Here is a 249,041-nt window from a genome sequence, read left to right as displayed (position 1 = left end):
TTCAAGTTGATTTATATTGTATTGTCAGAGGTGGCTGCTGTGACTTGGAAGGTCCAAACACCCTTAACCAAACAGGACTCCAGGAACCCTATAGAGCCGTCCCTGATGCTTGGAAAACAAGACAAACCGAGCGGAATCTATCACCACAGAAAATGTCAGTAACAGTTCAGTTCAAAGCATGGCTCGAGTTAGTGCCGGTTTCGTTGCCAATTGATCAGAGACAGCGAGCACTAAGGAGTTTAGAAGAGAAAAAACACCGAGGACTGAAGCGGGGTGGGCCTCCTGGAAGAAGCAAGCTTTCTGGAGAGCAGGATTTGGATAAATGGACCAAATCGTGAAGGGGTGATAAACTGATACGAACTAGAATGAAATCTTCCAAAGGGGGACTGGAACTGTCTCATGTTGTGGACATTCATGCAGCCTGGACTCTGTCCTTGAAATTTTCGTCCCTGGGGTGCCCATTTCCTCCAGCCCCCGTCCTTCCTTGCTGCCCCACTCTGTCCCTAGTGGAAGCATTTCTCCTGTTTTAATAGGCTCAGGAGGAATACAAAGCCCTTCTTTGCTTCCAGGAACCTTACTGAGACAAGGCTGGAGTATTTTTATTTATTATTATTTGCAAATACTCATAAAAGCTGGGAAGAAAAACAAGGAAGCAATCACAGAGTGCCACGAATCGACACACTCTGGCTCGCAAAGTGTAAACTCCTCTTCCTCTTCCCCAGGACCCCAAGGAGATGGGTCCTTGACTTGGGCTCTCCCAGCCCACCAGACGGTTAGCCCCCAACAGGCAGGTGTCTTCTTCGTGCAGCCCCGTGACTGGCCACGTGGCTGGCGCCATCTTGCTCACACGCACCGGGGGGGCGGGGCTCTGGGTGGGCCACGGGGCTTCTCCCCGCCCACCCTCCCGCCCGGTTGTCTGCCCAGAAGGCCCGCCCCCTCTGCAATGATTGACAGGTAGAGTCTGTCCTGCTGCCCACGTGGTGAGCGTAAAGAGATCTCCCCAGGGAACATGTGTAATTAACTCTCAGAGCAGCAGCCGCCGCAGGCACCGGGATGTTGGGGGGGTGGGGGTAGAGGGTGAGATTGCCGTCCTTACTCCTGGAGAATTCTATACTCTTTGAAGTAGGGGTGCCACGTAAAACACGTAAATATTGCGTGGGACATGCTTATAGTAAAAAAGATTATTCCTTGTTTATCCGAAATTCAGATTTAACTGAATGTTCGGTATTTTTCACTTGGTAAACATGGCGACCCCAATTTTATGGGCCTTGCAAACACCACTTCCCCAGGTCCTCTTAGAAGCAGAAGGAAAACCCTTTTGACCAGAGGCCCTCCAGCTGCAGCCCCGCAGGCCCGATTCCACTGACCCTATGTTTTGTATGGCCTGTGAGCTAAGAATGGGTTTTATGTTTTTAAATGGTTGAAAGAAAATCAAAAGTAGAATTTTTGTGACGTATGAAATTCAAGTTTTGGTGTCCATAAATAAAGTTTTGTTGGAGCCCAGCTACACCCACTCCCTTATGTCCTGTTTGTAGCTGCTTTGGGCAGAGTTGAGGAGTTGCAACAGAGGCCATAGGGCCCACACAGCCTAAAATATTTACTCTCTGGTCCTTTACCTAAAAAGTGGTGTGGACCCCTGCTGTAGACTTCCATTTTTTGAGGCTCCCAGTATGATTTTTGTAAAAACAAAGATACGTCAGAACAGTCCACAGTCTTTTGTGAATCGCAGGCTCAGTCTAAAATGGTGGTCCCATCTTTGCCCCTCAGACTCCTTCCCTCCTCCTGGCCCCTGCTGTCTGGAGGGTTAAAGGATGGACATGACATAGGCCCTCTCTTGGCCGAGCTCGTGATTACCTGGGGACACAGCCAGGTGTATAAAGGGTTCTGCATGAAGTGACTTAAGCCTGGGGAGGGGAGAAGAGCGCAGCCTGACCAGGCAGGCGGGGAAAGCAGGACCACCTGTTTCAGCCCAGCAGAAGGACAGAGGTTCAGATGCAGGCGAGTGTATGGATATGTTCCTGAAATGAAGGAAAGTTACGTTTGGCTCAACCTGAGGGGCGGGGGATGGCAGGTGGGGAGAGAATGACTAGCAACAATAGCTACTCCTCCCAAAATTCATATAGAGCTTTCTACGTGCCCAACACTGGTGTGCTTTCTGTATTAATTCGTTTAATTATCACAACGGCCCTTGACACAGATCCTGTCATTATCCCCACTTTATAGATGAGGAATCTGAGGTACACAGAGGTCAAGTGACTTGCCCAATATAAGAAAAAAGAACAGCAGGAAGTGGACCCAGGCTCACTTTCTTAACCATGGTAAGAAAGTTGCACATCTCTTGTCCTCAGATAGTGGCAGTGGGAACAAGTGGGAAATGGGAATGGAGCGGCGTGATCTTTCTGGGGTCCCAGTACTATCCTGGACAATTGTGTGAATGGTGATAGCAACTTGATTAGAGTGATCTATTTTGAGCGTTCTTGAAGCAACAGCAAACAAAACAAAGGGGCAGGTAATTCATTGCTAAGTGTGATGCAGACTATAAGGCTGTAGAGAATCAGACAGGAAAGGGGACACAGATTCCTACTCATAAAGCAGTTATGACTGGCATCAGCAGAACCAGACTTTGAGCTGGTCTGTGAGACACTCAGAAACAAGAGGAGGCTGAAGTCTACGAGAGTCTTTTCTCTCTTGTTTGGTCTTGTTCACAGATGTGTCTCCGGCATCTAGACCAGGACCTGTTATGCCCTAGCACCTCGTTAACGTTTGTTGAATGAATGAGTGGATTTTAAAGCATATGTGTATTTTTGAATAGGTAATAGTCACATGGTTCAAAAATTAAAAGATTCACAAAGCTAACGAATGAAGTTTCTTCCCCACCCTGTCCCCAGTCACCCAGTTCCCCTCCACACAGGCAAACAGATTTTAAACTTTTTGGGATTTCTTGTAGTTATTGTCTGCATACAAAAGCAAATACATGTGTGTGCGTGTTTATTCTCCACTATCCCTGCACACACTTTTTCACACAAATGGTAGCATAGCATCCACACTGTTCTGCACACGGTTTTTGTTCGCTGTGTACATCTTGAGATTATTTCCTGGCAGTCTGTTTTACTGCACCACTGCGTCCATGTGCCACGTGGCGTCCAGTCCGCTACACTGGACATAGATGTCTTTTTCTTCCTTCTCTTTTAGCAGCATCCCTGTAGTGAGGGCTGTGTGGGTGCTGAATAAGGAAACTCTGGGCTAGGGAAGTGAAATGACGTAATTGCCCAGTGATCAATCTTTTTTAGATTAGCCAGAAGACACCCACCACCGTGAATGTGAGCTGCCCGCCCTCAGAATGTGACAGCTCCAGAGCGGACCTGGTCGAGTGATAACCAACGGGCTTTTGGGCAAACAGACTTGAATTCCTGTCTTCTTTCTGCTCCTTATGACCTGCGTTCCCTTGAAAAGCTACTGAATTCCTCTTCAGTTTTCACCTCTCAACTGGGGATCGTGATGCTCCCAGGCTAGGAAGATGAAATGAAATCAGGTAATGAATAAAAATAGCCTGCCTCGGTGTGTAGTACATAGGAGGGAGTCAATTCATGCCTTCATTTCATTGTGCTGCTGTGCGGTGGCCCTCAGAATTCTCTTTCTCATTCTTCCCTCTGCCCCTTTATCCCACCTACTGTGACAAGAACAACGCAATGATCTGGAGGGCCATAACATGGATGAACCTTGAAAACATGATGCTGAGGGAAAGAAGCCACTCACAAAGGACCACGTAGTGTATGATTCCATTCATATGAAATCTGCAGAAAAGGCGAGTCAACAGGTTGATGGTTTCCTAGGCTGGAGGATTCTGGGGGAATGGGGAGTGACTGCTGGAGGGTAGATGCGTTTGCACAACTCTCATTATACCAAAAACTGTTGAATTGTACCCTTTAAATGGGCAAATTTTATGACAGATGAATTATCCGTCAATAAAGCTGTTACTGAAAAATGCCCTGGCAGGAAGGCAAGGTAGAGGAGGAAGAAAGGAAAGGACTCAGGAGCAGCAGAGATAAAGGGCTGCATTCGAGCTGCAGGTCTAGTATGGCAATGGGCACCAAAGAGCCTAAACTTTAGTCCTGGCTCGGCCTCCAATTGGCTGTGTGACCTTGGAAAAGCCCCTTCACCTCTCTGTTCTTTGTTTGCCTCACTAAAAAATGAAATAAAAATAAGGAGGTGGAAGTTGATGACCTAGGGTCTCTTTGCCATCTAATTGTCTACAGTTTGCCTCCTGCCTCGGGCTGGGGGAGGAGAGGTGAGGGGAAGCCAAAGATAGGAAGAAAGCAGAGTTACTAGCTGGGCCTCTCCCCTCCTCTCCCTGCCCTGCTCTGCACCCTGCCCTCCCCTTGAACCCTAGGTCTTTGTTCAGCTTCCCCCAACCCTGGAAGTTCATGCACACAGGGGAGAGTGTGAGGGTGGGTCGGGTCCAGGTCATGAGGAGGCCTGGAGAGGAGTCACACTCGCAGATATTGTTCCATTTTCTAGTAGAGATTGTAGACCTTGGAAAGGAAGCAACTTGGGACAATGAACATAGAGCCAAGGAAAATTCTCCAAACGGAGAGGTGGTCTTCATCCACTTGTAAGGATTGCTTTGCCATCATTAAGGTTAATTAGCGTTCTTTACTACGTGATAGTGGGCTGTACTCAATTAAGCATGTGCATTATTCATTGTCGTAAAACATACATAAAATGTACCATTTCAAGCATTTTTAAGTGTACAGTTCAGTGGCCTTAAGTACATTTGCATTGTTGTGCAACCGTCACCACCATCCATCTCTGTTCTAAAATGTTTATACTGAAGTTTAACAGACATGAAGTGCAACAGTCCTGTGTTCCCCTCCGTGAATTTTCACATTTGTGCACACTCAGATCAAGATACAGACCATTTGCAGCACTCCAGAAGGCTCCCTCTTGCCCCCTCCCCTCAATTATATTTTAAGTTTGTTTTTGCTAAATTTAACTCCTTGCTTGGGAAAAAAACAAAACAAAACATGTCCTTCTGCAAACAGCTTAGGTTTCACAAACTGCATAGTCAGTATCTCAATGTTTCATTCCTAAGGGTTCGAGTCCCGGTGTGCTTGGGCAGGAAGACGCTGTGCTGGCACAGTGGACATGCTGCTCCGCAGAAGTTCTGCTCCCCTCCAGCCCACTGGCCCCCGCTTGTCGCGCAGCCCAGAGACAGTTCACGGATTCGAAAGTTCTCCTTGGAACGTGTTTTAAATTCTCACTGCACATGCGACAAAGGTGACAACCTTTCTGCTAAACAGAACACAGAGATACTTCTTCTTGCTGCCAGGTAACAGGTTGGGTGAGGCATCAAATCTATGCCCCATCAATGACGTCACAATGTCTGCGGGTTCTGTAGCTGGATTAAAAATGGAATAGGCTTGCCCACTTTATCTTCCTGTAGCAGAAGCTGAAAGCTCAACAAGCTTAGCATTAGCCTATGACTTTTTTTTCAGATTTTAAAATTTCTTTTAATTTAATTTAATTTTTATTGAGATATAATTGACACATGATATTAGTTCCAAGTGTATGACATAATGATTCAGGATGTATATATATATATGTTGCAAAATGAGCACCACAGTCTAGTTAATACCCATCATCACACGTAATTACACATTTTTTTCTTGTGATAGGACTTTTAAGATCTACTCTCTTAGTAACTTTCAAATATACAATACGATATTATTGACTATAGTCACCCTGCTGTCCATTACATCCCTGTGACTTATTTATTTTATAACTGGAAGTTTGTACCTTTTGACTCCCTTCACACATTTTTTTTTTCAGTGTTTAAACCTGGGTGGGTTGTGGATAAAGGAAGGAGCAGAGGAGTTAGAGAGTAATTCATCAGACTAAGAAAGAGGCCAGCAGGAAACCAGGGAAACTAGAAAATGAAGGATCACATCAGTCACAGAGAGAGGGAGAGATCACACAGTGCTATTCTAGAAATCCAGAAAGAGACAAAACAAACAAAAATCGCTGCTGATCCTCGACTCTGACTTTTCTATGTGCAAATTGGCTCTCAGAGTTTTTTTTATCTTCGCTCAAAGGCCCGAGAAAGCCACATGCTTTATTCACCAGGTCTCTCCAGGGCTCAACACAGGTGCCTGGCATGTGGTAAACAGTAAGCACCCGGAAGGAAAGGACAGACGAACCAGCTGGAAAGACCCATTCCCAGCTGGAGAAGATGGCCAAGGCAGGGGGGTGGCGGGGTGCAAGGAGGAAGGTCATCAGGGAAATGGTCACCTATGCAGAGTGAAATGTCCCAGTGCTGGCACTTCCCAGCCCAGGTACCTGAGAAAAGAAGGAAATAACCCTTAGGGGAATATATATTTTTTTAAGGCAAGGAAACGCAGGAAAAAATTTGTAAGTATATGTAGTGATGGATGTTAACTAGACTTATCGTGGTCATCATTTTGCATCATATACAAATATCGAATCATTATGTTGTACACCTGAAACTAACATAATGATATATGTCAACTGTATCTCAAAAAACACTCCCAAAAAAACAAAAAAATAAGGGAAGTAAACACTTAGAAGGAATGGGGCAGAATTACCAGGAAATAGGAGGAAAAATCCTTTTCTTTAACTCAACAGGAATGAAACAGAATAGAATCTAAGAAAAATAAAGAAAGGGAAAGCAAAGAGTATATTGGGATTTCAAATTAATTCTTAGCTTTCTTGGCGGAAGTCGGGGTAAATGTAACCATACACACAAGTGCTGAAGTTCTTTGGCAAAACCATGGAGTCTCAAGAAAGGGGTTTTTCAAAGTGAATTCTGTGGATTGTCTGGCTAAAGCAAAATGCATGTAATTTTATTTTCCTAAAAATAAATTATAAATTTTTAGAATTTATTGAGCTTTTCTGTATGACTTAATGCGTGATCAATTTGGGGGCGTGTTCTACAGCTATTTAAAAAGACGTTCCTGGTAGGTGCAAAGATTTATTTATGCACGCATACATATAATCAAACTTATTTTGTTTTTGAATATTCCACATCCTTACTTCATGCCTACTTGATCTGTTGATTTCTGAGATAAGTGTGGTAAAGCGTCCCCCTAAGCATGAACACAGGTCTGTTAATTTCATCTTTTTGTATTAATTGGGTTTCCCCCTATGTAATTTGAAGCCATGTTATTGGGGGCATAAAGACTCATAATTATTACATTTCTCTCAGTGGGTTATACCTTTTATGTAGAGTGAAATCTCTCTCCTTGTCACTTTTAATAATTTTTTTCTTGAATTTTGTTTTGTCTAGATCAATATTTTCCACACCTGATTTTGTTTTCCTGGTATGACTTTTTCCACATGCAGTTTCTTTCATTTCTCTTTTACAATGCAAACTGAACCGACATCAAAAAATACATTCAGATCTTTAAAATTTCCATGAATTGTTAAAAACTTGGGGAAAACTCACTAACAGGACAGATTCCAATTTTTTTAAACAACTTTACTGAGGTATAATTTATAAACCATAAAATTCACCTGCTTCAAGCATACAATGGAGTGATTTTTAGTAAATGTACAAGTTGTGCAACCATCACTATAGTTCAGTTTTAGAACATTTTCATCAAACCAAGGAAATCCCTCATGCCCGTTTGCAGTCGCTCACCAGTCCCACCTTCAGCCCAAGGAGCCACTTATCTACTTTCTGTCTCTATAGATTTGCCCTTCCTGGACACTTCATAGAAATGGAATCACGGAGTATGTGGTCTTTGGAATCTGCCTTCTTCTACTTAATATTATGGTTTTGTGATTCGTCCATGCTAAACAGTATTCCACTGTATGGAAGAGCACGTTTTGTTTATTAACCAGCTGGTGGACATTTGGATTGTTTCTCCTTTTTGAATATTATGAATGACGCTGCTACAGACATTCATATACAAGTCTTTGTAAGGGCATATGTTTTCGTTTCTCTTGGATAGATCCTAGGAATTGAATAGCTAGATTATATAATAATTTTATGTTTAACATGTTAAGAAAGTTCCCCATTGTTTCCCAAAGTGGCTACACTCTTTTTCTTTCCCACCAGCAATGGATGAGATGTCCAGTTTCTCTACATCCTCACTGACACTTATTATTGTCTGTATTTCTTGTTATGGCGATCCTAGTGGGTATCAAGCATACCTTACTGTGGTTTTAATTTGCATTTCCCTAATGGTTAATGATATTGAGCATCTTTTTATGTACTTACTAATTATTCCTATACCATCTTTGGTAAGATATCTATTCAAATAATTTGCTCATTTATTAATAGGGTTGTTTGTCTTCTTATTGTTGAGTTTTAAGAGTTCTTCTTCTGGATACAAGTCCTTTATCAAACACCTGTTTTGCAAATATTTTCTCCCAGTCTGTGACTGTCTTTTCATTTTCTTAACGGTGTCTTTGGAAACATAAAAGTTCTGAATTTTGAACAAGGCAAATTTATCAGTTTTTTTCTGTTATGGATTGTGCTTTGCGGTGTCATAGCTAAGAACTTTTTGTCTGCCAAGGGAAGACCTGGTTTTGCCAGATGTTCACGTAGTTGGAGGAGGGAGGGTAAGTATCTGACTTTAGGAAGGAACATTTCTATGTATTGATGTGATTTTAGAACTAGCTTTTTGAGGTCATTATTTGAGTGAATATATGCTGAGAAATCTTTTAGATTTGGTAATCAGTTTATAATGAGAATAAAAACAGCTAACATTTATCAAACACTCAGTGCCAGGCACTTGGCTGGATTCTTTAAATGCATGAATTTCGCTTAATCCTTACACCACACCTGTGAAGTAAGTGCTGTTACCATCATTGTTTTAAAGCTGGGGAAACTGAGGCACAGAGAGGATAAGAAATGATGAAATAAGGATTGTAACCCAGGCAGTCTGAATCAAGACTCAATGAATCAAGTCTCAATCACTCCATTGTGGGCAGCACTTAAACATCTGGCTCCAGAATTCCAGTGAGCCGTGTCTGATTGCGCAAATACAAGCTTCTTGCTTCTCAGCTGTATGCCGGGAGCTAGCTGTGGGGTCGACAAGTCTTAAGTGACTTTTAGGGGCATAGAAAAGGTCTTGCCTGTAGAAAGGTTTCCTTCACCAGCTCTCTATGGCACTTGAAATGTCTGCCTTTGGGAGTCATATGTTTTGGGATGAAGCATTAGTTCTGCAAAGGCCTTGCTGAAATTGATCTCAGCATACGTTTCATTGAATGTGTGTCTTTCTAAATGATTGTAAACTCCAAGATGGCTGAAGTCCTGTTTTATCTTTGCACATGTTTTGAAATTTTGACTCTTGCCTCACGGTCTGTGGGGCTTCATCTGTGGGACAGGCAGCCTGGGCTGAGGGTGTGTCCTTCCAGAAATGTTTGGTCTTTGCTTCTGCCAGACACCCCCCAGAGTGCTAACAGCCCAGAACCACTTTTTGATATTAATATCTCTGTATGGGGTTTCCCAGCCCTCACAGGTAGTGCAAATTCCAGCCTGAAAACTCTGTGAGGACAGGTGTGTGGTTACAAATCTTCATGGAAGGTATCTTCGCCACACCCTAGCCCTGTACCCTAAACCAAGGCCCAGGCAGACGGCGTCCTTGTGATCTGTCCTGAACATGAGGTGGGATCTAGTCCACGCTCTCATTCAGGGGGCATCCCTTTGAAAGCCCCAGCTTCATGTTGGGGTATCAGTTCCAACTCAGTTTTTAGGGGCAGCCAAAGGCCTTGTCTCCTGGCCTGTGAGGCCCTTAAAACCCAAACCCCTTGGTCACAAAAACGGGTGCAGCCCACCTCAGAGTACCACAAGAGTCCATTCTCTTACCCTCAGTTTTTTACCGTCTTCTTTGTCTTTGACCTCTGGAGATTTCCCTTATTTTCTTGTCAGCTATGAATTTATAGGATATTTATAATATTCTGTCCAGAATTTATAAGTCTTTTGTTGTGGGAAGTTGTTCAAAGTATCCATCCTGCCAATCTCAGGGGGAAATGGAAGTCAGCCAAGAACCATGTGTTTATCAGCCTTTGCATTTTCCTCAGTACCCCACACAGCACTGTCTGGAGGCTGGACCCCAAGCGTAAATAACGGTCAAATGAATGTCCATGCTATTCCCAAGGGAAAACGGATGACCGCGAGAACATGGATTTGTGTATATTTTAATTTTGAGCTGATGCCAACTTCCCTCTCTAAGGGAGGCAACACATGATAGGAGAGTTTTCAGGGGGACTAGGGAAGAAATGGAGGACCGGCAAATCCAAGAGCAAGGGAGAACGCTTTTTGGTTTGATGTAATCCCATTTGTTTATTTTTGCTTTTGTTGACTTTGTCTGAGGAGAGTGGTCCAAAAAACTATTGCTAAGACCAATGTCAGAGAGTGACTGCCTATGTTTTCTTCTAGGAGTTTTATGGTTTCAGGTCTTACCTTCAAGTCTCTCATCGATTTTGAATTTATTTTTGTGGATGGTGTAAGATAGTGGTCCAGTTCCACTCTTTTGCATGGTGCTGTCCAGTTTTCCCAACACTGTTTATTGAAAAGGCTATCTTTCCCTCATTGTATACTCTTGCTCCTCTGTCATAGATTAATTGACCATCTAAGCGTAGGTTTATTTCTGGACTCTATTCTGTTCCATTGATCTATGTGTCTGCTTTCATGCCGGCACCAAAGGGTTCTTTGGGAAAAGATAGGAAGAGAAAATAAACCTCAGCTTTTCCCTCCAGACTTTGGAAAAGAGAGTCTTAGAAGGGACAGCCATGTCGATTCACTGTTGATAAACATTTGTTGAACGCCTACTGGGTGCTGGGCCCGGTGCTGGATGCTAGGGCCACAGCTGTGAACATGAGGAACTTGCTCTCTGGAGCTTCCATTTCAGGAGTGGAGAGAGACATTTTACAAATAATCATAGAAACCAATGTATACGTACAGACTGTGAGGAGAGTTAGGAATGAAAGTCCATTGACGGGGCTGGTGACAGATTATAATAAGCAGCGGCTGATAGGGCTGGGAGACTAAGGCAGCTTCCCCTGAGGAGGTAACTCTGAAGACACCTGAAGGAGGAGCCCTTGCCATCACGCCAAGAGTGTGCGGAAGAGCAAACAGCTGGAGGGAACTGTGTGCAGCTTCTCCTTAGTCATAAACCTATTTGCAGAAAACACTAGAGCTTTTGTTTCTTTATCATAAGAGCTGACATTTGGTGGCACTTGGTGGTTTCCTGTATGCTTTCCTGGAATGGGGCAGGCCGCCATCATTATTCCCATTTTCAAGATGGAGGAACGAAGGCTCTGGGTTGTCAAGTTGCCTTCTTGGGTCACACATTTTAAAGAGGGATGAAGCTGGAGGCTGTGCTCTGCTTGTTTAAGTAGCTCATGTTTAAAAGGAAACTTTGAAAGGTCCCCAGAAACAAGCGGTTTTATTTCAGGCAGAGTCTGGCAGCTCATCTGACGCTCCACAGAAATAACTAGCAGTTTCTCGAAATAAATGGCATTTTGAATAGGACAGAGGCTCCGAAGGAAGAGGTCCTGGCTATGGATTTCACTGTAAGTCATCATCATAAATATAACTTGTTTCATCAGGCCTGTAATAAGGTGGAATGAAGCAGGGGCCCGCCGCGCAGTGTGCAGGGTTTGCTGTCAGAAATTGAGTAATGCGGGGTTGGTGCCGCACTATTGACAACAGAACAAATTTCTATGGAAATTACCTTTAATATTGAGTTACTCCAACTTAATGGCCACATTTTTTTAAAGACTGGCTAAATCAAAGAACACAAACTCCACTCATAATTCATAAAATTAAAGATGGAACAGCAAAAAGGGTCAACGCCAACCTAGTCAATGGAAAATTGTGTTGTGCCTTACCTTTGTGGCTAGAGATGGTTAAATATGTTCCCCCAAAGGGCCTAAAGTAGTGTGCCTGAGCTTTCTTGTTCATTATCACCCCCTAAGGAGAATATTTTAATTTAATACATTTAAACCAATTAAACTTAAGTAAATTAAATTATATAATGGAAAATGTATAATATATAGCATTTAATTTAATTTCTCCTTAATGAGAGACATCAAATACTAAGGAATAAGATTTTATCAGATAGGGTTTGACTTTAGAGGGTCACAGACCATTGTAATATCTAGGATTTTTTTATCCCCTAGAACCACCTCTCCTTCTGTTGAGAATTCATGGCCTAAGGGAAAAACAAAGAAAGCAAATACACACACACACACAATTGTAAAGCACATTATCTTATGGTCTTTAAAGGATTATACTAAATGGAACTGAAATGGTTACTGTGCTGGTTAATTTTATACGTCAACTTGGCTAGGCTATGGTGCCCAGCTGTTTAGTCAAACACTAGTCTAGATGTTGCTGTGAAAATATTTTGTAGTTGTAACTAATATTTACAATCATTTTACTTTAAGTAAATTACCCTCCATAATCTAGGTGGGCCTCATCCAATCAGTTGAAGGCTATAAAAGCAAACGCAGGTTTCCTTAAGAAAGAATTTTGCCTAAGCATCTTGCTCAGAAATCCTGCTGAAATGGCTCACTTGCTGGCCTGCTCTACAGATTTTGGAGTTGCCAACCCCATAATGTGTTAGCCATTTCCTTAAAATAAAAGTCTCTAGATAGATAGATAGATCATGGTCCAAAACCATCTTGATTTAAATGGAAGAAAATGAAATTGAGAATCTCTTATGTGATAGTCATTCTGCTGTCAATTGACCGTCATACTAATGCTGTGAGGTGGGTATAATCACCTCCATTCCATGGATGAGGAAATTGAGACACAGAAAGTTTGTGTAAGACTTGCCCCAAGGTCATGTAACTGTGAATTGACAGAAGCAGGATTTGAATCCAGGACTCCCTGACGCCAGAGCTCCCTGCTTTCCAGACAGCACTCACTCTCCCTCAGTGGACCTCCTGGAGCTCACTCATCGCAGAGTAAATGATCTCAGCTAAGTCTCACCAACCACGGGGTACACAGATGCTGCCCTCATGGAGTCCATAACTGCCACTGTTTCTGGAACTCTCGGCCGCATCACCTTAAGTGTTTGCCTGCGTTATTTGTCTGATCCTCAGAACCACCTTATGAAGCATATACTATTACTGTTCCCCTTTTATAAACTAACAGGCTCGGAGAGGTTAAGTGCTCCCAGCTTTTAAGAAGCGGAGCTGTGCCTTCTACGCGTCTCTGTCCCCCCAGCGCCCAGCTGTGACCACGGCAGCAGAGAGACTTTTCTGACGTCCTCCTTAGGATCCAGGCAGTTTGTCCTTGGGACCATGTCATCTCCCTCTCCCCTCCCTCCGCCTCCTGGCCCGCTCTTCCCAGCTCGCTTGTTGCTCTTCCTCACTGCAGAACTCATTTGTCCCGGGCCAGGATAGGGAAGCAATCCGATAAGCAGTTGTCATCCTTGGTTAAGGATTCTTAGCATTTGCCTTTCAACCAAGGATACCTGGAGACACAAAACCTGACCCCACGAGGCCGAATGGGGGACTCAGAGGGGGGAGGAATGCCAGCAGGTGGGGGAGGTGTTGGGGGCTGAGTCAGGGCACTGACTGGAAGTGGATGGCACCCTCGGGTGGGGAATGGAGGAGACCTGAATAAAGGGACAACTCACAGAGGTGTGAGGAGGGTTAAGAGAAACCAAGATGGGATGGTGTAGCACCCCGGGGCTGGCGTCATCAGGGAGCCATTACCTCCGTAGCCCTGAAGGAGCAAGTGGAGGGTGATGGTGGGAACCCAAGGGAGTTGCCGCAGCTTTGGAGAGGGCCTCCTGGCAGGGGCTGTGGCTTCGGCAGAGGCCAAAGAGGCCTCTGACCACTCAACAGGGAGAAAGCAAGGAAGGACACACTCCTTCTTGCCCTCCTCCCGCCCTCCCATGTTGTGTGAGTGCTTCCCACTGACCACACCGAAGCTGAAGGCAGAGGGAAAGGGGGCCCGTTGACGGAGTCCAGAGAGGCCAGAATCCCGGGATGCGAAGCGGCGTGGGGGAGAGAGGACAAGGGCCGAGAGGGCGGTGCTAAACCCAGGACAGTCGCCGCCTGGGGCAGATGAACCCAGGGCCAGCTTCATAAATGAAGCACACAGGACACCTGCCTGTTCACTGAGGGGCTGATAGAGTAGCGACAAGGGGCACAATCCATGGAGCCAGACTGCCTGCCACTTCCTACCTTGGTAGCCTTGGACAAGTCACTTCACCTCTTGGTGCCTTAGTTTCCCCATCTGTGAAATAGGGATAATAATATCTACTCACAGAGTTGCTGTGGGGATTAAGTGAGTTACAGAACTTGAACAAAGTCCGCCTCACTTAGCACCATCCTTATCACACTCCAGGTTCTGTCAGGTGGGAGGAAGCATTGTGTCCCCGGGATCCTCACACAGCCAAGGCTACAGGGAGACAGACACACCAGCCCTCACTACACCAGGTAAGGTGAGCTGTCAGCCAGGAGTGACTCAGCGGGAGGGATAACTCTGCCCCTGGGGCGGGTCAAATAGGGCTTCCCAGAGGAGGTGCCTTGGGCAAGCTCTGCAGAAGAGCTGATTTTTAGAAGGTTCTTTTTACCAACAGAGCCAGAAATCATGTCCAGTGACCATCAGTCGACAGTCTCAGGCCTTTAAAGAAGGAAGGAAGGAAGGAAGGAAGTCCAACTGGGGACTAAAAAGATGAGAGGATTTGTAGATGGTCAGAGGACACGAATCAACCCACCTTGAAATCAGGGCCTGACTGAGCAGTGCAGCGAGAATCCAGTAGGTGGCACAGACAGGCCATTCATTGGGAGGGACTTCCATTTGTCATTGTTTTTGAAATTTGGGGAATTTTTTTCTTTCCTTTTCAATCCCATTATTTAATACAGAACCAGGAAAATCCTTCTCAAAAGACCCACTGAACAATTCAAATACAGTATTTTTTTTCTTATCCCCTTTCCCCCAGAGTTTTCTGATAAAAATTCATGGTTTCCAGGCCTTTCTATGTGCACCTACCATCCATTTTACCAAATATATGCTGCCCATTTCACCAATATAGTGTTTAGAAATTTTATATGATCTTTATTTAATGAGGTTATGTTTTTTAAAAAAAAATCAAGGCAAGCTACTTACAATTGATATAATATCTAAGCGCTTTCCAGAAAGCTGAATGCAAGTATGAGCCCATGGTATTTACAGAAAGGTAGATTCATGTTCAGGTGAACCTTCCAAACTCAATTTTCATTATATAGTTTTCCAGAAGAAAGATAAAAAATAGAATACCCTTGAATGGTTTAATGTGATCAGTTCCTCTTTGAATTAGATTTAAAGTTTCCACAAGCAAACGCAAGTGTCCTTACCTTCTTTGGGACGTGTGGAGTTGGCTTACTAGACCCTCCGGCTTCTCTGAAGGAAGTTCACGTGCAGACAGTAAGTAGTTGGAGCATTTGGCTTGTGTACATTTTAATGAAGAGAAGTAAAGTTAGACAATTCTGTCATTTCAAGACCAAGCAGAGTGATGAGGGAGCAAAGCAAGAACTTCATAGTGATCTAGTCTTTCAGTTTCTCCCCGTCTGAGATTATATTTCTTCATAAAAGGCTGAGATCGGGAGCTGTTGTCACAGAGGCAGGAAGGATCGCATTCTGAAGCTGGTGGGCTTTGCTCTGTGCTTCTGTCCTCGGCATCGAAAACCGAGGGAATCTAGCAGTGCTTTGCTTTAAAGTGGAAGGAAAGAGTAAAGAGTGGTTTCTCTCGTCTGCCCATGTTCTGCGAGGTGATTAAAAATAATGCTGCTACAGATGCTGCTGTTTTCACAGTCCTGTGAACATGGTTGTTCTAGAGAGCAATTGTATTGGGGAACTTACTTTGTGACCTGTAAGAAAGAACGTGATTTTTAGCCCTTGAATGCCTAAGTATTTGCCCCCTGTGAGAGAGCTGGCCCCTGTCTTCAGAGGTGACCTGTGCATTTATTATCAGCTTTTTTGGTGTGTGTGTGTGTGGAAGATTAGCCCTGAGCTAACATCTGTGCCCATCTTCCTCTACTTTGTATGTGGGACGCCTGCCACGGCATGGTGTGCCAAGCGGTGCCATGTCTGCACCCAGGATCCAAATTGGCGAACCCCGGGCCGCTGAGAAGCCGAACGTGCGAACTTAACTGCTGCGATACCAGGCCAGCCCCGATTTATTATCAGCTTTGATTTAGTCCTAATTTCTGACCACGGTCACCCTGGGGCTGCTTAGCTGACATGGTCAGCTATGCCAAAGAGCCCAGGGGAGCAAGAGTGCCTGTCATGGGAGCCAGAATTCTGTGGGTACTTAGGAGCACTCATCGATAATTGTACGCACGTGACACCTGCAGACGCAAGTCTGCTTGTCTTAGTAGCTACAAAACACCTATTTTAAGTTTCTTCAATATGCTTTTATTATCTGACCATAAGCCCATTGTAAAACTATATTTTGCCTTTTATTAATTTTATATAATTTTTATAAATTGTAAATTCTCCTCTGTGCTGTTTGGGCTTAGATTTCTAATACTGGGAAAGTCTTTAGAGTTTATCCCAAACTCTTCATTTTTATAGATGAGGAAACAGAATCCAGAGAGATTATAGGATTCACCCAAGTTCACTCAGCTAGTTAGTATTTAGAGCTTGTTTGTTTGGTTTTTGTTTGTTTGTTTTTTGAGGAAGATTAACCCTGAGCTAACATCTGCTGCAATCTTTCTTTTTTTGCTGAGGAAGACTGGCCCTGAGCTAACATCCATGCCCATCTTCCTCTACTTTATACATGGGATGCCTACCACAGCATGGCGTGCCAAGCGGTACCATGTCTGCACCTGGGATCCAAACAGGCGGATCCTGGGGTGCCAAAGCAAAATGTGCAAACTTTACTGCTGCGCCACTGGGCCAGCCCCTGTTTTGTTTTGTTTCTTTTAAACAAATCCAACATTATTTTTCTTTATTTAGAAATCAGCTTTGTGTTGAGCAAAGGCCAGTTTTGTACTGGCAGATTTCAATGAGCCACCCAACCATTTTTCCCTAAAATAAAGCAAAGATAGTTGTTGGGAGTTGAATCGTGTCCCTCAAGAATTTGTGTGTTGAATTCCTGACCCCCAGTGCCTCTAAGTGTGGCCGTCTTTGGATGTGGGCTCATTGCAGGTGTAAGTAGTTAAGATGAGGTCCCCCTGGGGTGGGGCGGGCTCAATCCAGTATGACTGGTGTCCTTATGAAAAGGGGATATTCGGACACAGATGCACACAGGGAGAACGCCATGTGAGGATGAAGGCAGAGGTCAGAGTGGTGCTTCTATGGGCCAAGGAGCAGCGAAGATTGCCAGCAAACCAGCAGAAGATAAGCAAGAGGCATGGGACAGATGCTTCCCTCCAGCCCTCAGAGGGAACCAGCCCTGCCTCGTGTGTCCTCTCTTGATCTCAGACTGCCAGCCGCTAGAACCATGAGACAATACATTTCTGTTGTTTGAGCCACCCACTGTCTGGTGCTTTGCACGTAGCCTCGCAAACGAATACAGGACCCATGCCTGCTGGTTATCTAATGAACAAGGGAGTCCAAAAATAATGCGATTGTGCCTTTGGGAAATGTATAAGAACCCTCATTAAGCCCACAAATGCATGATATTAATATCAAACCAATTCGTGCCTGTGGACCTGACTGTTACAAATTGCCAAACTTACAAAGGTTTCCCAAAATCCTACTGTTAAAGCCTGTGGGGTTTCTGGAGACCCCGAATTGTCTGGCCTGTCCCGACCATGGTGTGTTAGAGACAAATTGTGTAACGCCCATACAATGCTGTCAGAAGAAGCTAGGGACTGAATTAAAGTATCCTGGTTAATTCTTTGTGTTTTTATAGTTTTTTGGGGGGAAGATTAGCCCTGAGCTAACATCTGCCACCAATCCTCCTCTTTTTTGCTGAGGAAGACTGGCCCTGAGCTAACATCCGTGCTCGTTTTCCGCTACTTTTATGTGGGACACCTGCCACAGCATGGCTTGACAGGCAGTGCATAGGTCTGCACCCGGGATCCAAACCGGTGCACCCCAGGCTGCCAAAGCAGAACGTGCGAACTTAACTGCTGCACCACCGGGCCGACCCTCTAGGTTTCTCCTGTTCTCACTTGACTTCCAGGTAGTACAGTACATGGTAATGATTTAAAATTTTCTTCCTTTTCTTTCTAGAGAGCTTTTCCCTTGTATTACAGAAAAAATCCTACTCCTGTTCAATTTTAATCCTTCTCCTAAGTTGTCATTTCCTTTAGCTGTCCCCAGCCCGTCACTGCATAACCACGTGCAGTGACATTGCGTTACAGAGGGAGATGAGAGGTGGGCGGCAAGGGCAACATTTATCTCCCTTCTGGTCCACTCCCACCTGGATGGAGGAAAGCAGAGCTCGCAGGAGCCCTCTCTTCCCCAAAGGACTGCAAGGAGGTGACCCTTCTGGGAGACCGACGCTTGGCTTATGTGACAAAATGTCTCTCCTGAGGACTCAACATGAAAGTACAAAGTCTCAGCACAAAATCAAGTACAGTATAACCTTTCAAAGCCTTTGTCCTATTAAACACTATTTACCCAGCTTGGCAGGTAAAGTTATGGCCCGGAGAGGAAAACATGGAGGGCAGCAAATGAAAGAATTAGTGCACTGTTAAAATGAGAGCTGTCCATCAAGCGAGGAAACCTTTGCTTGGGGGGGGGGGGAGCTGTAGAGGGCACCTTCAGGGGTCTCGGGCCAAGGACACTGACAGGGCTGGAAAGGGGGGAATTTTACCCCCTTTCTGTGAGGGTGCCCACCCCCGCCTTCGGCCTGGCAGCAGGTCAGGAAGGCGGGCATCCGTGGGGAGCGCTGCCTCTGAAGTCCTACTTCCTCACCTCTGTTTTCTGTTTGTTTTTCTTGTTTGGCTCTGATAAGGATTCTGGTTATCAGACCGCCTCAGGTTTTGGCCCCCGGAATGCCTTTGCTTTTCCGAAAGCAAGGAAATTACCAAGAATTACAAAAGGCAAGTCAGAACCATGGCCTTTAGAAACCAGCCGTATTCCTCTGCCTCGCGTGGCCTTTGGAAGGGGGGAAATAATTGAATCAGTGACTTTGAATATGGGGCCGCTTTGCATGACTCATTAAACCGCCATTTCCACCTCTTTTGCCTGGTGCTGTAAGAATGATAGAATCCTACAACAATCTATACACTGAAATTCTTTTATAGGTGAAAAGCATCCTGGTGCGAGGGCCTTCAGATGTGAGCGCAAACATCCATTGAAATACAAGACAGTCATAATAGAGCTAAATTTGATAAGCCACTCAGGCATGACCCAGGCGGCCCGGCCTCTTAAATCAGGACGCACAATTAATCGCCACTCTCTTATTTATTATCTTTAACCCCTCATCGGATACAGTTGACTTGCTACTTTCTGGGATGAGGCCGCGGCATAGGCGGGAATGAATAATTTTTAAATTATGAAGCAATTTCTTTGTTACAAACCTGGGCTCAGACAATGTTAATGGGAATCGTTTCCTTTTCCCAGCACGGTGCCCTCTGAACTCGGGAAGGGCATTCATTCCGCCTTCCTTGTACCGCTGCTGGGCAGCAAGTCAGGCACGTCTGGTTCTTGGAGGTCACTGTGTTTTTCTTGCCCTCGCTAAGGGATTGGCAGAATCCCAACCCGTTCCTGAACCCTAAAGACTCATTAGAGACCTATATTATATTAAAAACGGGGAAAGTCTCTCCTGGGGGAACTCGCCCTTCCTACAGTCCTCTTACGTGCCGCCTCCCACTGGATTTATTCATTCCTATTCATTCGATCAAGATCTGTACCCCTCCAGAGATAAGGATCTTTCGCTTTGAACTGTCTGTGGTTTTGAGCTGAGCCAGCCTAATGAATCAACAGGATTTGATTTCAGGGGCATCAGGAAACCATTTTCCTTCCTGCTTATTCAATAGCTTCCTCCATTGTCTTGATGGTGTCTAAAATTCCACCATTAGAAATTTCATCCTTTGTTTTTATTCCCTGATAAAACACATATTCTTGTGGGAAGCATAACTCTTGAAGCATCAACGCTCTTTTACAGTTGAGCCTGAATAAGTTCGTAGAATCCTGCATATATATATCCCAAGATGCTTTTTTATTAAAAAAAGTTTATTCCTGCTTATAAAAGTCATTGATGCTTATTGTAGAAAACCTTGTAAAATATGTGAAAATATTAAAATGCTCATAGTCTTACAGTTCAGACATATCTAATATTTTGCTGCAATTTTAAGAAATCGATATCATACTGTATGTAAAATTGTTTTTATGCTTTCCCAATTAACGTGTTGTGAGCCTTTTCCCATGGTGATTTTTCATGGTTACTTAATATTCCCTTATTTATTTAACCAGTTCCCCGTCAATCTTTGCTGTTACAAATGATCATCGCCAACATTTGCAAAGCGTTCTAGGTCCTTTTCTAAATGGCTTATGTCAGTTCATTCACTGCATCCTCACAGGAGCCCAGTGAGGAGGTACCGTATTCTTCGTGTGTTAGAGATGAGGGACAGGCACTGAGGGGTATCTTGTCCAAAGTCACATGCGAGTAGAGTGGATCCAGCATTCAAACCCTGGTGATATGCCTCCAGGGCCCGGGCTCTTAATATTTCTGCGCAAATGTGATTATTTTCTTAGGCTTGGTTGCCTAGAGCAGCATCTCTAGGTCGAAGGTTCAAGAGATTTTTAAGACTCTTGAAACATTACTAAATTGCTTTCTGTAAAATTCACTCTTTTGGCAACGAATTTCTATTTCCTTTCCTTCCTTGATGTTTAAAAACCAAACCCCAAACACCTGTGTTGCTGTCGCTGAATGGCTCTATTTACATTCTGCCTCCCATCCCTGTGGTGGCAGGAGGAGGGACCGAGAAACAAAGGTCAGTCTGCGCAAGAGACCCAAAGTCCTTGAATTAGGGCCGCTTTAGGGATTTCTGAAAGCACATTGAGCTCGGCCGTGTGCTGGGCCTGGCCTCCCTGTTCTTGGCGTTGCCTTGGATATGGGGCGAATTATCAGTGTCCCTCCTGTGGGTCGCTTTCTTTCCACGGGTCAGGGAATCAGCGACAGGCCTCCTCCCCAGCCTCTATCTTCAGAGCACAGAGTGTGCGCTGGGACGCTGGCATCGGGGAAGCGGCTCTCGGAGGGGCAGCCGGGCCTGAACTGTAGCCCGAGCAAGGAAGCCCAGACAGTCACTCCTTAGTTGTTTGTTTGTTTGTTTTTGATTGAAAAGGCTTTTAAATTTCAGTAGGAGATTGATAAACTGAATTATGGATCCATTCAACGGAATGGTGTGAATGAGCTAGATCAGTATGTACTGATGTGGAAAGATACCCAAAGCATTCTGTGAAGCAGAAAAGAAGAAAAGATCAAGTTACAGAGCTGCACTCATCATACAAGCCCATTTCAGAATATGTACAGAGAAAAGATTTCCTCTAGAAACTGGGATGGGCAGGGTTTAGGGTCTTCCATTTTCTATCCTGTGCATGTTTATATTCCTGGAAATTTTCAGTGAACATGTGTTACTTTAAAAATTAATATAGAGGGGCCAGCCTGGTGGTGTAGTGGTTGGGTTCACGCTCTTTGCTTTGGTGGCCTGGGGTTCACGAGTTCGGATCCTGGGCGCAGACCTATACACCATTCATCAAACCATGCTGTGGCAGCATCCCACATACAAAAGACAGAGGAAGACTGGCACAGATGTTAGCTCAGAGCCAATCTTCCTCACCAAAAAAAAAGGGAAAAAAATTAATATAAAGCCAACAGAGACTTTATAGTAAGGTAGACTACTTGGAGTATAGAATTTAAAAATATCCAAACATATAAATTCATTTACAAATGGGGAAAATCTAGAGAGAGGAAAACAGGATCTAAGGGAATCTAGTACAATCAGTACAGAGTACTAATTGAACTGCTGTTTGGGGAATGGGAATATGTGATTTCCCTTGTGCGTTCTAAATGTTTGCTAATGCAGTTATGTAACTGCTGTGCACTACTGATGAACTTCAGATGTAGATGCGATGAAAGAAAGCATGAAATGGTATTAGAAGTAAGCAGGGGCCGGTCCCATGGCCGAGTGGTTAAGTTCACACGTTCTGCTTCAGCGGCCCAGGGTTTTGCTGGTTCGGATCCTGGGCGTGGACATGGCACTGCTCATCAAGCCATGCTGAGGTGGCGTCCCACATAGCAGAGCTAGAAGGACCTACAGCTAGAATATACAACTATGGACTGGAGGGCTTTGGGGCGAAGAAGAAAAAAAGAAGATTGGCAACAGATGTTAGCTCAGGTGCCAACCTTTAAAAAAATAAAAAAGGTAAAGCAAAAAGGCAACTCTGAAAGGAAAGCAGAGAAGGTGGAGGAGCAATAGGAGTGAAACAGAGGATCCAGATACATACGTGGGTTCTTCCCCAGGCTTACTGTGTGATCTTGGGCAAGTTGCCTGGCCTCTCTGGGCTTCAGAGTCTTTATCCAGCCTGGAGGTTCTCAGCCCTGACGGCACATCAGTATCACCTGGGGAGCTTTTAGAACACCCTGTCCCAGCCTCTCTAGGCGTGGGGCGCCCCAGGTGCTTCTAATGAGCAGCCAGGGGTGGGAACACTGAGCTACCTGAGCTCATGGAGGGTCAGTTCAATCTTCCTGGGAGGTCTCTCCACCCAGGCCCAGAAGCAAATAGCGGTCATTTAAATGAGTAAATAAGCAGATGTTTATGTAGCTCTCAGAGAAGAAAAGTTTGAAAGACACCATTTGGCTGGATCACCTCTTGGGTTTGAAAAGTGGTTGCTCTTTGCTCATAATAACCACTTGCCATTGGGATTTTCCCTAGGCATTTGGGTGTAAAGAGTATGCATTTTTAAAGCTGTCCAAAGGCCTATTTATGCAGCAGACCATAACTCCTCTCTGGATGGGCTGCTATGCTTTATCAAATAAATGATACACATTTAAAAAGCTGTCTGAAGGGGCATTTACCTCAGGGACTGTTATTGTGTGTGGGTTGTTTTTTTTCCTGAGCTCTTATGGTTCATTGGGTAAATAATATCTTTTAACCAATTTTTAAATAAACATGTCCAGCAAGATGCCATTTTATCAATCTTATCCACTCTCATACCCTTCCAAGAGGGCTCTTTTCGGTTGTTTTTATTTTAAATTTCACATTAAGATACTTTCCCCAAAAAAAGGTTCAAATCTTCAAAAACTGAGTATGAAGCAGGTATCTGGCATCTGACATTCTGTTTTCCTTTGGTAGATAAAAAGACTTTCTTATAACTTCACTTTTTCTTCTGTGGGCCTACTTGAGTTTCAGCACTAAATTCAAGACATTTTTGCCTTTGAGGCAATAGACCCTAATCCCGTCCTTCTGTGAACATTTCTGGCTTATTTCTGGAGAAGTGGGGGAGACGGGGCATGCTGCAGAACAAGGGAGAGTCGTGTAGATATGACTGTGGCATGGAAGAACGTCTGGGAGGACAGGGTTTGCGGCAGCATGAGTCACGTGGCTTCAGTAAGCGATAGAGCGGGAGGAGAGCATTGACGTGGAGATCCCACTGAGAGAAGGGGAGGAGTCTGCAGGGAATTAACGAGAATGCTGAGAGCATCAGTAGATAAGACCGATGACCTTATGTGGATCAGGTTCTTAACTGCAGGTATCAGAATCCACTTATGCTAATTTAAGCAGGAAGGGGTTTACTAAAGGGTGTTAATTGATTTACAGAATCTCTAGGAAGGCCACCAGGCTTGGAAGTTGTACATAAGAACAAGGCAGCCACAGGTAGTGCAGCCAGGAGAAATGAGGAGAAATCAGACCTTAAAAGAGTGGTCTCAAGGTGTGTTCCCAGACCAGCAACATTAGCGTCACCTGAGCATTTAGTAGAAACGCCAACTCTGACACCTCACCCCAGACCCACTGAATGAGCAACTCTGGGGATGAGGTCCAGCAGTCTGTGCTTTAACAAGCTTTCCAGGTGATTCTTTTTTTTTTTTTTAAAGATTTAAAAAAATTCTTCCTTTTTCTCCCCAAAGCCCCCCGGTACATAGTTGTGTATTTTTAGTTGTGGGTCCTTCTAGTTATGGCATGTTTTCCAGGTGATTCTGATGTGTGATGAAGTTTGAAAACCACTGGCTTAGTGTGAGTCTAGCAGAAGCACCACGGCTATCGCTTCCCACTCTTTAGCACTGTGCAATTAGGGTCTGGACGCCCGAAACTGCCACAGCAGCCCCAGAAGAACCAGGTGCGTCTGCCAGTGTGTTTGCTAGAAGATCACATTCCCTGGCACATGGCTGCTGCCTCCCATCGCTGACTGCCAGCTCAGGGACTCCCGTAAGTCATCCTCTAGGCAGAAGCAGAACCACATCACATGCTAGCGCCCTGGCTGCAAAGGACGCTGGGAAATGTAGTTTAGCTTTCCAGACAGGCGTGAGCTAGCAGCGATTGCAATGGACGTTGGGAGAGTCAATCTTTGTATCTGCCATTAACCTGATGTCCCCTTGTGGCTGCCCAATGACTTTATACATTAGCCAGCCTTTTGCAGCAGAGGAGGGTAACAAATGAAAGCCGTTGAGGCTGGTTACTCAGTCCTATCCTGACATAGGACGGACAACACTCCACAGGAACCCCAGCTCTGGGAACTCCACCCCCGCCACTGCCTGGAATCCAAACTTTTCCCAGGGTCCAGGGAGCCTTAACTCGGATATAGTCTGGGCTCACTGTAGCTATTACAGAAGAATAGCGGAAATGGCCTTTGGTTTAAAGAAAATCATTTCCTTCCTAGCTCCCGTTATTTAATTGTAAATTGAAGTAGAAGCTGTTCCTAAAGGGAATGTCCCTCCACTGCCTTGATGAGGGCATTGCGTCCCAATACTGGACGGTTAACAAAATTGCATCCAACTATTTGCACGCATTTATTTACAATCAGAGCAAGATCTTTGTAAGTAAACCTTATATTTAATGTACGCTTGTCCTGTTAATTGACATGGCTACAACATCACTGATTGCAAGGGATATCGGGACACTGCATACAAACAACAGAAGTCTGTTTACTCGGTGGGACCTGCCCGACGCCAGGGTCTAGGCTGGCCAGGAGGATCGGCGAACTCGATTCCATATTTCTTCAGGCCTGCTTTAGCCTGACAAAGCCTTACCTTCTCGTGATTCAGCTCTCGGTTCAAACATTGTCTCTTTGAAGAGGCTGTCGCTGAGTACCCCAAACTCACGTTGCACGCCCAGAAGTCACTGCCCAGCACGTTGCCCTGTGTCATCGTCTTCTCAGTGCTTCTCACTCCCTGAAAGAGCTCATTTGTTTAATGTCTGTCTCTCCACCGGAATGTAAGCTCCATGAGGAAAGTGACTTGTCCATCTTGTCGCCATGGTATCTCCAGGCCTTCCCTACCCACTGCCTAGTGGGCCCTCAGTAGACACTGTGGAGCGAATGGCTCAGTGGGTTTGGGTGGCCCCAGGGCCGCAGTGCCGACATCACTGGGGTGTGGTGGGAAGCGGTGGGTTACCCTGCAGGTGAGGGAGGTTGTGTTAGGGCACGTGGTTCCTCTACAATGTCTGGTGGTTCTGTCTCTCCAGAGATAGCCTGAGCAGACTCAGGGCCCAAGCCGCGGGGCGGCACCCGTGGAAGGGGCATCTCAGATGCTCAGTTAGGAAGGATTCCATTCGGGACAGAAGGAGTGTCGCTTCCTCGAGACTGTTCCTGCAAGTGGAGACTGGCTCTTCTCACAAGGAGAAGGTCGATCTGGCGCCTTCTTTACAAGGTGCTCGTTGCTTCCAGGAAAAACCCAGCTCATAGCCCTGAGGTAGCTAACCCTGGAACTTGGTTTAAGTTAGCTATACGTGACCGACTCAAAGAGATTTGTGCTGCTTTTCATAGGTAGGCTTTTGTTTTCTCATTGCTAGATGGTGGTTTGGATTATCTTGGTTAATTCACTTTTCAGATATGTTTATTATTTTAAAAATTTGGACACTGATATGATATTTCCCCAAGCATCATAGTTTTACATTCCTTAGAAATACAAACAGCAAAGTAAACAGGCAAAAGCAAACTTTGCCCAGACCAAAATGCTCTGATATTTGTTCCACCCAGAATGTAGCAGAGTGTCCATGTTAAAGGCCGCTCCATGGGGGTCCGTCTACAATTCCCTTGACTTCTCAGCCCCTTCAGTGTCCTCTTTTGCCAAACAAAGGTGATGAAAGGATGGTCTCTTGGGATTTTTGTGGCAATGTCATGAGCTACCGCGTGTGAAACTTTATAAGGCCTGGCCCGGAGTAAGCCCTCAACTCTTTTATCACTGCCCAGCGGCAGACCAGAGGCCAAGATGAGGGGGAAATAACCAGCCACTCTGGGGTGTGTCCCCAACTCCCACACAGCAAGACTTCCATTCCTGTGTTTAGTCACTGTCCTGGCTTGACGAGTATCCCCCCAAATTCATGGTCACTCAGAATCACAGAATGTGACCTTATTTGGAAATAGGGTCTTTGTAGATGCAATTAGTCATGTTAAAGTGAGGTCATCCTGGATTAGGGAGGGCCCCCATCCAATGACTGGTGTCTTATAAGAACAGGGAAAGGTGGACACAGACTCACAGAGAGGAGAATACCTTGTGAAGACACAGACACAGAGGCAAGACGGCCATTTGAAGGCAGAGGCAGAGACTGAGTGATGTACCTACAAGCGAGGAATGCCAAGGATTGCCAGCAACCCCCGGGAGCTGGAGAGACAAGGAAGGACCCTTCCCTGGAGCCTTCAGAGAGAGCATGACGCTGTCAACACCTCGATTTAAGACTTCCAGCCTCCGGAATGGTGAGAGAATAGATTTCTGTTGTTTGAAGCCATCCAGTTGGTGGTAATTTGTTACAGCGGCCCTAGGAAACTAACACAGTCGCTCTGCGGAGACACTGTATTCAGTGGACGTTATTTCCTGCCTTCAGCTAAATCTTCCTGGTTCTTGGAAATTTTAGCATGAATGAGATTAAGAGAAAAGACTTTAGAGTTCTGAAAAATGTGCTGCAGCTGATACCTTGTCAGGGTATTAGGCAAGAAAGCAGATTACGGAGGACAATAGAAAATGCATCCATCGCTCTCGGACTCAGAAATTTCTTTCAGCAGCAGTGGCCGCAGCAAGAGCTGCTTTTCCTGCTACTCACAGGTGTCAGAATAACACTGTAGGGAGGCTCTTTCACACTCAGAGTGCTCATCAGTACAAACCCAGTGGAAAGCCAGCACCACCCAGTGCGTTACAGTGTGCCCAGGGGCCAGCCACGTCTGCCCCTCCCACTTTAGGCCCCGTGCCCTGGACTGCAGGGCATATGCATGGACATGGTGCTGATGCCCTCCACCATGGCAGCCTAGCTGATCACCAGCACCTTGCGGTCTCTCTGATTCACTTATTTGCTTGCCACACAGCCATGGAGTACTACAGAGTGGTGACAAGACATTTGGAATAAGATCTGCTTCTGAAAGGGAGGTGGAGTGGCCAAATGAAAGGCAGGTGTTCTGGGGATAGAGAAATCCAGAGATGGGGAAGGAGACGGACTCGATTATAGTGTATGATCAGATCAAGTCAGGGATGAACAGCCAAGCACTTCTTATTTTTCAAGAATCTCATCAAGCTTATGGTCTGGGCTGATAAATTTTACCAGAATGGAAGAAGCATGCCCATCCAGAAAGCCAGCTGTCTCTTTCTGGGCTCTGCTAAGGTCTTTGGGTTCCAGATTACAAAGACCTTTTCTCTTTGAATTCCATGGCAGAAGCCAGGGCGAGGGCCCGAGGGAGGAGCCAGGGTGGCCTTGCACGGAGTGCTGCTGCCTTTCTGGGTCAAGGTGGTGGCCTGACTCATCCATCTACTTTGCCTAATTCCTTTGGGATCCTTGGTAACTGTCTTAAGTCATCATAATACTCTCCTCCCTCCACCTTGCCCACCCCACCAGAATAGTTTTAAAATCACAAATTCCTATACAATTCTATAAAAATATTTCTCTCCCAGGTTTGGATCAACATAATCTGTTATATCTGAGCACTGGCCAATGGATCCTTCTAATGGACCTTTTCCTCCAGGAAAGGCTGTCAGGTCTAGTATTCCCTGCTAGATTGGACTTAGCAAATTAGAGCACCAAACACACGTTATGGAAAACACAAGACTTAGCCTTAATGTCATGCCCAAGAACACACTTAGGTGTTGATGTGATTGCTCACTAATCTCCGTGCAAGTCGCTGGAGAGTCAGTGATGGGCTGCAAACAGCAACACTGAGCAGATAAATGAACCAAAGCACCTCAGTCCACTGGTCCTCAGCCTGTTGCCAGTCAAGGAGGCTGAAGTGGCTCTTTTCCTATTTGGTGCCATCCCTGGCCCCTATTTTCTTAATACCCTCTCCCATCTGCCCCAGGCCTTTATTACACCATGAATCCCTTTTGATCTACCTTTTCTTTTTTTTTGTTTAATTTTAACCTATATTTGTAGTTTCTAAAATGTTGATTCGCAGACTACTTTCTTGGTACACATGTGTAACTGACGAAAAGAAAGACAACTGAATTAGTCGTTCAGTCTCTTCCAACCACAAGGGGGACAAAAAGTGCAGCCTTACTGTGCCCCCAGCATAGGAGAAAACCAGAATACTTGGTGAACGTTGGTAAAGGTTACAACAATCTACCCATCTGGTGATCCAGTTTTCAGTTCACCCTCCTTCTGTTTACAAAATGTACTCAGTCCTCTCTCATTCCCTTTAGAGCCCAAAAGTCCCATCTGGTTTCAGTATCAAGCTCAAAGCTGAGGATCTCATGACAGCCTCTATGTTAGAGAATGAGGCGCAGTCTCATCGGTCTGGAGTATGGCTGCTCTTGATCTGGAAACTAGTGGACTAGAAAGGTGAGTTACTTGCATCTCCTCCACCCCGTAAACAATGGCTGAACAGGGATAGGATAACTGCATTAAGCGCCCCACTGGGGAAGGGAGAAATGGGAGATACACAGTGGTCGCTGCTCCATAGCAGTTCCGAAATGGAGTAAGGGTGGGCGGACACTCTATGTCTCCACTCTTCCGCTCCCGCGGAATTTATTGAATTGGCCCTGCTTCAGCTCCCTGGAGGTGGTTCCCTCATCTGTGTTCTCCATGGCTCTTGGCTCTGCTTTGATTTTTCATCACTCTTCTTGGCATTATCAGAATAAGGCATTAGTAAATGACCTCCTTGGGGGATGTACAGCTTTCTCAGCCTGCTTGCTGCCCACATGAGGGGACCATGGGTCATTTAAAATCTCAAGCAGTCACAGACACTTTTAGGCCAGGCTGATGGTTCTTTTAAAAACACGGTCAACTTATCTATTTGAGTCTAGTCAGTTTCTTGTGCCAGTAGCTATACCTATGGTTTTTTCTAGATACATTTCTTAGATTTGCATTGGTTCTTGGCTGTCTTGCCCCCATGTCTCTGATCTTGTGTAAGCAGGGTATCTTGAGCTTATTAGGTGGGAGAGACTCACCCTCAGTCTCTTTCCTCAGCCGTGGAAACCAGCAGGGTTTCAGAAGGTAGTTCCTCCACCAGCTGGGTCCAGAGCGGGGACAATATTAACCTGGAGCAGAACTCCTAGCCGACCCTTGATGAAAATGCAGTCGGAGTGAGAAATAAACTATGTGGTTTAAGCCACAATTTTCTTTTAATTAAAAAAAATTTTTTTAATTGTAGTAAAATGTATATGACATGAAATTTACCATCTTAACCATTTTTAAGTTCAGCAGTCTTAAGTCGATTCACATTGTTGTGGAGCCAATCTCCAAAACTCTCTTCATCTCGCAAAACTGAAACTCCTGTACACATTGAACAACAGCCCCCCAGCACGCGCTCCCCACAGCCCCTGACAACCACCATTTTGCTTATGACTCTGAATTTGTCTACTATAGGTCCCTTGCATATGTGGAGTCACACATATTTGTCTTTGTGACTGGCTTATTTCACTTGGCATAATGTCCTTGAGGCTTATCCATGTTGCAGCATGTGACAGGATATTCTTCCTTTTTTTATTTTTGGTGAGGCAGATTGGCCGTGAGCTAACATCCATGCCCATCTTCCTCTATTTTGTATGTGGGATACCCCCACAGCATGGCTGGGCAAGCGGTGTGTTTCTCTGCACCCAGGATCCGAACCCACGAACTCCAGGCCACTGAAGTGGGGTGCACAAAACTAACCACTATGCCACTGGGCCAGCCCTGGGATTTTCTTCCTTTTTAAGGCTGAATAATATTCCATTGTATGTGTACACCACATCTTGTTTATCCATTCATCCACTGATGGACACATGGTTTGCTTCTTCCTTTGGCAATGGTGAATAATGCTGCTATGAACGTGACTGTACACATATCTCTTTGAGACTCTGCTTTCAATTCTTTTGAGTATATACTCAGAAGAAGCCACTGAGGTTTTTCTGTTGTTTGTTTGTATGGCACAACTGATTCTATCCTGATAGATACTGCTATTTACTAGCTTAGTGTGCAGGATCTGGCAAAACTCACTTTACTTTGATGCCCATGGATAGTTGAAGATAGACTTCACTTGTACTACCATTTAAAAAAAAATAGGATGGGTTAAAATTTTCTTGAGTTACTCAGACTAGGTCTCACCTTTGGGGCACCTGACTTAGTCCCCAGAGAGGATGTTCGGGTCCCTGCAAACATGTTCCCTTCAGTTAATCAGACATGCCTGTCTCAGAAAAAGTTTTCTTCCTTCCTCCTCTCTATTTCATCCTTCATGCTCTCCTTCCAGCCAAATGGTTATTAACATTTATGTTTATATCTCTAGTGTCTGGCAATGCGGTTGAAATATAACCACAATTTTCCCCCTAGTATCAAGGATTTTCTTGGGCACTAGGGATGTAAATCTTAAATGAGGGTTGTTCTGGGCCTGAGGCACATAAATATTAAATAGGACACACACTGTGCTGCTTATCCCCCATCTGCCCAGCCAGAGCCACTCTTAGCCTCTCTCTTCTGCTCTCTGCCCAGGAGGGAGGTTCTGTGGACCACATCCACGGGCTCCTTGCCCTCTGGCATTGGCTTGGCCAACAGGGAGCCCTGGCAGAGATGAGGGGGGGGGAGGAGAGTGAGGTTGGGTTATTGATTCCCTTGGCTCTACCCTCTGATTGTCTCAGGCTCCCATGTCCCTCAAATGAAGGAGGCCCTTTCCCCATGACTCTCTCCTTCCAGCTTTACTAGCTCTGGGTGCCGTGGCTTTCCCTGTGGTTTCCCAACACCCAGCCTTTGTCTTGGTAAATTGTCCCGTATTAATTCTTTCTGGAGTTTTCCAGTTTGGCTGTGGCATCTGTTTCCTGGTGAGGTAGTAACAAGTAGTTAGGCAGACTTGGGTTATATTCAAAGATGGAGACAATGGAATTTACTGGTAACTTGGGTGTGGGGGGTAAGGAAAGAGAAAAACAAAGGTGATTCCTAGTTTTTTGGCTTGAGCAACTGGTATGGAATAATATAAAATAATCCAGTCTTAATTTTTTTTAAAAAACTGCACATATATTTCTATTTAAAAATATTTAAAGTGTACTTTTAAATGTGTATCTTCTATATATGTATACTTCCTATGTTCAACTTTATTATATAGAAATATACAATATATAACGCTATGAATATTGAGAGAGAATGAGATGGGCACACAAAAAGTTAACAGTGGTTTTCCCAGAGAAATGGGAGACGACAACCAGGTAAAGAAGGAGAGGACGGACTTCCCTTTTTTGACCTATTTGCTTCTTTTTAATTAGGATTTTTTAATGACAGTGTATTAATTTTACCCAGGAGGATATACACAAAGCTGTTAACACTGGTAATCTCTGGGTAGTGAGAATCTGAATTCTCGTCTTTAGGAACTTGAAAGTGGGACTCCACAAGCAACTGACAGAAAGACAGCCTCACCCTCATCAACCACCATTCTTGCTCCTCATCTCACTGGTTCTTCAGAAGAGGGGACTCGAGCATTGGGAAGGGAGTTGGACTGCTGGCCCCACGCTTCTTCCCAAGTCTGTTTAATCAACTATTCTACTTATTCTTTCATTTGTTCAGGAAGCATCCATTGGTCTGTGATTTGTAAGCACTTCATGATATTTCATGAAATCTCTACATTCCATCCATTTGGCTTGCTGGAAGTTCAGTGACCCTGAGTCTGGAGGCAGGGGGTTATTATCACCTACATTTTACAGATGTGGAAACTCAGGCTCAAAAAGGTGGCGTAACTTGCCCACAGTCTCAGCTGTAAAGTGGGAAACCGGGAATCTAGTTAAGTCTGTCTGAATCCAGAGCTCCTGCATTTTCCTCCTGGAGCAGGGTATCGCTCCTTCTCCCATCCACAGGCTTGGGGTTGGTTTGGGGTCGGTTGTATGGTGGTGGTGGTGGTGGCCATATGGCACAGGGAGGAAGAACACCATGCTTCTCAGGTAATACGGAGGATAGTGCAATATGCAGACGTAGACACAAGGGGGCAGAGAGCCACAGGGCACACAGCTCCCCTGGCCGGGGCTGGGTATGGTTCTTGTTTCTTGCTTCCTATACTTTTTTTTTTAAATTAAGAAAAGGATGTGTACAACTATTAAATATATACCTGAACTATAAATGTTTCATAATATGCTGCAAGAAATAGTGGAGGAATTGAAGAACGTAAAACAAATGTGGAGAGGAAAGAATGAGAGCAGTGACGTCTCAACACGGTACAAGGCAAAGAGTCACTTAAAATTTCTTTTTTCTTTTTTTATGAGTATGGTGATTTAGATGAAACATTGCAACAATTTCTTACTCAATGGTATTTTAATTCCTACCTTTTCTTTTTTTTTGGAAAAAAATTAGACCTCTTTAAATTATTTTTACTGGAGGGAAAAATATCTTTAATTATGGAACAGGAAGGGAATATAATCTCATTTTATAGGAAAGAAGTCTGCATGGATGGTGTTTTATTTTAGTCTTTCAGTATTTTAGAATGTTAGTACTCAGACTTGAAGTCATGTTGTGTTTCTACAACTGTAGGCAGAAATAGGCTCATCTCTTGATATTGCCCGCAGAGTGAATGGAGTTAAGGCAAGAGCCGGATCTGGTGTAGCTGGTCCAGGGAGCCCCCTTGGGGCCCTCACTTTACATGATGTGAAGTTCAGTATGTCCACGGCCTACAGGAGAAAATAATTTTGGCTTTTTTTGAAGGAGTCTGGAACATGCTTTCAAAAACGAAGACTCTCCCACTTAAACCACATGGAAATCTGAAGCATTCTATTTTGTGTGCTGTGATTATTGGTCACTGAAGCTTCATTAGTGAAAAGAAACACCCAGCAGAGCAGGAGCCAAGCGTTTGGTCTAGTGAGAAATGAGGGCCTGAAGCTGTCAGCTGCAGAATGGAAGGGGGGCCCGTGGCAGGGCAGTACCTTCCTGCCCTGTAACTCAGAACCAGCAAAGGGGGTCAATGTTTTGCTTGTTTAGTCCCTTATTAAACTGGACTTCATCTCCATATTGATCGCCTTCCGTGCAGGTGAATGGATATGTTAGGAGTGTATTGTTCTGATCAGTCCTGGTTGTCTAGCGATATATCCACTGATACGGATAAGGCCATCCCTCATAACCCTTGTTGGAGCCATGCTCCTCTGCATCATGCAGACACATTTCCTTGGCAAAGAAGACCAGTGTTTGATGTTCAGAAATGAGAGAACCCAAGGAGCCTCAGCTCTTTGTGGAACACACTGGGGAGAAGTTATGAGTAATAAAGTGGGTGACATGAGGGCTGAAGTTTAAGAACTCCTGTGGCAGTTTGGTTGGGCTCAGTTGGAGGGTGTGGGAGGAATGTGATGGGGCTGAACCCAAATTATGGAGGAAACTTCATCATGCCAGACCAAGGAGGAAGTGAGGGATCCATTGGGTGGCTTTAAGCAGGGAATAATATGACCACACTGGAGGTGGAAAGTCTGGCGGTGGGGAGATCAATTCAGACCCTCTTGCAACAGTCCAGGAGCGGTGGTACCCTGGATCAAGGGACTAGAGGAGAGAAGGGGATGGACAAGAGTGCTCAGGGAGGTGGACTTGATGACCACTAGCTAATGGGATTTGATGAGGTGATGCATGTGAAGTGTTTAGCACAGTATCAGGCCCACAGGAAGTTACTGATAAACAGCAGCTGCCATTGTATGGGCGGACAGGAGAGGGAGCCGTTACAGAGGAGGGGAGCCTTGAACATTCTACAGTGCAACCCGACCCAGGAGTGATGGAATCAGTTACTCCGAGACTAAGAGGATCACAGGAGTGAATGAAGCCCACCACTGCCTCACAGCAGATCCTAATTCCTGAGAGGACCTCCTTTCCCCTCACACCCCGCAAAGACAGCTGCAGATTCCTCAGAAAAATCTTCCCACTGTCCATGGGCTTCTATCCTTTTTCCTTTCTCCCCATCAGAGCAGCTTGCCGGGCGGGGTTCAGTCCTGCAGTGGACAATCCAATCTGAACATGGACGTCTACAGCTTAACGGGTTACCCACCGGCCCAGCTGTTGGCCATGCTCACAGGGTAACTAGGAAGACAGTTGTTGTGTGAGTGCCTGTGTGCTCTGGGGAGGGATGCCAGAGTGAAACGTGGCATGAGACTCATCCTGACCTCAAGACACAGTGCCCTTACCCTTGGCAAAATGGCTAACAATCCTAGAGTGCCCATGCAAGTTTACAAACCCTTCACAGGCACGACCTCATGTGATTTCTTCATCACTTGCTTTTCCAAGTATGTAACAGGTTTGTAGAAAGCAGCTGTGGATTCTCTTTGCCTTTTATTCTAGAAGTTTCTCTCTTCCTGGTCAACGAGTCACATGACCTGACTGTAACTGGGGCAGGGTTTTTGGGTGCTTGTGTGACTCTTTTGGTGTCTGCATGTTACTGGAAGGGTGCTGGAGCCTGCAGCTTTTGCTGGTTTTCTACCTTCATGGAGTCTTTCTTGTCCCAGCTCCGGACAGGGTCTGAGGCTTCGTTAGAACTCAATGGTGCCCATTGTGGGGACTTCTGGGCCAGTGGGGGATCACAGGAAGGACTTACAGAGACTGGGGTGGAAGGTGTTTTATTGACCACCAGAAATGAGTCAGGAATGTCGTTTCCAATCTGTGGCAGGAAAAACGGTTCCCCCTCCTTGACTGTATCCCCTTGATTTCCGTGGTCCCTCATTTCTGATGTGGGAGACCTTGGTTACTACTGCTAAGTAAGGTTGAAGAAAAAAATTCAAAATGGCTAGACATGTAAAGTAGCAGCGCATTTGTGCCCTTTCTTGCTATTGTAGCAGTCTGCAGCTTCCCCAAGGCAAGTGGCAAAAGCCAGCCAACTGGTGGCTTTGGAAGGGCACCTTGAGGGAGTCTTATCAAAGCTACAGCCCGATGTGCTGTGGCAGGTAAATAAGTTCTGTTCTTGTTGACCGACCAACTGAAGTCCTTAGAGTTAGTGCCTGAAACCACACCCTTGAGAACCCAGACAGCCACACTGCAAGGACACAGAGTCCTTTGGGGCTCAGACTTTCTAATAATACATTTTCTCAGCGGTACCTGGAAATTAAGCATCCTTGTTTGTTTCACTGGAGACAGCGGGCCTCCTTTCTATTTTCCCTCTCCTTAGGGTGGGAGTGATTTCCTCTTCACTTGCTTTTCCAAGTCTAACAGGCTTCGAGAAAGCAGCTGTGGATTCTCTTTGGCTTTTGTTCTAGAAGGTTCTGTCTTCCTAGTCAACAAGACACAGGCCCAAATTTAACTGGGGCAGTGTTGTTGGGTCTTCTGGGGTCTGCATATTACTAGCCTAACCCTAACTATAGTGGCCACGGTAGGCTGGCATGTGAGACTCAGAGGCACATGGAAAACTGAGTAATCGCCCTGTCAGTAGCAGGGACATCCCTAGCATCAGACTTCTGTGTCTGTAATTGAGCAGAGTCCAGAATGTTTCAGGGAACCCATTCTGGGCACGAAGGATTTTCATTTGCCTCCTAGTTCCTGGATCATCTTGGTCAGAGGAGGAAACTGTCCCATGAGACTCATGCAGAGTCTGGGGCCATGGACCTTTGTGTAAAGGCAGGCATAACTCACCTTGCAGTCTTTTCCCTGGAATAAACTTGTCTTCCTGAGTTAATCTCAGATAAAGGGCACCTCGATTGATTTCCTCTCTGGAATTCCAGTCGCTAACACTAGAAATATTATCCCACCAGGACATGCTTTTCCCTCTACAAGAGAGGCAGTGTGGGGGAGCAGTTAAGTGCATGGCCTCTGGAGCTGGGTTCTTGGCCCAGCTTTGTCACTTAATAGCTGTGTGACTTTGGGTAAGTTACTTAACCTCTCCATGTTCTTGTTTCCTCATCTGTAAGAAGGGGAAAGTAATGGTGTACAACTACGTTAGGTTTGTAATGAGGAGAAAATTAGTTAACACGCATCAAGCACGCAGAACGGTGCCTGGGATGTAGTGAAGTGCTACATAAGGGCTTGTTGTTATTTTTCACTGTTTGAAACCAGAGCAGAACGTGAAATAAAAGGTTGTCATACTGAGCGGCCTAGGTGGTGACAGTCTTGGTCTAGGAGGCAGGAGCGGTGGTCTCTCTGATCAGGGTTCCCACTAAGTGATGGGGTAACTGAATCAGTGAGAGCTACAGTTCCTTCCTTTTAGAATAAGGTGGTGATAACAACCCATGTCCGTCAGCTGATGACTGCATAAACAGAATGTGGCCTATAAACACAATAGAACAGTAGCCATAAAGATGAATGAAGTTCCGATACATGCTCCATCACGATGAACCTTGAAGACGTTATGCTAAGTGAAAGAAACCAGACACAAAAGGACTTGATTTCACTTATATGCAATATCTAGAATAGGCCAATTCATAGAGACAGAAAGTAGAACTGAGGCTACAGGGGCAAGGGGGAGTGGGGCATGGGGACTTCTTGTTCCATGATTACAGTTTCTGTTTCAGGTGACAAAGAAGTTTTGGAAATGGATAGTGGTGATGATTACTCAACATTGTGAATATACTTAAGGCCACTGAATTGTACACTACAAAACAGGTAATATGGGGCTGGCCCGGTGGCGCAGCAGTTAAGTTCATACATTCTACTTCGGTGGCCCAGGATTCGCCAGTTCGGATCCCGGCTGCAGACCTATGCACGGCTTGGCAGCCATGCTGAAGCAAGTGTCCCACAGACAAAGTAGAGGAAGATGAGAACGGATGTTAGCTCAGGGCCAATCTTCCTCAAAAAAAAAAGTTAATATGGCATACTTCATGTTATGTATATTTTACCACAATACAAAAATCAAACATAAGAAGAAGTCAATATAAGAGAGGGAGAAATAAACTGACCTTGAAAGAGAAAGCACTTGCTATAAACTTTGAAACTTTTATAGTCCACGAAGCTATAAATACGGGTTACCAGAAAAAAAAATGAGGTGGTGACATTAGCCGTAAAGTCCTTTCCAGCTCCAGCCTGCTGTGAGGTAAACATCCCTCTGCCTTTAGCCCTTCATGCCCTTGGTCATTCATGACACAGCTGGGGACAAATCTCCCCGGCCCTGATTCTCTGTTCCCACCCTACTCCTACCCACCCTTGGCTCTACCTGCCTGGTCCTGCCTCAGGTGCCTGCTGCACCATAACTTGCTTTTCTTTACTTGTGTGTGGCTGTTTGTCAACTATGTCGTTAGCCCCTCAATGGGCAGGGACTGTATCTTCTCCTGCTTTTGTGCTGTCCCCTGACTCAGAACGCTGAGCCAAAATGGGTGAAGATGATTCCTCCCAGCCTTCCTTGCCATGAGGAACTACGGAGGACCCGGTTGCATCATGTTCTGGTCCTAGATTTTGCAAACTTTTAAAATTTCTACTCTACCCACTGTACCAAATACATCTTACCTCGTGACCAAGAACACACATACACACACATACACAAATATATGTGTAAAGGTTCACGACATGATACTTACCATTACTGGATGTGGTACAATCTTGGATTTCTGATCTATTCAATTTTTTTTTAAATGCTTGTAGTTACATTGGTTTTGTACCCTGTGACTTCCTGTTTGAAAAACACCATTATTAGGAGACTGGCTCATGCTTGGGTGTGTCCACCACCGGCCACTAGGGGGAGCTGACGGGTCAGGCTGCACAGAGGAACAAAGTGAACTGTCGGGGTTAGAGGAACTGGAGGAAGGAGTCCCAGGGCTGGTGGGGACTCGGGATGCCCACGCAAGCTCTCACACCCCTTAACAAGGCCCCCTACCAAAGGACCAGTGGTGACCATTCAGAGTTTATGTAGTTGAACAAACATCTGTTTAGTTGATTTGGTTGAGTGAACTTTTCCTGGTTCACTCTCTCCTGGGGGGCCATTTAAATGTGGTGGTGTGTGCTGGCTGGTGGACTTTTGGCTCAGTACTCGAACCCTCTTCCTCCCGGAGCAGCGCAGAACTCAGCTCTTCCCTGTCTGTACAACTGCCCTTCAGATGTGGGACCGCCCACCTTGAGACTCGCCGAGAACACCTTGTAGAATCCGCCTCGCTGGGCAGGTTCTAAACCCTGCTCTGTGCCCGGAACCCTCCTTTCAATCTCAGCGAGTGAGGCTGGTCTGCTTGCCATTTTGGTTGTGGGGAAAGTGGGATCCCTAGAAGGGAATTGATGAAGCAGCAGAGGCCGAGCCTGGTCATCTTGGAACCCACACGTAGAGAAAAGTCTCCATGGCATGAAAAGCCAGCTGCAGCGAGGACTCCTGGGCCCCCTCCCTGAAGCAGATGTGAGTACTCATCTGTCTTAGCTCCAGCATGGCTTCCTGTCTGTCTGCAGTGAGAAGCCATAGGCCATCAGGCATCTGAACCTTCCTCTGTGAGCACAGGAGATTCAGGCCAGAGCCTGACTGACCAAATCATCTTTAGTATTTCAGAAAGTGTTTGACAGTTAATATAGTTCTCATCCTTGTTCTTCCTATTAGCGCCACCTGTTCTCCTATAAGGCTGCCTCCCATGCTTGACCAAAGCGATGATGTGGTCTGCCCCACCTTTCTAGGGCGCCACGGACCACATGCCTCAGTATTTGGAGTAGATTCAGTAAACAGCTTATATCCCGATCAAGCCAAAAGAATTAAAATGTCCTTAAGCAATGAGGAATTCCTTTCACTTCATTAGCAAATGGTAAAGCTCTCCTCTCTGCCAGCTCCCCCACCCCCAAGCTCAACATTCATACAGCCCAGCAGGGCACAGTGAGCGCCCAAGCTCCGTGTGGTACGTCAGCCCAGGATCAGCTCTCAGCAGGTAGGGGTGATGCCTCCTAGTAACTGCCCAGAGACGGGGACGGACTCCTTGGTGAGACTGCCTCAGAGCAATTTCATGGACAGGAAGTCGGGAATGATTGGGGAGCCTTCCCCTGTGGGCCACGGGAAGTAGCCATGGCCTGAAGTGAAAGGAATGCTTGCCAGCTAAGACCTGAGGAAGACGCTAGCAGGACTCCTGCCAGTCCCCTCTTTGATTCTCTCAGTAGAAAACCAAAGGCTGTGGAGATCCAACTGCCCTCCTGCTTTCTGGTGTCGGCTCCTAAGTGAGGACAGGCCGGAGAAATCGACTTTCTTCCTCGGTTGTGCCTCACCCTGATTCTCCTAAAAAATATCCTTGAGGGGCTGGCCCCGTGGTCGAGTGGTTAAGTTCGCGCGCTCCGCTGCAGGCGGCCCAGTGTTTCGTTGGTTCGAATCCTGGGCGCGGACATGGCACTGCTCATCAAACCACGCTGAGGCAGCGTCCCACATACCACAACTAGAAGAACCCACAACGAAGAATATACAACTATGTACCTGGGGGCTTTGGGGAGAAAAAGGAAAAAATAAAAAACTTTAAAAAAAAAAAATATCCTTGAAACTGGCTCCCAGGAATCTTTTATGACAACGCTCTTCTCCTACAGCTGCCTTTTGGCTACCACCCCCTAATTTCCGACAAGCTACCATTTTCTGTCCACTGTTTCAGTTCACGGTCACTGGATGCTTTGTGGCAGATAGTTCTAGTCAGGGGCTCTCCCGTGGCAACAATCAAGGTTGTGGTAATGGTGTGGCTGAGAATTTACAGAAAGCCTCCACCTTAGACAGGGCTCTGCAAACATCAGTTAGCCTCAAGGGAGGACCGGATTTACTGTCTCCACCCTTTCCCACAGGTATTTAAGGAGGTTAATAGAAGTATGTCTCTTGAGCAACCTCCAAACGCTGGTCAGAACAATTGCTGGACGAGGATCTCGCTGTGATACATTTGTTACATTTTATGGCTCCAAATTCTTTACTTTTGTCTATAGCCAAACACTCTGATGTGGCTTTGCTCTTCTTACAAGAGGCAGGATCTGTTTCCCAATCTCCTTGAATATGGGCTGGCCCTGTGACTTGCTTGGGCCGAGAGGATGCCGTGGAAATGAAGAGGTGCCAGTTCAGAGCCTAAACTTCGAGAATAATTTGTCCACTTGTCCTCGTGTGTCTCCATTATGACACGAGGGCCTGCTTGAGCCGCCCAGCTGGAAGATCAGAGTCATGTGGAACAGACCGAGTTGCCTCAGCTGCCTGACCAAAGTCAGCTTCGATCAGCTGACAGCACTGAGACCGGCCAAGGTCAGCAAGGCCACCTCACTGACCACCCCCGACATGTGAGCAATTAACGCTTATTGTTGTATGCCACTGAGGCTTTGAGGGCTGTGTTACATAGCCTTATTGTGGCCATAGATGACTGACATGTCCACTTAGAAATTAGAGACGACACATCCTTTGAAGAATTATCGGAAGCAACTTGCACCTGCAAATAAAAAAATGGGTCCCTGAAGATTGCCCTTCACTTGTGTTGCCCCGAGCTAAGTATCTTTCACTGGTCTTTAAGATGTGTTTCATACCTTGGTAAAACCAGAGAATGAGCACAGCAAGAAGCGAAAAGTGTTCTTTATTGGGCATCGAATAGAGGTGGGAGAAGCAAAGCCAAGAAAAATGACACCTACCTATATTTCCCCACCCACATGAGGTGGGTTGGGTGTAGCAGTTAACATTCCTCATGTTGGCACCTGGATAAAACTCCTCTACATGTAAAGGTCAGTGTACGTACAGATCACTGAAGGGTAACCTTTCTAAGACTTATTGATGGCTAATGGCAGTGTTTGGCTTCCCTAATTTCAATGTGGATGAGAAGCACAAAGAATCTGGCAAAACAAATTCCTGAATTCAAGTCTCTTGTGCTCTAGCAATTGTAGGATTATTGGCCTCCTGAGCTGGAGTTCCTGAACTCTGACACTTAAGGATAAATAAAAGTACTCTGTTCTACCTTTTAAAATATTTTATAGACCAGACCATACAGCAGAGTTTACAAGATCAACACCAAGCTTCTGGCTATTTGGTTATATATATTGGTCATATATCCTGACAATGATTGAATGAAGCCTATGGAGGAACTTCATTAGTGTGCTTTGGTCATTCAAGGCCTGCCATCAATCCATGTCAGCAAGTGTACTTTCTGAAAGTGAGTCTTGTCTCTCGGAGATTAATTTATAGATGGGGGAGGATATAAACAAGTTGCCTCCAGTTTCCCAGTGAAACACTGATTTCTCTTCCCTCTTCTTACTCATCTCAATTCAGTCTCCGAGGGCTAGGGACACACACTACGTGCCTTTAGGCAGGGAGATCCCTCCAGCTGGTTCCTGGTCCCATGGTCCCCTGTGGCTTCCCTCACAGATGCCTCTGTCTCTTGGACCTTGGCGTGAGCCTCGAGAATGACCACTGTCTTGGCTCTGTCAAGGGAAACCATTGTGTGCCTCTGTCTGATGGCAGAATGAGAACACAGAGATGGAATTCAGAGGCAGCAGCTGAGAGGATGGCAACAGAGCACACCCTCTCCTCTGTGCCTCAGTGGGATTTTGGGAGGAGACCACGATTTTTAAATGATCATTCATGAGGGAGTGAGCCAACACAAAGACAGACTCAGTGGGATTGGCATAAAGATTTCTTTCTTTCTAAGTGTAATGTATGGGTCATTTTTCTTACAAGACTGCTGTGATTCAAATTAAGTCCTCTAGCCAAATTCTAAAACCCAATTCTGGATGAATACAGAATTTATAAACACTTGATTTGTTATACAAGCTGTAGAAGGAAAGATTTGCCATTAGGCAATCACATCTTTGCAAAATTCAGTTTTTACATTGGAGAGCAAGAGTTCCACAGGGAATTGGCTAACTGGAAGGCTTAGTTACTGGAAACCGCAAACACACAAAAAATTGAAGAATACAGACCCTTAGGATTCCTAGTCAGCAGGTCCTTGTGATTGAAATAAGAGCAAGTCCTCTTATAATACTCCCTCCCCAGGAGAGGGGTTCTCAGAGTGTGGTCTCTGCACTAGCAGCATCACCTGGGAACTTCTTGGAAATGCCAATTCTTGGCCTCTTCCCAGACCTACTGAATCAGGAACTCTGGGGTGGGGCCCAGCCATCTGTGTTGTCACAAGCCCTCTTGTGGATTCTGATGAACAGGCTCAAGTATGAGAACGACAAATTCATAAGCTACAATCTGCCTCACAAGGCTCAGAGGAAATGGTCCCCTTCCCATGGAGGTTTCGTCCTGGTGCCCTAAGGCATCTATGTGATGCATTACCTCCTCCCCTGTGCATCTAGGATGCTACTGGTACTGGGAAAATTAAGAAAAGCATCAAATACTTTTCTGTGTTCTGTGATTGAGTCCCCAGTAAGTGTCCTTGCTGTGCACAAATCACCTACTACGTCATTTGGTTACAGCAGCACTCACTAACTGGAACCAACTTCTATATCAATGAAGAAAACCTGAGGTATACCGCGGTAACGAATCACGACCGAACTTCCCTAACTTAACATAATAAAGGTTTATTTTTTACTCACAGTACACCTGTAACAGAGTCAGCAAGGGAGCCCTACTCCACACAGTCACTCAGGCAGCCAGGCCGACGGCAAGTCCATCTCAAACACCTGCTTCCATGATCACCATGACGGGGGAAGAGGACACGGTGACTGCACAGTGGCTTTTAAAGCTCCCATCTGGAATTGACACATTGTCACTTCCACTAAGGTTTCATTGCAAAGCAAGTCACATGGTCAAGCCTAACTTTGAAAATAGGCGGATAGTACACAGAAAAAGAACTGGAGTATCTGAGAACACCTCGAATTATGAATAGGCCACAACATCCATCGTGTGCAAAGCCATGTGTTAACATTAAAGAAATGCAGGGCCAAGAGTTCCCAGTTTTGAGTTCATGGTCTCTTTGTTCCCATTGACCTTCAAATCTACAAAATCTACATCCTCCTCCAAGAAGATCTTTTTCGTTCAAACTTTTTCATTTTTTTAAATAAAAAAATTGAAGTTAAGGGGCCGGCCCTGTGGCCGAGTGGTTAAGTTTGCACGCTCTGCTTCGGCCACCCAGGGTTTTGCCGGTTCGAGTCCTGGATGCAGACATGGCGCTGCTCGTCGGGCCATGCTGGGGCGGCGTCCCGCATGCCACAGCCGGAAGGACCCACAACTAAAAATACACAACTATGTACCAGGGAACTTTAGGGAGAAAAAGGCAGAATAAAATCTTAAAAAGAAAAAATTGAAGTTAATGTATCCACAGAAAACACACAAATTGTGAGCATACTGCTTGATAAATGATCACAAAGTGAACAGAACAGTGTAGCTACCTCAAGGCTAAGCAGCAGATGCTTCCCACGGGCTCACCCGCCCTCCTCAGGCTTCCTCCAGGGATCTCCTCCCCCTCCCCTAATGGTAGCACACTCTTGACTTCCAACACCATACTTCAGTTGTTTACACTCATTCATTCCACTAGCAGCTATCAGCCAGGCCCCAGAAGTGCTCAGTCCTGGCAGGCGATGTTACAAACCCAAGCATGAAAGGCGATCTAGCGATCCTCCTGTCAGCGGACTGGCTTCTCTGCGGGGGGGCGGGGGTGTGTGTGACATATTTTAAACAGGGTTGAGGGGGTCAACTCTCAGGGGACTTGACCTAATTAATGCGCATTGTCTTTATACCTGTTTATTTAAGCACATTCAGTGGTTTCATAACAGAGCAGATGGGGTCATAGCCAGAATCTTTGCTGCTTGACACATGAGAAATAAGTGGCCTGCCCAGCTGGCACTTGGTCTCCCACACAACATTTACCTGGCGTTGAGCTGCCTGACACCACTGGTGGCAAAGCTGCACCTGCCCACCTGCGGCTTGGGTATTTTCTCTTCCTCTCCATCATACAACCTCACCCTTTCAGGTGGTTCTAGGGCTGGGCAAACTGGATCTTTCCGGTTGGGGAATGGGGAACAAGTGCAAAACTTATTTTGGCTCAAATACAAGATTGTCATTTGGTCTTAGGAATGTTTCTCATGCAGGTTCCATTATCTGAAAATTAGGGATATAGTTCCCATCTCCTTGCCTGAAAAAGCATCAAAGGTGTCAGTGGAGAGGCAGTGGGCAGCTGCTTTCCTAAAATGCCAGCTCCTCCCCGGATGTCCTCAAAATCAGGCATATCTGTACAAGCGTGCGTCCATAGAAATGGTATTCTGCTTTCCAGCTTCTCTACAAAATCCTTGCCAGAATCCAGGCCAGGCATCTCAGGGACACCGTGCTGACTCCATCTTTCACACGGCTGACTGTGACTTTCGCAATTCTTCCCGGTAGGAAAAGGCCAGTGACTCGGGCAGGGAGAGAGTGCGAGTGTGTGCAGCTCTGGAACACTGGGACCGATGGAGCAGTCACATCCTTTCGCGGTAATCATCTTCAGCAAAATGGACTTGAAATATCTTTTTATAATCAGCTGGCCTCTAAATTATAGCCATGCTGAGTAAGACCAGAGTAAACATGTGATTAGTGATTTCCTTATGGCAGAAAGCAGAATTAAATACTCTGGCTAAGGCCCAGGGCTTGAAAAGAATTCTGCTTTCAGTAAAAAAGAAAACAGAAAACTGTCTTTGTTCCAAAGCCAAAGCAACGGGTCATGGCCTTCTCCCTGTGTGGTAACAGTCCTGCTTCACGAGGAAGTGGGAAAGGAAGAGATTAACTTAGGAAAATGCTCCAAGAGCTGTCAGCCTGCTCAGCTGCTGTCACTCATGTCCTGACTCACCCCTCCTCCTGTCCCCTAAGCACAGAAGAATGGACCCGTGGCAGCCATGGTTCCTGGCTGACTCCTCCAGGAGGTGCAGAAATGCCACTGAACGTGGATCAACACCACACAAACTCTATGTTGCCTCTTTATACATCAAAGATCAAAGATCAAATGTCATTTTCTTGTTTTGTTATCGCTTTCCCCACCCCACCTAGCTCGTTTAGAAAAGAATGTATGGGTAGTGTCTCACAATTCGGGAGTAATAAAATTCTCAGTGTGTACCAAAGGCCACACTGAGAAACACCCAGAATGCTTGTTAAAGAGGCACCTTCCCAGACCCAAAGAATCAGAAAGCTCAGGGTGGGGCCCGGAATTTGCATTTCGCCAGCCACCAGCTCCCTCACTCAGTTCTTACACAGGTTGGGAAGGGGAAAGCGCACACAAAAGCATCATAAAAATAAAAATAACTCTGCTCACAGCAGGCCCCTTCCCAAAAAGGATTCATTAGGATTTAAAGAAAGGTTATGGTTAGTCTGCTCATGATTTCCTTCGAGGGAAAAATTGCAGTTTCTTACCTGATTCTACCTGCAAGTGTTATCACACATCTGCAGTTACTTTAGTCTCACAAAAGTCAGGGATACAATTGTTTTCATTGGAGCATCAACACCACACAGGTAAGGGCTCAACACTTCATTTATTTGGGACTAGTGCTAGACGGCATGCTCTTGGTCAGTTTTTCCAGAAGCAAGGCCCACCCACCCCTTAGTATGGTTTAGTCCAGTTAGTCACAATGGTGGCAGGACAAGTTGTCTGTGTTACTTCCTTACCATTAAAGTCTCAAAGTTCCCAGTGCTCTATTCCTTATGTCTTGGGGTGGATTCTGGCCTTCAGCTTCTAAATTTCCAGGGCAAAGTTTTCTGGGAAATTGGTGCTCTGTCATTTAAAGGTTTAGCGTTCTCTTCACTTAAGCTGGAAAATAAGATCAGGCGTCTCCAGCCTGTGCTGGCCTCACTTGGGACCCTTGCCCAAGCGTCCTGCCACAAATCCCTTTATGGTCTTGTGCCTCAATAAATCACAGCTGGACCAACAGGGAGAATCAGGCTGGTTTATGCAGTGTGCCAAGATCCAAAGATCAAAAGCATTCTGAGTGCCCAGTGTTAGCAGAGCGAGCAAGGCCCAAGCCCGCACACGGTACCCAGAAGTGAGACACTGAAGTGAGATCCTGAAGCAGACGTCCCTCCACAAGAACACAGGCCCTTGCTTTCTTTTTCAAAAGTTAGCACAAGAATCTGCAGGCAGCTTGCAGATGTAGGAATTCATTTTCTCACGTATCGACAATATTGATGCCTTCCTTTCTCAAATGGAACCACCAACATTACCAGGACCACAAACCTCCTGAGACGCAGCCCTCCTTGCTCAACAGGCATGGCATGCCATTAAGGGGCAGAAAGCTCACGGCCCCACTTCTCTTCAAACACAAACACTCCTCTGCTTTAATTTATTGCACTATTTGAGGTCTGAAGGAACTTGGGCTTGAATAACTATCTGAACTGAAATTTAGCCCAAATCCCAGAGCTGGCAGATCTGTCCTGGGAGGGAAAGAGACGCACACGACTCCAGGTAGCTGTGACCTCACTTTCACAGTTCATGGAAGAGGACGGCCTTTCTGCCCCAGACGCCCCTGGCGTAGTCCTGGGAGAGCGTCTGTGACTGCCCCAAGTTGGCCTGCGTTGCCAACCCTGCTTTTTCACAGCTCCTCCAAGTTCTTCTCTAAAAGATGCAAACCTCTGAGCCTGTGAAACAGGTTTCCCAGGGCAAGCATTGTGATGACGCACCTGTTGGAAAAATCTCTTCTCTGACCTCTTTCTCAAGCTCTGTAATGAGTGAATAAATGAAAGGAAGGAAGGAGAGGAAGAAAGGTTTAAGAAAGGCTCCATGATATTTCTCAATGCACCCGGCTCTCATAAACGGCCTTGGGTTAAAATTCACCACTAGCAACAGTGCCAAAACACCTAGTTTGCATTTTGGCTGCCATGCTTCTTCATTTTAATGGGATGGACTCAATCCTTTTTACTTTTTATTTTTTTTGAGGAAGATTAGCCCTGAGCTAACATCTGCCACCAATCCTCTTCTTTTTGCTGAGGAAGACTGGCCCTGAGCTAACATCCGTGCCCATCTTCCTCTACTTTACATGGGAGCGCCTGCCACAGCTTGGCTTGCCAAGCGCCGCATAGGTCCATGACCTGGATCCGAACCAGCAGACCCAGGCCACCAAAGTGGAGTGTGTGACCTTAACCGCTGTGCCACCCGGCTGGCACCCCCTTTTACTTTTTAAAAAGGACTTGAAAACAGGTGGTGCCGGGCCAGCACGCTGCAGTAAAAAGTCTGTCCGACTTCATCTCTCCTTTCTCATCACTACAGGTTACAACCTGTCACCCAGCAGTTACACCCAAACTTAGGATCAAGGACTTATATTTCTGCGCCCAAGAACAGTGAGCTCATCGGCTCCCCCAGGAGATTACCTGTCTGAGGAACTGTCTCCCTAATAAGGTCTTAAATTTCAGACTCATGACGGGCAGCCTGAGTAATGAGCAGAGCTGTGGAAACGGAGAAGCGCTCTCAGGAGATGTTCCTCTTGTCGGAGTGCAAGACCAGGAACCTGGGCACTCGCCCGCCCAGTGCAATCCATCCATGTCACCTCCTGCTGCCACTGCTGTAAGTTAGCAGGATGGGGGCAGACAGCTGTCAGAGATGAGGCGGGGACACGCAAAAGAGCTTAATGAAATTTTATTTTGAAAATATGGCAAGAGTCTAAGGCACTTCAAACATTTAAATACATATAAGACCAAAGTAAATGTGACATGGTATAAAGGAATCCATAAATATGTGGAGGACTAACTACACTATGCTTCTCTAGAGGCAAATACAGAGCCAATTCCTCTAACAATTCAACTTTGATCAATAGATACAGAGTTGTGCAATTATTAATAAAAATATGGTAATGTTACATATAGTTCTTCATGTCTTTAATTACTATGGAATATAAAAGTTGAAAATACTGTGTCAATTTTTTATAGACACCTTTTATATAAAAAGTCATATAATACATCCACCTAGATAAAAGCAACTGAAAAGATTTCCTTTTGTAAATTCTATACTTTCTGAGAGTTCCATCTTTTCTTTTTAAGACAGAAACCTACCAATCCGGGCCCAAGTTACCAAGGATCAAAGTCATCTCAACTTCCTTACTTTAAAATAATAAAGACAAAAGAGAAATCAACAAAACCATCCTGGAAATGGAATTTTTGAAGAGCTTTCCAATGGTTCCACCTTTAGGAAATATAAATACTTGTGGAAAATTTTAAAAACACCGCTGGAATGAGAACCTGACACTTCTCAGCAGTGGGGCGTGGGGGGTGGGGGGTGGGGGTGGTTGAGAAGACGTCCACTCAGGTCAGGTTACAATTTCCTACAACTGTACATAACGGAGCAGAGACTCAACAGCAACAGAGACGGGGGTAAAGTGTGCCCCACCCAGAGGGCAGATGGCCAGAAGGGAGGCGGTGTGTGCCCAGCCGGGCCAGCAAATTCCTGCTGGCTCAACTTCTACTGTGACAGCTCCAGCCTTCAACCCTTGGTTTTCTGCCTTCTGTTTGCTGGTGAGTTCAGGCACAAAATGTATACATTCAGTATTTGTCACCCCCAACAAGAACAATTAGCAGCTTAATGTGGCATGTAAATGGACGGCTATTTGCATACAATCAGTCAAATGAACCTCGGTGGGTGGGGCCAGGAGATGTCTTCCTTCCAAGCCTGGGGGTGCCCTAGAGACCAGGAAAGGAAAAAACTGGGGGTTAGCAAGTGACCTCAGGCAGATGTGTCCTCTGTGACACATCTGTCCACCACAGCTGACAACCACCTGTGAGCTAGAGTGAGGAGAGCTGGAACCCAGGACACACGTCCACTAGCAGGAGCAGCTCTGGAGCCAGCTTGGCTCAGCAGTGCCACGTGCAGCTGTCCTTGGAAGTGGACTTGGGGACCACAGGTTGCTAGTCACTGTCTGCTTTAGGAAAATGCCAGGAACATGGTGCTGTGTATTCACGGGCTCAGGATGTGCGTTGGGATAATTCTGCCCAGAATAAATCCTTCATGGGAAGATGTGAGAGAGCAAGTCTCCTGAGCAAGCGGGAATTCAGTCTCTGCTGTGCTAACCACTAGCCCTCCTGGCCTTCTGCGAGGGGCAAAAACGCTAACTCTCAAGTTCCAGACTAGAACCTCCATTTTCGGAATCATCATCAAACCTGCATCTCCTGCCAACTCCCTGAGGAAGGGGGCCACCAGGCTGGAGGACGTCAGCCTGTTTACAGACGCCAAACGCACAGCACTGACCGGAGACTGGGCTTTTGCGAAGTTGACGTGGGCATAGAGAAGAACGGCGATGTCCTTGTGTCCTGCTTCCAGGGCTATGGAGAGCGCTGTGCTGCCATCCTGAAGATGAGACAAAAGGAACAAGCCACGTTGGGTTTCTGGAACTTCCAGACAGCCAAAAGGTAACAAAACAATACCCTCCAGCAATTGATAAGGTGCCCAAAATGCAGCCGTGTGTGCAGTCCTTAGGAAACTCTGCTGGACCTCTACATGCTAAGGATACAGGATGAATGAGGCATAACCCCCCCCTCACCAGGCTAAGGAAGTCACATCAAGAGGAGAATCATCATTGCCTTTGGCTCTGCCTCACATGGTTAGTGTGCAGGTCTGTATCCCACGGATCCTCAACAAACTCAGGCAGCCCAGGAAGAACACCTATTCACCCATCCTGCCGCCAGCAGGGGGCGGTAGGAGCAGAGGTGGGCAGAAACATCACTTGGTTTCTTTGTTTCTTATAAATACAAATGAGCAGGCAAGGACCATGGTGCATGCTTTGTAGCCCTGCAACTTGCCAAAGATCTCCTAACTTTCTTCTTGGGGAGGGAGCTGATCCTGCAGTCCGAGCCACCCCTGTAGAATGCTATGAGGAACATCTATGTCTGAGCACAGAATTCTGCTGGTTTGCAGAAATGTATCTTATGGAAATGCGAGAGGAGACACTAAATATGGGAAAGAAAAATTTTCAGTTGAATGTTTGGTTTCCATTAAATTGCAGGGACTTAGATAGATACAAAGGAGCATCAAGGCAAAAAACAGCACAACTTATTTCCTGTCTAGCTTCGGAATTAAGATGCCCTTCCGGTCCCTAGCAGCAGGAAACAATTGGTATGTGGTTGGAATCTTAGGGTTTTTCCCTCCCACTCTGTGAATTTGGGAGCTGCTTTCTTCCGGAGGCCGGCTGGATACCCTCCTGTTCCTTTCAGGATAAGGCAGCAGATAGTTAGCTGAGGTGACCAGGATTTCTGGACGTCAGTGTGGCTCTACAGCCTCTTATTACTATATCTACAAGCTGTTCCTTGCTGAAAGTAGAAGTCAAAGCAAATAATCAAAAATCCTGAGACACAAACTGTTTTTGAGGAACCATAAGCTGGAAACTCTGCCTCCGCTCCGGCTCCAGCGGAATGTGAGGGCATCTGGTAAACTGCAGCTCACGTGCCCCGTGGCCGCGGCTGCTGCTGCAGACACGAGGCAGGGCCCCATCCAGTTGACACCTGCATGGTTGGCTGTATCGGCTGGTTTGGTCCCACAGGGAGAAGTTTAGCGTAAAAGAGGATGTTTTCCCTTTAACTTTTTTGTGTTTTGAGCTGAAGGAAGCTCTGGTCCAAACCTGTGCTCCAAACAGATAAACGTGCAAAAACAGAACCAACCCAGGTGGACCTCTGTGACCTCTGGACCTTTGAACCATGTCATCATCCCAATGCTAAGTTCCTGTGCCTTGCCTGTCAGCACTGCTCCCCTTTGGCCTGGAGACATCCGGAAGCAGCAGCTTTCCTTAGAATGTTTCCCGGTCAAGGGGTTATCCGGGAATGGGGACAGCTTGGGAACTGGGAGAGGAGATTAGAGTGAGGATGCTGGGAATGGCCTGAGGAAGAGTGGGAAGATGGGCTTAAAGAAGCCAAGAGAGTCTGGATCCCCCAGTGGATGAAACGTCACAAGTTATTCACTGAGGGGCCCCAGGGAAGGGGACACCTGCCTTCATCTCACTGGGGGAGGAAGGTGATTCCCTGCAATATTAACTAATTTTAGTCACCCAACAACGCCAGCTTGTAATGACTAGTAATCCAGATTTCCAAAGGGACCGGGCACCTGGTCCTCTCTTCTTAGTGGACTGGGAAGTCGCCTACACTGAATCTGGTTCTGTACTATAAATGTGTTTATTCCCCTTAGTATGCTGGTTCTCGTACATGCCTATCACCTTCTTCCTGTAATGAATTTTGGGAGGACGCCTATTTATCTTTCTGCCTTTGGTTTTAGTTAATGGGAACATTACTTTGCACACAGGAAAGGCTGCCAAGCTGGCTCCTGAGGCGAGGTGGCCTGGATGACAACACAAACCCCCGAGGAGAATCAAAGAGGATTTGCTCTCTCTCCTTTGCCCTCACAGAGCTCCCTCCCTGTGTCCCTCCAGCCCTCTGCATGGAGGCCCAAAAGCAACAGCTTACGTTGTCCTCCAGGTGGCCGTTGCAGCCCGGCTGGGCCAGCAGCAGCTTGACGATCTCCACGTGCCCGTGCTCGCTGGCACACATGAGGGCAGTGGAACCCTCGTCGTCCTGGATGTTGACATCAGCCCCACAGGCCAGCAGGCCCTTCACCATGTCTATCCGCCCATGACTGACCGCCAGCATGAGGGCTGTCTGCCCCGCCTGCAGAAGAAATGAAGGGGACTTCAGAGGAACGTACTGGGCTGGCAGGGTGTGGTCTGTACTGGGGCTGAGCTGGCAGGAAGGGGAAGAGGGAGTGTGATGACAGAGGGGAAAAAGTGGATGATGGCAGGCAAGGAGAAACTAGTGTCTCATGAGCTATGAGCGAAGTAAGATCAAGTAATGAGTCAACTTTTCCCTTTAGCTTAGAGGATTGGTCTCATTATAGCAAGGAGCTGGGAAGTTCAAAAGATAGTCCAACTGTGCACATATCTGGACTAGCGGCCTCGGAGCCTGGCATGAAGACACCACAATCCGGAGATGGTCAGGAAGCAGTGGTCACCGGGTAGACCGTGGGGAGTCCAGTCTCTTATTTGCATGCTGCCCCACAGTTTACGTGCACGCTGCTCCAAACAGAGGCAATGCAAGGTAAAGGAGAGAGAAGTTTCCAGTGTGAAGTTTAAGCTAGTATTTCATGGGTGTGTTTGGTCCACAAGGAGCACCAGGCAGCCACGTGGACTCGGGGCTGGGCCATGAGTGAGTGCCGAGCGGTGGGAAGTGTGGCGTGGGCACCTGTGCGGGTCACAGCAGTGTGAGCATGAGCCCAGGAAGCAAGCGCAGTCACCTGGCTGGCTTTGGCGTTGACGTCCCCACAGCCAAAGAGTTCTTCTACAACCCGCATGTCTTTCTCTGCTTCCACGGCAGCCAGGGCTGCCAGCATGATGGGGGTGTAGCCCGCCTTGTTCTGGTGATCTACGTTACACACGTCTGCAAAGACAGGAGTCTCTTTAGGGAGAAGCCATCTCAAGGCAGCGGCTGTCCCTGTGAACTGAAAGGATGGTGTTTGGAAGAGCCCAGTAAAATGGCCTCAGACGCTCAAAGTCCCAGGTGACTCAGAAGGAGATGTGAGAGAGGTTTCCATACTGAACAAAGGAAAAAAATTTTTTTTCTATTTCGTGAGGCCAGAAGCAACAGCTGTGACAGTAAGCTTTCACGGCACCTCTTGTTTGCAACTGGTGGCTGACTGCAAGAGCCTAGAGGTCTGTAGGTGGTTCTAAGTAATGGTTACTTTGAAGAATAAACAGTAACGTGGGATCTAGGCATTAATCTGTGTTTAGGAAATCACTGTTTTGGAGTGAAGAAGGCAGTGAGAGCTACAAAGGAAAGAAGGATTTGTAAAGGCTTGTGTATGGAACACTGACTACGCCGTTACCCCCTGAGAACCCACTACTGAATCTGAGACCCGGAGCTCTCCTCTGACTTGTTTGGGGCCCTTAGAAGCAGAATCCCAATCACAAAAAACCCAGTTCTAGGAATTGTAGCTAGCCTGAGAGCAGACACAGTAAGTCCTCTAAGAAACTGCCAGGGACTAACAGACCCAATAAACCAGGCCTCTTCCATTCCTATAATTCTTAAGGAGTCTTTGGGGGCTAAATTATCCTCCAGGCATTTTTAAATTCCTTCAGCACTTTCTAATAAACTGAAAGGAACAAGAGTGCAGGAAAGAAGCTTTATGTGTGACCAAAAATAGTTAAAATGTTTAGGATGTTTCCGTCACAAGGAATGAGAAAAGAAAGTATCATGGAAACTTCCCTTGGGTTCTAAAGCAATGGCATCCTAGGGACATAATGGCAGGCGTGGTCTTTGAGGCTCCTCAGCATCTGTGATGTTCGGTTCTTCACAGATGCTGCCGTTTTCTAGATTCACAAACACACTTTATGGAGCCACAATCTCAGCCTATAATGGTGAGCAGGAAAAAGTTAAGAAACTCCAGGAAAGTGATTAACCGAAACCATCCAACAATGGATTTCAAATCATTTAATTTATCAAAATATCTTATCCACACAAATTTCCCAAGGAAAGATTAAATTGTTACTTTCAGGAGTAATCCTGAAGTGTTGTTGTCAGCTTTCCTGGGTATTATCTACTGCTCTGTTTAAACAATAACTTGGGCTGACAGTAGCACCAGCTCTGTTTATACTCTGGAAAGTCTGAAGGGAGGGAGGCTTGGAATTCCTTCCTCTAAGATGGAAGCAGTTTTATCCTAATATGGCCCCTAAATTGGGAACAAACAAACTTAGAAGAGAAAAAAGGATAACTCTGCTTGGTTTCTTCTCTGCATCAACCCAATATCCCCAAAACAGAGTAGAAAATCTTGGGCAGTTGGGTCAAGAAGCAGTATGGGAAAACCGGACAATTTTATTGCATATTCTAAATCAGATGTTCACATTGTGTTCTCATTAGATTGAGGCCCTGCGAATTCTGCATCAGCCGCACGCTAGAAGTAAAATACGTGCTTCAAAAATAAACAGGAGTGATCTGGAGACTGTACGTACCACTGGGCTGGCTCCATTTGAACAAACAGTGGAAAGCTCACTGTTTCTCAAGGGGCCCTTCTTTGTACCTCCCCCATCCCTTCACGTCTAATACATCCATTGGCTATATTCTGAGATGGCAAGTTCCAGTTATAAACAAGAATTTTCACTGTTCTCATTACTACGATTCAGATGTAAGAATAACACTTTTCTTGCTCTATGCTGATTCCGCAGTAACAGAGTATATTTTTGGCAGGAATGGTGATGATTCTGCTGTAATCTGTTACAGGGACTTTACTCGGTCCACATCTTGACTAGCCGCACACCTCTGCAAGACAACTGGATGGGGGTCATGGAGCAAGGACAAATCAGGCAGCCCACATCACAACGCTGTGACTGTGGCCCTGTGAGTAGCATTCTGCCCCCTGAGTGGGAACGCACCAAGCCTGTGTGATTCAGCTCAGGAGGGAATCTGAGTCATCCTGATTACCAGGGATATATGTACCCTGCTTGAATGCAGCTGAACTACAGCAAGAAGATTCTCAAAGCCTCTTTGCAAAACAGATTTGGAATCTGTGTCACCCAGGTTTGTTGAAACATCCAGCGTCCCATGAATGACTCAGGAACAATATTCTTGCCACATTGCTTTCCATCATGTGGAAAAGCAATGGAAAGGATTTGAGGATGCTCACAGAATTGCAGAGTGGATCAACTGGCTTCTTCGAGATGAGTCACAACCCAAGTGCTGTCAGAGAAGAGACCGGGACAGCCAACGTACCAGCGTCCAAGAGCAGCTTCACGATCTCAAAGTTGGAGTGGGACACGCTGTAATGGAGGGCCGTGTTGCCATTGCCATCGGCCATGTTGATGATGTGACGGAGGACGTCTGGGGAGATGGCCTCAAAAGCGGCTATGTAGTCCCCCACCATGGCTGGAATGGCTGACTTCTGACTGGACACGCGGAACCACTCGTGCTGGAGGGTGTTCAGACAGAATCTCTGCCAAAACACAGAGCGAGCGGCATCAGTCCTTCTATTAATAGACCTTTCTGAGTCCCAAGTGAAAGCGCGAGAAATCAGGCCTTTTATAGTCAAAGTGTAGGCAGTTAGAATTTGCTCTCAAAAACAATTAACGCAAACCCAGAACCCCCAGAGAAGCCTCGAACTCCAAACTGAAGCGTCCCTCCTGATTTTAAACCACATACATATTCTAACTTCTCTAAAAGAGGCCATACAGCACCGTGCAAGAGCTACACCACTGTGGCGGAAATTCTGGCTCTGCTATTTAAGAGCTGTATGTTCCTGGGGAAGATACTAATTCTGTGCCTCAGTTTCCTCATCTGCAAAATAGGTACATAAAAATACCTTTCTTTCACAGTGTTTGTGATGAGGACAAATGTGACACATGTAAAACAGGCTGGTTCCATTTATTATCAAACTATTAATATGTAGTTAGCTGGCCTTGCAAATGATTTTCATAGTAATCAGGATAGAAGAAATGACTTAACACACATTTAATTATGCTGCTTCCTTCCTATCCAGACCAATCGCAACTCTTTCCACATCTCCACAGCACGAGGCTGGGAGACCATAAGTGGCTAGCCAATTCAATTCCTACTCCAATCCCAAACACAAATGTCTGACCACGGAAAGGGAATAAAAGCAGGTCTGAAACGAATTATGCTTCTCGTTAGGATCATCTGCATCTGGTCAACAGCCCCACTCGCCTTCCCTTAGGCTGTGGACCACGAGCATGGCATTTGTTTCATGGGTGAGCAAGTCAAACTTGGACCACAGGAAGTTCAGTGTAGACTGGGCATAGCTGGCGCTGGCGATGGGGATAACTATAATACTTTTTTCTTGAGCCCTCTGTTATATGAATTTACCATTCGTTTGTGCTCTGCTTACTCTTGAAAAGTTCAAAAATAAGTCAAAGAAAGATGGAAAGCCTATGTCAAAAGCAACAGAACCCAAGAAATCCTCTTTCTATGGAAAAGGTGGGGTTGGAATTATAGTTTCCATCTCTATCTTCCTGCTACAGATTATTCAAGTTTTAGCCCATTCAATCATAATTTGGGTCACCTGATGAAATCTTGGCCGGGGAAACAATTCATCTAATTTTTTCAGATTTCTATTTCTCTGGAGTGTTCACAGACAAGAAAGGGAGATTATGTCGTCTGGGTGTCCTAACTCTGTTACTGCCAAACATGCAGTATCCTGATACAGTTATATGTCACTGGCACTGTGATCATTCACATGTCCACTACTTTTCACAGCACAATACTTGAAACACTTTTTCACTCAACGAATATTCAATTAACAAAAAATGTACTCATCATGTGGCATGGGACTGACAACACGCTTGGCAGTCCAGGGCCACAGAAATGTCAAATTCTCCCCGAGGACCACATAACCTAGTATTTTGAGCACAGTAGGAGAAAAAGTATATTATGGATACAAAACCTGGGGTCTGAAAGCACCAGTTTTAAGCTCAGGTTTAACCTAGTTGGAAATATTATCACTGCAGTGACGTTTCATGGTTTTACTATTTGTGACCAAGGTACAAGACAGGCATTTAGTTTATACTGACGGAGTTCAACATGGCGTTCTACGCTCCCCCTTGGCCAGGAATTTTATTTAGTATTTCCTTCTGTAAACATCACTGCCATGCTCCTTTTTCAGCACACTAATTGAATGTCAAGACTCAGCTGGCTCTGATAAATTTAGGTTTCCATAGCAATACAAACAAAGATGAGAAGATGCCACATAATAAGGTAATATGATTTCATTGGGATAAACAAAACACAGACCAGTACTCAAGATAGGTATAATCTAGTCCCAGCAATAACTAGTAGCTACCACTCTAGACAAGACTTGTACTCTTTAGGGGCTTAGTTAAACCAAGATGGACCAGAACAGATGGCCTCATGGGCATGTGCGCCCACTCACTTCTCATGCCGGTAACAGTCATCAACAATTCTTGTTCAGATTGTGTTTGTTGTCTAAGAGGAAAACTTTGCCATTCTGGTGTTAGATAACTCCTTAAGTTCCTTCTAGTCCTAACATTTTTGTTTCATAATTCTATAATTTGTGAGACTTAAAAAATCAACTTTCTCGGGGCTGGCCCTGTGGCCGAGTGGTTAAGTTCGCGCGCTCCGCTGCAGGCAGCCCAGTGTTTCGTTGGTTCGAATCCTGGGCGCGGTCATGGCACTGCTCACCAAGCCACGCTGAGGCAGCGTCCCACATGCCACAACTAGAAGGACCCACAACGAAGAATATACAACTATGTACCAGGGGGCTTTGGGGAGAAAAAGGAAAAAAATAAAATCTTTAAAAAAAAAAAAAAAAATCAAGTTTCTCACTAGCTGTTGACTTACGTTATTCAGCATAAAACTTCACATTAAGTCGACTGCTAATCTGCAAAAGATTCAAATGCACACTTCTGTCTAAAGTAACATGAGATGCTACATTTTCTCAACGCAATGAATAGGGCTGTCAACCAGAGGGTTGCTCTGACCTAGGAAAGAAGCTGCATGTCAAAACTTCACCAACGTGTGAGAGAGCCACATACTTGGCAGTGGCATCAGATTCACCATCACCATAGAAATATTTGTCCTATGTTGTGCCATTCACGCTCACTAAAGCAACCATCAGCCTCTTTGGTGTCTGCTCCCGAATCTCTCAAACTGAGAAGATGACAAGTGCAGTTATTTCTAGGTTTAAAAATAGTGGCCGCCTGCATTCCACATCAGAACATAATATGCAGTTTCATAATTGAAAGGAATGCTGACCTTGGCCCAGATAGGTTTCTTTTAAAAACATGTGCTAACTTAAAAAAAAAAAAATTCTGGGATTCTGTTCCCTGGATCACAAAGTTCTGAAGGCAGAAGCAGAACTTGTAGAAAGGTGACAACTGACTGCAATTAGCCCTCCCTTCCATGTGCAAGTATATGCCTTGCAGACGCTCCACCCCCAAGGAAAGTAGAGGCTGGGGAGAGGGTATGGGAAGCAGGGCCTGAAGGAAACGTTCCCAGAGTGATCCAGTGAGCAGGGCAGCACGATGCCCACTCTGCCCACACATGCTAGAAATGGTTTAGGGGGAGAGGCATGCAGGTAACAGCTCAGGGGGCAGGCGAGGGATGCTTTGTCACCACTTGGGCACTTTGTACAGACCGGGGACAGTGTCTGTAGGTCAGACTCACCATATCCTTGCTGGTCAAAGCTTTGGGGTCATTTATATTATTTTTCAGTAAGTTGCATGCAGACAACATCTTTTCACTTAATTCATACCTAAAAGGGAAAAATAAAATAAAAGAAAGAGGGCTCATGATTGGCCACAAAAGGAAAGGCCTTTTTATCTCAAACTCTATATAACCCTTTAAAAAACAAGAGCCCCTCAGTCGACTTCGCTGGGTTGTGGTGGTGCAAGGCGCTTGCCTGGGACAGTCTGGGCATCCAAGGACGGAGGCCACCATACAGAGCCAAGGCCACCAGCCAGACCCCAGGTCTTCTCAGGAGGCAAGCTTTTGGCTTCACCAGTTTGGCCTTTATGACATTATGGAATAAGATTTGGAGACTTTTTGCTCCTTTTGTTCCAAGTTCTTAAAAATATTTTTACTCTTAAGGAGTTGAAAAGGTCTGAATTACCACATACTTATTATGCTGATCAGTAAACCACACATCTGAACTCACATTTGGTGATTCAGGAAGTGTTTGCTGAACACACAGGAAAATATAAAATTAAAAATCAGATGACAAATGGTATATAAATTATATCTCAATCAAGCTGTTAAAAAAAGCCAGATGACAAGAGATTGAGCCATTTGAAAATAACTGGAAATATAAACTGAAAACACTTACCTTGTGTTAATGCAGTTAGACTTTCACTTGCCAAATTAAATAGAGGTAAGTTTTCTGAAATGTTCTATTTATGCTTCACAGAGTGAAAAACCATATTGAAATTCCTATCTGATCTATTCTCTCCTGTTTTATAAAGCATCAATTCCACATTTGCTAATGGTCTTTAAAATTTACTACATTTTTAGGTACAGGTTTCAGCCAACCAGAGTGTTTATTTGATATTTCAGCTGCTGTTTATGATAATCCAAAATCCATTCTCGTGCTGTTCCCAATCGCTCAGCGAGCAACAAATTATAGATGTGTCACTGATTACATCATCTTTACAGTAAATGGAATTTTGGGTTGAGGCCAAAAGACTGTTCCTCTCACACACAATGATCCTGTAATAACAGTACTGACACCCATATCAGGATAAATGGCTACGGATAAAATCTGAAACCTTAAAAGAAATGCACTAGTCACAAAAAAATTCCAATATGTCTTTAAATATAAGGTGGATGTTCAAACAGTGGAAACTTTAGTGGTACTCAGTAGTTCTGTGGATGGTGGCTCCACATATAAAATTAGATAGCAAATAAACTTAAAAAAATCAAAGGTGACTAGCTATCAAGCCATTCTCTTTGCTACCATAAGAGATCTAGGAGTTATCACCTTCTGCACTTGCATTTATTAGTATCACGGCAAGATGGACGTACCTCTGAGGAACAGATAAAGCTCAGCTTTCCTTTGGAGACGGGAAAGACCAAACAATTAGACTCAACTGCAAAATCTCCTAACTGGCCAATTCTATTGCCAAAGCACGTTAACTGTGGGAAGGGAGAGGGGAGGGGAAGGGAGTGTACCACACCTCTCTCTGATTTCCACCTTCTCAGGTTCACATTCTTGAACCTGCATTTCATCTTCCACCCTGGTGGACTTGAAACCTTCAACATTAACTGCATGGTGCCCTTCCGCCATTCCCCGAGTGTCTTCATCCTCCTCTTCCTCCTCCTCTTCCTCAGGAGGGTACTCAATGGCATCACACTCGTCATCTGACTCGGAAGAAGAGCTTTCATCTGAGCTGGAATCATCACTTGAAGTTGTTTCATACCTAGGTGGCAATTGGGAGTTCAGGAGATGCAAGGGGTGCCCATAGAGACCCAGTGACAGAAATTTCTATGAAGGGAAGCTGCTACCTGATTCCAGAAATTTCGCCAGTGGTTTTAGATCCTGCACTTAGAAGTTCAAAGTCAAGTCTATTTAAAAAAGCCTAGTAAGCCTGGTGGTTTTGAATGAGTTCTGACTTAAAAGGGATAACCTGGGTTGCCAACTAGTATCATACACTATTTGTAGGAAAAAAATGATATATACATATATAGCACCTCTGGCTTAGTATAAATCAAAGGAAACTTATTTTATGGAAACCAGGTCTGCAGCTGTTCATTTTTCCCTTCCTTTTCTCCTTCCCCTTTCACTCCTATTTTGCTTTATTAATTCTCCCAGCGTCAAGGTGCACAGATTATGTACGTAACCACCAGCTCCTCAGGTACACGTCCAAAACCTGGGCCACATCACCTAATAAGCTTTTAAAGATTTGGAAAATAGGCACCCTCAAGTTAAATGTTGGTGGTACACTTTACTATAAATATCATTTCAACTAACTTGGCACTATTGCATTCTTGTCCAGGCCATGTATCAATTAACACATTAATTGCTTTGGTTCAATTGTAGGAGGACAAACAGGCTTAACTATTTATGCGGGCCAGTTAGAAGAGAAGGACTAAATGACTCATAAACATTCTATTTAGAAAGCAAAGCACCGATGACACGGCTAGGGTAGTCTTCGGGTGAAAGACTCTATAATTTTGTTTGTAAACATGGAGAGCTGAGCAAAACAACCCTTTTTGAAGGAGTGGCTGACTCTCACTGGCCCATGGCGTGATGCTCAGTCTCTTTCTGGGGGTTTCTGAGTTCTGATACAGGTAAGCACAAGTTGTCCAACAGTGCAAGAAACCTGCTGCTTTTGTTGAAGACTATTTTTTTTTTTCAGATCAGAGGTGTGAAGACGTAAATCACTCAGCTTCATCAGGTATCCTTTCAAGAGTGACATATCCTTAAAGACAGCAAGAAGAGGAGAGAAGAGAAGCCCTGAGGAGGGAATCTTCCATCACCAAGATGTGGCAGCATCCCAGACTAGGCACCTTTAAATACAACTTGAGTAGGCAGGAGGCACAGGAGACAGACAGACCATGTATAAACGCTAGTACCACCATCTTTCCTTACCCTCCATTAATGCCAACAAATTGAAGATTCTTTTTGGCTCCGTTTGAATCTTTGTTACCATCTTTCTTCTTCATGATGGACTTCAGTGTACTTTCATTATTTGTACATACTGTGAAAAAGTGAATCAAGGTGATAAAAATTAATATAATTCATACCCTTACAAGTTAAGTGAATAGGTAATCTTTCTTCATGTACATTTTTTCCCCTCATTCATGTAAATATAGATCTTGGCATGTATAAATGAGAAACTTGCACAAAATCCATTGGAAAATTGTGTGCATGCAAAGAAAATAATTCAAAGTTCCATTCATAACGCTAAGTGGAAAAAATCTCCATTAGTACTTCCAGACATAACAAAAGCAGTGACAATCAGCATCTGTATCTGGCTTTGTTGTTTAGAAAGTGATGTCGTGTCTCATTTGATCCTCAAAAACCATTTAGGCACTAAAATAGGGGTTATTATTCTTTTTCTGCAGTTGAGATAACCTGGAAAAAATTTATGCCTGCCAGACTGTGAAAAGAGCGAAATGCTATTTAAAATATTTCATAATTCACAAAATTGGATGAGTTTTCTGAAGGGGACTGCATGGCTCTTTCTTCAGCAATCTTAAGGACATTCTAGGCCTACCTTCCTAACAAGTGGATACTAGTCCTTCCAGGTCAGTTTATAAGGCACACCGACATTAGACTGGCATGTGGTAAGGCTGGCCCCAGAAGCCTGATGCTGAGAAGGACTGTGAGTGAGAAGCGTTACCGTAGAGGCCGGAGGCGATCTGGTCGTCTGTCAGGTTCACTGGAGACAGCGTGCCTTCCTGAGCGAGGAAGGCATCCTGGCTGCCAATGGGCCTCTCGTCTGCGGTCCCCACCTCTCGCTCATGCTGGGATGTCTGTGTGTTCAACAGTCCTCCTGACTGAAGGCTTCCACACTTACAGGTGTATTCCAAATTATTTCCTGTCAGGAGGGAGAAGGGTGTAGAAGTTTGTGATGCTAACATCAAACAGGATGGGCTAAATGGTTAAAAAAAAAAAAAGATTCTTGCAACCCATCATCTTCTCAAGTGCTTTCCCTGTTTTCTTTTTGCATAAATGGTATGACTATCCAAGCCACCCAAACTCAAACCCCCAAGGCCTCTGGACTCAATCCTTTTTATTGCCACATCTGGATCTGCCAACACTTGTCATCCTAACTCCACAGTGCCTCTTCTTTTCTCTCTGTTCTGGCTGCCACCATCTAGCCTTGACTGGGCCACTGGCGTAGCATCCTGACAGTCCTGCTTCCGTCATCCTCCGTCCTCTTGCACACTGCTACAAGAGCAACAGAGTAATACTCCCACTCAGCTCAAATCCCATCATCACTCCAGCTAAAGCAACATCTGAGCAAACCTACAAAGCTCCCCACCGCTCAGGAAATGTGGTCCACACTGCTTAGCCAGATATTCTAGACCACCCATAACCTGGCACCAACTTCTTAGCTCTCCAACTTTATTTCCCACTACGCCTGTGGTCCTTTTTTTGGGACGGGGACTGCATCCCAGCAGATGGAACTACTCCCGAGGTAGAGTGAGGGTCTCATTTTCCTGTCAGCACACCTCAGCGTATGCTCTTCTTCCATTGGAATGCTTCCTCCTCCCACCTTCACACGGTCAAACTCTCCCATCACCTCCCCTCACAGCCTTCCCTGATCTCCCTAACTCCAAATATCTCCCCTGTCTCGAACTCTCAGGGCCCATCTTTCAGACCCTCTTACAGGATCTCTAACACAAGGACTAGATGATTCGTATGACTGTCTTTGACTCCCTGCTAGCCTGTAAACGTTTTGAGGGCACCAAACACTTCTGATCAACTTTGTTTCTCTCACTACATCTACTAGATTGCTTGTACATATGTTACATACTTAATATTTGTTCACTGACCGAAGCAGAACAATTGGCTTAAGTAATATTACATAATTAATGTATTTAGGTCTATCATAGAATTTTCAATGTGGCTGACATGTAATATGTTTAGAATAGATGGTTAAATGAGAAAAGCAGATAATAAAATTCCATGTACAATATGAACTGATTAAAACACATTAATATACATATATTTACATAGAAAAGTTATCTGGAAGCTATGGTGATTTTACTTTTCCCTGTTTTTCCCATTTTTTTCTATTATGAATACTGTGTTCAAAATCACTTTTTAAAAAATAAAAAAATTCTTTGACTTAGCAATTTGATTGCTAGAAATTTTATAAGGATGTACAAAAAGATATAGAGGGGCCCAGCAGTGTAGTGGTTAAGTTCTCACGCTCCGCTTCAGCAGCCCAGGGTTGACAGGTTTCTACCCCGGGCACGGACCTACACACCACTCATCAAGCCATGCTGTGGCAGCGTCCCACATACAAAATAGAGGAAGATTGACACAGATGTTAGCTCAGGGCCAATCTTCCTCACACACACACACACACACAAAACATATAGAAGGATGTTCATTGTTTCCATGTGTAAAACAGTAAGAAGAGGCAGTTATCACAACCCGCCGATAAGAAACCGGTGAACTCATACACTGCTGGTGGGAATGCAAACTGGTGCAGCCACCATGGAAAACAGTATGGAGATTCCTCAAAAAATTAAAAATAGAACTACCATACGATCCAGCCATTCCACTACTGGGTATCTATCCAAAAAGCTTGAAGTCAGCAATTCCAAAAGTCCTATGCACCCCAATGTTCATTGCAGCATTATTTACAATAGCCAAGACATGGAAGCAACCTAAGTGCCCATCAACAGATGAATGGATAAAGAAGTTGTGGTATATATATACAATGGAATACTACTCAGCTGCAAAACAGAACAAAATCACCCCATTTGCAACAACATGGATGGACCTTGAGGGAATTATGTTAAGTGAAATAAGCCAGTTAGAGAAGGATAATCTCGGTATGACTCCACTCATATGAGGAATTTAAAAATGTGGACAAAGAGAACAGATTAGTGGCTACCAGGGGAAAGGTGGGGTGGGGGGTGGGCACAAAGGGTGAAGGGGTGCACCTACAACACGAATGACAAACATTAATGTACAACTGAAATCACACAAGATTGTAACCTATCATTAACTCAATAAAAAAAAAACTGGTGAAATAAGTTCTGGTACATTTATACAAAGGAATTCTATGCATCCATTAAAAATGTTAATATAGGTGGATATTCATTAACATAGAAAGATGTGTTATGATGTGTTACTGAGTTTTAAAAACAGGTTATAAAATAGTACAGAGAGAATAAACCTATTTTGGCAAATAATTATATTTATATGTATACATATTAGAAAAACTCTGGAAGGATATACAATAAAACTGCTTAACACTGCTTTTTCTAAGGCTAAAGAATTATATGTTGTTATAATTTTTTTCTTCTGTCTCTATTATTTCCTAATTTATGCATTATAAACATAAGTTACTAATATAAATAAAAATTTAAGACTACCTACAATAATGTCATGTGATAAGAATCTTATCACAACTTTCTCTCTTTAAAAGTAAAGCTTTGAAATCCCTTAGATCCTTAGAAGAAATTTAAGTACTGATTGTATTTTGAAGCAATCAGAAGAAAAAGCACTATGATAGACTCTAACACTGTTCCCTTCAAACTCCATTGTTCATAAGAATCATCTAGGGTATTTGTTAAAATGCAGATTCCCAGGCACGTGGGGCCAGAAACTCATTCTGTGGATCTGGGACAGGGGCCCAGTGATGGGCATTTCTGACATCTCCCACTGACCCACCCACAAGAGACTCTGATGCAGGTGGCCCACTTTGGAAACTACTGGTTTAAAACAATGGCATTCTAATAAAAGGCAGAAGGAAGCAAAATGTTCAAAGTACTATTGGAGGGCTGTGCATTCAGCTCTCCAATATGCATCTCTCTCTCCTGAACACAGAGAGAATGAGAGGGGGGGGGGGGAGAGAGAGAGAGGGAGAGAGAGAGAGAGAGAGAGAGGGAGGGAGGGAGGGAGGGAGGGGTGGGTGAGAGAGAGAGAGAGAGGGAGGGAGGGAGGGAGGGAGGGGTGAGAGAGGGAGGGAGGGAGGGAGGGAGAGAGGGAGAGTGTGAGTGTGAGTGTGTGTGTGTGAGTGTGACTGTGAGAGAGAGAGTGTGTGCGTGTGTGTGTGTGTGGAGAAGACAGGTGGATTTGTGAAAGAATCAGTTGGGGAGCTCCCCATGCCTACAGCCAGAGGCAACCATTTCTCTTCACCAGGGCTTAGTTTTGTAAACCAGAGCTTTTCCAATCAAGGTCCAACCCCTCCAGTGGTCCTTCAGAGTGGCCACGTGACAATTACTCCTACCCCTGGGCTAGATTTAAATTGTTGTACAGGCCTGGAATTTCAGCCTCCTTCACCAGTTGAATTCTAACCATACTCTTTCTAAGGCTCAGCCTCAAATCTATTTCCTCTCCAGTGTTTTTCCTATGATACTATTCCACAGAGATCTCTTTTTCCCCTCATTGTCGGGCAGCACTTACTGTGCAGACCAAAATATACCCTGCCCTGTTTCCTTGGCTTCACGTGTGTGGTCTTGGTGAGAATGTGAGGTCCTTGAGTCCCTCCATGCTATGTTCTTATTTGGTGTCCTCTTCAGTGCTTAGAACAATGGCGGACAGTAGAAAGCCTTTAGTAAGTGCCTATGTAATTCAACTGAAAGTCACGGGGATTCTATTGAGGCTAACTAGCAAGGCAAAGACCATTAGATGCCAAACTAGTTCATTCGCTGAAATCAGAGGGAATTTGTCACCTTTATTGCCAGAAAATGTTTTTCAGATGGTATTGAAACTCTGGCTGCTCTTGAATGGCCCAGAAACAATTGTCTGACCTTGATAAGGACCCATCTAGTTACAGGGCACACATAAGATGACACGTGCCCCAGCATAAGACTCGGACAAGTTTTCCTGTGTTCCAGTAAAACACAGGAAAGGTGCAGCCCAGAACGCCAAAAATAAAGGGGCCGACAAAACCCAATGGTCTCCACCCTGGCTGCCCTTCAGAATCCCCGCGGTGGGGAAGGGGCTTTTAAAAATAAAGAGGCAGTAAAGCCTCTGCAGGTGGGCCCACGTAGCAGCATAGTTTTAAAAAGCTCCACAAGTGGTTCTGCTGTGCAGCCAGGCTTGAGAACCACGCAAGTAAGTCAACCAACAGAAAACCTGACTGCTGGAAATAAGAGGTTACACTTCCCCCTGGTTTCCATTCATCAACTTGGGCCACGTGAATTCTTAGGAATTACTGGCGGTTTAGTTAACAGCCCCAGACCACTAACGGTGGAAGTCCATGACCTACAGCAAATGCTCCCCAAACTAGATGGGCAAAAAAGAACAGGAGTGACTGCAAAGCACCTTCCAAATGCTGGCACTCTGACCTAGGCGCTCCAAACTCCTACCAGGGGGCAACGGTTTCCACAGGCACCACTGGGGAGCTGGTGAACGGAGTGGGCAACTGTGCAAAGTCTTCAGTCATTAACTCAAACTTACAACGGCCATAAATGCCAACAAAGCATGGGCCTCCTTTTACAAGCTGAGCAGATCTGTGATGACTAAAAGTGACAGAAAGCTCAGTGTTCTGGATAATAAAAGCAGCCTCGAAGCATGAACTCTGAAGTACACCTAGTGATTAATATATGGATAATGACAGTAGCTAAGGCAAACTATAATGAAAAATAAGTAACTTAAAATGAAAACTTGTTTTATGTTCTGCAGAAATGTTAAAAGCAAACTATTTGATAAGAAAAATAACGCAATGAAAAAGAGAGCTGGTGGAGTTTTAAAGAGATCACTTTCTCTAGTTTCCTCTGCGCCATTTATTCACAGAATGGGTATTAGTTGTTGGTATATAGCAATGTGTTTCTAACTTGGTTAGAAAGTTGATATTTAAAAATATATTAAAACGGATTTAAGAAGTTGCTCTGGGGGCCAGGCCCCGTGGCTGAGTGGTTAAGTTCGCATGCTCCGCTTTGGCGGCCCAGGGTTTCACCAGTTTGGATCCTGGGTGCGGACATGGTACTGCTCATCAGGCCACGCTGAGGTGGCGTCCCACATGCCACAACTAGAAGGACCCACAACTAAAACATACAACTATGTACTGGGGGGATTAGGGGAGAAAAAGCAGAAAAAAAAAAAAAAAAGATCGGCAACAGTTGTTAGCTCAAGTGCCAATCTTTAAAGTAAAAAAAAAGTTGCTCTGTTCACTGTTCTCCAACTGTTCTGGCATGCTAACTCATATTTTTATTTATAACGCCAAGTGCTTTCTGAAAACACAACTGTGAAGTGTGGCCAGCTAATTAACCACGTTATTGAGCCACATTTTCAGCTAGACATTCTGATTTGATTTTTAAAGAACATCTAGCTAACCTGTGAAGAAGAGGCAGAACTGAAATTTCTGAATCATTATGGAGGCCATTCAATCATTTAGATATTTTCCCAAAGTATAACTAAAAATTCAAAGGGATCTGAAATAATACTTCTAGTTTTTCCATAAAGCAAAGGGCTTGAGCAGGAATTCACTCTTTTCAGCCCACATGTTGGTTTGGGGAATAGACAGGAGAGATTATTCATGAGGGATCACTTTCTTTTTTGGTACATAGCACTTTTGGGGGAAAGTAAGTAGCTTTGATGGAGGAGAAAGGACAATCGCTTTCTGTTTCTAGGCTCACCTCTCAGAACTCTGCCTGGATGCCAATGCGTGTGGCCACCAACAGAAACTGGAGATAAAAAACTTAAATGTTCAGAGTTACAGTTTAATAATTTCCAGGGCCATTTAATATTTTCCTGAGAACATATTGGACAGCTGTCATGAAAGTATCTAAAAGTGGGTACTCAGAAATTAAAATGTTAGAGTGGATTAAGAATTAGGTTCTTCCTTACCATGACCCCACCCCCATTTAATTACACACCATCCTAAGACTTGACCCAGAAAACACACACTAAGAGGCTGCTTTAACTGAAGTTGGGTTGAATAGATGTACTTGGTGTTCTTCCAGATATAGCTAAGGTCCTCCTCGCCTCCCTAGACCTCAGAGGGCTTGGTTGCAGTTAAACTCTTTGAGCACTTTCTATTTGCATGTTATCTGGTGGCTAACATATACCACCATAGGTTATCACACAGATTTCTGGTATCCCTGTCTTGGCTTCCCAGTTGGATTGCAAGTTCTTTAACGTGTAGACCACTTTACAGTCATGTGCTGCATAATGACATTTCGATAAACGATGAAGTGCATATATGACAGAAGTCCCATAAGATTAGTATCATAAAGCCTAGGTGTGTAGTAGGCTATACCATCTAGGTTTGTGTAAATACTGTATGGAAGGAAGAAATTCTCCTCTACCCTTTTAGGTTCTTCTGTCTGGTCTAAGAATTAAATTGACATGAGACAGAATAACAGGACAAAAACAAAAGTTTAATAACGCATATACATGGGAGAAACCCAGGAAAACCGAGTAACTTGCCAAAATGGCTGAAGCCCTCACCTTAAATATCATCCTCAGCTAAAGACAAAAGAACATTTTGGGGATGGGGAGAGTCAGGGACTTCAAAGGGAAGGAAGGCAGTTCACAGGTAGGTGAAAAGGAGTAAAGGTTGGAAAACAAGTGTTTGGCCACACAGAAATAGAAGAACACAGAGGGGAGCCCAACAAAACAGGCTTTTCTAGGTTCCTCCTTGCCACCTAGTTCATTTTATGCTAAGGTGACAGCTTGCTTCCTGCAACAGGTTTTTTTTTATCTGACTTCTTTTAAGCAGTCAAGGGGGAGGTAACAAGAAAAACTTTCTGTTTTTTGTTTCTTAAAAATAATCAGCCTAGGGGCCGCCCCTGTGGCCAAGTTCATGTGCTCCGCCTCGGCAGGCCAGGGTTTCGCCAGTTCGAATCCTGGGCGCAGACATGGCACCGCTCATCAAGCCATGCTGAGGTGGCATACCACATGCCACAACTAGAAGGACCCACAACTAAAAATACACAACTATGTACCGGGGGGGAGCTTTGGGGAGAAAAAGAAAAGATAAAATCTTTAAAAAAAAAAAATAAAAAAAAATAATCAGCCTAAAATAATCCTCATGTTAAGGAGACATATTCCGGCGTGGCAAAATTTGTTTGTTTATGATGTTCGCCCAATGATGCAATCACCTAACGACGCATTTCTCAGAACATTTTGCCATCGTTAAGCGATGCGTGACTGTATCTTTGTTGCAGTACTGTGCTTTGCATATAGTTGACATTGAATGCATAGCTATCAATTGACCTGAATAGAGCCGGGACAGAGCAGACTTTAAACATCTTTACTGAGACATGAATGACTTGCTGCTTGGAGGAAGAATAAACAGCTGTAGCTATTGTTCAACATCAACAACTCCCTTCATTGTTTACGACTGAACATTCAGGAACTCAAAGCTATTTCATCTCTCAAAAAACAACCAATCTCCATGCTTTAGCCAGAAATGAACGGCGCACTTTAGGATTCACTCAGAGTATAAGCGTCAAACTCAGCTCGCATCTCTTCCCAGGGTACATGTGCATTTCACTAATACCCACTTAAAACGATAAAGCAGCAGTTTAAAAGAGTAAGATTTTCAACAAGTGTCAACTAAAGGGCTCACACAGGTAGCGGACAGGTTTTTAATCTCCGTAAAAGGTTGTCCTCAGGGCTGCAGTGCCTTTTCTCAGGGTCTGTAACCGATGTCCTAGACCTGTAATTTCAATCTTTCCCAGGGTCAGCTATCCCTTTTGAGCATCGGATGAAAATCACACACTTTTTTCACAATTCCAAAAATGGCTGTTCATGAAGCTATGGACCCCAGATTAAGAAGCCTTCCTCTGAGGTTGTTTACTCCAAAAATATTTCCCTGTAACATGGCCTGGGTGTGCCTGTTGGGGTGTGGTGGTGGTGGGGAGCAGCAGGAAACCCAGGAATTTGGGGCGAAAAAGATCCCCAGATGAATCTGATGGGCAGCCTGGTCAAGAGCTACTTTCATAGAATAACTCTGGCAAAAGGGCCCCACGCAAGAAAAATCTAGTCCAACCTGCTCATGACACAAGAGGACACGGTGGCCCAAACTCTGTCTCCATTGTGATACTGTAGGTTCCTGGGCACCAGCACCAGAAGTCAGTTCTTCTGACTTCCAGGTCATCAGGGCTTCCTCTGCATCATGCCATTATACACGCACGGTTCCAGAAACATTTTGTTTAGATTATTTGATGCTCTTGTAGCATTCATTAAAAGAAAACTGAGATTTAAAAAAACAACCAGGTACTAGGACAAGTAAATGGTATACTATTTGAACTAAGAGAAAACTAACTAGAAATGGTATTTTGTAATGACTTTCTTTCCCTGCTTTTGCCTTGGCTCAGATCTCTGTCTACAAAATTGCTTCCACAGTTATGGGAAGGACTTCAAGTTCATAAATTTTTTAACAAACCCAAGATAACTAAGAGTGCAAATACAGAAGTTGATTTTAAAAGCAGTTCTTTGATTTGAGTATGAGACATGAATTTTCTATAAATCATGTGGTAGGCAGTTAAGTTCCGCTGTTGTAGATAGTTTTGTTTGTATTTGCTTGGAGACGGTTATATATTTTTAGAGTATAGTCACGCATGGCTTAACAACAGGGATACATCGTGAGAAATGCATTGTTGGGTGATTTTGCTGTTGTGCAAACATCACAGATTGTCCTTACACAAACCTAGATGGTATAACCCACTACACACCTAGGCTATATGGTACTAATCTTTTTTTTTTTTTTTTTTGCTAAGGAAGATTAGCCCTGAGCTAACATCTGTGCCAATCTTCCTCCACTTTATATGTAGGATGCCACCACAGCATGGCTGGTAAGTGGTGTAGGTCCGTGCCCAAGATCTGAACCTATGAACCCAGGCTGCCAAAGCAGAGTGTGCTGAACTTAACTGCTATGCCACAGGGCCAGCACCATATATGGTACTAATCTCATAGGACCACTGTCACATATGCGGTCTATTGTTGACTAAAACGTCATTTCCGGCACAAGCCTGTGTTTGCAAGTCTAAGTTATTTGTCTAGAAGTTTCTTTTCTCCAGAGGGAAAAAGAAAATAAATATTAACCCACTCCTCAAACCAAAACAATTGATTTACAAGAATAAACTTTTTTCCTAAACATTTTCTGTTCTCACAGTAACCTGTTTCCTCTTAACTTTTTAATTCCATGAAAGAAAATCTTAAATACATGAAATTCACACTACCAGGAATTAAAACGTACTTTACAGAACATCTTTGGTTACCACCAGATTCTAGCTGCATCTAAACTAGGAGATTGTCTCTTAACTCCTAGAAACATGTTTCTGACATTTTACGTGAAAAATACATAGGTAGAATCAAATTTTGTTTAAAAAATCTCTCTTTAAAACACAGACCTGCACACATCACACTTGTCCATACCAACCCTGCACGGAGTTACCTATGAGTGTGAGGCAGGCTCTCTTTACTTATGCTCTTCTGAACTGTTAATTTGTTACGAGCATATACTCCAGTTATAATTTGAGAAAGTGAACAAGAGTGTTAGGCATTATGCTGCTGCTAAAAATGATGCTCTTTTGCATACGAAAAAGTGATACCATGAAATCTTCAACCTTAGGAAAACTGAACAGAATTGTCTGGATTGGGCACTAATATACACTTACCTCAGTTTAGGCTTGTTTTGAGCTTTGACACGAATTCTGAATGACTCTCAAGTGAAAACCTATTCTACTCATTTTGTGTTTTCTTATTCTTATCTATGTGTTTCTTTATCTTGATAAAATTGTTAACTGGGGTGGCATCATAACTGGGGGGAAAAAGGCGATGGTCAGCCAGGATCATGAAGATAAAAATTTGGATTAAAAACAAGAGACCATTTGTACAATTTTTTTTTTTTGGCGATTTGTTCTGTGTCTACATTTCCATTTCTGGAAGTGCTAAAAACAGTAACAGCTATGCCAGCATGCACTCACTGAGCATTTATACTCTGTGCTGCAGACCACTCCAAATGCTTTGCTCGTATTGAGTCACTAAATCTTCATTTCGAGCCTGTGAGGAAATAAAGATAACTCATCCCAGTGGCAGAGAAAGAATTTGACCCCAGAATGTCTGGGTGAGGGACCCAACCTTAACTCCTTTAAACTAACGTACTAGGTTCACGTAAGTGATCCTTCATATGCTCTTTTAGGGAGACGTCAACTCCAAATTCCCTATTGTTTTATTTGGGTAAGAAAGTTTGAAATGAATACCTTTCTATACTCCAGTAAGCCTTTTGGTAGAGAAACACACGAAACATTGTGTGTGAGCAATATTCTACATTGTACGGTGGGCACAGTCAGCCACAGTGCATTCTGACAGCCTCACTCTTTTTTTCTTTTTAAAGATTTTATTTTTCCTTTTTCTCCCCAAAGCCCCCCAGTACATAGTTGTATATTTCAGTTGTGGGTCCTTCTGGTTGTGGCATGTGGGCCGCCGCCTCAGCATGGCTTGATGAGCGGTGCCATGTCCGAGCCCAGGATCTGAACTGATGAAACCCTGGGTGGACGAAGCAGAGCGCGCGAACTTAACCACTCGGCCTCGGGGCTGGCCCCTGACACCCTCACTCTTCACAGCTTGCAGGAGCTGAGGTCTCTACCTTACCACATCAAGCTGCTGTGACTTTCAGCCCATATAACAAACACCAGATAAAAATGTAATACCCTGGGTTGAGTTCCTAATCAAATTGCTCCTTCATTAGAATTTCAAAGCAAAATGTTTAAAATACAAATGGGATGGGAATTAGAGAAATACATTCAAGTTGTTCTCATGTGCTCTGAGAGGGAGGTGCCACTAGGACCAAATAAGCGCCACTAAAATATTCATACTTTTGGTTGACAAACGCTATAGGTCTCATGCATTGTAGCTGATGAATTGGGTGTTCATCTGCGGGGTCAGATCTAAACAGCGATGTGTGGAATGTCAGCATGACTGGCAAGACACCAAAAAACCACTGTATCCCAGCCAGACAAAACTTTCTCCCTGGTCTCGAGGCTCAGGGTGTCAGGCAGATCACTCCAATGTTGTAACATTGAATATTTTTGGCAAGAATGTGAAATAGAAACCCTATTTTGGGTTTTAGTTTGGGGAGGAGAGGAAGGAAGGATGGCAGGAAAATGCTCTTAGGATGGATGCTCGCTCCACTGTACCATCTGTGTCTGGGGGGAGTGAAGAGTTTTGTTTTGACTTCAACATCTGACATCATGATTTTTAAAAAGAAGCAGACACAGACATATTATTACTTAAGACTGCTTCAGTCCACATATCGTTTTAATCCTATTTACTCTAAAATGACTTTCCTGTACCTTCAATGCTTTTGATTCTAAAAGGCATCAGCTATCAGTGTCATGCTCATTTTTTCTTCCACAATAAACTATCTGTCCCATGGCACAGTTACTAAAAGACCAATATTAATTCAGGTTTGGAAGTGGAAATCTAGGAGGATATAAAAATAATCTATTTCAATGGTCTCCTTTAACCACCACCCTTTTAGGCTATGGAGGGATGGCTTACTTACATTAAAGTCTATAGTGCACATTTTCACATAAAGTTAAATTCTGTGCGCACTGTACAAATCATCTGAAGCATTTACATTCATTTCGCACGCACCAGTTGGTCAGAGTGGAGAGTGCGTTGGTGGAAGCTTCCAAACCCCACACTACAGTTTAGCACGTCAACAAAAGAAACCACACGCAACCAGCACCAGCAGCAATGACAGTAGAGGCTGCCCTGGGTGCTCTGATGCCAGCGATGACCACATTGACAACCTGATAGGATGGTGCCCTTTCAATCCCCATTTTATGAAGGAAGTGTAAAGAAGGGCGACGTCCCGTCCCCACGTTACGCTGGTTTGTGATGGCTGGAGAGCCAGGAATGGAACCCAGCCCTCGGAAGAGTTACGACCTGTTAGAGACACATGCAACTGATAACAGGGGAAGTCCTTTTAGTGAAGCTCATAGGGAAGTATTACATGTCAAAAAATCTTCTGGGGTAATTTCTCAATTGTTAGCTTCAATTTGGAGAAAAGAAGGAGTGGGCAGGAATCCCAGTGAATAAGGGCAAGGATGAGGAAGACGAAAATATAAGAACCTATCAAAATGAACCATGGGGAAGGGCTCCCTTCTGAGTTCTGGCTGAGGGGCCCTTATCAAACAGGCCTGCCTGGACCATCATCTCAAATAGTCCCCACCCCAATCATCACCACTCGCTATTCCCATAACTAGAGTTCTTTTCTTCATAGCGCATATCATACCCTGACATACTTTAGGTCTATCGTTTATTGCCTATATCCCCAACAAAAACGTAGGCACCAGGAGGACAGGGACTCTGCTTGGTTTTGTTGACTGCACTATACCTTGGCCTATACCTGTGGTTGAAACAGAGCGAGAATTCAATCATTTGCTGAATAAATGAATTAGTGGAATCTCTCTCCTTTCATAAAAATTTTAATTAAGAATATTTTAACCAGTGTTTTTATTGATAATATCCTGGTAATTGTGGTTACAAACAGTGTAGGACTTTTTTCAGGTCTTTCTGTATAAAGTAAGCAAGTAAATAACTGGAAAACAAAGCATAAAGCATCAAATCAAACCAGCAGCCCCAGAAGACAGCCCCGAGGCCAGCCAACACTAGGCTGCTTTTCTTCTAGCCTTAGTACACAGCGAGAGGCCAACGCAGCTACGAGACAATGAGAATTAGCAGAGCTCCTTATGGATCTTGATCCTTGGTTTTCCTTCTACCAATTATCATTCTAAAGCTTTCTCCATGGTTCTAGCAGTTAAAAAAAAATCTGTCTCTCCTGGAAATACATTGTCCCCACCCTTCCTCATCCCCAGGTCCCTTAAAGTGCCACCTACCTGTGACTCGACCCAGGCTCGTCTTTGGGAAGTCAAGGTTCCTCAGCTCCTCAGTGCTTGCAGACTTCATGACAGAATTGATCGACGATAGGGTACTGATGAGCTGCGAGTTGAGGGAGCCAATCTGTGAGTGAGGTTCCCCAAAAGCTTCTGCCAATTCACTATAGTTCTCAGCCAGCAGCGTCTGCTGTTCTGCCAGCAGCTTCTGGACACGCTCGATGTAGTGATCCAAGCCAGTCATCATTCTAGATGGAGCCTGGGGCTGGGGGCTCTCCTCGAACTCTCCTACAGGCTCGTCCCCAACACCTATGCTCCTCCTGCTGGCTGTTGGCCCCACAGTCAACTGGGGAGGCCCACAAGCTATAGTCCTCATTTTGAGACCAACTAGGTAGTTGTCATTAATATTTATCTGCCCCACACCTAATTCTTTGGTCTTCACAGCTGATGGCCTGTCAAACCCAGAAGTGCCTGAGAGCACTGTTCCAACTCCGATGGACCGTGTCTTGGCAGAGGAGTTGATGTCCTTGACGCGGCCTTCTCCTATAGCCACTGTCCGCATCTCCACAGTCTGGGTGCTGGTCTGCTTGTCCGAAGTGCTGAGGGAGGTATTGGTACAGGATTCTGTAAGGGTGGCTGTCTCAGTGTTGGTGAACTGGTTTACCTGTTCCAAAATCGTATTGGTGTGCTGGCTGGTGGTATGAGGCACCGCCATGACGGCAGCTTCCACCTGGCTAACGTCCTCCGTGTTCATGCTCCGGGAGGTGCACTCCTTCGGAGAGCAGACAGTCACATCGACAGAGCAATCTCCACAACCAATGGATCGCACTTCTTTGAGACTGAGGTTGGTCTTGAGGAGTGTCAGGTCTTTCACAGACTCCTCTGTATTGCTGCCTGTTTCGCACACACTGATGTCCACTCCCACGCTCTTGTCACACGTCTCCACAGACCTCCCAGTACATCGATCACGCATTTCCACTCTTTCCTTAACAATCCACCAATTCATGGGCAGCTCTGGCCCCACGACTTTATTCTCACAGTCAGGCTGACACGAGATGCCTATGCTATTTGTTTGCACAGAGGTCCCGACACACGTGTCAACCATGTCCACATGACTGCCAGCCATTTGGTCTCTCGTCTGCACCACGGCCTCCACCATCTTGCTGTAAACAAGTGGCTGGGCCATCATGGCTTTGTCAACCTTTTTCCTCGATCCAGCAGCCTGCAGCTCTTGTTTGAGTTTAGTCATCTCCCGGTCATGGGTGGTTTCTTTAAGCTGTACTTCCAGGCGGTAGATCTTTTCCTTTAAGGCTTCTATCGTCTGTTGCTGCAGCTCAATTTCTTTGTCAGCTTCAGTGGTGACTCCAAGCATGGCTTCTGTCACGCTGACCCCAGAATTCCTGGTCTCAGTGACTGTCCCCACAGCAGCATCCTTACAGGACCTGGAGCCCCTGTGGTACACGACAATGTTGTCCATGTGCTCGTCAGCGCCCACAGCCACAGACCGGCACTCTGGAGGCTGGCTCTGCCCGTTCTCCCTGAGCTCCGAGGAGGCCTCGTAGCTGCTGTCCTGGATCTTCTGCTCCAGGGCCTGCATGTCTGCCGTGAGCTGCCGGAACTCCTTTATCCTCTGTGTGCTCTGCTCTACACTCTCCATCTCTTCGTCCTCATAGTCAATATATAATTCCCCGCCACTTCTCCGGGCCCTGGAGAGCTGCTCCAGCTGGGAGGCATTCCCAGCACTGTAGGACCTCTTCCTCACACCACAGACATCGTTCTGGCATGCAGCTCTTTGGTTTTTCAGCTGTGAGGACAACTGCCTTTTCTCCTCTTGCAAGACAGAGATCTTTACCTGGAGCACAGGGATGGTTCGCACCTGCTCTTCAAGCTCCTTCAGGCGTTTCAGAGCAATGGCCATCTGTTCACGGATGTGCTGCAGGTGCATGGGGCTCACGTTGGTCACTGGAGTGGAAATCCCTGAGCTCAGGGGGCTGTGGCGGATAGAGCTCCCCATGGAAGAAGTGGTGGCAGCAGCTGGGGCATAGCCACCATAATCCCCATTGCCTTGGTATCCATTCTGAAGCTGGTGCATGGCAGGATTGTGGTTTCCAGAACCCATAAAAGAGGAGAGAGAGCTCGTGGAACCCATGCCTCCAAAACTGGCCAGCCTGGGCCTTCGGAACTCACCCGGCGTCTGCATGGTGACTCTCTCCTGTTCCAGTCTTCTGCGGGTCTCCATTAGTGTCTTGGTGACATGAAGGTTGTGCTTTGAGAGTTGTGGTGAGGGTGGTGGCAGCTGTCGACTTTCTGGGATGGTAAGAAAAGTAGGGGAAGTCTCCAGAGGGGCAGGTGGCCTTGGGACTGGAGTTGATGTAACCTGGCTTCTGGCTAGGAGGAAGTTCGGGCACTGCTTGTTGTCATCGCTGTTGGAGGATGAGAGGGATTCAGTAGAAGTCCATATACCTTGCTGACCTGGTGTGGCCCTGGTTTCTGGGCATGGCACAGATGGTTTTCGCCTCTTCTGGATGTTCAGTTTCTTGATGGTGTTTCCCTTCTGTATGTCATCCACGTATTTGAGAAAATCTAAGTCTAGCTGATAACCATAGGGGGTCTCCACAAAATAAGGATCTTTATGTTCCTTGTCATGGTCTCCATTCAGAACATCATCTGCTTTTCCTAAGAGAGAGAGAGAGAGAAGAGAATATTAGAATACTATTAATACACATACTGGTAAAAACTAATATTTTTGTACATTGCAGTGTGGCAAGCTGGTATGATTTAAGATCCTGGATCTACAACTGAACAGCTGGGTGAGCGAGTTAATAAACCTCTCAGAACTTAAGTTTCCCCCAGAGCAAAAATGGAAATACACATATTTAACTCATAAAGTTAAGAGAATGTAGTGAATGAACGATTTTAAAGAGCTATGTACATAGTAAGTCCTGACTAAATATTTTTTAGAAGAATGCATTATAAAGACTTCAAAGCATTTTCAAATAGATCATTTCTTTTATCGTCTACAGAGCCCAGAAGTATGGACAGCAGTCATTAAGACTCCTACTTTATAAAGTGTAATCTGAAGCACAAAACGCTAAAAGTTTTAGAATAACGGACCAAGTCAGTGTAGATCCAGGAAGCCTGAGACATGAGTTCTCCCGTCTACTGCTCTTTCGGCAGACTTCACGGCCTTTCTAAATGATGGCCAAGTGTGCCCCAGTGCCTAACCACCTCCACAAGATCACAATTTGCCCTGACATCTTCCTTGCTAAGAAAGCTGGGACACAGAGGACACTGAGTGATTAACTCCAGCAGCACGGATGCAAGAACACAGAGGACAGACTTTAACTCTACTTTGTGTTTTTCCATTTAAAAACAGAACCAAACCCTGTTCCAACTAGAGGAAAAGTTTTCTCCACTTTGACTTCTTTTGGACAAATCACATTATCCCAAGAATACCCTGTTTTGCATTTGTGATATAGCCAAACAGATGCAAAGGAGAATGAAAATTACTCCAAACACTGGATCATGTGGCATTCGGGAAACGCTACTTCTGGCTAAACTAAACATTTAGAAAAGGAGACACAAGAACCTTTCAGGACACAGACCTTGCTGCTGACCTGAGCTGTGCATTTCAAATCGAAAAGCAAGGCCATTTTTGTTTGTTTAAATTGTAGGATTAAGTAATGTGTTTTCCTAGAGTCATAATAACAAGCTCTGCATTTTCAGAGCTACGGAAAGGACCCAAAAGCAATGAGTGAAAATGTAAGCCATCTGTACCCCTACCCCCATCCTGGGTATAAAAACCTAGCAGATAGCTGTCAAGGTCCAAGTACTTCCAGCTTTGGGTTTCGTGCCTGCCCTCCCCAGCTCCAACATCACTGAACATTTACACCTGATAGTGTGAATGCTCTGAGTAATCCTTTCGCCTCCATTCACCCTCTTTCCTCCGAAATACTGAAAGAAAAGTACACTGCCAGAGAAGTAAAAAAGTTATCTATCTTCGTGTCCTGATTTAAAAACACTATTAAACTGTTCTAGCTGTTAGAATTTAGGCACTAGATTTCAATTTTAAAACATGTGGAAAAGAATTCTATTGGAAGAGGCGCTCAGCATCCATCCTTTTCTTGCCTAAGGCAGGGTGAGCTGATGAAGAGGCCTGTGCCTGGAAACCGGTGCTCACGCGAACAAGAGCGTGTCTCTCCTTCTCTCCTCCTTTCCTTTTTAACGCCACACAGACAACCGCTCGCTCCAAATATGCAGCCGGACCTGTTTCCAGGGCTGTCTGAAATTCCACAAGCAAAGAGAAACTGCAGGCTCGGGTGTCAGCCAGAGGCAGACAGATCTCACCAAGGGGAGGCGGCGAGGCTGAATCGGGCCGCGGCTCCCAGCCTGCCTTCCCGCCGCTGCGCGCCGCCCGGGGGATTCAGCCGCCGAGAGGAGCCCCGCTCGCCCGCCCGCTGGCCGCACACCTACCGGCCGCCCTCCGCGCTGCGCTCCGCGCCCGCCCGGCCCGCGGCCCCGCTCAGCAGCGCGCTCGCGGCGCCCCGGCCCTGCCTCGGCCGCCCTCGGTCCTCGCCCCATAAGGAAAGGCGCTTCCCCAGTCTGGAAAGTCAGCGGGGCACGCGCACATGCCATAGGCCGAGGCTTCACCAATGAAGTCTCCCTCCGGCTCGGCGACACCACCCCCAGCACACTCAGCTGTTCGGCATTCCCTGCTTTCTTAATGAAAACAGGAAACCGCGAGCTTTCGAAAATGTGTGTTCTTCATTTCAGGGTTGCCAGGAGTAAAAATAAAGCCAGCAATTTAAACATCTCCACAGAGAGGCTCAGTCTTTGCTGGACCAGTCACTTCGTCATGAAAGAGTCTGTGTTCTCGGGTGGAAACGCAGCAGCCTGGCTCCCGGTCACCTGAGGAAGTTGGAGGCACAGCTGGTCCCACTGTTCTCGGCAGGTTGTCAAAGGACCCTGCAGGACTCGCTGGTCCAGAGCGCTGCGGGAGCTCATCTCTGCACTCGGTGCAAAACCAGTAACAAGAAGTTATCCTGTAACGTTCATCTCAACTGAGCCTTTGCCATTGATGAAAGTTTCTTAAAAATTTATTTTAGAAATCACCTTTTTCCAATTACAAAAGTAGTTGATGCTTGTAAAAAAAAAAAAAAAGGTCATGTACAGACCACTTAAAGGAAAAAAGTCACTGACATCTCAGCATCTAGTGCCAACCAATATTTTGGTACAACTCCTAGGTTTTTCTGTGCATGTCTTAACATAGTTACTTTTCCCACATAAACTAAAATTAACCTTTCCTGTTGCACAAGCTTACTTCTCTTCAAAAATGTTTTTTTAATGTGTTGATTTAACGTCAGGATTTAGAACACAAACAAAACGCATCACATTTTCCAGTGAAACTTAACTGGCCCATCTTTAGATGTTTCCGAAGTTCACAGAGGCATGGGTCATGCTGAATTATCCCCAAATGAACTTTGGACTTCTAAATCTACAAACCAGGAGAGGTTAGAATTTAACCATGTTAAGCTTGATTATTTCCTAATACTGCTTGAATCAGACTACCCGAAGGACTTGTAATCCAAATTTCATTCACCAGCAACTAAAAAAGCAAGATGTGTTCTCAGGGTGTCATTTTTACAAACAATTGCCCACAGTACAAATTTTATTCTACAACTAAATAAAGATATCTAGCGTCATTATTTTTTACCTTCTGCTTTCTAGAAAGTGTCCCTTTACATACCTTTAACACAAGGATGGCACTTACAGGGTACTGATTGACTTCCCAACGTTTTTGAAAGCAAAGAATTTAAAAATTTCCTTCATTGCTCCCGCTCCCAACCACACACATCAATTAACAAGATGCTGGGAATGAAGAAGGTGTTTGAAAATGTTCACTGATGGTGTAAGACTGAATATACAGTATAACCCAATGAACTTTGAGAAACATCTTAACACTCTAGACTGAAGCTGCTTGCTCTGTATTAGTGTTAGGGACATTTCTTACACGACGCTGTTTCAGTGGTTATCTTTAGGTTGTGGAATCATGGGTGATTTTTATGTTGTTCTTCATATTTCATAAATTTTTATAAAACATAGGTACTTGTCTTTGAAAAAATATGATTACAAGGAGTCACTGTTTGGAAAGCTAGAAGAATGTATTGAAATAAACTCCAAGAAAGTTCATTTGAGAGGGGGATGAACGGGACAGCCATGGCAAAGACAGCTAGATGTTGCTCAGTATGTGTTATCCCATTCTTTCGCACTAATAGAACTCCTCACGTGTAGCAAGGAAAATACAAAGACTGTATTTCCCCAGCCTCCTTTACTGTCAGTATGGCCATAAGCAGAATGGGTCATGTAGCCACCCCCAGGAACGTCTTGTAAAGACACAGGAATAGTTCTTTGATCATCTTTCTTCTTTGTTTTTTCCTCCATCCTGCTGCCAGGAATGCAGAGGTGATAACTGGAATATTAGCTGTTATCTTTGACCATGAATTCACACATAGGGATGGAGGAAAAATGTGCTAGAAAGAACCTGGGTCTCTAAGAGCTTTGTAGATCAGAGCTACTAAACCAGTTCTGGAAAACCTACCTCTATACTTTTATGTGAAAGAGAGAGAAACTTCTATTTTATTTAGTTATTGTTTGAGTCTTGGCTACTTAGAGCTAAACTGAATTCTAATGGATATATAGCACCCTCTCTCTGCAATGTCTCCTCTCCCCCCTAAAAAAAATTAAGACCAGATCTTGAAAACAAAAATGATAAATGATAAACTGGGCAGATGATACATTAAAACTTTATTACAAAAAAAATTGAGAAATTCAAGAATCATTAAGGAAGTGTAAAAACAACAGTTTAAAAAGCCCTCTAAGAGGGCTATAAGGAGACTCTACCTAAAAAGCCTTTTTGGACTAACAGAGCTTTGCCTGCTTATACACAGCCAAAAACCACAGGCTATATCAGCAACTGGAAGTAACAGCTTCCAGCTAACCCTTCTGGAATCAGACGGCTGTCCCTGGCGTTTACAGGAATTTTCTGAATGTCTGGAAATCCAGTGGTGGAGACTGTTCCTGGCACCACTCTACCTTCACTGTACAGCGCTTATTAAAAGCTTAATTGGATGCAGAAAATGGCCCTATTCAGTGGAAAGAGTAGGAGGAGGGATTTATTAGAAATAAAATGAGGCATAGTCTAGCTGGGAGATAAATGCAAACGCCCTAAACATAACACTGACTGAGGCCAGTCACAAAGGCACGTCGTCAACAGCAGCAGTAGCATGGGAGGTGAAAAGTGAGCACAGCAGGATGGAGGTAACCGGGAGATGAGTTTTGAAGACAAAGTAAGTGATGCCAGAGTAAAAGGGAAAGAGGTAGATGGTGGGGAAGAGCCAGAAAAGAGCCTCGTGGGGCAGGTTAAGGAAAGATGAGGTTAGACGAGAGCAGGATGACTGAGGACAGAAAAGGCCACCAGACTCGGGTGCTAGAGCAGGGGAATCTTGTCCACTTAGTCACTGAGAGATTGCACCCCAGGCCCTGTGCTAGGAGCTATGAGGCATCAACGAAGATTGTCTTGACAACTGTGTGTGCATTAGACTGAGGTAGGGAAATTAAATTAAATTCAAGGGGACCAGTTAAAATGTTATAGTCTCCAAGTGTGAAGACCAAATAAAAAATTTATTCATACATTCAACTTATATTTATAATCATATTGATTTTTAAAAAGTAATCAGTAATCTCTGTCTCTATCTTTCACTTACTTACAAGGCACTGTTCCAGGAGCTGGAGACAGATTGTGAACAAAAGAGACAAGGTCCCTGTTCTCACAAGGCTCACAGTCTAGTGGGGTGTGGGTGGGATGCATAGGGTAAAAAAAAAACCTAATACACTGCAAGGCAGAAGTGAAGCAAAGAGGTGCCATCACCAGAATTTATACTAGTGTGTCAAGGTAAGTGGGTTGGCTGCTAACAGTGGGCCACGGCTTCTTAGGTTGGCATCATCTCTGTGCTGACCTACCTCCTCGATACCATGGGTCAGAGTCCCTCGGCTCCCTTCTGTCGCCCAATCCAGTTTGTATAGTCTGCAATATGGGGTAACCAAGCCACCAAAGGTGACAGCACCAACTACAGCCCAGGTCCGGACCAATTCCCATACATTCAGAGAGAAGCTGAAATCAACAAACTGAAGGCAATTCTACTCTTTATTTATGTATTTGCTACCTGTAAAACTGCGCTCCATGAGACAGACCCAGTGTATGGCCTCAAGAACAATCTGAAATTTCCTTACAATTTTCCTGCATTAACAAAGTAAAACTGAGATATGAATATTTCAAAAATAACAATTTAGATTCATAAAGTATTATATGATTTTAACTTTTCAAGGACACTAAACTTACTGTCCAAACGATATTTGGTTTGGGAAGCCATAAAAGTTAATGTACTCACTGGGAGATGGAAGATTAGATGGCAGGAAACTAGTCTGAGAGTACTAAACAGCTAGTAGTGGTTCTCAACTAGGGGCGATTTGGCCCCCAGGGATGTTTGGCAATGTCTGGAGACATTTTTTGTTGTCATAACGGGAAGGGGGCTCTTACTGGCATCCAGCGGGTAGAGGCCAGGGATGCTGCCAAACATCCTACAAGGCACAGGACAGTTCCACCCTCCCCAACAAAGAATTATCCTCTCCCAAATGTCACTGGTGTTGAGGCTGAGAAGGCCTGCGCTAAAGACAGTGAGCAGAGTATAAAATTCACAGGTAGCAGTTGAGAACATGGCCACATAACCTGTGGTCTGCAGCCTTCCAAGTCTCAATGGGACCAAAACATGATACTCAAGCGACAGGGTGGTAAAAATGCCACTTTTGAGTAAGAAAACACTAACTACTTTCCTACACACTCTACCACTGTGAGCCATGCCTTTATATGAGCAGAAAGCACTGGAGGTTTCTGAAATAATGTGTCCTGGTGGATTTTTAAACAGGCAAAACTTTGATATTATTACTTCATCTATTAATTAGGATACAATGACTTCTTTGTTCTGGTTTCACTGCTGCACACTCTAATTACCAACTAATGGTGCCATGAAAAATAATTACACCCATGTGCCACAACTTCCACATACTCTGTGTTTTTCTTCACCAGATATACTCCCTGATTGTTGAAACTGAAGAACTTTGCTAATTCCCGTAACTATATTGTCACCTCTCACATGAAGCGTGAAAACTTTGCCTAAAAAGCTGAGTCAGTCCCCAAGAAGCACGTAATTATCAGGGATTCCCATATTTACAAGCAGCAGAGTGCAAGCATCCTGCTGTTTGAAGCAGTTGAAAAGATTCCACATCAGCTAAGGTTGAGAGGCAGGAAAGAAAACCAGGACGAATTCAGGGAGAGAGATGCGTTCTCCTGAAGGTAATTACTCCGAGTATGAAAGTAACTCAGCCAATCAACTTTTCTAGGCACAGAACAGTGGGATAAAGAAGACAGCGAAGTGGAACAGGTCCTTCCGAACAGGTTTAACAGGAAAGTTCTCCTGATGACACTGTTAGCATTAAGACTTGTAGACCCAAGGAGTCTCCCTGGATCAAATCTTCATGAGCAACACCGTTTGTTAGAGAACACACAAGAAAAAGGATAACAGTGTAAGTGTTCCTCATTCTGTTTTAAAAGAATGTATGGCAGGTAAGATTTTCTCTTGCTCTTTCATTTACCAGAGTTATTTTTAAACCTGCTCTTTTCCCCGCCGAGCTAACAAATCCATCCAATCATTCATTCAAATGACGAGCACCTGCTGGATGTTAGGGCCTGTTCTTTGAAGCCTGAATCCCTGTTCCATGGAGTTTATAATAGTCATGCATCACCTGATAGAGATATGTTCTGAGAAATGCATCGTTAGGTGATTTTGTCATTGTGTGTGTGTTTACGCAAACTTAGATGTGTACAGCCTTGTACAAGCCTTTGTATACCATAGAGTGTGCTTACACAAACCTAGATGGTATAGCCTACTACACACCTAGGCTCTATGGTACTGATCTTACGCGGCCAGTGTTGTATATGTGGCCCACTGATGGAAATGTTATGCGGCGCATGACTGGACTACCTACCTGATTCCACCTACACTTCTCTGCACGTTGCAGCTGTTTTAAACAGCTACCCAAATGCTTTGTGCAAACAAAATGACAACATTAAGGAAGCAAAAGTGTTTGCCAGAAGTTCATTGGAAATGCCAGGCCAATCAACATGTCACATGTAGTGTAACTGCAATTTTACAGGCTTGGTGTGTTTCTATGGCTAAGTTATAATGTGGAATTGTTCCTCATATCCGTAATTCTTCATAACCCTTTTGGCTTCTCCCCATAAATCCTTAGATTTTCTCTCACAGCTGATCTCATCTCTTTTTTAACCTGTCCCCACAGACGTTAACCTGTACCCGGTCCCTACATCTCCCACTGTCTCCCATCATTGCTACTTTCCTTACTGGATCCACATTCCATCTCTACTTATTCCCATACCTCACAGGAGGAGTGCTGACCTAGGGAAGATGCAATTATCAGACTGAAAGATCGGTTTATTCTTTCATTCAGTAAATATTTATTAAGTACCTACCATGTGCCAAACCCTGCCAGGAGCTGAGCAAGGCAGACATGGAGCCTGCCTGGGTGGAACCTGCAAACTATAGGAGACTGACAAGTGGTTGCATAAATACATAACAGCTGTGCCAGTAAATACAGGAGGGATGCTGGGCAGGGCAGGACCCCACTGGGCTGGGCGTTGGGAGACTTCTGTCAGGGTGCTGTATTTGAGGAGTCCACTGGGCAAAGTGCGTGGGGTGTGTGGTTGGTAGGGAGACTGGGATGGGAGAAATGTGAGGCAGAGGAAACAGCATCAGCCAAACCTGCCACTATTAGGAACTGAAAGGAGAGCTTTGCGTGATAAGGAAAGCCCAAAGTGAGGGAGAGAGGGGACCAAGCCCCAACTGCTGGGCCCTGGGAGTCAGGTTTTTGATTCGTAAGTGCATTAGGAAGCTACTAAAGGGTTCTAAACAAGTGAGTGAAATGATCAGATTTGCTTTTTTTTTTTTTTTTGAGGAAGATTAGCCCTGAGGTAACATCTGCTGCCAATCCTCCTCTTTTTGCTGAGGAAGACTGGCCCTGAACTAACATCCATGCCCATCTTCCTCTACTTTATATGTGGGACGCCTGCCACAGCATGGCTTGCCAAGCATTGCCTTGTCTGTACCTGGGATCCGAACCAGTGAACCCAGGGTGATCGAAGCAGAACATGAGCACTTAACTGCTGTGCCACCGGGCTGGCCCCAGATTTGCATTTTAATAAGACTGTTCTGGCTAGATGCTGGAGTACGTATTAAAATTCTCTTTAGGGTCCTCCCTTAGGTTTTCCATGGATTGTTCAAGTCCCCATGAATTTTTCTCCCGGTGTCACAAATTCCTTTGCACCACATGAGTTTTATTTACTCAACCAGCTAATAAGGGCTAGCCACAATGTAAAAACCACCAGAACTTAGAGCCTGCCTGTGGTCGACACCTTCCGCCGAAATATTGAGGAGGAAACTGAGAAACAGAGGCAGTCTGATGAATCCCAGCTCCCCTGGGCCGAGCTGGAGACCAGGACCAGGTCTCTGGACTCGTCCTCTGGGGTTCTATCCACGACCTCATTCTGCTAATAAAAAAGGAAAATATTTTTCTTTAAACCCCGTGGATGACTCACTGCAGAGAAAAATGATGGGATTTCCTCTTCTGAAGGGCATTAAAGCCAGATCAATCTAATCTGGGAGGGACAGGTGTGGCATGAGGAAAGGCAGGAAGAAGGAAGAGGACATCCAGGGAATGCAGGCTCTGATCTCGCATGCTGAGACGCAGAGCGCAAACCTGCTCTGTATTTGGAGCTATGATGGGAATAGCAGGGACTGAAAATGTCTGTGAAGCAATGACACCGATGACTCTGGCAGCTGGCAAGTGTCTCCATGGTGCAGAGAAAAAAGACGGGGCAACACGCTACTGCCAACCTTTCGTGCTCCCGGGGCTAGTCCCTACTTCTCTGCCCATGCCTGACCAGGGGCCCACTTACCTAACAACGAAGGCTAAAGACTGGGGGAACGTAGCAATATGCTCTGAAAATTCAAGACGGTCTACCCACTAGATGCTGACAAGCCAAATTTCGGGTCGGCCCCCCCCCCTGGAGTCACCTGAGTGTAACTGTCTGCCTGCCTGACAAGGATCTTACTGCAGGTGGCCCTTACTGCCTGAGGTGCACACAGCATCTGGAACTCGGGAGACCGCGTGCTGCCTACTCGTTATTCTCAGTTGTCAGCACACATCAGATTAGCTATTTAAAGACAGTGTTAAGGGTCTATCTGTCTCAGAAACTCTCTTTTAGGCTCTCACTGTCCAGGTCTGGGATAATTTGAGCATCAAAATAATTTGATTAGGAGCCAGCACAGTGGCATAGTGGTTGGGTTCCCGCATTCGGATCCTGGGTGTGAACCTGCACACTGCCTGTTGGCCTATGTTGGGGTAGCGTCCCACATGCAAATTGGAGGCAGACTGGCATAGATGTTGGCTTGGAGACAATCTTCCTCAAGCAAAAAAGAGGAGGATTGGCAACAGATGTTAGCTCAGGGCCAATCTTCCTCGCCCGCCGACACACACACTCGCACACGCACACACACACACACACAAAGTGATTAATGATAATAGCAGATTACAATCCAGTGAATAAGTCAGGTATCTGTGAGTCCATAATATTATAATAAGTAAATACAGTAGAGTGGCAACTAATAAGTAAAGGAGGAATTATGGAAACAGAAAATCACCATTTAACTACCATTATAACAGTGGCTGATTCAGCCAGGAATCATCAGAGGACGCTAAAGCTTCTAGGTAGAGACTTCCTACTGAAGAACAGGTCATTGGTGTGGTCTCAGCATACCTCCCACAAAATACTTATCAATAACAAAGGGAAAAATGGTGACTGCCCGGTGCAGAAAGCTGACAGATAACCAACCACCTGGGCCAGGCGATGAAGGCCAAGAGCATGTGCCCCTGATGTCATGCTCTGAGAAAAACACAGCATCACTCCTGTGGTGTTCCTGCCTAGAAGGCCTGGACTGAGTCTGGAAATGTCGATGGATCCTGCCTGATAGACATCCTACAGAACAATAAGTGTCTCTTTTTAAAACTGTCAAGCTTATGAAAGAAAGGAAAGGCTGAGAACTGTTCTAGATTGAAGGAGATTAAAGAGACGTGACAAAGGCGTGTCTCTACACACATGCATATGCACACATATATATATATACACACACGAGATAATAACCATCCTTCAGTTGTGCCTTCAGCGTCTGGGGTACATGAGTGCAGTCAGTCACCAGGGAGCACAGCCAAGTCTCTGCCGTTGCTCATATGCAAATAAAGCAGCTTGTTTTCATCAGGGCTGATGTCTCTGCTCTCCTGTATTACATATCCTTGGAGGAATTTTACATTTGTTTGAGGTATCCCTGGAAACTCGCAGAGCTTCTCAAGCATTAATCTTGCAGATGGACATGCTGGGAGCCCCACGATAGAGAATCAAGTCTAAAAGCTCCTGATCTCTGTGACATTAAGTCTTCAACAATTTAACCCCGATCCAGCACCTCCCAGTTTCCTCCCCACCCTGAACCTCAACCTACTGAGCAACTTCCAAGCCTATCTCCCTTTGTGCATTCTGTTCCCTGTACCTGGCACGCCCTTCCCCAACCTGTTCTCTCTGTCAGAACTACCTGCATTGTCCTTAATGGCCCAAACCAAATATCCCACCCTTTGTAAAGTCTTTGCTTATCCCCAACTGCTCTGTCCTGGGAAGAATTGGTCACCTTCTTCCCTCCATTCTTCTAAAACACTTTGCCCATACATACTGTCCTCTGTGATGGTTAGCAGGCATGTGCCTGTCTTGCCCCACCAGGGGGCAGGAACCTAGCAGTATTTCTTTCTCTAACCCTCAGTGCTTGGCACACAGAATACTCAACATTTGTTGAAATGAAAAGCCCTACATCTAGGCATCTACTGATTAACAAGGCATGGCGGAGGAAGACATGTAATGATTAAAAGCAGGCACTCTGGGGCCAGACTGCGTGGGTTTGAATCCTGGCTCTGCCACTTTCCAGCTGTTGGCAAGTTAGATTCTAGTCCAACTATATAATGGGGAAAATAATAGACCTGCTTCACAGTGTTGTTGTGGACCACTTACAACCATGTCTGTGGCTTGCTATTATTATTTACTATGACTGAATCACCCTCTGTTGTTTGGTGAAGCATACAGTCCTGGCTCCCAGATGATCCTGGATCCCAGATGATCCAGAACTTCCCCTCACCATGAAGCTAGAGTTTGAGGTGTTTAGCAAATAAGTTTGCTAAAATCTTGAGGTCTAAGTTGGTCTCTGCTTCCTGGAGTGGATAAAGGAGCCACTGGCTGGGCCCTGCAGGGGACATGCACATGTACGTGTGTGCACACTGGGGCTCAGGGAGGGCAGAGTGTGGGTGCTGGTTAGGTATCGAGGGAGCCCTAGTCCAGCATCAATTATGCACAGGAAGAAGGTAAAACAAAACAAAAGCAAAAGTAGACAAACATCCCCCAACCTTTGAAAGTATACATGAAAGTATATTATAAGCTAAAATATTTCCTTCTCACAATAAGAGGACAAAGGTCTACACTGACTTTTCTAAACAATCCCATTCCTCTATCTCTACCGAAGTCTAAGAGTAGAGCATTCTTTAGCACACTGTGCAGAGACGTGCTTTAGAACCACCGAATGCATTCCAGGCAGTCATCCAGAATGGCTTGCCTAAATTGGGAGGAAGGTATAAGTTTCTTTTCATAAAACAAGAACAGGAGCTTTAAATATTTCCTAGTTCACAGACAAGCAATGTTCCTGGAATTGCACAATGCAGCAAGGAGGTCTATGTGCGTACACTGGGGAGGCTGGTGGGACTCCACGATTTCCAATGGCTGCTTCGACTCTTTCACCATACTTCACACAAACTTTCCTAACATCGCATGCCATGCGATCAAGTGAAGAAAGAAATTAACTGCAGCAACCGTCACACCAGATGAGCTCAGGCAGTCAGAGCCTACGGTCTTGCTCTCTGCTCTCTGCCCATTCCGTTCGGCAGCACCTTTCCAGTTGCAGCATAACACCTGACACAACCTAGCAATCCCCAAATGCCGCTTTCCTTCGCTGTTATCATCAGTTCTACTCTGGGCATGTCTTAAGAGTCCAGAAGCCAGGCTGCAGGTGAGCGGTTGAGGGGGAAGAAAGTGGGAAGGCTGACTGCTCATGGGAATGGAATGGGCTAAGTCTTAATAAAGGGCACATTGTGTTAAGGAGGCACGTGACATTACAGAAGTCTTGAGGTTTATACAATGGCCCTCTTCTCCAGTGTTCAGTGCCAACTATAAGATGCAGCGACTCTACCAAAATCGGTCTTGAAATAGCCAAGACGCCACGGGCACTTCAGTCCTTGCTCTTCACCAGCCTCAGGAGTGCTGCTCTCCAGTGTCCACTGTCTAATTTAAAGAACTGTTGCTGAAATGTTGAAATATATGCCAATACATAAATATGCTGAAATACAGCCTAAATTTGTCATCCATGCACAGAAGAGAACTAGCTTGGGGACTAAATGCTGTTTTCCAAACTTTCTCCAAAAATAACATGCTGCTGCAAGCGTAAACAGGAAAATGTGCCAGTTCAAAGGGTAATTTTGTGCCAAGCAGAGAAGGAGCACAAGCTAGGACTTTGGGACAGAAAGGGTTTTTCTAACAAAACAGTAGTTTTTTTTGGGGTGGGGGGAGCTGAAGTAATTGTATGAATCCCAGCCCTTGTTTTATAATGTTTATATAAGAAAAAGAAAACAGCTTTAAGGCATAGTGAGCAGCTCTCCATCAGAAAAACAGAGCTGAAAACAAATGACCAAAAATACATTTAACAACAAAAAAGGAAATTCTGGAATTTTAGTAAACCATAAACTCAAGAACTCAAACCTTAACATATACATACAACCTTTCACTCCCATGACAATGACATCTTTATGTTAAAGCCGTAGCGAAAGCCAAAATGTTCACTGAACCAAAAATCAAGGACTGAGTTATCTTTTCCAGCTTGTAATGAAAGCAAATATTTTTCATAACCTACAGAGCTTGAGTTTATATTTCACCAGCTCCCACCCAAACGTCATGCTCTCGTCTATTTTTCTTTTTTTGGGCTTTCTTACTCACCCACCCAGAAACAAAATAACTGTGATTTTCAGCAAGCAGGAAGCCAAGTCTCAGGCATGCTTCCCTCGGCGTTAAAGGGACAACACACTTTAGCAGGCACACAGCCCGGGAGCTGCCGCAGAGAATTTATTTATACCCATTTGGAATTTCCTGACCAACTAACAGCCCGCTGGCCACGGGTTTAATTCCAGGACTCTCAGCGGCAGTGAGACAGCAAAAACTACCAACGAAAGAAATCGCCAGCAAGAATCTTAACAATAACAAAAAAGAGGTGAAGACAGATCTCTCCCCTGCCCCTTCTAATTTTTCAAACAAACTATCCTCGTGCTCTTTAGACACATGAAATGCTAACCTAGAAATCCAACTGTAACCTTGTCAATTCCAGGAAGAACTGAGACAGGAGGGCAGCAAATGTTTCCTCATTCTTCCCGCTGACTTACTCCCTCCCGGCAACCCTCCAGCACTGAGAAGGCTCCCTGTTATAACTGAGCTCCAGCGAAGGAAATGATTTAGAATCACGCTGAACCCAGGCTGGGCTGGAGGCGAGAGCTTCCTTTTCTTGGCTATTCTTATTTAATGCAACATGTAATTTGAAGACTAAAGACTCTCCCATTTGTAAACTATAGACTCAAACTTTTTTTTTTTATATTACCTTAAACATTTTATCCAAATTAGATCATGTGACTTTCAAAGACAATGAATTAGTTCCCAAACAAGTGCATTTTGGTTTAGGGTGATAACATCTTTGAGCAACCTTTTGTTTCTGTTTGAAAAAGTTAGTAAGAATGATATGTCTGTCTAATGGTTTAAATTCATTATCTCAAAAAGAAAAAAAAAAAGAGAGAGCGAGAGAGAAAAGGTTCTTTTAGACCTGGTCTTCACGTGCACTAAGTACACTGGGTAAATGCGGCTCTAGTGGAACAAGATTTACTGAACTCCGTCTACAGGGCAAACAAGCAAAGCAAGTTCTAAACAATGAAACAGAGATTAACAAAGATTAGGGATGATTCTAAACCGCCTGCTTTGTAAAATTCAAACCCCGGGACAGCTGCGTGGAGGGACAAGGTTTTACAAGAATCCAATGGATCTGCCCAGTTTAACTGGTTCATCTTAGTGCCCGCTCCACCCCTCGCTCCATTTACCTTCTCATTCCAACCTCCCGGTGCACACCTGGTGGCTGGATGCTTTAAAAGTGATTATCTTTGGAACAGATATTTTTCTGTGTGAAGCTACAAAGATGAAACTTTCTAAGGGGGTGCGGGACTCATTTTGGCTTGTTTTACATCAAATAAAGTGATTCAAAGAGAAATAAACTAAGAACAAAGTTTCAAGCACCAGATACTTTGAAATATTGGGTCTCAATAATTCCAAATTATTGTTTCCAACAATACGTACATTAGATAAGAGATTTGAGTTAGGCCTATTTTTTCCCCCTTTTTTTATACTTAAAAAAACTTATACTGAGATATTTACATACCATGAAACTCACCCGTTTTAAGTGTACAGTTTGATAAGTTCTAGTAAATGTATACAGTTGTGCATCCATCACCACAACCCAGTTTTAGAAAATGCCCATCATCTTTAAAATGCCCTTGGCCTGTTTCATCATTTGCTTTTAACAGAGAAATTTTCTTCTCTGTTACTTTTGAGAAAATTCTGGTATTATTTAGTCACATTATTATATTCCAAACTAAATATTAGTATCAAAAGACTTGTTCTTAAGAATTAAACTGAGGAAAGCATCTGAATGCAGTGTTTCTTAATCCTGCAAAAAAAATTCTGCTAAATTTTTATTTCATAAATATTGTGTTCGGGTAAGAATATAGCTTGTTCTTATAAAACAGTTAAGTATTTTGTATGTGTGCTTCTATGAAGGCGAAGTCTAGCAGAAAAAGTCATCGTATGCAAATAAATATCTAGTCCTTTATCAAGGATGACAAAAGTTGGGATGCGACAATGAAAGACGGGAGCTCTCTCTGCCTGGAAACCATCAGACACAAAGATTCCCACTGTAGGGAGAAAGACACACCTGTTGGCCTTTACTCTCTTAATTTATGTACAAAAGAAGCAGCCAAACGAGATCTGGGAGGATGAAGATGTACTCAGGCTTTTTCCTCTGATAGGTAGGGAGCAGCCAGAAAAGGCGACTCCCAGGGCGAAGGGAAACCGGCTATGAGAAGACTTCTGTGGTACCAGCCGGCTGAGAACGCACCGCCACAGGCTTCCTCCCCTGGATGGGGGCTGCACAACCTGGAGACTGCCGTCAGGCATATCTGAAGCCACAGCTCTTCTGGGTCCTTACTTAACAGGACCACTGCATCAGGGCTTCTTTCCCAGAAGGCCTGACTCCTAGTCTAGAGAGAAAGCCAAAGTTGAATGAGGTACTGAGTGGTTAACAGGGAATTACATTTGGACATCTCAAGATGCGCAGTTCCTGACATACCCTCAATTTACCTTCCTCTTCCTACTGATTTCTTAACACGTTTCCAGGCCCACAGACACAGCACAAAGGCACCTGTGTTATCGGTCTCGCAATGGCCTCCTTGCCCTCATCTTTCCCCAGAGTCCACACTGTGTGCAATTCTTCTGGGCCTCCCTGTTCTGAGTGCTTTGTATGTTCATGAACTCATTTAATCTTCACGCGACCCTACAGGGATGTATGATTCTCGGCATTTGAGAGATGACGCTTATGTCGTCCATACTGCTACTGCTTTCTCGCCTGCTGTGTTAATCCTACATAGTCTTGAAAAGCCACACAAGAGGTACATTCTTTCCTCTAGCTCTCAGAGGCAGAAAGATGGGTAGGGGGAAAGGAGCAGACATTTCTGAAGGGGACGTGGGGGCGGGAGGAGGAAGAGCATGTTGTTTCAATGCTTTGGCCTGTACCGTTCCCTCCCTTTCTGCCAGGCCCCCTCAACCTTCTCAGTCAAAATTCTTCTAGTTTGCGAGGACCAGCTAAAATACTACTTCTGTCTGAAGTTGTCCATTATCCTTCCAGCCACTCCTCCCCTCTAGGCTCTCAGAGGGGCTCGTTTTTCCCTCTGTTCCCATCTGTGCACACATTTCACACCCCTCCAAACTCAGAGGACCTTTGTCCTGTTCATCTCAACCACTGCTGTGCCCCCAGCACTGTAGGTGTCCAGGATCCCTTCAGTCCGTTGAATTCCTTCCAGAGAAGCCAAACTTTGAGGGTTTGTTTCCTTTTAAAGAGCTGTATGAAAATGTCAAGACTCTGAGCCCACACCCTCATTTTACAGCCGAGGCAGGAGTGTGAGGCGCAGGGGTGACGTCCTAACTTCACTTTCCCATTCAAAGTGAAGGTGCCAAGGCTGGAAACTCCCAGAACAGGCACCCTCATGCCACAGGTTCTCAACCCTGAGACACAATCCAACCACCTGGGGCTGTTTCAAAAAATGCAGAGTCACCTCCCCACCCCCAGCCCAATGAATCAGACTCTCCGGGGTGGGGCCAGGGCCGTCAGGACTTTTTGAAGTTCCCCAGACGATTCTGTGTTGCAGCCCGGGATGAGAAAGGCAGCTTTAATCCACATGCAATCTGCAATTCAAAGTGTGTTTTTCCTGTAGGCTTAAAGGAAGCTGAGAGCCAAGTTGGGCGCAGCCCCTTAAGCAATTCAAGTACCCTGAGGGTCCAGATCACAAGTTCCAACAGTAAGTCCAGGCCAGTAACTGAAACAAAGGGTCCAGAGAGCAACTTGTCCCCTCCAGTTGACGGGGGCCCTGGAGAAGACACACCCAGTGATGCCAGATCCTTTGACTTTTCAAGAGAAGCTGAAGAAATCGGTGTTTTTACATAAAACTACCTACTTTAAAAAATCTTGGCAATTAACTCAAATTAAGAAAAAACCTTAGGCTGGTCAAACAGAACTACACTCGCAGGCCTGGGTGTGACACCGAACAAGGACTTCATGGTCTCCATTTGGGATCCAATTTCATTCCTGGGATCCATTTTCCAGCCCTTTCCTTTTCCCATTTCCAGGTAGTCAACTTTTTCTTTCTCATTTTAAATTGCAAGAGTCCTTGTTGGAACAAACTATAAAACATATTCAAAAAATAATTTTAATTCGGCTGCATATTAATTTAATCTCATGTTTAAATTTAGCTATATTACTACTGAGAGATTTCATTAAAAAAATAAAGATAAAGACAACAACCAAAACAGAACCTAGGATCCCTAATGCTATTTCTCTAGCAAGTAAACTTAAGGTGCAAAAACCCTACCCATACGTATTCATCATCTTAAAAAGAGACAGATTGAAAGCAGGATGTTCTGCTGTCATTCTCCTGGAGGGCCCGGATTATTTCTGCTATATTTGAGACTTCCCCCCAACCCCTAAAGAATTCAAATGTCTTATCATGTTTCTTAACCATCCTCTCCTCTCAGGCTTGTGATGGGGTGTGACACGACAAGCTGGAGTGTCTAAGGAAACTACAAGGAGGGCGAAAAGCAGGTGGAGTGCCTTTCCACCTCACCAAGGCTCCTTCTCCACCCACCCCCAGCACAGCCTCGGGAGCTGACAGGACTTGTAGGGGATTACAAGGACAGGTCCAGCCAGGGCTTCCAGCTCTTTCGAGTCCTGTTAGGTGTGTACAGCGTTGGCTGTTGGAAGACGACTCCTCTTTTAGATGCCTGGATTAGAAGGATCTGCTCCTAAAACTTAATGTAAGAGATTCTCTGAGGAGAGGCCATAATCAACATGCGGAGGGTGTGCCCCAGATGAGGTGTGAGATTCTAGCCAGGAGAGTGAAATTAGGAAGAGGACTCTATGGATGTTGGGCCTATCTTAAAAGAATAAAAAAAAAAAAAAAAAAAAAAAATCTCTGTCTTCACTCTCTTACTCAACAAAGTGCATTTTACCAAACACATTTAAGGCTTAAAACTGGAGTCACATTGAATTTCTACATGTTAGGCTTTCTTTACAGTCTGGGTTGCCCCATGATTATTACTTTCATCAAATTTAAACAAGAGACTGTCTCACAATATATTTTCATTCAAGATTTGAAATCAACATTCAAAAAAGTGAAATGACAAAATGAATTTGGGGCATAAAACTAAATCAAGCAATTTAAACTAGATTACCATAGAGACCATAAAGGCTGTAAGTAACAGATAATAAAGACTGTTTCCTTCCTCCCACCTAAAGGGGAGGATAGATCTGTAGAGATCTTCGCAAGAAAACTGTGGGAGAGAAGGAAGGTAGACCAACTGGCCACACTCCCACCTCAGAGGTCACTAACTCAGATTCTCATCTGTGGTTTCAACCAGCCTGCCAAACCAGACTAGGTAATAAGCCTGAGTAGAGCTCCAACCCCTCTCTCTGGTTGGGTTGCTAACAATCAGTGAAAGAGCAAAGGAAGAGGCCATGGGAGCTAGAGGGAACTTTCCAAATGGCCTCTGCCCGTAATCCTCCCTGGACAACCACATTCTACCGGTCACCTCTCCCTGGAACCCAAGGCATTTAACAATTTCATTTTAAGCTCTACCTTAGAACACGTGATGGAGAAAAAGCAGATACTACAACTTCCAGTTAGTCGAGAGGTGAGAGGAGGAAGAAAGCGAGTGAGTGTGTGTGACTGAGTAAAAGCCACCTGTTCATTCAGGAAAAATATCCAGGTGAACAGGCTGAAGAAAACTGCAAAGGGTATAACAATATAAGATTGGCAACTGGCAGGGCTCAGTTCAATCCCACAAATTCTTAAGCAGGTGCTGTGCCTGTGTTGTGCGCTGTATTATATGCCCAGCATCACGCCAGCACAGGTAGGTGTGCTGGGAATATTTGCTGGTTGAGCATGGAGCCTGTTGACTAGACGCTGAGTACTAAGCAAGGTGTGATGGACATACCAAGAGGAAGATGACATGAATCTTGCCTCTTAAGATCTCAAAGCTTACAGATTAGTGGGGCACACAACCATAACTCTTGGTTAAAAGCAAGTGATGGCAACTATTTAATAGGATACAAAGCACTCTAGGAATAAAGAAGAGGAAGAGGTAAATTCCATCGGGAGTATCTGAGAACACTTGTTGGAAGACGTAAGAGAGGAAGCAGGACTTGAAGGATAAGAAGGGCTTAAACTAACAGCTATGGGAAAGACATTTGGGTAAAGAGAATAGTGCTTTGAGCAAAGCCACTAAGAGAGGCACAGGGCAGCTGGGACTGGGGAACAGCAGCTCAGAAGGTGCCGAAGCCCCACCTCTTTCACAGCTCTGTAGACAGAGGTGGTCTCTTGCCACCTGGGGCCATGGTGGGCTGAGAAGGCCCACCACATTTTTTGCAGGCATCAGGACTGAAGAGAACAGAAATACACCACAATTTCTGTTAACATAAGGCCAAAAGCAACAGCTCAGAGTTAAGAGAAGGGAATACAGATTAAAAGCTAAAATGTTTAGAGAGAGAGAGAAAAAATAACAGAAGTATAGAAAGCTCAATGATCCTTAATCTTGCCAGCCATCCTTAACAAAACCAAATCACAAAGTAGTGAGAATAAGGCAAAGACAGACCAAATTTCACAGGATCTCAGGGTTGGTCCACTACACAAAAAAGGAAAACGGCTGCCCTTCTGCCAAATGAAGTTCTGTGCAGTCATTTAAAAGTGAGCTGCTGAATGAATGAACTCACTGCATTGAAGTATTTCGACTGAGTCTTGTACCATTCCTCCTGGTAGTCCCAAAACTACACCACAGGTTAAATTCACACTATTTGGAAAGTCTACTTTTTCATCATCAAAGTGTCCAGAGGACACAACACCAAAGAAAAATGCCCCAGAGGAAAAGCACCCAAACTCTAAGCCTCCTTTACCTTTCTGGAAGACATTCTGTCTCGGGTTTCTTCATTTAAATTCAGTATCCTGAGGTGGTGTAAGTTCCAGCCGCCGTTTTTAGTGCCCCAATAACGGCGAGCACCCCTCCCTAGAGAATGCACAGCTCCTGTATGCGTGTGATGCAGGACAGCGTGGAAGGCAACGCTCAGGGCCTGCTGCGATTCCTCCCTGGACAGGCTGACAGGCCACCAACCACAGCTTACGACGTGATGTGGCCGTTTCCCCTCACATTGCCAACCAGCTGTCCCTGGGGCAGATTTGGAAGCTGGGTAAAGCGTGGCGCTAATGGAAAAATCTGGTGGCACAGGGCTTCAGTGTGTTGCAATTTTTTCCCGTAAGCCGCATTGTCGGAACGGTCTGACATGCAAACCATCCCTTCCTCCCCTACTGGCCTACAGACTTCCAGGTCTCCACCCTGGTGTGCTATAAAGTCAGTATATCACCGGGCTGACTCATGACTCGAAGAGGCGGAGTCCAGCTTAGGGTACAGGCTGCATAGAGCCAGCAGGTACTTCTGCCTCCTCTGCGAGGTCACAGGAAGACAAATCCGTCTTTGTCCTTGCAGTTGGAGGGGGACGTGCCAAACAGGCTGCCTCCAAAAACATTCCCATGGGGCCAGCACGGTGGCATAGTGGTTAGGTTCGTGTGCTCTGATATTGTGGCCTGGGGTTCGCCGGTTCAGATCCCAGGCGTGGACCTGGCACCGCTCGTCAGGCCACACTGTGGCAGCATCCCATGTACAAAATAGAGGAAGACTGGCACAGATGTTAGCTCAGCGACAATCTTCCTCAAACAAAAAGAGGAAAGATTGGCAACAGATGTTAGCTCAGGGCCAATCTTCCTCATATAACACACAAAAAAAACCAAAAACCAACCAAACAAACAAAAATTTCCAGGGTGCATCCTTGGTTTGAGTAAAGCATCCCAGCCACTCAATCTGAAATACTGGGGAAAAGGAAATAAACCAGCCACACGTTAGTAGGTATATGGACTTAGATGACGGCAATACTGAAAGCAGAGGAAAAGTGAACTTTTTTTGGTTTTAGTAGGAAGAAAGTAAGACTTAATTTAACATGACTAAGCTTTTAAAGATATTAAGCAGTTGGGCTGATGAATTATTAGAAACATCACATTTCTTTCCCTCTTTTATATTTCTAGTCTGGGCATAGTCTCCCCTTTTCTTCTAGGAACCTCTTAAATGTGCCAGCTGTACAGAAACACTTAAAATGCCTTGGCCTACTGGACAGTTGATGCAAGAGAACAGGACATCCAGAAAAGTGGGCAGGGATGGGAAGCTTTGGCAGGACAAGATGAATCAATGTTTTCACGAAATTATTTGCAAAGCTGATGGGATTTATCAACTAAACCAAATATTGTGAGGCTAAATTCAGAAATCCCCACGACTCTCTCTTGATTTTCCTAACAGAGATCATATCCAAAATACAAAAGATTCCTCGGAGAGAAAGTTTTTCCAATTAAATAAAATCACCAGGGGCTGGCCTGGTGGTACAGCGGTTAAGTTTGCGTGTTCCACTTTGGTGGCCAGGGGTTCGCTGGTTTGGATCCTGGGTGTGGACCTATGCACTGCTTGTTGAGCCATGCTGTGGCAGGCGTCCCACATGGAAAGCAGAGGAAGATGGGCACAGATGTTAGCTCAGGGCCAGTCTTCCTCAGCAAAAAGAGGAGTATTGGCAGCAGATGTTAGCTCAGGGCTAATCTTCCACAAAAAAAAAAAAAAAAGAAAAGAAAGAAAGAAAATTACGAAAAAGGACCTAAAATAGACCTAGAACTATGACTATTAATAGCAAACTGCTTCCATAACCTACGACTCTAGTACCACCTCTTTTAAAGAAAGGTTCATATGGTGACATCATAACCATGTCCACAGCCTCCAATCCAGCTGGTAGAAATGTCACGGATCACTCAAATCTAGCTTGTCACACAAGATGGAGTAAGGACACAAAGATTAACTTTCAGGATAAGAACAAATCCCACGAATCCAACAATTGGTCCCTGTGCCCAGTTCTTCCTCACACCTACAGTTCTGCTTTTCTATCTGTTGGTTAGAAAGGCCTTCTGAATATTACAGAATATTATTTATTCTGAATTGTCAGCCATGGCTTGCTCTAAGAACTGCTAGGATTAGAAATCTGGTCACTGTTAAAAAAAAATCTTCAAAATAGCTGCATACTTATTTTTAAGCTGTGAGATCACTTGTCCATATAGAACTACCAGCTGAGATCACTAATGCTATATATACAAATGGGCTGCATATTTAAAAACTTCTCGTTTTCCGCCTTCATAATGAACTGCAACCCAAAAGCAGAAACAGGCTTAGCCTCTAAAACATGAGCATACTTTTCCTAAAGCATATGGAAATGAGTAAATCAATCAGCTTACTGAGTTACAGCTTATTCCAAAAATATCCAGCAGAGAAGCCAAGAGAGGAAAAAGAGCATCATCAAATTTTATTTTGACTGTGAATTTCTAAAACTGTTTGAATGGATCTTATCAAATCTGATTTCCTGGCTGGGTCTTCTTTGAGGTTTTTATTAGCGAAGTCTAGTCAATGCAATTTTTAAATATGTTGCCAGAAAAGAGCAAGAAATGACTACCTTGAATTTGCGAGCTATGCTAATATTTTTCATGCCAGATCAAATCCAATCGCCTTTTATAGAAAAGGACCCCAAAATTGAAACTGTGAGCTTTCGTCACTTATTTTCAAAGCTCATACAAACCTTTCTCAGAAACTGCACAAAGAAGATGAACTGGAATTATCCAGGACACAGGAAGAAGGCAAACCGTGGAAAAGGAAGGTAGCCAACTATACTTTTGAGGGGCTTAGCGAGGCCACCCTAGTCCTTCAAGGAGGGGAAGTGCATAACCAGAAACAAATGCAAATACTCACGATGGGACGTCTGCGGGTGAGCAGGCACAGAATACTCAAATCCTGTAGGAAGGGCTGGTTTAATCCTTCACCTCGCTATGCAGTCTCAGAATGACAGCAACAGCTCAAGTCCTTAACATAGCGAATCTCCCCGTTGGATTTTTATTTCGTGTTTTTTCTTTCTTGTTGGCACCCAAAGAACACCTGGGTAGAAATCTCTAATCGAAGGGTGTCTTTGCCCAGCACCCGGGACTAGCAGGAGCCTGGATTCTATCCTTTCCACACCCAAGGGGGCTGGTCCTCGCTGGAAGATAAGTCATCCTTCCTCAGCTTAGCTGGAGAGCTAATCGCCTGTCTGAAATCTGATGCTTAACCCATTATGACTCGCTCTAGGTTTGGAGCAAGAAAGCTTATACAGTGAAGCTGGCTACAGGTGAAAACTGAAGCCTTGAGAGTTTGTAAAACAGACAAGCCCTGACAAGGGAGGGCCTCTTCAGAACTTCTCTGGGGGCTGGACGAATTCTGGGGCTCTGATTAACTGGCCAGGCAAGATTCTGAAAGCCAAGGTCTCCTATTTGCAGATGGTCTCAACATATTAACTGTTATGAAATTCAAATGTAACTACTTCTTCCTTAAAAAAAAAACAACTATCTTCTCAAACACTATCACTACAAAAAAATACATTATTTCACTTATAAACTTCAGTGTGAAATTAACCTGCAATAAACTCACAACAGTTTCATTTAAAGTTGAAATGCATAACCGAATTAAATCCAATTATTACACAGATCAAATAACAGGATGAAACTGCATGATGTACTAAATACATATGAGGAATTAGAATATGTTTGTTAATTTGACTCTACGAAATAACTCAGACTAAGAAAAACGTCACTTATCAACATAACTCCTATCAGGGAGGACATTTTATTCATAACCATTCTACTTTTGGGTTTTATGTAGTTTTCTGAAAAGCAAACTTTCCCCTTGCTCTGTCTGATCAAAATTTCACAGATGCCACACTTCTGATTTTTAATGTCAACATGATGCCTTGAACAAAGGAAAAAGACTGTCCATATTCAACTTCTGGCTTAGCCATTAACTAAGTGTAAGAGCTGGGCGAGTGTTTTGTCATCTGAAAGCAGGGACGGGAGGCTGCACAGGTGAAATCAATAAGACTCCCTCTGGCTCTTACCTAGGTTTTTATATTGGGCAACTTTGTTTCACCCTCTCAGCTCTTCTGAACACACCGCTTACAAGAGAAAGCAAAGCACAAACAGGAACACACATTTGATCCTTTTGCAAACTGAATCAGGAGACCCTGGAAGGTCATGGAGGGTACCCACGAATTAAGGCAGCCCCAGCTTCTAATCAACTCACCCTCTGCCTTTGGAGTAATACTACTGCAGATGACAGAGCCAAGACTCACCACCACGAACACACCACCTCTCTCTTTACCGATGCTCTCAGAAAACACCAGGTTGGTTCCAGCCAGAGCAGTCAGTGCAAGCTGGTCTTGTACTTGACAAACAGCACTCAATGCCTGCTGTCAGGTTCACCGCAGTGGGCTCAGAGTTCTGTTTGAGAAATGCTCGTGCCCAGAAAAAATATTTACACAACCGAGAGTGGGCTATGCTATGCTGCAGCGTTCTCCCTGCTCCACCATGAGTCTGTGGCAATGTCTGACTGACTTGGTCTTATCAGTGGCCTTTGTACCTCATTGAAGATTGGCATGGAGACGAAACCTGGAGCCAAATAACTGACCAGGGTAACAAGATTTTATGAAATTTATTATATTAATTTAAAATGTCAACAAATTTTTAGTGCAGTTTGATAAGTACCTTAAGTAAGTAAATATGTATTGGTCTGGAAATATATATATATTTAGGCTGTGAAAGAGAAATAGCAAGATGGGGAAAAACTATAATAAACTAGCAAAGGTAAGTACTGGCAAAAATAAAGATGGTGATGGCAGACATAAAAAGTCACTCCATCTATTTATGTCATTTAACTTTTAGAGGCAGGACAGTAATACAATTCTTGCCCAATGTCATAGCATCCAACAGCACCTGGCACAATGGCACCTGAACAGGTGTTTATTGGATCAGGAGCTCATGACAGAGACAGCAGAACAAGAAGGACAGTGATTTCCCCTGACATCTGACCAGCACTTTATGTCTTAAAAAGTGTTTTTAGGGGCTGGCCCCATGGCATAGTTGTTAAGTTTGGTGAGCTCCACTTTGGCAGGTGCAGACCTACACAACTCATCAGCCATGCTGTGGAGGCAACCCACATATAAAGTGGAGGAAGACTGGCACAGATGTTAGCTCAGGGCTAATCTTCCTCAAGCAAAAAAAAAAAAAGTGTTTTTATGGCTATTGTTTTATTTTTTTCTTGCAACAATCCTGTGAAGAAGGTAGGACAGGTATTATTATCTTCATCTGACAAATAAGCTACTTGTTATTTGGCTTCTAAAGAGATTCTAAGCTCTAATTAAAGTTTCACAATGTTAATTAGTGTTTAGAGAGGTATCAATCAGTGCATCCAGTTTACAACATGATTCAGAAACTTCGGACCAAGCAGACCAACCCCATCCCTAAACTCAGCAGAAATACAGCAATTTTCCTAACCAACCACCCCCCATTTACTTCCTAGTTAGCTAGGAGAGAAGAGAACAGTCATGAGCAATTTATGATGCCCAGACCTCATTACAGTAACACATGACACTAGGGTACTCCTAGTAACAACGTAATAGAATGTTTTAAATTAATGAAAATAAAACTGGACCAGTCAACAGAAGTAGGATGGAGGATCTGGTGAAAAAGAGAGAGCACGATGATGAGTGATTGATATTGACAGGGTGGGCGGTAAGGAGGAAGATGCAGTCCAGAATGGGTACACAAGGAAGGTCACCAGGTTTAGCAAATAAAAACAGAGGCCATCGAGATAAATTTGAATTTCAGATAAACAACACTTTTTTAGTATAACCATGTCCTTTATTTTATGTGGACGCTGTCCATAAGAGACCTCAACTTCCATTAGAATGGATGGTCCTTGAAGGTAGGGATTTGACTGTTGTATTTACTGCTGTATCCCCAGTGCCTAGAACAATGCCTGGCACACAGTAGGTGCTCCATAATACTTGCCATGCAAATAAAAATATACTAGTAAAGTTTATTTCTTAAGCTAGGTGCTATGGGGGCTTGTTATATAACCATTACAAATTTCCTATGTTTGAAATGTATTGTAATAAATCTTTTCAAATTACAGCATTAATGAACTGCTCTTATTTTAAAATCAGCACCTTTTACCCAATCTAACTGAAGGACTCAGTGGGGAAGTCAGAGGATAAAAGGATTCGTGAATAGTCCCTTACGCAGCTTAAGCTCTAAACAGGGATGTGATCACGGACCATCAGTCCTCAAGTGGGTTTTGCAGCCAAGGGCGCGGTCTGGCTGGACGGTGCTGCGCTGCTCTCAGCAGCTGCTCCGTTGTTGGTGCTTTATTCCGCCCTGCCTCTGCCTTCACCTGCGATTTCCCTTCATGTTCTATGGAGCCCAAAGCAGTGACTTTTCAGGGGGAGGGGTGGGTGGGACCTCTTTGGGGCATAACACATGTAGGGAAAGCACAGTTTAAAAAACATATTTAATTTTATACTTTATCTTTGCAAAATGAAAAAAATACATTAATTTAATCCACATTTAAAACGTCTACTACACTACTCAGTCTATCTTTTTCTCATGGGAAAGCTCAGGAACCAGCTCTCATTAGCTGCCATAAAGCCCTCTTTATCCCATTTTAATCTGGGGCCTATGAATGTTCTTAGGTAATTACGTTTCAAAATAGTATATTTATAACCAGCATACACTTTTGCATTGAGTTTGGCTTTTCTTTTTTAAACAATGAGCAGGTATTTCTTTTGTAATATAAAATGCAAAAAAGAAATGGTAAAGTAATGTTGATAAGCATAATCTCAACTATTTGAAATAGACAAAATTTAAAGACTATATAGAAAATGAGTAAAACATTTATTCCTGGGTGGTGGTATTACCAGTGATTCTTGCTTTGTTTTTTTAGACAACACTAAACTTCTATATTTAAAATTTTTCTACAATGAGCATCATATACATATGTATTATATGTGCACGTATATGCATATAATATATATACACACACATATATATAAAGTAATTGTGTATGACTGAGCCTCTAATCAGATTTGCTTACAGGCTTACAGAGGTCATGGTGACTGGAATAAACAAAACCTTTTCTTGCCTGGTCCAGACACCTGTCTGCAGAAACAACTGATACCCTAACACCTCAGAAGTCACAAATCAGAGAGCTTTCCTCTGCTTTCAGACTCAGTGCCCAGACCTGTTAGGTAGGACACCAGTTGAGAAGGAAAGGTTATAACTGGATCATCAGACTTAGGAACAAAGAGAAAAGGGACACTACAGGACAAGGCAAGTTGGAAGATGAATTTGGGGCAAATGGGCTATCTAGACTCTTAAAGATAGGATTTTGCCAGAGAGGCCAGAGGGTCGAGGTCCTGAGGCACCAACATCCCCATGACCCGCTTCCTGTGAGTGTGTGAATGGAAGTGAAGGCAGGAAAGGGAAGGGAGATCACAGCATCACAGGGGACTGAAACCCAGTCACAACACTCCAGAAATTTCACAATGATTCAGTCTCCTTCCTTATCAAATATTTTATGAGAGAAACAAGTAATAACTCTGGCTTTTCTTACTTCACTCAGGTAAATTGCTGAGCTTCTCTATGTCATCACGTAGGGATGACAGTGGTGGTGGTGATGGCAATAGCATAATCTCATAGGATTACTGTGAGGATCAAGGGTGATAATGCAGGCAAGGCATCTTAGGCACCATGGTACATGGTAAGTGTTCATTAAATGTTAGCTATTGTCATTCATATTTATTATTGACAGCAATCCTGAGTAGAATCTATCAAAGTCCCAAGAAGTTGGGCAGTGGAAAGGACAAGCAAAAGAATGGATGGAGAAAGATCAGTTATCCCAGAACAAACAACTGAGTTTATTTGGGTTTGGTTTTAGGAAAGCCACAGCATTCCTGCCAGAGGAAATACTTGCGGCTGGGATTATGGGAACTCAACGTCACATACATGGGCTGGGGACTCCCACTTCAGAGGTCTCCTTCTCCTGCTGTCATCTTTACAGCTTACACAGCACTTGTAAGTATGTTTCTGGTGCTCTCGTTGGCTCTAAGCCTGCAGGTGGATACACTTATTGATGTTTTACACATGGACAAACAGTCCTGCCCCAGATTGCATGGTCAGTGCTGGAGATGGATTCTAATTCAGGTCTCCTGACTCCAATTCCACACTCTCTCCATTATCCAGTGCTCAGAGCCCACAGAGTGAGGACTTTGGACTTAGGCCTTCATGAGAATTCCCACATACACAATGACTGCTCTCACACATTCTGCTATTTGGCAGATAATGCAAAAGAGGAATGAACTTTCGACAGGTTGTCATATGCCATCTCTTAGGAGGCTTTTCTCTGTGTTTGTTCTACAGATTTCTCCCAAATCTTATATAAGCAATATTGGAATAGATCTGAAAACTATACAGGTCTCTGATATAACCAAAGTAAGAATCAAAATAGAAGTCTTTATGATTCGTAATATGCTTATTGCATACTTCTCTCTGGGACAGTCACTTTAGAGGACGTACCGTTCTCTTCCCCCCTTTCTCTTTGTTTAGGAACATCAAACAAACGCTGCTTGGGATGGGATACTAGGAATTGGTTTTAAGCATTCAAGCTCAGTTCCTCTCTCAGCGTTCAATCTCTCATAAGGAAGTGCAAGAGGAGTACACATTACCCTTGCATCAGCATTCAGGGTTTCATGTTTATCCTTCAACACTTCAATAGAATTGACTTAGGCAATAATTTGCCTAACTGATTTCTGTACAAAAAGACTAAAGATAAAAGCAAATTCTCTAAGAGATTAAAAAAACAAAACCAAACACAACTTCAATGGATAGAAAATTGCTTTGAAATCTTAGTTATCTAGACAACTTGCTATTACCGACCCGTTATTAAAGGAGAAATTAGATATTAGTTTGAGCAAAGACACACTCATACACACACACTCCAGAGCACAGTTACCTGAGGCACAGCCGTTAGCCTTCGCGGTGTGAGCCATGCTGGCTTGAATCCAATGACAGATCCAGAAAGGAGTGAGGAGTCATGCAAATTTTATGCATCAAGTTCCCAAACGGATTCAACCTGAAACAATCAAGAGAGCCTCATAAAAATGGATCATTTAAAAATATGTACAAAACTAAATCTCAGATTTCTGTTTACAAAGATGACTGATAATGGAGAGAGCAAATCAGAATGCGGGAGATAGCCTGTGGATCAAGGTGGTGGCTGCACTAGACCTGGCCATCAGTGTTGGGAGTTATACCAGAGACGCCCAGCGGGCAGGCACTGACAGCAGGTCTCCAGACACATTCCTCACGGGAGACAAAATTGGTTCTCCAGAAACGTGACTTATTTAGGAAGGTGGCCTTCAAATACAAGCCACTTCGTTCTGTAGCACTTCACAAACTATTTTTGGTTTTTAAACTTCTCCTCCTTTCCAAATGCTGGTTCAACAGTTTCATTTACTCAATTGCAATTTCAAAGCACTTGTTGCAACAAATGTTCACATTTTTTACAAGATTAACTTCACGCAAATTCTTTTGAGATAGCTAAAATCTTTCACCTACCCTGTCTTCTAAAACATAAATCAGATCCAGTCAGTCCCCTAGTTAAAAAAAATCTTCAATAGCTTCCACTGTTCTGTTATGTAAACTTCAAACGGGACATCACTCTGAAACATTAGGGTTCATGTTGGGCAATGCATTTCTTATTTTATATTGACTGTCTATTTAAAAGTTAACTGAGATTACTATAACACGACTTACGTAACAATCACAAAATTTGTAACAAACAAACAAAAAGAAGAAAAAGAACACTGCTCCAACCTTTGCTTTTCCAAAAATGCCTTCTGAAAAACGCCAGCAAAGAAGGCAAACAATAGCACAGATAGAAATATTCCATTTCCACTGTGCCCAAATTCCAATTCTCGACCCACAAAATCAGAAAAATTGAGCTTAATGGATTCCAAGTGTAGAATTAAAGTGTCAATTCAGAAAACCACATGATCTCCCAAGCACAGGAGAAGGCTAAAATAATCATCTATCTATATATACTGGATCCGAATGCAGTCATTGAAATCATTTACGAGCTTTTAATAATACATAAAAATACTCAAAGTACATTGATAAAAAACTGTGTTCTAGCATAAACCTAATTTTATTAAAAATATGTATTTACACATTTATTTAAAAGAATTAAAAGTAAATACACCAAAATATTCCTTGTGGCTGTCCTTGAGTGATGCAATTATGGATGATTTTTAGCTCCTTTATTATTTTTAAAATAATTATTAAAAAAGAAACATTAGCTACTTCTTGTCAATTTTGGTTTTATTTGCTTTAAAATGCACTGAAGAAAGAAGAGAGTATTAAAAGAAATGCTACGCAAAAGGAAACTATGGGGCCAGTCGTGGGGATTATAAGAGGTCAGAAATATAAGTAAATAAAAAGAAGAAAGCGGAAGTGGCTGATGGCTTTGATCACATTGGGTGGAAATTTCTTGCTGCTTAGCTAGTGAAATTTTCCTGACTGTCTGAATGGGTTTGCACTACAGTTCAAAGCTAGCTACCGTGGAAGCAACTCGGTGCAAATGCTAAATTCCTGGTGGTTTTTTTCACAGGCCTGCTTTGACAGGCATGCTCCCCTGCTCGGTTTTTCCAGCTCTGTGACTACCGCTCAGCTCACCCACAGAGACCTGATTCTCAGCCTCCCTGCTGGTCCCCAGTTTCTGTCTGGCAGCATACGCGGAGGACCGGTGGCTCTAATCTCTTTGACTATGTGACAATCATCTGACATTCTGTTGGCAACAGGCACTGGTTCAGGTCCATGGCATTGAACTTGGAGAGTGATGAACCCTGTGCACAGTCAGAGCTGGTGAATCAAAAGGCAGGCTTTTGGGATAGAGTGAGCGTTATCTTTAAGAATAGGAACGACTATCCACGTCTGACAAATGTAGCTTTGTGACGACAACAACAGAAAAGGTAGGGACTGGGGGGGACGAAGAAGGAGGAGTGGCGTGGGGAGGTGAGGGGACAAAGGCAAGAAGCCCAGCTTCTGGGATTCAACTAATTATACTTTTAAAAGCCAACAACAAAATCTAAGCAAAACCCTTGCTTGCTGGCCCCTTTCTAGCCCTATGTGTTTGCACTCTTGCTTTATAATGGCTTGTAAATACCACCATTTAAAGGCAAGAAGAAACAAGCTGCGTGTGTTATGGGAGAATGAAGTATGCATCAAGGTATCTGGATGGAGATGTGCCCAGAATCCTCCCAGCCAAGCTTCAGCAACTCTCGTCCAAGGTCTTCTCCTGTTATTGAACTTCTTTCACCTGGCAGAAGATCTTTATCTCGGATCCAAATTGGTCTCTCCCACCCTCCCCCAAACTGAACAATAAAATCAAAATGAGGAAGAAGCCCGAAATTAGGAACAACAAGCACATCACCGGTAAAATAACAAGATATGCCTGTCCCTGGGTGTGGAGCTGGCAGTGTCTGTGCAAACACAACAGTTGTATATTGAGTATCGATTTTTCCCAGTTATTGTTCTGCATGACAGGTGGCCTCAAATTGTGAGGACTCAGTCTTCTTAACGATATGCGGATTCTTATGTCAGTACATTGGATAAACCAGAAAAGGTTTGGCCGTGATCCATTCTCTGTTACAGATCAATAAACCGCTTCTTCTCTCCCTCCGGGAAGACTGCAAACTCGTAAATCTTAAGTGGTACAATGGTGGCTCAGTTCTGTTCGCTAAGAAAAAGCACTTCTTTGAAAGGATTTAGGAAAATACCTCAATAGGGAAGGTAAAGAATTTGTCTCCTCTATTTCAAGGGACTGATCTGCATTGAAGAGAATAATGTGGACACTGCATGAATTAATCCCATAAATACTTTACATTAGCTTAATATGAAACAAATATGAAAAACAGCTCACTAGATCTTTTCTAAGAATACTTCAGTGCAAACAGACAAATGAAATTGAGATCTGACATATACTCGAGGCTAGCACTGCCTACCACCCCAACAAATGCCACGGCCCTGGTTAGGACCAAGATGCTGAGGCTGATGACAACACTGACAACAGCTAGTATTTATTGAGCTGTTACTACTATTAGCTACTGAAACCTAAAACGTCATCTACTCTATGGTGCACCATTATGTCAAGGACTACTGATTTAAAAAAAAAGGATGTTGCTAATTAAATGGTGACAAAATGCTTTTTAAAAATTCCATTAATTGTAAGACACATCCTCATTTCAGAAGCATCAAAATGTGAAAAATGTGTTTCTTAGAATTAGGTAAATTATGCTACATTCAAGGCACTTTTTAAAGCACTTAACAGTTATTACCTTATTTAAACCTGACAACAATGCTATGTAGTAGTAAAATACTCTCTCCCCATTTTACAGATAGGAAACTGAGGCACAGAGGGGTTTAGAATTTGCTGAGGTCACACAGCTAGTAAGTGACAGAGCTGCATTTAGAGCTAAATGACTCAGCTCCCGAGAGCAATTCGGCTCATGCACCAGGCCCTGTTTGTTATGCGGTTTAGAGTGAGGGCGATGCCGCTTTAACAGGTAAGAACCTACAGGCACAAATGAGTGGGTTCCTTTCAAGGTAGTCGAGGGAAGGATGTCTATGCTCATTACAAGGATGCTTTGCTCAAATCCCTTTTAGAGAGAAAGTTACGTTTCAGAATTTTATGTAATATTGTTTTTAAAGCAGTTGTATTTCCAACTTTACTCCTTGAGATCACGTGTTTAAGGGCTTGAGGCGGTACTTACACGACACACAGGAAATGTCTCAGTGCTTAACCAGCGCACTCTCTTCCCGACTCCACGTGATACTAGCTTGATTATCAACCTTCTTCCATAGACTTTGCTTTGAATGTCATTTGACTCTTTCAAAAAATTAAGTACTTTAATTCTCCACCATGAGGATAGGTGGGAAGCTCTCAAAGGAAGCATAGGAGTTTCAAAAACAGATAGAATTAGGGCACTATAATCGGAATAAGAACTTGCTGCTCAAAATGACAATTATGAAAGGGGAAACAACCATTTTGATGTGAAAGTTCTAGAGTCTCTTCTCTAACATGTCACTTTTTCTTCACTTTATAACATTAAGGAAGCAATATAAATAACTTAAAATCTGGAAAAGACAAAACACGCAAAAAATAATCATTTACTATCTCACGATCCTAAGGTAGCCATTGTTACCACCTGAGGCTATTTCAACATATGATTTGACTATATGTATATTTAAATTACCTTAACATGTTTTAAAGATCTACAACATCCTAGAGTTTGTACCAACCACTATTTTGTTTCTGTTTTGGAGACATAAGATCAACTAAAGCCCTGTGCCATTCCCAGAACTTCACACACGAGTGCTGGACGCAGACAGAGATGCAATGAAAGGAGAAGGCGCTAGAACAGCAGTGTATACACAGTTCAATTCCAATCCACAGTAAGGTGGTCCTACTTTCTCCTTAAAGGGTGGGAGGGTGGGAGTGGCCAAAAGCTGTATTCATAAGAGAACACTTGGCCTAAATCTTGAAGGATGAATGAATGTTTTTCGGGGTGAGAAAGATGGAAAGGCATTCTAGGCAGAAGGAACAGGACACGCAAAGGCAGGAGACGAGAAAGTGCATGGCAAGAAGCTGCTGTGGCTAGAGCAGTCTGCTTATATGACGGCTTAGTCACAAATGAAGTGGACGGGCTGAGAGGAAGGTGACATAAGGAGACTAGGTGCTAAGGAGAAATCTCAAGGAAGCAGAGTCTACACAACTAAACTGAAAATCACACATACACAGACACAGAAACATCTTTACCCTAATAAAAAATGCAGACCTCACTTATTTCTTTAAATAAGTCAGTCTTTCAGTCATCCAAAAACCTAATTTATTATACACCATTTATGATTGCCCACACATTTCTGTCAAGAATTTAATTTAAAAGCAAGTTAATTATAAGTATGTTTGAGTGCAAACTCTGGCCACGGTTCATCAGATTATCTTCTGGTGATGTCTAATATTGGCTTCTACCACAGGAAGTGCGGAGGTAATGTTAACCAGCTCGCGGTTATTTTGCAACCAAATTATGTAATTATGACCGAACTCCATCTGGCCTCCTCACATACATACGGCAGATAATTTTCTTGTCATGGGTGGGGTATAGATGGAGGGAAATCTCAATTATCAATCAAGATCTAAATTAGAATATTGCCTGGATACTGGTTTTCATTTATAATGTAGAAAAAAAAGTTGGGTTTTGCCCATTAGAGAAATTTTATGCTATGTTTGTTCACAGCTATATTTGCAACCTTATTCCTTGGGGTAACATATTTAAGAGGCTGGAGTAAGTACGTATATCATATGCAGACAATGAAGAGAGAAACTGGAAGAATCAAAAGCAAATTCATTCACTCATTCATTCATTCAACAAGTGAGTGCCTCGGCTATGCCAAGCACTGTTTCTGGCACTGAGGATACAGAAATGAACAAAGCAGACACTCCCCTCCCCATCCCCCAAAATAATCTAACTGGAGATCCGTGCTTTGGGCCCCCAAATAATTTAGGTTCACAGTATGCTTAACAGATCGGCTGTAGTAAAAGCCAAGTCCTTATTTATCTTTTCTGCCTTATTTGAAAAGAGTTCTCATGTTAAGAGCTGCCTCTTTGTGCACCAAAGTGGGCATGGAGGCATCCAGCCCCTCCCAGAGACCCTCCCGGCCCATCCACACCCACTCTACACCATGATAGTACGTCAGAATCTTTCCAAAAGTGTGCACAAGGGCAATGTTGCCACCAAACACGTTAAAACCATCTCAGAGCCTGCAAATGCTTTCGGAGCCCTGCACTGGTTCTGTTCCAGCTGAGCGGCCGGGACCCACGTCGCTTCCTGAACACTTTTAAAGAAAAGTGATGCTGCCAAATCTTTCCAGGAAATGTTGTGTGATGAGAGTTTTATCAGATTATAACAACCCATGCTGAAAATGAGCTGCTCCTCTGTGAAAAAGGGTAATAGCCTGTCTGGAGAAGAGCAGACAAATGAAAATTAGAATTACTGAAGTTTATTTTTTTTTAAGTTTATCACCTTTATGTTTTTTGTTGACTTCAGAGGAAAGTAATTATATGACTCAGTCTAGGCATATGAAATAGTATTTATTGATTTGCTTTGGTTCATTGTAATAGGTTTAGGGAAAATAGACCATAGCAGAAACCTAAACCCTAATTTTATAAATATGTCAATATTAGTGAAGCCTTGTTCTTACTGAGCAAGAATCCCTACTCATGGTAGTCTGAGTTAAAATATCAGTGCTTTTGCCTATTCAAACACTGAAGAAACAAAATGTAAAAGCCACAGAAGTAAGAGAATTAGTTTAGTGTACTTTGAAAAGCTTTTGTTCGCCTCCTGTTTAAATTATTTAAAACGTGCAGTTCTCCTGACTTACTGCTGTAGCAGATATCTTCCCTTCCAGTCCTCCAGGATTGCATTCTGATGTGATATTCTCTGTGAGTACTCCCAAACTGATCAATACTGTTAACGACAAGTTGAAGGGTGCCTGGGACTGTCACCAAGTAAAAGGGGATCATAACACATCCTTAGGTTCTTAACCTTCAAACAGTGGTTCTCCAAGCGTGGTTCCCAGACCAGCAGCATCAGCATTATCTTCTGGGAACTTGTTGGAAATGCAAATTCTCAGGCCACCCGAGACTTACTGAATCAAATACTCTGGGGCTGGGGCCCAGGAGTTTGCATTTTAACAAGGCCCCCAGAAGACTCTGATGCAGGGCAAAGGTTTGCGAAACCACTGCCTTAAAAGATAGGTTAATTGGGGAAAAAATTAAATCCTAAGGCTCAAGAGCCAGGAATGTCCTCTGATTTTAAGAAAATGGTCCCCAATGATTTAGAAAACATCACCCAGGAAGCCTGACTTTTTTTCCATTCATTTATTCAAAATACATTGATTGGGCACTCAGCATGTAACAGGCACAGTGCTGGGCATCATGGCGGTGAACAGAATAGACTCAGTTTCTGCCTTCTTGGGCCTTATAGGAAGGCATTACACACACACTACTACGAACAAACTAGAAAATTATTAAGAAATTATGCTAAATGCCATGAGGGAGAAAAAACAGGTGTTGAATGAGAATAACGGAGGCAGAACTTCTTAGGCATGAAGTTGAGGGTATGGAGATGGATGGGAATGAGTGTCCTTAGAGACTTCCTTAGGGAAATGACAGTGAGACCTGAGGGATGGATAGGAGTTAGCTGGGGAAGTGTGGGAGATGAGAATGGTCCAGGGAACAAAAGAGAGCCCAGAAACAGATCAAGACAACGCTCCCATATGATTTTTGACAATGGCATATAAAACAACTCAATAAAGGAAGAAAAGTCTTTTCAACAAATGGTGCTACAGCAGCTACCATCTACAAGCCAAATAACAAACTTGATCTTCACCTTTCACCTTAAGCAAAAACTAATTCAAAATGAATCACAGTCTTGAATGTAAAATAACAAAAACTATGAAACTCTTACAAGAAAACAGAGAAGACCTTCAAGACCTAGGGCTTGGAAAAGAGTTCTAGACAGGACGCCAAAAGCAAGACCCATAAAAATAAACATTGATAAAGTTGTCTTCATCAAAATTAAAGTCTTTTTTTTTTTTTCTGTAAAAGAATGGTCCAAAGGCTCTGGGGCAGGAAAAAGCTCCACGTACTTGATCAACTGAGTTTGAGACAGAGAAAGGGCAGGTTACACTGAGAGAAGAGAGATAAGCAGAGGCTAGATGATGAGATTTGCTGGGCCTGCCATAGTAAGGAGACTGCCATTTACTCTAAGAGCAAAGTCAAGTCATTGAGGGGTTTAAAGCTGATGAGTAAATAAAATAAATCTTATTTTTAAGTGTTTGGCTTAGGTTTCTTACCCTTTCTAAGGAGACCTAGGTTTGGTTTCTTGAGTTGTATTATCACGGGGAAAGGACACCGGACGTTCCAGGAGTGGTTTATTCAGACTTCACAGAGAGAATTTCACCTTGAAGATAGAACCAATTCTTTGATTTTTAAAAATTTTGCTTTTCACTCTAGAGCAGAAAGTGTCAGCCATGCCAAAGAGAAACTACCCCGATGTTCTTGTGTTTTCCCCAGAACACACAAGTTCCTACTTATTGAAGAGAAACTTACAAGAGGTCAAGTGCCTAACCCAGGAAGTACTTTATAATTTGCTACTTGACAGAAGTTCCCTAAATGTTAAACTGTGTTATCAACATAGTACGTGCACTGCACTTCAACTGAAAACGGTTATGGGAAACGCTGGAAGCAGAAACCGAGTCCAGAGTTTTAAAAAGGCAGAACTAGCATCGACCGCACCCCAGCCACACTCAAGTTCGAGCTGCCCTCCACCTGTCATACAAGCTGTGCCAGCAAATCCTGAATGTTGCTTTCCTTTCCTTGAAATAAATCTCACTTAAGCTTCTCTCTTTTTAATGTAGGAGACTCAGAACATTCTCTGCTTTTTTATTGTCACAGGCTTTCCTGCTGGGACAAGCACACTTCTTTCATGACTCTACACAAGTCTTCTGATGTTCATCTACCCACGCCAGGCGGGCTAACTCCAGAGCACAGGGTGGAGGTGGGGGCGTTGGCATCTGCCACAGAGATTTCGTTTAAAAATAGGAAATAACTGAAAACCCTTGTTTCCTGCCAGCATCCCATTCCACTGAGAGATGCTTTGGATCACAGCAGTACGGTCACAGCCTGACCAATGACAAGCCACGCCCAAGAGGGAGAGCCTGTCCCCTGGTCAGCTGGGGAAGGGAGGTCCTTCCCACCAATTTCAAATGGTCAACAGCCACCAATGTGTCCTCTGAGGGCCAATCCAAATGCCATCAATCACCCAATGCTTCTACCACGTGCAGCTGGGGAAATGCAAAAGGCCAGGGGCAGCCAACTTAGTGGGTGAGACTTACATACGTCCCTTCCTCCTCACCTGAGGTCCTGCTCCTCCCTTGCCCCAATTCTCTGTTCCCCGTTTCTAAAAGGCTCTGACAGCATTCTCAACTCCACCACAGTAGGAAAAGTGCCAGCAGATGGAACCTGCCAGAGAAAAGGCTTCACCCCTAACCCAGGACAGAAGGGTTGGGCTCAAGCCAGAAACACAGGCTGAAGCTATGTCCCAAGGAGGCCGGCTTGCAGAATGTGCAATCTGATGGCACTACAGAGCCAAATGCCACCAGCTCCTGAAATGAGGGCCTTGGGGCATCACTGAACATTTAGCCTCCTGGGCAGTGACATCTAAGGGGTAGGGTCTGAGGCAAGGAAGATGCAAAAGGCAAGATCCCCAAACTTAGAAAAACTGAACACTGAGATCTAAATATCGGGGGGAAAACAAGGCCTGTTACTACATGTGTATCATACTAAAGCAAAACTAACTCACAAATATCTGTTTCAAACTACAGGTAGGGGGGTGGAAAGAAGCAAAAAGAAAATTTTCTAGCCATCAAGGGAAGGTAAATGTTGGTTAACTGCAAAAATATCTATTATTTTATACATAATAATTTAATAGATAAATATAATTTATATAATATATAAATTATAATTCTAATTTAAGGTGTCTGCCTTTTCAATGACATAGGTTTTATTTGTTCTACACTTTTAAAAAAAATAAATATAAAAACTACGTGTTGACAGGTATTTAGGTGTGTTTGTTAACACCTTCTAAGCCCCTTGATATTCATCTGCTCAACTTGCTAAAAAAGCAGAATCTTGGACCAGCCCCAGTGGCCTACTTGTTAAGTTCAGTGTGCTCTGCTTCAGCAGCCCAGGTTCAGTTCCCGGGTACCACTCATCTATCAGCGGCCATGCTGTGATGTCAGCTCACATTCAAAAAACAGACGAAGACTGGCAACAAATGTTAGCTCAGGGCTAATCTTCTTCAGGAAAAAAAAGGCAGAATCTTGGGCCTCACTAGAGATAAAGTGAATCAGAATCTGCATCCTAACAAGACGCCCAGGTAATTTGTATACACACTGAAGTATGAGAGGCACTGGGTTAGCCCTATTTCCCCATCAGGGCTTAATGCTTCTTAACAGGTTACTTTCTATCCTTAGGGTCACACAATAGTGGTTCACAACCTCAGCGATCACTGGCATTACTGTCCACGCCCCACCACAGACCAATTAAATTACTCTCTGGGGGTGAGACCCAGGCAGAAGGATTTTTTAAAGCTCCCCCAGGAGATTCCAACATGCTATGTTTGAGAGCCATTGGTCTGTTCCAGAGGTTCTCAAAGAGTGGTTCCCCGGACCAGCAGCATCAGCATCACTAGGGAACTCGCTAGAAATGCACATTTCTTTCCTTCCTTCCCTCTGGCCCTACCCGCCCGCCCCCCAACAAACTGTGACTATGCTTATAAAAAGGGGTCTCGGTGAAGCTTTAGGAAGTTCTCAGAAGGTAGGCATTCTGGTATCTCTTTTACACAATATATTTGGCGCCTGAAATAAAAATATTTACGTTCTACAAGGATGGCCTAAAATTCACTTAAAAATGAGGATAAAGCCAAGAAGATACACTTTGAGGGGCAGAGGGGGTCACAGGGTCATTTAGAGTGGTAAATAAATTCTAGTGCCCCATGGTGATTTGCAGGGTTTACTTGATAGCAATAGTATTTCCCCAAATCTGATAATACAGCACCCCAAGACTCTCCGCAGAGGCTCTGATTCAGTGAGTCTGGCATGGAGCTGAAATTTCTATTTTTCACACACATCCCCAGATGATTCTTGTTATCAGAGAAGTCTGGAAAACACACTGTCTTATAGGACTCTTGTTCCCTAGGTCACTGTTTCTCAAAGTGTGGCCCTGGACCACAGTGTCAGCATCACCTGGGAGCTTATTAGAAACGGATATTCTTGGGCCCCACCCGGGACCACTGAATCAGAAACTCTTCATGCAGGCCTGGCGGTTGGTGTGTTACCAAGTCCTCCAGCTGACGCGAAAACCACGGCACTAGGCCATTTTCAAAACTCTTACATCTTTTAAGCAGAAACTACCTGCTCTTATTCAAACACCTACGTTTTTGGTGAGAAGCACAAAGAAATGCTGGCCTTGTCTTGGGCCTTGGACTATTTGTATGGAAGGTACTGCTTTCTTCCAGAGAACAGGATGAAGGAACTTGCTGAAGACAGTCTTTGGCTATAATCATAAATTATTCATGTGGATGGGAACAGAGTTGAGCACATACCAAAAGGAAAGCAGTTGTGCTAGTGTGGTGGGAGTGCTAAAGAAAATCATAAAATTTTACTTGTAGTGGAAAAACAATCTATCAGCAACAAGAAACAAAGACAAGGCTAAGTGTGTAATACGACAAGGTGAGACCTTCCTACTTGCCGTCCTTTCTCTCTCTCTCTTCCCATACTGTTGTCTTGTCAAGAATCCTATTTACCACAAAAGTATCAAAACCAGTTCATAGTTCCATTATGTCCAAATGCAAGAGAAGTACCTGACAACCTAAGAATACAAGACAAAAACATTTACAACACAGGGACAGATTTCAGAGGGTTCTTGAAACCCCCCAAATCAAAAGCAAAGTTTTGTGGCTTTTAGCAAACATACATTGTTCAAGTGAGAGGTTTGGCTGCCTTTATTAGAGGCTGGGACCCAAGGAAAGTCAGGAACCTCTGAATTTCCAGGTGTTTCACCGGACACAGATCCGAACAGAAGGCCTAACAATTTGATGCTCTAAGATATGAAAGAAAACCCATTCCCTTACCTGAAACCTCTTTTTCTCTGGCCTTAAAAGCTGCTTTGGAGAACTGGGGGCTCTTCCACAACCACAGGGATCGAAGATCAGCAAAGTAGCAGCCCTAGGTCAGGAGCCTGGGAACCACCTCTAGGACTCTGGGAAAGTGACTTAAATGCTGTGGGCCTCTGATTCTTCATGGGGGGACTGTCACGGCACTGACGACACTTCCAGGCCTGACAGACATTCTGCGACTCGGCTCATCCAAATCCTGGGCTCCCCTGGGCCAATACAGCCAAATAAAGTAAGACCATAGGGGACGCTGTGCATGGTCAGCAGGACGCAGGGCTCGCCCCACAGGCCTCCAGGGCCTCTGGAAGCTCCGCCCGCCCGCACAGCGATGACCAGTCAGAGAATTCTCTCCAGTCGACGCGGAGGAGATGCTGAAACACACAGCTCCAGTTTCTCCTCCAGCTCAACTCCCAGAGTGGCCGCTTTTTCCCTACCCCTTCCAAATGAAGTTATCTCTTCTCCTTCAATGAAATAGTACTACATTTTCAACAACAAACAAAAGTGTAAGAAAGAAAGTAAAAAATCAGCTATAATTGTACTGCCATCAACATTTTGGTGTGTAGCTTCCTGATTCTTCCCTGTGCTTATAGACACGTGTATATGTATATATGTTTTACCCAAATATGTTACTTTCAATTTTTTTAGTTTATTTATCGCTGAGTAGTATTTTTTTATTAATATAGTACAATCTGTTTATCCATTCACCTATTGATGGACAATTGGGTTGTTTCCAGTTTTGGACTATTACAAATAAAGCTGCTGTGAATAGTCATACACAAACCTTTTTGTGAGTGTATGTTTAAATACTTAGGAATAGAATTTCTGAATCACAGGGAATGTGCTTATCTTTATAAGAAACAAACTGTTTTCCAAAGTGGTTGTAACATTTTACATTCTTGCTAGCAGTGTGTGAGTTTGAGTTGTTCTACAGCCCCACCCACAGTTGGCATTATCAGTCATTGCTGGTCATCTCATTGTGGTTTTGATTTGCGTTTCCCTGATGACCAATGATACCAAGCATCTTTTCATGTGCTTAGTGGCCATTCATCTCTTCTTTTGTGATGAGTCTGTGCAAATATTTTGCTCATTTCTTACTGGAATATCTTTTGGCTATTGAATTTTGGAAGTTCTTTACATATTTTGGGTAAGAGTCCTTTGTCAGATTTATGAGTTAAACATTGTAAATACTTCTAGCAGACTGTTGTTTGTCTTCTCATTTTCTTGATTTGTTTTTTAAAGATTTTTTTATTTTTCCCTTTTTTTTCTCCAAAGCCTCCCAGTACACAGTTGCATATATTTTAGTTGTGGGTCCTTCTAGTTGTGGTATGTGGGATGCTGCCTCAGCATGGCCCGACAAGCAGTGCCATGCCTCCGCCCAGGATTTGAACTGGTGAAACCCTGGGCTGCTGAAGCAGAGTGTGCAAACCCAACCACTTGGCCACGGGGCCAGCCCCTTTGATGTTTTTTGAAGAATACAAGTTTTAAATTTTATGAAGTCTAGCATATCAGTTTTCTCTTTTATGGTCATTGCTTTGGTGTCTTGTGTAAGATGTCTTGCTTGACCCTAAGATTCAAAGATATTATTTTCTGTTTCCTTCTAGAAGCTTTATAGTTTTAGCTTTTCATTAGGGCTATGCTTCATCTCAAATTAATTTTTGTATATGGTATGAGGTAGGCATTGAGGTTCATTTTTTTTTCCTATATGAGTAGCCAATTGTTTCAGCACCGTTACTTTATTTCTTTTAACATTTATTATAGCCATCTTTGAGACAATACCCATATATCTCCTTTTTAATGGCTCTATAATGGTTCCTTTCATATTTGTGCCATATTTATTTGACCCTCCTTTATTAGTGAATATGTAGATTATTTCCATTTTTTTTCATATTACAAACACTTCGAGGAACATACTTTTTACATACAGCTTTGTGTACTGGTCCAATAATTTGCCTTGGATCAATGCCAAGAAGTGGACTTATGAGATGAAAAGATAGAGCCTGTACATTCTCATGGATAACGTCAAGTCACCCTGCAGAACAGTACTGATTTAAACTCTCACCAAAACTGTGTGAGGGGGTCAATGAAACCGGAATCCATGCCTAGGCTTATTGCTTTTAATACAGTAAACATATCCTCAAAACAATGCATCAGAAACCTCTCCGTATACAATTAATATGTTTTCATTAAGTCTGAACTTGATATAGCAATTTTAGTTGTTCAACATGGCATTCTATGTTTATTCTTCATCCTTGGCTCAGAGGAATTTATATTTTATAAAACTCAATTCCTGTAAATAATATGAACATTGTCTCTTGGAGAAAATTTATAGAAAATTTTAATTTTCGCATCCAGAAGTCTAAGAATGAGAAACTCTTGACTGACTTAGAGTGCTTCACTACTCACTACATTATATGGGGTTTGATGTGTAACCAATTAATCAGAACAGAGAGGTGAATAAATTCCAGACTTCTGTCCCAGGACTGAAGATGTCACTATGTTGAGAGAACACACTTAGTCAAGTACATACAGTTGGACCTAAAGTACCTTCTGGAACAAATAACCCTTTGTCCTCTCAAAGAGGTTATCTAATGCATACATATACCCCCCAAAATATGTGATGCTTAGGGAAAATGCTGATTAACCACAGAGGAAAGTTCTAGCATTTGCTGTTACTGTGAGGCCAGATTCCTTAAATTAACATCATGGAAGCAGAAATCAATACAGCCAACTACGGATTATACAAAAAATTTCTTTTGAAGCTATGAAACAAAGATTTTTTTTAAAAGAAAGAGAGCTAGGAATGTAGAGGAAAAAAATACAAAGTTTATATATATTAACACATACATATTTTCGAAGTGCCCTTCTAGAAATAAAGCCACGTTCTTAAAGATACATGAATATACTATACCTAGTGCTGTATGATCATAAAACTCTTAGTTGCTATGCTTTAACAATCAAATGGGCTCTGAAAACCACCTAAATTTAAATCCTTCCTTTTGTAGGTGAGGATGTTTTGTGAAATGACAGGTTAAATAGCCAGAGTATGGTCACACAAATCAGTTGTGGTCGTCCCGTGTCTGTCTTCAGAGACATGAAGAAAGGAAGGCACATAACAGTTTTTTCCCTATGAGAGAAGCAGGAAGGAATGGAACTTTCCTTTTCTAAATTTCCTCTAATTTCCTACTTATTTTCTTAGTCTTCTGCCCTCTACTCCTCTCCTCATAGCCCTTAACAGATGTAAAAGGAGCCAGTTACTGGAATCCCAAGTCCATGAAATATTTTTTTTTTAAATTTTTTTCATTGGCAGGCACATCGGACTCCTGTAGGGTTTTCAAACCTTAGGATTTTCAAAGAGACCGGGAACAGTATTCAAGCCCCAACTGGACAGCTCTCTCGCTCTAACCTCTCACTAAAACACAGCTCCTCCTGATAGTCGGGAGTCCTGTCTGTGTCACCCTAAGTTGCCTATGGTGCAACAGTGACATCCAGAGTCAGAGCCCGCTGAAGCACACGTTTCCTGACAACTCGCCACTCAAGGTGTGGCCCGTGGTCCAGCAGCACCAGCGTCCCCAGGAGCTGGTCAGAAATGCAGAATCGTAGGCCCCCATCCCAGACCTACTACATCAGAATCTGCATTTCGACCAGAGCCCCAGATTAAAGTGTGAGAAGCACTGTTTTACAGAGATCTTTCCACCACTTCTGCCTCTCAGGAAAGTAAAATGGGGATGGCAGCCAAATGACCCATTCCATGGATTTTTATTTATTTTCTGACCTTCCACTTTCACTTTGCAAGACTTAAATCACACGCATTTCTTTAGGGCTCACCAACACACAGGCCAACCCAACTCCAACACAGCTGTCAACGGAGACAGCAGACCATGCACTTGCTTTTAACCTAGCATAACTTGCACCGAACTTTTTCAAAGTGCCCTGCCATGAAACTATTGGGATTGCACGTACCAAAACAGTAAAGTGTCCCCTTAACCTTTACACAGATTTCACGCTAACGCTGGCAGGAAGGGACAATTTCATTCCACTATACTGGGGATTGCAAGTAGATGTACAAAGTGGCACCATCCTCCTTGCAGAATTTTCTCTCTTTTTGGAACCTCTGAGTCCTGCCTCTCATCCTGAAAGGGGAGCAGGGTGTGGCAGAGATGCTGCCACGTAGGCCTGTCCCTCTAAGCTGCATCTTACTCCCACCCGTTGAGTCACTGCATGAGAGCTGCACAGGTGGGGACAGTGCGACAGACATGCTTTACACCCTACTTGGTTGGCTGCCATGGGTGAATGATGGTCAAAAACAGGATCAATACCATCTTAATGCATAGGTTCACTCTGAATGAAAACCTTGATGGGCCTTTAAGAAGGAATGTCAGCCTTCAAGCTCCAACAAGCCATGCTAGAGGGAAAACTGTTGAAGTGTCAAAGCTACTGTTCTGAGCCGGGGGTGGGAGGGGGTTGGGGGGGTGGGGGATGGGGATGAAAACACGCTTTAGTCTCACCAGCTCACCAGGAAAACTGCTGTGCCCCGTGCACAGACACTACTGAGTAAGGTCTGTAAGGTGCATTCCAGGGTATCATTGGACCAAATCCACACTCTGTAAGTCAGTTCGGTGGCTGATGTCAGTTATCACAGATCGTTATAATTTCACTAATTTGCTGGGTCCTCATTTCATTTTTTTTTAAATCTTTGAACCAGGGTGACCATATAACTTATGGTTTTAATTGGGACATGTTTGAGAGTGCTAAAATGCTAAATAGGTGGGATGCTGGGACAGGAGGCATAAACTAGGACTGTCCCAGGGACACTAGGACATATAATCTCCCTACCTTTAAAGAACAAATAGGAAAAAGGGAGAGAGAGAGGAATAACGATAAATAGAAACACAGGGAGATTGCTATAAAAACACTCTAGAGGGGGCCGACCCTGTGGCCGAGTGGTTAAATTCACGCGCTCTGCTTTGGCAGCCCAGGGTTTCCCTGGTTCGGATCCTGGGCATGGACAAGGCACCGCTCATCAGGCCATGCTGAGGAGGCGTCCCACATGCCACAACTAGAAGGACCCACAACTAGAATATACAACTATGTACTGGGGGGATTTGGGGAGAAAAAGCAGGAAAAACAAAAAAGGTTGGCAACAGTTGTTAGCTCAGGTGCTAATCTTTAAAAAAAGAAAAAACAACATTCTAGAAACCAACTATAAAACAGGTATCTTATATACATCCTGAAGCCACGGGGCTCAATACATTCTTATTAACAAGATACGGTAAAACTGCACCGTGGGGGCTAAGAAAGGCTCACAGTAGGGTGTGATGTCAAATGAAGCTGTGCTAGTCGCAATGTCCTCACCACTTAGCATAAATGCCAATAATATGATTTCTAGAATGAGAGGCTCCTAAGAACACCATCTCACATATTCTCCTGGGACCTGCATTCGACACTGCAGTGAACTGTCTCTCTTTACCCAGAGTCTCACACTGGATTATCTAAATGGTTTCAGGATAAAAAGTCTCCCACCTTCTATTTTAAACCAAACGTGACAACAGACACATCCCCGCTGTACAATTTTACAATGTTTTCATGCGCATTATCTTAGCTAAGCTTCAAAGCAGCTTCATGAGATACTTTCGCCCTGTAATAGACAAGGAGATTGAAGCTGGGAGAGGCGAGCTCCGCTTGAGGCATGACTCTGCAACAGCGCTCACCATGCTGGGCTGTCCTTCCTATGCCCTGCTCTTCCCCTGGGCTCTAACCTTTGCAAGCGCAATGATGATGCCATCCTAGCTTTCTGAGGATCTAGCACTCAGAGCCTGGGATAGCCAACATTCAAAATTATTTTTAATTAACTAATTAAAAATTATTTTTTGAATAAATGAATAAATTCCATAAGAAAAGGAACTGATACCTTTCTATTCCTGTATCTATGTTCTCACTTTATGACCCAGAGAAGGCAAACCTTACACATACAGAATATTTCTAAAAAATATTGAGATGATCCTGTAAAAGAAACAAGGACTTTAGTACCCCGTAGTTAATACAGCTTAAAGGAGAAGGCACATCCAGAAATGGTGGTCTCTAACAGGTAGATGAGTTGTGTAAGGTGCGTATGAAAGCAGAAGGTTGAAATGTGCTAGGTCAACCAGATCTTTTAGTTTTGACCCGATTTCCTTGAACTTCAATGACAGCTCTGTGAAAAACACTTTCCTCAGACTCCCACTGAAGGTCTTGTTTTGGGGCTGGTATTTCACGTCTCTGCTATATATAAGTGTGGGCCAGACGAGGAACTGAGGGCGTCAGTGCCATCTTTAGTATTTGTTCTTCTGAGTCAACAAGGACAAAATAGCTTGGAGCACTTCCTGAGACTGTGGCGAGAACCTTCGCTCCCAACATACCCCTGGTCAGGGCTCCTCCTCATTTGACACCACGGTGTGTACAACTATATTAAGAGTTTTCTCCTCAAGATCACTCCCTTAAAGCTAACTGGAATGATTAAAAAAAAAAAAAAAAAAACGAGTGGGGATTAAATACACATTTAATGGGGAAAGAGTATGGACACTAAAAAACTACACTTGTTTTCTGTACTTTTCACTAGTTTGAGACCTGACCAGTGCCAAAGATAAATAGTGATAATCAATTAAGGTTCAAGGAAAGGCAGTGGAAAAAAACAGAGGTATAACGTGAGAGTCTTCTGAACTTTAAGCTCTTGTAGTTGCTTATTTCTTGTGTTTAGTCAATATAATAAAAGTACAATACAGCATACTTATTTATAATGCCAAGAAATATTATAAAACATCGTTATGTGATAATGACATATCTACCCAGTTCTTGGTTGTCTACCCACTCTGTATGGAACACTAGTGAGAAGAGAAAACAATCAAATACATAAACTATCAAAAAAAAAAATAACCATGAACTTGGCTTACAAAGGAACCCTAAACCCATGGCCAACTTATTCTTCTTTCACCTATGGTTCTATTAAATTTGGTAGTTTAGGGTTGTGTCCCTCCCCCTCAATCCTAGCTTTGGTCAGATTATAAGGTCATGGGAATTGCTTTCGAAAGTCATAGTAACTCAAAAGCAAAGTCCCATAGCAAGAGAAAAGATTTTAAAAAGATGTTAGAAAGCAGAAGTGTGGGAGCAAACAGCCCTATAAGCTGTATGGTTCCTAAGGATACTGTTGTTATTACAGCACAATACAATAATCATGATTGACAATGACAGACAACTTACTAAGAGAAGCTTAAATTACAGTCAATATATTGTTTAAGAAAGTCTGTAAGTGTATAATCAATTTGAGGAAGTTTTCAAACCAAACTGGCTCAAGTGAGAGAGGGACAGAGAAGATAATCAAAGGGACAAATCCGGTGCCATTTGGAAAGCTCAGTTATCTGGAATAGCTTATTTTCTGATGGAGAAATATAACCTACATTTTTACTACAATTTATTTTCACATATTTTAAAAATACTTCGTCGTGACGCCTGGTGATATTCAGGTGATATTCACATTTTCCAAAGGTTTGTATGACTGTCAAAATAGGTATCCTAAACAAACTTAGAAAAACAAAAATAAAACAGAGTGAAGCAATGACATTATTAGGCGTCCGCTCGGCCCTGCACTGCCGGCTCAAGGAGTCTACCATCATGCTTTAGTCTTCCTGTTATTCCTGCACAAGTCTAGTCTAGTGCTCAGCACACGGTAACATTACGTAAATGTTTGCTGAAATAAACATTTAAATTTGTGGCCAACCCAGATCATTAAGGCCAAAACCGTAATTTGTGGTCAAATCATGAAATACTTTCTTAACCCTCTGCTTTGTTTTTGTGGCACAGACCAATGAGTATACACTAATTGTTAAATGTTAAGGATTTCACTTCTTAAAAACGTGACCTCCCTTATTTCATTGATTATTAACTTAAGGCCTAATTCTTAAACTCTTAAAAATTTCAGAGTAGAATTCAGCTCCTTTTTACCTAGGTTAATGGTGATTGATGCTTCTTCTCAAAAGAGTACCACATACACAAAAATCTTAGGTATTTATTATCTTGACTGACATCATAGTGACCACATCAGTTTAAAATCTGTGCTCTGTTTAACTGCTTTCCCGGAAGACAATATAGCTCAGTCTCCAGACTCACCAAGCCAGGATCCAATCTACTTCTGTTCCCTTGAATACAGAGATTAAAAAGACTGTCTTTACCACAGACATTGCATGAAGATGAACCAATTCAACTATGGTAAAGAATGATGCATCTTCCATCTAACGACACATCACAGACTGCACTAGAACATACATTCTCCCACACGCAAAAAAAAATCAAAGCTAAGTCTAGTTCATTTATGTTAATATCCTTTACTTTTAAACCATACTCTCCTGGGAGAAGTTCCCTAGAATTTGGATCAAAATTTTAAATGGACAATAAATTAAACAAACAAAGCGTACTGCAAAAAGGATCTTATTCTGCAAAAGAAACATTTAAAGAGTTAACTAATCTTGAAAGTTGTTTTTAAATAGCAAAGAGCAGATCTTAAAACAAATACAGTAAAAGCTAGTCATCAAAAACATATTTTAAGGCATTGACTTTGAAAGCTTATGAAAGTTATGGACCTTATCACCAGAAAATGCAGATATATAGAGAGACACATACCCAAACTTGTATGAGATTTCAAAGGAAGATGGAGATGGTGACAGTCCTGTCACCCCCCTCTCAACAGATCTATGGTCCAAAACTTTTGTTTTGAAGTGTAAGATCTCTCCAAATTGTGATTTAACCAGATGCTTAAAAATGACCTTTCCTTTGATACTTTCACATTTCCAAATAGGCTTTCCCCTTTTTTTGTTTTGTCTATAAAAAGGCTCATAACATATTAAATATAGGGCTATAAAGTAAAAGAAGAAAAGATAAATTTACTCAGTCGTAAACATGTATTAAAAAAACCTTCTAGAACACCAGGAATACTCACCCTCGCCATCACTTCGAGACTGGCTTACAGAGAGGAAAGGCTGCCAAGGAAAGGCACAAAAATAAAACTCTCAAAATACCAAAAGGAAGCACTAACTTTCTTCCATCTATAGTAGAAACTCTCGAGATGGAAGAGAAAAAAGAAAGGTGACAAGTACCTATTTACTGTGAATGACATAGAGAAATTAATTTGCCTTTAGAAATTCAAACAAATTTCAAATAAGAATCTGCCAAAAAAGTTCTTGTCTAGCTTGAATTTTTCTCCCCCTCAATGATGGTGAATTCTATCAGCTGGCCATTCACGGAAATGCAAACGATCTCTCTGTTCTGGTGGCTGTGTCCATGAACCAGGAATTTGGGGTTCAAAATTTACAAAAGCGAGCTTAGGCACCACTGAGATTAGCAAAATCAAACACCTGTTCAAAACCAGACCGGCCACTAAACTCCACTCTCCTCTTTCCAGTTTGTAGTTTGCCCAAATGTAAATCAATTCTGAGAAGTTGCTGTAAAGATAATGTCTACTTTTTAAGCTGAGAGAGCATACGGAAACGGGTCTTTGCAGGTTGCCCTCAAAGAGGAAGGCTATTCTCTCCCACTACCCTTGGACAGCACAAACGGATGGGTTAACCACGCAGTGTTCTGCAGACCTATTTGTTCCGGGGCCATTCACTCTATCACGGCACAGAGGTACACGTCAGGAAGCATGGTGAGGAAACAGACAGAGTCCAGCAACTGCTGCATCAGAAGTAAGCGGTTTCACCCTCTGAGAAATCCTAGCCAACGGGTCATCTGAGTTCAACCTTTCAGACTAAGTACGTGGGCTTCACATCCCTCCGAAAGAGAAAGCATACCAAAAGAGACAAAGCGGATTAACGGCCTTCTAGGGCTGGGGGCCCTGGGAGGAAATGGGGATGATGCCAGTGGGTATGGGTTTTCTTTTTTGGGGTGATGAAGATGTTCTAAAACTGTTTGTGGTGATGGTTGCAGAATTATGTGAATATATTAAAAACCATGGAATTGTACACTTTAAACGGGTGACCTGGATGGTATGTGAACTACATCTCAAAACTGTTATTTAAAAAAACAAGTAGGATAAAGATCAGGTGGGGAGGTAGGGGAAGGTTAAGATATGGCGAAAAGGTATCAGAAGAAACAGCAAGAAAGTAAGGTCTAAGAGAGGCAGAGAAAGCCTCGTGGGTGACTTTCTATGGAATCACTTCTCCATCAACGAGGGCACGGGCTGAGCCTTCCCAAGGTGAGGACTTGAGGATGGCTCTGCTCCAAGTCCCTTAAGTGCGGGGCCATATACCTTAACATTCTTTGGAATCCCAGTGCTCAGAACACCCTGAACACTTCTCCATTTATGTATTAATGATGGTAGTGGTGACAATCTCATTAGCTATTTCACAAAACAAACCCAACTCCTGGAAAGGATATAAAAGATACTAAGAAAAAGGGAGGATTACCACCGAATGTTCTACTTTACTCCCAATGACCAAAGCAAGCATGCGATAAGGTGGATTCCCATGAAGGAACCACAGTCAGGTAAAGACTCTCATTGCTTTGTGCGATAAAGACTGAGGATACACGGGCACACCCAGATTCCCCCTAAACACGCTGCCCACATCTAATTGCATTAATTATCACTTCCGTGGGGAACCTGGTTTCTCACGGCGACATTTCTCACCATTGCAGGGCTTTCCCCCACACACAGGACTACATGTTTCAGGTTTGCAGTATCATTGGTGTAAACGGAAAATTGGTTTGGGCTGTTGATGGCTCCTGGAAACACCAATTAAAAACCGACATCAAAATCCAGCACTCCCTTTTAAAATTTCATTGCAGCACAGGTGGACATTTAGAAATGCTGATAAGTACCCCCAAAAGGAGTTTCCGTTCAGATGGACTTGCCCTGCAGGAGCATCTGGGACGCAGTGGAGCTGCCAAGAGTCTGACATTTCACAGAGCATAGGGGTAGGGAGGAGAGCGACCGGGTTCCTGCCTCAGGGCTACAGTTATTCTAAGATGAAGCTGGGTACAACGAGATCTGGAGGCCTTACCTAGAACATGAGACAGACCCACACACTCACACACACAGAGGAAGGCAGAAGGGCGTGGGGCTCTTTGGTAAAATCATCCAAGATTAAATCTGCATATGGAGAGAAGGTGGGCTCTTGAGAAACTGATTACTGCCAATGATAAGAATGAGAGAAAATGAAAAGGGAGGTGCCTATTTAAGCAAAATAGTGCAGAATGTAATTCTAGCTCAAGTAAAATGACAGCTTGGAGAGACCTGTTGAAGCCTGGTGAAACAGTGTTTAGCGTCAGACCTGGGGAGGAAAATGCGTCTTGAGAGTATTTTGATGGGCTCCTGTAGGAATGTAGGACTTACACTGAGATTTGTTTTTTTCACCTACTATGCATTTTATGAATCTTCTAAATCATTAAGTTTGCTTAGGTGACTCTATTAAAATACACAAAAATAAATGTAGTCAAATCCATTTGCTCAGTCTTAGGTTAAAAGAAGTAAATGCCCCTAAATTGTGGACATTGTTATGTCCCATTTTCTGTCTGTTCCTGGCGTGGCACAGTCAGGCTGAATGGCAGAGAGAAGAATCACTCCCTGGACCAGTCGAAGAGGAAATTCCAGTACTCACATTGCTTCCATGATGAGAGGAATCTACAGAAGAGAATGATAAGGAACCAAGTACCCCCTCAACGGCAGAGTCAAATTCAACAAGTTTATGAAAGACAACCAAGTCAATCTATTGCAAAACAATGGACCACTCAAAGTTTGCCCAGAACTCAGGAGTTAAGAACCGACACATTCTTTGCCAAATAATCTGCCTCTAGTTGACAGGACACATTGGGACACTTTACAGAGCTGGTGTCAACAATGTAATTTGAGTACCACTGGTCAGGAAATATTTCTCTGAGACTGTTTATATGCTTATCCTGAACAAAACCAGAACATCTCTGACACAGCAGAGGGGGCCAAGCTACCATTACCTTCTTGAAATGCAAGATGGTGGCCAAGAGAGCAAAACCACGGGAAAGGTGTAGAAGAGGGGAAAACAGAAGTGGCTAATACGGTGCAAGTGAGACTTCAGCCGAGGAGGCCTTACTGACATCAGAGGCAAGAATTGCAGCAGGATGGGGCTGGCCCCGTGGCCGAGTGGTTAAGTTTGCGCGCTCCGCTGCAGGCGGCCCAGTGTTTCGTTAGTTCGAATCCTGGGCGCGGACATGGCACTGCTCATCAGACCACGCTGAGGCAGCGTCCCACATGCCACAACTAGAAGAACCCACAATGAAGAATACACAACTATGTACCGGGGGGGCTTTGGGGAGAAAAAGGAAAAAATAAAATCTTAAAAAAAAAAAAAAAAAAAAAAGAATTGCAGCAGGAGCAGGGGGCCTATGAGAGCGCGCTCACTGCTCATTCCCATTTGCTCAAGTCCTGTTTGCAACTAGCCTCTGAGAAAGAGGGTGGGTTCATTGGCAGTTTCACGTTGGATAGACCAGGGTTCTAGACAGTCATATGAGCCTAATATCTTTCCTCATGATACTGCTTTGCCAGAAGAATCACTGTTATTAGAAGATTCTGTGATATACCCTGAAAGTATTAAGATGTTTAAGAAGTTGATGAAAAGCCTCAAATAACTACAGTGCAGGTGGAGGAATAGCCACAACAGTACACTGCTTGGATGAGCAATGTCTTAATCCACCACTAATGATGGAGAGCACATAGCTAAATTAACTTGCCCCTCAATGACCGCTGTCCTCATATCTTAATCACTATCTTTTATAAGAACCTCTGAATCTTCAATTTCAGTTTCCCAAACAGTTACTGTTGCTACATAAACTAGGATACACAGAACAGTGTGTATCTGCATGTGATTTGGATGTGATGCTTGGCACTTCTGCAGCCATTCTGCCACCAAGGAGAGCCAGTTTGAAGACACACCTGCACATGGCAGATAGCAGAATGGAATGACAGTAAGAATGTGGGTCTCCGATGGTAATTGAGCCACTGAATCACCAACTCTAAAAGCTGTTCTTTAGACTTATGTTATGAAAAACATTAATTTTCCTTATGCTTATGGCAATTTCCCATCTGTCCCAATTTAAAAATTCCTTTTTAAATCTATGCAATATTGGGGCTTCCATTCGAAATACTCTCCATACTCACTATTAGGAAATGTATCTAAACAGCACTTATCTTAAAAATTCTAAATATTTTGACATTAAACATTTAATCTGAAATTCCTGGGTTTCTTGGTTCCACAGGACAGTGATTCTCAAAGTACGATCCCCACATAAGCGACATCACCTTCACTAGGGAACTTAACAGAAAGGCAGATTCTCAAGCCTCGCCCCAGACTTGTTGAATCAGAACTCCTTGGGAGCAGGCCCAGCAGTCTGTGTTTGAGTAAGTACTCCCAGTGAATCTGATGCATTCTAAAATTTAAGAGCCACTCCTGCAGGAAACACTACTTATGACATCAGGTACCAGGCATCATGACTCACAATCAAATGAATGTTGAATCATCCAAAGTGGGTTAAATAGGTACCAAGCTACCCTCTGTTTTCTAAACAAAGAAAGTATTATCCTAGATGAAGAAAGGCAAGATAGACAAACGAACATTCAACAAGTTCTCAGACAAAAGCTTTCACATCGCTCTTGTGTAGAGATAATAAGAATAGTTGGTAGTGTCTGAAGAAAACAGAAGACCTGGGAATAGCAAACTTGAGAAAGAATGAGGTTGAGAGGACTATTCCAATTAGCCAGGATAAGTTTTGTTCTGATGAAAGTGAAATTAAGGAGTTATTGGAAGAGTGGAATAAAGTAGGAATTGTCAAAAAGGGGCATGTAACTGGATGAAATAAAGCACTAGATAAATATTCCTGAAAGGTGCGAAGTTTTGAACAGGGAACTTGAGAAGGGCCGGGGAAGTCTGAAGAGGCTTGGACTCCTGGACCCAAAGGAAGACGGAGGCTCGAGTGAGAGCTTACAGAACAGAAGGCACAGCTAGGATGAAGCTGACAGGGAACGCTCAGGATCTGGGCACAACTACTCTGCTGATGGAAAAGGACTGAGCTTCCAGGACGTCCTCACTCCCGCCCTGAATGCTGTGGAGCAAAAGGGAAATGAGGAGATGCCTACAGTCCAGGTGGGGAAAAGCAAAAAGAGAACACACAAGAAATAAGCACCTGTCTCTGTGGTTAGACGTGTCAATGACGAGAAACAAGAAGATATGGCAACAAGCTGGACAAGAATCCTGAGAAGTTGTAAATCATTCTGATCATTCTCACCAAGAAGAGTTTGGCAAATGGATGTCTAAGCGTGGAGTTCTCCACCCGGCTGCCCATTAGGATCTCCCGGGAAACTCCTAGATGCCACTTTATGAAAACAGACTGAGCCCCACCCCAGACCAGTTGACACCGAATCTTTGAATATAAGGCTTGGATATGCATATTTTTACAAAGCTCCTCCAATAATTCTGATGCACAGTGAGGACTGAGGATCATTGTCTAAGAGTATTGGAAAACAGTGAAACTAAGAAAATCTAAGCCTATATGCACCATGCAGTTTGTGATTCCTTATAAAAGGGATAAAGAGGGATGTGAGTGAACACATGGAGAAAGAATATTAATAAATTGTGAAGGCCACTCTGACTTTTTCTTGTTCTACTAATATGGAATTCTTAGCTTTCTAATAATAGAAAGGGATGGCTATTCTATTTTGAGGACTGGCTCCAGGCTCAAACGGGCTTATATGGACAGGAGGTAAGAACACTTCCTTCTCTGGGTTATAATAGTCTTAGTAACATTTTGGGGAATGAGTTTGCACAAATAAAGTCAGGGTCTGTGGTTCTCTGAAAAGTGCACTGGGGAATAGAGAGAAGTACAGACATACCCCAAGGACCTCGGAATCCATGGGGAGATGTGACCTTCACAAAGGTGCCAAATGAGCAGAACAGACAATGGACAAGGAAAGTTCCATGGAGCAGAGGGAACATGGGTGACGACTTGGGCGCAGGCACCTAAGATCAAGAGGGACAGAGAAGAGGTTTGGTGACAGGTAGGCACACGGCTTTCTATGGTCACCATGGGGAGGCCAAAATGGACTGGGGTGGGCGTGGGGAGGAGGGGTACACACTGGGAAGTAGGAAAACCCTGTAGTCTCGATGGTTGACTCTCCATCTATGTTCTATCCAGGTTGGTTACCATAGTAACTTCATTCCCCTGGCCAGTGACTGGTTTAGGAAAGGACATGTGACTCAATTGTGGTCAATGAAATGTAAGGAGATGTTCTCTAGGGCACTTCTGGGAAAAGTTTCCTCACTCCTAAGAGACACGCAATGCCCTGTCTGGATGTGATGCTTGGCACTTCTGCAGCCATTTTGTCACCATGCAGAGGATGTACCAGCAGACAGTGGATAGCAGAGTGGAGTGACAGTACGAACCTGGGCTTCTGATGATATCACTGAGCCACTGAACCAACCTCAAAGGCTGCTCTCTGGACTTAAGTTATGAAAAAGATGAACTTTCCTTACTGTGTAAGGCAATTTGATTTGGGGTTTTACTTGCACCTAAAACATATTCAAACACTAAGACTAGAAAGATGAGTTGGAATAATTCTTGAGGGCTCATAGGCTGGGTTCAGCAATCTGGATTTTATGCTATGGGTAAAGAAACTTTACTAATTAGGAGTCTTACGAGTAAGAGTGGCGCTGTTGATAGCAACCTAAATGGCAGGAAAAAGAGTGGTAAGTATTATTACTTATTAATAGTCCATAAAATCTTTCATTCCATGATTTTTTTATGGGACACTAAAAATGAGTGTGTAAAAAAGTCAAGATTGGGCAGAAAATGGTATAGAAGCTCATAACGTGGAGAGAAAGAGCCGTGTTGCCTCGGCCTGTTTGCTGTGCGCAAACGCACATTTCATGATCATTTCTGATGAGGCACCCAGGCACCCTGCCCGGACAATCAGCTCCCGGTTAAACCCTCAGTGCAGCTCATCAGAATGGAGATTCCCTCCCCCTCCTCACACACACACACAGTCAATGTGCAGCTTCAGAATTCATTCTAAAAGCCCCATCCAAAAGGAAGGCCATGCCTTTTGCCCTGAAGCTTTGCTAAATCTGCAGATGAAAGTAGAAGTTGTAAAAAAAAAAAAAAAAGAAAAAAAATTACAAGCTGTTTTATTTTGCATGAAACCTCCATCCACACCAGTACAAGTATACATAGCAAGTAATTATCTTCTCCATGCTCCCAATAATTATGTTCTTGAACCAGTTTTTAAAATATTTCCCATTCAAGTTTCCTTTTAAGATTAACAATACAATTACTAAACCATTGATTTCTTTGACCTCTTCTCTTAGAACCCCAAGGTAAAGCACAATCATCCAGACAAGTAATTACATGCTGTGGATGCATCATCCCAGAGATCAAAAACTAGGAGTATGGAATTTCAGGAGTATTTTTGGCCAAGAAAATCTAGAAAAGCTGGCTGCCAATATCTGATGTTAAAGGAAAACACAAAATCTGACTGCAATACAAGTTCATTGCTACTTTCTAAGGCTTGACCAACGACTAGTCATCCTTAAATTGAGGGCCAAACATCTCCCTTTTTTGATCAAATCTTTATTAAGTGGCTATTAAGGGCTAGATACAGTGCTCATCTTAGGGAGACAGAGAGCAACGATACAGCCTTTTTGCTCACGGAATGCAGAGTGATGGAAGGAAAATTATTGTGACGTACTGTAACTTCACTCTATGTTAAATACTAATCCTATTGGTGTGAGCTGAGAGCTACAGAAACAGAGGAATGGTGGGTAACCCAAACTGGGATGTGGGAAAGGGTTATCAGAGAACATCACTCTTGAAGTGGGTTTTAAAGATGAGTAAGGTGGCCCTGAAGGGGAGGAAATACAGTCTTCAGAGAAGACATGTGGCAGGTGCAAAGGCAAGAAGAGACCACAGGATGGGATGTGTATGAGGGAGTTGTGGGAAAAGTAAATATGCAAGGATGGATGTCTAAGGGCTTTGTAGGGCCAAGCTAAGGAGTCTGGATTGTATTCTGAAAGCAGTGGCAGTCATTGAAAGCCACCCAAGATCCAAAGCCACAGAACTGGGTTAGTTTTTAGGAACGACTGCTCTGGCTGAAGAGAGGAAAACGACTTGCCTAGTGAAGGGGGAATGTGAGAGCAAGGAGACTCTCAGGAGTCGTTCCATCGTGGAAGTGTACAGCAGTGGTGGGGATCAAAAGGGCAGTGTGGGCTGGAGGCACACACACGGAGCCTGGCAGTGTAGGGCTGTGGAGCACCAGGGCAGAGTTCACAGTCCTCTGAGAGAGAGGAAAGGCGAAGCCGTGAACTTGCGGTGGACACTGTGGAGACCATGAGACTCTCCTGCCTATACTATCCCTTAACCAGGAGGAAGACCCATGAAACCGGGGGTACTAATGAGGCCATACAGCATTTCATTTTTGTGTGGGCCACATAACTTTCATACATAATTCTGTTTGCTGGGCACAAACTGTACTGTGTATTTAATCTGCTTCCAATTCGTGAATTAATACCCTTTTCCTCAAAGCAAAAAAGTAAGAAAATATTTGTGGGTGGGTGGGACGCAGACATATTAACACCGAATGGAAACAACAGACACACATCCCCCCTACAGCCGCCTAGACCACGACTTCGCTCCCACCAACCAGTCACACCCTCACTCCGCCTTTTTCTTAGACGACCTTCAACAGCCAGATCTTAACTAAGTTTTCCGCAGCCGCTCTCACTTCCCTTGTCTCGCCTTCCACCTGAAACCCTTCTGCACTTTAGATTAACTATTACCTTTTATTCCTATTATTATTCCCTTTGTTCTTAAAATGAGCATTCACATTCCACTAACGGATGAGCTAATATATGCAAAGTACCTAGTACAGTGCCTGACATATAGAAGGCACTCAGTAAGTTGTTATTATTGTCGCTGTTTACAACACTTTCCCCAAACACAGGCTCTGGAGTCCACTGGCCCATCTCTCCACTTTGCTATATCCATTCTCTATAGATACATAGGAGGTGCTGCCTCTGACATGTCTGTGCTGTCGATGGCAACAATGAAACACTGTGACCGAGCGAGAATTGAGTAGTGCTGTTCTGGCCCTTCACTGGGAGAAGGGAGAAGCAGGTATCGTTTGTTATCCATATTTGCTTCAGAAACCAATGCATTTTCTCCCATGACATGTGTTTGGATATTTATTATTTGTTTGTCTATGACGTGCCTCACAGGAGAAACGAGAATAGTTAAGTTACTGAATCAGAAAATGTCATCGCTTTTCTCAGCAACTCATCTGAGCAGATGGCAAATGACTACTTTTATGGCTTGTTTCTTTATTACATGTAGAAATATTTATTAACATTGTATTTCTGTCGCATGTGTGCAACCAGCAAGAAACCAAGTTAGGCAGCTGCCAGGGAGGCGGGAGGAAGGGAGAGTGAATGGCGATACGCTCTGGCTTTTGTCTTAGCAGGTGAGCAAGCCTCAGCCTGGGGGTGGGGAGCAAGGAACACCTACGTATTCCTCTGAAGCCAAAAAATGCTACGCAAGGCAACACCAACAGCCACCCAGAGCAACTGCCACCACATAATGCCATGTTTCATCAAGTTTGAGATGTCCCCATCACAAGAGGGAAACTATTTTATGTACCACGAAGAAAGCAAAAGCATCCAAAATGGGGAATTGAACAGAGGGGGCCCCCCATGAAGCTGGGGCACCAAAAAGCAACAGAGAAATAAGCTCGCCATGCAGAAAGGGCTGGTAGCGAGACGAGGGAGGAGGGAATCTTCCCTGAGAATTTGAACCTCAACCAGTACCGGGGTGGGTGTGCATTTTGAATTCCTGCCACCAGAGTGGTCCGAATGCCCTCAGGCAGGGACTCTGACCCTTGGTCTCAGTTTGGTAGTGCCCCAAGTGACTGGCAGAGGCAAACTCTTGGAAAGCAGTGGACTTCAATGGAGACTGTAAGATGCATCCCAATTTCAGATATGTTAACGCATAAAAATACGTGCATCTGGGAACAGAAACACAGGAACCCTCATCTACCGTGAGGCCCATCCCAGGAGTTATTCAGGGTCTGCAGCCGAGAATAAAAAAACCCAGGAAGAGGGTAAAACAGAAATCAAAGTCCAAAAAGCAAGACAGGGGTCCAACAGGTGACCAAAGGCAGGGAATGAAAGCACACGGGGGACAAGGCACTCAGGACTTGCAGCCAGGAGCAGGTCAGGACAAGCGGGCTGGAGCTGGGGCGAAGCCTCTGTCCACTTGTTTCTCTGGCTTCCAGAGCCAGGAAAGAACCTCTCCCAGCTTCAATTCCTCACCAATAAAATGCAGAAAATACTTTCTCTAGGATTACTGAAGAAATGAAAACAAGAAACTGTATTTTAAAAGTGTTTTGTATACTATAAAAGCTCTGTGCCCATAATAATTAGGCTTATTTTTGATATAAATATTCTGAAAACTCCTTTAGTAAGATCCTGTGTCTTCTACCTTTTCTTGTAATTTTTCATTTAGCAGAGGGCTGTGCACAAATCAGGCACTTAATAAATCTTTACTCAGTGAATAAATAAACACCGCTAACTTCTGGCCCCGGCCCTACTTGGCCCTAAATTCCTGAGGGTTGGTTACGAAGCCTGCAGAAAATAGAAAGGGGAGAAAAGACAAAAACACCAGTTCAGAACATGATGTATTTATGCTTAAACAAGTACACAGATCCCACACACCCACCCTTGGTCTCCCTGAAATTCACATCTACAACAAAACCGAAATATTAGCTGGGATGACATGATGTTTTCACAGCAAAAGATTGAAGGCAGGCTCCAGGAAGCAACTTTACAACGGAACCAAACAGAATGGAAGACGGGCGACTTCAGAATGGGAGGGTTGTTCATTATGGGCAAAAATACCCTCGGCATCATCAAAGAGCATCTTTGAGAGAAGAGACCAATGTTTAGATCTCCTGGAATACCCTGACGTTTGCTGGTCAAACTTATTAACAGGGAACAATAGGAAAAGGAGGTTTCCTCGCCAAGGCACAAGCTTGAATTGGAGGGGAGAGCAGGTCCCGGACTGGGAGTAAGAATTGGGGGTCAAAGATGAGGGCTTCCACCACCAACCTGAGTGATGCTGGGTTCTCTAAGGGGACGTCATGGTTTAGAGAGAAGAACAGGAGGGAGTGGAGACTGGGGTTTACCCAGGCTCTGTCTTCATCTGTCACGTAACTCTGGGTAGACTTTCCATAAAATGAAGAGTAGGACAGGATGATCCAAGGAAAGAGCAAATCAAATAAACAAGAATGAAAAAAGACAAAAATAGCTACATAGAACAGTAAAAGGAGTAAGTCTGAAAGAGAAGAGATTGGGAAAATGGGTTAACATATACAGAATACAAGAAATTAAAAGGGTGGTCCAGAAACTTGAACGGGATCCAGGGAAGTTTCTTAAGTAATTTAAGGATGGGCACAAGAGGTTCAGGATGAAAATGATAATTTGGGGCAAGAGAGAGTGGTTAAACCGGGAAATGAACTGAGTGGAAGGCGATATGAGCAGTCTAGAAAGAGGGCCAAATTCTCAGCATCTTCAAATACACAGCATCACCCTCAAACCAACACACTCAGGAGACAGATCCTTTTAAAGCACTGGTCCACGTTTAGCCAAAGAGGCCTGAAACTTCTTTCCATTCATTTTATTATGAAGACTTGTTTGAGGAACTCTATTTCAGGATATTTCTATGGGGGCCATTTTAGTTAACAAAACCAGGGAAAGGCAGAGATGTGTCCAAAACACTACTTTAAAAAAAATGATTAAACAATCTCAATTCTGGTCTTTTCTAGGCATTCTTTGCAGAAGCAGGCAAGGAGAAATATAGAATTTGCACGACAGATAACTATCAGAAGACTCAAGACGCAAGTTTCCTGTGGACTAAGGGAAAAGAAAAATGAAAACACGGAGGCTTGAGTCTTGCCCAGTAATAAACAATTTTTCTGGGAAACTTGGAGGCAACGTCTAGTTCACCTCAGTCAGGCTGTCAGCCAGCATTTTTGTTGGACTCAAGTTCTTAGAGATTTAAATTTTTCCTATTCTCAACCTTTGGCTTATAGCTAAATACCAGTTCTTATCTGGGGGCACTACTTGATAAGGACTTAGGAAAATGTACTGAAAAAATATGTTTAAACAAATCTTTCTCACGACAGTAGCAGTCTTGTCCTCTGTGCAGAAATCTAGCTCTTATCACTAATCTGCAGGAATGTGCTACCGAAGAAGAGACACCTCTGGGGGCTCGTAGGGTCTAGACACTAGCGATCCTAATTGCTGCCCGCCCTTAGCAGCACCTTTCAGACCCCAGAGTATCTTACACAATGCCAACTTCTTTAACATTCATGTTAGGTTCCATTGCCATTGCATAATTTAGAAATTAAGGAATAAAAAAGTTAAATAGTTTGCTCAAGAGCATAGAGTAAGTCCAAGTCGAGATTTAAGCTTTAAACTAAAGACTATATGGATGCACACCGCTTGGATTTAGAGAGGGGCTCTCATTGGTGCTTTGGGAAGGAAGTTTTCTTTTAGTTGCATTTTTAAAAGAGATATTGGTTTGTTGTTATTGTTGTTTAATGCAACTTTTAGGATGTTGCTATGCAGCTCTCCAGGTGCATGCTAGATTCATTTGAAGTCTAAGTAATTATTTACACATTTATCATCTGCTCCCACTGGATTTTAAGCTTCTTCCAGGGCAGGATGCATGCCTCAGTTATCCTTGTAGCTGTCTTTCACCGTGCCTAAAACAGTGCCCCTCAGAGAGGGTCTTAGAGGGGCATGAAGCGATGACACCCTCAGATGAATAGCTTCTTTTTGCTCCAAAGGGTGTCTTTTACGGAGACTGAAAATACAAGTCATCGATGCCAAATAAATTTAATCAGGTTTCAGGTATTCCTCAACTGGCCCGAACTAGGCTACTCCCTTATCCCCTTCTTCCTTCCATCCCTCGCAAAGACCCATGACACAGAAGGGCAAGAAAAGCTCCAAAAGCTAACTGGTAAAAAAGACCCTCAATTTATAAGCTTCAATAAGAGTTGAAAAAAATTTAAATGAAAAATAAACTTCATATAAAAAAATGAGTATATTTGAATTTCGAAAATTATGACTCAGCATTTCTCTGAATATCATGCAAGATTTACATTCTCTCTCTCTCCCATTCATAATAAGCAGCTTATTAATAGGCTACCAAGGATGCAGAGCAGTAGGTCATCAGCCCAAAGACCCCAGTTATATGGTCTGAGCTCTGTCAATAAGAATCTATGAATAACAAAGCATCTATCTGAACTTGGGCAAACTGCTTACCTCTTTATAAAGAGAGATACGCACATACATACCTACATACATATATACATATATATCTATTTTCTTCAGAGAACTATTGAGAAATTTAATATTTCAATCCATATCATGCTTCAAAAAATTTCCAAAAATGAAATTTTATACAGATTTGTATAATGAGAATGAACAATATAATAGGTTTTGACAGCTAAGACGTTGCTATTCAAAAATAACTATTCAACAATTTGGTGGAATTCCAGCATTATTTCTATCTTCCCTATTTTTCTATATTGGTGAAATTTGTTAAAATGTACATGCGTTATTTTTACCAAACCAACAGTTTTATTTTAAAAATGCAAATTTTGAGTAAAAGAAAAAATGGAGAAAATAGGTTATGGACAAATTAAGAATTTCATGATACTAAGAAAAGGGCTGACAGGGTCCATGGGTATGTGGATTCAAATGAGGTTTGCTAAAATAAAATGTGCGACTGACAGAGCCTCAGCAACCAGGAAGAGTTACTACAAAGAGTCCCTGAGGGAGTGGGTGAGCTTTAAGACACAGCCTTTGACGCTGGAAGTCCTGTGTTTAACTCTCAGCTTTGCCACTAGCTGGCTTAAGACTCGGGTAGTTCAACCTCTCTGAGGTTCCCTTATCTGTAAGAGTGACTGCAGGCATACCTTGCAAGGTGATGATAAAACGTGAAGTCATATGTACAGCATCAAGCACACCGGGATGTTCAGTGAATGGCAGTGGCTTGCATTCAGAAGCTGGGCCCTCCTAGAGCATTTGTAACGCCATGTGGTAATTGGATGCCCACCCCTCTGCATCCTCCACCAGGCTGGGTGTGAGCTCCTGGGTAACAAGCATTCGGGTACCCAGCCCAGCTCGAGATTCAGCAAACTGATTCAATAGGTGTGGGGTGAGGCCTGGGCAAGTGTATTTAAAAAAAAAAAAAACAACACAACTCATTGGGGATTCTATGATGCACAGCCAGGGTTTAGACCCACTATCCTAACCCAATATGGTACTCCCTGTCCTCTTTAGAACTAAAGAGGCAAGATGTTAACAAACTGATTCATGTTTCCATCCTGGTGAGAGGGAACAATCAATAATTAGGCTAATTTTACTGGGTACAGAATTGTGCAAAGCTCTGTTACATGCTGAGAAGATTCCACAGAAGCTACGCATGACTGGAAAAAGACAAACACACCTAGAAAACAGCTTCCAAAAACCTTTTTAATCTTCTCTTGTAGGCTCTGCCTCCAGTTAAGGAGCTCCAACATTAGCTTCAGGAGCTCCGGGATGTTCAAAAAGGAAAGGAACCCAACAGGTAAGTGTTTACCTGTAATCTGCGTGTCTTCTCAGGGAGAACTTATCATGTAATGTCATCATAGGTTTCCAAAGGCAGTTTTTTGGATGTGTTCTCTCTTTCTTCCCAGGAGGCTTAAGCAACACCAGAGGTCCCTAAGACAAACCACAGCCACGTGGCAGAGCCTTTGGGTTTCTTCATCCCCCGCGCCTGCACTGCACCCCTCCACTGGTGAGGGCAGAGCCCACACGTGAAGGTCAACAGCAAGATTCCACGACGAGCAGCGCAGGAGCCCGCGAGCGAGCAGGCAGGGCTAGAGAGCGGGATCTGAGCTGCAACTGCGGTGGGCTCTGCTTAGGAGAGGAGAGGGCAACTCATGCTCTTGATGAGAGAAAAAGAAAGAAGAATCAACTCTGGCTGGAGGAACATCTACCAGGCATGGGAAAAGAAGAAAGGGATTATCATGGAGTTTCAGATTTTTCATCTCTAATTGCCTAGAATCTGTGTTCCCTGAAGATTTAAGAACAGAGTAGATTCACCAGTACCAATGACTGAGGTCTAAGGCCTTTAAGATTTTTTTCGGTAATGGGCCACATCGTCGGAAATCCGTACGTGGACTCAGATTCTTTGCTGTCATGATGACTTGACGATTTCCATCCTTGCCAGGTCAGTATGGAAGTCAAACCCCACTCAAGTGCCCATGGAGGCTTTGCTCCCACTTGTTTTACTATGGTCAGTAATGCTTCATAAAGCTCGAGTTTAACGATGTAATTTTGGCAGAGCTAATATAAAAAAGTTCAAAATTATTAATTTATCTTTCATTGCAATTAGTAACCATTCAGCCTGCGTATATGTTATCTGACAGCTGTCAGTAGTTCAGTTACCCTTATCAGAGGAGGCTCAAAAGTAAAATTCTTAGCTAAATACGTTATGTTCCCCAAAGGGTCAGCCGGACTTCGGGTGAGGAGCCTGAAAACTGAGGAGAGACTGAATAAAATACCTGAGCTTTCTGGCATTGAGCATTCTAAAAGCATTTGGGCAGGTCAGCCCTTAAACGAAGATTTAGATAAACGAGATGGGAGAAAACAAATTAGAGAATTTAACCCAAGAGGCTTAACTCTGGTAAATCATATGATGACTGATTTCTAATCTAGAATTTGATCAAATCAATTAGCAAACTCATGCCCTATATTTAAGTCAAGAGTAAAACTGTTAACAGGACTGCAGTCACTGAAAAAAGAAAAGCCACTTTTTATTCCTTCCAACTTTATATTGTGAGGGGTCGGCCCCATGGCCGAGTGGTTAAGTTCACGCGCTCTGCTTTGTCAGCCCAGGGTTTCACCCGTTTGGATCCTGGGTGCGGACATGGCACTGCTCATCAGGCCATGCTGAGGCGGCATCCCACATGCCACAACCAGAAGGACCCACAACTAAAATATAAAACTATGTACTGGGGTGATTTGGGGAGAAAAAGCAGGAAAAAACCACAAAACTTTATACTATGAATTCTACTCTATCGTAGTATTTATTTATTTTTCTTTTTTGCTTTTCTTGTAAAGAATTACCTGTTGCTCACCTTGGCCCAAGAAATCAGGTTTTAGGTGATGGGTTGTTCAAGAGTTAATGTCACATTCCAAGAAAGGGTACGAAACGAATGGGATGTGGTTAAGGACACTGAGTAATAGGGAGTAGGAGCAGCTCAGAAGAGACCTGTGCGTGAACATCGTCTTCTGGCCTGCCTAGACCTGAACTAGACTACTGAGAACGTAACGTAAGACTTTAAACCAGCTAAACACACTTCGGAAAACAATCTCACCTGAGGAAGAGTCTGTTTAAAGTATTTTAAAGTTATACCAAATTACTAATATTTTAATATTTTAATATGGGAATATATTGTATATAAAACCCCTGAAAATTACAATAATGATGACTTGAGGAAATCTGCCTTCTGTCGTCTGTATGCACCCCACAAATTGAAGGCAAAAACCCCTTGTGGATCATCAAAGATCTTTGTCCACTCCGACCCGAGCTGAATGCTGGAGAGCTCTTATGATTATATGGTAGCTCTTTCAGTTCTAAAGGAATGGCAGATTTAGCTATTCAGAACTATCGTCAGGTCTTCTTTGTGTAAATACTTAAACATTTTCAAAGTTTAAAGCAATGAGGCCAACCCAAATCTGATGATATGCAAAGAGTCAATTATGTGTAGCATCTGTCCCGAAGGAAGAAGTTGCTAGAACACCAGCTCAGCGCTGATGCCGCAGTTTGATTTCATCCTTCCTCCTCTGCTCCTGCCCCACCTTCACTGAACCAGATAAATTAGATCAGCACCGCGATGCCCCTAAGTACTGTATAGCTTGAAAAATAACATTTATAAAAACTACGCTTGGGCATGAACAAGACCCCCGTCGCCAAGCCTGTAAACCTCCCCTACTCCTTTGAGACAAGTTTCAACTCTGGAAAAGAAATGAAGACTCAGCTCTACCAAGGGACTTTTAACTGATCTGGGTAAGCATTTCTTTAAAAAGAAAGGGTTGCTCTTAGTTATGATCATTTTTTCTCCTAAGACTGCTGTGGATTTTCAGTACCAGAGGGTGAACGTGAGTTCAGAAAATGTTAAGTCCACATTTAAAAACACTTTCTTCATTCACAAGGTAGCCAAATAAGTGAAGTTTGGTCATGAATTCCCTACTTCACTTCTCCAACAAGTTGATTCTCTGTTTTAAGGTGGCAGGTAAATTTGTTCAAACGACTAGAAGCAGCATTGCATGAGGGATAATAAGCTGGAGCCAATTTTGCCTCAAGGTGGACCTGAGATGTTAGGAGCCAGAAGCAAAAAGGCTGCCTCCCCACCCAGTGTGCACAAGCTTTCCTACAGAATCAAAGCATCTCTTCCCCGATGACAAATCTGAGTATTGCGGTCAGAGATTTTTTTAAAAATGAGCAAGCTTTATCATTCATCATCATTTAAAAAATTATTTCATGGATGTCGATTATGTGTGTGAAGCAGCGAATTGGGTATCTAGGAGTGAACCTGTTTTTTAAAAACTGCAGTCTTTGCTTAAAAAGAATTATGTCCTGATAAATATTTTGACAATGAGACAATATCTGTTTCCCGCATTAAAAATGTGATCTGAAACTGAGAACATACTACCTTTCTCAAGGAATGCCACAGTTTCACACCACATGGGGTCTAGACCTGTCTATTTTATTTGCAGGAATATTACTCTTTATCCAAAGGATGCTGAATGCCAAAGGTAGTACCAGCACAAATAAACTTCAGATGATGTCTTGTGTGCAGGGTGGGTAACAGGAGCAGGTGGGCACAGCTTACTTCTTTGATAACTGCCCACAGTAAGCTTGGCATCCGGAGGGTGGTTCCATAAATACGGTTGACTGACAACAGCCAGGATTCATTTCTTCCTCCACTCTGCCCACACCCTCTTTCCGTAAGTTATTCCATTCTATAAATACGTGTTTTCTTTTTGACAAAAGTGATAAGCCTTAAGTGGGGCCTACTCCTGAGAGAAACCTGAGGAGGAAAGAGGAAAACAGAACAAGCAATTCAATGTGCGTAGAGGTATGTGTCAGGAACTGGCCTGCTGATCTGAGTTTCTGCCAAAAAAGATAGGTGCAGAGCGTCAGCTTATCTGCCTAAGTTGATGGTGGGAAAAATTCAGCCGGGGAGGCAATTTTTCCTCCCAGCCCATTCTGCTCATGCCTCCCCCACAGCCAGATGAAAGAAGAGAAGCTGGCTCCCTATCGCCAGGGAGTGGCTATAAAGGTGACACTGGGCTCTTCCTGCCAGGCTGGCTTCCGGCCAAGAGAAAAAGTAACTTCTCAGACTAAACAGATGCACCCATGTGAGCAAGTGCTGACCTTTTTGAGAAAATTAATGAGGAAATAACATTTGCCACCTCTCATCCCTTCTCTCCAATCCTCCCCCACAACTGATTCCATTTACCTTTTGAAGACAAAAGACACGTCTGGTTTTGAAAAATAAATATTTAACAGCAAAGTCAAAAAGTGACAGTTGTAGAATATAAACTGTTAAATTAAGCCACTGATAATTGATAAATTAAGCCACAGGAAAATAACTTTAAAGATAGCTCAAATATATCATAAACTCTGTACTATACTTTATTAGATGTAATAGTAGATTCCTTGCAATAAGAAAAAAAAAAGTCAACATAAGTGAGCCGCCATTCCCTTATGGTACGTACTATATTTTCAAAAATCAAACAAACACAAATCTATCAGAATATGAAGATCTTCTAGGGTAGGAATGACATTTTTAGACATGTGGTAGATTACATTACTATTCACCAAAATGTCCTGCCCCTTCCCCAGGGGGAAGTACATATCCCCACCCTGTTGAACTCAAGTGTGGCCACGTGATGTGCTTTGGGCAAGGACCACGTGCCACTTCAGCAGGGAGCTGGAAGAGCTAGCATGGAACTTCACCTTGCTCTCTTTTCCTCCTCTGCTCTGAAGAGGAGCAATGATGCAGACAGATGCTGCTCCATCTATTAGATTGAGCCCAACACAGAGCAGAGCTACAGCTGACCCACAAGGGACATGCAGGACAATTGAGAAATCAATCTCTGTTGTGAAAACCAGTGAGATTTTGGGTCACATAGAATAATGACTATCTTGGTTGATATTGAGTGCCTTACAGAGGGCACTTCATAGAGCTTAGATGGACGGCTGGGTGGATAAATGGATGACAGGAAGTATTCAGAAATTCAATGGTGAACTTTGGTAGGTATCAATCAATTGAATACAAATTAAATATTTCTTTACAAGGTGTGGAGACAAGCAGCTTGTAGGTTAAATGACAGCTTGGAGAAGTGGCAAACAAAATAAAGCTTTTATAAATTAAAATAAAAATCTGGGTTATGCAATCTGATAGCAATTTAATCAGCATTCAATGTTATCTACTGTAACAATCAGCACAAGATGCACAATCTCTAATCCACTTGCTCCAGACATGAACAGACAGAATATCAACTAGCTCCTAGGAGTCACTGAAATAATAGCCCAAATGGCTTCACTTTAGTCCCCACGGATATACCCTATTATAAGATAGTTCTAGGGATCAGATCAAAGATAAAAGCCTAGTAACCCAAACAAGTCCCCAAGATTACCTAAACCCTAAAATTCCATCTTGATGACTGAATCCTTTAGCACTGAACAGCATCTCTTTGTTGAGCTTCAGTCAGGGTGTGGAGCTAGGCTGATGCTGGGTGGCGAGGTAACATTGGTATGATGGTTGCAGAAGAGGTCCTGCTGCTCCTACACAGGAGAGAATCTGTGCCTGAAGAGGCTTGTGTGGGCAGGCAAATAGCATCAACTCAGGTGCAGGACATGTTATCACCTGGCGTTGCCTTTGGACCTTGACATAGCGAGGATCAGAAGCAGGCCAGCATTCTTACACCTGGATTCAGCGGTGGTTTTCCATCTTATCTCTTTCATTTCTCATGGATCTTTTGTTAGGTCAGGTGCCACTTGGGATCCTCTCTACACTCCCTTCTGTCTTTAGACATCAAAGGGAAGATATAAAATTTGCTCCTAATGTCTTAGACATATTTCATGGTGACCCAACCTATATCCAGAAGCTCGTGTTAACTGCACCAATGCAAAGACCAACCAGATAAAGCAAGTTGGGAAAATCCCAATTAATGAAGGCTTTGTCTAGAGGATATATGATGGACTGGCCCTACACCAGGTACCATGAGAACAAACAGGAATCCTAAGGTCTAGGCCTTAAGGCCAAGTGGCTCTTTTAGTCTAGTTGATGAGAAAAGAAAAAGAGAAAGGAAACAAGATTACCCCTCCTCTTCTCAACCAGCACGACTTAGAAATGATCAGCATGTGGGTATGCAAACCATCACTCAAAGGCAGGTGGGATGAGAAAGGGTCAGACACATGGGCAAGGCTTCCTCCCACCCAATTAAACTTTTATGGGAGGAAAAATGGGAAGTCTAGGAAAAAAGGAAGAACATGCCAGATGGACTAAAATCTCAAAGAATATAATTCATCCCTAAGTTATCTGTATATTAACAGTTTCGATTACAATGCAAAAAAAGATGCTTTATAGATCTCAAGAAAATTATACTAAAATGCACATGAGAAAAAATAAGTAGTTGTAACTTTAAAAAGGGAGGGGAAAGAAGGGTCGAGGAGAATGCACTATCTTGACATGATATGTAGGTTACATGGAAAGACAACAGGAATACAAGAAAAGCACATAATAATGTTATATAAAAAGTATATTGTAAAATTACAGATGTACAACTTTGTACTATGTAAAAATTGTGTTTATGTAGAATTAATCAGAATCACAACCCATAAATAAATGCAAATGAGTAGAAGTTTAAGAAGACGGGATTGTGGTTGTGATTCTTTCTTCTTCTTTTTTTGGTGAGGAAGATTGGCCCTGAGCTAACATCTGTGCCAATCTTCCTCTATTTTGTATGTGGGACACTCCCACAGCATGGCTTGATGAGTGGCATGTAGGTCCACGCCCAGGATCTGAACCCACAAACCCTGGGCCACTGAAGTAGAGTGGGCAAACTTAACCACTATATCACCAGGCTAGCCTCGATTTTTTAAAATATAAAGTTATTAATGCACATTTCTTTAAAAGATTATGCCCACTAAATTCCACAAGCCCCATTACTTATGCTAAAATCTCTAGTCCAGCAGTTCTCAAACCTGGGCAGTACCACCTCCCAACTTCACCCCTCCAAGGAGACACAAAGATTTTTGTGTGTGACCAGGCATTCGCAATGACCGAGGGGCACTTCTGGCATTTAGAAGTGGACAAGAGCCGGGGATGGAGAATACCCTGCAGCACAGGGGATGGTCCCACACAATGGAGACGTGCCCGACTCAGAACACCAGCAGCACTGCTGTTAGGAAACTGCCAAGAGGAATAGGACAAAGATCAACTTCTCTAAGACTCCTCACATGCTACCCAAGATACACTATAAAAATCCTAAAATTCAACCAAATACTATTAATTTTATACCATTATGATTTTCAAATAAATCTTTTTCATTAAAAAACAAAACTATGAAAAAGCATGTAATTTCTTCTCAAAGATGGAAATGTGCAAAAGAGTGTTACATAACTAGAAAAAAATCACTTCATTTCTTGAGAGGTCAGATTGCCTTGATGCTAGAAATGACAAACGAGTAAACGCTGAGAGTCTAAATATTATCCATACTTGTTAAACACACCTTCGCACCTTATCAATACACCATCACCCCACAGCTGGCTCCAGAACTAGTGTAACTCCTGTGACATGTGAGCACACTCCTGGGAGATTTGCTCCTTGGGAAAGTGCCCCTCCAGTTACCCAGACATGCTTGCAGCTACTATATATAGCGCCTTCTCTCTGGCCCCGAAGGAGGAGGAGGTGGAGGAAATGGAAAAATTCTTTCATGCAGGGTGTAGAAATGAGATCCTGTACGCTCAAACAAATGGTTTTCTTACTCTGCTACATTTTCAGTCCTTAAGAGATTCATGATCAGATTTAACTTCCCAAAAGGCTGCTGATACTGCCATCTAGTGAATACAGTCCTTTTTACACCAGAAAGTCAAAAATCTAAGCTGGAGTTCAGGAAGTACAAGGTCTCCTTTTTTAATCTCATTTGAAGGATTACTTATTTTATATATTGAGAAGAGGAAAAAAGTTACTAAGAGAAAGTTTGTGGTCTACGTATTAATCTCCTTTGTAATTAATAAAACTTTAAAAATGAACTCGATAGGGGCAGACAAGCAAATTCTACCTTCCCATCAAGCGTCAAGCTCTGCTCTCCCCAGCAGTGACTGTTAGCTACACTTACTATCAGTGTGTTGTTGGTGACATGGCCCACTTGTCCCCTGCGTGGTGACTGCTTGTGCTCTTCCTGAGTAATCAGCTTATTGAATCTTAACGCCCCTGTGCCCTCTGTCTCTGGTCACGATCCCCTCTTTGTCTTGGCTGCTAGAGAGCATGGAGCCAAATCAGTGGCCTATTTCCAATGTATTTATGAGCCCTAACACAATACATGCTACTCACTTCTTATTTCCTCTTCTTGCTATTTCTCTCTGTCCCAGTATCCTCACCCACTGATTTCTAATTTTATTTTGCATACCCTTTTAAGCCCCCATAGATTTTTTTCCCGAAACAAGATTGGGTACATATAGACAAAAACCATTACTGCTATTTCCTGTATGTATGATGCTCCCGCTGGGCCCCCGATCATGTAACTTTAAGTATGTGAAAGGCAAATTCATAGGCCATGGCGATTCCTGCCTTATGTGGCTCTTACGGTTCCCTTTCCACTTGTTAACTCCTCATTAGCAGAACTGCTAACAGGCTAAACTGGGGTTGAAATCAGTGCCTCCATGAAAGATATTACTCACTTATAATTGCTATCTTCTTCACATTCCTGTACGGCCTCCTAAGATGTCTCGTCAAATGCCTGCAGCTTCTTCAACCAAAGGGACTGTTTCATTTCTCATCCCACAAAACCACTGTGTCTCATTGTTTTTGCACTTTGTCCCATTTCTAGACAAGTGATTCATGTATCCAAATTATATTTTTTATATAAACTTTTTTTAAATATAGGCTTGTTCAAAGGCAGAATATAAACTGTTACAGCAACGGGCATGAAAACAACAACACTGAAATCCTGAAGGCTCTCCTTTCTCCCTCAAGAAACACGTAGGACAATGCTGGATACCTTATCACCACTTTAGCACACACGATGCTCATGTAGTAAGTCCTGCCTACACACTGCTGAACTGCATTCAGTCAGCGCTGTTGAGATGATGACGCCACTGAGAGTTCATCACTGAGACATCTCAGACTTCGTAGTGAAATCCCCTCTCTTATCTCTAAGAACTGGCTATTAAAAAATGCAGATTGTAAAAAGGACGTTCTCCATCCTACACCCCAGAGTCACACCACTTGGCTCTGTATATTCTCCAGAACTGCCAAAAGCACAAAACAACAAATAATTTCCTATTAGCAAAGCAGAGTGTAGGAAGTGTGGGTGGGTTGGTGTGGGAGGTATTTTAGGTAAGATGTGTGTTCATTATGCAAATGAAAGAAGATTTCATTTTAAAACATATTTGTATACGTACAGGCGTGTGCACACACAAGTTAGATGGGCCAGGTGATGAAGATAACAAATATTACTAGGAGGAGAAACCGTCAACCATGCCTGGGGACTTGAACAATGGAATCACGTGAAGGTTGGAGAAATAGTATCTGAGGTCCGAAATTTTAGACACACTCCAATCTAATAAGATAGACAATCTATTTATTAAAAAGTGAAGTGAAGCGTAACTTCCCCAGTGGCATCTTTGTTGGGAATTCAGCTTCTGTGCAAGAAGCAAGTATGAAGACATGTCTGAAAAGCATGACAGACAGAGGACATGGGTCTTAGGGTTTTTATCCCAACTTTGGTCATACTTAAGGCCTCCACCTCTTCCCATTTATGTCCTAGAGAGAATTCTGGATATAAGTCTAGCCACCCAATTTTACAAACTGGAAACTAAGGTACAGAGTCAGGGAAAAACCCGGTCCAGTAAGCAGGACTCTTGGTTCATGACAATTATCTGACTTACTAAAAGATTCCTTAGTTTGCCTGTTGTTTTTACAGGTAAAAGCTGTGGACTGGGCCCAATTCTAGCTAATGGAACTCTGGGACTGACAGCTAACATCTCTAAAGGACAAAAACCACCATGCATGTCAGGCCAACCTCCCCTCCAGCTGTGGAGATGGAGACAGGGCTGGCGGGCAGAGTGATAAGGTAAACTAATTATAATCAGGCCAGAGGAGCAAAGTAAGTGAGCACATACAGGACACAGAAGACGCCTCTTTTCAGAGACAAATAATTCAAAACAATTTAATAAAACAACCAAATGGGAGAACATTGTTGTGTTATTCTTCTAGGGGCTCATGGAAGAAATTAACACTTTGAAAAGAGCAGTCTTATATATTGGTTTCTTTCCCTTTGCTCAGCCACAAGTCCCAGAAAAATGGGAAAGACCACAAGCTTGATTTCTGCCTATGGGTTTAAAAGATGACATCAAACAGGGACTCAGGTCACAGACGTGCAGCCAGGAGTGGGTTCTCCTCTTAGCACACTTGTACTGTCTCCACTGACCCTCCCAGCTTTCCCAGTCTAGTCATCACTCCGGGGCCTGGAATATACAATTCCTCTCTTATCTACAAGGATTCTTCAATGACCCTTAAACCCAAGAAAGCTGGGGCCTGCTAGCTGCAGCCATCTCCTAATCGGAGTCAAGAGGGCATGGACATCGCTTAAGGTTACCTATACAGGAGACTGCACTTTGTCAAACCAGCTGCTATAGAAAACCAACACTGGATACCTTTACATCTTGTCCAAAGGGGGAACTGCTTGATTCTTTTTTTTTTGTTGTTGTTTTTTTTTTTTTGCTGAAGAAGATTAGCTCTGAGCTAATATCTGTGCCAATCTTCCTCCACTTTACATGTGGGATGCTGTCACAGCATGGCTGAGGAGTGGTGTAGGTCTGTGCCTGGGATCTGAACTGGCAAACCCAGGCCACTGAAGCAGAGCACACTGAACTTCACCACCACGCCACAGGGCCGGCCTCAAGATTCTATTTTTTAAATCATACAAATAAACCAGTACTTTATTTTATAAGTACACAGTACCCCATCACCACTTTCATAGCATTCCACTCCTCAGAACCACCTTTTCTTACCCTACAGAATCTTTGCTTAAGGGCTCATCATGGCTCACTTTGGAGAGTGGCATTGAGGTCCAGGTGCCATGTAGAATTTTTATTTTTATTTTATATACTTCTATAGCATTCTAATTTATTAGGATGATCATGTATTACTCTTATAATCTAGAAAGAGTCTTTCATAAATGTAAACTCTTCAACCAAATCAAAATATGTCCATACCTTTGACCCAGTGATTCCTGTGCATTTATCCCAAAGAAACAACTTATCGTGGCTTAAAGATGTCACTGCAATGATGTCTAAAGTAGCAAAGAATTAGACACAATCTAAATTTTTAACATTAGAAAGATGGCTTATAGATTATGGTACATTAAGGCAAGTGAATATTATTTATAACTTTTATTGTAAAGGCTTTGTAAATGAGTGGAAAACCACGGCATCTTAAGTAAAAGCAGTATTCCAAATACACCACATAAATAAAATGTAAACTAAAATATATATAAGAAAGATGAAAACACGTGTTATATTAGAGTGACAGAATTTATATGTAAACTAAGCTAGTGACCCTCCTCTCCTTTATTTAGGAGATATTCCTTTATTGGAATTTATAAGCTTTCCTAAATTTATTGAAGTCCACTAAAGGAAACGAAAGAAGCACCAATGGGCTAAAAGGTAAAATACAGTAGCAGGGTCAATGTCTACTGAATCTATTTAAAATACACTTGAGGTAGCAATCAGAAGTTTAAGGAATTCTCCAAGAATTTACAAACAAACCCATTTAACTTCTAGGCCATAAACTTATCAAAGTACTTTCTAAACTAAAATACTGTAGTGGCATCATAGTGACCCCACTACAATTATCAGTTTCATAACCCAGTAAATTTATTCCAGTCAAAGCCAACTGCTATATATGTGGACAATCTTACTATTATTATTTTTTATTGTTTCAACCAATGTTCTGAAGGGTTAGGGGTCAAGTTTTCTTCCCTTTGGCTTCTCAGAACATAAAGACTTTCAATGATCTGACAAAGGTTCACGTCCCAATGGGTGGCTGGGCGAGGAAGGACAGGACAGGAGGAGGTCAGCAGTGACCCAGAAAGCCAACAAGAGGCGTGAGTACATGCTCATGTGTTATTTCCCATGCTCCCATCCAAGAGAATGCTGTGTTGAAGCTACGTGTATGAATGCATCCATTATGCACTATCACCACTGCATTATCCCCCTCAGTCTTAACACTGGCTTAGTTCACCTTCCTTGGAGACGATCTGGATCATCAACTGAGGTGAAGGCTCTTTCGTAACTTTGTGAGTTGGCTTCATCTAGGTAGCTTCTCAGGTGTGGTTCAATGGCTACACCCTAAAAACTGACAACCTTTTGGGAACAATTTGTCAAGGCTGTTTATCCCCCTGGCTTGAGGGCAATCAGCCTGGTGATGAGTGCACTATTCCTAAAGTCGAGACTGCAGAAACAGCCCACACTCGTAAACTTCAACTCTCGACAGTGCCCACGGTGAATGCCCTCAAGTGAATCACCTTCATGTTGTATGCTCTACAACAACGACATTTTTCTGTATATAACACTGGTCAGTAAAGATTTTTTTGTGTGTGAGGAACACTGGCCCTCAGCTAACATCTGTTGCCAATCTTCCTCTTTTTGCTAGAGAAAGATTGCCGCAGAGCCAACATCTGTGCCAATCTTCCTCTATTTTATGTGGGATGCCACCACAGCATGGCTTGACCCTGCCCATGATCTGAACCTGTGAACCCTGAGCCGCTGAAGTGGAGTACACGAACTTAACCACTACACCATTGGGCTGGCCCCAGTAGAGACTTTTTTTTTTTTAAGATTGCCACCTGAGCTAACATCTGTTGTCAATGTTCTTTTTTTCTTCTCCCCAAAGCCCCCCAGTACATAGTTGTATTTTTCAGTTGTAGGTCCATCTGGCTCTGCTACGTGGGATACTGCCTCAGCATGGCTTGATGAGCGGTGCCATGTCTGCGCCCGGGATCCAAACCCGCGACACCCTGGGCCACTGAAGCGGAGCGCATGAACTTAACCACTCAGCCATGGGGTCGGCCCCCCAGTAGAGATTTTTTAAAAGCCAAAATATTTCTTTTAGGTCTGAAAGAGAATTACCATCACGTGTCACTTAACAACATGGCTATGTTCTCAGAAATGCATCATTAGGTGATTTTGTCATTGTGCGAACATCATAGAATATACCTACACAACATAGATGGTATAGCCTATTAGACACCTAGGTTACATGGTACTAATCTTACAGGAGCGCCATTGTATATGTAGTCCATCATTAACCAAAACATCGTTATGCAGTGCATGACTGTAAACAAATATTAATAAAGGAGAACTGGTCTCTTGTCATGTAGAATGTGATACACATCAAATGAAGCCATTATTGTTACAATTCTGAAAGTTTTACACTCTTTCCTTCAAAGATTCCATGGTGTTGGATAAATTACACACGCACAGATTCTTAAAAGGAAAAACAAATGTTTCACTACAGATGACCAGGTAAGTGTGGCAAAAACAGGAAAGAGTGTTGCTGTGGTGTTCCTAGAGATCAGCCTAATTTCAACACCACGTCCATTTCAGTGTTTTTTTCTTTGCCTAAAAATCCTCCACCCTACCATGATATTCCCTCCCAGCACGAAAGTCAGGAGAACAAGGAAACAGAGGAGAAACTTCAGAGGTTCTTATAGCCCTGGAAGGAAATTTGTCTAGAACTCCACTTCTGGGCTAGGTGAAGAAAACAAGCTGGCCCTCCTGGATTGGAGTGAGCCAGGTATGTGCAGCTGATCCTGGAACTGGGTGGAAGCAGGAATCTGCACAAGAACTGACAAGCCCACAGGAGAGGGCCCAATGGAGCTAATGTTTAGCAGACTTAACCATCTGTTTTCAAGTGGATTATGCTAGGCCAAGTTTAACCATCGTGCCATTCTGAAGGACCGAGCAGCATGCAAAGGAGTTCAGGAAGGTCAAAGAGGGTGTCATCGACTAATGACCAGTCTAAGAGCCAGTTTTTAAGAATGACCCAAGAAAACTCATAAAATTGGAATTTAAGTCTTAGCCTAAAGTTTTCCTTGGGTATAAAACTCTTAAAATAAAAATCTGAGTGAACAACTACACTCAGTAGCCTGTCTTATCTCATGAAAATCCACTAGAATGTCAATTCCATGGGAGCAGGGACTCTGTTTCTGTTCTCTGTTTCTGCATAATGAGAATGGTGCCTGGCACACAGGGGTGCTCAATATATATCTGTTGAGTGAATTAACTAACTTTAAGACCCTGTAATTCTGGTCCTCCTTTTCAGCTGCAGTGATCATACGAAAGCAGTGAGTTATATTGTATCTTTTATTTTTAAATTTTTATATATAGTATATATTGAAGTTATATATATTATATATAAAATTCAATACCATATACTAGGGCAAAGCTCCATGGTTTTTCTCCCTCTCTGGTCTTTTAAAGAGGAAAATATGCTCGTACTAATTTGATAAAATTGGCTGAATGGTGAAACCCAGCAGCAGAATTGAGTGTGCGGCAGAGCTTGTTAAACCACCACCCACTCTAATGGGAAGGGAGCCAGGACCCAGAGCCACGTAACACAGCACAGACCTTGCTCGCCCCAAATGCCATCTGGGGTATGGAGACAAGTTAATCTCGTTACCATTTCTCTCTCCTGTCCTGGTCATGGCGTAACCCATAATAAAATAATTCTCACCAGGTATTCATCCACTTAAAAAAAACATTTGCACACCATTCTGGGCATAGTGGCTCTCTAGAGTAAGCTGTTCATTTCCCCATATTCCAAAGCACTAAGGGAGAGTGGGCCACCGGGGAGGTCTCCTCCTCTACCGCCTCCTTTCCCCTGTCGCTATGCTCAACATCGCTAGCCTGGACCATCCCATTCACTTCCTGGGTAACTATGCTCACGCTTCATTTTTTTTTTAACTCAGAATTTTTCTATGGCCTGGTATCCACAGACATTTCTTATTTGGTCTCTCCTCATCTCTGCAGCTACAGGGAAGAGTTGATAGGAAACTATGTACATGCACACAGATGACAGGAGGGCTTCACTACCATTTCCTCCCACTTTTTAAGACCCAGTGTTGGCACTTCCTCCTCCAAGAAGCCTTCCCTGACACGCCCTACAGTTTTAGATACCCTTTCCCAGTGCCCTGTACGAAGTACCCTATGCATAACTTCAAAGAGCCTAACATAATATTGAGGTTTAGTTTTCATTGTTGTGGTTGTTCATTTTGGTTCTTTCTTCAATTATTCCATTCGTTTCTTTGGAGGATGGAGTCTTCTATTTCTTTATTCCAGCACTGGCCCATCTAGCACATAATAACCACTCCCAAAATGCTTGATCCATGCATGAATAATTGAACGAGCTAGAGTTTGCCTGTACATATGATGTTGACGACTTCCTGTATTTTATGGAAAATGGCATACTTCAATGCCTCCCTTTCATCCCTTGGAAATCAAATATTAAGTCTTCCTCATAAGACTGGTGTGTAGCATCACTGTTAGGGAAGATCAAGACATGACTGGCAAATAGGAGTTAAACCTCTAGTAACATGCTTTCTATATATAGCAGCTCTGACAACATTTCTATCACACACTTGTACTTTTTCCAAGACATATTTGGGACTCATTCTTACAGCTGGATATTTTCTGGTAAAATGTATTTTAGACTCTAGCAGATGGACCTAACATACTCTAGGAACAATACTCTGAAAGCGCTTGGAGTTCAATTTTCCCGTATTTGCTGTTCTTACTACTACTCATTCTTAAAGACCCAGAATCAAATGCAGTCTTCCACGGAGCCCTCCTGGATCACACTACACAGAATCATTCCTCCAACCTCCTACAGCACTTTGGTCTCATTCGTCTTTGTGTCATCCACCACAGTGTCTGATGTCACGCATGGCACATAAACAGCAGATGCTTAACAATTACCATAGCAAGAATGGCACTTTCTATATATCCCTTAGTATTTATAATAGAGAAAAACTAGAAACAGACTAAATATCCAAAATCGGGGGACAGTTTAGAAAGAACCATGGTATATCAACACAATACGATATTATGTTCCTAATAAAAGTGACCATTATATGACTTCTGCCTATTTACATAAACATCCATATAAAATAATGCAATGTGGAAAAAATATACAAACAAAATATGAACCATGGTGTCAATTTTTAAAAATTTCTGGATGCACCTATACAAGGCAATTTGGAATTAAATAAATAAACTGGACACTGATTAGCATTTTTTGGCTTACATGCATTGTATTACATGACACTCATCTTAAATTCTCCTACATTTAATATGGAGCCAGAACAGCACTACTATCTCAGAAATCATCAAAAAGCGTTCCCAGTGACCAATAGCTGAGAATCCTCTTAAGTGCTTTAATGTAACATTGTTAAGGCCAGATTGTCAAAAATGGACTTAGAGAAGCTCTACTCGCTATTCCACACCTGCTTTGAAACACACCCTATTTGAAGCCATCAAACCAAGTCATAGAAAAAGCTTACCGTCAAAGCTGACCTCCGTACTCCTGGGTTTTGTTAAAAGCAATGGATCCGGTGAGGAGAAGTGTTACATCAAGCCAAGAATGCAAACAACTCAGGAGGAAAGGATGAGAACCAAAAGAGGCAGAGAGAGAACAGTTCCTGTCATTCCATGATTGACAGTTATGGGGGGCCTTCCCCTCAAGGTACCTGCATGCAGCAAGGAGGGCAGAATTCACTCTCCTTCCGGAATACCTCAATTTCCCAGTGCACCAGAGTCACCAAACCCAAATGTTCTAAAACAAGGAAATTCTAACAGTAAAAGAGGTCTCCCATCTCATGAAGTATCTGACTTCAGGGGGCAGACTCCAATGTCTTCTACTTATGCCAAGTCTCTGATATTTTTAAGAGTCTGCAAATGGCGTATTTCTGATTATAACAACCTTTTTCCTGCTATTTCCTTTTCTAGTCACTTCCTTACGTGTGATTTAAATTACAAAGTGGTAAAAAGATACTTCCTATCACCAACAGAAAATAGACCAGGACTAACTACTTCTTACTAACATGGCCCTTTCTTCGAAGTTTGTTAGCATAACGACAAGAACTCTCTGAGAGATTAGTTGTAAGTGAGTAGTTCTGTTATCAGCCTCAGAGACATAAATTGCTCTGACAATTAGTTTTCCATCTCATGGTCTAAGCATCACTCACACGAAAGTCACATCATCTTTTTATACTCAAACCCAACAGCCAAATAGTTTCTTTTAGTATTTAAGTTATTTGTGATTGCTGTGTTTATGATCTCCTCCATTTCGTTCCTTAGCCTAAGAGGGGAACTTGAAGACTATAAAAGCCGGATAGCTCCTTTAAGCCCCAAAACATCCATCGTAGCAAAACCCTTTTATATCTTAAGCCCAACACCTATGACCCACTTGACCAGAACCTGTAAGGCAGGTTTTTAATTATATACTAGATGAAAATCCATCCTCTCTCTTTTCTCAAGACTACCTTCTTCCCAAGGAAGATCCCATCATGAGCCCAGTATAATCAGAAGCTCACACCTTAGCGATTTAGAAAGGATAAATGGAAGAGGGATTGAAGTTAGGGCTTTTTATTTATCCCATATAAGTTCCCAACTGCATCATTTTGCCAGGCTTCTTGACCCCAGAGTCCATATGATGTCGTCAGGTACAGGGTGAAGCCAGGGGCATTCACACTAAGGTCAAGGCAGTTACAAGTGACTCATGTTTATGGTGTACATACTTTGTGTTTAGTGCTTTATTCTCTCTGCCATTAAATATAATACTCCACCAGCCCAAAGCCTGAAGTTTCCACTCACAGAAAAGCAAGAAAGTCTAAGAGAGAAGTCATAGTCAGCTTCAAGAAAAGGCATGATTATACCATCTGGGAGCAATGATCTTTCCCCATATGTAGTATTTCATGTCTAGAAACCAAAGGCCTGATAACAGCTGAACCAAAAAAACTAACATTAAGAGGCCAGCCCAGGGGCACAGCGGTTAAGTTCATGCACTCTGCTTGGCAGCCGGCATTCGCCGGTTCGGATCCCGGGTGCGGACCTACACACTGCTTGTCAAGCCATGCTGTGGCGGGCATCACACATATAAAGTAGAGGAAGATGGGCATGGATGTTAGCTCAGGGCCAGTCTTCCTCAAAAAAACAAACCAACAACAAAAAACTAACATTAAAAAATGATTTAAAAAATTTTAAAATGCTTTGAGGGAAAGGCGATCCTAAAGGCATTCTCACCTTTACTGACATGAGGACAGTCACAGTATACTATGTGGAATGAGTACTGAAGTTAGACAAAATCCAAACAGATCTCTGGCTGACTAGCTGCGCAATCCTGGATAAGTCATTGAACCTTCCAAGCACTAGGTTCCATTTCTGAAAAATCAGGAGGTTTCCACTAGGATCGACTGAGACAGTATTTGCAAAATGTCCAACACAATGTCTGGCACATAGTGCCCATTCAATAAACGGTTATTATTAGCATCATCATCATTATTTACCATGTCTCCAGCAAAGACATAGAATAAAGAACCAGAATAATCAGAACAATACTTGTTTGGTGCTTTGAATATTAGCTCTAATTTTTACCTTAGATACTAACGTATCTATGAACTGGTACCCCAAAGCTAAGATTCTATAGAATGAGAAGGCTTTCTGCTGAAACCAGGGGCCACTGCCATTTCCCCTGCCTCTTCAACCATAATTAATGAAAAAACATATCAAGCATGATAGGTTAAAACAATTTTGGAATTTTTAATAGACAAAAATTTAAACAAGTGCATTTATTCTTTTAATTAATAATAGAACACACTTTAATACTTAATAACATAATAAGTATAATATTCCTCTGTTCTAGAACGAGAGAGAGGTAAAGAAGATGATGACTGATGTAGAAACTGTTAAGAGTAAAGAAATACTAAATGTTAACGTGGTGTCTCTCCACGTAACTAGAGTTACAGGCACCAGGAACAAGTCTTAGGCTACTAACCTTTAAATTGGATGCAAGACACACAGACTGCTCTTTGTAAATTCTTCTGGCTGAGTGATCACACAATGATTACTTATCAAAGCTATTTCAAGCTCTTCAAGATCTCTCACTGCTGCAGAGATAACTTATGCATTTAGAGTTCAGAGTCAGCTAGCCGTGTTTTCAAAACATTACAACACCAGGCTTCATTTGTCAGCTGGAGTCTGCACCATATTGTACCCAACCCCACTTCCAAATTAAAGCGTACCACAAGTAGGAAGAACACAGAAATTTCTTACAAGATGCCAAGTCAAGAGGAAAATGTCCTTGAAAAAGATTCATCTTTTGAATTCTGATATAAACTTGCTTTTCCATCTCTATTTTGAAGGAGGAATGAGACTTTTTCTCCACATATGAGAAACAGGTGTTAAGACCCCAAAATGAATTTTGAAATAGACCAAAATGCTTAGGAAGATCACTATCACTGAGGATAAATACGCTTTGTAACTATTATAATCCTACCCGTCACACGTGAAACATGCCTTGACTGCATGCTTAATTCTCATGGAAACTGCTAGCCAAGAGTTCAGATATAATAAGAGAAATATGAAAAATTACAGAGGAAAAAGGCCCTCACGCTGGAATCTCCTAAGGTAAGATCCACTTTACAAGAATTAAAAGCAGCAGTCAAAAGAAATTAACTGGATTGCCAGGAATAGAGGCTCTCAATGCTTATAATTAATAAAAATATTTTATCAATGTCCTCTGACTATAAGACTTCATAAATAAAATTATAAGGCCATAAATAATTTATTAAAAGTTTTGTGCCACATAATAACCTATGCAAAAATAAAATTATTTTATGATAGGATGATCAATCTGTATTTAGACATTGAGTAAAACACTCTAATAGGAATACATCAGGTAGATTTACCTTCTGTAACTAAGAGGACCAAAAGTTATTACCTTAAAATATAGAATGGACTAAAAATGAGTCAAAAACCCCTGAAAGGTTATTTCAAAAATGTTAGAGATGTCTGATTGCTAACATTAGCCTTTCACTAATAAAAGCACTTTTTCACAAAAATTTAACCCATTCCATTTACAGTCAAAATACTTATTTGTCTACAAGCCTCTCTATATGTGCACTGATTTTTAACAACCCATCATTGATTGGCCTGATCAAAACGATTTTACATCAAAATGATTTACCACCTAGCAGTGTTACGAGCAAGTTTCAGGCCTGCTACACCCATGTCCACAGGGAAGAGCTCACTTTAAAACTGAGAGAAGATAGAAGCATTGACAACTCAGCTGCAATATACATACCTAATACACAGATATTGGTTTCTAACACCATTCTCCAGTAAAAGGACCCAGGCTTCTTGAAGAAGCAATTGATTCCAGGGCTAGGGCAAGGAAAATACAAAACGAGCCTGGAACATCTTGGGGTACCACTAAGTAAGAAAGCACTTGCGAAGGGATGGGAGCACTCCAAAAGGATATTGAGGTCAATCTGAAGGCACTCCCAATAGCCTAAGTTGGAACAATTTGAGCGAGAAAATAAAATAATGAAAGTTTAGGATCAGAACCCATAGAATAAAATAACTATCCATGAGTCCATCCTGATATATATACATATGAACGAAAAGACAGCTCTTCTTTACAGAAGAATCTCAATAAATAAGTAAATGTACAAGGAATGGAGGGAGATATAAGATCACTATTAGGCAAATAGTATAATAATAATCATTGTAGGCAAGATCTGCCAATGGATGCTAAAATCAGTCGGGGAAAGCTTGAGAAGAAACAGGATATTTGTATAGTCCCAAAGTATTTCCCCCCAAGATATTTATTAATCCAAAGGGAACAAGTCACTTTATAGTGGAGAAACCCAGGAGATACTACCTGAATCAAGTGATTAAGGTCAGCATTACCAGTAATAAGAGAAACTGACATCAAGTAAACCACTCAGTGAAAAGGATACATCATCACTTTTGTGGTATTCTTCCCCAAAATGCATAAACTCAAAGTAATCATTAGAAAACCCCAAATTCAGAACTATTCACCAAAATAACTGCCCAGCACTGTTCAAAAGTATCAAGATCATGAAAGACAAGGAAAGACTGAGGAACTCTAGGAGTCTTAGGAAACACAACAACTAAATGCAATGTGGATCCTGGGCTGGATCCTGGAACAGAAAAACGACATTAGTGGAAAACCAGATGGAAGGCTAATAAGGTCTGTAGTTTAGCTAAACGTATCCTACCAATTTAAATCTCCTGATTCTGATCATTACACTATGGCTATGTAAGATGCTAACGCTGGAGGAAGCTGGCTGAAGAGTCTATGTGAACTCTCTACTACCTGTGCAACTTCTAGGTCTAAAACTATTTCAAAATAAAAACTGATGGAAGAGGAAAGCAACTGTGGTTATCCATAATCTTCACTTCCATCTGGCTTTCTTTTCTTTGGGCATTTCACAAAAGCATCTTCCTCTGCTTTACTTGGTTAACCATGGAAAAGCAATAGGAGGGTGTGAGACGTGAGACTCAGACGCACAGAACATCACACTGATTGTCTCAAAAACTGAATACGGTCCGACTTCTGGAGTGGAGCTAAAGTTTTCAGCTAGTCCTGAACAAAACAAAGTCCTTCGCTTTGAACGTGTTAGTAAATTCCCAAACTGGTCTTTCTCCGATGGTGCCAAAGAACAGAACACTGGGTGTTCACAGACTCTGTCAACAAGCAAAAGATCTTTTGGCATAAAATCCAAAGCTATTTAAGGATGACTGCCAGCAATGGGTGGGGGCTAATGAAAGATATGTTAGCAGTGGGGTGGGGTGTACAGAAGACAAGAGACAGAAAAGCCCAAAAGGCGCATATGCGCTACTAGTTGCTTCCTCATCCAACAAAATAAAGTTAAAACGCCTTGTTTACATAGCTCATAAACGTGCCCAAAAGGATTTAACTATTTACATTCTATTTAGATTATTATATGTCACTACGTTGTATGGGAATAAAAAGGGTTAGACACATCCTTCTCTTCTGCTTTTTTCCCAAGCATTTATTAGTCACTGTGATGTTCTTAGATAACAGTGGGTAGCCTCTGTGACCATAATAAATAAGCAATTAAAAACAAAAACGAAACGAGATCTCTTACAGTCCGTCAAAAGGCAGTATGTGCATATTTTTTGCCTCAGCAATTCTCCTCATAGGGAATTACCTTAAAGACATACACAAGCATGCACTGATATGGGTACACGATTGTTAATTGTTGCATTGTTGACAATAGAAAAAAGCTGAAGACACACTAAATGCTGATTAAAAGAAAACCCTTAAAGTATCGTAGATCTATACAATAGGGTAGTCTACAGCATTTAAGAGGAAAAAGGTAAATCCAGATGTACTGAAATAGAAAGATAGTCATAACCTATAATTAAGTAAAAACAAATAAAATGTAGACAAAGTACATTAGTCTATTCAAAGGAACTAAGCGTATTTGTATATATATGCACAGAAAATATATGGAAGGATGAATATCATCATTATTCACAATATCAGCATTATTCACAATAATCAAAGGTGGAAAAAACCCAAATGTCCATCAATAGATGAATGAACAAATTATAGCATATCCATACAATAGAATATTACTCAGCAAAACGGCTAATACACGCTACAACATGGATGAACCTTGAAAACATGCGAAGTGAAAGAAGCCAGACACAAAAGGTCACATATCATATGAGTCTACTTCTATGAGATATCCAGAATTGGTAAATTCACTGAGACAGAAAGCAGATTAGTGGCTGCCAGGGGCTGAGGGAAGAGGAAAGAGGAGTTAACTCCTTACCAGGTATGGAGTTTTCTTTTGGGGTAATGGAAATATTTTGGAACTAGATAGAGGCGGCAGCTGAACAACACTGTGAATGTACTAAATGCCACTGAATTGTTCATTTTTACGTTATGTGAATTTCACCCCAGTAAAGGTAAATATAATTAAAAAGAAATAACATATTTCTTTAAGTTAAGACCAAAATACTGATCCCCACTGAGTAACTTTACCATAGAACAGTAAGACGAGCGCGGTATCAGTGTGGATGGGCATCTTCAGCATCCAGATGCCTCTCTATCGAACACTCTAGATAATGAACCAGGTGAAAAAGAAACGTACCCCAAACCTGGGACTGTCCATAAGCACTGGCCCTGGGGCAGCAAAATGATCCACCCCCTGAGAAACAGCCAGAGTAGGGGTGCGAGGATGGTCAGCCCTGGCTGCCTTCAGTCTCCTGTCCATCCCAACAACCTACGGCCACGGACCCTCAAAGTCCCTCACCGTCCTTCACAGGTGAGGAAACTGAACCATGGCTCCTACACAGGGCCTAGGGAGGGACGTGGAAAAGATTTACTGATTTGGTATGAAAGCTGTTTGTTACCATCTCACCAAGTTCCAGAAATTAACATTTCTCCTATTCTCTGAGCACAAATCTTCTCACAAGTAACCTATCCAGAAGCGCATCCTAAACAGCAGGAGGATCGCTTTGTGGTTTATTCTTTGGTTCTTGTTCTTTTTTGTGGTGGTGAAGGGGGAGGGTTCCTCCTGCAAAGGCTTTCAAGTCTCCCCTTCAGAGTACTCTGATGACAATAGAAATTCACAGTAGAGAAAGTACTGTCGTTTTAGCCACTTACTTTCTGGGTCACGTAAATTAACTCTAAGTTAATCTTTCTCTCAACAGTTTCCAACAATCACATTTTAATTTAATCTATTTGTTTTGGCAATTTCAACATGATTATTACAAAACAAACAAGACAACTTCAAATCAAGAGGTAGCTTTTCAACATTTCTTAAAATCAAATGGATTCTGTAATAAGATAGGATGACATGCAGAGCTTACATATCTTTATTTTTTAATGCTCTTGATTGGAATAAATACGCCATCATCAATACAAAGTGGCTAAATCAAAAGAATTAATTTTATATATTAAAGGAAGAGGGAAAAAAGAGGGACAGAGAACCTTAACTCTCCAGATTTTAATGTTCAATTTTTTCAAATTTTTCCTCATTTTAGGTGTCACTATTAAAAATTACTAATAGTATTTTTTAAATTCTCAAAACTAATAGTTGAAACTCCATTCAACATCTTTGAGTATTCAAAAATATCTACACTTGTGAATCTGAGTTTAAGGGGAAAAAACACTCATGAATTATCTACTCCCTTTCATTGGATCTTAAGACATTTTAAAAATATACATACTCTCAAGCTTATTAACAATCTAAGATTTTAAAGTGTTTCTGCTTCACTTCAATCCTTGGCAGGGCTGGTTCCCATCAGAACTCTCTGTTAAGGTGGAGGATTTAGAGACTTACAAAGTCAAAAAGAAATCATAACTCCTACATTTTTAATCATCCATCCTCCTGGTGTATGATTTACCCCATAATTCCCACAAGAAAATGAAGAAAGTTTTGAAGAACGAGTTATTCTCAATGTAAATCTCCAGCCAGCCTCTGTCAATCATGTTAGCCTTTTCCCCTGGTTAGCCTTTCTCCACCTCCTGCCTGAAAACTACACTACTATTTAATTGCTTTGTGACTTCACATTTTATTAAGAGGCAGAAAAACATAAAGAGCTAAAAGAAAGAGATAGGCCCATTGCCGTAAATTGTCCCCTTAAGCAATGAAACTTGCCTCTCTAGTGTAATAAGGTGGGCACTGTGAAAAACTCTGACAAGTGCAATTCTGCATAGGTCCAGAGCCCCCATCACTTACAGAAACCCTTACAGTTCCCCGGACTGCAGTGCCATCGATCAGAACCAGGGGCAGCCAACTGCATACTTTCTAAGGCCAGTGTGAAGGGCACGGCCTGGGGACTCTCCAGCCCGCTCTGCCCCGAATTTATCTTCTATTCTCATAGACTGAAAAAAAAAAAAAAAAAAAAAAAGCAGGAGAGAATGATGAGAGATAAAGCCATGAAAAATCTGATAAGCTGACAGCACCCTATCTGCCACCCCGTTTCCCCAGAAATCAAACTACTTGTTATAGAACCCGGGGAAAACAGTTCACTAAAAGTTCCCCCTCATGAACTAAGAAGAATTTTCTCCCTTCCCAGTCCACTAGCTTCCCTTTTCAGTCTCTTCTCTTCCTCGGTAGAGATACAGGAATCGTTATCAGATTAAACCACATTCCTGCATGGGCCCTGCCCTCTGGAAGATCAGACCCAGTGATTCGCACAAACTGAGCGGGGCTTGCTGTTTAAAGCCCTGGGAAAATATCAATTAGGAACTTGTCTAAGAGGCTGCCAGCCAGGTAACAAAGGCTTCAAGTGTTTCTAAAGCCCACGGATATGCATAAGAAAGTGGGTTTAGGACATTGTTCAGAAAAACCATGCAAGTATATGAGTGTGTGTGTGTTTGTAAAGATCTAATATATTTCCTAAGCATAACAAAGTTTGGAAGGATATATAATAAACTCAGCTGTGGTTATATTAAGGGGTGAGCCAGTAGGTGGGATGCAAGAGGCAATTTTTTTCTATATAATGCATTTTATGGCTTGAGTATGTGACCATGGTACATATTATTCTTGTCACTGATTTTCATTTTAAAAGTTAAAATATGAAAAACAATCGTGACCATTTTTTTCCAAACCAAAAATTAGAATATATGGTCTGCCAAAGCATTTCTGTTCCTCATTTAGATGCAAGAGGCAGTTGAGGAAAAGTGATTTAGTCGTTGGAATGTTGAAGTTTCCAGGTTTCAACAGTTTTTAAAAAATGGCAGGCAATATCTAAAACAAGATGGTCTGAAATATCTAGCAGGTTTAGTAGCATTAGATATTGAGCAAATGGAATAAACGCCTAAGTTGGTCACATTACGTCTTCCTTCCTCTTGGAAGCTAGGCTGTGGTAGGTGACCCCAGGAGCATCTTTCCTGGTACTGGCCAGCACGCTCCGGAGGAATTTGGCTCAAGTTGATGGAGTTTCTGCATTTACCTTTCGCAAAAGGCCTACTCAAGGAGAGAAAAAACAAACAAAAGGAACAAAACAACATCAGAGTCCTGAAGGACTGTTATTTGGGTTGGAGCTCTCTTTCAAAGAATCACAAAAATTGCAATTGGCTACTCATTTGGGGAAAAAGTTAATTTTCATTCATATCTCAAATCATATTTCAAACTAAGTTTCATATAGATGAGATATTTTAAAATGTGAAGCGAAAGCATAAAACTACAGAAAGAAAATATAGGGGAATTTCTAGGCAATCTTGTGGTTGGAGATGTTGATATTTATTCATTCATTCACTCTACAAATACTGTACGCTAAGCAGCAGAGAACCAGATGTGGACAACACAGACACAAGCCCCGTGCCTACAGAGTCACAGGCTGGAGGAGGAAACAGGAAAAAGAAAAGAAATAAAAAATAATAATTGCCTATTGATAAGTGCTTAAAGAGGAAAAAACCCACAATTATGAGACAGGGAATACTGGAAGGAATGACCAATGCTGGACAGGATCACCTTTCTCTGAGGTGAAATTTAAGCTGACACCTGAAAGATGACGACCATGCTATCAGGTAACCACTGATGCGTACTTCTGTGCACAGGGTAGCTTTCTAAGAGCTTTGCATGAATTAACCCACTTAATCCTCCCAACAACTCTAAGATGGTGTGATGATGATGACAATTCCGATGTTACAGGTGCTACAAGTGAGGAAGAGAAGTAACTTGTCCAAGGACACAGACCTGGTGAACGGGGAAGCCAGGTGACCCCAAGCTGCCTGCTTTGGAGCCCTCTCTCAGGAACCGCCTCATTGAATGAGGAAGAGTCAGCCACAAGAAATGTGTGTGAGCACAAGTATGTGTGTGTATTTGCATGTGTGTGTGCGTCTTCGTGTGCAAGCACATGTTCCGAGCAAAGGAACAGCCATCTGCAGAATCCTGGGGGCAGGAAAGAGGGTGGCACGTTCCACAAGTTGAAAAGGGGCCACTGGGCCTGGAACACAGTGTTGGAGAGTGAGTGACCAGAGGCGAGGCTGGAGAGCAGGCAAAGCCAGATGATGCCGGCCTGGGGGCCACGGTAAGGAGGATGCCACGCCAGGCGCAGGCAGGGCTGTGCCAAGGTGTCACTGTATGGAAGAGATCGCTCTGCTGTGTGAAGAACTGAATGAGGGGGAAAGATATCAAGGCATTCTTGCTTCCTAGTTAGTCTATATGGAAACCACAGGGAAAAGATTCAACTACCTAAAATTAAATATTTACTTACTTTTAAAAACATTATACACAATTCAAAGGCAAAGGACATAAAAATTCATAATATCTTTATAGTAAAAGATATTTTACAACAATAACACTCTTTCAAATCAGTAACAAAAACACAAACATCCCTTTGGAGAAATGGGCAAAGGACAGGAACAGAAAAATTCACAAAAGAAGGAATATAAATGGTTCATAAACATATGATAAACGTTCACTTGTCCATAAAACTGGGTCAAGTTTCTTTTCAGTTCTACTATCTAATGTTAAAAGAGTATGGGGAAGAGACCTCTTGCATACTGTTGGTGGGATTACAAATTGGTTTGGTTTTCCACGTAATATATATCAACAACCTCTTTCCTGATTTTATATAAAGGAAGAATTAAGAGCAGCTTCAAAAATCTAGTTAAGAAGGATATGCATTGACATGTATGTCCAGAGGGAGATTTAAGTACTTTCCTAAACTAGAATCTTTATCAAACTTTAATAATTACGCAGCAATGTCTACTGATATGGAGAGGAATTTACAATATACCAGTTAAGAAAAGCAGGTTGCAGGGCTGGTCCCACAGCCTAGTGGTTATGTTCAGTGTGCTCTGTTTCAGCGGCCTGGGTTTGTAGGTTTGGATCCCAAGTGTGGACCTACACCACGAGTCAGCCATGCTGTGGAAGCATCCCACATATAAAATAGAGGAAGACTGGCACAGATGTTCGCTCAGGTCTAATCTTCCTCAAGCAAAAAAGGAGGAAAATTGGCAACATATGTGAGCTCAGGGCTAATCTTCCTCAGCAAAAAAATAAAAAGAAAAGCAGGTTGCATTTTTGTATTGAAAAATCTTTTTAAGGCATATGCATATGGAAAAAATCTCTGGAAGAATACTAATGGTAGTTATTTAATGGTGGTAGGATTACACATTTTTAACAGATCTTTTTATTTCTCTACATATATTTTATTCTTCTACAGTCAATATACATTGCTTTTAATAGTAAGCAAAGAATCAAGCAAAAAAATATCTAGAACATCATAAAATAAAAATGTAGACATGCTGAACAGCCTAGTAACGGAGGTCATAGGTAGAAGACTAAGTGTAGACTGGAGTTGAATCAGAAAACGGTATGGTGGAAAGGAACTTCTGGAAGCAACTATCTAGTCTGACTCCTCATTCCACAGAATAAGAAACCATCTACATCTCCCCACTTCACTTACCCATTGCCTGACTATAAGCACAGTTCTCAACAAAGGTTTCTAGAACAAGAGACCGAGAACTAGTGCTTTTGTCTCTCCGTTCATTAAAAAGCTCTGCACCCACTGACGAGAGACACCATGAATGCTATCACTGAAGAAGGTAACTCCTACGCAAAGGGTACCCCAGGCCTGGAGCACAGCCTGACGTTTGGAAACCAGGGGTTATGGCAGAGTGCAATTTCTTCTCAATCCATAGGCAACTTAGGAGTCGTCCTTTCCTCATTCTGACCTGGAGCCTGTCTTACCCTTAGCTCACAAAGAAACCTCCTCCTCTGGCAAGCGCACATCCTCAGCACCCCGAAAGCAGGGTTGCTGGGGTCACAGAGTCTGCTGGGTTGGAGCCCGGATGTTATCTTGGTCCTGCCTCTTGTGCTGCAAAGGTCTCTGGCAGCTCTTTCTAGCCCGTTTCATACAACAGCTATCTAAACAGCTCCCCTTTCTCAAATTGAAAACCCCAAACTCACCACTCTTACTCTCAACACATCCTTTCTTCGTTCTTTGTTCAGGAGGTATATTCAGGCCATAAATCTTGAGCACCCTCAAACCCTCCTTTCTATCCCAAAGCACCTGAGTCTCTATCCTCCTTCTCTTCCTTCCCTCCTCCTCCCCTCACTGCAAAGATGAAGCCCCCCCCCACCAGATCTCCTCAGCTAGCTCTGTGGGCCCTGCAGCCCCAGCCCCCTCAATTTTCCCCTCACCTTCTGACCCCTCCCTCCATGCCTCTCTCTCCTCCCCACTGGGTCCCTGCCTCCCTTTCAATATGACCAAGTCTCCTCATCCCAACTCTGCTGCCTCCTCCCAGGCGGCATCCCACTCTGCTCCTTCCACTTCCAGCACATTTCTAGACCTGAGTATCTACACCTGCACGCCCTCAGTTTCTCCTTATGCCAGGAAGCATCAGGAGTAAGGAATCACAGTCAGAAGGCCTAGAGTACACACCCAGCTCTGCCACTGACCATTTCCACGACCTTAAGTGAGGAAGCCACTTAGTTCCTCCAACAATCTCCTCCTCTGTAAAACGAGGTTAATAATACCTGCTCTGTTGTGAGATCAAGCGAGATAATGTGTGTGAAAGTGCTCCGTGAGCTGATAAAGCATGTTAACACTCTGGTTATTCCTGTTATTACTGTCTGCTCATTATCCTTGACCTCTCAGCATCAACTGAGGCAGGGATGGTTATTTGTGACCTTCAGGTTGCTCAATGTTAACACTAACAATATTATAACGTCAGCACTTTAGTTTCCATGTGAATTACTGCTTTGGTAATAATCATATTTCATTCAAAACAAGAATAATCTTTGGCTTTTTAATTATATGAGCATGGACTTCAGCAGGACAATAGCAGTAGCCAACAATTATTGAGCACGTACCAAGGGTCAGCCGCTGTTCTAAAGTACTTTACATCAATGATCACTCAGCACCCCATATGATGGGTTTTATTATTTCCATTTTATTGATGGGGAAACTGAGGCAGAGCAGTACAGCCATGATGTGAACCCAGGCCTCTAGCTCTAGAGCCCACGCTCTTACCCACTGTCCTGTAATTCCTTTAGTGACAAAGTGGGGTCAAGAGTGGAAAGAGAGAACTCAGTCAGGAAGCCACGGACCTAAAGTATGAGAGGCAGAAACAAAGGATACTTGGAATCTTTTAAAGATGAACAAAATTATTCAAATTGCTAACTACCAACGTTGCTGAGGGCTTAGGGTCATCAAGTACATATGCATACAGCTAGTAAGAATATAAACTGGTAGAACCTTTTGAGAAGACAATTAGCAGAATGCATCAAAAACCCGAAAGATACATTCCCACGTTCTCACTGATTCAGCAATGCCACCTGCAACAATTTATCCTGGGGAAATAATCATGGGTGTGCACAAAAGATGTTCATCGCAATGTTGTTTCCAAAAGTAAAGAAAGAAAAACAAATAAATGTCCAACGAAAGGAGATAGAGTAGAGAAACTATTGCACACCCACAAAGTGAATGCCATGCAGTCATTTAAAATGATGCTGTAGAAGAAAAGGAAGAAGCGTTTTGTCAAGGAAAAGTATGTAAGAAAGCCCATTAGTATGGGCTATGGTAAGTGACTGATTCAAGTTCTGAGGGGTTTACCAGCTCTGTCAACAGGGGCAAGTCATTTAAATTCTCTGAGCCTCAATTTTCTTACGTGTAAATGGGGATGAGAAAAGTACCAACCTCACAGGGTTGTGAGAATTAATAAATTAATGTATGCAAAGTGCTCGGTACAGAGCCTAGCAGGGAGCAAGAAGGTGATAAATGTTTCTCGTTTGCAAACATCTAACAAGTCAACACACACCCTATTACAAATATTTGTAATACAAATATTACAAATTAAGCAGTAAAATTTTAACACTGATTATCTCTGGAAAGGGAATAACAAGTTTTTCTTTTAAATTCTCTGTGTTTTCTAGATTTTCTTAACTTGAATAAAGACAGCAATATATTAATATTTAAGTATCTCCATTTTTTTTCAAGACGGCTTAATAATACTCCTTTCAATCTATTAAATTTCTCTAGTGTAATCCAGTCTATGCATATTGTGTTTATGGAAATGGGGTACTTTTATTGATTTAATCTGCAGAGTAATATATTTTCACCTTTATTCTTCAGAGTCACACAACTTGCTCATATTTCATCACAGGAAAAGTCTTTTCTGCACTCTTATACTTCTTCAGATTAAGAACACTCTGAAGGATTATTAGAGCATAAAGTCAGAGGAGGAGAATGGACTAATGTCTCTAAAAAGCAAAGTTAAAGGAGAAACATCACAACTTCATGATAGTCACATGGAAAAAGAGTACACCTTACCTCAATTATGTAAGGCCAGAAATTACCGCAATAAATATTTCAACTCCATGGACAATTTCCTAGTGTGGTCAAAAGATGGAAGTAATTCAGTAGTTCAGCAGTCCATCCAGTACAGTGACCATCATTCTGAAAGGAAAAAGAACCTCGTTGAGGGAAATGTGACGGAACAACACTCCTTTCTAGTCTTGAGACCTAGCGGAGAGGGGAATCAATTATTAGAGACAGCCATGCAGCATAGAAATCAAAGTACAGTTAAGTCATTTTCCTGTTGGGGGTGGAAGCAGCAGGCCAGAATAAAAGAAAACTGAGGGGGACAGCCCGGTGGCACAGCGGTTAAGTTCGCACATTCCACTTTGGCGGCCTGCGGTTCGCCGGTTCAGATCCTGGGTGAGGACATGGCACTGCTTGGCAAGCCATGCTATGGCAGGCGTCCCACATAAAAAGTAGAGGAAGATGGGCACGGATGTTAGCTCAGGGCCAGTCTTCCTCAGCAAAAAGAGGAGGATTGGCAGAAGATGTTAGGGCTAATCTTCCTCAAAAAAAAAAAAAGAGGACTGAGGATGTCTGGGCGAACATGAGTCTCCTTTGCTTTAGGAAAAAGCTAGTCACTTGCTCTTGGGATTAAGATAAGGGCTAGCTCCTCACAGCCTTTCACTTTCACTCTTGTTACTGTTCTCTTCCATGTATTTGTCAGTATGTACATAAGTCAGCTCATGAATACTTTTGTTTTTTCTATTTTGATATCTGTCATTTCAGATTGAGACGACTCCATAAGAAGCACATGGCCTTTCTCTTAAAACCAGCACCACTGAGGATTTTCTCAGTGAAGGGCAGTTCCCCGGGACTAAAACCTTGGGATGGTTTTCCCCATCATCCCTCTCCATCACCCCCTTCCGAGATCAGCCCATCACCACTTTCCATCGAATGCTGCTGCTAACCCCTCTTTTTCACTCCTGTGCCACCACTAGTCCCCAACTCCCTGGCACCCCCACCTGTTTACAACAGCAGCCCCCAACCTGGCCTCTCTTGCAGAGCAATTGCCTTCATCCTATTTACCTGTGTAACCTTGAACAGTCCCCTAGCTCCTGGGTGTTGGTTCTCTTGGCTGTAAAATCAAGAACTGATTTCAATGTTCTCCATCCTCATTGTGCCTTGAAGTCAGATCTCCCTGGGCTTGAATCCTGCCCCAGGCACTCTGCAGACCTTAGACAAGTTATATTTCCTCAAAACTCAGTTTGGTATATATAAAATCAGAATAATATTATTTACCTTTAAGGTTGCTGTAAGAATAAGAACTATGAGATATTGTGCCTGACACACAGTAGGTACACAACAAATATTAGTCATTTCCACCCTGCCTTCCAGGTACGTCCAGCTCTGAAGTTCTCTTTTCTTCTAATTTCCAAATCCAGCCTTCTCTCATAACCATATCCATAGCGGTAATAATTTTCTCTTCCATCAAATATGAACTCTTCTGCTGACTTACAGTCTCTTCCATAATCTAACTACACTTTATCTTATCTTCTTCCAATTTCCAACACCTTCTGACCTAGTCAAATAAGTCTTACTATGTTTCAAAGAACACTTTTGTGTGTGTGTGTGAAGAAGATTAGCCCTGAGCTAACATCTGCCAATCCCCCTCTTTTTGCTGAGGAAGACTGGCCCTGAGCTAACATCCGTGCCCATCTTCCTCTACTTTATAAGTGGGACTCTTACCATAGCATGGCATGCCGAGTGGTGCCATGTCCACACCCAGGATCCAAACAGGTGAACCCCGGGCCACCGAAGCAGAATGTGCAAACTTAACTGCTGCGCCACCGGGTCGGCCCCTGAAAGGACACATTCTTACACCCTGTTTTTGCACCTATCAGTCCCAATGCAAGACACAGCTTTTCTTATCCCCTCTGTCAAGGCCCAGCTCGAGTCCACGGCCCCAGCAATGCCCACCTTCCAGACAACTTAATCCTCACACAGTGTCTTAAGGGTACTGTCTATTGTTTCATGTGCATTCAGCTTGGCTGTCCAGCTGGGAAGGGACTATTATGATTATTTTAGTTTTTCACTTCAGGGTGGACCACATTCGAGTTTTTACAAACCCAGTATTTTCTGCATCAGCTCTGCAAATGCTTTTTGAAATGTATACGCCTTTGTGCCTTGAGGTAAGACTCTTTTACTAACACCACCATTTTCACTGTGTGGAGAGGCTCACACAGTAGCTTATTCCATCATCCGTGAGTAAACCATCTACAGACAGGCTAGGGGCCTCTTCACGGAGCCAGGAGATGAGCGCTAAGTATGTTCAATATCTGAGACTTTGTGTCAAAGCGAATGTGTTATTTCCAAAACCATTTTATGACCAAACTACCAGCCACAACAGGGATGACTCATGGGGGGAAAGATTGATTGCTACACTTTTACCTCAAAAAAGATGATGGTTGAAGCCCCAGGACTAAATGAAGGTTCTAAGGGGAATGAGGAGAAGACAGTGAAAAGTCAAGGGAGATGGAGGAAGAACGGATGAAGGAGACACCGAGGGAACGGTTACAGAGGTAGGAGAATAACCATGAGGGTGGAGAGGCACATTAGCCCCAAGAAAGATGAGTGCCGTCAAATGCTGTGGATGGGCACTAACAAGATGTCACTGGATTTAACAATTGGTAAGGAGGTCACTGAAGACCCCCGAGGGAAATTTTCAATGGGGCTGGAACACAGTGCAGACTGCAAGGACTGAGGACAAACTGGGAGGACAAATGGACACAGAGACTTTCCTCCCAAGAACTGTGCTTATCAAGCTAAAAGGATTGTGCTGGTCACTTTCTACCCTGATGTTTACCTGACTTAACAGCTCGATAAAAAAAAAACTCACCTTGCTCTTATTTCCTTGCTCCTCACCTCTCTATATGCACAGAGCTTAACTATTGAAAATAACCGACTGCAAACCCTCCCACCCTCTCTTTCCCAACACCACTCTGGGTGCCTGGTTTTTGTTCTCTAAGAACCTTACAGAACTATCCGACAGCTAATTGCTAACAAGTCTGAACATCTAAATTATATTTTCCTGCTTTCGGTAAATGAAAGTTATTAATTTAACAGAGAAAAAGAAAATAGACACTAAAATGTGTCAGATCAACAGAGCAAAAGTCCAGATTCAGATCAGATACTATGTTACCACCTTTGGGCAACCTATATAATTTATGCTGAGTCGTCAAAAAATAACTTTAAACATTTTTCTCTTCTTTCACAGTAGTGCTTATTCTTTACTGTAAGCTTAGAACAATAAAACATGAATAAAGAAAAAAATTATAAGCACTATTAGTATTTTTTTGAATCCCCTTCCACTTTGGTATGCATGCACGACATATTTATAAACATAAGACACAAATCTGTACAAATAAAAATATATAATTTTTTACTAAGTGAATTGTATGGCATTATTTGTAACCTGCGTTTCCCATTTCTTCTGATGGAAATATTGTGTCACTTAATATTCTATACTCTTATGTTAAATGACTATCCAATAATCAATTTTAATAAATCCCCCTGAAGCATTTAAGTCACTTCCAATTTCTGATTATACAGATAATGCTGAGATAGATATCCTTGAACACACCATTAAGTATTTGCTAGGGATAAAGTCATGGGTCAAATGAATGGAAAATACATGGATTGGCTATTGATATCTTGCCCTGCAGAATGCTTGACCCAATCTATGCTTCAGCGGTACATAAGTGAATACACTTCTCCACACTCCCTCTAAACTGGGTATTATTTTTTAAATTATCCTATTTTATAGATTAAAAAAGCTCACTTTCATTAGCATATCTCTGAAGTTAGACATTTACTTTTTGTGTACTTCTTACGTATGTCCTTTATTTTTCTGCTGGAGTGTTCATCGTATTAATTTGTAGTACCTCTCATCTATCAAGGGTATTAACTGGGTACCCTAATAATGGAGAGAAGATGGTATATGAATTGGGAATCTTTGGCTACAAGGTACAAAACCAATTCCAGCCTATTAGAGGCAGAAAGGATCCTCACCATAAGGATGCTGAGATATCCTTTTATAAGGATATTATACACAAACTCTGTCCTATGTGTTGCAAACAGTTCCCTCAATTTTTAACTTTATCTCTAAAATGGAAACACCACTACTTTACTGGTCTATTTCCAGGATTAAAGAAAACGCAGGTAGTCATGAGTGGACGTAATCATGCTACAGCAAAGCAAAACTGCTGTTACTAAGTATTTACTAAGATGCCTTATCCTTTCCATCCTTACAATGAGCCTATTAGGCAGATATCATTGCTCCTCTCCTACCCATAAAATGTAATAGACATCCATAGTAAAGTTACAAGTAGATTTTTATTTTACAAATAAGCCCTGTATTAATCCTAAAAAAGACTTGGTAACAGAATTATTCCCAGCTGTGTTTTTAGTGACATTTCTTTCTAAACAGTAACCCCAGAGCTACTCCAATCTCTTGACCAACAGTAAACCAGGTTACTAGCTTCTGCACCATCCATTCTTCTAAGTTTTGCATTAGCAAACTCTCTTCTTCTCTCTCTTTTATGATGTGTCTTTATTATAAAGTGCGATTTTGGTAACAAGATAAATATTTCTGTTTAGGAACCAAGGCCACTTTATCAGTCACTACAAGCTTAACCCCATGACAAATACTCAACTTCCTAACATTCCAAATACTCTCAAAGGTTTTTCAGTTGCTCATACGTTAGTGACGTCTGTAGTAACAGTACACACTTGACCCTACGCTTTTGTCAGGGGTGAGGAAGCACTGTGCTGCCTAAATATTTTATGTACAGCTTGTACTGAAATTCTAGATGAATAGGCATTCACAGACCCTCTGGAATATGCTGGTTACCCAGGATAGCATATTTTTATTACTATTGTTTGCAAGCTTTGCCATCTTCTATAGGGTTCTCCTTGATTTGACCCTAAATATATTTCCCCAACATGTTATTTTATTTTTTAACTGATTAGCTGTGCTGTGGACAGGGCAGTGTCTGAAATAACAGCAAAGGAAGGTAGTGATCATTGAAACTGGTGGCACTCACAATTAGTCTAGTCACTGAGAGTTCTGAGGGCAAAAGAGCACAGCCTGTGTGAGCCAGGCAGATGAGGTTCTTTGCAGGAATATTAAGAGAACTAAATTATCCATTGCCAGAAAAAGGAAAAGGAAACCTCTCCCCATACATTTATGAATTCACTCAAGATTTATAGAAAATGCTTAGGAATCTGAAGGCTACGCTTCTGGAATAAACAGCCTTCCAAACAACAAGGGCCTCCACTTTCCCTGTCAGTCTGGGGCAGGGACAGCCACCCACAAATCAGTAGCCACGAGGAAGAGCAGGAGAAGCCTGGAGAAGGGACCTGACCATGGGTGAACATTGCTTGATGACTGCAGAGGAAGCAGAGCGCACCACTCCGCCAGGCCACAGCCAGCACCTGGAGAGTTGTCTCTGAACTTTCCTCATTCACGTGGGTAGAGGGCTCTGGGTTCCCTGCCGCAGGGAGGCTGTGGGCAGGTTTCCCCGCAGAGGAAAGGGTTTGAGAAGAGGGCAATAACCCCCAGACCAAGAGGAGATTCCTGGAGGAGAGTGAGTGTGGGCCTCGGAGCAGCAGAGCTCTGCACCTGCTCCCTGGCTGCCCCTCAGACACGCAGGAGTCCCAGGAGAATGGCAAGATGCTGAACTTGGCCTCCCACTGTGACAAAGCATCCTCCCCAGCCTCAAACACGGCCCAGAAGCAGCAGGGACCAGGGTGAAGAGACGACCCAGGGGCCTTCCTGACCTCATGACATGTCGTAAGAACCCGTAAGCCTGGCACAACCCTGGGAGGGTGGGGAGGGAAAGAGATCCAAGATTAACCAAAGTTAATCTTTCTGCTGCCCCAGTGGAGTAGAAGTTACATTGATTTAGAAATATCTTTTTGCACCCCTAAGGTTTGTGGACTAAGAGTTATTAGCAATTCAAATTAACAACCGAATGAGCAAATCAACCAAGGAAGGAAGAAGGGTTAATATCTAGTAACCTATATATTTTTCTGACAATATTAGTTCAACTTCATTGGCTTCCTTCAGTGGATCAGAATGTTATTCAGTATTCTTTATTAAGAATACTTTTAGACAGAGATTCCAGAGGCTTTTGCATCATCCAGGCATTTCCCCAAGAACTTCCGTCTTGCTCATCACCACTGCTGTTTAAAGGGTCTGCATGGGCAGAGACAGGTGCCACTGAAGGCACTGGCTGCTGACAGCCATGACGCCTCGGGGTGCAGTCACTCCGGAAAACTCACCACAATCCATGATCCCAATTCACATGTGGCCCAAGGTTTCCGAGATTTTCTTGGAGCCAAAGATGTTTCCTCCCCCAGAGTGTGGAGTTAATGAATAAACCCACAGCAACATGCTAATGGTATGCGTGGGGGGAAAAGCTTTTGTCCCTGCTATGCGAACTACTCCCATCTTTGGAATTTTCTGACCCAGCCACAGGGTCAGAGGTGAGCCAACCCTACTGCCTCTCAGTGCACAACCACTTCACCCAGCTGTGGCTCACAGGACCATAGGAAGACATCAGACCCATGCTGGGTCTCTCCTGGGGGCTTTGAAATGGGGGCTAAGGAACTGCCAGCCAGGCTCTGGATGCAGTGGACTCATGATGTGGACCCATGAACAGCATCGCAGACAGAGCTGGTCTGCAGAAAGGTGAAGATGAAGCCGAGAGCAGTAGGGACAAGACAGAGTTCTTAGAACTCCGTATGCTTTCCCATTTATTTATTTTTTGAGGAAGATTAGCCCTGAGCTAACATCTGCTGCCAATCCTCCTATCTTTGCTGAGGAAGACTGGCCCTGAGCTAACATCCATGCCCATCTTCCTCTACTTTATATGTGGGACACCTACCACAGCATGGTTTGACAAGCGGTGCCATGTCTACACCTGGGATCCAAACCGGCGAACCCCGGGCTGCTGAAGCAGAACGTGCATACGAACTTAACCGCTGTGCCACGTGGCCAGGCCCTGCTTTCCCATTTTTGATTCTAGGTTTTTTTCTGAGGATCCTGGATTCTTTGGAGTACCTCAGTATCCTGATTAAACCCCCCTTAAGTTGGTTTTGTTCCTTGCAGCCAAAGATTTCCAATTGAATAGCATCCTTTCCTGTTACTATGTTACCATCCATCCCTGTTACCATGTTATCAAGCCAATAATGAAGCGTGCTAGGTGAGCACTGAATCAGACCAGAGGGAAGGAGACCTGGTGTGGGGTGGGGGAGGGTGCACAGTGTAACCCAGGCCCCCAACTGGGAACACCTCCCAGTGACTAGATCCCTCGTCCCTCCATCTCGGTGTGTCTCCCCTGCCAAATTTTGCCTCACTGAGCCCTCTTTTTCTAGGCTTGCAGGCTGAATACTGAACTTTAGCTGACATTTTATATATATATATATATTTTTTTTTTCAAACCTGCATACAGTCACATTCTACTGTTTTCAGCTGCAGACATTTTAGTAAATCAAGATACAACAGTAAAACTCCAAGAGTTATGAGAATGCTCTGCTCTCAGTGTCCTCACCTTGTATAGGCTTGTCATCTTACAGATGGAATTCTTAGCATAGCTTGAGCCTATGTTTCAAATGAAAGTTAAATATTATACAAAGGTGGGAGAAAACGGTTGTGCAGAGTACTCTCAGTTTTCTGACAGAGAACTGGTAAGGTCTGGAATAATTTCTCCCATAAACATCCAAGTACAATTTCTTGATACAGTAAAGAACAGTCTCCAATTTGGTAATGGGTATTTTATTTTCAATTGTCCTACTTGATTTTTCCTTAAAAACTTGCATTGATGTTGTAACAATGTATAAACATGGCTGTTTATATATTTATTTATGTATTTTTTAAAAGAATCAACAGTGAGATACACTCAAACAGTGATAGGGCCCCAGGGGGGAAATAAAACAGACATATTTAATTTTTAAACTTTTGTACAGAGGGTTCAAGAAAAGAGCTTTTCTCTTTTAGGATTAATCAATCAGAAATAAAGCATTTAATTGTTATCCATGGTAATTATACTGCTAATGTACATATTTTTTTTTTTACCCTTCATGGCTTGGCAAAGGACGAAAAATAAAAATAAAGGTCACACTTGAGAGATTGCACAGGGAACAAGGGGCATTCAGCCATCCAAAGCACACTTCCTGACTTGGTATCTAGATGTATAAAGTAGGAAGAACACTTCCACTTACAGCACAGAGAACAAAAGGTGGATGCGTGTGTGTGTGTGTGTGTGTGTGTGTGTGCGAGCAGATCAGAAAGTGATTTCCTCTCTGATGGGGTTACCATCAGAGGCTGCCCCACTGCTTCCTACCCTGCCTACACTTAGACCCCAAGGGGCTGTATCACCTCAGCAACTTGGAGCATTTAAACTGACACATTATAACGAGTCTATAGCAAGCCGGTGGTTCTCAAACTGTTCTGTGCAGTGCATCACCAATAAGTGGAGGGCTTTGTAAAAGCACAGATCGCTGGACTCACACCTCCGGAGTTTAATTCAGTGGGTCTGGGGTAAGGCCCCAAAGTGTAAACTTCTAACAAGTTCTCAAATGATGCTGCTCCAGGTACCAGCCTTTCAGAACCACTTAGTAAGCTTATTCCTTGCTATTCACTAGAACGCTATCTTCTCTAATTAATTTATCATAGAAAACAGAAGTTTCTTATGGAAAGGACAAGGAATGTAACTTTCGTCATCAACTGCGTGAATTACCTCAGCAGGTACTACTCTAACTTTCTCTGTGATTTAACTTTCCATACATAAATTGAGAATACCTACCTCTATAATACTGTAAATCTGACTGAAGGTTATTACTATGTAATTTTAAAGATGTTACCAAGTATCAGCCGCTGCCTTGTCTTTCAGCATATTGTTGACTTCTTTAATTGAAATAATTTGTACGTTTAAGTACCAGAGAGCCCTCACTCACCAGGGAAGATGAGAGAAACGTTTAGCTTTAAAAAAGATAAAGCCGAACAGATGTTAGCCTTCTCAAAAAATCAGAATAATCTGAGATGTTTTGGATTCTTCCTCATGAAAAAGAAATTACTTCAACCAAGTTCTACTGTATGTATAAAAACAGAGCAAGGGGCCAGCCCTGTGGCCGAGTGGTTAAGTTCATGCGCTCTGCTTCAGTGGCCCAGGGTTTCTCTGGTTTGGATCCTGGGCGTGGACATGGCACCGCTCATCAAGCCATGCTGAGGTGGCTTCCCACATTACACAACTAGAAGGACCCACATCTAAAATATACAACTATGTACTGGGGGCTTTCGGGAGAAGAAAGAAAAAACCAAAACAGAGCAAATACAGGTTTCAATTTAAAACATAAATACACTTAAAAAATAGACAGGGTGTTTTCAATAAAGAATTACAAAATATAAAGGCTTCTTCCCCGTTGAGAATAGGGTGGTACGGGTGCTCATCTCAGTGTGAACAATCATTTAAATGACGTACTTCGATCTAGGGAAGAAAGAGTGGGAGTCGAGCCCATTTCCCCAGAGTGCCCCAGTCAACTGGGTCAGGCAGTAACGTGCACCAAGGAAATGTCCTCTCAGCCCCATTAACGATCAGAGCCCAGGTCTGGGTATTTCAGCAGAGACAGCTGGCGCCCTGTCCACTCTCCTCACCCCTCCATCCTTCTCCTCCTCAGCCTTTATGCCATGTTACAGGCAGAGAACTTCTGCCACCTTTCCCAAGAGAGGAGTGGGTCTGACGTGGGCCTTTCCAATATTCGCAGCCCAAGGGCCAAGGTGAGATGATGGTAGTGATATGCATCAGTGACGCCTGCTTCCATAGGATGAGATGACTCCTTCCACTAAGAAGACGAACCCAGGCTACCCTGGCAAACACCCTGGAAGCAGAGAGCAGAGGTGGACGGGCACAGGCCCCCATTCATCCCCCTGCCTGACTCCTCTAAGTGACTCCTGGCTTTCGACTCTGAGCCTCTAATGAAAACTAACTGCAATTACAGAAACAACAAGGGCACTGTTCCTCTGTGGTTAACCCAGTCTGATATCAAACATTTCAAAGTGTGTGTGCTCCTCCATGACCTTGCAGTCTAGGAAGACTGACCTTCCTCCATGGGTCACTCCTCCCACAAGGAGCCAATTCCTCAGTCCTTTCATTCAGGATTTGTAAAGCAAACACCAATCTCAGGGGAGGGAAGGGAGTCAGAGAACGCTGGCAACCGTTTTAACATTTTCTTTAAAATAAAAACAAAATGATGCCTTCTGTAATCCCTGCTACCCACAGCCTCCTTCCTTTTCTTACCAATAATGATTTATTTTACTCCTGGCTTAAAAAAAAGAAAAGTCCTGATTTTTATTTATTATATTTAGAGACTGGTAAGGCAGCAAATTTAATTTATTGATCTAGGCTCTCCACATGTACCAATTATCTTTTATTCTTTGATTGTAAAAACTGTCCCTTGGTAATGGCATGAACTCATCTAGGACATAAAGGCGGCCCCTGACCAATTATGGCAGCAGTACGTCAACATCATGAATTCTGCAGGTCAGACTCTATTCCACTCTGCCAGCAAGGAAAATTTATACCAGCTCAAATATCTTCCTCCAAACGTGCTAGAAAGAAAAGACAGCTTCCTGTTACACCTGACCTTTACTATATCAGGACATATACTGTGGTAATGTTTGACAAGATGGCAAAGGATGAGAAAGCAAGTCCTAAAGACATCTGTCACTTGATACAACCCCGTCTTGTTCTAGCCCCCAAGAAACGATATTTCAGAAATTTTCTAATACAAAGACGGAAAGATGGTTCCGCCAGAAATAGCCACGGCCACCTCATCAGTTAAAACATACTGATGCAAATACACTGGCATATTCAAAATCCCTGCTTGACATCCATTTCCTTTAAAAAAGTATAAATACATTTTTAATCACTGTTTACTACAACTACAAGCTAGAGACATATAAGTGGAGGAAAAACATTGACTTGCCAGTTCCAAATTATCATAAACTGAAATGCCTGAATAAAGGAAAATGGGCCTGCCCTCCCAGCGACCTCCCGGTGGAACGGTAGATGGGTATGTGCACCTGCAACATTTCTAAGGCGTTCTGTACCTAGACCCACAGGCAAACCAGGAAGAATATCGCTTGGTGAATTTAGGACTTGAATGCACAGGACAGGAGGCTAAAAAAATGAAATCTGATTCCTTACCAAATGCTTACTGAGCACTTTCCTACAAATTTTCCATATTTCTCTCTTCCTGAATAATCTGTGTACATGTATTTTAAACAAAGTTAATTGCTTTTAATTTTTCTGATAAACTAAGAAACATCTTACTCTATATATCTGAGTTTCTCAGCTGAGACTTGATGGCCCAACTGCATTTCAGCATTCATTCAACAAAGCAGAACTGTGTAAATCTCTAATTATAAATTTACATGAGATTATAAGTGCCTGGGGACCAGAGAGCATACCTTGGTCATTGTTTTCTTGTTAAAAATGTGGTCTCTCTCATAGAGGAAGGTGGGCAGGGATGTCAGCTCAGAGCCAATCTTCCTCAGCAAAAAAAAAAAAAAAAAAAGAGGAGAATTGGTGGCAGATGTTAGCTCAGGGCTAATCTTCCCCCCCCAAAAAATAAAATGTCTCTCTCAAAAATATATTTTCTTTTTAGGAAGATAAAATGACCAGATAGATAAAATCAGGACTTTTCTTTTTTTTAAGCCAGGAGTAAAATAAATCATTATTGGTAAGAAAAGGAAGGAGGCTGTGGGTAGCAGGGATTACAGAAGGCATCATTTTGTTTTTATTTTAAAGAAAATGTTAAAACGGTTGCCAGCGTTCTCTGACTCCCTCCCCTCCCCTGAGATTGGTGTTTGCTTTACAAATCCTGAATGAAAAGACAGAGGAATTGGCTCCTTGTGGGAGGAGTGACCGATGGAGGAAGGTCAGTCTTCCTAGACTGCAAGGTCATGGAGGACTTCCTCTTTTCACTGAGGAAGACTGGCCCTGAGCTAACATCCATGCCCATCTTCCTCTACTTTATACATGGAACGCCTACCACAGCATGGCTTGACCAGTGGTGCCATGTCCGCACCCAGGATCTGAACTGGTAAACCCCTGGCCGCCGAAGCAGAATGTGCACACTTAACCGCTGTGCCACTGACCCGGCCCTCAAAAATATTTTTTGATTTACAAGCAAAGCATGACTATTTTCTTACCTATTAAAAAGAAAAAAGCAACCTATCTTGTTCAACAACATGGTCTTCTTTGCTAAATCTTGACAAGCAATGCACTCCTATGGTTTTTAACTATATTTTTATTATATTATAATAATATATATTATTATTATATTTTTCCCAGTGGAGGTGTTCTGAATTTTCATTTAACTAGGGCTCCAACATTAGAACAAATCCATTAACGTGTGTGGCCACAGGAACACTGTAACTTCTGCACTGCCACAACTTCTCCAGTGGTCAACAATTCCTCCAAGGAACCTTTTCTCTGGCATCTGGCATGTACAACAGTGTATCCAGTATCACTGTTTGCCTTGGTAACAATGCCTTCGCTTGTGGAGAAGACACATGACACCGACTTATCACACAAAACACCCCACAGCAGAGTCGGTCGGGGATGCAGGCCCGCAGCAGGGTGGAGGAGCCCACCCCCAGGGGCCAGGGCTACAGGGAGACCGGCACTCACACACTGACGTTGGGGTGGAAAGTGGTCCCATTTTTAAAAGAAGTCAATTTGGCAAAACACATCACGAATCCTTAGAGGGGTTACAGTTATTATACTTGTATACATACATACTCACACACAAGTCTGTAGTTTCTGACCAAGCCATTTTAATTCTAATAACATATACTAAGGAAGTAATGTTCAAAAAAATGCCCCACAGATTTAGACACAAATGCATTCATTGCACTATTATAACAGCAAAAAGCCAGAAACTGAAATTAGTGTTACGCTATTATACAGACAGTAAACATGTTTATGAAGTCTCACAAAAAACTGAATGGAGTCTTAAGTAACTTTATTAAATTCAAATGAAAAGCAACATAATTTAGTCACTGTCTAATTAGTTTCCATATTTAGATATCTCCCAAAAGCTTACAAAAGTACACATTTTCAAATGCTTAGTATATTTGACAATTTATGTAAGTTAATGGCGGCAGGTGGCTTTAAGAAGGAAAGTCAATCTGCAATGCGCAGTTTCCATAATAGAGAGTGGGGAGCAGGATGTGTCCAGATTTTATCAACAGCACTAAGAAAATTATTTCTGCCTTTTACGATGATGAAAGTTTCTCAAACAATCAGATTAACATTCTGGTCAGAGCACCTCAGGGACAGGGTCTAGGTCACAGATTCGGTTTCTAGGGACCTGAGTCTTGATTTCTTTCCATCCCACAGGCTGTACACCCAGCTGGGCCCACAGGGTAACAGTGCGGCCAGATAACGAGAATCAGTTATCTCAAAACTGTTAACCAAGCCAGGAAAACAAGCCAAGGCTTCATATTCAGGGGATGCTGAGGACATGACACTTAGATGGTAATGAAAATACAGTCACAGACTTTAGAAAATAAACCCAAGGGGCCGGCCTGGTGGCACAGCAGTTAAGCGTGCACATTCTGCTTTGGCGGCCCGGGGCTCGCTGGGTCGGATCCCAGGTGCGGCCATGGCACCGCTTGGCAAGCCATGCTGTGGCAGGTCTCCCAAATATAAAGTAGAGCAGGATGGGCACGGATGTGAGCTTGGGGACAGTCTTCCTTAGCAAAAAGAGGAGGATTGGCAACAGATGTTAGCTCAGGGCTAATCTTCCTCAATCAATCAATCAATCAATCAAAGTTAACTCTACAGAGATAGATTTTTTCCCAAATCTCCACACATAATTTACTGTAAATTTATAGTGTTTTATATATATCATAGGCCAAAGAAGAATTCAATAAATTCTACAAAGTAGCAATGATAGACCATACTCTGAGCACAGATGAAAAACAAAACTGTCATAGAAATAACAGGTACTTAAACAAAAAACCCAATACATGAAGACAAAGAAACTATTCTCCTAAGTAATTGTTGTTTCAAAGAAATATAAATCCTAATATGAGACTATTTTCAAAATAACAAGAAGATTTAGGGTGGGAAAGGTGTAGAATTAACAAAAACACACAAACCCTACATAACAAATCTTATGGGATCTGGTCAAGGTGGGCACAATGGTAAATGCAAGCCCTAAGTAATCAAAAGAAATGAACTACATATCCAAATGAGGAAAAACACTCAACTCCATTTGTTAGAAAAAGTGTTACAAAATAAAATGCTTCAGCAACAATGAATGCATTAAATGACAGAAAAAACAGAAGTGATACATTCAAAAGCTGGTTTAAAAATCCAAAGAGGTAAATCTCTTGTAAGTCTACGTAGAAGTGAATACAATTAGAAACCAGAAAAGTAGTATGACACACTGAGGGGATATAAATAAGAGAATGATGAATAATACAGGGATACCAAGTTATGCTTTTGGAAACAGAGCTGACATAATGGAGGGGTGGCAGGAGGACTGCCAGGGAGCACATCAAGCAGCTGGAAGTGGCCAGGTGCCAGGCGGACCGAGGAGAGACCTCTGCCCCAACAGCCTCCCCACATCCCACAGCGGAGTTGGTTTGGGGTGGAGGACTGCAGCCGGATGGAGGAGCACTGGAACCATCCATCCCATCCCCAGGGGCCAGGTCTACAGGGAGATAGGCGCACACACACTGACATCGTGGTGGCCATTCGTCCCATCTTTTAAAGAATTCAACTGGGCAAAATGTATCAAGGGCCTTTAAAGTGGTTACAGTTTTAAAAATAAACATTTGCAACTTCTGACCCTGTAATTTTGCTTCTAATAATACACACCAAGAAAATGTTTTTAAAAACCCCCAGAGATTTAGCCACAAATACATTCACTGCCCCCTATTGTAACAGCAGAAAGTCAGAAACTTAAATTTTTATTAAATTATTATACAAACATTAAACATGTTTATGAAGATTTTACTAAGATGAGGAAATGCTTAGTTTATAAAGTTAAGTGAAAACGGGGTATGAAATTGAAGAGACTATAAAAAAAATGTACAAACAACTGGAAGGAAATTCATCAATGTTTTAAGTGTTTGTCCTGGGTCTAAAAACAGTATTGGAAGACTGATTTTTAAACCTCTGAGGCTCAAATGTGGTGAAAATGAATACGATAACGCCTATTAAAATGCTTACCACCATACCTGGCATCAAGTTCCTCAAGAGAAACGCAAGTCACCATCACACAGAGTCACCTTCTACCTCACACGTGACAAGTCTGTGACTTTAGTCAAATCACTTAACTTCTGAGCTTTGTCTTCCTCTCTATAAAGCGGGAATAACCACAGTTACCTGATAGGGGCGTGAACATTAAGTAGAACAAAGAATGCAAAGTGCGGAACTTAGGCACTTAATGTTAGTACTCCTCTCTTTGGAAGACTATACATTTTGCTCTTTCTGGATGGTTTTGAGCCAGTCTAAAATATTAACTCTAAATTCAATACCACTTGGCAACTTAAAGTTATGGAACATACGCAATCTTCCATACTGCAGGATCATAACTCAGATGAGAAGGTGCGACTCTGATGAGCTCACAAGTTGCTCCGGGGGCCAACAGGCTTTCAAATGGGCCAACGCAGAACTGAAGATCTGCAAAGGAGGGCCCTAGAATGCTGTTTCTCAAAAGAAAACATTCCCATGGATGTACAAACGGGTTTCACATTCCCAAACATGTGCTTCATTACAGGGCACTTCCAAACTAGGCGATTCTGCAAAAGGCCTCCTCGTTGGCTCTATACAGAAGGGACTTAGAATAAGGGAGCTGTGTTCTGCAGAAGCAATCTTTAAACTCCTGTCTGTATGAGGCTAAACGGGAGCAAACCTAAAACCATTCTTCCCCATTGCAAGAACTATGGGTTAAGTCTTAAAGATGGAAGCTGCTGCCCTTTTCTCCCCAGTAGTAACTAGACAGGAAAGGTGGATGGGTAGATAGGTGGGTGGGGAAGTTCTTTACAGGAGTAAACGGTCTCCAGCTCTCTCGTTTACTTAAATTACAAAAAACATTGTCTAATATGCCTAGTGGTCTTTAAAAGGATATAGGCATGGATTTGCAATGGAAAACTAGGGAGTCGGACTTCAATGTCTCTTCTAGACCCAGAGACACATTTGTGTAAGAGTAAGGCTCCATTCCAGCCTCTCAGGACCCTTTTCAGTGAAGCTGTCATACTCACACTCCTTGCTGCCTGAGCAGCCATGTTTGTGTCCAGTGACTTTGTCTCCAACGTGCCCTGGCCACTTGCGGGGAACAGAGTGACTTTCTAAGAGAAGCCAAAACAACTGTGTTTATCAAAGAGATTCACATAAGTTGACCTGATGTGATGAGGTGAACTGGGTAAATGAGAGCCTGACTCTCAAGAATTTGAATTAAGCATAGAGATAAGCAGTTAGCAGGGGCGCGTGCTGGAAGAGGGTTAGGAGGTGGGAGGGGAGCCATGAAAAGCTAGAGTTGGGTGCAAGCCCAGATTATGAAGAGGCCAAAAGCAGGAATGAGCAGAAATAAGCATCTAGTGTACCTTTTTAGATAGTAGCTAACATTAATATGAAGCCATCATGGTTATCAATACATTTGAAAAACTTTTCATCTCTCTTATTTCAACATTGCTGTTATGTGTGTTTTATATTATATTATCAGTATGAAACAATCTAAGCACATAGCCTCAATATAGATACATACATGTATATAATTTATAAATAAGTGTCTATTTTGAGGACATGTGCTTACATGTGTTTTACATGACCAGGGGCACCTAGTCAAAAAAGTTTAAAGATTTTCACTTTGACACAGAAAGTGCAAATTTTATTACACTAGGAGGCAGAGGTGAGAAGTTAGGATGCCAAGGAATGAGTAAAACACAGACCCTTTCCCCAGGAGCTCACAGACCATGAAGTGTTACAGATAAGAAAAGAAGAGAACCTGTGATTTTTATCAGGTCTCCAATAAATGTTTGTTTAGCATGTATGAGTACCCTGCACTAGTCTGGGTGTTTTACACCACTTTCTAGTGATCAAACAACCGGGGCTGAAGTGAATTGGCTGAGTCAGGGTCTCGAAGCATTTCTGGTCCATAGTCTAATTTGAAATTCCGATTTTAAAAACCCAAAAAACAAACGAAAAAGACGGAATCTCTCCCTAGCAACGCGCACGTGAACATGTAATTTTGGATTCAATTTCACCAACACTTCTCACCTAAAGACCAAGGATAAGACACTGATGGTTCTATAGCCCATTTGAAAATACGGAAACATATACATAATCAGGTAATCCTAAACCGAAAGATATGTTTCAACAATGCAAGGTACTTACGAAGTTTATTCATAGGCTTATCTTTTCAATAACATCATATCATTAGTGGCAATGAGAGAAGTCTCATCAGAAATAAAACAGCACGTTTATTCGCAAACACAATGCATGGAACTGACACAGACAGAATGCACTCCAGTTACACAATGGCTATTCAGAGCTCCCAGTTAATGGAATAGTCACACTTTAAGACCAAACACAATGCACAAAGAACAGAAATATGGGCAAAGTTGCCATATTAGGGACGATGATAACAGAATTAGCTTCCTGGCAACAGAGACTTCAGTGAGGGCTACATATAAAACAAACACACAAATTTTTTTTCTATTAATCATCAGTAAGTAAATAAAAATAAAGTCTGACAAAATATTTCATCAGTTTGCTTTAAATGGTTTCACACAACAGAGCTATAGTACACAAGTACTACATAGTACTATATATAGTAAACGAGCCTGTAGTATAGGCTTGGTTCATCTCTTACCTTCAACCACCAAAAAAAGTATTCGAAGTAATCCCTTTTCCATGTGATTAGAAATCACCCGAAAATGCAGGATCTGGATGTCAGAGTGACCTAAGGATCAACGGATCTCAGTTTCCTCACGGGTAAGATATGAAAAATAGTACTTATTCCACAAAGATGAGAAGCACATGTTTTCAAGGGAAAAAATGCTGTTCTATGCCAGCTCAGCCTATATTCCACTAATATTTTCTTGCATTCATTCAACAAATATTTAGTGAGTTGAAACTATGAGCCAAATATTAAGAAGAAAAAAATCAAGCAAAATCAGACCCAATTTCTTCCTTGATGAAGCTCACTAGCTCCTTCACCCATTAGAAAGATTAAAGCTGAAAGTTCCACTAGCTGACAGTGACAGCTAATATTTGTGCAGCGTTTTACAGATTATAAAGTACTATCCTGTATATCATCTCACGCAATCCTCACGACTCCTTTAGAATAATCGATAATTATTAACAATCGATAATTATTCATCTCATTTTACAGGTTAAGAAACTAAGGTTTGGGCAGCCTGGTGGAGTAGCAGCTACGTCCACGTGCTCTGGGCCTGCACAGTGGTGTAGTGGTTAAGTTCATGAGCTCTGCTTTGGCAGCCCGGGATTTGCAGGTTTGGATCCTGGGTGCAGACCTAGCTGCGCTTGTCAAGCCATGCTGTGGTGGCATCCCACATAAAATGGAGGAAGAATGGCACAGACATTAGCTCAGCACTAGCCTTCCTCAAGCAACAATGGGAAGATTGGCAACAGATGTTAGCTCAGGACCAATCTTCCTCACAAAACAAACAAACAAAAAACTTCGCATGCTCCACTTCTGTGGCCCAGGGTTCACTGGTTCCAATCCCGGGCACGGACCTACACACTGCAGCCATCCTACACATAAAATACAGAAAGATGGGCACAGATGTCAGCTCAGGGCCAATCTTCCTCACCAAAAAAAAAAGGAAAGAAAGAAAGAAAAAGAAAAGAAACTAAGGCTTAGGGGTCAATGGCTTCCCCAGCAGTGAAGCTGGAGTCTACTGTCCTGATGGATCAATACACCACCTCATCTCACTGGAGCTGGGCTTTGGGTCATGAAGATAGAACACATGCTAAAGCACTTTGGAACTCTCTACTAGGAACATGGTCTAGAGCAGCTTTCTGCCTGTCCCCATCCTCTCCAGAAGCAAAGGCTGCCCAGCTCGAGCAGTGTGTAGAAAGTGCATTTTACTTAGTTCGGGAAAGCTCGACGTACCTGAGTTATAAAATGGTAATTTGCCGACTGCTACCAGCCACTGGTCTCGAGGCTGAGACGCAGCCTGAGATGTGCCTCCTTTGACCAGTTCACTTCTACAGCGCTTCCTGATGGCAGAAATCTTCTGCACCTTTCCCTTACAGACTCTTAACAACACTTTGCTACAATATTATGACCGACACGGTAAGACTGAACACAACATCTCTAGATCAAATGATCACCTGGTCCCATGAAAAACTTTCACGACATTTTGAAGGAATCTTAGGTCGCTGTTCACCACACAACTCTGCCGAAATCCCTTCTACAGCCCCTCTGACTTGGGGTAATCGAACTTCTTTAGTATAGCCAGGCATGCTGGTGAGGCAACTGGCAAAGTATCCAAAGCCTTAAAAAAAAAAGACTAACTTTGACCTGATAGTAGCCATCCTACTTCTGAGAATTTGTCTGAAGGAAACAAATTGACAAGTACACAAAAGTATTTCAAAGATGCTCATCATAGGATTGTTGTTTATGTTATTAAGAAATTGGAAACAACCAAAATGACTAGCAGTAAGGGATGGTTTTTATGAAATAAGGATGCATTCATAGAATGGGATGCAATACAGCCACTGGAAATGATAATGTAGGGCTGGTCGGATGGCGCAGCAGTTAAGTGTGCATGTTCTGCTTCGGCGGCCCGGGGTTCACCGGTTCGGATCCCGGGTGCGGACATGGCACCACTTGGCACGCCATGCTGTGGTAGGCGTCCCACGTATAAAGTAGAGGAAGATGGGCATGGAGGTTAGCTCAGGGCCAGTCTTCCTCAGCAAAAAGAGGAGGATTGGCAGCAGTAAGCTCAGGGCTAATCTTCCTCAACAAAAAAAAAGATAATGTAGATCTATAAATATTAACATGAAGTGCTGCACATGCTCTATTTAGTGAAAAAAGTAACTACTAAATAGTGTATATATGATTCTTATTTTATGTGTATATACAGAAAAAAGATCCTGAATTAACTGACATAGAAAAGAATGGTCTCCTTGTGTGTATCTGAAAGTTCTCATTCTGCCCCCTGAAGCTGAGAAATAAATTTGCTCTCCTTTCCACCCAACAGGCCTTGCGACTCTTCCTGGCTGGGGACAGTTTCTAGTCCATTTACCTCCCTGGCCTGTCCTCTTAAAATGTAGAGCTCAGAACTGGAAGCAAGCCCCGAGAGGCAGCCTGACCAAGGCAGGAAACAATGGGCTCATTATCTCCTTTGTCTTGAACGCTGTGACATTAATGCTGCTGGAGACAGCTACCACATCAAATGGTTGGCTAAAGCTTTACATCTTTTTAACAAGATCTGCTACTGACCCAGGCCTCCCCATTCCACAAACACACAATTTTTTTTTTCCTATTCTAGGTACAATGAAGTTGCATTCAGTAGAGCTTAATTGTACATTTGCTCACATTGATCCCCTTCAGCTTTTGGAAGCCTTTTTCCAGCCTAATTTCTTTTTTTTTTAACTTTTTTTTTTTGAGGAAGATTAGATCTGAGCTAACATCTGCTGCCAATCCTCCTCTTTTTGCTGAGGAAGACTGGCCCCGAGCTCACATCTGTGCCCATCTTCCTCTACTTTATATGTGGGACGCCTGCCTCAGCGTGGTTTGACACACGGTGCCATGTCTGCACCTGGGATCTGAACTGGCGAACCCCAGGCCACCAAAGCGGAAAGTGCAAACTTAACTGCTGCGCCACCAGGCCAGCCCATGGCCTAATTTCTGACATCCAATCGGTTAGCTTCCTCCCAAGACTGGGACAGACACAAAGCTGATCCACCTTTATCAAAGGCCACTTCCTCAAGCTAGGATACCATGTCATTTTGGAAGGACTACTCAAACCATTTTGTTTTACAAAAATTTATTCTTATATTAAAACAAATATGGGTATGTTAAAAAATAAAATACGAAGTGGATTCATCTTTGTGCAAAAACAGGAGACTCCAAAGACGTTTAGCTCCTGGTTATGCTTCCCAATCTCCCGACACCCCTGCCCACAGTAAGCCCTGCTCCTTACGCTCCTCCACACCCACCAAGAAACTATTAACTTTCCTCTTTCTTAACGGGACCGTGATGGGAAAATCAGACTAGCACTGGCAAGGGAGTCAACTGCACAAAATCAAATGGTTAATCAACATGCAACACACCTATGTATCTTATTATACGCAAGTCCATATTTTTCCAACTTATCCATAAAAGGATCCTAAGAAACTCAGTCAAACTCCTGGTTTTATTCTGATATCCCCTAACAACGGCATTACTCAGACTCTCTTCAATAAATAACTATTAAAAAAGGAAACAAGGGAGGCTGGCCCAGTGGCGTAGTGGTTAAGTTCATACACTCCACTTCGGCGGCCCAGGGTTCACAGGTTCAGATCCCGGGCACAGACCTAGCACTGCTCATCAGGCCATGCTGTGGTGGCATCCCACATAAAATAAAGGAAGACTGGCACAGATATTAGGTCAGGGCCAATTGTCCTCACACACACACACACACAAATAAAATAAAAAAGCAAAATAAAAAGGAGACAAGGTTAATTTAGGACACACCTGTCCTTGGGAAACCCATGCCAACCTCTTGCAAGGACTGCCTCTTTCCTAGGTAATCACAGGATTACCTCTATTTATTCCATTCCAAGGTTATTTCACAGCTGTTCTTTGGAAGACGCTGAACTAGGGTCTGTGAGAGAGAAAACAACGAATAAGACCTGAAGCTTATCTTGTAGGAGGGAGAGAGATGACACACACGCAAACAACTCCAACACAAGTGACAAATGCTTTAAGAAAGTTCCAGAACAGGGAAGCACTGGCCTGCAGGAGGGAATAACGCTATCTGGCTGGACCACAGTATGTGTGAAGGGCAGTAATAAAAATAAGAATGGGGCACGTGGTAGACAGCCACAAAAATATTTAACCTGAGAAGACTCTAATTTTGCTAGGGTATCGCCTTAAAGCTTTCTGGGCCACAGCTGAAAAAAAATCTATTTTATATTTTATTTTATTTATTTATTTTTTTAAGATTGGTACCAGGGCTAACAAGTGTTGCCAATCTTTTTTTTTTTTTTTCCTGCTTTATCTCCCCAAGCCCCCCGTACACAGTTGTCTATCTTAGTTGCAGGTCCTTCTAGTTGTGGGATGTGGGATGCCACCTCAACGTGGCCTGACGAGCAGTGCCATGTCAGCACCCAGGATCCGAACCCTGGGCCGACGCAGTGGAGCGTGAGAACTTAACCACTCGGCCACAGAGCCGGCCCCCATTTTATATTTTAGAAAATTAAAACGTTTTCAACTTCTGAAAAACATCTGCAGGTCTTTTTAGTATTTTTAGCCTTTCTCTTGTCCTCCAAGACTGTCAACAGAAGTCTACAAATCAGACAATATTACACCCTTCTATTTTTGACAGCATTTTCAAGTTTACAAAGCATTTTCAAATGGGTTACCTTTGGCGAGACTTTTTAAGTGTCCTAAGATATGATGAAATTGGGCCTGGACACTCAAACTCAAGAACCTAAGTATTTGGTCACCTCCCTTAGCCTAGACATCCATCCACTTCTGCCTGCAATCGTTTTGCCTTTTCCAATTAAAATTCCTCATCCTTAAGGTGTCTAAGCTCAGAGAAAAATCAAAGAAATCACAGAAGTGCATGTTAGTGTTGACTGTGTAATTAAAAACTTCAGCACACAAAAAAATTAAATGGATATTACTGCAAAAATACTTGCAAGAAATTCTAAACAGCTACTACCTTTGATTTTTAGAGAGTTGAGAATAAATCTCTAAGATCATAAGAACAGACTACACAATTCACAAGAAGGTGACAAATCTTTGGAAAAAACATTCAATGTCTATGGGTAAGCTCCCCAAATAAGGCTTGTTAAAAATAAAGTAGAACCTCATTATTCACGGATTCTATATTTGCAAATTGGCCTCCTCACTACAATTTATTTGTAACCCCAAAATCCACACTCACAGTCATTCATGGACATGTGCGGAGTGGTGAAATACTTAAGTCACTCTACGCACACATTCCCAGCTGAGGTCAACCAAGGCAACACTCTGCCTCCTTGTTTCAGCTCTCATATTGTCATACTGTAAACAACAGTCCTGTTCACAATCATTTAGTTCCATGGTTTTTGCATTTTTATGCTTTTGTTGGAATTTTGTTGATTAAAATGGCCCTCAAGCATAGTGTTCAAGTGCTGTCTAGTGTTCCTAAAGAAAGCTGCACTGTGCCCTAATGGAGAAAAAAATGTGCGTCAGATGAGCCTCATTCACACATAAGTTACAGCGCTGTTGGCCCTGAGTTTAGTGTTAACGAATCGACGATACAGAGTCAACAAGGTGTCTCCAACTGGAGACACACATGAAACAAGCCTACACATTGATCAGCTGGGCAAAATATTATGACCCAAAGCTCATAGGAACCTTAGCCTGTATTTCTTTTTCCACAGGAGCAATGGTCCAGCCTTCACTAACTCGGTGCTCACGGCACTTCACAGAACACTATTACGGCAAATAAAGAGAATCAAACGTGTAACAGTGGGGAGAGGGGAGATTCCTCTCAATTTTTCCTCTATCCCCACATTCCCCAGAATGAGATGTTTGGCTACCTCGGGGTCTCCTATTTATATCATAGAACAACTTCAAGTCCCAGGCCCGTCTTTTCCTGCTGCTCTCCGGCTTAAGGCCCTTTCCGATTCCTCTAACCTTCTCAAAGGTGTCGGCCCCCTTGCAACCGGGCCTCCTCTCACACTCTTCCCCACTGTCACTCAAGGAGCCTTTAGAAACACCTGGAGGATCCTGAAACTCCACAGTCGTTTTTCCTTTCCTTTTTTTTTTTTTAACCTTTTATTATGGAAAACTTTAAAAATACACAGAAGTCAAGAAAAAACTATAATGAATCCAAATGTACCCGTCACTGAGCTTCAACAATCCTCACCATTTTGCCCTCTTTTTTATGTATTTCCCTTCCTTTTCTCGCTTTGTTTTACTTTTGCTGGAATATCTTAAAGCAAAACGAAGATGATGTGTCTCTTTGCCCAAAAGAATTTCAGCGTCCTATTATAACTGATGAGAACATTGTTTTTTAACATAACCACCATGCCATTATCAAACCCTAACAAAATTAACAATAATTTCTTATCATGGAGAATTCAGTCCATACTGAAATTTTTGTGATTGCCCCAAAAACGGTTTTTTGCAAGTGGTTTATTCAAAGAAGAATCCAGACAACATCCCCAGGGGGCATCTCGTTAGCTGAGACCACAGTTGAGGCTACAGCAGAGAAATGAGTCCTAAGTGAGCTTGGAACACGGGAGGAGGAGCTCAGTCAAATAAAAGAATTAAATTGGACGCCTGGCTCACGAAAATAGAAAAATAAATAAAACTGAAACTGTTCTGGAAAGTCACGAAACAGGACAATAGCCAGAGAGAAAGCACCAAAGGGACTAAGAATTTAATTTGAGTAAGGACAGTAATTGGATAAATGATTGAATTACCTTAATGGAACAATGACATTAGATTTTAAAATCCCACTTTGGATCAATTGAGTAATGAAAAAAACACCCATTAAAAAGGAAAACCTTGGGGCTGGCCCTGTGGCACAGTGGTTAAGTTCATGTGCTCTGCTTCAGTGGCCTGGGATTCGCAGGTTCAGATCCCAGGTGTGGACCTACATTTCGCTCAACAAGCCATGCTGTAGTGGCATCCCACATACAAAATAGAGGAAGACTGGCACAGGTGTTAGTTCAGGGCCAATCTTCCTCACACACACAAAAAAGGGAAAACCTTATCGTCACTGTATCTAATTTATTTAATTTCCCAAACCTTAGTTTTACAACCACCTTTTTACACTGTAGCATCTTAAAAATTATACTAAAATTTTAAAATGATCTTGGATATAAGCTTATATTTCATCAAAGACATCAAAATGAAATAACCCTAAAATACCATATAAGGTAGATGACATTGGAGCAACTATTTCTATTTTCTGCATTCTTATCCAGATTGCTTAACATATTCAAAATCCCTACTTTATTTTTCTCCCAAAAAGAAAACGAATATGGCCATGGGATTTATCAGGATGATAGCTAACATTACAGATTACTAAACCAGGCCCTCTACAACCACATGAGGTTGATAAGATGATTATACCTATTTCACAGATATGGAAACTGAGACTTCATGGTTAAATGATATTGTTAGGGTCACATCTAGTAACCGGTGGCACTGGGATTCTGAAACTGGCCTGGCTGATTCTAGACCCCAAGACTCAACCCACACTCAATCAGAGGAGACCACAATTGACAAACCAGGGTTCCCACTTATACAATGCTGGCGGGAATGCAAACGAGTGAAGCCGCTGTGGAAAACAGCAGGGAGATTGCTCAAAAAATTAAAAATAGAAATACTATATGACCTAGCTATTCCACTATTAGGTATTTATCCAAAGAACTTGAAATCAACAATTCAAAGAGACATGCATCCTATGCTCATTGCAGCATTATTCAAAATAGCCAAGACATGGAAGCAACCCAAGTGCCCATCAACGGATGAATGGATAAAGAAGATGTGGCGTGTATACATACATATATATATATATATATATATATATATATACACAATGGAATACTACTCAGCCATAAAAAAAGACAAAACCATCCCATTTGCAACCACATGGACGGACTTTGAGGGTATTACATTAAGCGAAATAGGCCAGAGAAAGACAAACACCATATGATTTCACCCACATGTGGAAGATAAACAAACACATGGACAAAGAGAACAGATGAGTGGTTACCAGAGGGGAAGGGGGTGGGGGGTGGGCATAAGGGGTAAAGGGGCACATATGAACAGTGATGGATAAAATGAGACTATTGGTGGTGAGCACCATGCAGTGTCTACAGAAACTGACAAACAATAATGTACACCTGAAATTTACACAATATTATAAACCATTATGACCTCAATAAAATAATTTTTTTTTAAAAAAAGGAAATTAGAAAGAAAAAGAAAAAGAAACCAGGGTTCCCAAATGCTTCCCTGGGAATCACTAAACACACATTGAACTTCTCTTCCTGCAGCACACTCACAGCAATTCCTTATCTAAGTAATATACACACTATTAAAAACAAGAAAATTAAACAAGATAAGCTAAATAACAAATTCTAATCTGTCTCAGGGGTTTTTTTGTTTAAAGATTGGCACCTGAGCTAACAACTGTTGCCAATCTTCCTTTTTTTTTCTTCTTCTTCTTCTTCTTCTCCCCAAAGCCCCCCAGTACATAGTTGTACATTCTAGTTGTAGGTCCTTCTAGTTCTGTTACGTGGGACGCCGCCTCACCATGGCCTGATGAGCGGTGCCATGTCCACGCCCAGGATCCGAACCAGCGAAACCCTGGGCCGCAGAAGCAGAGCGCACGAACTTAACCACTGAGCCATGGGGCCAGCCCCGGTCTCAAGTTTGAGGTTCATTAGCAGTGGCTCCAAAATTTTCCCTCCTCCTTAAAATAAGATTTACTAAAACACTCAGTTACTATTTTTTGTTTCTTCTCCCCAAACTACGCCAACAGAGACTTTAGAGCAAGAAGTAATAATCTCCCCCCCATCAACTTTGCAGTAATGTTTTAATTAGAGTCATATGATTCAAAAGGAGTTGTCTCAAGCATGGCTCTGAAAAAGTTTCATGATTATTTTAAATATGACCAATGATGTTTGTCTACAAACAAGTTAATGATATTATAACATCATTAAGGCTAAAAGTTTTGTTTTGGTTTCGTTTTTAAATAGAAGGATTTGTCAGCATCTTTATCACCACTAAAGGGTAATTTTAGCATTTCAAAGGGATTTTTCCCTAATTGTATTTTGAGAAACATATTTTCAAAATTATTTATGCCCTGGGAACCCACAGATCTCGTTAAATCAAATATTTCATATTCCAGCACAAGTCTGAACACGTCCATCTGAAAGAATTTCTGAAGGCTTACTAAAGCAGCCTGTGTGATTTAACGTCCAGCCAAAGAGGAATTTTAAACTTTCAGCTTATCACAGCTCATTCTCGGTCCCTGCAAGGAGAGGAGGGGAAACCCAGCAACGCTTCTGGCACTGAAACATCCCAGAGTAAGGACAATCCCCATAATATGCACGTTAGAATTAATATTTGACCTAATTGGTTTCTGCACCCTGATTTATGTTTACTCATTTGACTCATTTAATTTAGCAGTGTGCGCAACTGTCACACACCTAGCAGAGTGGAAGAGTTTAATCATCGGAGAGTTGACAGAGCGTACACCTGAGACGTCTAAGTCAACTGCCATCATGTACATGATGTGGGGGAAGGTGAGGCAGGGGACCCCACTGTTTTCCCAACGGGGGTGATGGTGTCATGGAGTCACCATACCACACTTGACCCTGGTGGACCTCAGGACGCCATCCTGCTTTGGGTTGTGGGTGTCACAGGTCTGAGACTGGGAAATGGCTTTCTCAAGGACTAGCTACTGGCCCATCCAACTTCATCAGCACTTACTACTGTCCCGTACTAGCGATTCTCGGGGTGAGGTCCCCAGGCCAGCAACAGCAGCAGCATGTGGGAACTTGTCAGAAATGTAAATTCTCAGACCAGTCCCAGACCTCTCGAATGAGGAACTCTTTTTCTAGGGGTGCAGCCCAGCAATCTGTGTCTTAAAAGAGCCCTGAGGGTATTCGGATGAGCACTAAAGTTTGAGAACCACTGCCATGAATGACATTTTTAACGTGATCATTCACTGAGACTGCCATTATATGTGGGTTTAATTTCCATTAAACCCACTAAGAGTAACTCATTGATCTTCCAGTATTCCTAGGAAAGTACATTCCAACAGACGGAAGCTTTGAAGTTACCAAAAGCTCAGCGTAAGAGAGCCAGGAAAGTGAAACTTAGTGACTAGCTTCCTTTTCCTCATAGGACGTCTGTGGAACAAAATCCTTACAACAGTTTATAAGAAAATATTTCATTACACCGCTCGAATTTACACAACCTCCTGTTATACCACTTCTCAGCATCTGAGGTGACAACTGTTAAACTTGACTCCGAAACCAGAGCTGCAAGGGGCTAAGGAGCAGGGACCCTGGGAAGGCACACGTTCCGTCTCAGCTCTGTCACTTCCCACCTGGGTGCCATGGAAACCTCATGTGGCTGCTTCAAGCCTCAGTTTCCCCAAATGTAAAATGAAAATTACAGTATAACCTTTATCATGGGGAAGTCGTGAGAATCAAAGATGTTGAAAGCAGAGCGCCTGGCACAAAGCAGCCCTCGATGCAGGAGAGTAACTGTATCAGTGTCAGTCAACAGAACGGTTCAATTTTAAATACTTCTGAACGTACTTAAGTCTCTACAAAGTAGAGATTGCAAACATCTAAATCACTGTCTATCCAAAAGCACCTGATAAATGATTTTTTTAAATAAAGGTGACAAAATTACAACCACATTCATTCGTAACAAAAGATCCCAAGGCAGAAAAACAGCTCACTCTGCAACACAAGTCGTGTATACCACATCTAAACACCCTGATCAAGAGAAAACATCTCAGAATATTTTCTTTAAAGAGCCCTAAGTTGTTATGGGGGTAAAAGCCAAGGCATAGTACAGACTTGCGCAGATTAGTCAAGAATGTGATTGGATGAATTAAAAAAATTACATTTTGGCAAGGCTGAAGTGGAAGGCAGGCAAAATTCCAATTTTCTGTCGGTTCATTCAAATGAGTACTCCCCTTCCTTTCGTGTCACTTAAGAATCTTTTGAATATGTTCTGAGTTGACATCAATATCAGTACCAAATACAGTTTAACAAATGCTGAGGAGATGATGCCTTTATCTTCATACAGACCTGGGTCTGAGTCCTGGCTCGGCCATTCACCAGCTAACTGACCTTGGGCAAGTCCTTGAGCTTCCTAACTGATCTTCCTGCTTCTACTTTTGTCCTCCTCCTGTCCATTCTCCTACAACAGTCACCAGATTCTAACTTGTTCCTCAAACAAGCTAAAGCCCCCTTTCTACCTCAGGGCCTTTGCACATGCTGTTCCACCACTGTTCCCCTCTGGAAGCATCCACTCCCAACTCTCACCTAGCCAATTCTATTAGTCCTTCAGGTTTCAAGTCACTTCTTGGGAAAGCCCTCCCAGCCCAGGCTAGATTAGATCCTCCTGTTACACATCTTACTTAATTTTTGTAACTCTTGTCACAATTATAATTGCATTGCTCTTTTGTAATTTTCTGTTAAATACCAGTCTACACAACTAGATTGCAAGCTCTGTGTAGGCAGGGATCATGTCTCTTCACTGCTGCATTTCTAGTACCAAGTGCCGGGTCTAGGGCACAGTTGAGAGTGATTAGTATAGACAGTTCTCCGGACACTGTTTCAGCCAATCAGAGCGACCGCCTAACTTGGTCGAGTTAAGAGGTAAAGGCACTTTTGGATCAGTTGGGTTTTCAGACATACAGTATCGTCGGGATGAGAAAGTAAATTCTTTCAGCATCTTTCTGGTTTCCAAAAGCAGAATCAGGTAAGAGCTGAAAAACAACTTTGGATCCTCCGAATTTAAACAGACGGTTGACTTCAGATTCAAAATTCTGGGAATCATGCTTATAAAACCAAGTTACCTAGTCTACTGCATCTGGTATTAAATACCACCATGGGTTAGGACTCTAGGTCCCATCTAGTCAACCTGGATAAAAGAGGGAAATAGGCACATCTGTCTCTTTTCCTCTTGCCCCCGTGGCCTGCCTTCATTCTTCTCACCTTATCTTTCTGCCTTTATTTTTCCCAGGAAAAGCCCTTGGGAATGGTCTTCTATCACCACTGGGGTTATACCAAGCCACACGTGTGGTATGAGCCATGAATTGCCATCCGCTTCCTGTCCCGTCCTTCTTCCACTTCCTTCCATTCTCCAGCCCTGCTGTCTTCCCCGGCCCCTGTCTCCTTTCCAGCTCTCCCTGCCTCTCCCTCGCCCAGCTCCTCTCCAGATGGGAGGCAGCGATGTGGCAGACAGAGGGCTGGATTTACAGACTCCTAGAGCTACATTATCCTGGAGAAACCTTTAAGCATAGGTCAGGAAATTATTCTAGAGGCTGGGAAAAGGGGCAGAAGGGTTGAATAAAGTCAAAAGATAGACAGTTCAGGCAAAGAATGGCATAAGAAATTGGATGAAATGGAATGGGTGACTGCTGGACCTTTCTATAATGAACCCCCTCTCTCCCTCAACCCCAAAGCCCTAGATTTGGGAGCTTGTATATTTGCTCAGGCTGCTAGTCACCGCCTCTCACTTCCGAGAGAATTTAATCCAATAAAGGAGTCCAGGTCACTTTCTGTTGGTGGTGTTTTGAGACGATTTATCTGTTCCTGCTGCTCAGCCCGAGGGAAGAGATTGTTAAAGATCCGCAGTCAGCCTTACCTTTGGATGGGAGGAACGGGTGAAGAGCACCATGTTATTAAATAATAAGAGTGGTTTTTTGGTAATAAATACTCTAATGGCCATCATAAAACCCAGTTAAAGATCAGAGCATCTCTTTAGAATTACCAATAGCTAAAAAGATATTAAAAATTACGACCTCAGGGGGAACCTACCACAGATTAGGTCTGCTTATTTATCCCACCTGCAATGTGTGCAGTTTTTTTTTTTTCCCAGATAGGAACTCCTTATTCTGAATACCTGCCTCCAGTGCAGAGGTATTGAGACCGCTGACATTCCAGACATGCCCCCAACAGAAGGCACCAAGGAGGTCTTCCCCAGAACCTTCTGACCCCAGGACTCCGTGTGTGCGATCCCCCAGCCCCAGTCAAGGATCATTCTGTCCTCTAGAAGCTATCCGAAGATGAAAGCAGTCCTGGGAAGAACCCTACTCGCTTCCTCCATTCAGACAATAGGCAGCCACCTGCCCGGGGATTTATTCACCAGCTTCTGAGTTCCTGTGTCATGGAGTCACTGCCGCTTGTGCCCCAGAGGACAAGGAGGAGAAAGAAACAAAGGAGCCAGGTGGCTCGAGTGGAGCGAGGAGTGGGATGGCTTCTCTCTCACACCCCCAGAAGGAGCCTGGGGCTTGTGGAAGCCAGCTTGCACCCAACGTGAAGCTGTGTGCCGAGACAGCTGCCTGGGACAGAAAAGGAAAAGGAAGCAAAAACAGTCCTTCCTAAGGACTGCCTAGCCTTTTATCCTAAAGGAATGAAAACTGCTGAACATGAGACAGAAATTGTCTTCAAACACCATGGAGGGGCTGGCCCTGTGGCATAGTGGTTACGTTCGGCACGCTCCACTTTGGCAGCCCAGGTTCGCGTGTTCAGATCCCAGGCACAGAGCTACACCACTCGTCAACCATGCTGTGCAGTGACCCACATATGAATTGGAGGAAGACTGGCACAGATGTTAGCTCAGGGCTAATCTTCCTCAGCAGCAAAAAAAAAAAAACCCCACACACGGGGCCAGCCTGGTGGTGCAGCAGTTGGGTTTGCATGTTCCAGTTCAGTGGCCTGGGGTTTGCCAGTTCGGATCCCAGGTGCAGACCTGCACATCATTTGTCGAGCCATGCTGTGGCAGGCATCCCACATAAAGTGGAGGAGAATGGGCACGGATGTTGGCTCGTGGCCAGTCTTCCTCAGCAAAAAGAGGAGGATTGGTAGCAGATCTTAGCTCAGGGCTAATCTTCCTCAGCAAAAAAAAAAGAAAGAAAGAAAAAAGAAAAAAAGAAACCACACACCATGAAGCTTTCCTCTACCAGTTTAGTTTGATTCTGTCATATCAACTCCTTGGCAATTCTCTTCACTGATATACAGAAGAACCTTAAAATGAACTAAGTCAGGGCTGGCCCCGTGGCCGAGTGGTTAAGTTCCCGCGCTCCGCTGCAGGCGGCCCAGTGTTTCGTTGGTTCGAATCCTGGGTGCGGACACAGCACTGCTCATCAAACCACGCTGAGGCGGCGTCCCACATGCCACAACTAGAAGGACCCACAACGAAGAATATACAACTATGTACTGGGGGGCTTTGGGGAGAAAAAGGAAAAAAATAAAATCTTAAAAAAAAAAAAAAATGAACTAAGTCAGCCACAGAATGAGGCACAATCACTGTTTATTAAGTAAAACGCTGCTTTCCCACAGGGCTGAGTGGGGTGTTAGGAGGCAAGTGGCCAGCAGTCACACCCAGAGCAGGAAGTGGGGGGACAGATCCTGCAGAAGGGTTTTGATGAGGTCATCTCCACTCCCTGTAGAAGGTTTGGAGCAAGAGGCCTGGAAGAAGCACCACCAAAGCAAGAGAGAGGAAGAAGTAAAATCAAACAGAAGAAAAGTTGAAAATTCACATATGCTTCCCTCCCTGCCGTTTTCCTGTGGAATAAGTGGAAAAAGAAAAGAAACTTCCTTGGAATGACTGGTGGAATTAAAATGAAAAAAACTAATTTTACATAATCTCATCATTTCATGCAATGTACAGCTCTTTAACCAGACTATAAAATTTCTGCCAATTATATATTTATATTTACCTTCCCCCTCTATTTTTACTGCATAAATATAACATGGTCTTTATGAAATGTTTTAAAATCCTATTCAGAAAAAAATTTTTAAATTAAATTACTAAAATTCCAAAAGAAACTTTATCACTGTTAACATTTTAATATGGATATATTTATATGTATATTTTTTTCTATACCAACATAGAAATACATAGTGAGTTAGGAGGGGGAGATATTATTTTTTATTTTTTATTTTTTTAAAGATTGGCAGCTGAGATAACATCTGTTGCCAATCTGTTTTTTTTTTTTCCCCTTCTTCTTCCCAAAGCCCACCAGTGCATAGATGCATATTCTAATTGTAGGTCCTTCTGGTTGTGCTATGTGGGACACCCCCTCAGCATGGCCCTACAAGTGGTGCCACGTCTGCGCCCAGGATCCGAACTGGCAAAATCCTGGGCCGCCAAAGTGGAGCACGCGAACTTAACCACTCGGCCACAGGGCCAGCCCTGGGAGATATTTGTTTATAAAAATTTCCTCATATTATACCTATTCGATTTTTTCATCTAAATCATGAATATCTGTTTGTTCAAATAAATATAGATTTGTTTGCATTCTCTTTTTTTTGCAAACATTCTTGGCAAATACCCTTGCTATTTACTGTGAAGGGGTCCTAGAGAGCAGCCGGGGTGTCGATCCATGCTGCTGAGGGTTTAACAGCGTAGGAAGTAACCAATTCACCTGCAGCAGTCACAACATCAGGGACCCTCTGCGTACTGCCGACAAACTTTTAGAAAGCCCTCCTGGGTTAACAACTAAAATAACACTAAGAAAGGAGTGTGCATCTTTTCCTAGAAAATCTTCTGCTGTTTGCCTGAACTGAGGAAAACCTTTAATAACATAATCATTTTCACCTAGGGCTTGCAATATGGTTTAAAATGACTGGCAATACTACGAAGGTACAAGAATTATCTTAGTTTCCCTTAACTACTTATCCATAAAAAATATCCTTTCCTCAAGGAATTATCAAGAATTTTTTTTTTTTTTAAAGATTTTACTTTTTTCCTTTTTCTCCCCAAAGCCCCCCGGTACATAGTTGTATATTCTTCGTTGTGGGTCCATCTAGTTGTGGCATGTGGGACGCTGCCTCAGCGTGGTTTGATGAGCAGTGCCATGTCCGCGCCCAGGATTCGAACCAACGAAACACTGGGCCGCCTGCAGCAGAGCACGTGAACTTAACCACTCGGCCACGGGGCCAGCCCCTTTATCAAGAATTTTTAGCACACATAATAAAAGGATTTGGCCAAACTCTTAACTATACAGATAAACATATGCTATTGTAGTTACGAAGAAAGATCATGAATTTCATAGTACGAAGAACTGTAAAAACAGGATAAATGTTTACCAATATTTCCCACAGTCCTGACTGGAAAAACTAAAAAATGTGAGATGATCTCACGCTCTCTCTTAACTATATGATCAAAGACTGTGCGATACTGGAAATGAGATTTTGTATCAACATTTTTTACCCTAAAACTTTCCGTTTCCTGCCCAACACTTTCCCCTTTCACGGCATGGGGTAGCTCACTACAGAAATTTAAAAGTCACAGCGCCTTTTCTTATTTTGTGGGGTTGGGGACTGAGTTAGGCCATATGGACACAGATACAAAAAAGCACACTTACAGCACCTGTATAGTGGTACTCACCATGCAGGAAGAGAATTCTTGTCCTCAGTCCTATCTTTTTAAACTACCATATGAAAGATAATAGAAAGGGGCCTAAAATACATCTCTATCTACAGTAATCAAGTCAGAAAGAAAACACCCACAACCAAGGCATATCTCACATCGACATGGCCAGCAGCTCAGTTTATTCCATCTCTGCTACCACCATTTTAAAATTAAGATGCTTCCTGTTCTTAACTCACACATTCTCATTGTCTTGTATACTCTTGGCCAAAACTTAATATTAAGCTTGTTTTCCTTCTTTCAGGGGCTTTAGATTTACCCACTGTAGCAGGGCAAAACATTTCAGAAAACGGAAAAGGCAACTTTGCTCTTCAAACTTACCCGGGACTCTCCAAGGCTGTTCTGTGAATTCAAGCGCTTCCCCATTGATGATACGTGACAGTAAATTTTCTTGTTCATTGGACCCAGGACACTGTCACTCTCACATTAGAGGGGCTCACAAAATTTAGCAAGCAACCTTTTGTATCGTGCAAAACACCGATAATCAAACGAGCAGCCAGCGTGTCTGAGGGACTCTCACGCTGCAATTTGAGAAGGCTGAAAAAGGACAACAAGCGAGGGAGCTGCTAATTAACTCTTCTCCTCCTCATCAGCCCCAAATGTTTCAAACCACAACTGATCTGGGAACACAGTTTTGACATTGTTGAGATAATGACTTGATTTGTTCCCAAAATGCTGGGAGAGCTGCTGCAACCCTATCTGGTGAGAACCGTTTGTACTCTTTTCTTCCCAGAGCCAGAAGCAAGGCTCATTTCCAAAGACAAGAAATACTTCCTGTCGTTTCTCCAAGCCTGACAGTCAAGGGGCTGACCGACCACACATTAAAGCCTTATCAACCGGACACTGAATTATGGGCTCCTTTAGATCAGCCACAGCAACGTCTGTCCGTCTCTTGGTTGCCAAAATAGAAATTTCCCGATCAATGGTGTTAAAGCACAGATGTCTTACAATGTGCCCAGAAACAGAAATCATGATGCAAGACTACTTTGCAGTACAGTATTTATGGGGTAGTGAAAATGGCTACAGGAGAATAAAGAGTTGAAAAGCTACAACCTGAATAAGAATTACATGGCAGAGGGTGGGGAGGTAAGATGAAAACTGCCACAAATGAGACTGTGGCCAAGTCTAAGGCCACTGTTCTCAGGTCCACCCTCAGCTACCACCCTCCCATACCCTCCTCCTCACAAAGACCCTGAAAGGTGGACCTCCACCAAGGTTTCCTAGTCTTTGCACAACTGACATTTGGGGCTGGGTAATTCTTTGCTGTGAGGGCTCTCCTGGGAATTGTAGGTGTTCAGCAGCACCCCTGGCCTCTACCCACTAGAAATGGTAGCACCCACTCTCCCTGGTTCAGTGGTAACAACCACTAATGTCTTCAGACATTGCCAAATATCCCCTGGGTGGCAGAACTGTCCTGGATTGAGAACTGCTCATCTACCATAAGCCGCCATGCGTGGGGAGTGCAGCTGGCACACTAAACAAGGGCACCAGCTAAGGTGGCATATGGGAACTGAATTCTCACCCACGGTCCACCCACCAATCAAACACCCAGGGACTGTGTGCACCCACAGGGGGCACACCTTCTTCTAAAGCCCTCAAAGGCTCCACACAGGCCAGCAGAAGCCCAGCATCTGCAGGTGCTGTCACTCCTTCCTCACCTGTCACTCACTCCTCCATCCTCTGCTCTGGGCCCAGCAGCCATCATGGCCCTGAAACTGCTCTTGCTGCCAAATCCCCCAGGTCCACAGGATCGGACAGCGGGAACTGTTCCCTCCTGGAAACGCATTCTTGCAGGCTCCCTCCGACCTCCCTGGCCGCTCCTCCTCAGTCTCCTTTGTAGGCTGCTCTTCAGGGTTCTGCCCTAAGCCCTCTTCTCCCACGCTACGTCCCCACCCCTAACTGGGCGGTCTTATTACCTCACAGCTGCAATGACCCTTGTATGGGGGAGACTCACCGAATCCAACTCACGGCGCTCTCTCTTTTCTGAACTTTAAATATACATTTCCAACGGACATTTTTCTTTGATGTGCTGCGGACCCTAGAACTCAATCTGTCCAAAACTGAGCTCACTGTCCTCCCCCACAGACCTCCTAGGCGTCCTCTCATTGAGTAGCAGCTGTGCCTCCCGAAACCTGGGCATGCACTTGACTCTTCCCTCTCCCCATTCCACCAGCTCTTCAACGACTAGTTACCCCAAAGAACTCAAGGGTGGGCTTGGATGTTAACTGTTTTTCCAAATTGTTCTTTTTCCTTTCATTATGTTAAGGAGATGCAATCCCCAGCCATCCTGAACCAGACCAAGCCTCACCACAAGAGCTACTCCTATGACCTGTGCCTTATTTTTAACGCTAAGATCTCTCCAGGAGGAGCTTGGGCCTTATTACCATAACCTGCAGTGTATGTGGAAGCATGTTTTCCAACTGAGCCTCTGCAAGCGAATACCCACGGCTCCCTTTTGAATATTCATTCCCCATCCGAAATAAATGTCCCTGCTTCCCTTCGTTCAGGGACGCCATGACCCTGGAAATGATTCCTCATGGTCTATTTGCTGCAAATATACCTTACTTTGTGAGAGAACTACTTCTGGTGGAGAGTCTGATTTAACTCGCCACGAGGGAACCCACTTCAGTTTCTGTAGCAAGCTCACAGAGCTCCTACTCCCAAACTCCATTCTGTCCACCCCCTTCCTCTAGCCTCAAATCCCTGTCCGAGCCAGGCTAGGATGTCTCTCACCTGGGTATCACTACAGGTGCCTCTGTTCTCAGGCCATCCTCACATCCCCAAAATGGAGGAAATTTTCCCATCTGCACTTCTAATCACATAACTCACCATCTTAAAACTCTTCAATGATTTCCCACCACCCTTGAGATAAAGTTTAAAATTTCTTAACACGGTTCGCCAGGCCCTTTATGACCTTATCCTGCCCACTCCACACACACCCCCATACCAACTCCACCTCCAGTTTTAAATCACCAACTAAACTCCCTTTGGTTCCGAACACAGGATGCTGTCCCTGCTCGTCTGGAACAGCCTCTTTCTGAAATCTACCACTTTCAGCTGGCTAACTCCACCTCACCCAACAGGTTTCAGCTTAAACTTCTCTGACCCCCACCTCCCACTAATGTTCTCAGGATTATGTGCCCATAATAGCCTGTACTTCCCCTGTAAGAGCGCTTACTCTGCTTATTTGCCTGATTCCCCAACTAAATACACTCTTTCTCTTCTTCTCACCACCCACCAGCTTCAACCTCCCTCATCCCTCCATTGTGGTGGCTGGTCCCTGTGTTAATTGCTAATCTCAAACTTATCGCTCATCATCAGTAGTGAATGTGAGTACCAAGACCATGGAACACCCCTTTCTGTACCGGATGCCATAGTGACAGCAAAATACATAACATGGAACTAGCCCTCAAGAAAAATATTGAGGGGAATAACATGAAATGCCATACTTCCTAAGCAACATGTCTACAAATGCAAATCAGTAAAGGCAGCCTGAGAAATTAAATCGTTAGGAGACGTAAAGTAGAGAAATTATCAGGATGAAGGAAAGACAACGTGGAGCTGCCTCCTAGAGATTTGGACTCAGACTGTGAAGGCGGTGAGGGGCAAACCAACAGGCACAGAAATTAACTAGAGAAACGCCAAATTTTCCAATGATCAACTACTTTTTTAATCAGCTGGATTTATCATGTTTTTTTCAAGTGAAAACTTTAACTGTCCCCTGCTAGTTTTCCGGTAGCACCGACAACATGACGTGGAACAGGCAGTCTTGGGTGGCATGAGAACTACAGGTCACAGAGATCTGTTCCGACTCTCCCTCCACAAAAGGACAAGTAGCAATGAGTCTAAGGCTTGGAATTTTTCAAACATCAATTTTCTCAAAATAGATACAATTGGATAGAAATACTAATACAGTCATATGTCACTTAACGGGGCTACATTCTGAGAATGCGTCATTAGGTGATTTTGTCATTGTGCAAACATTGTAGAGTGAACTTACACAAACCTAGATGGTATAGCCTACTGCATACCTAGGCGATATGGTACTGATCTCATGGGACCACCGTCGTACTTGCGGTCTGTCGTTGACCAAAATGTCATTATGGGGCCCATGACTGTAAATAGGTTAGGTGAAAAGTTAACTTGTTACCTCTCATTGCACTTTCATACATGATACTTAAAAACTGGAAAAATTTCAACCACTAACCTTTACTGGTCTCATTAACGAAAAACGTACTGTGCCGGATGTCTTATAGACATGGCGTCATTTCACTCCGATAGTCGTCCTCTGAGGGGAGTATCATGACGTCCATTTTACAAATGTGAAAACTGAGGCTCTAATCCGAACAGAGAGAATTCTCTGTCAAATCTGACTCCTAACCTTATGTTCTAAACTGACTCTCAAACAAGCAAGTGAGCAAGAAATAACTTTTGCCAAATAATTTCCCAACTGCTGACACCCACCCACCTGCGGGAAGGAACTTTGCAGGTGTCTATAATTAAGTCAGGAATGTTTCAACTTGAACCAGTTGCTGTCAATTTAGTTTTAAAAATAGCTCTGGCCTGAGGCAAAACATGCCTCTGAAGTATTTCAGGTTGTTTTTGTCAGTCGTAGAGTAACTTTTACTGAAAAGCTCTAGATTCTTTCCTTCTCCTTCCAGGAGAGCTGAGAACAATCCCAGAATGCGCAAGATTTCTTCCTCTATGTGCAAATTTTTTTTTTTTTTTGGTGAGGAAGATTGTCCCTGAGCTAACATCTATGTTGACCCTCCTCTATTTTGTATGTGGGATGCCACCACAACACGGCTTGATGAGCAGTGTGTAGGTATGCACCTGGCATCTGAACCTGCAAACCCGGGGCCACCAAAGCAGAGTGTGCGAACTTAACTACTATGCCACTGAGCTGGCCCCAATATATGCAACATTTATTAAAAAAAAAGGGTCCTAGGCCTTTGGACTTTGCACACGGTCTCCTAATCAGTTGCCTGGGAAAAGATGACACTTACAGAGCACTTATTTACATGCTAATCATGCTGCAACACCATCTTTCTTAATCATCCCAAATTGGGTGCTATTGTCACATCCGTGTTACACATAAGAAAGTAGACGCTGAGAAGTCCAAAGCCCGTGTTCTCTCCACACCTTGCTGACTCCATCACAGTCTGCTTGTCAACCCTGCCCCCAAGAGCTCTGCTTGGAGATAAAAAAGGATGGATACCTTAACAAAGGGGGGGGGGGGGGGAGGGCAGGGAATTCAACCCAATGGATAAATGTTTGAGCCTATGAAGGGCCAGATGCTGTGAAGGAGAAAATAAAGGAACAGACCCTCAAAGAAATCAAGTCTATGTGCAGCGTTAAAGACACTACTAAATAAGTGAAAACCAGAAAACACTCCCTTTAAAGGTTTCTCAGCCTCAGCACTATGGACATTTTGGGTGGGATAACTGTTTGTCATGGGGGCTGTCCTCTATCTACATTGTAGGGTTTCAGCAGCATCCCTGGCCTCAAACCAAGAGAGGACAGTAGCACCCCTACCCTGACTCATGACAATCAAAAATGTCTCCAGGGGCTGGCGCCATGACCAAGTTGGTTATGTTTGCATGCTTCGCTCCAGCGGCCCAGGGTTTTGCTGGTTCGGATCCTGGGCACAGACGTGGCACCGCTCATCAGGCCATGCTGAGGCGGCATCCTACATGCCACAACTAGAAGGACCTACAACTAGAAGATACGACTATGTACTGTGGGGCTTTGGGGAGAAGAAGGGGGAAAAAAGGAAGATTGGCAACAGACGTTAGCTCAAGTGCCAATCTTTACAAAAGAAAGTCTCCAGACATTGCCGAATGCCCCCTGGGGGCAAAATCACCCCCCCCAGCCCCCCTCAGCCAAGCCTCCTGAGAACCACTGCTCTAAATAAGATAGGTGCTGAAATACATAAAAATAACAGGTTATTTCAGGGCCTTATCTTAGGTGCAAGTTTTCAGAGTTCTTTTTTCAACATATTAAGACATGAATCAATTAAATACAGAATTATAATCTTAAAAGAACAAAAGAGCCCTCAAAATGACTCGTTCCTCAAGGACATTAGCAGCGCTTGAGACATAATATTTACATCCTCCCAGACCTGCAGTTTGTTGAGAAATTAATTTACCCCATCCACGCTTTGATCTTCTAGCAAATTATTTCCTGAGACAAGATGTAACTTGTGAGCGCCCCACAGGCTAACCAGCTGTCAGAGCGGAACTGACATCAAATTCCAGGGGGTAAGTGGAGAGGGGGCTCCCCGTCCTCCCAAAGGGGACCCTGATCAGGAACACACCGAATGCCTCCAAGAGGTCCAATCTTCCCATGTGAAAACTGGGGTTCAAAGTACTACGCAGCTTCGCTTTGTGTTCAAAGGAGAAAGGGGCTTTTCGGAGGCGGGTCAATTCTATGTACCCCCACTGGTATTTCCATGATGAAAGGCTTTTTCTTGTTGTTTTAGTTTTATTTCTTAATTTCACAATGAGGAGAGTCACAAGCCAAGTGATCTCCTTGCTTCAATTGCTTGTTTTCACTAAAAGAGGGAAGGAGGAAGCTTGCAGTCTCCCAATAGCTCTTACTTATCTCACACCTGTCCTGCAAGGTGTATGATGCCAGCCAGATGGAAGAGATGAGCCCTGAAGGAAATGCTGCTGTACTGCAAACCACACGCTTGGCCTATAGGAATGCTGGTTGCCAGCGAAGACCAGAGAGTTCATTTCACTATGTATTTATCCTTATCTTGGGTGGTAGGCAGAAAAATGAAATACCTCCCCCACAAAGATGTCCAAGTCCGAATTCTCAAAATATGATTATGTTACATTACACGGCAAAAAAAGACTCTGAAGATATGATTCAGCTGAAGGACCTCTGGGATGAGGAGAGTCACTTGGTTTCTCCAGGTGGGTCCGATGTAATCATATGAGTCCTTGAAAGGAGAGAGCGTTTTCTGGATGTGGTCAGAGAATGACAGATGGGACGACAGAAAAAGTAGCAGGAGAAAGTTGAGGCATGAAAGTGATTCAACTCACTGCTGGTGGCTTTGAAGATGGAGAAAGAGGGTCACGAGCCAAGGAATGCAGGGGTCCTAAATGGGAACAATGAGGAAACGGATTGTCTCCTAGAATCAGCTCTGCCCCTCCCGAGTGGGTCCAGTGAGACCTGTGTTGACCTTCTGACCTACAGAGCTGTAAGATAATAACACATTTGTGTTGTAAGCGTTAAATTTCTGGGTTCTGTTACAGCAGGGATAGAAAACTAATACAGATTTTGGTACCTTAAAGTGGGGTCCTGCTGTAACAGATACCAAGAAATGTGGAAGTAGCTTTGGAATCAGGCAGTGGGTAGAGCCTGGGAGAATGTTGAGAAGCATGGTAGAAAAAGTCTAGACTGCCTTGAAGAGACCTGTTAGTAGACACATGGACACTGAGGACTGCTAGGAAGAACTCAGAAGGAAGTGCAGTGCGTGGGAGAGAAAACATAAGTTGCCTTAGAGAAGATCTACGTAGTCAAGAGCAGAGGACATCACAAACATTACCATTCTACCATTCGCTGCCTACTATGCAGTAAAACTGAAGCACCAAAGTAACGAATCAGAGGGACAGTTCGGCTGCCCACCAGCTTCACTGTACACACTATCTCACTTTACAATGATAAAGCTGTTTTCCCTGGAATGCAACTACATCCTGGCCATGTGACCTGGAGCTGACAAGCTATCTGAACCGCACTGGTAGCACCCATCTCACAGGACTGCCGTGGGGATTAAATGAGGTCACGCATAGAAAGCCCTCGTATGGTGCCTAGTACACAGTTAGGCACTAAAAATGTGAGTGATTTTTCTGACCTAGCCTAGAGGGAAAAACGACTGGAGAGGAATAGATCCCTCCTTTCTCCCACAGGAAAGCATTGGATGTGTCTTCCCTAGGGAAGACTTAGGGCCTAAGCACAAAAGAAGGAAACAGAGGCAAGCCTGGGGGATGTTCAGGAAGCCACTGCTACATAAATCAAAGGCAACGTTTGGGGATTCAATGGGGCTATTCCAAAATGCAAGAGACAGATGGGCTGAGGCCTGGGGAAGCTGCCCAAGGCAGAAGAGAAAGAAAAAAAGGAGGTTGAGTTGTTTCTCTGGGTGACTCTATTACTGGACACTTGCCAACTGCCGTTTGAGAACACTGGGCAGAGACACTGTGCCTCTCTCAGTGCCAACTTGGACAGGAAGTGATGCGGCTGGGTCCCACGGTCGAGAAGCCAGCAGGAGGGGGTGAAGGGGGCGTCCTCAAAGAAAGACATCATTTTTAATTCTCCAGCCTGGCTTGCTACCTCCAACTCCCCTCTCCCCCGCTTCCACCCATCTCCATCCATGGAATTATAATACACAAGGAAAATTAAAAGACCACAATTGTTCCTACATGGGCAAGGCAAAGCAAAATTTTACAGAAACACAGAGAATTTTCTACTTAAGAAGAATGATAGTTTTTTTTTTCCTATTGTAAAAATTTTTTAGTTTTGGTGCTTTCATAAGGTTTCTGGGAGAAGACATCACGGGGAAGGAAAAAGGCACGAAAAGCATGCATCTCCTGTCTGTCTCTTTACATCTGTACCCTTGACTATAAATTACGGTAGTTCATTTCCCAGGATTAACAGTCGAGAGCTAAATGTCAGCCAGCAGGCTACTGCATAACTAAAAGCAGGGACAATCACCTTAGGAATGATTCAGATAAAACCAAGTGGAAAGGAATTAAATCATTCTCCATTGGTATGTTTATAAGGCATATGTCTGCCAACACACTCAGCATTTTCTGCTTAAGAGCCGCATCCCCCCGCCTTCTTTCTTTCAAGAGAATCTCCTAGCGCCTTCTGAGAAGACATCACCTCTTACAGTACTGTCTGTTATTAGTGAAACCACAGCCTCCCCAGCAATGTGATTAAGGCACAAATTTTTATGAGCAAAGCACACGTACCCACTGAACACAAGAACGCTTTCAAAAGAAGAACAAGTTTCAAAAATTCTTCCAACAAGCCCATTGTTTTGGATTCGCAAGCTGGAAACACGTACATTTCTGCATTACATTTTCTGAATTTCCACAAGTTGGGCAGGCTAAATTCTTCACTCCCACTATTCGGTACTCAGTGCCCTTTCCAAGTAAAGCCCAGAGAGGCAGTTATCAAAGGAGATGCATTATTTGGATGCATAAGCCGAGAGAACTGGATCTTCTCTCTGCCCACCCCTTTTCCCTGCTCCCCACGCAGCAAACCTCTGAACACCTGTGGATAAAAAGGCAGAGTGGTAAAGGGGCTGGGTGGTTTATATTCTTCTTCTTATGTCAACCCAAATCTGCAGAGTCTGGGAGTGTCAGCTAGTGAATCTCAGATCCTCCCAAAAGGATGATGTGAGAGCCTAGTGATTTTGTTTTGCTTTTCACAAACACGAGAAAGGGGAGGCACGGCTTGGAGAGAGATAATGAACTTAGCTACTGAAAACAGATTCCAGCCTACTTTCAGAAGAGGGAAACAACATAATGGGTAGGAACTGTTCAGGGCTCACATGACCTCTGCATCTGCCTCACTCCGTCAGGAACTAGAAATGCCACCCGAGTTTTGATTGACGGGGTGGGAAGAACCAGCCTCTGTTTTCCCCGACTTCTCACCAGGCAGCGTTCACCTTCAACCAGGACGTCCAGACACCTGAAGGCGATGTGACACTATTCGGGACTCAAGTCAGTCAAACATTCAGGACGGGGAGATCTTAAGAATGTTCTGGAGGAAAAATATATATATATTATATATATTTATGTGTGTATATTATATTTATTTTATATATATTTATTATACATATATATTTATTTATATATTATTTATTTATTTATATATATATGTAAAAACTTTCCATTTTGTATGCCTCTTCCAGGGATATAAGAAGTCTCATATATTAAATACTTCGACTGTACCAGACACTTTAAATGCATTATGCATTATTCGATCTGTTCCTTACAAGAGCCCAGTAACAAACTGTTTCCGTGTTCACTTCTTAAGACGAGAAACTGAGACTTATGAAGACTAAACAACATGCCCGGAGTCATAATTCAGCAGACCTAAACTGTGAACTCAAATTCACTCTCTGAACCCAGGATTAACATTTATCATACACTGAGATTAGCAACAGATTGAGAACCAGCTATGACTCCTCCGAATTGCCCTGGGGTTTCAACAAATTTTACTGACAAAATTAATGATTATCTCCTTTTTTCCACGACCTTTGTTCCTGCATATGAAGACCTCACACACCCAGCTTAGCCTCTGACCGTCCCACTCTCCCAGGAGCGGGCTTCAAAGCAATGCAAACATCCAAAAGTGCCTTCCTCTTCCAGGAGTCACCATCCTGCAGGACAAAATCCAATTCCAAAACTGTTCTGACCAGCAACTGCATGGTGCCGCATGCCCCATTATCTTCAGCCAGTCACCCAGTCTCCAATCACAGCTACCTCCCCGCTCCTGCCTGCAGCTGTGTACACAAGGGTTATTATACTACAAGGCCAGTTCTGCTCTCTGGCCAAGAGATAAGAGGAACACAGTTGATTAAGATGCTACTGTTGGTAAGGAAATCTCTGATCTACTCCAGAAATCTGGAAGTGCATTTCTTCATCATAAAGTCAGGCAGTTTTACCCACATGTAAGACATTGGAAAACCAGTGATGAAGACAACATTTTAGTCCCAGGCTTAACCAGCAAACTGATGCGCAAACCAGTAGCTTGGTGAAGACTTTCAAATAAGGACTGTTTAGCTTCTGAGCATCAACAATGTATCTAAACAAAAAAAAATAAAACAATCAGAAAGCTGAATGGCTGTGGTCAGGGGTTGGGGGAGGGGGAAACGAGGAGCTAGTGTAGAAAGGATACAGAGCTTCTGTGCAGGAAGATGGCGAGTTCTGCAGATGGACGGTGGTGATGGTTGCATAACAATGTAAATGTACTTAATACCATTGAACTGTACACTTAAAAATGATTAAAGTGGTAAAACAGACAAACATGCTAACAGTCAAGTGAAGGCTTCCTTTTTGAAACCTCTCACTTAAAAGGGGAAACGAGGCCCCAGCACTTTTTAAAATAAATCACTGGAAGCTCTTGGGCCCATTCTAGGCATTACAGGGAAGACCTTAAACACGCGTTTTCGGCCCAGTGCTCCTAAAAGGAGAGGAATGCTCTCAAGTTACTTTGCAGTCTGTATACACAGTGGAGCCAAAGTCCCCTTAGTGTCATCTGAGGAGAGGACTGACCACAGGCGCTCAGAGCAGGCCGCCCACTATTTTACAGTCTTGTTATGGACTGAATGTTTGTGCGCCCCCAAAATTCACACGTTCTCCAGCGTGATGGTATTTGGAGCTGGGGCCTTTGGGAGGTAACTAGGTTTAGATGACATCATGAGCGGCAGCCCCCATGATGGCATTAGCGTCCTTATAAGAAGAGGGGGAGAACCCAGAGCCCTTGCTCTCTCCACCACGGGAGGACACAGCGAGAAGCCAGCCTTCTGCAGGCAGGAAGAGGCTCTCCCCAGAACCCAACCAGGCGGCACCCTGATCTCGGACTTCCCAGCCTCCAGAACAGTGAGAAAGAAATGTCCGTTGTTTAAGCCCCCCCATACGTGGTATTTACAGAAGCCCGAGCTGCTGAAGACAAGTCCACTACATAATATATCTGTGTGCGCTCATATCCACTTAATGTTTTAAACTCATTCCTGCTGGGAGAAAAAAGTTTCCAGAATGCTTCACTCACGAGCATTTGGGCACCCCAGGTCAGGTGGGCATCTAGAGGAGTTCTCCTCTCTCTCGGTGTCATGATGTAATATGGCAACAGCATGGCTCACACAGACACACACACAGAGGTGGCAATGGTTTTCCCACTTTACGGGCCATTTCAGAGTAACACTGAGGAGCGACGCCAAAACTCTGTCATGGTTCAGAAGGAAATGGTCTCTGGTTCACTGAGTTTCTTTTTTCATCTCAGACAAATAAAGGCTTTTCCCTGGAAGAAAATCACCGATGCTGCTGCACCCCAGTTGACTACTGATGCTCTGTTTTCATCACCTGAGAATGAACTAAGTTGCAGCTCAAACGCCTGAGAGTTCCCACAATCAAGTCTCTTCATCCACCTTTCAAACTTGAGTTTGGGCGTGCAAGTGTTGACCTATGTAGTCATTTTTTTCCTCCCTCGAGGCTAAATGTTCTGTAAACCAATCTTAATCCCAAAGGTGAAGAATTAAGTACTACTTACTCTTGTTTTGGCATTTTCTTTCCCTTTCATTGGAAAACAAAAAAAAGCAAAACCTTGGTTAGAAAACTCAGACCTTTGTCTAAGTCAGTGTACTTCTTTTGGGTTACATAAAATGTAATTTCCTTTAAAATTTACATAATTCGGTTTTAAATGTCACTGCAAAGTTGATGGTTAACATCAACAAGAAAATAAAATAAAAACAAAAAACTAATCCTCCCTAATACAAAAATGTTAGAAAACCCTTAATAATTAGGATAGTTAGAATTAAAACATGAATCGCTAGGCAGATGAACAGAACAGGAAAGTCAAGAAATGGACACAAAAGCACATGGGATTTGGTATACAACAAAGGCGGCATTTCCAATCAAAGGAGAAAAACTGGATTATTAATAAATAGTTGGGAAAACCAGTAGCCATCTGAAAAAAAGTAAACTGAGATCCCTACTTACTAAAATAAATTTAATATAGATTAATAATTTAAATATAAAAACAGAAGCCACAGAAGTACTACAAGAAACACTGGACAATTAAAAAAACACGTATTTTTAGAGTGAGGAAGGTCTTTTTCACTTTATGGCATTCAATGCAAAGTCCTGAACATAAGCAGTTGGTAAATTTATCTACACGGAGAAATGCAACATAATCCAAGTCAAAAGATGAACAATAAACTGGGAACCACTCCAGTTCCTATCACAGATAAGGGACTGATTTCCTTTATATATAAAGTGACACAACTTGACAACAGTCCAACAGCAAAGGACAGAACAGTTCGTAGAAAGGTAAATACAAATGGCGCTTAAAGACTCATGGAAAGATGCTCAATCTCCTAAGAGAAATGCAGACAGATTAAAACCACGAGACACCACTTTTCACTTATCAGATTGGCAAAGATTAAGAAGTTTCATAACAAACCACATTGGCAAGGAGGTAGAGAAACGGGCATTTCCGCACCTTGCTGGTGAGAGTTATATATTAGCACAGCTTCTACAGAAGGCATTTGGGGCAAAATCTATTACAAGTACAAATGCACATGTCCTTTCACCTGGTAATTCCATATTTATGATTTTATCACATGCGAGCAAAATAACGTATGTACAAAGTTATCCCTTGCAGCACTGTTCTAGATGGCAAAATCAATAGGAAACTAATTCAATAAAATATGGAGTATCTGTAAAAAGAAATACTATGCTGCTATGTTTAAAACTATAAAAATATAGGGAGAAGTATACCTATATAGAAGAATCTCAAGACATGTATGTAAAGTATGTTATTATTTGGGATTTCAAAAAAGGGAGAATATGATAATACACACAGACTTTTTTATATGTGCACAGAGCACGTGTGGAAGCAGGAACACTCACTGCCTATGAGGAGAGAATATGGTGGCTAGCGGAAGTAATCGAGAGGCTTCTTGTTAAATCCTTTTACATCTTTTAAATTCGAGCCCACGTATTATCCATTTGAAGATTATTTTTTTAATTCAACAAAACAGCTGTAAGTAAAGCTGAAGAAGGTCACCAGACAATGGAATAAAAAGACAAAGACCTAGAAAGTAAAACAGAAAACGGTAATAAAATCAGACGATTGCTCCAGAAGGGCCAACATTTAAAAATAGGAATTCAACCAAGGGAAAAGAGGAAGAAAGCTACCAATGATAATTCAAGAAATTTTCCAATAACTGAAAACGACAAGTTTCTAGATTGGGAAGGCCACTCTGTGCCCAGAAAAAAATCAATAAAAAGAAATCAATCAGGGGCCAGCCCCATGGCTGAGTGGTTGAGTACTCTCGCTCTGCTTCGGTGGCACAGGGTTTCGCCAGCTCAGATCCTGGGTGAGGACCTAGCACTGCTCATCAAGCCATGCTGAGGTGGTGTCCCACATGCCATAACTAGAAGGACTCAAGACTAAAATATACAACTATGTACTGGGGGGGCTTCGGGGAGAAGAAGGCAAAATAAAGAAAATAATAATTAAAAAAAAGAAAAAGAAATCAATCAGAATACTTGGGACAAAGAAAAGATCCTAAAAGATTTTAAAGAGAAGAAAGGGGAAAAAACTCCAGCTTTCACAAAAAACTAGAATTTTACAGAGCAATCTTTGCAAAGTTGTGAAGGAAAAAAATTTTCAACCCAGAATTGTATACTTAGCTAAACGACTCAGGGTGGGGGAGCAATTAGACATGCCAAATCTCAAAAAATGTGTATCCCACTTAACCCTTCTCAGAAGCTGCTGGCCAATGCCCTCTACCAAGATAAGAGACCAAGAGAGACCATAAACACAGAAGACACCATGAGATCCAGGAAAGAGAAATGAAGAGAATCTCTGAGATGATGGGGATGCTGCATAAGAGATGCCTTCAGGAGGAAAAGACCAAATAGATAGTTACCTTGAGGTTTTCAAACACAAAGAGAGGAAGGTTAGGGTTCAATTTGGGGGTGAATCAGTGAGAGGTACATAACGCTAACAAAACAACTATTAACTCTGGGTGAGAACAAGCTGTATGAGGAAGGAAATGTCATTGAAATTACACATCTCAGCTGTGAATTATTTTCCTAGTCATAATAATATAAACATTATATATTAAACAAAAAACTGTATTTATCTTAGGAGGATTTGAGCAAACAGTGTTGGAAGAAATTATGAGTTATAGTCTCACCTTCCATAGGATGAAGACGATAAATAATATATAAATTCGGATTTTTTTAAAAATCAAGAAATGACAGTATAAGCCTATTTTCTCAAAATACTGCCATTTCACAGGTCTACATCAAACATCAGCATTTTCTTATGGTTCAACAACATTAGAAGACAGATAAGAGATTTGTAAGTAGTTACCTCTAAGGGGAAAGAATCGGGTGGGTAAGGTGAGGCAGAGAGCTACTGTTTTTGTTTACAGGTGTTGTAGAACAACTTGACTTTCTAAAGGATACAAACGCACATAAAACATGGTCAAAATTTTTCATGGAGCCAGTATTCAAGGTTTTTCCCACATGAGAATCAAGGATGGGCTAATTTGCACTGCCACAATAATCAAAGCTGTATTTCAGGTAGCATGTAAGGACAGTCTACAGTTTTTAGGTCTACTAGGGCTGAGACTGACCACCAACTCCCACCTGCAGGTTGGGGACACAGGCATCACCTTGCTGACTCATTCATTGGGAGAAATCCTCAGACATAACGCTAGGATGGTCACATTCCTTTGAGAGTTGAGGATTTTTCATACTTTTTTTTTCTTTAAAGATTGGCACCTGAACTAACAGCTGTTGCCAATCTCCTTTTTATTTTTTCTTCTTCTCCCCAAATCTCCCCAAGTACATAGTTGTATCAGCCACAGAGTGAGTGTTTTTTTTTAGGAAGATTAGCCCTGAGCTAACTACTGGCAATCCTCTTTTTTTTGCTGAGGAAGACTGGCCCTGAGCTAACATCCATGCCCATCTTCCTCTACTTTATAGGTGGGACGCCTGCCACAGCATGGCTTTTGCCAGGCAGTACCATGTCCACACCCGGGATCCAAACTGGTGAACACTGGGCTGCCGAGAAGCAGAATGTGTGAACTTAACCCCTGCGCCACCGGACCGGCCCATTAACTTTTTAATTTTTGTAATTTTAAAGTGACCATGATCACAGAATAAAATCAGCATTCCCAGGACTTTCATGTCTTCTAATGCCTCGTTCTTGTGAGAGGGAGAGTTAGGGATACGTGCGTGGGTTTGTATGCAGAACTTAATTAAAAGCAATATGAGAGGAAACTGAAGTAATTTGCAAGAACCAATGGCTTTAGGTAATCAGATTTTAAAAACAAACTGAAAGTACTTGATCCTTTGGGTGACAAATTCAATTGGTTAAAAAACGAGCTGTGCGGTTTCTAAGGAGTCAGTGTGAAATCTGCAATTCCAGTTCTAACGGATGAGGGGCGGCCACGGGAGCAGGGAAACTGGCACCACCCTTCGTTGCTTAGTCTCCTAGATCACAGCGCTAATGTCACCACTTGCCTGCTTAAATAAAAGAACAACACAGGGGCCGGCCCAGTGGCACAGCGGTTAAGTGCGAACGTTCCGCTTCCGCAGCCCAGGGTTCCCCGGTTCGGATCCTGGGTACAGATGTGGCACCACCTGGCAAGCCATGCTGTGGCAGGTGTCCCACATATAACGTAGAGGAAGATGGGCACGGATGTTATGTCAGGGCCAGCCTTCCTCAGGAAAAAGAGAAGGATTGGCAGCAGATGTTAGCTCAGGGCTAATCTTCCGCAAAAAAAAAAAAAAAAGTACAACACATATCTGAGTCATTAACTCGAATTCGGCCAATGCAGAAATATGAAACTCTATAGATTTTGGTAAGCATCTATGTGACAGAACTTGCTAAGGCTGCCAAAATCCAAAAGAGATTTCTCCAAAAATTTCAAGTAAAATTGAAGTTCCAGGAAGATGTTTACGCCTACGGCTTTGGATAACCCCTGAAACGCCTCCATTTGAAAAGCACACACTAAGACATTGGTTCGTATGTGTGCAGACTGAACCCCTACCACTCATGCAATCCTTTAAGTGTTAGCTGACAATTCCTTCATTGAACCGTGGCAAGAAAGTCTTCAAAAGATACTGTCAGAAGTTAGGGTCCTTGGGTTTAAGAGGCAAGAGTTTGGGATTGACTAGTCAAAGAAGTAGACAATAGTAGTTTACAAGTATGTGAATACTCGTATAAGTGTATTTCAATCAAAGAAAAGCCTATGGAGAGACAGCATATCCAGAAGCGCGGCTTTAGACCACTGATCAGACCAGAAGTGGCACAGAACCTGACATGAGGGTGCTGACTTGGCTGGAGCTCAAAAGAAAACCAGCTCTAAGCTCAGACAAACTGCTTTAATAAACGCCGCTTTCTCTTTTGTAGAGCAGATTTAAATTCTTATATACCATTCAGTCCCAAAGGTTACTCGAAGGATCTAACAATAAAAGGCACAGTTGTTGTCAAAAAGTAAACAAAACAACTACAGAATGACTTTTAATCAAGGGAAGGCTGGGGAGAGGGGAAAGGAAGGGAAGAGCGGTATGATTTTACCCACATATTGGAGCAAAGAATCACTCACACCTGAACATCCAACTTAGTTCCAGGCATCCAAGTAGCCAAAACAGAGAAGGAAATAGGATGAGTTATACAACTTTCCTAACTGGAAAAAAAAAGTCCCCGTTCCTCAGGGAAATAAATGTTTTCCTAACAGTGAACTGAAACTCACACTTCCTCATAGGACGGATTCTGAAGAGCGAAGTAAATCCTCATCAACAGTTTCTTCAACGGCAAATATCTATTAAGTGCCTTCCAGGTTCCCAGGCTCTGTTTTAGGAAGTTGGTCTATATCAACCAACAAACCAGATAAAGATCCCCACCCAGGGGAAGCCCATATTCTACTGGGGTAGACAGACAATAAACAATAAACATAGGTAAATTACATCATATGTTACTATGCTATAGGAAAAATGGAAGAGCTGGGTAAGGGGGATCAGGAGTGGCAGAAGGTAGATTATAATTACGAGTAGATAGTCAAGGTTTTGAGATGGTGACCGCTGAGCAAGGACTCAGCATGAGCAAGCATGGAGCTGAGAGCGCACTTCAGCCAGTGCAAAGGCCCTGAGGGGAAGCAGACAGGCATGTTTAAGGAAGAGCAAGGAGGTCAATGCTGCCAAGCAATGGAGGGGGATGAGTACAGGAGAGGAAGTTAGAGAGTAACAAGGGACCAACCAGGTCAAGAGTGCCATGGGGTTCATTATGAAAATCTTTCCTCTTATGGAAACAGGAAGCCAACAGGCGGTTGGAGCAGAGAAGTGCCACAATCTGACTTGTTTTTAAAGGATCACTGTTGAGGAGGCACTGCAAGGGCAGAGGCAAGGAGACCAGTCATGAGGATATTGCAGTAATCCAGGTGACAGAGGATGGTGGCAGTGGAAATGGAGACAAGGAGGCAGATTCTGAATATATTTCTAAGGTAGAATCAACAGGATTTGCTAATGGATTGGAGGTGCAGTGTGAGAGAAAGGACAGTGAAGATGACCCCACAGTTTTTGGGGTTTGCATCCATCAAGATACGGAAAGCTATGGGAAGAACAAGTTTTGGGGGACACCAGGAGTTCTGTTTTAGCCATGCTGAGATTGAGGTGGCTATCAGACATCTAAGTGGACATAGGAGGAAGTAGCCTGACATGTAAGCATGGAGTTGGGGAAAGAGTTCAGAGCTGGAGGAATAAACATAAGAATAACTGGAATTGGATAGTACCTAAGGCTATAAGACTGGATGAGGTCACCAAGAGAGTGAGTGTCTACAGAGAAGAAGAGGACTGAGCCCTGGGGCCCTCCCCAAATCAAGGAGATGAAGAACCAGCACAGGAAATTGAGAAGGAGTGACGAGTGAGCAAGGAGGAGAACAAGCAGGTGCAGAAAAATTTTAATACGATCATGCTTCAGATTATCCGTCAATAACAGCAACAGGGATAGCACCATGTCAAAGTTCAGGGACGGCGCCTCTTGGGGAGGCTAACGGCACAACAGTCCAGGCATTTAGCTTTTGGCCAATTCTGGCTTGATGACCAGCACCAAGGGAGGGTGGTGAAGGGAAAGCCAGGGCAGGGCAGAGGCTGGAGGTGAGGAGAGCACGGGCAGGCACACACTGCCAGCCCAAGGAGCACAGCAGGGTTTCGAGAGAGCTGGGTTAGATGTCAAAGCAGCTCGCTGGGAAACACCAACTCCAAACCCAAAAGTTAGTCGCAGTGCCCTCCTGATCTGTCTCTGCACCAGCACCCATTCTAGTGCTTGCCTTCCACCAGTCGAATCCCACTCTTGGTCCTGGGCCTGGAGAGCAGACCCCACGGTACACCAGGAGCCCCTTCCTCATTAGCAAAACGGCCCAAAAGAGTCTCTTGCCCTGAGTCTGAGTACAAAGGACGAGACCCCAGTAATCCCGGGAGCATACACATCTGCTTCTGAGAACAATAAAGGTGACAGAGAGCAGAGAAGGGAGAGCTCTCGCTCTCTCTCTCTCTCTGTGTGCCACATATAAGCAGGAACCTCTCAAAATCTGTAAATGCACCAAGGAGCATAATACATGCATTTAGATCCAACCTTGTTCCAAAAAGGGCTTCAAGCAACTTTTCAAACTAGACTGAACTATATTTATCTTTTTTTGAAAAAAGCTTTTATTTTTCCTTTTTCTCCCCAAATCCCTCAGTACATAGTTACATATTTTAGTTGTGGGTCCTTCTAGTTGTGGCATGTGGGACACCACCTCAGCATGGCCAGATGAGCAGGGCCATGTCCGCGCCCAGGATCCGAACCAGCGAAACCCTGGGCCACTGAAGTGGAGCATGCGAACTTAACCACTCGACCACAGGGCCGGCCCCCTGAACTATATTTCTCTTAATTTTAAAAACGGAAAAAAGAAATTAAATCCAGAAGAAGGGAAAATACAATGGAATAGTAAATGAGGCCTAATTAGTTAGCAGAAATGACTATCCTTAAGTTCTCGACAGGTGTGTACCAGGAGGTTGTTTAACAGGCCAAAACAATAAGGAATTCACAGTCTGTTACAAAATTCACATTTTTCAATAAATCAAATATATTCCCAAGGAACACCCCAGCATTTCCTGCTATGGAGGCCTATGGCAACTTTTCTAATGGTTCCTCAAAAAAGGGCTGCTGAGCGACACCAAAGGGATCGCAGTGAGTGAGTTTCCTGTGGCTGTTTCTTTACGCTATTTCCTATCCCTCAATAATGGAAGCTGAGGACATGATACATGCTAATTCAACAACAGAAGTTAAAGGGAAAGGAGAAGGCAGCATTCCAAGTAGCCAACACTTTGATGGAACTGGTGTGTAAAAGGCTTTAGAAATTCATGAACGAACACTATTTCTCCACAAAAAGTTTTCATTAGGACTTTGGGCAGGTCAGGTGCTCAGGAAGAATGCACAGCGCAACAGTCTATGGGACCCATCAAGGGTTGGTTCACTTTAAAAGTCAACCAGCTACAGCCAATAATGCTGTATTGTATATTCGGAAGTTGCTAAGAGAGTAGATCTTAGAAGTTCTCATCACAAGAAAAAAAATTTGTAACTATATGTGGTGATGGATATTAACTAGACATTGTGGTGATCATTTCGCAATATATATAAATATCGAATCGTTATGTTGTACACCTGAGACTAATATAATGTGCTATGTCAATTATATCTCAATTTTTTGAAAAAAATCAACCAAGCAGAAGTAATTTCACCATTCTCGTAAAAATTACAGAACTTATACAAGACTCTTGCCTAAATGGATGACCCCAACTTCAAACAAAAGGGTATGAGGTGAACCTGCGGGAATGGCCAAGATTCCCCTATACACACACACACACACACACACACATACACACATTCTCAAACACACACACACACACGAGTTCTGAAACTCCCCAACACGTAGATGGCTAATAATCAATCACGGCACTAAAGTTCTATAGCTCACAGTAAGCACAATTATAATTTGCCATCTTTCTTCAAAGGATTCTGATTTGGTACTTTTTCAATGATAAGACAGAAACTCCCCAGTAAGGATATTAGCAACAGCTCAGCAATTTCACTTTTGAAAGAAAAATCCCAGGGCAGATTTACTAGGCCCTAATAAATTTTAGTTTCACCAAAAGGCTCCATCTCTACTCTTCTCTTTACAGCACTACAGTAACTGGCTGCCAAAACCACATTAATTCAGGCAGTTAAACAAAAGTGACCAATAAGATAGCAGCAATACATGGAAAATCAAGATATAAAAGTCAAGAGTGTAAGAAGAATAATTTCTGGATGAAATTACAGATCTAGACCCTTGAGAAACAATGAATGGAAAGTTACCAAATTGTGGGTACAGCTCTCCAGCTCATAAAAGATTAATCAGTCTACAAAAAATAGACCCTGTTTTCCATAGCTAGGCAGATTTCTGAAGCATAAACTTAAACCCCGAAATACAGGTTTAATCAATTCTAAAAACTGTTTCTGAATCAGCATACAGACCATTAAACCTCTTTGAATTAAATAGTTTTCCATTGTGGTAGATTATGTTGTTGTTTCAATTATTTGCTGCCCTCTGCATAAGAGGATTATACCTCCCATTGCCATGTGACTTACAGTGTCTCCAGATGGAAGAATTAATTAGACTTCCCTACCTCATTGTTAGTAGGCTCAGCCATGTGACTTGCTGCAACCAACTGAAGGTAAGAAGAAGTGATATACAAGTAGAAACATGAAGTCATGAATGAATTGGTCACTTTCTTTCTTTCTTACCCTCTACCATGAGATTATGTCCCAGCTGGGGTGGCCCATTCAGCCTGGATCTAGAGGAAAGAAGACCCTTGGAGCAGAGCCATAGCTGCCCTGTAATGTGAACAAGAAACTTAAATACGCTTTTTTAAGCCACTGAGCGTCATCTAGTCTAAGCTGAGAGATGATACCATCACTTCGTTTTTAAAATGTTTTAATGATCAATGGACTAATTAATACCTAGAGCAGCCTAATGAAGGTATATGGACATGTAGGTCTTACTGTCAGTGAATTTTTATGCTAACCATCTGCATAACAAATATAATAAACTGAAAATGATGTCTTATTCTTTTCTTTTTTTTTTTGAGGAAGATTAGCCCTGAGCTAACTACTGCCAATCCTCCTCTTTTTGCTGAGGAAGACTGGCCCTGAGCTAACCTCCATGCCCATCTTCCTCTACTTTATACGTGGGATGCCCACCACAGCATGGCTTTTGCCAAGCAGTGCCACGTCTGCACGGGGGATCCGAACCGGCGAACCCCGGGCCGCCGTGCGAACTTAACCGCTGCACCACCCAGGCCGGCCCCAGTCTTTTTCTAATTAAAGTTTTCACCCTATAAATATGTGCTTTAGGGGGAGTGGAAAAACTTGTTACTTAAGTCACTTGTTTGACCTTTAGAAGACCTTGTTGAGAACAATGGTAGGTTCAAAGAAGATAAGATTCAACAGCTCACCCATCCACAGGCATGTAATTAATCTCTAACTGATAGGGGGATAAAGTGAGAATCAAGGTTATAAACTTAACCGGCATACCAGTCTCCTAGCAAAATAAGGAGACGTAATTGTCTAGGATTTTATGGGATGTAGAAATCATTCTCAAAAAAGTCCAGGTTCATTTTAGCTTTTTATTCTTAGTCCCTGCCTAGAAATCTTACCAATATAAGATCTGAGGATGGAAATCATTTTTCAAATGATCCATTAAAACCAAACTTAAAGAAAATTACTAGATCTCTCAAATCTTCTCCTGGAAGCCAGAGAAAAACAATACTCAAAGTTAAGACTCCTCTCAGAGCTACTCTGATGAAAATACATATAAATTCATTTAAAAACTTCATTTCTGAAGGAAAAATACTCAACACCACCTCTTGCAAATTTGTGATGCGGTCTTGGCAAGCTGAAATCTAGAGAAACTCAGAACATTTACGAGGACTAAATGACTCAAGAGACTGGGAGAAAGAGAATGCTATACTCTGCCTTGAAAAGTCCTGAAGCTGGGGCCCTCAGTTCTATCAGTGTTAGCAAGCCTATAATGGATATCAGGACCGCTGTGTGCATTGTTAAGTTCAAATCAAGTTAGGAACAATATTTCCTACAATTGGATACAAAGTTATACCCAGATGCTGTGAATCTGCAGAGATTTGGGAAATTATTCCATAATCCCAAAACGATACAAGATAAACAGCTCCCTCGGCCAGGCTAGTTTGTGATGGATCTTGGTAAAACCAAAGCTCTGGGAGACTGCAAGAAATCAGGGTCAAGCTGCTGGGTCTCCCGTTTGGAAGTGAACGTGAGAGTCTAATTTGATTGTGAGGGAACAAAGAATTTCCTGGGGACTCTTTTTCCTGCTTCATTAGTAGATGGAAAAGATAGGAGGAAGCAGACACTCAGCAAGAGAACATGTGGTAGGATGGCAACCTTTTTCTTCCCACACACACGTCCCTTTTTAGAAAAAGCCAGCCATCCTTAGCCTTGGCTGCCCTGTCTCCAACATGATCCCCTGGCCACAGCTGACCGCACCACAGAACGAATCCTATTCCCAGGGGGAAAAAAGGAGGCATAGGCTAAGCTGATCAGCAGGAAGGGAGACAGTAAACTAGAAAGTATAAAAAAGGGGTTGGGTTTGCAATGGGAGGTCATGATAGCAAGGGCTGGGCTGCCATTTTCTACCATGCATGAGCTGAAGCAGAGAAAGGTGGTCTGCAGAGGAAAGCCAAAGAATGGTGCAAATGCTGGAGACAAGACACCGTGAGTGCCACAAAGAAATCATAACTTCAGGTCCCAACTCCCCAGTTTCCCGGAGCACTGGCTGGGCTACCATGCTCTTGGGTTTCACTGGGTTCCTTCCAACAAACTCCTTATTGTTTTGTTGTCAAATTCCTTATTGTTGGTGCTGGTTTGTTTAAGCCGGTTTAAATTAGTTTCTCTTTTTTGTGGCCAATAAGCCTTATTGGTTTAAATTTTGTTTTACTTATTTTTAAATGCTTGATCTTAGTAAACTTTTTAAAATTAAAGAATAACACAAAGTACATAAATCTTAAATATTTATCATGATAAATTCTTACAAATGAACATATCCATGTCATCAGCACCTAGATCAAAGATAGAGAACGCTATCAAGACCCCAGAAGTCTCTCTAGGCCTCTTCCCAGTCAATACATCCCTTATGCCACCCCCTGCCCTATTCTGACTTGTCACTCTCAATTACTTCTGCCTCTTTCTGAGCTTCATATAAATGAAATAGTACACTATGTACACTTGTTTCCAACCTCTTTTACTCCATATAGTGTCTGTGAGATTCATCGTGTGGTTCTGTGTAGCAGTAATCTGTTGTTTCTTATTGCTGTGTAGTATTTCATTGTATAACCACACCACAATTTACTTACCCATTCATGGGTATTTGCATTGTTTCTATTGTTCCACTATAAGCATTCTTCTAAATGCTTCCAGTGCACATATGCACTCATTCCTGTTGGGCATATTTGTCTGGGGTTACAAGTACTGAGTCACAGAATATGCATTTGTTCAGCTTTATAGATAAGTCCAAACAGCTTTCCAAAGTGGTTAAACCAACTCACACTTCCACCAGCAGTGTATGAGAGTCTGAGCTTTTCTATATCTCCACTAATATTTGGTTATTGGGTTGTTTTTTTTTAATTTTACCCATTTGGGTGGGTATGTATTGTTATTTTATAATAGTTTTAATTTGAATTTTCCTGATGACTGATGATGTTGAATGCCTTTTGCTGATTTTTAAAATTAGGTTTTCAGGGGCCGATCCCATGGCTGAATGGTTAAATTTGCGTGTGCTCTGCTTCGCCGGCCCAGGGTTTCTCTGGTCCAGATCCTGGGTGTGGACACGGCACCACTCATCAGGCCATGCTGAGGCAGCATCCCACATGCCACAACTAGAAGGACCCACAACTAAAAATACGCAACTATGTACCGGGGGGGCTTTGGGAGAAAAAGGAAAAATAAAATCTTCAAAAATAAATAAATAAATAAAATAAAATTAGGTTTTCTGTTTTTCTTACTGACTTGTAGCTGTCCTTTCCATATTCTGGACAAGTTACTTGTTGGACATATGTACGACAAATATCTTTTACTTTGTGACTTGTCTTTTCAGTCTTAATTTGTACTGCTGAATGAAAGTTCTTAATTTTAATGAACATGAGAACAGGCAAAATAGCATATGTTGCTGCGAGAAATAAGACCTAATCCTCTGGGTCTATATAGTCACCAATTTAAGGAAAGTTCACTAGTTAACTGAATGTGAACTAGTCTTTGCATAGGCCCTGGACTAAAAATACAATATTACTATCCTAACTTCCCCAAAGCTTCAGATACAAAGAATCACCAATTTAACAAGTAGTAGTATGCCCACAGTTTATCAAGCATATTTATGCATTATATCCTGGAAACATTGTTATAAATGGTGAATGGACTGCACCACCAGCAGTCCTGCAGAGTATTTCCCAGAAGAGAAGTTCAGAGCACCAACTTAGGGGACTAATGCATCTTATCTTTCCCCATCCCAGCGCCCCCACAGACAAGTACCCCAACCCCAACAACTTCCCAGCAATGACCAGGAATTCCATTATCCTAAACAACCAGTGAAAGTTTCCTTGGCATGGGGCAGCAGGAGGAACAATCAGATTTCAACAAAGCTCGGGTAAGGCTCACACATCTATTGTCTCATGGATCCTCTCAGCTCCTCTGTGCAGTATCTCTCCTTATCCCCATGTTACAGGCAGAGAAAAATTATTTTGCTCAAAACTGTGGAAGAGCTTGCAGAGAAGGGGCAAGGGAGATGGCACTTCATGGAGCTGGGGTTTCCTCCTGGACCCAGGCCCCTGAGCCTGCCTCTGCCCTTTTATGTGCTCCCAGGGTTCTTCTTTGATCCACTGTGCACCACCCCAGGATCACAGCCCTTTCTCTGCTCCACCGGCCATAAGCAAACAAGACACCTCTTTGGAGATTTTTTTCCCAGAGAGTTTTATAGTCAGGAAACACTATAGCCTGGGTATTCATTCCTCCATCTTCACTCCCTGTTCTCCTGTCCCTCTCCCCACACCAAGACACTTAAACACTGTGCATGATATTAAGATTTCTTTTTTTTTTTTTTTTGAGGAAGATTAGCCCTGAGCTAACTACTGCCAGTCCTCCTATTTTTGCTGAGGAAGTCTGGCCCCGAGCTAACATCCATGCCCATCTTCCTCTACTTTATATGTGGGACGCCTACCACAGCATGGCTTGCCAAGCGATGCCATGTCTGCACCCGGGATCTGAACCGGCAAACCCCGGGCCGCCAAGAAGCAGAACGTGGGAACTTAACTGCTGCGCCACTGGGCCGACCCCGATATTAAGGTTTCTTTTCAGACACACAGAGGCAAAGGAAACACATGCCTGGCAGGAAATGGTAGAGTTGAGCATCCGGAGCCCAAGCCCCTAACCTATATTGAATCAGATCTCTTCAGCCCGACCAGCCCAAAAATAAAGGTAAAAAAATGGGGAAGAAATGGGAAAGGAAAAGCTGCCCTGGGTCATTGAGGGTCAAGGAGAGAGAAGGAGATGCTCAGGATGAAGCATCGTTTCCATGGTTTCGGCGCCCCAACCCCACCTGGGACCCAGGCTTAAAAACACACATCAACACATGAGCCCCAGCTTTAAGTCAGGACTCAAACAAAGCAGGCAAACAGGGAGGCACAGTTATTTGGTGAAACTGGATGTGAGGCCAGAGGTTTGCCACACTTTTTCTTTGAAAGAGAAAGTTCCCAAGAAAATGATTCACAAAGTATATAAACTTCAAGGTCCTTAGGCAGTATTTCCTCCTCTTGCCAGTGAAGTTGACAGAGCGGGAAGAGTGACAGTTTGTTCCATGAACTAAAGCGGCTTTACTGAATCCTTCTGGGCTGGCTAAGAGTCCTCAAGTCTTCTGACTCATTCTTGACTTCAAGAGGGGACCGCTGGCACACCTTCCCCACGATGGGCGGAACTGAGCCCAGACACAGCAGCACTGTGTTTCTGAATGAGAGACACTTTGGTTCTCTAGGTGTGAAAAAGCCAGATGAGGACACAGTATTGCACCTAAGGAAAACAAAGGCCTGTCCAATTAGGTTTTCCTGTCTCCCATGAACATCCAGATAGTAGGCTTTTGTTTCCTGAGGTTGGCTAAAATAAACCTAAGAAAACAAAGAGAAAGAAACAGTTCTTTTTCTCTATTAGCCCAAAACCTGATGACAACTCTCCTGACAAAACAGAGTCCACTGAATCTGGGGAGGATAACTTATAGCACCCTCATGACTCCAAGTTCACACGCAAAGGAAGAAGGGGCACGTGGACAGGAGTGGTGGAGAGCAACAACGAGACTCAGATGCATCCCTGGCAGGTGGGGATCAAGTCTCATTAGGACAGATCTCTTTATTATAACCACAACATTTAAACTTTAGCTGATGGAAGCATGGAATTCCTGATCACCTAAAGGACAGGTCACTACACAGTGGGCACCTAAACCACTATGATAATTGACGAATTGGTACCTTTATGCAGATCTGGCAGCCTCAGCATGGTCCTGAGATAATCATGCATTGTCAGTCAAAACTATTTTCGACTTCCTACAAAGCATAACCTAGTCATCCCCCTTCCACCTAGCTCTCCGGAAAAAGGCTCTGCCATTCCTCAAACCAGTGCCTCCCACCCACCTCACTGTCACTCCCAGCATTATGGACAATTCTCAGATCCCACTCCAGTTTCACAACTGTTCCTCTTTCCTCCTCCCCCGACTAAAAACTACTGGAACACAAGTAAGTTCACACGACTTCATAAGAGGACTAACCTTGAATTCCCTCAACTTAAAAAAAAAATTTTAAATAATATACAAAAACTTTCATAGCAGTAACCGATTTGAATTGCTTCTCCCAATTGTTACTGAAACCCTGCCAGGGCTAAGAAACTTTACGTTGTGATAAGTAAACTTGAATCGTTTCTCTCCCAACCTTCTCTCCTTGATAGGGCTTCAGCAAACTCTCCTCCCACGCCCGAATTCTAACTCCGAAAGGAGATCAAAGCGTGGTGTCCCTACAGGCAGAGAAATCTTATTCTGTCCTCAAGGTCAGAAGCCTGGGTTCTCCAAAGACCCTTTAGGTTACGCCACCAGAATTTAATCTTGCCACCAAGAGGCCAAACAGTACAGACAAACACCTTAAAGGCACTTAAGACCAACAGTGTCTACCCCTTGATCAGCAATACCCCTAATACTGTTTAAGGGAAGATGGAACACCTGCACTGAATAAGCGCAAAGCTAGGCTGCTTTCCGAAGGAGGTGCACAGTCCTCAAAAAGAAACAACTGAGAAGATAAAATAAGTGCCCTAAATAGAACCTGAACGATGAAATTTCAAAAGGCCAACAGGAAATAAATCAAAACAAACTCAAGCACACCAAATCATATGTTCAGTTTCATCAAAACTGCTCATTTCATCTTCCAGGAAAGGGCAGAAACTTACAGCACCGCCGCTGGAAGCTTCATAACATCCAACTGATCCGTGTTAACGCCCCTTTCCTTTTTTCCTTTAAAAGATAATACGGCAAGAACTCAAATTTTCTTCTACATTCTCATGTGGAAATTTAATTCCTGACCAACTGCAGAGCATGACTCAGACAAATTCCTCTATAAAAATGTCACAGTTGGGGCCGGCCCAGTGGCGCAGCAGTTAAGTTCCAATGTTCCGCTTTGGTGGCCCAGGGTTCGCTGGTTCGGATCCCGGGTACGGACATGGCACTGCTTGGCAAGCCATGCTGTGGCAGGCGTCCCACATATACAGTAGAGGAAGATGGGCACTGATGTTAGCTCAGGGCCAGTCTTCCTCAGCAAAAAGAGGAGGATTGGCAGCAGATGTTAGCTCACGTCTAATCTTCCTCAAAAAAAAAAAAGTCACAGTGAATGGTAAAAAAATAAATTGATTGATTTAACAAATTAGAAAAGTTGAAAGAGTAAGACAGCATGAAGAAAATTTCAGTCTTCAAATATGCTGAATACTTCAATTCTCAGAACCAGTAGAATTTATTTATAAACTTCCATTCTTCAAACTTTTATTAGTTGTATATTCCTTGAAATACATCTCCCACTAAATTAAAACACTCCACCAGAAACGAATTTTATAGCATGGAGGAAGAGAACAGCTAGATCAATTAAAAAACTCATAGGAAGTCTCTAGATGAATTCTTTAACTGGCCTTGCTTGTCTATCTCATCAGGCCTTAAATAAAAAGAGCCTGAGTCCTTCTTGAGGCGCTCATCTTCACTAGTCTGAGGAATTCAATAGCACACATTTACCAGATTGGCTAAAATAAGACAACAGATAACAACAAGCATTGGCAAGAACGTGGAACAACTAGAACTCACACACCCACTGCTGGGAACATAAATTAATAAAACCACTTTGGCAGTCTCCACTATATCTGAAATGTGTGGCCCAACAGTTCCACTCCTAGATATATATCTAACAGAAGTGTACACACATGTTCACTAGAAAACATGCACAAATTTGTTCAAGACAGCACTGTTCATATTGGTCCCAAACTGGAAACAACCCAACGTACATCTCCAGTAGGATGAATAAACGGTGGTATATTCACACAATGGAAAACCAGGCAGCCATGAGAATAATCCATACCCATGTAAAACAACACGGATCAATCTGACACATATAACATGGAGGGATAGAAGCTAGACACAAAAGAGTATACACTCTGTGATTCCATGTAAATAAAGTTCAAAAACTGACAAAAGGAAACTACGATTTTAGAAGAACACTGTTTGGGTGAGAGTAGTGGCTGGAAGGGGGTATGATACAAAGATGGTCGGCTTGCGAAGGGAGATGAGTGAATATTTGGCAGAAAAGTGAGTCACAGCATCATACAATAGGGGCAATTCCAGCCCCTAAAAAGGGTTACTCTTAAGCAGTTATTTTTAAAGGAAAGCGCAGCTCTGCTGAGAAGAATACAAAGGGGGAGGGAGCGAGGATGGATGAATTCAGGCTTGATTTCTACCTTTGTTCTAATTATTTTTTCCTATTTTCCCCAAGATCAAAGGGTGAACCAGTCAGAATTACCAACAGAAATCTGAACAAATCTAGCCAAAAATGTAATGCAGATATCAACAAATTTACCTTCTTGCCTGTAAACATAAAATAAATATCAAATCTAGTTTTATCTGCAATATGCAATAAATGTAAATGAGCAAGAACAGAGGTTCCTGTGTGCATCTCAGGAGATCAGATAATTACGAAAAGGGATTAGTACGTCTTCTGAGAGCTAAACTAATCCCCATTGCTCAATTCCATTAACTAAATGAATTTTAAAAAAACCTTCCAACAGGGCTACAGGGTTCCTGACACTGAAATGTATAACTGTTTCCAATTACCTGATTGCTTCTGTAATGAAAAACAGCATGAGGATACTTATTTGTGACAGGTCCTTCTAGTGTATATATCCATACACAAATACGCAACTCAACAGTGTATCTGTTCTAAGATTCTTCATCAGGCAGAACATCATTTGCTTCCAGCATCCATACTTTAAATGCAAAGCTCAAGGCAACGAAAAGGTAAACAGGTATCTGAGTTTAAAAGCCAAAGAGAGAAAATAAAAACCGTTGGATTAAGTCACCTGCTGTGCTCATGCAGAGTCCATCCTCACAGACAATTCACACATCTAGTGGCTGGAGCGTTTTAATAAGTGCCTCCTTGTCAGGCCTCTCCCATTCAACACAGTTCCACTGTTCTCCTTCATTGCCCCTCCCAAACAGATACACACACCCCAACACACCTGAGTTTTCCACCTCTCTATGGCCTTGTCAAGTATAGAATGCTTTATTTAAAATTATAAAGGTAACTGAAAAAAGAGAACAAAAAATAATAGGATACCTAATCAAATTGGGAAGAACAGGGGAGGAGAAGAGAAGAGATGTGGGAGGTAACATAAATCCCACTTTTTCCTTAGCAGGGAGGTAACAGCTATTGTTAAATTTGTGAAATCAAGTGCACGCTGTGGCAGTTTAAAAAGAATACTGAAAATTCTCTGACATTCTTCCCATCAGGTGGCAGGTCAATGTCCCCTCCCCTTGAGTCTGAGCAGGCTTTGTGACTGCTCCAACCAATAAAGTTTGGTAAAGGGAAGTCATATAACTTCTGGGGCTAGGTCATAAAAAGCCATGGAGCTTCCAACTGGTTCACTTGAGGTGCTCATACCTTGAGTTAATTTTATGTGTCAACATGAAGGGTGTTTTTGGATGAGATTAACTTTTTTTTTTTTTTTTTTTGCTGGGGAAGATTCACCCTAAGCTAACATCTGCTACCAATCTCCCTCTTTTTGCATGTAGGTCACCACCAGAGCATGGTGGCTGAGTGTTGTAGGTCTGCACCTGGAAACCAAACCCAGGCTGCCAAAGCAGAGCACCCTGGACTCAATCACTAGGCCACTGGGGCTGGCCCTGAGATTAACATTTTAATTAGTGAACTTTGGGTAAAGCAGAATGCCCTCCATAATATGGGTGGGCCTCATCCAATCAGTTGAAGCCTGACTAGGACAAAAAGACCAGCCTCCCTGAGCAAGAGGGAATTCTCCAGTAGACTGCCTTTGCTCGTCATCTGAACCACTGGCTCTCCTGGGTCTCCAGTCTGCTGGCCCACACAACAGATTTTGGACTTGCCAGCCTCCATAATCGTGTAAGCCAATTCCTTATAATAAATCTTCTGTGAACATATACATATCCTATTGGTTCTGTTTCTCTAGAGAACCATGATCAATACACAGGGAAGCTGGTGGCCACATAACTAGTCTGACTACCTGGGGCCACGATGCTGAAGTCCCCACGTGCAGGAGCTCTGGTCCACAGTCAATAGTGAGCCCAGCCTTCCAGCCATCCCCTGCCAAGGCATACAACATGGGAGCAAAGCCTTCCTGGACCCTCCCGACCAACCCATTCACCAACTGGGTATTACAGAGACCTCAGTCGACATCACAAGGCACAGACGGCCCCAGCCAGGCCCTGCCTGAATCCCTGACCCACGGAATCCAAAATACCATGAAACAATTGTTTAAGCCACTAGATTACGAGGCAATATGTTCAATGATAACCACCAGAAGAACTAAAAACACGGTCAACAGTTATCACACTGAGAAGAGACGGTACCTGAGCCGGGATCAGAGAGGAGCGATGGGTTTTCATTTTAAACCCTTCTTTGTTTTTTGCATTATTCTTACTATGTGCAAACACTACTTTAGAAGTTTAACAACACTGTACTGTATAACTGAAACTTGCTAAGAGAGTAGAACTTAAATGTTCTCACACACACACACAAAATACGTATATAGTGATGGATGTGTTAATTAACTAGAGGGGAGGAATTCTTGCAATGTATATGTATATTAAATCATCATGATGTACACTTCTAATGTCTTACAATTTTATTTGTCGATTACACCTCAATAAAGCTGGAAAAAATATTTAAAAATTAAAGAAACAACAGCAAATATGTTTAGCACGTACTGTGTGCCAGGCAGTCTTCTAAGTACTCTATGTGTTTTAACTCATTTAATCCTCACGATAACCCCAGGAGGGGCATGCTTTTAATTTGCCCATTTTATAGATGGGAAATTGAGGCATAGAGAGAGGTTTGGTAACTATGCCAAAGATCACACAGCAAGCAGCAGAACCTGGTTTCAAACTAGCCAGGCTGGGTCCAGAGCTACATTTCCACAAAGATCGCCAGGCTGGCTCAGCAGTCACGAGCCAATGGAAGAAGGTACAGTCTCAAGTTGCCATTCACCTGGGTCTCCAAGCATGTGACTGGCCATCCTATTATGTGTCAAGCACTGCTGGACTGCCTTGCTTCCTCAAAAGCCATTGCCTAAACAGCAATGCCCTTCACTCTAATCTCCACCTGGATACATCCTTCAAGGTCCAGTCTCCCTAAACATCACCCAAATCTCTCTACTCAGCATTAATTTCTCCATCCCCTACATTTCCAGAATGAGCCATCATATCGAATATTTACATCCTTCTGCCTCCTTCTACAATTCTGCATCTTTATATCTCCCCACCTGCTATGGGCTCTGTGAGGCTTTTTGCTCTCGCTATTTTTTCTGCCTTTATATTAGTTTGTTTATTTTCAGTAACTTCCAGAAAAAGAATGGAAAGGAAACCAGTATCCTCCCAATTGTGCAGAGTTGCCTGTGCACCATTAATCTCTCCCCTCGGGATGGCTCAGTGGTCTTTTTCCTTCCGAGACACCTGCTCCCTAGCCAATTTCTCAAGATCTCTTAAAGCTCAGTTCAAGTTTTAGTTTTTAGGGAAGCCAATCTTAACCACGCAGACAAGCAAGATCTCTTTTGACTCAGAACTCATATAAGCACTCAATATCTGTTAAGCGAACTAAATACTTCTGTGCCATACATAAGGATTCTGTCTAAGAGGCATTCGTAATTTTTATATATCATTTCTGGACAATAAACTACTTGGAATGGAATGGTCCTTCTTGTATCCTCTAAAGTTCCTGGCTCAATATCTTTGCAAAAGATATCCTATAAAGAGAAACAGTATGTGACTGGTAAATGAGATAATAACAAAAGTTCCATTTACGCTATTTATAAAGAAGACATCACGGTCAACCCCATCATTATTTCGAGAATTGCAATTTAAATCAATGAGGCACCTTTTTGCAGGTAACATACTAGCAACTTTAAGACTTCTTTTATCAATTCTGTACTAGATTCATGGACAACTCAATTTCGCAAGTAGCAGTGTAACAATAAGGATCTAAAACCATAAAGTCTCTGGTTTATGAAATAATCCAAAAGAAATGAAAAAACATCTACGTACAAAGATGATCCCTGCAGCAACACATAGTGGTAAAACTCCAAAAATTAACACACATTTCCAGTAATGGAGGAATTGTTAAATGAAAACATATCCATGGGATTATGGACGTGTATAGAGGTTAAAAAGTCATAGAGACTAGAGTAATATTAAGATGTAGTGTTAAGACATAAACAAAAAACAAAATTGAATATTAGGATTATGACTCCATAAAAATATGAACAGATATGGAAAAGCACTGGTAGTGAACACAGAAATAATCAGTCTACCGAGATGGGGTAAATACAGGTCACCTTTTGTCCCTCTGCCAAATTCTATAGGTCTTCTGCTTTTGCAATTTAAAAAAAGATGGACAGAACCCTCATACCTGCCAGTAGAAGTATAAATGATACAGCCACTCTGGAATCTATTTGGGAGAATCTTCTAAACTGAACACTAGTTTAGAACTCAGTAATTCTACTCCTGAGTATATACCCTATAGAAACACGTGCACGTGTATCAAGACACGTACTAGAAGATTCACAGTCACACTATTTGCCATAGACAAATTTGGAAACTACTCAAACGCCCATCAACCCAACAGTGGATAAATAAATTGGGGTATAGTCACACATGGAATATTGGACAGCAATGGTAATGACAGAACTAACAGCCACATGCGACAACAGGGCTAAATCTCGCGAACATAATTTTGAGAGAAAGAAACCAGATACAAAAAAAAAAAATACATACTATATGACCTCACGTATATATAACATGAAAAGAGGCAAAACTCATCAATGGTTGGGACAGTGGTTACCCTTGTTGGAAAAAACATGGGGGTCTTCCACAAAATGGCAATGCTCTGTTTCTGGTTATAAGTTTATGTTCACTTTGTGAAAATCCATCAAATTGTACACTTAAAATTTACATGTATGTTATAGTTCAACTTTAAAAATTACTTAAAAAAAAAAAAAGATGGCACAAGCCAAGCCACCCATGTAACAGGCTTAAAATGTCCTGTAACACTTGAAACCAACTTGGCTTCTCTATTTGACTGGAGGGCGGAAGAGAAGCGTACTGGTGGTTGTGTAATTTGGATAGCTTCAACTCTGCTCACTAAAATGTGATTTTAAAACATGCACAAATAATGCAACAAATGCCCGAGAGAAGTGCAATTTTTCATGGAAATCCCCTTTGCTGCTTCTGAATCTGCTCACCCCACAGCCACTCCGTTTTAACAAACAGCTCCCACCAGCACTCCCTTTTCTGACATTCTCCTACTCACCTCCCCACTTCCGGGAATTTCCGTCAACTAGACCCTTTCTCATCCTCGCCTCCTCCTCCCTGGCCTAGGGGGTTAAGGCCTGAGAGCACAACAGCTCACAGGACTATTTGTGAGCAAATGCCGATACTCACGAAATGAACCTACGTCTTGAATATACCGATTCTAGCGGCCATTTGCCTGTGGTTTCTTTCCTTGGGGCCAGTTTGGATGATTTAAAACATAACTATTTTTAAACCTGCAGCCCTTTTTCTCTCTAATACCTCCTCCCCCAAAACACACACATCCACAAAACAGAACTCACTTTTGCTGGGGTAGAACCTCAACTAGAGTGATCTGTGGACTTGGCAAATTTAGAGTGCAGAATGAGAGCCCCAGCCCCGCCACGGGATAAAATGCATTCCTAATTTCTGTACCTTTTTTTTTTTTTTTGGAGGAAGATTAGCCCTGAGCTAACATCTGCTGCCAACCCTCCTTTTTGCTGAGAAAGACTGGCCCTGAGCTAACATCTGTGCCCACCTTCCTATACTTTATATGTAGGACGCCTGCCACCGCATGGCTTGCCAAGAGGTGCCATGTCTGCACCCGGGATCAGAACTGGCGAACCCCGGGCTGGAGAAGCGGAACGTGCGCACTTAACCGCTGCGCCACGAGGCCGGCCCCTGTACTATCTCTAAAGGAGGCAATAATTCCTCCACTGGCCGCTTCTCCTCCATCCTTAGAAATTATAATCTCACCATAGGACAGCCCATACTTAATTTTTTTCCCCACTGCCTCAGCAACAGCACCTTTCCCCAAGTCTATTAACTCAAAAAGAACCAAAGTTAATAACCTCTCAGTTTTCTCATCCAATCTCCATCTTGGGAAAACGTCACCTTAAAATGAATGCGTGGAGGCTGGGGAAATGGGGAGTGATCGCTAATGGGTACCGGGTTTCTTTTCGGAGTAAAGAAGATGTTCTGGAATTAGACAGTAGTGATGACTGCATAATTTTGTGAATATACTAAAAACCACCGAATTGTACATTTTAAAACAGTAAATTTATGGCATGTTTATTATATCTGTTTTTAAATAAATAAAATGTGGGAGAGCCCAACTTTTTGGTAGAGAAAGTTGGATGAAAGGAGCAACTAGTAGATGAACAGCTAAGTACTACCTAAAAATCAAGTTAAATAAACTAATGAATTAAACATGAGGGCAGGCCCTGATGTCCGTCCAGCTCAGAGGTGAGGGGGTGACGGTGGAGCAAGAACCTGCACAATTACAGATCTGGATGATTAACCTTCCTTGTTAGTTTCAGGGATCTCATTCTGATAGAACACCCATTAATACGACAAGACGAGCCACCGCAGAGACGACGTGCAGCCAGCGAGCGCTGGGGGACGCCATAGATTGTTTTTAACGCCGACTCCGCCAAAGCCCTCACCGAGTCACGCCGGCGCAGCACAACTCTTGCTGACTTGCAGGACCCACCGCCAAGAGGTGCCTCTGGAAGTTCCACGGGGACCCAGGTGGAGAGGGATGGATGAAGGGGAGGTGGCGGCCGTGAGCGCAGGATTCCTTGCGTGTTTGCCGAAGTGGCTTGGAAGAGGGGGGCGTTGAAGGATCAAGCCCACTTAAGGGCGCTCGCACCCTCCCTGGACAAGACCCCGCGGATCCTGCAGATGCCCCCACTGTCCGGGCCGGGGACGGCGGGCCCCAGTAGGCCCAGAGCTCTCCCACACCCCTCCCCCACCTCTCGACCCCTCCAACCCTGGCCTGAGCCATCTCCCAGTCGGCTGAGGGCGACCCGAGGCCACCTGCCGCTCTGGGATATAAAGGGGTCGATCGCCACTCCCTCCTGCGGAGCGGAGCCGACAACTTCTCCGGGAGACGCCTAGGAGTGGGTCTGCCACCCCATCGCGGGCTAATAAATGGCCCGGGGGCTCCCAAGGGCCGTGCGCCCGGACCCCGGGCCGAGAAGCGCCTGCACCCTCCCGCCGCCCGGCCGGGCCCGGACTTTCCCGCTGCCCCGAGCCTGGCGGGCGGCGCTCCCCTTCCTGCCCGGTCCTGCCCCGCCGCCGCAGCGCGCGCCAAAGCCGGCCGGCCGCGGGGCCCAAGGAACCTCTCGGACCCAGTCCCCAGGCCAGCCTCGAGGCCGCCGGGGGAACCCGGGCGAGGGGGAGTCCGCGGGGGTTGCCCTCCGCCACCGCCACGGCCGCCGTGCGCCCCCGGCGCGCGCCAAGTTTGCCCGACTGCGCGCAGAGCGGCGCGGGGCAGGGGTGAGGGTCCGGCCGCCCCCGCACCCAGCCCGGGGGGAAAAGGCGCAGTGTCGCCCCCGGCTCCACTCACCTCTAGGCGTTCCTCCCAACCTGCTGCGACCCGCCAGCCGCTCGCTGGCTCGGCCGCTGCTCCCAGACCTCGGAGGAGGGGGCGGAGCGGAGGGGGCGGAGCCGGCCCCGGCTTGCGAGCGCCAGAATTAAACCCTGAAACGCACCGGATCCACCCGGGCCCTGCAGAGCCTGCGAGGGCGAAGATATCGAGGGGAAACTAGCAAGCCTCAGACACCGGGTGGGAAACGACGTGGCTGCGCCCCGGAGCTGGGCGGAAGGGAGCCCCAGGCGGCTCCTAAGACCTCAGGGAACCCCGGCTCTCCGCGGCGCTGTCTTTGTACCCCAGGACCTGCGGGCGGGCGGGCCCAGTGCGCTTGCGCGCCGCTCTGACTCCACCATGCCCACGAGGCACCTTCGCGCACCTCCTCCGCCTCAGCCCGGCCCGCTGGCTTCGCGAGAACGAGCGGGGAGTTCCCTCCGCCCCGGCATGTTCCTTCTGCCCACGTGTGTTTACTTTTTTCCCCGAGGGAAGGAAAAAAGTCCATCCCCCAGGGAGACTTGCGTCAGTTGGGTTCTGTTATCTTTGACAGGGAGGGTACCTGGACGCGGGAGGCGGGCATGGTTGATACCCCCGCCCAGCGCCTTTTTCCCGCCCCCTCCCTCCCCCTCCCTCCCCTCCGCTAAGAAATTGCTCTGTGTCGGTGGGTTTGTTCTCTGGCCCCTGGTGAGAGCACGACTCTGGAGCGGGCAGAGCTCTCGTTTCGTGCAGGTGCCTGAGCGGGACGGTCCCTGGCGGCTGAACTTCCCTGTGTTCTCTGGACGGGCTCTGTGTCCTCCGTGCGCTGGCTCCCGCTCGGCTGCAAGTCAGAGTTCTTGGTGGAAAGGAGCGGATGCGTGTCCGGAAGGGTGCAGCTGTTCGGGGGACGCCATAGGAGACGCAGCGCCTGCCTCGGGAGCTGAGGACCGCACTAGGAAGTCAGTCACTGGATTCAGAGCAATCGCAGTGGGTGCAAGAGAGAGGAGTAGGGATGAAAAGCTGTGACAGGAGTCTTCTTTCAAACTGAAGATGGTTTAAATAAACAGAGGAAGAGCCTGGGGGATCGGACGGGAGAACTGATTTCATAAAAACCAAGTAGTACCGAGGCAAAAACCATTAATGCCAGCTCTCCAATCACTGATTTTCTTCAGGAGGGGTGTCCTCCCCTGGGCTCTCCAGCACTGCAGAAACCTTCAGGACCTTACACACGTCATAGTCTTTTTGCAACTGGGTTAAAGTGAAGAGTCATCCAACTTCACTAGGCGAAATGCTGGCCTCTGGGGCGAAGAGGCTGTGAAATCAGTTTCCTTACGTGCTCACGGCAAAGCACGCCTGCGAATTCCTGAAATTGATAGCCCTTGTCTGTTAAGAGGACGGGCAAAGGGCCGTCAAAGATTCCCGCGGACAGGAAATGTCATTTTTAGTCTCAGCTCCTTTGCAGCTCACCAGGTGACAGTAAGCAAACTCTTTGAAAGGCCTCAGTTTCTTCATCTGTAGAAGAGGTTGTATGGATTCAGTAGATCTCTAAAATCTCCATCTTCCCCCCAAAAAGTGTCTACAATTCTATGAAGAGAATAATCATTCCCCAAGTGATGAGGGGAGAATCAGAGGCAGGGGGATCCTGTGTACACAAAGTGCCCTCCAGCCTTCATTCCTCCTTACTTACATTTAGTCGATAAACCTTTATTTCAGAGGCCCTGGAAAGTAAGCAAAGCTAATCAATCAAAAATATGGCAGATCCGGAATTGTTAGTGGATGTGTACTTGAAATTCTACTTCATTTTTAGCCATTTTTTTATTCAGATACGATCCACATACCATAAAATTACTCAAAGCGTACAATTCAGTGATTTTGAAATATTCACAAAGTTGTGCAACCATTACTACTATCTAATTCCAGAACACTTCCATCACTCCAATAAGAAACCCCATACTCATTGGCAGTCACTCTCCAGTACCCAACCCCTCCCCTTAGTCCCAGGTAACCACTAACCTACTTTGTCTCTATGTATTTGCCTGTTCTGGACATTTTATCTAAATAAAAACATGCGGTATGTAGCCTTCGGGTCTGGCTTCTTAAACTTAATGTTTGCAGAGTTCATCCATACAATAGCATGTATCACTACTTCATTCCTTTTTATAGCTGAATAATATTCCCTTGTATGGATAATACCACATTTTGTGTATCCGTTCATATATTAATGGACATTTCGGATTATTTCTACTTTTTGGCTCTTATGAATAATGCTGCTATGAAATTGATGTACAAGTTTTCATGTAAACATATGTTTTAATTTCTCTTGGGTGTATAGCTAGGAGTAGAATTTCTTGGCTATACAGTAACTCTGATTAACTTTTTGAGGAACTAACAAACTTTTTCAACATGGCTGTACTATTTTACATTTCCATTATGAGGGTTTTAATGTCTCCAAATCCTTGCCAACAGTTGTTATTGTCATCTTTTTGAATATGGATATATATATCCTAGTAGGTATGAAGTGGTATCTCGTGGTTTTAATTTGCATTTCCCTAATGGCTAATGATGCTGAGCATCTTTTCATATCCTTATTGGCCATTTGTATATCTTCTTTTGGAGACATGTCTATTCAAATCCCTTGCCTATTTTTAAATTGGGTTATGTGTCTTTTTATTGTTGAGTTGTAAGAGGTCTTTACTTATATCTGGTAAGTGATACTAGTCCTGTAACTGATACAAGATTTGTAAATATTTTCTCCCGTTCTGTGGGTTGTCTCTTCACTTTCTTGATACTGACTTTTGCAGCACATATATTTAATTTGATAGTCGTGTATTGTTACAATATAACATAAGCTAACACATTATGAGCTAACATGTAATAGTTTTTCAGACTGTAACAGTAATGCCTGCCTATTATAGGAAAAAATCTTTGGAAAAATATAAAGAAGGATAGAGAAAAAAATGGCAATTACTTATGACTCTCCTCTAGATATAGCTACTGTCAAGATTATAGTAAATTTCCTTCAGGCCCTTTTTTAGCACATATTATTTATTTCTTTGCTGTCACCCCCCCCATGACATCATTTGGCCCTGCACTCCATTCTTGGGGTCATAACGAGGACTGTCCTCCTGGCAGCATCCCCAGATTCAGAACCTTCTCCTCTCCTTCCTTTCCCTTCAGAACTAATTTGTCTCTATGTATTTGCCTATTCTGGACATTTTATATAAATAAAAACATACAATAGGTATGTATGTACAATATGTATGTATGTACAATATGTATGTTTTTATTTATATGCCCATCCCCTCAGGATTCAGTTAAGCTAATCTAGTGCATTAATAACGAACATGACCACGAGTTACTCAAGATTTGCAGTTAAAGAGCATCTGCCTGCCCCGTGGCCGAGTGGTTAAGTTCGCGCGCTCCGCTGCAGGCGGCCCAGTG

General features: G+C 43.2%; 1 protein-coding gene and 1 long non-coding RNA gene across 30 annotated transcripts; one reads left to right on the top strand and one right to left on the bottom strand.

Moving 5' to 3' along the window:
• Positions 1 to 47,815: 47,815 nt before the first annotated feature.
• Positions 47,816 to 246,922, bottom strand: KANK1 (KN motif and ankyrin repeat domains 1). Of its 26 annotated transcripts, XM_023627263.2 has the most exons (14): positions 245,604 to 246,922; positions 217,962 to 218,070; positions 173,875 to 174,000; positions 107,295 to 107,414; positions 75,167 to 77,839; positions 62,023 to 62,220; positions 61,269 to 61,377; positions 59,854 to 60,096; positions 58,349 to 58,436; positions 54,926 to 55,145; positions 52,458 to 52,600; positions 51,635 to 51,835; positions 49,434 to 49,532; positions 47,816 to 48,868 (listed from the first exon to the last, which is right to left on the bottom strand). In XM_023627263.2, the coding sequence occupies exons 4-14, from the start codon at positions 107,329 to 107,331 to the stop codon at positions 48,806 to 48,808; spliced, it is 4,074 nt and encodes a 1,357-aa protein (XP_023483031.1). In that variant the 5' UTR covers positions 107,332 to 107,414; positions 173,875 to 174,000; positions 217,962 to 218,070; positions 245,604 to 246,922; the 3' UTR covers positions 47,816 to 48,805. The 26 variants fall into 26 exon arrangements, with proteins under 26 accessions (XP_023483031.1, XP_023483029.1, XP_070104552.1 ...); XM_023627261.2 differs by lacking the exon at positions 217,962 to 218,070 and having other exon boundaries at positions 245,604 to 246,082; XM_070248451.1 differs by lacking the exons at positions 217,962 to 218,070; positions 245,604 to 246,922 and adding an exon at positions 236,635 to 236,696.
• Positions 133,891 to 152,715, top strand: LOC102147582 (uncharacterized). 4 transcript variants are annotated; one of them, XR_002803216.2, is made up of 5 exons: positions 133,891 to 134,182; positions 139,994 to 140,127; positions 142,730 to 142,806; positions 142,916 to 143,451; positions 152,445 to 152,715. It is a non-coding gene; the product is annotated as an uncharacterized lncRNA (long non-coding RNA). The 4 variants fall into 4 exon arrangements; XR_011431404.1 differs by lacking the exons at positions 139,994 to 140,127; positions 152,445 to 152,715 and adding an exon at positions 143,729 to 144,839 and having other exon boundaries at positions 133,918 to 134,182; XR_011431406.1 differs by lacking the exon at positions 139,994 to 140,127 and having other exon boundaries at positions 133,936 to 134,182.
• Positions 246,923 to 249,041: the final 2,119 nt, after the last annotated feature.

This window comes from Equus caballus, chromosome 23 (assembly GCF_041296265.1).
Source record: "Equus caballus isolate H_3958 breed thoroughbred chromosome 23, TB-T2T, whole genome shotgun sequence".
Lineage (NCBI taxonomy): Eukaryota > Metazoa > Chordata > Mammalia > Perissodactyla > Equidae > Equus > Equus caballus.
The sequence above is the reverse complement of the archived record's forward strand: the minus strand, read 5'-3'. Positions and strand labels throughout refer to the sequence as shown.

Excerpts from the sequence above, each read along its gene's own strand:
- KANK1 (XM_023627263.2), bottom strand. The coding sequence starts at position 107,331 with ATGGCTCACACCGCGAAGGCTAACGGCTGTGCCTCAG. Across the intron at positions 77,840-107,294 it reads GGCTAACGGCTGTGCCTCAG|GAAAAGCAGATGATGTTCTG; the intron begins GTAACTGTGCTC and ends TCTCTCTCTTAG. Across the intron at positions 61,378-62,022 it reads GATCGCCTCCGGCCTCTACG|TATGTACAAATAATGAAAGT; the intron begins GTAACGCTTCTC and ends ACTTTTTCACAG.